Genomic DNA, 278,956 nt, shown 5'->3' with positions numbered 1-278,956 from the left:
CACGGGTTCGAGCCCTGGTCTGGGAAGATCCCACATGCCACGGAGCAACTAAGCCCGTGTGCCACAACTACTGAGCCTGCGCTCTAGAGCCTGTGCTCCACAACGAGAAGCCACCGCAATGAGAAGCCCATGCACCGCAACAAAGAGTAGCCCCCGCTCACCGCAACTAGAGAAAGCCCATGCGCAGCAACGAAGACCCAATGCAGCCAAAAATAAATAAATGTATAAAAAGACCTGGGCTTCCCTGGTGGCGCAGTGGTTAAGAATCTGCCTGCCGGGCTTCCCTGGTGGCGCAGTGGTTGAGAGTCCGCATGCTGATGCAGGGGACACGGGTTCGTGCCCCGGTCCTGGAAGATCCCACATGCCGCAGAGCGGCTGGGCCCGTGAGCCATGGCCACTGAGCCTGCGCGTCCGGGGCCTGTGCTCCACAACGGGAGAGGCCACAACAGTGAGAGGCCCACATACCGCAAAAAAAAAAAAAAAAAGAATCTGCCTGCCAATGCAAGAGACACGGGTTTGAGCCCTGCTCAGGGAAGATCCCACATGCCACGGAGCAACTAAGCCCGTGAGCCACAACTACTGATCCTGCGCTCTAGAGCCCGTGAGCCACAGCTACTGAGCCCGCGAGCCACAGCTACTGAGCCCGTGAGCCACAACTACTGAAGCCCGGGCGCCTAGAGCCCGTGCTCTGCAACAAGAGAAGCCACCGCAATAAGAAGCCCGTGCACTGCAACAAAGAGTAGCCCCTGATCGCCGCAACTAGACAAAAGCCCGCGTGTAGCAACAAAGACCCAAGGCAGCCAAAAATATAAATAAATAAATAATTTTTAAAAATAAAAAGACCCTGTTGGCATTATAACTAAATTAACAATAAATGTATATATTAATCTGGTAGATTTGACAATTTTATGTACTGTCTTCTTACCCCATAGCATGATTTTTTTCCACTTGTTCAGATCTTGTTTTCTGTTCTCCAATATAGTTTTATAGTCTTCTATATATAATTCCTATGCCTTTCTTAAAGTTAAGTTCCTTAAATAAGTTAAACTTATTCCTAAGCCTTTTACAGCTTGTGCTATTGTAAAAGGGATATTTCTCCCATTTTTTCCCCTAAGTGCTTAGCTGGAGAATAAAGCTATTGATTTTGGTGTACGCATCTTGCATCCAGGCATCCTAACAAATTATCTCATTAATGTTAGTTTTGTTTTGTTTACTGGCATCCCTTAGGTTTTCTAGGTCTTCGCTCATATCAACGGCAAAAAGAGATAGTCCTATCACTTTCCAATGTTTATATCAGTTACTTCCTTTTGTTTGTGTATGTATTAGTGCATTTACTAAAACTTCCCAAGTAATGTTAAATAATAATGTCAATAGTGGGCATCCCTATCTACTTCCTGATTTTAACTGCAATGGTTTTAGTGTTTTTTCCATTTAGGATAGTACTTGCTGTGGGTTTTTGGTAAATAATACACAATTCCTTTTATTCTTCTTTTGCTCGGGGTTTTTGTAACAAATGGCTTCTAGGTTTAATCAATGTATTTTTAGCTTCTATTGATTGGCTCATATGATGCTGTATCCTTTTTTTTTTTTTTTTTTAAAGATAAGTTATCAGGGGTTTCCCTAGTGGCGCAGTGGTTAAGATCCGCCTGCCAAGGCAGGGGACACAGGTCCGAGCCCTGGTCCAGGAAGGTCCCACATGCCGCAGAGCAACTAAGCCCACTACTGAACCCTCGTGCCACAACTACTGAAGCCCACGCGCCTAGAGCCCGCGCTCTGCAACGAGAAGCCACCGCAATGAGAAGCCCGTGCACCGCAACGAAGAGTAGCCCCCGCTCACCGCAACTAGAGAAAGGCCCTGCGCAGCAACGAAGAACCAACGCAGTCAAAAATAAATAAATACACAAAAATTTATTAAAAAAAATAAAGATAAGTATCCGATTTTTTTTTTTTTTTTTTTTAGCCCTCCTGCCGTCCCCCTGCAGGGGAGGGAAAAAAAGCTACCTATCTTGGGCTTCCCTGGTGGCGCAGTGGTTGAGAGTCTGCCTGTCGATGCAGGGGACACGGGTTTGTGCCCCGGTCCGGGAGGATCCCACATGTCTCGGAGCTGCTGGGCCCGTGAGCCATGGCCGCTGGGCCCGCGCGTCTGGTGCCTTTGCTCCGCAACGGGAGAGGCCACAACAGTGAGAGGTCTACACACCGCAAAAAAAAGAAAAAAAAAAGAAAAAAAGCTACCTATCTTGTTTTTACACAGGCGCACATACGTGTGTATTCTTCCAACCCAGTGGTTTTTGACTAGAAGTAATTTTGCCCCCCAAGGGATATCTGGCAATGCCGATACATTTTTTTATTGTCACAACTAGATAGGGGTGTTGTTGGTATCTAGTGGGTGGAGACCAGGGATGCTGCTAAACATCCCAAGCTGCACAGGACAGTCTTTCACAACAAAAAAATTTAGTCCAAAATGTCAATTGCAACAAGGTTGAGAAACCCTGATGTAGCCTATTTATACAGCTTTTAACCAGGCTAAATTGCCTCACTGGGCAGCGTCTTCCAGAGGCCGCTCCCTCATCCCCAGGAAAGACTGGAGGAACCGCAGAAGTGACAAGAATCCCGGGACTGTTTTACTTTCCCTTTGCCCCTAATGCTCCTCTTTTTTCTCAGCAGCACCCTGCTTGCCCACCCTACTGGGACGCCTGCCCACAAGAAGGGCAGGAAGCCAGACTTAAAGCCCAAATGGGCTAAAAGCCTGGCCTGACTGAGAAATGGACCGATCGCCTGCCAAGAGTTCGCGTCTTGCTGCCTAGAGAGAGGAAAAGTTTTCTCAAAGTGAGGGCTGGAACAGCATTTCACGCCGAACCAAGAGAAAGACTAGATTCCAGAGGCTCAAAGTTAAAGAAAATCTGATTTGCCGCCACTAGCTTTGCATTTTAAAGGGAAAGGAGGCGAAGGAAGAAGGGGAGGGTCAGCCCCACCGTTTGCACTACCCAGAGTCCAGCCGTCCATTGTGGTGGTGGCCGAGGCAGCGCCACTGCTCCAGGACTCTGCTTCGAGGACTCGCAGGGGGCGCAGGACCGCGCCGCGTCACCTGGAGCAGCAGAGGGGGCCACCCGGAGCAAGTAAATAACTTTCACGGGCTCCAGTGACCCTGGCGGGCGGGGGATTCCAACTCGGAGGGAACGAAACTTGCTTGACGCTCTTCAGTGTCTTCCTGCTCCGCCGCAGCCAGTCTGCACGGCCATCCTCTCTGCACCTCGTCCCAGCCTGTGTCCTCCGCGTGGGGTCGGTCCGGAGGCTGCAGGGTCCCCGCGGGAAGGCGCTCAGGGGGTTGCGGCCGGACGGACTGAGGGAGGCCGCTGGCCGGCAGGGGTCGCTGCGCCCCTCAAAGAACCTCGGTCTACCCTGTGTCCTCAGAGAACATGTTAGCTTTGCACTTTGATAAACCCGGAGGACCAGAAAACCTTTACTTGAAGGAAGTGGCCAGGCCAAGCCAAGCCCAGGGGAGGGTGAAGTCCTCCTGAAGGTGGCAGCCAGCGCCCTGAACCGGGCGGACTTACTCCAGGTACCCAGGGGTCTGGCAGCGGCTGGGACTGGGCGGGACTCCAGGTTCTTCAATAAACATTCACCAGGGGCTTCCCTGGTGGCGCAATGGCTGAGAGTCCGCCTGCCGATGCAGGGGACACGGGTTCGTGTCCCGGTCCGGGAAGATCCCACATGCCGCGGAGCGGCTACGCCCATGAGCCATGGCCGCTGAGCCTGCACGTCCGGAGCCTGTGCTCCACAACGGGAGAGGCCACAACAGTGAGAGGCCCGCTTACCGCAAAAATAAATAAATAAATAAATGAAAATAAACATTCACCGGATGAAGGAAAGACCTAAGGCACTACCATTAATGCTCATCATGCGTGCTGGGGGTTCTGAAACTAGAACCACTTAGCCTCCGTTGTTTACACAAAATACAGGGGTGTTTGCACAGCAGAGTCCACCCTGCATCAAACCATTGTCTGCTCAGGTTTGCAGATAAGGAGACTGGACGCGCGCGCGCGCGTGTGTGTGTGTGTGTGTGTGTGTGTGTGTGTGTGTGTGTGCGCTCCCGTGCGAGAGTGTTAGACCTTGCTCTATCTCCTTTACTCCTCAGGCAGCCCTGTTCACCATTTGTATTCGACAGATAAAGAAACTGAGGGTCAGAGAGGTTCAGCAATGAGCCCAAGGCCACACACTAATTTATTTTTGGCTGCGTTGGGTCTTCGTTGCTGCGCTCAGGTTTTCTCTAGTTGTGGCCAGTGGGGGCTACTCTTAGTGGCGGTGGGCAGGCTTCTCATTGCGGTGGCTTCTCTTATTATGGAGCACAGTCTCTAGGCACACGGGCTTCAGTAGTTGTGGCTCGCAGGCTTTAGAGAGCAGGCTCAGTAGTTGTGGCACACGAGCTTAGCTGCTCCGCGGCATGTGGGATCTTCCCGGACCAGGGCTCGAACCCGTACCCCCTGCATTGGCAGGCGGATTCTTAACCACTGCGCCACCAGGGAAGCCCCCCCCCCCCAAGGCCACACACTAGTAACCAGGGGAACTGTGACTCAAATTGAGGTCTTTGTCTTAAGGCTCCAAAGTCTGTATTCTTTCCACTCTGAGGGTCCCAGAGCTGGCAGGGGGCAGTACTCTAAGAATTTTCTTCTGACTTCTTTTTGAAGCAGTAAACTAGGCCAGCTGCATTTTTTGAATTAAGAAATGTACACCAGAATCACAGGAGGCACTTATTCAAAATAAATAGGACCAGGACCCAGGCATGTGTACTTTGAAAAGGCTCCTCAAATGGTTGATGCACACTCCTAGTTCAGTCCCTCTGGTCTCAAGCATCTGGTTGAAGGCTTCTGAGGACTGTGTTGAGCAAGTACAGAGCCTGGCACTTGATATATCAGAACTATCATTAAGGAGTCCACAGTTTGGTTTGCAAGGCAGAAATAGAGACAGAGATGTAGAGAACAAATGTATGGACACCAAGGGGGGAAAGCTGCGGGGTGGGGGTGGGGGGTCGGGGGTGGTGGTGGGATGAATTGGGAGATTGGGGTTGACATGTATACACTAATATGTATAAAATAGATAACTAATAAGAATCTGCTGTATAAAAAAATTAATTTAATTAAATTGAAAAGAAAAGGAGTCCACGGTTTTATTCCCAGTCTTGCTATTAATTTGCTTTGCCACCTTGGACAAGGCATTTCCCTGCCCAGGTCTCAGTTTCTTCATTTGTAAAACAAGGGGTTTAGATGAGAGAAATAGCTAAGGACTCTACCAGTTAGACATCCACTGATTATGGGACCTACAGTCTCTTATTTGCATGAAACAAATCACCTCTGCTCTCTTTTTTCTTGAATTAAAAAACCTAACTTTAGGGCTTCCCTGGTGGCGCAGTGGTTGAGAGTCCGCCTGCTGATGCAGGGGACACGGGTTCGTGCCCCGGTCCGGGAGGATCCCACATGCCGTGGAGCGGCTGGGCCCATGGGCCATGGCCACTGAGCCTGTGCGTCCGGAGCCTGTGCTGCACAGCGGGAGAGACCGTGACACTGAGAGGCCCGTGTACCGCAAAAAAAAAAAAAACACCTTACTTTACCCTGAACTTTGTCTTGAAAAAAAAAGGGGGCTATGGGAAGAGGGCCAGGGATGGTGACACACAGACTTCTGATCACGTTTACTACTTAGTGCACCCTTTCTCTACAGAGACAAGGCCAGTATGCCCCACCCCCAGGAGCCAGCAACATTTGGGGACTCGAGGCATCTGGACACGTGGCAGAGCAGGGGCCTGGCTGCCAGGGACACTGAAAGATTGGGGACCCAGCCATAGTTCTGCTGCCTAGCGGGGGCCAGTATGTCACTGTCCCCGAAGGGCTCCTCATGCCCATTCCGGCAGGACTGACCATGCCCCAGGCTGCCGCCATCCCAGAGGCCTGGCTCACCGCCTCCCAGCTGTTACATCTCTTGGGTAAGGACCACCTCACCCTACCTCATGCTTACTCCATACAGCATGGTTCAATTGCTTCATGATTCAGCCACCTCAGAACCCAGCAGTCCTGCAGGGCAGCTTTGATCTGGCCACTGAGCCACACCCAACCCCAGCACCTCAGCCTACTGTACCATCAGTAGTATCAGGTCCTCATACTGTGCAGCAATATTGAGGCTGAAAATTATGGTTAGCACATAGAAAACCTGGAAAGCGCTGGATGAAAGGCCTGTGCACATCTTCACACGGTAAGCCCAGCAGTAGTCCCAGCTTCTCAGTCAGGCTAAGCTTCTCTCTGGGAGCCCTAGCACAGCAGAAGAAGCCATTCAATCAACTCTTTAATTCCTCCCCAATCCCACTGAGGCCAGCAAAGAGCTTACATGAGGGTCCCTGGCTTTGGGGAGATCAGTGTAACTGGCAAGACAACCACAGTGTTTGGAAGGGTGGCCCTGGTTCTAACTACAACAGAAGCTCAAGATGGGAAAAGTTGGTGTGGGCAAAGGGGGTCCAAGAAGGCTTTCTGGAACAGAAGGCCTTGAAGGGTGGTAGAGCTGTGATGGACAGATAGCATACCAAGGTGGCCTAAGAGGGTCAAGGTGAGATCAGCTGCTTCACTCAGAAGTGAAGGATGACAAATGTAATTTATGAAAGATGAGACTGCGACTAGATTGTGGTGGCCTTGAATGGCAGGCTATTTGGACTTGACACGAAAACCAATCAAGAACCACTTGACATTTTGAGGAGAAAGTGACATAATGAAAGCTCCATTTCAGGAGGAGGCTGGTGGCTGTGTGTGGGGCCTGGATTTGTGAGACCAGCTGGAGGCCAGTTTCAGACTGAAGAGGGGCTGCCTTCAGGTAGTGACAGCGGGAATGGTGGTTATTCTTACTCATTCAGGTATAGGTCAGAGATATGTTTGGGCATTATTTCACAGGTAGATCAGAGATTATGGATGTGGCTGCTAGTAACTGTTTCCAAAAGTTGTTTCCCACTTTGACCAGAGGCAGTAAAACAAAAAGTCAATATGTTCTCTCAAAACAGCCAGAGATTTGACATTTGGTGGTCTCAGGGCCAGGTGATCATGGTAGAATAAGCCTATGTGGAGAATGTGTAGCAGTTGCAAAGCAAAGAAAATGGTTCCTGTACTTTCTGTCGCAGGAAATGTTCAGGCTGGAGACTCTGTGCTAATCCATGCAGGAGCAAGTGGTGTGGGCACAGCTGCCATCCAACTTACCCAGATGGCTGGAGCTGTTCCTCTGGTCACAGCTGGCTCCCAGCACAGGCTTCAAATGGCAGAAACGCTTGGAGCAGCTGATGGATTCAATTACAAAGAAGAGGATTTTTCTGAAGCAACACTGAAATTCAGCAAAGGTAAATAAAGCTTCTGCAATTCAGCAGGAGTTTCAGAGATGATTAAATAAAATCCTCACCAGCCTCAGAGTTGCCTCTGGATCTGTCTTCCCTCTGCTAAAAGCACAACAACTGCCCAGGCCAAATTCTAGTACTCTGGTGTTTGACCACTGGAGACAGGCAGGCAGTATTTAGGACTAAGATGATTTTCCTGTGCATTCTTATAAGTGATATGATTCATATGCTTTTTAGAAAGTGGATAATCACACAGAGTTGGCCTGGAATTATTCAGGACCTCTTTTTCCCAACCAGCCACTCTGCAGTGAATTAACAGGAGGCATGGAGCAGAAACCAGTTTGGAGCTGGTCAGAGTAGGCTTGGGTAGGTAGCTCCCTAAATGGGTGAGTAGATGTGTATGCCTCTATATTCTGAAACTGAATCTGCATATATTTGGCTCATCCCCTTCCACTGTTCCACATGAGTCAAAAAGGAGAGATGAAAACAAAGCTAGCAAAGCCATGATTCAGGCAACCCAGCTCAGACACTTGATAACTTAGCTATGGACTAGCCTGTCCTGTAGCCTGGGGTGGATCTCCCCTATTCCCCTGGGTGCCAGTGGGTTCTCTACTTACGTGGAGGTCAGGGGAAATACCAGATCATGGTGCTGCCCCATTTCCCTCCTGCTGTGGCAGGGATCATAAAATATGATCATGTATAATATCACACATGTATAATAGAGTTCAGCCAACTAAACTCCATTTACAACCATGTTTCTATAAGCAATGTTCTGAGTTCCAACCTATAGATTTACTGCTTGCACTTGTATTTATTTATACCCATACTTCCACAAATATACCATGCAATCTTATTTCACACCAAGCTTTCTGTGTCTGACTAGCATCATATATCTGTGTTTCATGTGAAAGGCGCTGGAGTCAACCTTATTCTAGACTGCATAGGCGGCTCCTACTGGGAGAAAAATGTCAACTGCCTGGCTCTTGATGGTCGCTGGGTTCTCTATGGTCTGACGGGAGGTGCTGACATCAGTGGGCCTCTGTTTTCAAAGATACTCTTTAAAAGAGGAAGTCTGATCACCAGTCTGCTAAGGTCTAGGGACAAAAAGGTGAGTGATGGGTGAAAAGAAAATGTGATTAACTATTATCCATAAAAGTGTGATTCATTCACATAATCCTGAGAAAGTAAGATCATATATTAAGTTAGAGAGCCTATGTATTAATAGAAACCTGCCCCTCTGTGTATAAATAGGTAACCTAATTTCACAGAACTAATTAAAATTGGTTGATAAAGGCCTCAACATCTTGGAAAGAGGGTAATGTATTATGTAAACTTTATAACAATGAACAAAGCATTGACCATATTAGGAAATACTACTAATAGTTCCAAGACTTTGTTTTCAAAGGCAGAACTGTTCTCAGTGTGCTAAGAAAGCCTCTTAGGTAAGTAAGGTTAGTAAGCTTCTACCTTTAACAGATTATACATTCATGAAATCTTTTCTGTGTGGCATTCCAGCAGGTGCCAGCTTTGGGAGTTTTGTAACAGGGTTTCACAACTGCTGGGGGGATAGCAGAGGTTAAGCATCCCTTTTGAATTGAACCTATATTAAGTCCTGTCTGGCTGCCTCCTGCTTGAAGTCTTTATTTAAAAACAGCCCTTCAGCTTTCAGTGACACTAATATTTTCTCCAAGCTTTGGTCTTTATCTGGGACAGAACAGAGCTCACAAATCTAGGGACATGCACATACATGCTGGTAGTGAAGGGATTACATACCCTTGTGTGACTTTTCAGATGTGTACAAGTTTCAGAGAAAGCAGAAAGACTAAGCAGGGTGGGGAGTGGCAAGGTAAGGCCTCTGTCCAGGCTGATGGTCTCCTTTTCCTTATCTTAGTACAAACAGATGCTGGTGAAGGCTTTCACAGAGCAAATTTTGCCCCACTTCTCCACGGGGAACCCTCAAAGTTTACTGCCGGTTCTGGACAGAGTCTACCCCATAACTGAAATCCAAGAAGCCCATGCGTACATGGAGACTAACAAGAATGTGGGCAAAATCGTCCTGGAGCTGCCCCAGTGAAGGAGGAGGGGCAGTACAGGACAAGGCTACCTCAGGTCTTCCAAGAGCAAACTTGGAGAAAATTCACAGTACTCAGGCGACCGGGTGCTACACCAGGCTCGCCTGTAATCCCCTGTTCCTCTCCCAGCCTCAAATGATCAGTGCAAAGCCGGTCTAAGGAAATAAAGAGTGGACTTGAAGAGTGGCGCGTGCACTGTGGCCGTCAGGGTGGGGGTGAGGTGGGAGTCGGGGCTGGCATCGCCGAGGAGATTACAGAAGAGGCCCGGTCAGCTGATGCTGAACTTTGGGGGCTGAGCCAGCGCCAGGGGTTCTGGGTACGGAGTACAGCGTCGGCCACGACCCAATCAGCCAGAACCCTGCAGGCTCGTCTTAGTGCACTGTCAGGGGCCCAGGCACACCCACGCATCCCCCGCACAGCAGCGCGCGCCCCGCAGGCCCGGACCCCACTGTAGTCCCCGCCCTCCCCGGCAACTCACCCAGGCGCAGACCCATCTCTCACAGCTCTCCTCAGGCTCCACCCCCTTCTGCCAGCTTCCGCTGCTCTGGGCCTCCGCGACCGGAACACCTCCCCTTCTTAAGCCCAGGTCCCGCCTTTCAACCTTCCGGCCTCTTAAGTCTCTCAGCCCTGATTTGCCCCGGAGTCTTTTCCTGAGGGGAGACTACGTCAGCACGTTTCGGCGTGAGACGGTGGTATTCCGGTGTGTTAGAACAGCTTCCGGCGGGGTCTAGACATTGATGTCTTGCGTCTGACGCCTTGTTGCACTCGAAGCTGAGCGAGCTCCGGAGGAGTTTGGAGGAATTCACGTATTTGCTGCGGTAACCTCATCAGCCTGCCAAGATGGCGATGCAAGCGGCCAAGAGAGCGAACGTGAGTGTCTGGGACTTCTGTCGAGGAGGGGGAGCACTTCGCTGCTGGCCTTTCTCATTGGCGTAATCAGAGCATTCTTGGCCTTCCTCCGTCCCCTAGGCGGGGAAGCCCAGAAGTTACTGACCTGTCGGGGGATTCCATCCTGGACCGGTCCTTAGGGATGTGCTCCTTGAGCCACACTTCCGCCCCTACCCCTTTTGAGAGTTCCTTTAAGTCTGTTATCCTAGTGTCAGTGATAGTGTTAACAGCCTGTGTTGCTTCACCTGCACCGAGGACCCGGCGTCAGGATCTTCTCCTCGGCCTAAAAGTCGGTAGCACAGATGAGTCCGCAGTAAATAACTTATGCTTAACAGGCAGCTGGAACCTGGAAGTCTCCTCAGATCATGGAGCTTTTTGGATCCTTCATTAATGTTTTCAGTGATAATTTTGAGCACCTAGTATGTACCAGATTTGAGAGATAGGATACAATAAATCAGTCATATTTATTGAACACTTACTATGTGCCAGACACTTGTCTAGGTATCGGAGATACCTAGAATAAAACAGAAAGGCCTGCTGCTTACATTGTAATATTAGGGAGTCGGGGTGTTATGGAAACCTAAGAAAAATTATCTTAGGAGAAAGAGTAGTCAGATCTTAAGATGCTGAGAGGTACAGTAAGGTGAAGACAGTTAAATATAGTGAGATGAAGATTTTTGGTAACTTTGATGATAATCATTTCAGTGGATGAAATGTGGGATGCGGTGGGATGAAAAGAAGGTAGAAGTTGAGAAAATGGAGACAGCTCTTTCCACAAATTTTCTCGTAAATAGGGAGAAAAGAAATTGGATGATAGTTAACTTTTCTTAGGATGTGTGATATAAGGTGTATTTGTATGCCAATGGGAATGATCCAGTAGAGCCGGAGAAACTGATGATGTAGGAGAAAGATGGGTTAAGTTCAGGAGTAGTTTGGGGTAGGTGAGGGGTTGGCATAGCAATGAGAGGGAAAGTGGCTAGATATGCATAAATGCATGTTGAATATAAGGTACTTACCATTTGGTCGCATCTATTTTCTCCAATAAACAAGAGCCAAGGTTATCACCTGGGATGAGCAGGGAAGAGAGGATACAGCTCAACTCGGATGTTAGAGGGAGGGAGTGGTGATGGTAAGGTTTGAGGAAAGAAGGGAAAATGTGATATAGTCTCTTGCAGAGTGAGAAAGCAGATTTACTGGAGATGTATATTGTGATTGTCTGACTGTTTATCATCTATTTGAACTTAACCTTAAATCTTAAAGTCTAAAACTTTATTGTACTTATTTGTTTACCATTTGAGGGCAGGGAATAAGTATCTTATTCTTCCATTTATACAACACTTAGGTTAATCCTGAAGTAGTTGCCAGTTTAATAGTTATTGAGCAAATTAATGTCTAGTATGTAATTAAGTATGTTAATAAGAAGCACAGGAGTGAAATCTGGACCGGAGATACATATTTGAGAGTCATCGACTCAGTGTGGAAAACGTGTGTGGTTAAGAGAATGTAGAGTTAAGGGGAGTATACAGAGAGTCAAGAAGTCTAAAGGTGAAACTCTGTGGAAGAGCCTATTTTAATGACAAAGACGACTGAGAACAACTAGCCAGAGAGTTAGGAGGAATCCAAGGAAAGAGTGTCAAGAAAGGTCAAAAACATAATAGTCAACAGTGTCAGAAGCCTCAGAGAAATTAAGTTGATGAGAATTGAACACTGTACTCCAAAAAAAATTTTTTTAATGCAAAAAAAAAAAAACACTGCAAGTGAAAGGTCTTAGTGCATAAAAGCATTTTTCATCAGCGTGCTGGAGTAGGAGCTAGATTGTGGTAGGCTGGTGAGTGTTATGAACTAAAGAAGCAGTGAGTATAACCTGCCTCTTTTCATATGCTTGACTGAGAGAAAAGAAAAAAGAGCAAGATAGGATAGCAAATAGAGGGCTGATAAATTCAGGAAAGGCAGAAAACTTGTCTTTTTTCCTTCACTCTGTAATCCTAATTCCTTGCCTTGCCTGGTGTATTAACGAAGGCACTTATTAAATGTTTGAGTGAATGAAGAGGGATCCAAATAAGTGTTTTGTTTTGTGTAACAGTTGGGAGTACATAAGCAGCTGCTCACGTGAGTAATAAAAGAAGCCAATGGTGAGGGAAAGGCTGTAAATTCAAAAGAAACAGATCATTGATAGAACAAGTTCCTGAGAAGACCCGAGAATGGTCATCAGTGGGAGTTTTATTATCCAGCAAAAAGGAACAGTTCCCTTGTTCTGTCCCACACATGTCTGTGGCATTGAGGACTTTTAAATGAGGTTGGAGATCTTTGTTTACCTGTAGTGACTGAAAACCTGGGTTTTGTAGTAGCCCCTTATTAGTTCCTACTAATAGTCCTCCCTAAAACCAATGCTTTTCCAAAGAGCGTGCCATTTTCAGTAATATCAGATTATAATTCTTATTCTTGGCTTATAAAAATTATGCATCATCTTTATTAGAATTTATTATGAGAATTTTTAAAAAAATGATAGCACTCCTGCCTCTGATTATAGTGACAACACATTATTTTTCATTTTAGATTCGACTTCCACCTGAAGTAAATCGAATTTTGTATATAAGAAATTTGCCCTACAAAATCACGGCTGAAGAAATGTATGATATATTTGGGAAATATGGACCTATTCGTCAAATCAGAGTGTGAGTCTTACTGAGACATTTGAAATGTCATTTAAAAGAAAATGATTGAAAAAAAAGAAAATGATTGTGTAATTTATAATCTCAGAATTATAGCTGACAGAGGGCCTAACCAAGAGCCTAGAGACCAAGGGAAAAGTACCTACAGAGACCCTCATGATCCAGCTCAGTGAGAGCCAAGAATGGTAGTTGTGAAATTATAGAGCTTGAAGTAGTAATGAGTGGTTTGAGGGGAATGGGTGGGAAGAGAAAGAACCAACATTTATTACATACCTACTATTTGTTAAGAAGTACTCTACTGTGGTTTTTATATGCATTAACTCTAACTCTCTCAACACTCTTCACCATCTCCTTTACTGATTCCAGAATTTCTGAATAAGCTGTGCAAAGGGATATAAAAGTAACAGAAAAAGGCTTTTTTTTTAACCATAGCTTTCTATTGAAGATCTAAAAGTATAGGGCAAAATAATTATAACATAAATCCGTGTTTTAATTTAAAGATTGGGGTTCATACCTTCAAATGATGTTTAACATCTGCTATATGCCAGTTGTAATAGGTGCTTTTGTTTGCATCACCAACACTACAGCCCTGTGTGGAGGTGAGAGTGTCTCTTTCACAGGTGAGACTAAGGCTTAGAGAGTAAAGTACCTTTCTAGCTTCACACAGCTATTTAGTGATAAAATCTTCTGATTCTAAATTGAATCTCTACACAGTACCACAGCTGCTGTCATTTTAACTAGTATACATAAGCCAATTACCTGAGTCCATCTAAGAGGATTTCTAAGCTTTTTATTTTTAATTGGAATATCCCTTTCTTAATACATTTTCTTTTATGACTTGAGAGTTCCTCTGTGGCTTTTAGAACTCTGAGATCTTGAGGACTCTCCTTTACAATGATCACTATCCCTCCAAAAAGTAAACCAAGAGCTAGAAATATATCATCATTGGTACTCAAACAGGGATGAAAATGAAGTGTTATAGAGCAGCTGTCCTTTTTAGGAACTCTCTTTGCATATTTGATAAAAGCTTTTGACCCTTTCTACAGAATACACACAACGTTTTGCAAGTGATTTCAGTGGGTACATGGACTCTAGGTTGAGAACTCCTGTTCTAGACATACAAGAATAGTGTACAGAAGAATCCCTGACTTGGGGCTCAGGAGACGAGATTCTACTGCAGGCCCTTTTACTAGCCATGTGACCCTAGACAAGTTGCCCAGCTTTTTCCTCACATGTAGGATAATTGGTCACCTTAATTGGCATGTAGTAGACTCTCGGTGCTTTGATTTTGATTATTAAAGCCATGAGTAAGGTAGGACAGGTGATGGAGCCTGATGTCACTATTTGACACATGAAGCAGCTAAAGCTCAGCGAGGTTAAGTTACATGATTAGGTTTGCTTGTTTTCACTTTAAGTTTTTACCACCAATCAAGAAAATAATGTTGACTTAGTACTTAACATATAGTAGGTAGCAAGTACATGTTTTTAATTAAAATTACAATGTGGAGGTCAAGATATTAGGTTGATAATTAGGGGCTGGGGTGCTTGAGATGGAGAGTCTTTTTTTTTTTTTTACATCTTCATTGCAGTATAAATGCTTTACAATGTTGTGCTAGTTTCTGCTGTACAATAAAAGTGAATCAGCTATATGTATACATATATCCCCATATCCCCTCCCTCTTTTTTTTTTTTTTTTTTTTTTTTTTGCGGTACGCAGGCCTCTCCCTGCTGTGGCCTCTCCTGTTGCAGAGCACGGGCTCCGGACGTGCAGGCTCAGCGGCCATGGCTTACGGGCCCAGCCGCTCCGTGGCGTGCGGGATTCCCCCCGGACCAGGGCACAAACCCGTGTCCCGCACATTGGCAGGCGGACTCCCAACCACTGCACCACCAGGGAAGCCCTCCCCTCCCTCTTGAGCCTCCTTTCCACCCTCCCTATTCCATCCCTCTAGGTCGTCACAGAGCACCGAGCTGATCTCCCTGTGCTATGCAGCAGCTTCCCACTAGCCATCCGTTTTACATTTGGTAGTGTATATATGTCCATGCTACTCTCTCACTTCATCCCAGTTCCCCCCCGCCCAGCCCCGTGCCCTCAAGTCTGTTCTCTACGTCTGCATCTTTATTCCTGCCCTGCCACTAGGTTCATCAGTACCGCTTTTTTAAATTGAGATGGAGAGTCTTTAAAATGGAATTAGCACCTCTCCCTATTCTACTTCCTAAGAAGATGTAAGAGGAAAGAAGAGAGATGCTTTTGTTTTGTTTTGATTTGTTCTGTTAGTTTCCTGGAGAAAAGATGTGTGAGAGAACTAATAGGAGAAAGTAGATCTCCACCCTTCAAATGCTTATTAGCACTTGCTGAATGCATAGCACTGTGGGAGTAAAATAAAATATACGGTCATGTTTGCCCTTAAGGAACTTAAATTGTTGTTGAGTTTTTTATGGTTTTATTCTGAAGGAAAAATTAGGTAGACTTTTTGGGAAAATCTTTGGGACAGTGTTTTTTTTTCCTTTGGGTAGTCCCAGTTTTCATACCTAAAGCATTTTAGAAAATGGTTAAAAGTCAAAAGTCCAAAAGTTGTTAGATTATTTGCAGAAAGTAAAGAATATTATAAAATTTTTCGTCAGGCCCATGTAACCTGACAAAGTGAGAGTGTTTGATGACACTGGCACCCTCCAACCATCCGGCGCCCTATACCTATCCCTATACCTATTCCTGCTTTACAGGAAGCACAAGCTCTGACCAGGGCCCAAGACTGTAGTCTCATCCTAGATCAAATCTAGGCAGGTGCCTCCCCTTCCCATGGGGCCCACTGCCTTTCCTTGAACCTCTGCAGGGACTGTGGCAGTTAATAAACCTTATTCTGCAGTTGCATTGGGTGGATAGAACACAGATGGAGGAAAGGGGATCCATCTTTAGCTTACTGGAGCATAAGCTGAATGGGACCTCTGCCAGCTGTCCCCACTCACAAGCACATGGCCATCTGCCACCTGCAGTTTGTTGCTCCTCACACTTCCCTAGCTCCTCCCCTAACGGAAGCTGGTGAGGTGAGGAGAGGAGGTGGCAAGGAACACCTACACAAGAAGCAGCCCCATATCGATGAGTGAGATCCAGCTTCCGCTTTCCACTTCCAGCCACCTTCCAGCATTCTGCTCTGGCTCACAGGTAACCCCACCAACAAGCACACTTCAAACCCAATCCCTCCAGAGACCCAGCCCTTTTCTCCAGCTACACAGGGCTGTGTAATGCATAAAAGTGCAGATATTATTAAAAATGAATGTGTGAAAGTTGGGAGTTGACGCTTGTTTTAAAAGGGCAATGAATCTTAGGGGAATTCCCTGGTGGTCCAGTGATTAGGACTCCGAGCTTCCACTGCAGGGGACACAGGTTCAATTCCTGGTTGGGGAACTAAGATGCCGCATGCCACGTGGTGCAGCCAAATAAATAAATAAATACATAAGCAAGCAAGCAATGAATCTTCTAAGAAAAGTGTAAGAAACTACATTGGCTCTTTACATTGGAGGACATCCTTTCCTGGCCATAAAGGATGGTGGTTGCTGTTTTCCTGTGTATCATTTATAATTTTGCTATCTTCCTGGTAGGGGCTTCCTTCCAACCCCAGCTCCTTCTACAGACACAAAATGGTTTTATTTTTATGGATTTGGTAAACTTTAGTAAAATATTACCCAGAAACTTTTGTCCCCTACATTGATGGAGATTTTTTGTGGGTTTTTTTGTTTGTTGGGGTGGTGGTTTTGGCCGCACTGTGTGGTATGTGTCTTAGTTCCCTGACTAGGGATTGAACCCATGCCCTCTGCAGTGGAAGCTCGGAGTTTTAACCACTGGACCGCCAGGGAGATCCCGAGGTTGTCTTATTTTTAAGGACTGGAACTAAAATTAGAGTGAGGGAGAAAATCAGAATCTTTAGAAACAAGAGACTAGTGTGGTAAATAACTAAAGTATTGGTTCTGTTGCATAAATGCATAGTAAGAAAAACCCCATTCTAGACACTGCTGACTAATCACAACTATCATCCTAAGGTAGCATACTTTCCAGTGTAAAACTGAAAACTGATTCTTAGTATGAGAAGTAGGAAAGACTAGAGCAGTGAACATGAAAACTGAAAGTTTCAAGCTAGTTCTTTGCTGCTATTGCTTTAGTAGCCATATTAGTATTCTTGATATAACAGTAAGTTTAACCTGAGCTATTTTACTTAAAATAAAAACAAAAATTACATGTTTTGAGAAATTATAGGCTTATCCAGCATACCTGTCCATAGTATCTATTTCCTTTAATGGTTTTCAGGTAAATGTGTATTTTAATTAAGTCCAATTCAACTCGGTAGGGGGAACACACCTGAAACTAGAGGAACAGCTTATGTGGTCTATGAAGACATCTTTGATGCCAAGAATGCGTGTGATCACCTGTCAGGATTCAATGTTTGCAACAGATACCTCGTGGTTTTGTACTATAATGCCAACAGGGTAAGTATGGCCATGGTTCTCATCACGTGGGGACCCCATGTAAGAGTTAGTAGAGAGCTGTACCAGCACTAGGGGAGATGTGTACCCTGAGTTCTTTTCTAGCTACTGCTATTGGTGAAATTCATTTGACTGTAGATTGGTAACTGTTAACTTTGGTGCTTACCACATTTTCAGGCATTTCAGAAGATGGACACAAAGAAGAAGGAAGAACAGTTGAAGCTTCTCAAGGAGAAATACGGCATCAACACAGATCCACCAAAGTAAACGTTTTCTGCATTTTCATTTTGGACTGTTTAAAACCCATGAATGACCACCACTACCCTTTTTTTTTTAACTAATAGTGAATGTTGTGATTTCGTATTTGAGATTCAAAAAGACCTCCTTGAAACTTTGATATATTTTAGAATATATTATGTTAATAAACTTGTAGCTTTTTGTAAAACATGTCAGTGTTTTCTCTTAAAATTTCTCCTCCTGTATTATACCAGAAAAAAAATAATAAAACAGCATTTGAACCGTATCAAGAATTGTTCAGTGGTAGGTGGTCCTAGAGACTGAGTTTCTTGAGGATGGGGACCTTTTGATATTCTTAATGCCTCCAGTGACCAGTACAGTGCTTAGCCATCAAAGGAACTTGGTAAGAGTATTGTTATTTATTGAATGTCTATTAATAATGAAATCTCCATAACAACTTAGTGAAGGTATAGGTATCTCCACTTCGCAGATCCAAAGCTTATCATGTTGAGTGAATGAATAAAATGCTTACATAAAAAGCTGCTTTTTACTTTTTTTTTTTTAAATACTTTTTTGGCCGCACCTCATGTGGGATCTTAGTTCCCCGACCAGAGATCGATCCCAAGCCCCTTGCATTGGAAGCACCGAGTCTTAACCAGTGGACTGCCAGGGAAGTCCAAAAGCTGCTTTTTTTACATCAACTAGTTACTAGCCTCATGAGTACACTTGAATACTTGCTTTACAGTTAACAACGTACCTTTGTCAGTATGGGTACCCTTGTCCTTACAGGTTTATTCTAGAAATGGTCGTTCAGATGACAGCACATGGTTAGAAATGTGAGAGCAAGCTGCTTGGGTAGTGCTATTTGTTGTTACACGTCTAAGATGTATTTATGTACTTTTCCCTTTAGTTAGTAAGTGTCTGTGTATATTTTGGACCTTAGCTCACAGTTTATCTTTGCCATAAATAAAATACTTAATGTTTATTCTTATAATCACAGACTCCCATGGCGTGGAAATAGTATGGTTATTACCACATTCATCATAGCTCAGCAGCTTGGAGGAGATAGCTATAATTTTCTTTTTATAGTTTAGGCATGGGCCAAATGGAAAAACATGGACTAATTGTTTTGTATATAACTATAACCCAGAATCAATTTGAAGGGTACAAGCACTGAATCATTTAAATGGACAAAAGCCTATTCTACTTTTAAATGCATTTAGCTTTCAAATCTAACATTACTGTAAGAAAATGGGCTATTTTATACTTTTTGTACTGTCTTCTCAAAGCCTACTATTGAAAATGAAGAAATAATTGTCTTATTTATTAATTATGTCTGAGTGCTTTTTGAAAGCACTGTTAAAGAGTAGAAAGAGTCATTTCTATAAGGGCAGGAAGATGACAAAGGAGCCACAGCTGTAATTTTCTTGTGAATGTTTTTATGAGGTTCTTACTAATTTTTGTAATGCACAGTGTGCTTTTAGGTATTTACAAATATAAAAAGAATTTTCTAAAAGACTTTTGTAAGGGGACGACAAATTAGACTTATAGTGTGATTTGTCTAAATGGCAGACTGACTTGCCCCTAGTATAAGTTGTTTTAAATTAATAAAAGGGGAAATTCCTTCTACTGACAGTTACGGCAGGTCTGTCATTTTGATTAATATATCTGTTAGTTGAATTTCATGACCTGAAGTTAAGAGTTTAAAAAAATGCCCTCTAATTGTTTGGAAATTTTTTAGCCTGTTCCAGTTATGTTACAAGAACTTTAATTTAGTGGACAAATACTGAGCCTCTGCTCTGCCACGTCTGTGTGTAGTAAAATGCTGAGGACATAGTTACAATCAGTCCTCTGCACCAGGCATTGAAGGTGCAGTTTTAAGAGTGTCAGTAAAGCAGGGCCTGTGAAGCCTAGCATCGTATCCTCTCCAGGTGCTAGCCAGTAGGTATTTGCTTCCCCCCCCCAACCCTCTTCTTAGTGCCTCCTGTTACCACGTTGGCTATAAATACTCTAGACTGAGATCTTTTATGTGACTCCATAATGGGCACCTGAAATGGTCCTTGGTGCTATTTTTAGTTATCCTATTGGTGTCACAGCAGAAAACATGACTGTCTTTTATACAGGCTGAGTTCTGAGAAATTATAGACATTTGTATCATTGAGGAAAGCTAGGAACCAAGACATTCTGAAGGAAACCCCCCAGAAAGGAATGAGTGCAGCACCTTTTGACTGGTCTGGTCCCACTGCAGAGGTGAGCACAGGGACTGGTGATTAAAAGCAAAGCAGCCCCTTTCTCATTTCATTTTCTGCATCTTAAAGCACTGCATCTTCATTAACTCCTCAGTCCTCAGCAGGGGAATACAGCCAGGACTTCTTGGAGACAAAAGGGATACATAAAATAATCAAGATGTTGTGTCCCCATATCACATGTATCGTCATGTGACGTATTATCAATGAGTCTATGAAGGAAACTAACAGTACCTGTTACCTGCCCCTCCCTCAGTCTTGAAACAATTCCAAGACATCGCTGACAGAATAACTCTGACTATGGCCAAGAGCTTTTCTCACCCATGCCAACTAAAAGAAAAATCTCTTAGCTACATTGCCACAGGCTCCCCTGACGTACACTAACGCATATCAATAAGCAGGCTGGTTGTAAAACCTAACTGGAAAGTCCTGTCAGTTATAATAAATGTAGATTAAAATAAGCAGCATATGTGGAAACAAGTTCAAAATCGTACATTCTTCTCAGAAGTAATTCCCCACTGTAAAGTTAGAGCAAATCTACATGAAAATAAGCACACATTTATTTTCAAAAGTAACTTCCTAATGTGAGTTAGTGTGTGGCTCTGAGGCCTAACACACCCTCATTTCTTTAGGTACACAAAATGCACTTTTCCAAGAAGGGAGCTCATCCTTCTTATTCTAAGTCCAAATGTAGATTTCATGATTGATCACCTAAAGTTTCAACTCACACATTTGATTGCTAAACTGTGGGTTTTGAGCACAATGTATTCCTTTAGTTACTCAGAGGGGAATTCTGAGCCTGTGAGGTGAGTGGCAAGTCATAACCTACCTTGTGGGGCTGCTTAGAGGATTGGTGGTAATTTTATTTTAAAATTAGAAAAAATTAAAAATAGAACAAGGCCCAGCAAGTACAATAGGTACGTCGGAGCTACAAGTATCCACTGCTTTTCGAAAGTTTGCTTCACGCTAATTCACTTTTAGGAAAGACCTACAGGAGTACCTGTTTTTGCTGCACGAAAGAAATCCAGAAAGGATTTTTGCTTTTATGAAAAAAGGAGAAAAGCAAAAATAGCGTTCAGAGCCATTATAGAGGCAGTATGAACCCTGAGCAGTGAAAGTGACACCACCAAGCTCCTTCCCCAAGAACTATACTCAGCATCTCGGCATCAAGCTGTCATAGCTTTGAACTGTGTCTGTGAGCATCTGTGCTTTTATCTCGATTTACTTCATGCATCCGTAAGCAAGATGTGCCCTCAGGTAATTGCTTCTTCGCTTTATACCATTTCAGCTTACAAAAGGCTTCATAGGAATGCTCTATTTTCTACTTTCAGATAGTGGGGGAAACCTGTACTGTATTTATTATCACTCTCCTGGCTACTTCTCCTTTCCACTCTTTTCCCAAGGGCAACTGACTTATGTGGTCCTTAAAGCACTTTCTACCTTCAATAAGGATGGACAGGAATTTGTCAAGCACAGAGCCTTTATTTTTCATATCATTTCCAAAAAGGACATCGTTTAAGTCAGCAGAATTTCTGAGAGAGAAAGTGACAGCAAAGGCAACTGGCTCAAGTCCCTCTGTGTACACCATGTACATTTCATGTCTGAGCACCTTGTGTGTCTGGCTTAAGTAAAGGTAAGGCAGTGTAGATTGTGCGAACAAGAAATCTGTTCTGTGATCAGGAATGGCTACTACATGCATCACGCAAAATGCACAACCTGAAACATTTCAATCTGCAACTGAAGTTTCCTCAAGCAAAGATGCGCGTGAACAATGACGGAACACATACAGAGCAACTTGGGCAGAGAGAATGGATAATGCCTTGGGGCAGTGAGGTTAGCGCACTGATCAAGAGCCCCAAGCAGGAGGAGCCGTCCCAGTGGCAGAGCAGGCTAGGAGGGTGAGCAGCAGCCATCTCCAGCCACCTTCAGTTCCTTCCTGCCTTCACTCTAAGTTGAGCAGCTCCACGTCAAAGATGAGGGTGGCATTGGGAGGGATGACACCGGGGTGGCCCGTGGCTCCATACGCCACATCAGGGGTGCAGGTCAGCTTCGCCCTCTGCCCCAAGCTCATCTAGCAGGGATGGGGGCAGATGGGGAGAGGAGAAAGAGGACCCAGCTTGATTTAAAAGAAAAAGGTAAGATAACTATGGCATTTTCCCAAACCATCCTCATGGTAACTCTGAAGATCTGAGATGAGTTTTATACGTGGCACATTGAAGTAATGCTAAGAGTTGTAACAAATGGAGATTGTGCCTCAGACTAACAGAGACTTGACTGCGGGAAAATAACTTCTACAAAGTAGTCTCAAATTCATTCATCCAACAAACACTGCTGGTTATTCAATTAGTGTATGGCCCAACACTTCTATTTGTTCATAATTTTTCCTTCTTCCAGAGAAGCCTAAAGAGGTGTATAAAGAGCACATGTACATGTACATGCTCAAGTAGGTGATAGAAGCAGTTCGTTAGAGAGATTTAGAGATTAGAGACCACAGCAAGGAGCATCACATGACTTCACAGAGCAAAGAAGAGTTTGAACCAGGGCTCATCACAGCAGTCCTCAAGAACTTGTCTGGCATTAGTGGGATAACTGGTGAAATTTGAATAATCGATTTTTAAATTTTGAATAACCAACTCAAAAATTTGAATAGATTGGTTAATAGTATTGTATCAATGTTAATGTCCTGGTTTTCATCACTGTACTATGGTTATGTAAAACATTAACATTTGGGGAAGCTGGGTAAAAGAGTATATGGGAACTCTACCTGCAATGTTTTTGCAAGTCTGAAATTGGGTGTTTTTTTTTAAGTTTAAAAAAAAATCACCTTGGCCTCCCCCACCCCAACTCTTCTGCTGCCTCAGTCCCAAACAGCTGGTAGCTCACAGGCTTGCTCAGAACTAGCTGGGGAGATGTGCTTGGGATGAGAGCCCCCAGTGACAGAAAGGAGTCATGCTGGCAACTAAAAGGGTGGGGACACAAAGCCACGACTGAAACTAGGTGGCATCACCATGCCCTGACAGTGGAGTCAAAGCAGTAGTGGTCTGTGATAGGGTGAGGGTGGAGGGCAGAGTGCTGAGCCCAGAACCCCAGCTCCTCAAATCCCCCTTAACAAGGATCCTCATCCTACCTGGGCTGCGCCCTCTTCAAAACCCTTGATGACTTCCTGTTTGCCAATTCTGAACTTGAAAGGTTTGTTTCTGTCTCTGGATGAATCGAATTTCTTCCCATTTTGGAGCATTCCTGTGAAAGCAAGGATAGGGTGGAAAATAACTGTGGTCATGAGCTAACTCCCAGTTCAGGTTCAACATGTCTAAAATGGAATTCCTATTCTGTACAAACCTTCTGTCTTTCAGTCCTCCCCATCCGTCCTGTTGGCCAAGCAAGAAACCTGGATACTTCCACATACAGCCTATCACCAAGTCCTACATATCTTTGGAGTCCAGCTATTTTCTCCATTTCTATTACCACCACCCTGTGTCCTCATCAAGCCACCATCATATCTCACCTGTGTACAGGAACCAACTCTAACTGGCCTTTTTGCTCTGTTCTTACTCCTCCATTCCATTCTCCATACTGTACCCAGAATGATTTTTTTTTTTTAAACACATACCTGATCCTATTACTCCCTTGCTTAAAATACTTCAGTAACTCCCCAGAGGCAGAATCCAAATGCCTACATTGTATCCAGGCACTTTAAGATCTAGCTACTGTTTGCCTGATAACCTTCTCTCTGCCCTCCCTTCCTTCCCTTCCCTGCCCTATTCAGGTTATACCTTTCTCAAGTACTTCTGCACATTGCAACTTTTTTCATGGAGCTGCCTCAACCTGAAGGTCTGTTTTCCCAGGCATTTCATCCTCAGGTTGAGTCCGCACCTGGTCTGCCCAAGGTTCCCCCAACATGCAAAACCCAAAGGTCATATCATCCTTTACTACAGTGAACTGTAACTGTAAAGGGACCCAGACAGGGACCTCCCTGGTGGTCCAATGGTCAAGAATCCACCTTCCAATGCAGGGGACACGGGTTCGATCCCTGGCTGGGGAACTAAGATCCCACATGCCGCGGGGCAACTAAGCCCATGCACCACAACAAGAGAGCCCGCGTGCCGCAACTACAGAGCCCGTGCGCTCTGGAGCCTGCACGCCACAACTAGAGAGCCCATGAGCTGCAACTACTGAGCCTGCGCGCTCTAGAGCCTGTGCGCACCACAACTAGAGAGAAGCCTGTGCGCCGCAATGAAAGATCCCGCATGCCGCAACTAAGACCCGACACAACCAAAAATAAATAAGTAAATAAATTTTTTTTAAAAAAAGTGACCCAGCCAGTAAGTGGTGGCCTCCAGACCTCATACAAAAGAGATATGTGAACGCAGAACACCCCAAGTGTTGTCTTAGCAGTTTGGAGCACCCCTCAGCCTCCAGCTGCAAATACCTTGTCATCCCTGATGTACATGTGTTGTCTCAGTCCAGCTGCCTAAGACCCAAGAGCTGCTTTTCTATTTTCTGTTCTTACTGGTGTCTCTAGCTCAAAGATCAGACATTCTGTAAATGATGCTATTCCATGACTTCTCGTGGCCCCTGGACCACAACAGAAGGCAGTTTGGGACCAGAGAAAGGCCTAGCCTGTAAGTTCAGAGACTGGATTCTGACTTCACCCGGACACTAACTCATTGTGTGAAGTGAGGCAAATTACTTCCTCTCTCATGGCCTCAGATTTGCCATGTTTAACATGAAAGGTCTGGGCCTGCTCAGTATCTGAGCATCTGTGATTCCACTTCCTAATTTCTACAACATAAATGTATACAAGAGACATTCTTATTTACCTATTTTCTGGGCAGAATAAATTGTGCTCTTGCCCTGGGTACTAAATCAGGCAAAGAAGAAAACCCTATCGCTACACAGAGATGCAAACAGATGGATCCTTCCGTATCAAATATAGGAGATCAAATACAAACTCATGCATACACACAGGTTGCTAAGATATTCAGAGATGCGCATGCATGCTCACATACATATATGCATAGACCCTCAGAAGAAAACCCCGATGGCCAGATGCTAGGAAAATATTTAGATACACAGATATAATACATTCACACAGACACATACTTGTACAATACACATATGGATAGGTGCACACACACATTCACACACTCCATTTAAAGACTGATTTGCTCACTCCCCAATTTCTTCAGGTTTCATATGACTTAATCCACTTCAGACCATATACTGTTATCTACTGCTGCAGGTTCATCCAAAACCATGCAGTCCAGAAACAGACCCACAGATACATGGTGACCTGATTTGACAAAGGTACCACTGAATGCAATGGATAAAGGATGATTTTTTTTAAATTAATGTTGCTGGATTGACTGTATATGCATATGGGGGAAAATGAAACATCAAAGTGAACCCCTATTTCACCCACACATAAAAATCAATTCCAGGGGTTTCCCTGGTGGCGCAGTGGTTGGGAGTCCGCCTGCCGATGCAGGGGACACGGGTTCGTGCCCCGGTCCAGGAGGATCCCACATGCCACGGAGCGGCTGGGTCCGTGGGCCATGGCCGCTGGGCCTGTGCGTCCAGAGCCTGTGCTCCGCAATGGGAGAGGCCGCAGCGGTGAGAGGCCCGCGTACCGCAAAAAAAAAAAAAAATCAATTCCAGATGAATCACAGACCTAAATATGAAAGATAAAATAATAAAGCTTCTATAAAATAATAAATAGAAGAACATCTTCATGACCTAGGGATAGACAAAGATTTCTGAACTGTACTAACTATAAAGGAAAGACTGATGATATGTAGGACTTCATTAAAATTAAGAATTCTGTTCAAAAGATGCCAATAAAGGAGTAAAAAGGCAAGCCATAGCATGGGAGATGTCTGGAATAGGTGTAACCAATAAAGGACTCATATCCAGGATACAGATGGACTCCTACAAATCAATAAGAAAAAGAGAGACCACCAAATTTTTTTTTTAAGTGGACAAAATTTGGGCAAACTAACAAGGATATCCAAATGGTCAGGAAGCACGTGAAAAGGTACTCAGCTTCATTAATCATCAGGGCTGTGCAAGTCAAAACCACCAGGACAGGCCAAAAACAAAACAAAAGCCTGACAACACCAAGTGTTGATGAGGATGTAGAACTGGAATGCTCAGACATTGCTGGTATCAGTGGAAACTGGCACAACTACTTTGGAAAGCTGTTTGGCAGGATCTGCTACATCTGAGCATAGGTATAACCCTGTGCCCCAGCAATTCCGCTTCTGCATATATATAGCCAAACAGAATGTCGACACGTGCACCAAAAAACATCACAATTCGTAATAGCTAAAAACGAACAGCAATCTAAATGTTCATCTACTGTAGAAACGATAAATTGCAATATATTCATACAATGACCTGTACAGGAATAAAAAAGAGCAAACTACTCTGGATAAATCTCACAGACATAAAAAGTGAAAAAAGTGACATAATGAATGAAATAAGCTAAACACAAAAGAGTACATACTCTACAATTCCATTTATATGAAGTTCAAAAACAGGTGAAATCAATCCACAGGGACAAAAAGTTAGAATGCTGTTTACCTTTAGGGAGGTGTAATGACTGTGAAGAGGCAAGAGGGAGAGTCCTGGGGGTGCTGGAAATGTCTGTTGATCTGGGGGGTGGTTACATAAGTGTGATCACTTTAGAAAAATTTCATCGAGCTGTTCATCTTAGAGTTATATTCTCTACTGTATTTATATATAATAAAAAAGTTTACCAAAAAGTCCCATACAGTCTCCTGCTGGGTTTGATGAGACAATCCCTCCCCAGACCAGAGCCACTCATGGCTGATGTTAGTATTTAATGCACATTGCCTCCTGTCTGTATGTATTGTGAAAGGTCTTTGCAAAAGGATGTTGTGGTTTGAGTAACTTGACAAGGACTGGTCTGTCTGCAACATGTAGAACAGATAAATCAATTACACAGGTCAGAGGCCCCAGAAGACTCATGGTAATTAGGCCACATCACCAGGAGATAAAACACAGCTCCAGCCCACTGACGTCAGCGACCGGCAACACAGCTGTTGAGAAATACCCACACTGTCTGCCTAGAATCAACCTGGCACTTCACACTGGCCCAGAGAACTGCTAAAAATGGCCCCATCTGACTATGTCCTAGGAATTAAACTGGCCTTGCTGTCTGCTAAGTGGCTGTCACCAAGTTCGCCACGTTGGGAAGCAGGTCACAAGGCAGAGCACTCAACCCCCAGAACAAACATCTGCTTGTAACCTTCCCGCCAGTGGTCCTCAGGATCTCAGCCCACCTGGCCTTCCAGTGCAGATCATCCAAGAGGGCTCAGCAGAGGCGGGGCCTGCTCTGGCCGCACAGCACCCCGACACAGCCACTGCCACCCGTGCCTCACACTGCGTCAGAGCCTCCAGTTGACTTCCTGCCCTCCCCCACCCCCACCCCCCAGCCCAATGAAGGTAGGGATCCTCTTGTTTCATTTTTGCGCCCCTACTGCTCAGCACAGCATCTCACACACAGTAGGTGATCAATAACAGTAGGCTGAATTGAATACTCTGTTTCTGAAAAAAGAAAGGGAATTCTCAGGAAGCTGACCTCCTCTGCTCTAATAACACTGTAGGATGAAAAGGGAGTCTGCAGGGAGGGTCAGGGCTCTCAGAGCTGTAAGAGGAATTTCCAAGTATCGGACAGCACCAGGAGGGCCAGGGCTCCACCCTGCCTGCAACAGACAGAAGGGGAATGGAGGTGGTATAAGAGGGCAGGGGTGGGCTTCCCTGGTGGTGCAGTGGTTGAGAGTCTGCCTGCCGATGCAGGGGACACGGGTTCGTGCCCCGGTCCGGGAAGATCCCACGTGCTGTGGAGCGGCTGGGCCCATGAGCCATGGCCGCTGAGCCTGCGCGTCCAGAGCCTGTGCTCCGCAACGGGAGAGGGCACAACAGTGAGAGGCCCGCGTACCGCAAAAAAAAAAAAAAAAAGAGGGCAGGGGTTAACCTTGCAAGCCCTCTTTCTCATTCCCTCAAGGCTGGCTGGGAGGAGTTGGGGATAGCTGGTCAGAGGGAGACTTGGCTGCCTTGGGCTCTGGGCCTGGTCTGGGGGAGCTGATACCTCTGGAGAGGAATATCAGAGGAGAGACCTGCCTGGGGAGGGGCAGGTCTGGATGAGGGCTCAGGGAGTGAAGCCTACCTGTGTAGTGCACCACACACGTCTGGCCCTTCTTGGGGAATGTCCTTCCTGCAAGGAGACATGAGAATAGATGAGTGAACAGCACGTTGGAGAAAGCCGCCTGGGACATTTCAGGTGTGATTGTGACCAAGAGCTCTGGCCCACATTCCCCTCCATACCATGGAGATGCCCATAGTTCCAGTTCTGGCTCTGTGCTTTGTAGGAACCAGATTAGTCACTTTACTTCTCTGGCCTTGATTTGAACTTTATTTCCTTGGTTTCCACAACTCCACTCTCTCCTCATCCTTTTCCTTCTTTGATTGCTCTTTTTACTTTCCTTTGTCCATTCCACGAACCTTTCTGATAGCCTACTCTCTGCCAGGCCTGGACTAGATTCCGGAGACACAGAGCAATCTATGAACTCACAATGAGGTTAGGGAAACAGACACATAAATAATAGATTATAATGCAGGGTGATGACTGTGCACAAGGATGAATAAACACAATCATTCACAAATATTTACTGAATACCTGCTGTGTGCAAGGCCTGGGCCTGATCTCGGGATACACCAGTGAATTATACAGACAAGATCCCTACTCTTTTGGAGTTTACATTCTAATGGAGGGAGACAAACAATACTCAGATAAACAAGACAATATAGATTGTCATAAGTTCTCTAAATAAACACAATGATAAATTACAGAGAGATACAGTGGGACAGGCCATTTTAGAATGGGTGGTCCAGGACAGCCTTTCAGAGAAGATGACATTTCAGCTGAGACTTGAAGGATGAGCAATACGCTGGGAAAAGCACTGCAGGGAGAGGGAGCAGCAAGTGCACAAACTGTGAGGCAGAAAAGGATCAGTGCATTTACAAAACAGTAAGGAGCCTAGACGACTGGAAAGAAGGGAAGGAGGTGGAGACAAGTGGGAAAGAGCCAGATCACACAGGGCCTTGCAGAGCCGGATTTAATTCTAAGTGCAGCAGGAAGGCACTGGAGGTTTTAAGCAAGAGAATGACATAATCTGAATTAAGATTTTATAAGATCATTCTGGCTGCTGTGTGTAGGATGGACAGTTAGGCGCCTGTTGCAATAATCCAGACAGAAAATCAATGATGGCTTGAATTAAAGTGGTTGGCAGCAGAGAAGAGAGTAAAATAGATTGGAAATATACTTTGGAATTGGAGCTGACAGGGCATGCTAATGGCACGGAGATGGGGTCCAGGATGAGAGAGAAGGAGAAAACAACCACGATGCTTGGGTTTTAGGTTTGGAGGAGCTGATTTAGGATGGAGGAGCTGATTCCTGAGACGGGGAAGGCTGATGAGGAACAGATTTGTGCAGGTGGCAATCTTAAGATTCCTCTTAGACATGTGAATTTGTACTACAAGTAGACAGATGGAGAGTCTGCACTGGAGGTATAAATTTGAGTGGGATTTAAAGCCTTGTGAGGGCTAACAGCTGAGCCAACATTTAGATGGGGGCCCTTGGGAGGGAGCACCTGACTGACTGAGCAGCAGGGAAAGTATCAGAGAGGAGATAATGGTTAAACTGGGTCTTAAAAGATGAGTAGTTTACCAAGGAAGTAAGGGAGATAATTTGGGAAGAGTGAACCACATGTTCAAAGGCTTCAAATTGAGCAGTAGTGGGAGCCCGTCTGGTTCCCTGCTGTGTAGTCCTAGGGTCTAGCACACAGTATATGCTCAATAAATATTTGCAGAATGACTGGTATATTTAACAACTGGCAGACAGCTCAATAAAGCCGGAGGAAAAGTTGGTGGTGGGGGTAGGTACTGGTAGTAAGAGATGAGGCTCTAGCATGGAAGGTTTAACAGGAGGCTGTATCACTGTCTGCCTGGAGAAAAAGTAAGATTAATTAAAATGTTTTATGCCCAGGGAGGGGCATGGTCAAATATGCATTTTAAAGAGTGCTCAGGCTGTGGTGGGGAAAATGGTGGGGGTGGGGTGGGAGGCCAGATGGAAGGCCAGGAGGTGAGAATGGAGGTGGGGAGACCAGTTTAGAGACTGTGCAGAAATCCAGGTGAGAGAGGATGTTGGCCTGAACTAGGGCAGGGGCTGAGGAGATGGAGCCTTAGAGATATTCAGCAGAAGAACTTGGCAGGATGTGGTGTGGGCTCCACCAAGGCAGGCATCCCCAGCACTGCAGTGTAGTCATTGAAATATTAATTGGTACATTGCCCCCTCTGGGTTATAGCATGGTAGCTGGCCCTTTTGTGCTTTCTTGACTCAGGAGTTTAGATTGAGCTAAAAGAAGAAGGCCAAAGTTCCTCCAGGCTTTCCCTAAAAATCTGATCCCCCTTCAAGAGAAAATGCCCCTTGTCTAGCCAGGGAGGGAGGATAAGGAGAGAAAACTCTAAAGGCTTCTTTGAACCAGGGAAAGGAGAAGAGGCCTGGAGGCCACTGGCAGAACTCTATGGCAGTGCCCCGGGGGGTAAAAAGGCCTCAGGGAGATGCTTCCTGGGGCACAGCACCATGGTTCTCAGCATGGAAAAAGAAGCCTGCAGCCCATGGGTGATCCAAGGTTGTGGCTGGGACTTCTAGGGACCACTGCTTTTCAATAAGGAGGGTGGCCAAGAACCAAGAGTCCCTCCAATTTCCCAGGGGTGGGGGAGTGTCAATAATGTCTGACATGCAGTTTGCCTGTCAAATCCTGCAGAAATGAGGGCTCCAGTCTGAATTAAGGTTGGTTTAAGAAATAAAGAAATAGCTACTCCTGGCACATCCAAACTCAATTACAGAAGGGTGATGCCTGTAATGTCTGGCTTGGGAAAGTGACTGGTGCCAATCCTGAGGCAGGAAACAAGGGAACACAGAGGAGTGCTAGGGAGTGGGGGAGACCAGGAGCATGAGTCCTGTTTTGGACTTGCTGACTTTGAGGGATCCGTGGGATGTGCAGATAGAGGCTGAGCAGCAGCTGGATAAATGGACCACCCGGAACTCAGATTGGAGGCCTGGGCTGGAGGCTTAAGTTTGGAGACCATCGGTTTGCAGCCCATAATGAAAGCCATGGGAGTGGACAGGATGGCTGGAGAGGCTGAGTGGGACAGGGAGGATAAAGCAAGATGCAGAAGCAGTGGAAGAAGCGCTCCATCATTCCCAGACTGGGTCGGTCCCTACAGCGTCTCAACGCCCAGATCGCAGGGGGCCGCCCAACCAGAGGCCGGGAGGCGGGCGCGTTAGAAGGGGGTTGCCCCGAGCAGAAGAGACCCCAAAGCATGTCCTTTCCCCTGTTTCCAGAGCTCAACCAGCAGGGCAGGGAAAGCGGAGCTAAAAAACGGCCCTAGGAAATCAGGAGTAGCGGATAACCGAGCGGTTCCAGTCGCGGGCAGCGGCAGCCCGAGGCCCCCGGGGCGGTGGCGGGCCGCAGACCCCAGCCTCCCAGCCGCCGCCTTCGTTCCTCTAGGTGAGCAGGCGCGTAAGGGGATGGCGAAGGATGTGTGCTAGACATCCAACAGTCCCATCTAGGGTCTTCTCCCGCCTCCCCCATCCTAGGCCAGCTCTCCCTGTTCAGCACCCTCCGCGCCACCTCGGAATCGGACCCCCGCCCGCCGGGCTCCGCCCCGAGACCCCTCCTCCTCCCCCGGCTCCGCCACCCGGTACCGTCTCCCGGGGAGATGGTCTCGATCTCCACGCCCATCGCGGTCCCACTGGCCCCGCCTCCGAGGGTCCCCGCTGTTTCCCCGACCCCGGCTCGGCTCCGGCCCTGGCCCGCTGGCGCTCCGGCTCGCCACCCCGCCGCCACTGCAGAGTCGGAGGAGGTGCGGCTGGAGTCGGGACCTGCGCGGGGAGGGGCCACCGGGAAGGGGGCGGCGGGGCGGAGCGGCGCGGAAAGGTGGGGTCGACCGGGGCGGGGCTCGGGGGAAGGGACCCTGACGCGGCTGCTCGGGAGCTTGACCAGGCTATTGCGGGAGGCATGCAGACACTCGTGCGCATCCACCCACCCATCTATCCATCCATTCATCCATCCATCCGTTCAACACATATTTATCTTGCACCTACTCTGTGTTAAGCTGGGGTGAGGGGGGCCGGTCAACTCGGTCTCACAGACTTGGGGGAGAAGGCCGGCAACTAAACCAACACTTTCATTAACTGCGTTCACTGCCATAGCGTTCAGAGCGTCATGGAAGCACCAGAGAGGTACCCACCCCAGCTAGGCTGTCCGAATCTGCAGGGGCAAGCTGAGGGGTGGGGGCGGGGGGTGGAGGAGAAGCCAGTAATTACTGACTCTACCCCACCCCCCCTAAACCACTGTTCTCCATCCTGCGTAGTTCTGACGTACGCACAGGTGGACTCCCACCTTTCAAGGCAGAGAACTGTGCCCTGGGGATACCGGCTGAATTAAGACAGAATTGCTGTCCTAGAGGAACTGAATCTGTGATGGGCAGGGACACAAACAGTTACGGCGTGGAGTGATTTAAGTTGTGGGATAAATGAATGAATGAATGAGTTCTACCAGACCCTTCACCTCCACCCAAAGGAGACATAAGAATCTGGAAAGGTATTTTTTTGGAGAAGGTAACATTTGTTTGAAAAATGAATGGTACTTTCTCTCTCTTTTTCTCATTCTTCGTGCACTGTTGCAAAAATTGATATGAAGGTATGATTCTTCCAGCTATGGTGCTGGAAGATAGGCATGGGGAGAAAAGCCTGAGCAAAGAAGAGTGGGCCCTAGAGGTGTTCTCCTTGTCTCCCAGATGGTCGGGGCAGAAACTTCAGGTTATCAGCATCGCTGAAGGAGGGTTGGCTGTGTGTTCCAAGAAACATGATGCTCAACTGTACTGTGAGGGTCAGGATCTGAAATTCCCCATGGGCGGCCCCAAGGCGTGGCCCAGAGTCTCCCAGGGGTATAGCCGGTCTTAAGCCTAGTGAAGCACTAGCTTCTTGAACTGTGGCCATGGTCAGGCACTTTGGGGGTAAGTGTAGAATAACGGTTTGTAATTAGCACAGGTCCATGGAACGGCTTCAGTATTTTGTGTACGGAAAAGAACATTTTTCTGAGGAGATTTTATCTTATTTTAGAGGTCCTCGACTCCTTCCCCCAACAACCCCCGCACCCCTAAAAAGGTTAAGAAGCCGTGTTGACTTCAGGGCTCCCGGACTCCTTAGACTAAGAGAACCGATGAGAAGTGGGGGAAGGCGCTATACCTTTCAAGGGAGAAATTGTAGCACGCTTACCTTCGGTGGCGTTTCACGGGGAATACAACTCCCAGAGGTCCGTGCGGCAAAGCCCGAGCTTATTGGCCAATGGGAAAGACCGTCTGATAACGGGACACAAGCAATAGCCAATAGGCAAGGGTCATTGCCGAGCTTGCCCAGCCACCGCTCACCTATCAGGGGCCTGGGAGCCGATGCTTCCGGTCCCCCCTCAGGGCTTCGGATCCGCGGTCTGTGAGCAGGTACGGCCCAGGGGAGACTGATTTTCGGTGGGGCAGTGAGACCAAAGGTATTTTTGTCTCCACTGCTTCCCGGCCTGGCTGTTGTGGGGAGGCTGTAGGTGGGCGGGGAGAGAGGTGGAAGGACAGGCACTTTGGGGGAGGGGGGAGAAGAGGAAGTGTCACATGTGCGGAGAGGATGGAGAGAATGGTGGGGGGCCGCGTGCGAGGGCTGGCGGATGCGGACGAGCAGCGGGTGGGTTTAAACCAGAGAGTATATTCCCTGTGACTCACGAGTGAAACTTCTGGGAATATATCCTAAGGAAGCCATTCAAAATGAAAAACATGCTTTATGCATAAACACCTTTATCCCAGCGTTATTTATAAAAGGATAAAGTTGGCTCTAACCAGGTATCTCACCAGTAAGGAAAAATTATGGAACTTCCCCAACAGTAAGGAAAAGTGAATATTAAGTGGCTTCTAAAAATAATTTATAAAGTCTTTAAATAACATGGGGAAATCCTAATATATAATGTAAAGTGAAAAGATCGTGATATGTAATTGTACAGTATGATTGAAAAAGTTTAACCCAAACTGCATAGAAAAATATCTGGAGGGATGTAGTCATAATTTTCTTTGGATGAATGTTTTTTGTGTGTGTGAATTTACCTTTTGACCTTTTTAAAAAATTTTTATTGGAGTGTACTTGATTTAAAATGTTGTGTTAGTTTCTGCTGTACAGCAAAATGCATCAGATATACACATAACATGTATCCGCTCTTTTTTCAGATTCTTTTCCCATATAGGTCATTACAGAGTACTGAGTAGAGTTCCCTGTGCTATACAGTAAATCCTTATTAGTTATCTATTTTATACATGGTAGTGTGTATATGTCAATCCCAATCTCCCAATTTATCCCTTCCCCTCCCCCCCCTTTCCTCCCTGGTAACCATGTTTGTTTTCTACATCTGTGACTCTATTTCTGTTTTGTAAATAAGTTCATTTGTACCATTTTTTAAGATCCAACATATAAGCGATATCATATGGGGATTTGTGTTTCTCTGTCTGACTTACTTCACTCAGTATGACAGTCTCTAGGTCCTTTTGACCTTTCTTGTATGTTAATTTAAAACAATAATAAGGGCTTCCCTGATGGCGCAGTGGTTAAGAATCCACCTGCCAATGCAGGGGACACGGGTTCGATCCCTGGTCCGGGAAGATCCCACATGCTGCGGAGCAACTAAGCCCGTGCACCACAACTACTGAGCCTGCGCTTTAGAGACTGCAAGCCACAACTACTGAAGCCCGTGCGCCTAGAGCCCGTGCTCCGCAACAAGAGAAGCCACCACAATGAGAAGCCTGCACATCACAACAAAGAGTAGCCCCTGCTAGCCGCAACTAAAGAAAGCCTGTGTACAGCAACGAATACACAATACAGCCAAATAAATAAATAAATAAAACAAAAAAACATTAATAAGTGTAAAGAACTTGGAATTATTTTATAGTGAAAACACAATAAATTTAGAAAAACAAGTTGGGGAGTATGAAACTGTTTAAACCTACTGGAAGTGCTCCATTTCACCTGAGCCCCTTGATTCTCACTATAAGTTGTCTTTAAAGAAGGTTAAAAACAGAAGAATTAAATGGCCATAGACTGAGCACCAGATCCTCGTTCTGACCACCTCTCCCCTGAATTAATATAGTCAGATTTTCTCTTCCTAAAACAACCAGGGCTCCTGATTTGAGAAATCTTATAGTCTGAGGGTTGAGAGACCAACAGGTATACAGTTAGCTTCAGGCAAATTGTAAATATTTTAAAGCATACAAAATAATTGGGGAGCACCAGAAGGTCATTTCAGCCTTTGTCCTCTTGGTTCTCTGATCTTTTAACTACCAACTCTATAACAGTGACTCCCAAATCCTTACCTCTGCCTGAGGTGCAGTGCTACCCTATAAACATCTTAAATGAAGCACATCTAATACTAAGCTTATCACACACTACACACTGTTCTTACCTTTGAAGCATTCTCTGTCTTCTTTATCTCTGATTAATGGTTCAGCAATTTCCCAAGCTAAAAATTTGCATGTTATCTTTAATTCTCCTTTCTTCCTCACCACTTACCCTACTTGATATCAATTTTATCTGCCTTAGAAATATCGCTTGAATCTGGCCCTCTTTCTCTACTGAGGTAGCTACAAACTTGGCTCACTTTCTCATCCTGACATTCAAACTATTCCATGGTCCATTATTAAACTTGTCAGCTTCCTAGTTTCTCAGGTCCATTCTGCACATTGTTGCATGAATGTGTGCTGGTTCCTCTAAATTCCAAATTATTCAGCAGGGCTTTTATGATCAGGGAGATAAGGTTGGAAAGGTATAGCAATATAAAATAATTTAAGGCCTTCAGTGCTTTCCTTAAACATTTTGGAAGAACTTTTATATACACAGACTGTGGAGACTCATCAAAGGTATTTGAGCACAAATGCAAAATTACCAGAGCTGTGACTTTTCTCAAGATAATTCTACCCAACACACAGAGTCCAGGCTCTGTGGGAAAGAAGAGACTGAAATGAAGAGGACTTCTTGTCCTACCCTACTACAAAGGAAGAGGTGGTCAGGACCCTGACTAATAATGGGAGTAGAAGGGATTGGAAGAGATTTTTGTAATTATCATTGGGTTTTTGAGGAAATTTTTCATAATTTTTATTTTTAATTTAATTTTATTGAAGTATATTTGATTTACAATGTTGTGTTAGTTTCAGGTGTACAGCACAGTGATTCAGTGTATATATATAATATATATATATATATTATATATATATTTTTTTTTTTCAGATTCTTTTCCTTTATAGGTTATTACAGAATATAGAGTATAGTTCCCTGTGCTACACAGTAGGTCCTTGTTGGTTATCTATTTTATTGGGTTGGCCAAAACGTTCGGGTTTTTCCATAACATCTTTTTTTTTTCTTGGCTGTGTAGGTTCTTCGTTGCTGCGCGTGGGCTTTCTCTATTTGTGGCGAGTGGGGGCTACTCTTCGTTGCGGTGCGCGGGTTTCTCATTGTGGTGGCTTCTTTTGTTGCGGAGCACGGGCTTTAGGCGTGCGGGCTTAAGTAGTTGTGGCACGTGTTCTCAGGAGTTGTGGCTCGCGGGCTCTAGAGCGCAGGCTCAGTAGTTGTGGCGCACGGGCACAGTTGCTCCGCGGCATGTGGGACCTTCCCGGACCAGGGGTTGAACCCGTGTCCCCTGCATGGGCAGGTGGATTCTTAACCACTGCGCCACCAGGGAATCCCTTCCATAACATCTTACATCAATATATATAGTAGTATATATACGTTAATCCCAACCTCCTAATTTAAACCCCACCCCCCACCCCACACCCCATCCTTTCCCCTTTGGTAACCATAAGTTTCTGTATCTGTGGGTCTATTTCTGTTTTGTAGATAAATTCATTTCTATCTTTTTTTTTTTTAGATTCCACATATAAGTGATATCATATATTTGTCATTTTCTGTCTCACCTTACTTAGTATGATAATCTCTAGGTCCATCCATATTGTTGCAGAGGCATTATTTCATTCTTTTTTATGGCTAATACTCCATTGTATATATGTACCACATCTTTATCCATTCATCTGTCGGGCATTTACGTTGCTTCCACATCTTGCCTATTGTAAATAGTGCTGCAGTGAACATTGAGTTGCATGTATCCTTTTGAATTAGAGTTTTCTTTGGATATATGCCCAGGAGTGGGATTGCAGGATCATATGGTAACTCTATCTTTAGTTTTTTACCAAATTTCTTCTTGTTAGTAAAGATGAAAATATTAAAATTAATTCTTCTGAAACATCTCAGTAACTTTATTGTCAAGTTTTTTTTCCTTTATTTACAAATCCTTACGCTGTGCTAACCCTAGCCATACACATCCTCAATGACATTAGACTGACTTGGGTGGCCTAAAACATATCATATAAATTGCTTTTGATGTAACTGGCCCGTTAGGAATTTTCTCTTCCAGGAAAATGTATCATGCATTATTTATCAATAAAAGTCTTTTTTTTTTAAAGTGCATAAGTAGGTATTAGGGAAAAGCATATATTATCTTATACAAGACCAGCGGGTTTGAGATGGCAGTTTTCTTCATTAGTAATGTCAGAAGACATATTTTTCCATTTAGCAAGCCACTGTAGAACCACTTAACCTGACCTCATGTGTAAGAAGCATAACAGAAAAAAAAAAAGAAGAAGTATAACAGACCATTCCCTCTTAGTAAAAGATTCTAAGAGTAGGGATGAAGCTAGCAAAGAGGAATGAGAAAAAAATTGCAGGTAAGTTAAAAGCAAATCCTCCAGTTTGGTGAAGAATACATTTCTTTGGATTTAGGGTCTGAAGGCAGCTTCTCAGGTTCTGTCTTTGACATTTACTAAGTACAATAAAACAAGGTTGAAAAATGTCCATCGGATTCAGTGACGTGGATAGCACTGGTGGGTTGGTGAGAGTTGTTTTGGAGAAGAGTTGGGAATGGAGTCAATTTGGGGTGGGTTAAGAAGAGAATGAGTGGTGAAGAAATGGACACTGCAAGTTTAGACAATTCTTTGATAACTAATAAGATTAAACATCATTTAGAATATGTTTATTGATCATCATAATTGTTTTGTAAATTGCCTGTTGATATTCTTTGGCTACTTAAAATTTTGTCGTTTTTTTTTTTGCAAAATTTTGTCATTTTAACTGGCTTAAAAGAACTTTTTACTTATTTATTTATTTATTTTTGGCTGCGTTGGGTCTTCATTACTGTGCAGGGGCTTTCCCTAATTGCAGCGAGCAAGGGCTACTCTTTGTTGCTGTGCGTGGGCATCTCATTGTGGTGACTTCTCTTGTTGCAGAGCACAGGCTCTAGGCATGCAAGCTTCAGTAGTTGTGGCATGTGGTCTCAGTAATTGTGGCTCGCGGGCTCTAGAGCACAGGCTTAGTAGTTGTGAGGCACGGGCTTAGTTGCTCCCCAGCGTGTGGGATCTTCCCGGACCAGGGCTCGAACCCATGGCCCCTGTATTGGCAGGCAGATTCTTAACCACTTTGCCACCAGGGAAGTCCCAAGAACTTTTTGTAAATTAAGTATTTTGTACATTTGAATCTTTAGTTTGTTTTTTCAATTAGAAAAGGGCTATTTGAATATATACTTATTATAAAAACAGTCTTTCCAAAAAATACAGAAATAAGTAAAGAGGGTCCCACCTTCTCTCTTCTGCCACCTCACTCCATCTCAGTATGTACTGTGAACAGTTTGGTATGTGTTATTTCTGATCTTTTTCTGCATCTTTATGTAAATATATACAAACACATGTATATGGACATATAGAGGTGGATTTCTTTTTCATAAATAGTAGCTTACTAAACATGTTATCTTGTGAATTTCACTGCTTTTTTTGGGGGAGGGATTTTTCCATATCACTACTCATGGAGCTTCCTTATTTTTTTATTTATTTCCATGTTGATGTACATTTAGGTTTTCTGTTACAAAAAAATGCTATAGTAAATCCTTATACACATACATATACATGTTTGAGTATTTCTATAGTAGTGTAAAAAGTCTTTCTTTTAAATCTCTTAATTTTTGTTTTGTACATTTGGATCTTTAATCTATCTGGAAGGTGTTTTGTTATATGAAGAGCAAGTTTCTTAACTTTTTAGAGCTTCAGATCTGTTGTCTCTCACCTAAGAATAACAGTGCTACCCTCACAGGACCGTTACAAGGGTTGTATTGGATTCTAGGTGACCAGCACCATGTGTGGCACATACTGGACATGTTTATTCCCTTCCTTTCCTTCTAATTTGCCCAGCAAATTCAGGTAGTATCTGGGTGTGTTTATAGAATATGGTCTGTTTTTTCATATTCAATAACAATGTCATCCTGATTTCCTCAGTTTTGACATGTCTCACATTTCACAGAAAGGCTAACCCCAAAATTTTACCATCGAAATTGATGGAAGTTAGTAAGGCTCTACCATATTTTAAACTGGTGACAAACGGGAGTTTAAGTGTTGCCTTTTGCTTTTCCTTCAGTGTTAGGAAGGAAATGAAATAAAGCATACTGACAAGAGTCAGATGTAAGCAATCTAAAAGAAAAATATACATGAAATAAAGTTATTTGAAAGCCTTAAAAATGAGGGTCTTTTAAAATATCTTGGATCCTTAATTGCAATAAAAATTATTACTCTTTCAAATAATATGATGCATTTTGTAATTAGGTTTTGACATTTAACTTTACAAGATTTTAATCTTTATGCACACTTATGATCTTATTATATATGTAATTGTTACATACTCTGTTTACAGAAGGACTAGAGGCAGACATCTATAGTATTGATCAACTCCATGATGAGTTGACTCATTTCTGGCCTTATGTGCATCTTGCATATTTTATTGGCTCTTTCTAATTCATCATAGTATCATAGTGAGGCTACAGTAAAAAACTGTGATTACAGTAACTTACAGAGACACAGGGTTAGTAAGCCTTTTTTGTTTACCTGATTTCCTATGAGTGGCTCAGAATTTTGAACCAGAAACTGCTACCATAAGCGTTACTATTTTGCCTGTATTGCTGATTTTTAGTATCCCAGTTCTGTGATCAAGGAAGTTTGAACTAGAGGTGCCCCAAATATACGTTTGGCTGCATAAATCACCAACTGTTAAAAACCAGTATGGCTTCCCTTGTGGCACAGTGGTTGAGAATCCACCTGCCGATGCAGGGGACACAGGTTCGATCCCTCGTCCGGGAAGATCCCACATGCCACGGAGCAGCTAAGCGCATGTGCCACAACTACTGAACCTGTGCTCTAGAGCCCGCAAGCCACAACTACTGAGCCCACATGCCACAACTACTGAAGCCCATGCACCTAGAGCCCGTGCTCCACAGCAAGAGAAGCCACTGCAATGAGAAGAAGCCTGTGCACTGCAATGAGGGGCAGCCCCCACTCGCCACAGCGCAGCAACAAAGACCCAATGCAGCCTAAATAAATAAAATGAATTTTAAAAAATTAAAAAAACAAACAAACCAGTATTCCACAGAGGCAGTCATAGAATGAACCTGTGGAACAATAACAAAATCTGAAATTTCATCCCCATTATTAAAATTTTACTAAAACATTTTATTCATTAGGTTTCAAAAGTTTGACCTTATTTTGCAGGAAAAATAATTTCTCAGCACTGCCAGGCAGTCTTTTAATCTGTCAAATTCCTCCTATCCTTTTATCCTCTCACAATAATGACCTTTGAAAGGGCTAAGCCAGTTGTCTTGTAGAATGTACTACATCCTGAATTTGTCTGACTATATTCTTATGGTATAACTTCCTAATTATTTCAGATAACCTTTATCAGAAAGGATGGAGTTGGGAAGAGGAAAACTTCTCAGGACTGGACTGAATGCGTTGTATCAAGCAATACACCCAATTCACGGCCTTGCCTGGACTGATGGGAATCAGGTAGTCCTGACCGATTTACACCTTCACGGTGGAGAGGCCAAGTTTGGGGACTCAGCGGTCATTGGACAATTTGAACATGTGTATCGGGTGTCCTGGGCCCCACCTGGTACAGCTGACACACCTGCTCTGCTCGCTGTCCAGCACAAGAAGCATGTCATTGTGTGGCAGCTGTGTCCTAGCACTACGGAGACAAGCAAATGGCTGATGTCTCAGACCTGTGAGATTAGACAGTCACTCCCTGTCCTTCCCCAGGGCTGTGTGTGGCACCCAAAAAGTGCTGTCCTGACTGTGTTGACTGCACAGGATGTCTCCGTTTTCCATAATGTTCACTGGGACAGTTCCCAGGTCAAAGTGGACATCAGCACCCAAGGCCTCATTCACTGTGCATGTTGGACCCAGGATGGCCAGAGGCTGGTGGTGGCAGTAGGCAGCAGCGTGCATTCTTATATTTGGGACAGTGCTCAGAAGACTCTTCACAGGTGCTCCTTCTGCCCAGTGTTTGATGTGGCCAGCTACGTGCGCTCAATCGGAGCCACTGTGGACTCACAGGTCGCTATAGCCACTGAGCTTCCACTAGATAAGATTTGTGGCTTAAATGCATCTGGAACCTTTGATGTTCCCCCTAGTAGTGAAGGCACTTGTCTGTATACTTTACCAGTTATTGACGAAGTTTCCTCTGAAACAAATTCTGAAACACCAGTTTCTCCCTTTTCTTCATCCTTTTCTGATCCTCTGGATCTAACTCATATACACTTTGACGGATCTAAATCTGAGGCTAGTTCTCTTATTTGTCTAAGAAAAAAGGACTACTTGACAGGAACTGGCCTAGATTCTTCACACTTGGTCCTCTTGACCTTTGAGAAGGAGGTTACCCAGAACAGAAAAGTCACCATCCCGGGCATTCTGGTTCCTGATCTAATGGCGTTTAATCTTAAAGCACAGGTAGTCGCAGTGGCTTCCAATACGTGTAATATAATTTTTATCTATTCTGTCGTTCCATCATTTATGCCAAACATCCAGCAAATTCACTTAGAGAGTAATGAAAGACCAAAAGGCATATGTTTCTTGACAGATAAATTATTGTTAATTTTGATAGGAAAACAGAAATCCACTGATTCGGCATTTCTTCTTTCTTCAAAGTCTGATCAGTATATGATTCGTTTGATTGTTAGAGAAGTTATGTTGGAAGAAGACTCTCCAGTGACACCGAGTGAAAACCAGAGTGGTCACTCTGCTTTCAGTACTCTGTTAAATAAAGCAAATAGAAAAAAGCTAATTGAAAGTCTTTCCCCAGATTTTTGTCACCAAAACGGAGGGATCTTGTTAACAGCTAATAGCAGCAGTCAAAGTGGAAGGCCTGGAAGAACACTTATTCAAGAAATCAGAAGTCCTCCATCCAGTATCTGTGATGGCTCCACAGCCCTAGAAACTCTAGATGCCGGGCCTGTTAACCAGTCGGTAACACTGCCCGGACCCAGCGGCACACCAGACCACAACAGTACCGTGGGACCTCCTAACTTACAAGTGGAAAATGAAAATTATCAGCTATCTAAGATACTGGAAATTTTATCTAGGAACCTGATTGAAGTGCAGCAGTGTCTTTCTGAACTCACAGACTTTCTACATAATGGAAAGAAATCCTCTCCAGTGTATCCACTCTCTCAGAATGTGCCTTACGTTCACATCACTTGCCAGGTAACTTCTCCTTTGAGGAGCTACCACTGGCTCCTGCAGCCAGTAGGTACTGCAAGAGAAATTTATTGATGAGGAAGTATAGTATTCTAGTTGAACTTCACTGATCTGGACATGTTATATTCAGGCAAGTTGTTATACCTTTCCAGGTTGGTTGGATGGGCACACATACCAGTATACACCGTGATTTTATCATGTGCATGGTGTGAAAACATGAATGATTGCGCTCATTGTGGCACGCTATGTTTAGAAAAAAATTTTAATTCATGCTGTTTCATTGCAAAAACCTTTTCCTTATGCAATCGCAGACACTCTTCTATTTATAAGAGCTTATAATAGCATAACAGCATAAGATTATAACAGCATCTTATAATATGCTGTTAAGAGAGGTTATAGTCATTAAAAATTTTTAATGCATCTGTTTATGCCTGTATACGCAAACATAAAATATTATATAGTGGGATCATACTATATCTGTTTTTATCATGAACACTATCCTTTCCCGTCACACTTGGCCCTGCTCCTCCTCCCTGTAACCCACTTTAACTAGCAGCTTAATGTGGATCCTTTCATATTTTACTTCACGCTCATATAATCTTACACAGGTCTTTGTATACGTAGGTATATAGGTGCGGGGGGTGTTGGTGGTGACTTTGTCATTGTTTTACAAAAATGGGGTCGTATGGTGCATTCTTTACTTCATGTTGGGAGTGTGCTTGTTTATTCAGCCTTTCCCTTGCTGATGGACATTCACTTTGTTTTCAGGTCTTAGGCACTCCAAATGGTACTGCAATAGTATTCTCATATGTATCTATTTGTATTCATACTTTTATTTCTGTTGGCTTGGTTCCCAGAAGTGGAAGTGCAAGTTTGAAGAGTATATATATACACACATATATATAGAGTGGACACATATATATAGAGTGGACAGATTGCCTTTCAAAGATTTTTTACTAAACAGTGCATCATCACATGTCCATCAGCGACCAATGAGAGTGTCCTTTTCCTCACTTCCTTACCAATCTGATGAGTGCAAAGTGGTATTTCACTTTTATTAATTTGTATTTCCTTTACTATTAGTGAATTTGAGTATGTTGTCATGTTTTTTGGCCAACTGAATGTGAATTGTGTTTTGCTCATTTTTTCCTATTATCAGTTTAAAAGAGCTTTTTTTATATTATAGAAATTGATATATATGTAATAGTCTAGATTTTCTTGAATTATTTTACTATATTGTTTTTACTTTTTTTTTTTTTTTTTTTTTTTTTTTGCGGTACACGGGCCTCTCACTGCTGTGGCCTCTCCCGTTGCAGAGCACAGGCTCCGGACGCACAGGCTCAGCGGCCATGGCTCACGGGCCTAGCCGCTCCGCGGCATGTGGGATCTTCCCGGACCGGGGCACAAACCCGTGTCCCCTGCATCGGCAGGCGGACTCTCAACCACTGCGCCACCAGGGAAGCCCTAAAATTTTTTTAGTATAAAAAATTTCAAACACATAAAATATATTTTTAATTACGAAAAAATTGTAAACATATAGAAAGAATACCTAATGAAACCCTATCTATATCTATCACCTGGATTTAATGGTTGTTAACATTTTACCATAATTGCTTCTTTTTTTTGTTTCCTAAAATATTTTTCTAAGTAGAGGCATCATGGTGTTTCACCCATAAGTATTTGGGGATGTTGTTCTAAAGTGTAAGCACATTTTCTTTAATTATCACTGTACCATTACCATACTTGATAACATTAACAATAATTACTTAATATCATCTAATACCTACTTCTTATTCAAATTCCTAAATTGTCCCCCAAACCGGTTAAATCAGAAATAAATCAGTTAAAAATCAGTTAAGTCACTGATATAAAAAATTTTTTTAAATTAATTTCACAAGCACATTAGTGATCTTAGTTATATTATGTACCAAAGCTAATTGAAACAAATATTTATAAACATTTAACATCCCAATCCTAGATTTTTGAAGAGGATTTTTCCCACATTGTCTTCAGCCAAAATATTTAAATGGCTTTATTAACTACATGAAGTTTTCAGTGTATTTTTAATAAACAGATTTTTTATTTTTAAAAATTATAGTACTTTATAAGTGTGAAATCTAGTTTGGATTTTTTTTTCCTTCCATGACTTTTCAAATATTTTTTCTTTTTTCCCGTTTTATTTCTCTTTTTGAATAGGCAATTCATTTACTTGCTTTAAAAAACAAAACATTCTTGCAATAGAAAGGTATATACTGAGAAGTCTTAGTTTCACCCCATCTTGTTCAGCTTGTTCCCTTCACCTCATATAGGTAACCATTTTTATTTTTATTACTTTATTCAGATATTAGCAGATCTTACTATTTATTTTTATTTTTCCTTTTGTTACACAAAAGGTAAGGTACTATATACAGTGTTCTTCATCTTTTTCCATTTAGTTTCATAGTCTCAAGAACTCTGTCAGCACACAGAGCTTTTTAAATTTTTTTAACAGATACACAGTATTTTTTTTTCCTAATTACAAAAGTAATGTATGCTCATTGAAGAAAAAATTTAACCAATATAAGCATATTTAAGTATATTTAATGTTTATTGGTTTTTTAATATAAGCATATTTAATGTAAGCATAAGCATATTTAATGTTTGTTTATTGGGTTTTTTGGCCATCCTGTGTGGCTTGTGGGATCTTAGTTCCCCAACCAGGGATCGAACCTGGGCTTTCAGCAGTGAAAGCACAGAGTCCTAATCACTGGACCACAGGGAATTCCCAAGAATATTTAATGTTGAAAGTAAAAATTCTTCATAACCAAACCCGTAGAGAAAACCACAGGTATAGTTAGTAATGGAAGTATTTATTCCATTTTTTCTATGCATTTACTAAAACCTTTGTCGATCTAAAAGATATAATGTCTAATTGTTTGATTTTATTTTTCTTTAAATAGATTATTTATTTATTTATTTTTGGCTGCGTTGGGTCTTCATTACTGCGCACAGGCTTTCTCTTGTTGCGGCGAGCAGGGGCTACTCTTTGTTGCGGTGCTCGGGCTTCTCATTGCGGCGGCTTCTCGTTGCAGAGCACGGGCTCTAGGTGCACAGGCTTCAGTAATTGTGGCATGCGAGCTCAGTAGTTGTGGTGCACGGGCTTAGTTGCTCCGCGGCATGTGGGATCTTCTTGGACCAGGGCTCAAGCCCGTGTCGCCTGCATTGGCAGGTGGATTCTTAACTACTGCGCCACCAGGGAAGTCCCTAAATAGATTATTTTATCAAACAATATATACTTTTTTACAAATATTTTTACAAATATTTATATTTGTAAATGCATTTTTTTTTAAGTAAAAAGAAATGTGTTTTTTGCCTTTCAATTCTTCCTTTTCTCAGTTTATAATGAGCTAGTTCAGCCAAGCTGTTATCAGTACTTCTGGAGGTAGAATTTTGGGGACTTTACTTTCTGCATTTTAAATTTCTGTTTTCTTTATGTTGAGCATATATTTCTTTTTTAATGAGAAAAGTAAAAGAAAAACAAAATAAAAGCAATGAAGAGTTTTTCCCCCTATAATATCAGAAGCGACATTTCATAAGAGTTAAGATGAATAATTAGTTGCTTATGGCCCTTACAGTTTATTCATGTGCTATCTTTTAAAATGTTATTACATAGTAGACATACATCTTTTGAGCTGTTCATCGTATCAAAAATGGAGTACAGTTTACCTTTTATCGTTGAAATTATTTTTCTTAGTAGTCAGAAAATGAGTAGTGATAACTTTAACAAGAAAATAAGTTAGACACATAACTTATAAAACTTTAAGAAATGCTTACATGAAGATATTGTCTCATAATATAGAATTAGAAGTTACATTTTTTATTCTATGTTCTATGAATATACCTTTGGACTCAATGTGTCTTAAAATAGAGCTATAATTGTTCTATATTTTCTTTCTGTATGGATATTTGCAAACATTTTCAAAGATGCATTAATTTTTAATATAACTTTTTAAAATTTAAAAATCACTGTTATTTGTACTTTTTCTAAGCTAAGTGAATTTTTACCACAGTTTGTTTATTTTACTTATGCAAATCCTCTGCTACTCCACGACTTAGGGCAGTCTTTCTTGGCATTTTTTTCCCCAATAAAGAAAACGTAAAACTTCTTAGTTATACAGGCATACCTAGTTTTATTGCACTTCAGAGAGATTGTGTTTTTTACAGATTGAAGGTTTGTGGCAACGCTACATTGTCAGATGATAGCATTTTTTAGCAATAAAGCATTTTTAAGTTAAGGTATGTACATTATTTTATTAGACATATGCATCTGCACACTTAAATGGACTATAGAATATGCATTAGGAAACCAAAAACTTTCATGTGGCTCACTTTATTGTGATACTAGCTTTATTGCAGTGGTCTGGAACCACACCTGCGGTATCTCCAAGGTATACCTGTTTCTACAACAGCCAAGCAGTTGTTCCTCACTATCAGATTTTATCTCTCAGGCTGCCATCCATCATCCTATAGTGTTATTAGTCACGTCCTAGGAAAGCCAGTTCCTAGCAATAAGGTCATAACGCTGGGGAAGAACAGAGCAAAAGGAAATTAGGGGTTGTGTTTTGTCTGATTCTTTAGTTGTGTTAAATGATGCAGCAAAAAGCTCCTTATTTTTAAAACTGAAGTTTAGTTGATAGTGGTAATAGATAGGAATTTTTAAAACTACACATTCTATTCTTAGGAAATGTTAACTCCATTGCTTCTGCAATCAGTTTAACAACTTTTATTTTTATATTTGAAGAAATCTTATTTTTTAGGTCCTGTTGTAGAAAAAAGAGCCGTGCTTCTCTGCAACGGCAAGCTAAGACTCAGTACAGTCCAGCAGACTTTTGGCCTCTCTCTTATTGAAATGCTACATGGTAGGTAAAATTCAGAAATTGACTCTACCTGACACCCCCTCCCTCTATTATGTAACTTTCACTGGTGATGAAAATGAAGTGTACCAACCATTCAGTGATTCATTAGATAGTTAAAAAGTATTATTAATTGCCTATTGTATGCCCAGGCCTATTATAGGTGCCAAAATACATGGAAAATATGGGTTCTACCCTTAAGGAACTTACAACCTAGCTGGAAAACCTAAATGTACACGTGAAAAAAACAAATAGAGTTATGAAGCAATATATAACAGCTGCAAGGAAATAACATAAAAACCTCATATATACTTGTTGCACTAAAACATAAAGATCATAGCATTGCAGAATATTTCTTTTGTGTGTGTGGGTGGGAGTTTTATGTATACATTTTTTTTAAAATATTCTTTTCTACTATGGTTTATCACAGGACACTGAATATAGTTCTCTGTGCTATACAGTAGACCTTGTTGTTTTCTTTTTTATTTTTGGCTATGCAGGATCTGGACTCAGTTGTAGGATCTCAGTTCCCCGACCAGGGACTGAACCCTGGCCATGGCAGTGAAAGCTCAGAATTCTAGCCACTAGGCCACCAGGGAACTCCCACAGAATATTTCTTAAAGGAATTGTCATTTTAATATGCAGCAGACTTGTGGACATGAAGGGTACTCCTAGGTGGCAAGGGACTGAGTCATGCCTGTGTTCCATCCAATGGAGAGCATGGCGGTTTTCTTATGCCTGAGTCTTCAGGACACCCACTACACTGAACATAGAACTTTGTTTCATCTTTTCCCCCTTAACATTGTAGCATCAGCATTTTTCTGTTTTGACACATGAATTTATGATATGACTTCATAACAGTTATTTTTACTGGGTTAATAGTCTATCCTGGGTGTACCATATATATTTCTCCTTCCAGTTTTATTGAGATATAATTGACATATAGCACTGTATAAATTTAAAGTGTACAACATAATGATTTGACTTAAATGCATCATGAAATGATTATCACCGTAAGTTATTGAACATCCATCATCTCATATAGATAGAAAAAACTTTTTTTCCTTGTGATGAGGATTTACTCTTTTGATACCATATTTTACTTGGCCATGTTTTCTTTGACATTTAGGTGGTTTCCAATTTTTCATTATCATAAATAACCTTAATAAAAACCTCTCTGCATATTTTACATGTTTTTGGAAAGTGTAGATTTTTAGAAGTGAAATTACAGGGTCAACAGGTGAGACACAGTAGACTCGAAAGAACCAGAGAAAGTCCAGGTATGTATTATGCTAGTGGCCCTAGGTTACCCCAGAACAAACTATTTAGGATTATCTGGGCCATTCTAGTCTACCTCTAGTCAGCTCAGCCTCCTTGGCTGTCTAGAGGCTGGTATGGATCTCAAGAATATAGAAGTTTCCTCCAAAGAGTAGCTGTTCCCAACTTCACATAGTTTCTGGAGAAACTGCTTAACAGCATGTATTGATATATAAGTTAGGAACACCATACACCCCTAACATCTGTGTGCACACATGCACACACAAGCTCAAATGCATAGCACTGAGTGATTAATGCCTAACCTGGGTGAAAATACATGTTCCTTAGCTATGCCTGTCATCAACATCCCCTTGCTGCCATGTAACCTGACCTTAGGTCTATACTGGGTCCCTCCATCTCCCCATTCTCTGTAATGTCTTGTGATGGTCAGGTTCATCAACTACTACATTCTTTTCCTCAAAAAAGTCGTATTTTCATATTTTTCTTTATAGAATAAGACAGGATATTCTAAATTGCCTATGTGTTTATTTTACTTTGCAGACTCCCACTGGATCCTTCTCTGTGCTGATAGCGAAGGCTTCATCCCCTTAACTTTCACAGCCACACAGGAAATAGTCATAAGAGATGGTAGGTCAAATGACTTTAGGGGCCCTGTCTCTTGAAGTCTTTTAGAGACATACTGCCCAAAGCGTAGATGCCACCGGCTGTTCTAACCATTTTGGCAGTATAGTCTGATACTTGTTTGTAGAATATTTGCTGCACAGCCTTTCAGATGAGGTTTTTACAAGCAAGATCTGTTTTCCGACGCTCCCCAGCTAGGATTTGTACTGTCGCTGGGAGGTGAAGAACTTGCCATGGCTAGCTCGGCCACCTCTCCCCGCAGGCTGACATTGCCTACTCTCAGCAGAGCCCAGTCTTTGGTAGATGGCTCAGAACGTGGTTATTTATGTATTCATTACTGTGTGGTTTTGTCTAAGGGCAGAATTCCCGGTGCAAAGCGATTTTTATGGTGCCATGTGGATTGTGTTTTATGGTTTCTCTGAGGTTTTTTTGTCCCTTACCCAAAACAGTGTTAAAGCCCTTAGAAGCACTTAAAAGGTACCTCAGCATTGTTATAAATTTTTTTCTTGGCTTAAAGTTGAGTGTGAGGAGTGCTGGGGAACATCTGCTGCAGTCTATCTTTTTACGCCAAACGAGCAGGAATCAGCAGAGCTCAAAGGAAGACAAAAAATCGATTGACTTCTGCTCCCAGGGCTACCTAGAACAGAAAGTAGTTCTCATGTTGGCTGGACCTCCCAGGATATAAACCTAACCCTCTCACTTCCCTAGAAAATTCTGGCTGACATAGTTCCAGGTACTCCTAAAAACTGTCCCTGGGCGAATTTCAAATGAAATTTCAAGTGCTTTGACTCCCTCTGGACCCCACTTGAGTGTGTCCTGATGTTACTAGTATAATGCTAAGCATAGGTGAGGCCTACAGCATGATTTGTGCTGTTGCCACTCATGATTTTCTCCCTGATAGGTTACCCACCCCCCATTGTTGGGATCATAAAAATGTCCTATTTTTTTCCCAGTAATCAACTCCCTTAAATTGTCACTTTAATTTTGATATTTTTCTTCCCCTCACCTCCCGGATTCAAGTCTTAGAGACCAGCATAGAATCTGCGAGAGAAAGTATTTCAAAACGTTGGAGGTTTCACTGAATCTGAGATAGTTTATTATAATTATGGGCTAAAGCACCAGCTTAGCATAGTGGGAAGAGCCCTGATTCCAGCTTCAGATAGATTCACCTTTTCTCACTGCCTTCAGACAGTCATAAGCTTCAGTCACTGCAGCATAACGAACAGATCAGTGTGTAGCTGGTCAGAGCACATCTGCAGATAAATTGTTTCACCCATAGGAGCTCAGATGCATAAGAGCTCAAGTGCATCTTTTTCACCCTTTCTTTTAAAATCATCTGGAAAGAAACATTTTGTACCCTTGAGGACTCCTGTTGGTCTGTTACAGTTTATGAAGGTGGAGCTGGGATAGGGAAGAAGCGAGGGCCCACTTTGTGATTGAAATGCATTAGAGGAGCTGCTGGGATAATGAAGTGGAGCCCCTGGAACCAGTTGCCTGAGAGCATTGGCTGAGGACAGTCTGAGGCCTGCTTCCATTTTTAAAGAAAGTGTCCAGGTGGGGTGAAAGCACAGAACTGTGAAGCCTCAAGAGGGGGTCTGGGGTACCCCATAGTAAGATCAGTGTAGGTCCCGCACTCAGGGTGTATGTTACACTCATTTCGCTGGTCAGAATCCTGTGAATGAGTCTTCAATAAAATCACTAACGGTTGTTGTGGCTTTTGTGAATGTTTTGATGGTGTTTGCTTTGTGATTGTTGCTGGTATAAAGGAATGCTCTTGATTTTACATACGTGTATGTTGTCTTTGTATTTCTTCTGGTGGACAGTCGAGAACATAAATTTTTTCTTTCCGGCAAATCTGATTCCATGACAACTCTCAAACATAAGATGTTTCCTTGGCCTTTACTATTTATAATCATTGGAATCATAGAAGATAATCCAGTATTTGTTGGTTTTGGGAGAGGGAAACAGGGAGAGAAGAGCTAAATTCTTTAAATTATTGTTTAATGTTACATTGAGAATATTTTGCATAAAGACATTATTTATAAATCCTATTTTGGGCCCACATTTTAAAAAATCTTGTACAGTATTATTTGATAAATGCAATAGATGTAAGGTATAGGAAGGCTTAATAATAAAGTGAACCACCTACCACCTAGTTTAAGAACCAGAACGTTACTAGGAACCATTCAAACTCCCTGTGTATCCCTCCTGGATCCTTCTCCATAGAGGTGACTCCACCCGAGAGGTGACTGATCTCTAGATTGTTGTAAATTATCATTTCTTTTCTTTTTATTTTTTATTCTTAATTTTATTTTATTTTATTTTGGCCCCGCCGTGCAGCTTGCGGGATCTTAGTTCCCTGACCACAGATTGAACCCAGGCCACCTCAGTGAAAGCGCCAAGTCCTAACCATTAAACCACCAGGGAATTCCCTCTTTCTTTTTAAAAAGGAGTTTCACCATGATCACATATACACATTGGCCTAGATAATGTAATGTTTTTGAGCTTTATACAATGGTATTTTATTGTATGTACTCTTCTGCAACCTGCTTTTTTTTCACTCAGTATTGTTTCTAAGGTTCATACTTGTTATGTGTATGTTCTATTGCTTTCATTGTTTTAAGTTACCACAATTTATCCGTTTTCTTGCTGTGCACATTTGGATTGTTCCCTGGTTCTATTTTTGCGATTATAAACAATATTGCTTTGAATATTCTTATTAAATGTCTCCTGATGCAGGTGTTTGAAAAGTCCCTCTAGGGCCTTTTATCTAGACGTGGAATTGCTGGAGCACAGGGTGTATGTAAATTCAAGTTATTTTCCAAGGTGATTACATCAGTCTTCATTCCCAACAGCTCCTATTGCTCTAAGGCTCAAGGGTTCTTAATTTATGACCCTCCAATAGTTATAAATGGTTTCTCCTTTAACCTGATTTTTACTTCTGGACCAACAGTGAAATTGAGCATCTTTCATGTGTTTATTGGCCATTCCAGTTTTCTCTTTTGCAAAATGCCTGTTCTTGTCTTTTGCCCAAATTTCTATTGGGTTGTCTTTTTCTTGTCGAGTTGTAAGGATTCTCTTCTTTTTTTAAATTGAAGTATGGTTGATTTACAATATTATGTTACCAAGTTGTAGGGATTCTTTATATATTCTAGATGTTGTTTAGTATGTGGCTAATATCTTCACCCAGTTTGTGACTTGTCTTTTCTCTTCCTTGATGGTGTGTTTTATTGAACAAACATAGTTAATTTTAACGAAGTCACTTTTTTATATTGAAGTAAACTTGATTTACAATGTTAATGAAGTCACATTTATCTTTCCTTTTATGAAAGTTTTGTCTTTCACATTTATTTCTTTAATCAACATTCTGTTGGGTACTTGAGTAGGACCCTCTGTAGATCTCCCGAGTTTTCTCTTGAGGAGTAGCTCACTTCTTCACTATTCTGTCCTGCAAACTCTAGCCACTTTGGTCTCTTCCAGCCGGTCTTCTCAACTCAGGGAGCCCTCTGGACTCTAATTGGTTCTCTTCACTTTCATCTGGAAATTCTCAAGGCAGTAAACTGGGGCAGTTGTAAATTTCACCTCATTTGTTTCCCTTCTCTTAGAGATTCCTCCTTTGTTGCCTGATGCCACTGCCTTGAAAACTGTTGTTTCATATATTCTGTCCAGTTCTTTTTGTTGTTGTTTGTTTGTTTTTTAACAAACCAGCCAAGATGTGAGATCTGGTCTCTACCGCTCCATCATGGCCAGAAGCAGAAGTTTTTCCACATTTTATTCATTTATTCTTAGGTACTTGATATTTTTTGTTGCTACTGTGAATGATTTTTTTTTTTTTTTTGCGGTACGCGGGCCTCTCACTGTTGTGGCCTCTCCCGTCATGGAGCACAGGCTCCGGACGCGCAAGCTCAGCGGCCATGGCTCACGGGCCCAGCCGCTCCGCAGCATGTGGGATCTTCCCGGACCGGGGCACGAACCCGTGTCCCCTGCATCGGCAGGCGGACTCTCAACCACTGCGCCCCCAGGGAAGCCCTGTGAATGATATTTTTAAAAAATTATATGTGTTGCATATAAAGTGCAATTCTTTTTTGTTAATTTTATATCCAACTACCTTGCTATACTGTCTTATTAATTCTAATAATTTATCTGTAGATTCTTTGGGTTTTCTATGTAGGCAATCATATCATTCACAAATAATGAAAATTTTGTGGATAGTGGGCATCCTTTCCTTATTCCTGATTTTAAAGGAACTGTTTCATCCTTAAAAGTGATGTTAGCCCTAGGTTTTTGGTAGATACCCTTTTTTTTTTTTTTTTTTTTTTTTTTTTTGCGGTACATGGGCCTCTCACTGTTGTGGCCTCTCCTGTTGCGGAGCACAGGCTCCAGACGCGCAGGCTCAGCGGCCATGGCTCACAGGCCCAGCCACTCCGCGGCATGTGGGATCTTCCCAGACCGGGGCATGAACCCGTGTCCCCTGCATCGGGGACATGAACCCATGTCCCCTCAACCACTGCGCCACCAGGGAAGCCGTACACGTTCTTATGTTTAAAAATTTCCTTTTCTTCTTGGTTTTTAAGTACTTTTATCATAAATGGGTGTTAGATTTTTATCAGATGGTTCTTTCTGTATCTATTGAGACTGTAATTTTTACCTCCCTTAATCTGTTAATGTGGTGAATATCACTTGATGGATTTTTCTAACATTAAACAAACTTTGCATTGTTGGTATACACCCAGTATGTTCATGATGTATTATTTTTTAGACATTGCCAGACCCAGTGTGCTAATATTTTGTTTTGGATTCTTTTTTTTTTTTGGTGGCAGCGGTGGGATGTTTTGGATTCTTGTTTCTATGTTCATAAGTAAGATTAACCTGCAGATTTCCTTTCTGTTTGCTTTTGCTTGTCTAGTTTTGGTTTCGAGCTTATTCTGGCCTGGTATAATGAGTTGCTGAGTATGCCTTTTTCTGTTCCCTGGAAAAGTTTTCATAAGATAGGAATGATCCTTGATTGAATGTTTGATAGACTTTGGATCTGGTCTTTTCTTTGTGGGAATGTTTTAAAATACTTATTTTATTCCTTTAATATTTATGGGACCATTTAGGATTTCTGTATATTTACACCCAGACACATATACACTCAATTCTGTTACAATGTTTGTTTTGAAAACAAATTTGTTCCAACACAATTGTTATATTAGGGAACTATTAGAGCATAACTTGAATTTCCTGTTGCTTGTGTACCAGTTTTGTCCTTAAGAAACACTAGGTGAACACAGAAAACTGTACCCAGCTGAACTGAGTCCCGTAGGGATACACAAACATAGATACACATATATACACATCTCAAACACCTAACGATCAGCTACATCAGTTTGCTGTGTGTGTTATGAGCCACACCCATCCATATCTGGTGTTACAGCTTTCTGTTAAATTTCAGATAACTTCTACCATTTGATAATGGTAGAACCCACAAATTGCAACACTTTCCCTTGCTTTAATACGTACTCGGTGTATATGGGGAATGGGGTGGTGGAGTGAATGGAAGAGAAAGGAAACTAAGAAGAGACCAAGTTTTGGGTTTTGGTGACTGGATAGATGCTGACGTAAATTCACCGAAAATGCAGGAGACAGAACGTGGGTGGGGAGAAGGTGAGGAGTCCATTTTGGACATGTGATGTTTTAACTGCCTGGAAGACACTGAGATGGGCATCTGATCTTTGATTCTGGGGACCTGAAGGTCAGCAGAGAGCTCAGGGTTGGAAATAGAGTGGGGTAGAGGTGGTGGTAGTGAATGAAATCACTGTCCCTGGGAAGCCCAAGATGACCACAGAGCATCAAAGGAAGAAGCAACGGAAAAGTCAGAAAATGCATCGTCAGAGATGGTAGAGGAGAACCGGGAGGGAGGTAAGGGAGCCAAGGAGGACAGGGTTTTGAAGAAACATGGACAGCATTATGGCTACCTGTGATTGAGGTTTCCTTGGTCAGTGTTACCCCACCTAATCATCAGACCTGTCCCAACACATAGGTAACAGTGTACACATTTCTTTCATGAAATAAATGGAGGGACTTCCCTGGTGGTCCAGTGGTTAAGACTCCGTGCTCCCAACGCAGGGGGCCTGGGTTCGATCCCTGGTCAGGGAACTAGATCCCTCATGCTGCAACTAAGAGTTCACATGCCTCAACTAAAGATCCCACCTGAGGCCCGTGAGCCATGGCCGCTGAGCCTGCGCGTCCGGAGCCTGTGCTCCGCAACGGGAGAGGCCACAACAGTGAGAGGCCCGCGTACCACAAAAAAAAAAAAAAAAAGAATCCGCCTGCCATTGCAGGGGACATGGGTTCAAGCCCTGGTCCAGGAAGATCCCACATGCCGCAGAGCAACTAAGCCCGTGCGCCACAACTACTGAGCCTGCGCTCTAGAGCCCGTGAGCCCAACTACTGAGCCTGCACGCCTAGAGCCCGTGCTCCACAACAAAGAAGCCACCGCAATGAGAAGCCCGCGCACCGCAACCAGAGAAAGCTTCGCAGCAACGAAGACCCAACACAGCCAAAAATAAAGATTTAAAAAAAAATTATTTTAAAATATCACACGCAAAAAAAGGAGGGAATGGCAGGTGAGGGTCAGGAGACAGGAGACAATGCTGTGGAGCGGGGTGGCGGGAGGAGAGTAAACCGATTATTTGAAGAGGAGGAGAAAGTGAAGGGAACAGGAAAGGCTGTTTTTGTTTGTTTGAGGATGAGGGCACCGTGGACATTCACTTGTTCAGTTAGCAAACATTTATTCCTGTTGAACGTTCACTTCTGGGCACTGAGGATGTAGCGGTCAAAGTCCCTGCCCTCATGACATTTCTGTTTTAACAGGGGTGTCAAGCAATAAACAAGAAAGCCGTTGAGAACTATATAGTTGTATGTGGAGGTGGGTTCTACTGAGCACAAGCAAAGTGGGTGGAGTGTAGAGACGGGGTGGAGCAGGCGATTGTGGGGAAGCAGGAAAGGCCTCCCTGAGAAAGTGATACTTCAGGAGGGACCTGATCTTGTGAGACCTTGAGGGACTGTTGATGGGATGCAGGGGTGGGGCTGAGAGGGTCTTGAGCAAGTGGATGGCATGCTCTCCTGGATTTAAGTGGGGATGGAAAAGGTGGAGAGGGAAGGGGCAAGGGGAGATGTCTGCCTTTGCCGGCGATAGGCCCAGGGCTGGCCGTGGTGGTAAGGAGAGATCTTCCTCTGAAACAGGAGGATGGGCTCTGAGGAGGGTGGGTGTCAGGAGAGGGACGTGGATATCGGGTGAGCTCAGTGGGCAAATGTGAGCCGAAGGTCGAAGAGTAGGATTAATGGAATTACAGTGGAATCGAAGCATAGAGTCAGAGGCAGGGATGCTGGCGTTTGGTTTCAGAGGAGGAGTGGTCCTGTGATACCGAAGTCCTGGGTCAGCCATACCTCCAAAAACTATTTTAAGCCCTGGATAGCTCCACAAGCTTTGGAATCAGGACAACTTGGGTACAAGATCGTTTCTACCACCAACTGATCGTAGGCAAGTTGCTTAATCTCTTTAAACCTGTTTCCTCATCTGAAAATGAGAATCATAGTACCTGCTTCATAGGGCTGCTATGAAGAAGAAATGGAATACCTTTTGGCCAGCCCATGATTACCTCCTGTCTCTGAGATCTAACCCCTAACCCCCAGAGGTGGCCCCCTGCAGCTGTCTTTGTACAGTGAAGCTCTGATCCTTGAGACTGCACTCCCGGGAAATAGTATAGGTAACATAAAATGTGGCACAAGCTCTGATCCCACCTGCGTTGCCCAGGTTTCTAAAGCACAGCATAACATAACATGGTAGAAACTACCTGGCCTTCGGTCATAACAGGTACTGTCTCCACAGGGCAAGTGATCTTCCAGTGTTAAGAAACTGTTCTGTATGTGTGCGTATGTGTGAGTGTGCAGTGTGTGAGGTATGTGTGTGGTGTGTGCGCCTGTGCACGGCGGGGGGTGAGCAGAGCTTCCTGTCAGCCCCTTCCTGAACCAGTCAGGTGGACAAGGAAGAGAGACAGAGCCCAGCTCTTTCTCTGGGGCCCTGTGACCTCAAGGATCAGATGCCCATGTCAGTGTCACGGGGCCAGAAGGTTCAGGTATCAGACAGACTGGGTCACACTCTGTACTCTCTCTCTGAGGTCAGGTTCCTTCTTGTGCTATAGCATTTGTAGAGGAAGCTGAACACTTTAAGCTCTGAGGGGCACATCCTGCCTGAGTGTGTCTCAGCTCTGGCCGTCTTAGACCTCGCACCTAATCTCACACCTAAGAGGCAGCCAGAGGTCTAAAGAGGAAGTGGAAGGGGGCCTAGCCCTGGGCAGTGGGCTCAGGAGGGGACTGAGCCGGGGGCTGGGAGAAATGTGGGGGGCAGGTCTGCACCTCCTGGTCTCCCTTGAGGTATCTGGGCTTCTCTAGGAGGAGTTGCTGGGGCATCAGGGTCCCCACAGGTTCCTCAACTCTTCCCCAGGCCCCAAACCCACAAGAGCCACCTGGCCACTATCGAGTCTCAACTTTTCTTCTCTTCCAAAGGAAGGAAGGAGCCCACCTCCCACACGGCATCTCTGGTCTGAGGAAATGCAGACTCTGGGACATATGGCTGATGGGCCATAGCCAGTTTCAGTGACATCAGGCACCCTCCCCTTCCCTCCTCGGGACAGGGCTTTCCCAGGAGGTGGGATGAGAAGGCTGGCCACAGGCAAATTTTACAGACTCAATAGAAGATAAACCCTTTAATTTGTTTCTGAAAAAATAAATCTCAGTGGATCTTTCCTTCCCGAAGACATGTCCTCTAGAAAACGGTGGTTCCTGTGCTTTTATAAGATAAACTTTCAGGGGACTTCCCTGGCCGCCCAGTGGTTAAGACTCCGCACTTCCACTGCAGGGGGCATGGGTTCCATCCCTGGTTGGGAAACTAAGATGCCGCAGGTGGTGAGGCACAGCCAGAAAAAAAAAAGATAAACTTTCAGAAAAATATTTCCGCAAAAATAACTTCTGTTCATAAAAATGATGGGTCTTCGGTGGCTCAACATCAGTCAATGTCCACTTCTAGAAACAGTGTCATCAACTTAGCTGTACAGAGGGAAGGAAACACCTCATGTCTCGCTCAGTCTATCCCCACCACTGGCCCCATTCGCTCCCTCTGGGGTCTGCTGGCCTCGCTGCATCTGTCTCTCTCCTAATTGGACATCCCAGCATGTCCATCTGTCCCCACTCTGCCCACTCACGTGCTGTCAGCCTCTCTCAGACATCCAGTGGAACATCAGGGGAAACGAGTTCTGTGTGTCTGTCCTGTCAGGTAGCTTTGCCATCCAAGCAGGTTGGTGGGCCTGGTGCTCCCACAGGAAGTCTGCAGACCAAGCTGGTAGGGGCTTCCTTTTTCCAGGAATAGTTGCTACTGGTATGCTTTCCAGGTCACAGGTTGCCTGGAGCTGGGCAGTCAGGGGCACAGGCCTATCTGAGATGTCCTGCAGTCAACAGGCAAGACATGACAGGCGGGGGTCCTGGAGCCCAGGCCACTCCCTTCAGGAGAGTCACCGAAGATGCCGTATCCCAGGGGAAAAGATGGGTCGTGTGTAAACTGTGAAGCAGGGGTGCCGAAGGGCTGAGAACGGCGACTTGGAGCCCAGAAGACGCTGCTCCGGCCGTTCCAGCTCACAGGAGTCTCAAATTCAAGCGAGGCTGTAGCTGGTCCTCCTGTTGGAAAGGGAAGAAGCCAAAGGGAAGGATGAGGTGGGTGGGGTCCCGTGGAAGTGTCAGTGGCTGCTCCTTGTCTCTCTAGCAGCTCCTCCCCTTCTCAACCCTGTGAATGAAGCTAAAACTCTGTTCTTCCGAGTCCCACCAAGCAGTTCCCCATCCACCTGTTATTCCCTGAGTGTAGCGCATGATCTCAGTAAGATGGGCTGGAGTCCCAGGCCGTCCACAGCAAGCAGTGAGAGACCCATGACAAAGCCACTTCCTGCCTATCGTGCGTGGTCCTCTGTATCTACATGGACTCGTGTTTGTAAACGCGTGAGCGTCGGCAAAAACGTGGACAAGGCTCGTGAACGTCTGCTGGACCAGACGTGTTGATACTGCAGCGCCTGCTTGGCCTCAGGCTCTGGGCTGAGCTCTTGGGACGCAAAAATGAAGAAAACAGACCCAGCTTTCAAGGTCCCCACAGTCTACTGCGAAAGCCAGACAGTGAGCAGATCACCCTTGGGCAGTGGGATCGGCGGTTCGCAGGGGGAAGAACAAGGTCAGAGAGAGCTGCTCGGTGCAGCCTGCGGGGGGGAGAGTGGAAGATGGCTCCCAGGTTTCGGCTCCCAGGCCGGAGGGTGGTGCCATTCACCGGGACCGGGGCACAGCAGGAGCAGCGATTGGGGAAGAAGATAGATTCGGTTTGGGGCCCACTAAGACTGACTGCCATGCTTGTGGGACATCAGGTGGAGGTGACCAAATGAGAGCCGTGCACATCTGCATGCCTCCCGGGTGTTGGCGGCCCTCCTGTGTATACCTGTGTGCGAGAGGTGCCTACCTCCCAAGGGAGCGGGAGCTGTTCCGACTGGGCACCTTTGGAGTGGGGCCGACCATGAGGATGCACAGACCGATGAGGATCATGCAGGTGGGCATGGCTCCGATGAGGACTTTGAGGGTCACCACTACCTGTTCCGCCTGCCTGCAGGCTCCTGACTCATACCCCGCAAAGCTGGGGAAACACCATCCCATGCATCCAGCTCAGAGCCTGGCTTCCTGACGGAGGGGACCCAAATGCCCAACCACCACGCTATCCTGAAACTTGGATAGTTTCCTGGCCACATCAGCCTAACTATGGGGGACGGAGTGTGAGGGAACGAACAGACCAGGGAGGAGTTCAGAGAAAGCTGAGGATCTGGGAAGCAGAGGCTTCAGAAGGGGTACAGCCACCAAGAAGGGCCCCTCCCAGTCATGTGCACAGAGAAAGTAGGGTGGAGGTTCCCACACACCCTCTGGACCCAGGGGTGACCCCTGGCTGGCTAAGGTGGGGGACTCTGCCCTCTGCTTCCCATGCCGCTAGTCTTTTGTGCCTCTGGTACAGCCCAGCTCTGTGACTCACTCCAGGCTGAGAGTGGAGATGCCCAGGGCACCTGCACCTGAAAGCTTGGTGAAGAAGACATAGGATGAGTAGAAGATGGTCTCCAGCCCTGGGCCGTGCTGGTGCTGCAGCTGGAATTCATCCACCACATCTGGAAGCATGGACCTGGGGGAGGGGGCTGCAGAATTATCCCTTTTATCCCCTCGACAGCCACCAGCCTGGGAGCTCTCTGGGGACAGAGAGTGAGTTAGATTCACCCCTGGGTCCCCGCTGCCCAGGACCGACCCACAGAGTCAGGCAATATTTCCCCAACACACAGCTATCCACCGTTCCTGCCGCCTGGTGCTCTTTCAGGAGGGCTCCACAGATGGCGCTGGCAGCCTCCATCTCCTGCAAGGGGGAGAGCCCCTCCCCAGCGCAGCCTGTGCACAAGGCCTGGGATAGCAGGTTGATGTGAAGGAGGGATACCCAGTAGGAAGGACGTGAGGCTCCCACTCCCATTTCCCTTCACCCAGCCTACCAGGGTAGCAGCAAGGACACGGCAATGCTCACGCCAGATACAAAGGCCACGACGTATGCCACGGGTGCTGTGGGCATAGCAGCCAGCAGGATTGCAAATGGCACCATCCCCTAGGGAGACAGACACACTAGCTGCTCCCTCCACCTGCACCCCCCAGCTCAACTGCTCTTTGATTCACACACTCACCGCTCTACGGATGACCCCCTGCGCCTGGTCCCCTGCTAGGCACTGAGCACGCGGTGAATATAGACACAGCCCTGCCGGCCCCCAGGAGGCTTAGGCTCCAAGGTCACCGCCTCCCCCACCACCACCAAATCCCTCCAGGCCTTGCTTCCTGCCTCACTCACAAAGATCCCGAAGGCCGACATCCTCTTCCCAAATCGCTGCAGAACCCACTCCCACATCGGGGTGCTCAGCACTGCCGAGACCTGTGAGCGGACAGAATCATCACAGCCCAGGACACGCCGCCTGTGCCTCTGCCAGGCCCTCAAAGCCCTGACTTTTAGGAGGGACGCTCGATGTTGACCTTGCCACCTGTTTGGAAACAGTGGCTGTGAACTTTATGAGCCTGGCCCCAATTCCACCCTCTGCTGAAATGCAGGTGACCAAGACCACAGCAGAGTCCAGAACCCTGACCATCGGAAGTCCGGTCACATGTGTCACGTCAAGGGTCACACATCCCCAACTCAGGCCCCCGAGAGCCCTTGCCTCTACCGCCCCAGGTCCCCTCACCAGGATGGTTAGCACCAGGCTCTGCACATGGTCATGTAGCCGGGAGGCGTGTGCACAGAACAGGACCAGGTAGCTCTGCTCCACCTGAAGAGGTCGACAGGAAGTGGGCGTGTATGGGAAATGGCAGAAACGTGGAAGTCAAGGGCAAGGCCAAGGTCTCAAGTCTGGCCTCCCCTTTGGGACCTCAAGCGTCCGGTTCCTACCGCCATCACGCAGTCCCCTCCCCAACGAAGGACACTTATCACTGACACAGGTATAAACGCCATTCCTTGTCCCGCCCCCCAGCAGGGCTGAGAACCACCCCAGACAGCGTCAGCTTCCTGGTGTCTGGGCCCTGACCCTCCCCAGCCCCACAGGCTCTAGGCAGGTTCCTCTCCTCCCAGCACCAGCCTCGCCCGGCGCTTGCCAGCCACTGGTTTCTCTCTGGTGCGGTGGGGACGAGAGACACCTGAACCTACGCAGGGTCAGTATGGCCAGAGCCAAGCCAGTGGGGATCAGCCTGGCCAGAGGTACCTGAACGGCTGCCGAGATGAACAGGAAGGAGATGACCAGCTTCAGGTAGGGCGGGTGCCGCACTGTGAGCCGCAGCCCAGCCAGGAAGCTCAGGCCCTGGCCGGAGGCTCGGGCGGAAGCATCTGCAACACAGGAAGGGGACATCTTGGCTTGGCGGAGTTCAAAACCAAAACCCACGCCCAAGAGGAGCCCGGCCGCAGCTTCTGCTTCCCACACTCTGCCTGCACCCCGCACCTACCTGGTCGCTCCTTCACCCCCAGGCAGAGCAAACTACTGCACAAGGGGTAAGTCACAGCAACCACAGTGGCTGCAATGGAGTAGAGACGAGTCTGTGGGACAGGACAGAACTTCAGTGGGGGCGATGTCTCCAACGCACGGAGGTGGGGATACCCAGGGGCCGGGCAGGAGTACCTCCCAATGGGAGCACAGGGACCCTCAGCCCAAGCCCAAGGATGCTGGGTGCCCCTCCTCCCAACCAGCGCAGCAGGAGAGGGAGATCTAAGGGCCCAGAGTGGTCCTTCTGCTGACCCTCTGCCTCCTGCAAGCATCCATGCCACCATGGGTCTAAGCCCCCTTCGCCTCTCTCTCTCTCTTTTTTTAAGCAAACGTTCATTGGGGCTGATTTCTGCATGCTAGACCCTGCGGTTACGGTGATGAAGAAGTGATCCTGTGCATCCACAATAAGGGGCTTGGAGTGGGTGGGGAGACAGATCCATGAGCAGACAGTGTGACGCATGATGACGCAGATAAACGTCAAAACCAGAACGGTGCTACCTAGCATTCAGAGGAAGACACTTATGTACTAAAATACTTTTAAGGCATGCATGGGAGTACCAGTCACCCAATTCAGGATAGGGGTTGCCTTTGGTGGGGGAAGAAAGAGGGAGATGGGCAGGGCTTCACCAGTGCGCATCCAGCACCGTTGCACAGGGTCCCACATTCAGAAGGCACTGCACTTGGGATTTAATGCTCTGCTGTCTTGAAATTCGTGATGATTTTATCTATGAATCTGTGTTTTGTAAGTGAAGTCGGTGGAACAACAGAGCTGGAACTACCAAGAGGCACCTGAATGCTACTCGCCTTGGCTCACACGAGGCTTTGCCTTCCGGGGTGGGGATGGTTCTCAGTCTCCTGCTCCCTACTTCTTGGCATCCCAGGCCCCGCCCGGCCTCCTGCTCTCCAACCCAAGGCCACTGCCACCCTCTGTTCCACCCTCACCCAGACAGTGACCCAGTAGCTTTGGGGAGGGCACTTGTAGAGGCCTCAGTGGGGCCTAGGCGTGGAAGCGGGGAGGGTGAATCTGCAGGTCGCAATCCCTCTGATCCCAGGCTCGTAGCACCATGATGGGGTTTGAGGGCAACTGGGCAGAGTCTCTCCCCGACCCTGATTCAGGCAATCCCTCGATTGGGGCAGTAGACCATGGGAAGGGGAAACTGACTTCCCCGCTCTCTCTGGGGCTCTACAGCTTCACTTTGCTCTGTACTCAGGCAAATTCTGTAGCTGGGCTACAGACGGGTCTGGGGATGGATGGGTACAAAGGACTTCATTGTAATGTTTTCTTACGGGTGGTGAACCATGGGTGTTGGTAGTATTATTCTCATACCATTAATTCCCAAATGTTGGTGGAGGTGAGTGATGTCATTTGCTTAAGGAGAAAGGGCGGGGGGGGCGGATAGAAGATGAACTTGATGGATAAATAGATGCACGTCCCCTAATTGCTGAAAAGGGACCTGCTTTGAGGAGACAGGAAGGGGTACTAACCCTTTCACACTGGGGGTGGGGTTGGCATTGGCAGTCACCCGTTCAGGGATGGGTAGGACTGGTCATAGGTCAGGTTTTGCCCAGAGCTCTGCCAGGACACCAAACCGTTCTGCTGTCTCTCTGCCCTGTCCCTGCCTGTGGCCCTTCCCCACCCCTGTCCCTTCTCTGGGGTCTGCCTCCTCCCCTCCAGATGGCCTGCTGATCTGTTGTTTGACTCCATGTTTAGAAGGCACCCAGCAGAAGCAGATTTAGCAGGGAGGACGGAGGGCATGGGCTCAGCTACAGGAGCAGGGAAGGAATGAGAGGGCATGGTGTGCAGAGCTGAGCCCCCAAAGAACCATGAAGAGACCTGGGGGAGAAACAGCCCTGGAAGAAAGAAGTGACCCCGAAGCGGGGGTCCCAGTGGGTCTGGGTAGCCTGGGCACTCACCGCGTTGGGGGAAACGGCCACTTGTCCTGGGAGCGCAGTCTCCTTGCACCTGTGGGACCCGTGGGCACCAGACACGATGAGTCCATGGACAGTGGCTCCCATCAGCGTCCCTGCCATCTCCAAGGTCATCCCTGGGACACAGCGTGGAGCAAGGTGACAGCTCATGGGGCCAGGGGCAGAGCCATCCCACCCCACGCACCCCACGCCTGCCTGCACTCACGGTACACAGTGGCCGAGTCCCGCTCCCTGGGGCTGGGGGTCAAGAGCATGGTCAGTGCCGTGTAGGGCACCTGGAAGAACTGGGGCACCGGGCAGAGATTAGGATGGCTCCTGCCACCAGACTGCCAACCCAGGCCAGCAGCTTCCCGAGGGCAGGCCTGCGCCAGGCTGGCACATCCCCACTGATTCCCTCAACCCGGAGTTAGGGGCTGAGGGACAGGAGGGGCACCCAGCCTAGAGCCCACGAGAAAAGCTAATGGTCGGTGGCCACCTGGTAAGCAGGTGGGCAGCAGGGACCTGGACCCCTACCCCCAGCACACACACACTTCAGAGGGGCCTCCAGCCAGCACTGGGGTTCCAGGAGTCCAGGCCGGGGAAGGGGGCCACCTGCTTACCGTTGCCAGGGCCTGGAACAGGGAGTAGAGGGCTGTGTACCAGAGGCCGCGCAGGCTGGTGAAGGGGGGCAGGAACCACAGGAAGAAGGAGGCCAAGGCAATGAACGGCGTGCAGCCCAGCACCCTGTGGAAGCACAGCCCAGGTGGAGCGCCCCGCGGCACCAGGACAGGGGACGCAAAGGCTGGGCCTGGAGCAACCTCACCCCTCTGGGTTCAAGCTCTCGGCCCCTGGAGAAGCCCTGGGCTGGGGCTTTCAGGGTGGGAGCCATGGAGGGCGCGAGGTGGCCGAGGGCGAGGAGGTAGCCAGGAGTAGAGGCTGGGGCACTTAGTGGCTGGGTTGTGCCATTCCCTGTTCCAGGGGGCACAGGCAAGTCACATCTCTGTGAGACCTTCTAATACACCCAGCTCAGCCTGGCTGCATTCCTAGACCCCCAGGGCCAGGACAGCGACTCTTGGAGGGTTTGTCCAGCTCTGTGCCACCAGGTGAGGGAGAGGTCTATGAACACCTGCATGACTCAGTCAGACCCAATCCATTCCTGTCACCTACTGTCCAGACTTGTCCTCTAACCATCCACTAAGAAGCAGATGTGACAAACACAGTGACCTCAAGCCAGGGGTGGGTGCCAGGATCCTGAGGACCATGGGCTGCTCACCAGGGCATGAGTCGTCCAGACCCTGTCCTCCTGCTTCTGTTGATGAAGAACCCAGCCAAAGGGTCGGCAGCTGCCCCAGACACCTTCCCTCCAAACAGGACAAGTGACACCTGGGCAGCAGGGATCTGAAAGGGACAGGGGAGGGGATAGCCAAGGCCCGGCAGAGGCAGAGAGGGTGTCTAGGCCTGCCCGCCCATCAGGAGGAAGATCTGGGAAACTGGCAGGGGCCAGAGCCACGGTGCAAAGGTTTTTTGGTCTCTTCCCCAGGACAGGAATCCAGAGAGCTCCGAGGGCATATGTGCACCAGTAGAGAAGCGGGAGGGAGTGACAGCTGTTCCCTAGCACATTCCTGTTATACTTATGCCCGGTCACTTTCAGAGAAGACTTGAGAGATCTTCCCCTGAAGGGCTCAGTGCAAGAAGGGTGCACTGAAGCTGACAGTCAAAGGCAGACCTTGGGTTTCACAATGAAAACGTTTTATTGATTTTTCTGATTACATAAATGATACACTCATTATAAACACATTCAAACAGTACAGAAAAATACTGAGCAAAGCTCATCTGAAATCCCACCATCCTGAGACAACTGCCAGGAACATTTTGATCATCCTGTCCTGCGTTTCCTTATGTGCATTTGCAATTTATAATTTTACACAAATGGGACCGTATCAGCGTCATTTTAAAAAATCACAGAAAGATAAATAAATCACGGATACCTTATTAAAAAGTTCTTTTTTGTTTACCCTCTATCCTCCACCATTCCCTCCTATAGCCAACATTAACACTCTGGCGGCTATCCTTCCGGAATTTACTTTCCCCATGCTCATCCTTTAATCATGTACAGATGTATATACATCCATATACCCATGCACCCACATATATGGGGCATGTTTTTGTTTTGCTAAAATAGGATCATTTTATATACCTTTCTCTAAAACTAACTTTTCTCACTTGACAGTGCATCATGGAAATCCTTCTGAGTCAACTGGTATAGATCTAACTCATTCTTTTGAGTGACTAAACAGTAGTCCATTATGTGGCTATAGCCCAACTTATTTTCCAACTACTTCTATATTTGGGGGCATTTATGTTGTTTCCCACTTTTCCACTACAAACAGCCTGCAGTAAACATCCTTGAGGAGGTTGCCCTCAATAGCATTTGGTTTCTTCTCAGGCTTGGGTCAGAAGTACCATCTACCAAGGATGATGGGGGTGGAAGTAAAGGTGGGGTGAAAGGACCAGACACCAAGGAAGATGGAAGCAGGGGGCCCCCGAGGCTGCTGCCCACACTCACCTGGGCCACATCGAGCAGGAAAAGTTGCAGGTAAAAGGCTATGGCGCTGGAGGCCACCTGGTTGGGGACCCCTCCAATGCCGTAGCACACCTTCGTACAGAATGAGAGGCGACCAGCTCCGCTGTCCTGGGGGAGACACAGGAGCTAAGCCCCCACAGACACACAACAGCTCCCTCCAGCCCCGACTTCCAAAATCATCCTGAGGTCCCTATATCTTGAAGGCTTTTCCAGCAACCTCTCAGTCCTAATTTGTCCCAAATCACCTTAAAAGGAAGTGAGACAGAAAAAGGAAAAAAAAAAATCCTAAACCATGACCTCTAAGCATTTCCAGGGAGAAGTTCTTCCCTATATTTCCCCACAGTGCTTCCTGCTGCAGTCTGTTTTATTCTCCAAGTCAGCAAGCCAGAGTGAACTGGGGGTGAGGAGGCCCCTAAATTTGCCACCAGCTTCCTGTGTGGACTTCGAATAAATCACTTTATCTCTCTAAGCCTCATCTGTCAAATGGATATTCCTGCCAACTTCAAGGGATTTTTTTTTTTACATCTTTATTGGAGTATAATTGCTTTACAATGGTGTGTTAGTTTCTGCTTTATAACAAAGTGAATCAGTTATACATATACACATGTTCCCACATCTCTTCCCTCTTGCGTCTCCTTCCCTCCCACCCTCCCTATCCCACCCCTCTAGGTGGTCACAAAGCACCGAGTTGATCTCCCTGTGCTATGCGGCTGCTTCCCACTAGCTATCAATTTTACATTTGGTAGTGTATATATGTCCATGCCACTCTCTCACTTTGTCACAGCTTACCCTTCCCCCTCCCCATATCCTCCAGTCCATTCTCTAGTAGGTCTGTGTCTTTATTCCTGTCTTACCCCTAGGTTCTTCATGACATTTTTTTCTTAGATTCCATATATATGTGTTAGCATACGGTATTTGTCTTTCTCTTTCTGACTTACTTCACTCTGTATGACAGACTCTAGGTCCATCCACCTCACTACAAATAACTCAATTTTGTTTCTTTTTATGGCTGAGTAATATTCCATTGTATATATGTGCCGGATGTTTTGATGAGCAAATGAGGCAATAGCTCCAGGAGCTGATGGTTAAATATTCGGGACTTTTGCAAGCCAGTGGTTACTGGCAGCCTGAAATCGGCCATGGTGAGAGTATTTACACCACAGAAATCAGTAAACAGCAAAAATCAGAGTTTTGTTTTTCTGGAGAGACTGTTTACCAACCCACCACTAAAATGAAGTAATGCTTATGACCCCAAATATATGTGTGTGTGTGTATATCCATATATATATATATATATATATATATATATATATATATATCCCTAAGCTACCCAGTGAACTCCAGACTCAAATTAAACTGTCTACTCACAGCCCCACATGGTTGCCAAACAGGCATTTCAGCTTAGCATGGTCAAAACACAGCTCCTGATTTCCATCCCATTGTCTTAACCTCTTAACCCTGTCGTCCCCATTGCATTAAATAGCTCCAATGTCCACTCAGCAGCTCAGACCACAAACCTAGGAGTCATCCTTGATTACTCTTTCCCAATTCCCCTGTCTAATCTATCAGTGAGAGCCTCCTGAGTGGCTTCTCTGCTTCTACTCTCGTTCCCTACTATCCACGCTCCGTCCAGCAGCCCAACTGATCTTTTCATAACATAAATCAGATTGTGCCTCATCTCTGCTTAAAACCCTCTAACAGCTTGCCATTACAGTTTGAATAAAACTCCAAGTCCTTCCCATATTGCCTACAGGCACCCACCCAATCAGCTCCCACTCCCTTTCCCACCTCACTTCAGATAGCTCTACCATGGTAGCCTCCTCCTTCTTGTTACTCAAAATGACCTTTTCTGTTGCTGCCTCAGGGCCTTTGCACTTCCTGTCCCTTCTGTCTGGAAGGCTCTTCCTCCCGGTCTTTGCAAGAGCTGACGCCTTGCCATTCAGGCTGAAGCCCAAATGTCATCTCTTTAGAGAGGGCTTCCCTGACCACCCAAATCTCTCTCTCAATTGCACTAACTACAGGATATATTCTTATTCATTTCCTGCCTCTCCCCACCAGCATATAAACTCTCTGAGAGCATGAACTATATAACTTTGATTCACCACCATGTCCCCAGTACCTAGAACAATGCTGGGCATATAGACAATATATATATTTGTTAAAAGAATAAATGCCATGAAGACACTGTGGAAAGTGCTATTTCTTCCATAGACGCTGGGAATCCTTCTTTTTCATCTTTTGCCCGGAGATGGGAGGGGGAGTGGAGAGGACCATGGCTTCACCCATTTTTGTATCTTGACAGACACCCCAAATGAAAGGAAGGTCTTCCCAGATAAGGGTTTATCAAGTCCTCTGCACTCTTCCTACCCACACATGAGGCAGGATGTGGTCTCCTTTTCTGATATTTTTGTGAACTCTATTTCAACTTCCAGAAAGCTTAACAACAGGCAGAATCCAACATGATAACTCTCCCCCCACCCTGCCCCCTCCATAATGGGAACTCTGGTTTCCCACTAAACATACCTATCAAGTTTCTGATACATAGAAGGCACTTGAAACAGACATTCCAGCTGAAACTTGGTATATGATACAATCTTGGAATCTTGAGGAAGGCAGTTTTACCTACTTAAATCATAAGCCCTTCACAGTCACCTGAGATCAAGTTTCGGAGTTAGACAAATTCGACAAATTTGAATGCAAATTCTGCCTGCCATTTCTAGCTGTGTGACCCAGGACAAGGTACTCAGTGTGCCGAGCTTCATTTCCTCACATTTAAAATGGGGATAATACACCTCATAGGGTTGTTATGAGAATTAAATGCTAGCATTTCATGGACCATGTTCCCCCTCTAGCTATTCCTCTCACCCTGAGTTTCTAAATTTCCCTGGGAAGTGAGAGTCCCCAGAGGGCCTCTTAATCTTGCTTGCTTTCTTGGAGGCCACAATCTTTTGCTCCGAGGTGCTGGAGAGGAAGCACTGAGTCAGCATAGGGAATTGAAGCCACAGACAGAATGAATGCGTTGAGCACAGGGCGGGCAGTGGATTTTTGCACTCATCAGGAAAGTTCAGACGTCCTAACTCCTCTCCAACACAGCCACCCTGAATGACATGCGCCCCAGCCCCATCCAGGGGGTGGGGGGAGGGGGAATGCGAGGGGCTGAGGGCGCCCCTATGTTCCCGCCTGCCCGCTACCCTCACTTGGGAGCCTGGTTGCCAGGAAGGACATCTCTAGAGGCAGTCTCCTCAAGGAGAGCCCGGCGCCTGGAGGAAGCCAGGTTTGAGAGGGTCGCTGTGGCTGCCCGCAGCACCTGCCCGGAGGCTGGGGAAGGGAGGCAGACTCCTCGCGCACCACTCAGCGTCCTGCCTGCCCAGGGTGCAGGGGGCCTGGGGAAGACCTGGAGTGCGGTGGACAAGAGCCCTAGACTGGCCCTGGCCCTGCCTGACTAGGTGAAGGAATCAGCAGCTTACTTCGCTTGTCTAGGACTCGGTTTCCCATCCTGCTCTCTTTGGGGCTCCCGAACACCCTCAAGCCTCTCGGCTCTCCTGCCAAACTCCACCAGGGGCAGTTCAACAACCTGGAGGCTTGCCGAGGCTGGCTGAAGGCCTACGCCCAGACGCCCGGAAGGTCCCCGGGGCCCCTCCGGCCCAGCGCCCGCTCTGCGCCTGGCTCAGCCCCCGCTCCCCTTGATTTGCGCTCACCGAACCGGGCTCCAAGGTGTGCGCTTCCGGCGGGTGCGGCGGCGTCTCAACTGGCGGGGCCGGGGTCCCTTCGGGGGACACTGCCATTGCTCACGGCTGCACGCGCACTGCGGCCGTCGCCCTCGGTGTTATCGCCCGGCCGCCCCCGCAGGGAGGGCGGCTCCCGGGCCAAGAGGGCGCGGCGCAAAGAGGGGCGGGCTAGCGGGCGCGCCCCGGGCCGCGGGCAACGCGCGGGAAAACGGGGAAGCCGCGAAGTGCGCGGGTTCGGTTTCCCGAAGTGAAAAACGCCAGAGCCCACATTTGCCGGGGGAAAGGCTGGCCAAGTCACTCGGGACCGTTTTCCTTGGGGTAGGTCTCCGAGGGAGTGAGAGCCAGCGGCCGTTCGCGCTAATCTCGCCTGCTAAATCCTCGTGAAAGTCGACAAACAAGTTCATTAGAAAAACGAAGCAATAGAATTGACCTGCTCAGACTAAGACTATGACTGAGTAGGCTTACAACCCTCTTTAAAAAACTGATACAGGATGTCCGAAATACATTCTCCAGCCTCATACAGATAATGCGTATGGCCATGTAACTAAGTCCTGGCCAGTGAATAAAAGCTGAGTGGTGTAAGCAATTTCCCAGAAAGGTCCTTAAAAGGGAAGGGGTCACATCATATACAAAAATTAACTGAAAACCCATCACAGACCTACGTGTAAAGGCTAAAACTATAAAACTCTTAGAAGAAAGCAGGAGCATATCTTCATAATCTTGGGTTAGACAAATGTTTCTTAGATAGGATGCCACAAGCGTAAGTTGGACTACATCTAAATGAAAAACTTTGTGTTGTAACCTATGCAACCAGTGAAAAGACGACCCACAGAATGGCAGGAATGTTTGCAAATCATAAGGATTTGTACTGGAATATATAAAGAACTCAAAACTAAACAGTAAAAAGATAGCCCAATTAAAAATTAGGTGAAGGATTTGAATAGATATTTCTCCAAGACAGACAAATGGACAAAAGGCACATGAAAAGATACTCATGTCATTAGGGAAATGCAAAACTACAAGATACCACTCCACTAAGAGGGCTATAATTATATAAAAAAACAGTAACAAGCGTTGGGGAGAATATGGAAAATCATACATTGCTAGTGGGCATGTAAACTGTGCAGGTGCTTTGGATAAGTTTGGCAGTTCTTCAAAAGTTAAGTATGAAATTATATGACCCAGCATTTATTCCACTCCTGAGGATGTTAACAGAGATGAAAACATGATCACGCAACAACCTGAACACAAATGTTCATAGCAGCACTATTTTTAATAGCTAAAAAGTGGAAACAACCTAAATGTCCATCAACTAATGGCTATTTAGGATGTTAGGAATATTCATACAATGGACTATTATTCAGCAATAAAAACGACATGGATGAACCTTGAAAACATCATGTTGTGAATAAAGCCAGTCACAAAAGACCACATATTGTATGATTCCATTTACATGAAAATGTCCAAATAAATAAACCTATAGAAAGAATGTAGACTTGTGGCTGTCTAGAACTGAGGGTGGAGAAAGACTATTAATAGGGTTTCTTTTATTTTTTATTTTTATTTTTTTTGCAGTACATGGGCCTCTCACTGTTGTGGCCTCACCCGTTGCAGAGCACAGGCTCCGGATGCGCAGGCTTAGCGGCCATGGCTCACGGGCCCAGCCGCTCCGCGGCATGTGGGATCTTCCCGGACCGGGGCACGAACCCATGTCCCCTGCATCGGCAGGCGGACTCTCAACCACTGCGCCACCAGGGGAAGCCCCATGGGGTTTCTTTCAGAGATAAAAATGTTCTAAAATCAGATTGTGATGGCTGCACAATCCTGTGAATATACTAAAAAAACACTGAGTTGTACACTTTAAATGGGTGAGTTGTAAGGTATGTGAATTACATCTCAATAGCTTTTTTCAAAAAGGGAATGGGTATGCTTCTTCTATTGGATGAAATGATGAAATGCAAATGTGATGGCTGGTGCCAACAGGCTATCTGAAGACCTCAAGTTAACTGGTGCTGAGATCCGCAGATTAACAATACTGGAGTCATGACTTTTGATCTAGCAGCTCTGAACTGCTTCCCTCCGGACTTCTGCATGGGAAATGAAATAAAATGTATTCTGTAAGCCATTATTATTTTGGATTTCCCATTACAGCTAAATCTAACCTGAAAGTATACATTACCCAGTATAAAGCAAGTCATCCCATTTTCTATGCCTCAATTCCTTAATCTAGAAAATGGGTACCTTCAGTTTCCTTGATTGCAGCCCTAGCAAATAGTGCAAAGATAACTAGATAATGCATGTGTTAAATATTTAATTTCTTGGAAACTAAACAAACTCAAGATGAGTTTCTTTGGATAATTTACGTTTGAACACAACACTTTATATGCAATTTCAGCAAGTTTGGAAACACTTCACTCACAATACTTATACTGTGTTGCATGTACTACCACAATTTTACTTTTGAAGGGAAGTGGGCAACAGAATAAAAACAAAAAACACCTCCCTCCCTTTTTTGCACAGAAATGTAACTAAAAGGCATTTTTTTCCCTAACAGTTACTATTCTGCTTAAAGTGATGGTATATTCCTAATGCAATTTTTAAAGACAAATAGACTTCAATAAATAAAACAGGCCGACAATAATCAAGAAGCCTGTCTTTTGAAACAAAACTAAAGACTGATACACTTCAAAACATCTGAAAGGATGCACACCAATATGTTATTAGTGGTTATCTCTGAATGGTGGAATAACAGGTGAGCTAAAGATCATTGTAGCATAACTGTATAATTTTCTCCAGTGAATATGAATTATCTGTGCAAAAAACATACAGTTAAATCAAGTGACAAAGAGCCAAATATTAGTCTACTGAATAAGCCACTTCTATCTGAAGATTCAGTGTGATGAGCAATGTTTAAATTAAATGGTTTGTACTAAGAGCAAAGGGGTAAATCTTACTAAGGAGTCTTCATGCTAGTTCAACTAAGGACACAAAGGATGGTGTAAGAAATAAACACACCCATTGAGTTAGTATTAAAAATATCACATTTTAACACTTCTGAGTACTAAATGAAAGTAACATTGGTTAAAGTACCTGGCAAACAGAAAGCACCTAATAAATGTTTGTTGATTCTCAAACTGAATGACTTTGCCAAATAAAAATGACAAATGCATCCATATGTAACTATTTCATAACAAACAAATGTAAATTATCTCACTGATCCTTTTAATGAACAGTATTTCATCTTCAAGACAACAGTTCTTTAACCATTAGCAAGATTGCTTTCAAAATACTTTAAGGCACTGAAATAGATGCATACATAATTTCAACACAATTAAGTATAATGAAAAGTATTCTGAATGACAGAAGTATATAAAATAAATAAGATCACCTTTAGAACCTGGATAATGCATAGTAATTTAACCAATGAATTAGAATCTGTAAAATTAGATATGTACTTCTGCATATCACCCCCAACAATGGTTGTAAACTGATTGATGCCACTTTTGAAACAACTACTTAGGTCAAATTATATTCCACATCTAAGATGCTGGCTTTATTTTCAAGTTTGCCTTCCCTTGCTAAATTCAGTTTGTTTTCTAAAGTCAACATGTTTTGGGTATTCTACATATTTAATTAACAACTTTAGAATTTTAAACTTTAATGTAAAAAGCTTTATCAGATGGTTCTCACTTTAGAAAACCTTTAAGAATATCATCCACATTAATTAGAGTTTTCACAGTTACAAAAATGAGGGTTCTTGCTGATGACAGGTCTTTCTCTACAGAACTTCTCACTGGGGTGTATTCTGCATGTACACACAAGAAAACCTCTAATGTGTCTTCTGGTTATTACTATAAACTGGAAAATTCACAAAGGAGGCCTTTTTATATGTACAAGAAAAATATTTCCAACAAGAAGCCCCTTTATAGAAATATATGGAGAATCAAAAATTGACGTATATTTATGCAAATGAAAATTATAAAACGCTTCATGATAGGCCTACATGAAACATTTTCTTACAGATTCTTGAAAATATATTAACAATGACTTACGTTACATCTGATTTTACCATCCCCTCATTTTTTTTAAGAATGCCATTATTTTTGTTTTACTAAAGAGACGACTCTACCACAGACGTAAACGTTACAGACAATAAATATTTTCTATTATATATCTGTTCATTTCTGAGGGTAAATGACAAAAGGAAAAGGCTCTCCTTTGTTCTCCCTCTCTTCTTGATAAAAAGACCTCTACCACCTAGAAGGCTGAGAGCTAGAAAAGGAAGCATTCTCAAAATGAACTTCAAACATAAGATATATCTTATAAATCTGGTCATCTAGTTATGTGTATATTTCCCTTTTGTTATCCCTGAGCCTTTAATAAAAACCTCATTTAAATGTTGCAGCCTTGTCTCAGCTGTGCTTACAGAAGATAAAGCACAGGTTTATCTCATGATTAGTTCAGAATTAAAGGGTGGGAGGACAGTCTAAGAACAAACTGGTGGACTACAATAAAATTTAAAGGTCTAACAGTCCGATTTCAGTTGAGTCTTGCACTGTCCATGATGCAGCACACAGGTTTTATTTTATTAGGGTGGAAGCTTAGTGCAGGATTTCCTGAAGACTGGTTCTCCTACTACATACCTAAGAATTACTTGGGATTAAAAATGTAGACATCTGGAACCCATCCCAAATACAATGAATTGTTAAAATGTGTGTGGTAGGTGGCAGGTAATAGGCATTCTGAAAAGCTTCCCAAGTGATTCTTACATATTAAGGCCTGAGAATCACTGCAAATCACTGCTTTATAAGATTAGCTCTTGCAAGGGTTCTGCAAGGTCAAAACTATTTTCATAATTATACTAAGACGTTATTTGCTTTTTTTCACTTTCTCATGAATGTACAGTAGCATTTACTATAGGCTACATGATGTGTGATACTGCAACAGACATACAGAAGCAGATGAGATTCCATCTGTCTTCTTTAAATCAGACAGTAAAGGTATTTAGAAAAAATGAAATACAATGCCACGTTTCTCACTAAATCTTTTTAAATTTTGGAAAATAGACATTTTTCATAAATATGTTCTTTATATTAACACGTTTATTATTTTTAATGAATATTTTATAACTTTTTTATTTTAAATATAATATTAGTATTTATAACCCACATAAACAAAAGGTCTTGAGACCAAAAAGTTTGAGAACTGCTCTTTCCAGCAGACATCCAGCACCCTATGAACATTACTGCTGTTAGGCATGGCCACTTAGTTCCTTGGCACATTCAATGAAGCAAAAAGCTTCTTAAACTTACTGTCAGGCAAGGGGATTTAATCTGACAGGGAAATACTGAAGTGTAACCAGTTTTAGTTAAAAATCTAGCATGTTTTCCTTAGTGACATCATAATGTAATAAATCCTATAATATATAAATGGACTGTGTGATGTATGAAATAGAACACCATACTTTACACGACGCATTTAAAAGATGTTAATTAGTAACGTGACAACACTAGCATTAGATTCTATGTGAGTGGTGCAAACAAATGGCCCGCTCCAAATGTTAACTAAGAACAAACCTCTAATTTTTTTTTTTTTTTTTTTGGCGGTACGCGGGCCTCTCACTGTTGTGGCCTCTCCCATTGCGGAGCACAGGCTCCGGACACGCAGGCTCAGCGGCCATGGCTCACGGGCCCAGCCGCTCCGCGGCATGTGGGATCTTCCCGGACCGGGGCACGAACCTGTGTCCCCTGCATCGGCAGGCGGACTCTCAACCACTGCGCCACCAGGGATGCCCCCAAACCCCTAATTTCTGAAAGAAAATAAAGTAGGGGATAAACTGCGGTTCCTAGAGAAAAAAGAATTCTTTTAAATTTATACGTTTCGAAAATGTTGAAATGTATGTCAGCAGATTGATACTGACATTATACTAAGCCACACAATTTTATTCTTAAATGAAAATACATCCCAGATATTGTTGCCAAGTTAATATTTGAGTGTATCTTGCCACTAGACAATGCAAATTGGGAACACTTCTGAGGGTGAGGCATAGCTGTGGTGAAAGCAGTTCCTTTCAGCCTTTTGATTGTATCTCAGATATAAAAAAATTGCATTGATATTTTTAACCTGCCATGTATAATTTTTTAATGTATTGCTATTTAAAAAAATCTGAGACAGCTAACATTTAAACAAATCACTGCTGTTTGGGAATGATGTTTGAATGAAAGATGCTATGAACATATTTGCTAATTTATACTGTATTAAGATTTTAAATGATATAGTTATTTAATATATCTTACGTTAAATAACTGGTATTTGAAAATAAGTCTATTTTTCTTTCTGAGTAGCCTTCTGGGAAAAGTTCATTGAATATAGTTTCCAGTCATAGTTTATTTTCCTAACTTGTACTTATTTTAAAATCTTCTCATCAGGAGGGAGTTAAATAGTGCAAAGCTCAGCAAATCTGACTTCCCGCCCATTTTGGTGTGCATGTCCACTTATGACCATCATTTTTCTGGAAACCTTCCACTTAGTGTATCAAAAATCAATGTTATAAAAGTTCTTTAAAAGGTTCAGCGGTTTTTCTGAGTCTCTGAATGATTACAGCATTCTGTAAATTGGCTTCTTCCAGTGTGAGTGTTTCATCTAGTAATTTGAGGAAAGGAAGAGCTGTTGCCAGGGAAAAGGGAGGACTTCTTTGTGATCCTTGGTATTTTTCAATGAAGTCTTTGATGTGGCTTACCCTGTAAAATAGCACAAACTATTAATATAATTTTATGAAAACCTGAATTAGTTAATTTAAGGTAATAACTTGTGATGATACCTGGCTATGTTAATCCAGAATAATCAAATTATGTTGATGTAACTACTCACTTGGGCTATCTTTTAAAGGTTCACCCCTGATAATAGTCAGGAATTACTATTCCTTATCTTAGATGTGACAAGGGTATTAGAGTTACATTTTGAGTCTCTATTTTTTAGAAACACATTCTGAAATATCTACATATGAAACTATATGAAGTCTGGGATTTGCTTAACATAGTTCAGTGGGAACTGAGTGATGACGGATCATTATATCATATCTTTGCTTCTGCATATGCCTGAAAGTTTCTATAACAGAAATATCTACATATCTTGCTCTGAATGGATCAGAAATGGTCCAACCAGTAATCCTACACAGACACAGGCTGCACCTCTTCAATACCACATCAGGCTGTGCTTCAAATCTAGTTAATTCTTAAACTAGTGCATGTAGATTTTCAGTTAGTATAATAAACACTATAATGTAATATAATCACTGCAACCTTTTTTTTTTAATAACAGTGATTTTTAAAAAATTATTTATTTATTTTTGGCTGCATTTGATCTTCGTTGCTGCACGCGGGCTTTCTTTAGTTGCGGCAAGTGGGGGCTACTCTTCGTTGCAGTGCACGTGCTTCTCATTGTCGTGGCTTGTCTTTGTTACAGAGCACAGGCTCTAGGCGTGTGGACTTCAGTAGTTGTGGCACATGGGCTCAGTAGTTGTGGCTCGCAGGCTCTAGAGTGCAGGCTCAGTAGTTATGGTGCACAGGCTTCGTTGCTCCGCGGTATGTGGGATCTTCCCAGACCAGAGCTCGAACCCGTGTCCTCTGCATTGGCAGGTGGATTCTTAACCACTGCGCCACCAGGGAAGTCCTCCCAATCACTGCTATCTTGAAGGTAGCTCAAAGTTATGTTCATGTAAGTATATGCGTGTGTATTTAGAAAGGGAAAGTACGTATACAGTTCATCGAAATTAAGATGCCACTGGGAGTTCCCTGGTGGCCTAGTGGTTAGGATGCTGGGCTTTCACTGCCATGGCCTAGGTTCAATCCCTGGTCAGGGAACTGAGATCCTGCAAGCCAGGTGGCACGGCCAAAAAAACCCCCCTGAGATGCCACTGATTCTAAGACTTGTCATTTTATATACTACTAAAATTTTTAAAAATCCAGATTATGACAAAATAGTTTCTTAAACACTTAGAATTTTTATACTTATTGAAAGAGCACTTTTAACTAATTTTCACACAAACATTCATCAAATCACTTACTTCCATAATAAGATTAGAATAAAATGGTTAAGTCATTCCTAACAGTTGAACGTTATTCAGACTCAGATCCTTCAAATCACTTCTGATTCAGTTCATTGATGTACATGTTTTTCCATATAATACTCCCTTCTATATCATCGGGTGTGTTGATGATACAGCAGTACTTTGAAAAGTGCTCCACTACTGTCTCTGGGATGATCTTTCATTGAGCTGACACTTGTTCTGCATGCTTTGAGGCAGATGCCAAGGCAAAGACAATTGTGTCATTACTGCCATATGGCCAACAAGAAATTATAAGGATGTATCCCCATTTCAGAGATGCTAAAATGTGAAAAAATGTGCAAACAAGAATTAATGAAATATGACATCACCAAAGACAGAATTTTCCCATTCAATCAAATTCACCAATTGCTACTCTGTTAATCTGTGCAGGTTACCAACAAAATCAAGAAAACGGTCACATGTATTTATTGGGTACCAAAAATTGGATAATGAAAGGCTAAAGCTTATGGCAAAGAATATAAATACAAAAAAACCCAATAAAGATTAAAGGAACTGTGCAGTAAAAATTAAAAATGTGTACTGTGATCTCTGCAATACTACTACAAGAATAAAGAAATGCCAATCTAAAAAGCTATGAGAGGATAAAAAATAATACTCATTAAGCTCAAAAAGAGGCAAGAAAGGAGGAATGAAGAATAAAAAGCCATGAGGTAAAGAGAAAAAAAAGAGCAAGATGGTAGCCTTAAACCTAACTAGTTCAGGATATTATAAAACATTATAAAAACTGGACTAAACATTCCAATTAAAAAACAAAGCTTGGTTAATTATCACTTAATAAATACCATTGGCCAGTCAAAGGTTTTTAAATGCTTCAAGTCATTCAGGGAAAAAAAATGGTAGGTGACTATTTGTTATTGAAAATGCCAGAAGTATTTTTCTAGACAAAGAAGTTGGGATTAAAATAGTTTATTTCCCTAAAAAGAAACAAATCTGAGTTGTAGAGAACAAACTTATGGTTACCAAGGGGGGAAGGGTAGGGTGAGACGAACTGGGAGAGTGGGATTGACATATATACACTACTATGTATAAAATAGATAATAATGAGAACCTACTGGCATACAGGCCAGATATGAGAGGGAGTTGTGGTGGCCCAGATCAGGGAATCCGAGTCCAGGTTGGGTGAAGAGGGCATCTGCACAGGAAAGCGGCCCATCTTCCCGGTGTCAGAGTCTGACCAGCACGAGGAGTGCGCCCATGTAGAGGGAGGCGGGTGGGGACGGTTGCAGTATGAGCAGGGTTAGGAGTGTGTCCACACAGAAGAGGTGCTCAGTGCAGAGTGTCAGAAGCCAAGTTGGGTTAGGAATATAGGAGAGGTGGTACACAGCAGGCTGTCTCAAGCAGAATAAAAAGAGCATTCATACAGAGGAGGGGCCAACTGCAGTGTGTCAGAACCAGAAAGAGGTGGCCAGTGAACACTCATAGGGGAGGATAGGCAGCACTGACTGCCAGAGCCCAGGAGGGCAAACAGGTCATTGGCATGATGTGATATCTCAAGAGACCCAGCAGGAAGAGGGAGGCTTCCAGGCTGGGGAGGAGGCAGCAGTAGAAGAAGGAGACTGGTTACATGTAGGAGAACTGATCAGTAAATAAATATATTGGGGGCTTTCCTGGTGGCACAGAGGTTAAGACTCTGTGCTCCCAATGAAGGGGGCCCAGGTTCAATTCCTGGTCAGGGAACTAGATCACACATGCATACCACAACTAAGAGTTCACATGCCACAACTAAGGAGCCCTCAAGCCGCAACTAAGGAGCCCGCCTGACGCAACTAAGATCCAGCGCAACCAATAAATAAATAAATATTTTTAAAAAATAAATAAATATATTGAGAGTAACTGGAGCCAGGTTTCTCACTGAAGAAAGTTAAACTGAAGAAAGTGAAGAAGTTAATTACAAATATGGAAAGGGGAAAACTAGAATAAACCCTGTGGTGGTGGATTGAAATTAGAGCTACCTATGTGAACTCATGGTTTTCGTTACGCAAAGATATAGAAATACATTTGTAAATATGTGTGTTAGTGTGTGTATATATATGCATATGTGTATGTATGTATAGACACCCGTAGCTCTTTCCACTCAGAGGGCCTGGGAATGCTGGCAATAAGTATACCTAGTAACCAGATCCTCAATACCCTTGGCCACTAAAAAGAACCAGGGCTTCTTAGAAAACGTACAGAACGAACCTGAAAAAAAATTTTGTGCCAATAAACAAGAAAATACTCAAAGAATGATGGGAAGATGTAAAAAGTTTAAAGGAGGTCCCAGGGACTTGGAAACCTACATACAATATGTTCCTACTTTAATTAAAATGAAAAAACATTTTAAGACGAGATAAAAGACTGGAAAAATCCATCAAACTAGTAGTAGTGATTATCTCTGGGTAATGGAATTTAACTTGATTTCAATTTCTTTCAGTACTTTCCTGTATTATCATTCCTTTTCTACAATTAACAGAAAAATACACACATAATGCTAACGATCAACTTAAAAACATATTAAAAATAATTCTTTTAAAATTATGTATCTAGATAAACAGGAAAACTAATGAAATGATAATCCATAAAACAGACTGAAAATACTATATTAATGTCCAAGAATTTCCATTGTCATGAAACATTATGTTTAGAGAACTATTTATTAAGATCCTTAGTTCTTAAAAATAGCTGTTGACTGACCTGAAAAGAAGAAATACAATTAAAACTTAGGGAACAAATCAGACAAATAATGAAATGGAAGACTCACCTATGAGAAATGTTAAATTTCTGGACAATCCTTTCCCCATTGGCTAACCAGATCTGTATATTAGTGATGGGTTCCAGACTGTTTAGTGAGACAGTAGACAACTTATTTTTATTCTCAACTTCAATAGTCTTCGCTTTAGAAACAATTTTTGGTGTAGCACTAAGAAAATCCAGACAACAAGTCAGATGCATGTTTTTCATTAAGCAGAACTTTATCATTAAACAATTACTATAAAAACTTTACAGTAAGTATAGCTTTTAGGAAGATTTTAGCTAGTCACAGCTGTTCCCTAACACATAAAAATATTAATATCAGTTATATCCATTATACATGATGATCATAGGAATCTAATAAAATTATGCACATCTAAGTAAGTTGTAAGCTTGTGGACTGTTACGTAAGTATACTTGAAGAGTATACTTATGTATTTGAATCATGCCTTACAGAACAATTTTATAGTGCTGACTGATCTATGGACTTTACCTTTACCTACTCCCCAGGTTAAAATTTTTAAAAGAAATTATAAGTTCTCTGTAGAGAACAGTCCTTGGGTTATAAAGGAAATGAAAGGAAACAAAGTATTCCCTCATCACTCTGAAAGTCACATTGGGATATTTTTACATGTGTGGATGAATATGCATTTATATAACTTACCAATCTTGATAATTAATATATGAGAATTCATAAAAATGAAAGCAATCCTATAGTTAACCTCTTTGCATATTCTGCCACAGGCATAATTAGATAAGATGAATACTGCAAAGTTTGAAAATACTGGGCTGGTCAAAAAGTTCGTTCGGGTTTTTTGGAAGAGCTTATGAAAAACCCGAACGAACTTCTTGGCCAACCCAATAATTAAAGGCTCTGATACCGATACTAACTTTATCAGGCATTATTTCACTTTTATTACCTCAAAATTCAGATACTGATCAGAGAACACAATGCTGAAGGCATTGGTAACTATAATACAGAACCCTGTAACCAAAAGCTAGCCTATGTACTCTGTGACATTAATGGCAAAGCTCAAGTGGTGGGTGCAAGGGAGAAAAAATGATTTATCCACCCAATTTTGCCCAATGTCCTCATTAAGCCAGGCACTTTTGATCGGACAAAACCAAAACAGCCACCATGACATTTTAGTATAGTGCCAGCATGTTAGTTTACACTAAGGTGAATATGACTTAGAAGTTCTCATAAAAGTTAACATGAAAAATCTCATTTCCAATGGGAGAAATGATAACTCTATATATGTGGTCTACATAGTAAAATAATGACAAGCTGAATATTAGTCAAACCTCTGCTTATGGAAATTACAGATCATGAGCCTACTCACCTTCCCAGTCTGTGACCCTGTCCTGAGAAGGGCTGGAACACAGGTTTTGTTGACATACATACTTCATTTTTCTTATCTTCAACTTTAACATCGACCTCCTCTTTATCAAAAACTCCCTGTAATTCTAAAGGTAATTCTCTTGGAAAGTAAAGAAAGAAAGTGATAAAGCCCCTAATATGTTTTTTCTTTCTCTGAAAAACATACTGTGCATGTAAAAAGAATAGAAAAATATACAGAAATAAGAGGCATATATATTCTATACAATAAAAACTAAATGTATTTAAAATAATAGAGAAAAATCAAGCTCTTATTTCATTCTTTAAAATGAAAATATAGCTACATGCTGGTTCTAGAAAAACAAGACATAAAAAAATGTAAACACATGTAGACTTAAGAAAGAAAATGACAGCCCCCTCCCCCAAAAGTGACAGTCCTTATAATTCCACTCTTACTCTAATAAAAAGCTTTGCAGTGTATCTCCTAAATTTTCTCTCTATATAGTAAAATTCCACATAATAATTATATTTTTTCCAAAGATGGTATCATTCTATGTACACTATTCTGTATTTTGCAAACTGCTTAAAAAAAAAAAAAGCAATATACCACAGAAATTTTCTCATGTTAGTATATGGCTAAATGTCATTCATTTTTACCACATGCACACTGTTATTCTGTTATAAAGTAGATCAAATGGTACAAACATAAAATACTCTTTTTATCTTTTTCTTACTGACTTGTAAGAAATATGTATATATTCCATTTACAGGATATATGAGAAACAAGTATTCCCAGTTTGGCATTTGATTTTACATAATCAAATTTATCTTTCTTATACTGCTTCTGGGATTCATGCCAACTATAGCTATATGCAACAACATGGATGAATATCCCAAAGAAATAAGTTGAGTAGACACAAAAAATAAACACATTGCATTTACACAGAGTTCAAAAAAACAGATAAAATGAAAAAATTATAAAGAAAAGCAAAAAACCATAAAGAAAAGCAAAGAACAACTTACTACTGAAGTTAGGATAGCATTACTTCTGTGATATTACTACAAATGATGTGTAATTTAATCTTATCATGAGGACGAAATTAGATAAATCTGAATTGAGAGACATTCTACATAATTTGGGCCCATAATCTTCAAGTGTCAAGGTCATTAAAAACAGACAAAATCAAAAACTGAGAAACTGTTCCCTCCTGAAGGAGACTAAAGAGACATGACATTTACAAGCAATGTGTAATTCTGAATTGGATGCTTTTGCTATAAAGGATAATATTAAGATAAAAAGTGAAACTTGAATACATTCTGAGGAATAATTGGTAATAATATTATACATCAATAGATGGTTGTATTGTGGTTACACAGGAAAATATATTTCCTTTTTAATAAAAATACAAACTGATGCCTCATCATCCTGAATACTTTACTTTAGCAACTTACTCTCAAATACTTTTAGAAAAGTTCTTTGTACCACACTTGCAACTTCTGTATTAGTTTGAAAAAGATTCCAAATTAATTATATTACATAATATAGAGCCATTTAAAATCTGTCTATACGTTGTACATATACATACATAGAGACCTATATATGTGTATGTATATATTAAAAATTGGTTAGATGTAGAATACTATCAACCCTTCTGAAATAAAAACTGACCAAAATAAGTACAGGGAAGTCCTGGCAGGCGGATTCTTAACCACTGCATGACAAGGGAAGTCCCAAGATAGTCAAAATTAAAAAAAAAAAAAAAAAAATATATATATATATATATATATATATAATATTGGGACTTCCCTGGTGGCACAGTGGTTAGGAATCTGCCTGCCAATGCAGAAGACACGGGTTCGAGCACTGGTTTGGAAAGATCCCACATGCCGCGGCGCAACTAAGCCTGTGCGCCACAACTACTGAGCCTGTGCTCTAGAGCCCGTGTGCCACAACTACTGAGCCTGCGTGCCACAACTACTGAGCCTGAGCTCTAGAACCCGCGAGCCAAAACTACTGGGCCCGCGTGCCATAACTACTGAAGCCCGCACGCCTAGAGCTTGTGCTCCGCAACAAGAGAAGCCACCACAATGAGAAGCCCACGCACCACAACAAAGAGTAGCCCCCAGTCACCGCAACTAGAGAAAGCTGCACACAGCAAGGAAGACCCAACGCAGTTTAAAAAAAAAAAAAAAAGACACGTAGGGCTTCCCTAGTGGCGCAGTGGTTGAGAGTCTGCCTGCCGATTCAGGGGACACGGGTTTGTGTCCTGGTCCGGGAATATCCCACATGCCGCAGAGCAGCTAGGCCCGTGAGCCATGGCTGCTGAGCCTGCGTGTCCAGAGCCTGTGCTCCGCAACGCAAGAGGCCACAACAGTGAGAGGCCCGCGTACCGCAAAAAAAAAAAAAAAAAAAAAAAAAAGTGAATTAATTTAAGTCAGATTTTGGTTGGTCAGAATTCAAATTCCTGACCCTTCAAAATTACAGCTGTGGTTCTTTTAAGAAAACTCACCTTATGAAAAAATCTGAATTTATAAAAGAAAAAGTGTCTTTGAATGCATAGGAACATGTGAACAACATTAAAAGGAATCTTCTAAATGAAATATATCTAAAATATCCTTCTTGGACTTCCTTGGTGGTGCAGTGGTTAAGAATCCGCCTGCCAATGCAGGGGACACGGGTTCGAGCCCTGGTCCGGGAAGATCCCACATGCTGTGGAGCAACTAAGCCCTTGCGCCACGACTACTCAGCCTGCGCTCTAGAGGCCTCGAGCCACAACTACTGAGCCCACATGCCACAACTATTGAAGCCCACGAGCCTAGAGCCTGTGCTCCACAACAAGAGAAGCTACCGCAATGAGAAGCCCACGCACCGCAACGAAGAGTAGCCTCCACTCTCCACAACTAGAGAAAGCCTGTGGGCAGCAATGAAGACCCAACACAGCTAAAAATAAATAAATTAATTTAAAATAAATAAATAAATAAAATATCCCTCTATTTACAAAGATTGCTTACCCTTTTTTGATGGAGTTCAGAAACTGCTGACTTGCACCATCAGAATAACTTCTGAAATCATCATTGACTGTGAATCCATTTTTCCATAATTTTATACTTACATCTGCCTGCAAAGCAGTAAGAAACAAAATGCATCATGTTAATAAATGAAATGTACTAATAAACTAAAAGTCCCTTGAAACTTTCTTCTATCAGTGTATATTTTATATATCAATCTTTTCTTTAAAATAGAGATATAACTGACATATAACATTGTATTAGTCTTAGGTATACAACATAATGGTTTGATATATATATCTATTGCAAAATGATTACAGAATAAGTGTAAACATCCATCACCACACACAGCTACAAATTTTTTAAATATACCATTCTTAACAGCAAGCTTCAAATGTAAAATATCAAAAATTATAATGTACACATAAAATATGGTTACCAATGAATAATATTTTAAAATAATTCATTAATAATTTTCTTTAAGAGAGGTCATTTGCAAAAATATTCTGTGCCCTGTCTTAGAGGACACTAAAGCTTTCTGGCCAGAACAGACTTCTCAACAGTTAGAGAAGGACTTTGAAATGACTTGAACATTAGACTTTGAACATTAAGAATAATAAAGGGGGGAAAAAAAACTATGAGTAATTAAGTAATTAAAAACTATGAGTATTCCTTCAAATATAAACTATCAGTGTTACTGTTATCAATATTTAATCTCTCAACATCTTGTTGATCATCTCCTAAGAACATTATTTATTCACTCATTCAATCAAAGAAGTCACTGTAGAAATATAGAAAGGTTCAGAAATACAGTAGAATGCAGGGATGCTTCAGGCTGAACACAGAAGGACTGAAAAATCCATTTAAGAAAATAGACTATTAGAGGCCTTCCCTTGTCTCTAGCATTTATTCATTCAGCATATGTTTATTGAGTGCCTAATATGTAACAGACACTCCATTAAGATGTTAGGGAAAACAATCACAATAATGATAGCATATATTATTAGCCTGCCTGCCTATCTATCTGTCTGTCTATGTACTTACCTGAGAGAGCACTTGTGTGTACACTTACATGTACCAAACACTGTTTAAAGTACTTTCCCTACATATATATATTTAATCCTCCTAAAATCTACAGAAGATGGGTATTATTATTATTATCCTTTTTATAGATGGGAAATTAGAAACACAGATCAATTAAATTGCCCAATATTACATAGTCAGTAAGGGTGGAGCTGGGGTTGGAATCCACACTCTTAACCACTATACTATATTACCTCTTTTTTTTACCTATAACCGAACTGCCAAGACTCTGCTCTCATGGTACTCACAGAAAAGAATGAGAACTAAAAAAATTGTACAAATGAACTTACAAAACAGAAATAGAGTCACAGATGTAGGAAACAAACTTATGGTTACCAAGGGGGAAAGTGGCAGGGAGGGATAAATTGGGAGATTGGGAGTAACACATATATAAAACAGACAACTAATAAGGACCTACAGTATAGCACAGGGAATTCTACTCAATACTCTGTAATGACCTATACAGGAAAAGAATCTAAAAAAGAGTGGATATATGTATATGTGTAACTGATTCACTTCGCTGTACAGCAGAAACTAATACAACATTGTAAATCAACTATAATCCAATAAAAATTAATTTAAAAAAAAGAAAAGAAAAGAATGAGAACAGAACAAATAGGAAAAGAGCACATAAAGATACTGAGGAGGGGAATTCCCTAGCAGTCCAGTGGTTAGGACTGGTACTTTCACTGCTGAGGGCCCAGGGTTCAATCCCTGGTCAGGGAACTATCCCACAAGCTGCATGCGCCAAAAAAAAAAAAAAAAAAAAGACACTGAGGAAAACAGAAGAAACTTAAACACAAAAATCCAAAAATGATAATTATATTATCATTATATAAGAGAGGATGTTTGAAAGGGAGTAGGAGGGAATATTCAGTGAGCAAAAGAGCTCTTAGAAACTTAAAATGGAAATTAAATAAAAGGATTGAATATAAGGTTGAAGAAATATTACAATTAAAATAGAACAAAACAACGAAGAGGTGGAAAACAGGAGAAATAATAAGAGACTCAGTCCAAGAGATCCATTATTGGTGCCCGGGTCTGGGAAGATCCCACATGCCACGGAGCGGGTGGGCCCGTGAGCCATGGCTGCTGGGCCTGCGTGTTCGGAGCCTGTGCTCCGCAACGGGAGAGGCCACAACAGTGAGAGGCCCGCGTATCGCAAAAAAAATAATAATAAAAAAAATAAATAAATAAAAGGCAAATTAGAGTAAAGGGATCTCTTTAATGTCTGACTTCGAAAAGCCAGCTAGATTCTCATAATTGCTGCTGCCTTCAGTCTGCTGTGATATGGCATTTTGATTGAAGTACATTGAAAAGAAAAAATCAAGCCTCAAACAGATACGTAGTTGCAAAAAGCATTTTAATAGCTTTTCCAAGATACTACATCACAATGTAGTAAGTAGTAGTATCTCCAAAGTTAGTTGAGGGCTTCCCTGGTGGCACAGTGGTTGAGAGTCCGCCTGCTGATGCAGGGGACACAGGTTCGTGCCCCGGTCTGGGAAGATCCCACATGCCGCGGAGCGGGTGGGCCCGTGAGCCATGGCTGCTGGGCCTGCGTGTCCGGAGCCTGTGCTCCGCAACGGGAGAGGCCACAGCAGTGAGAGGCCGCGTATTGCAAAAAAAAAAAAAAAAAAAAAAAGTTAGTTGAAAATATCACATGGTAACACATACGTAGAATCTAAAAAACTGATACAAGTGAATATATTTACAAAACAGAAACAGACTCATAGATATAGAAAACAAACTTATGGCTACTGAAGGGGAAAGGTGGGGTGAGGGATAAATTAGGAGTTTGGGATTAACAGATAAACACTACTACATATAAAATAGGTAAACAACAAGGGCCTCCTGCATAGCACAGGGAACTTATATTCACTAACTCGTAATAACCTATAATGAAAAAGAATATATATTACACATATTTTATATTATATATATCATATATATATTTTATGTACATTATATATATTATATATATATTATATATATATATATATAAACTGAATCACTTTACTGTACATCTGAAACTAACACAACTTTTTTCTTTTTTTGGCCACGCTGCGTGGCTTGTGGGATCTTAGCTCCCCAGCGAGGGACTGAACCTGTGCCCTCAGCAGGGAAAGTTCAGAGTCCTAACTACTGGACAGCCAGGGAATTTCCTAACACAACATTTTAAATCAACTGTACTTCAATTTAAAAAAAAAAAAGTTGAGGGACTTCCCTGGTGGCACAGTGGTTAAGAATCCGCCTGCCAATGCAGGGGACACAGGTTCGATCCCTGGTCTGGGAAGATCCCACATGCCGCGGAGCAACTAAGCCCGTGTGCCACAACTACAGAGCCTGCACTCTAGAGCCTGCAAGCCACAGCTACTGAGCCCATGTGCCACAACTACTGAAGACTGCGCGCCTAGAGCCTGTGCTCCGCAACAAGAGAAGCCATCGCAATGAGAAGTATGCACACTGCAACGAAGAGTAGCCCTCGCTCGCCGCAACTAGAGAAAGCCCACGTGCAACAACGAAGACCCAACGCAACCAAAAATAAATAAATAAAAAATAAATAAATTTATTCAAAAAAAAAAGTTAGGTGAGAATCTGAACATGGAATCTGAAACTTAAAGGTACATTTATTAATATGACAATAATCCTATCAGAAATATCTTTTAAGTTTTGGGAAGCTGTCAAGTGCATGATGGCAGATTATCAAAATTCTTACTTTCACGTAAAAAAGTTGATAAAATCATATCTTATCATTTGCAACAAATACTGTAAGTTGTTTCCCTTGAAGTGTCAGACTTACTTCATACATTTTGAGAAAATGTCTGCAGAATATCCAAGACTGAAAAACTAGTTGTCTGTAAATCACTTTCATGTAAAAACAGTACACCATGAAAAAGCAGAGTGTTCAGCTTGTATCTCAAGCAATGGTACTTTTCCTTAAGATACTTCTGTATATTGTAGAAATGTTTTACATACACTTCATATTTTATCACATAGAATATTTGTAAGATGTGTATTAAAGAGTGGGGATTTAATGAAATGTGTAAATTTTACTGCTTCATCAAGGAAATTTTTAATTGAAACGAGTGTTTTTTCCCCCTGCAAGTTCAAGGAAAGAATACAGTGTACAGAGTAGTGTCACTACCTCAATTCCTCCTAAGGTGCCAGTTTTGCCTACCATTGCTTTTGCAGTATCAGTGCAAACTCAACACAGTGAAAAAAATAATATCTTACTATTATTATGAAAACAGTTTTGACCTCTAAGGGGCCATATTTTGGGAAGCACTGGGAAAGAAAAAATTTATGGACACTTACCTGTTTTTTTTGTTCAGTGGGAGACAAACATTTGGCACCAACCTTCTGAGCTTCCTCAAAAAGGCTGTCAACAAAATATTCACAATTTGTTTGTTGATTATCACTAAGAGGTTGGTGGTCAGATCCTGTTTCACAAACCCTATACACACACAAAAAAAAGAAAAATAAGCACTATTAACCACTAATTCTCTAAAAATTTACACAAATTGTTCTAGTTAAAGGATCTAGAGCTGACACGCTACCTCCACGCCTGCAGTTGAGACTCTCTTCTGAATTAACATAGTAGATAAGTGGCCTCGGGAAGTCATTAACACTTGTGGTCCAGAGCAGGGTTTTCTCAACTTCAGTCCATTGATATTTGGGGAGGGTTAATTCTTTGTTGGGCAGGCTGTCCTGTACACTGTAGGAAGTTTAGCAGCACCTGTGGCCGTTAACCACTAGACGCCAGTAGCATGGACATCCCCCAACCCCCCAGTGTTATAATAATAAAAAACATCTTTAGACAACGCCAGATGGCCTCTGGGGGTGGGATGGGCAAAACTGTACCAGGTTGAAAACCATTGGTCCAGAGTAAAAAAACAACATGTTCTTTGTAAAGCTCTCAAAATGGCTTTAAAGGGGGTTACTATGTACTTTTTGGTCACACAAAGCACTCTTGAAACTAAAGGTGGTAAGGTGTGAGGAACAGTCATAATCACAGTTTTGCTCCTTTGCACACTTCAGAATGAAATTTCCCACTCAAGACTTTCATCTGTAGTGGTTTAATACTCTACTGGGTTTTTTTTTTTCCTTTCTTTCTTTTTAAATTGAGGTACAACTGACATACAACATTATTTTAGTTTCAGATATACAATATAATAATTCAATGCTTGTATGTACTGAAAAATAATCACTACAATGTCTAGTTAATTGTTAACATCCATCACCATGCATATAGTTACAGAATTTTTTCCTTGTGATGAGAACTTTCAAGATTTACTCTCTTGGCAACTTTCAGATATGCAGTACAGTGTTATTAACTAAAGTCTCCATGATGTACATTATATCCCATGACTTATTTATTTTATAACTGGAAGTTTGTACCTTTTGACAACCTTCCTCCATTTTGCCCACCCCATCTACTGTTTTTGTATGTGTATTTATATTTTGTCATATAAGAAATATTACCTAAGAGTTTGTTTGATAAAAGGATGGTTTCTGGTTGATCTTTTCTAAAGTCACATAGAAAATTCATAAATGTACTGAGAGATAATTTCTCAGATTTCTCAGATAATAATCAACACTTTTATAGTGCTTACACTGTGCCAGGATCTGCAAGGCAGATATTTTTATCCACATTTTATAGATAAGGAAAATGAGTCACAAAGAGGTTAAGTTACATGTTAGAGATTACACAGCTAGTAAGTGGCAGAAACAGAATTCAAACCCTGTTAATCTGTCTTCCAAGTCTATGCTCCTAGCCATGATACATTATAAAGCCTCTCTTAATAGCTAATATTTATTAAGCATTTATTAATACATGTTAGGAACTTTTCTAAGCGCTTTCAATGTGTTTACTCTTTCAATCTTCACAGTGACCTAAAAGGCATGTATTGGTTTGTTTGTTTGTTTTTAACATCTTTATTGGAGTATAATTGCTTTACAATGGTGTGTTAGTTTCTGCTTTATAACAAAGTGAATCAGTTATACATATACATATGTTCCCATATCTCTTCCCTCTTGCGTCTCCCTCCCTCCCACTCTCCCTAGAACATATGGTTTTTATCCTCATTTACTAGGTAAAGAAAAAGCTTAAGCAATTTGCCAAAGATGACAAAGCTATTGGTAGGCAGAGCTGGAAACTGAACTCAGGCTTCTAATGCCCCTACTCTTTTTCAATTTATTTATTTATTTATTATTTATTTTTGGCTGCATTGGGTCTTCGTTGCTGAGCACAGGCTTTCTCTAGTTGCGGTGAGTGGGGGCTACTCTCCGTTGTGGTGCACAGGCGTCTCATTGCAGTGGCTTCTCTTGCTGCAGAGCATGGGCTCTAGGCGCGCAGGCTTCAGTGGCTGCGGCACGCGGGCTCGGTAGCTGTGGCTCGCGGGCTGTAGAGCACAGACTCAGTAGTTGTGGTGCACAGGCTTAGTTGCTCCTCGGCATGTGGGATCTTCCTGGACCAGGACTCGAACCCGTGTCCCCTGCATTGGCAGGCAGATTCTTAACCACTGTGCCACCAGGGAATCCCCTATTTTTATTTTTAAATTTTATTTATTTTATTTTTGGCTGCACTGGGTCTTCGTTGTTGCATGCAGGCTTTCTCTAGTTGCAGCGAGTGGGTGCTACTCTTTGTTGCGGTGCACAGGCTTCTCACTGTGGTGGCTTCTCTTGTTGCGGAGCACAAGCTCTAGGCGTGTGGGCTTCAGTAGCTGTGGCGCTTGGGCTCAGTAGCTGTGGCTCACAGGCTCTAGAGCGCAGGCTCAGTAGTTGTGGTGCACAGGCTTAGCTGCTCTGTGGCATGTGGGATTTTCCCCGACCAGGGCTTGAACCTGTGTCCCCTGCACTGGCAGGCGAATTCTTAACCCCTGCACTACCAGGGAAGCCCTTTACTAATTATTTGAATTCAAAGTATTGATACATATTATAACATTATAAAGCTTGAAAACATTATGCTAAATGAAAGAAGCCAGTCACAAAAGACCCCATATTCTATGATTCCACGTATATGAAATGCCCAGAATAAGCAAATCTACAGAGACAAATCTATAGAGACAGAGAGTGTATCATTGGTTGTCAGGCGTAAGGCACAGGAGAATGGGGTATGACTGCTAATAGGTATGGGGTTTCTCTTTGGGTGATGTAAATGTTATAAAACTGACTGTGGTAATGGTTTCACAACTCTATGAATGTACTAAAACCCACTTAATTGTATACGTTTTTGGGGTTTTTTTTGGCTGCATTGCATCTTCGTTACTGCAAGCGGGGGCTACTCTGCGTTGCAGCGCGCAGGCTTCTCCTTGTGGTGGCTTCTCTTGTTGCGGAGAACAGGCTCTAGGTGTGCAGGCTTCAGTAGTTGCAGCACGTGGACTCAGTAGTTGTGGCTCAAGGGCACTAGAGTGCAGGCTCAGTAGTTGTGGCACACGGGCTTAGGTGTTCTGCGGCACGTGGGATCTTCCCGGGCCAGGGATCAAACCCCTGTCCCCCTGCATTGGCAGGCGGATTCTTAACCACTGTGCCACCAGGGAAGTCCCTGAATTGTATACTTTAAATGGATGAGTTATATGGTATGTGAATTACATCTCCACAAAACTGTTAAAAGTCCTAAGTTAATCTTACTCTTTAAAATCAGTCATTCAGGGCTTCCCTGGTGGCTCAGTGGTTAAGAATCTGCCTGCCAGTGCAGAAGACACGGGTTTGAGCCCTGGTCTGGGAAGATCCCATATGCTGTGGAGCAACTAAGCCCGGGCGCCACAACTACTGAGCCTGCGCTCTAGAGCCTGTGAGCCACGACTACTGAATCCCACACATGTAGAGCCCGTGCTCTGCAACAAGAGAAGCCACCGCAATGAGAAGCCTGCGCACCGCAACAACGAGTAGCCCCCACTCACTGCAACTAGAGAAACCCCACGCGCAGCAATGAAGACACAACACAGCCAAAAATTAATAAACAAAAAATTTTTTAAAAATTAGTCATTCAACTGGGGCTTCTGTGGTGGCCCAGTGGTTAAAACTCCGTGCTTCCACTGCAGGGGGTATGGGTTGGATCCCTGGTTGGGGAAGTTCTGCAAGCCACAAGGTGTGGCAAAAATAAATAAGTAAATAAGCAAGCCATTCAACTTATTTCTCTGTAGAAAAGAGTTAACATAGCAGGCCTAACTGTTGCTATCCTTGTTACTTTTCTCATGAGAGTATGGAATTTTAATATGTGCCTAGTCCCCAGTATAAACCCTAGGCTAATTTCCAATGAACTTCCCTGGTAGACAACATCTCACACGTGCTATATAACTTATTACTGGAGGAATTAAGTGTGTGTCCCGGTGGCTCCACTGGGCAAGGACTCTTAGAAGCTTATGCCTGGTTTCCCCTGGACTTCACCCTATTGCAAAGTATCTTTTCATTGCAATAAAGCTTAGTCATTAGTATGACTATTGGCTGAATCCTGTGAATCCTCTAAGCAAATCATCACATCTGGAGGCAGTCTTAGGGGCTCCTGACATAACCTCACAATTATATAGTTAGTATCAGATATTTATATAAAACAGTAAGTACTCTAGTGAAAAAATAATAAATAATATTTGTTCGGTATAGAAAGTGTTCACAAAGTATTTGTAAATACTTACCTGTCTCCTTAAATGGACTATGAATGAAAGCTATTTACCTTTTCAAGTATTTAAAACAAAGAACATAATACAAAAATAAATATTCCACTTCAGAGAAGTGAGAATAAAGAATTTTGTATTAATAAGAACGACAGACTTTGCATCTACCATTTATTGGGTGCCTGCTATATGCTAATACGATGCTCAGTGCTTTAAATTGGCTATCTAATTCTTATAAAAACCTTTCAGGTACCTATGTACACCTCCTCCTTTTTATTTCTTATTTTATTTTATTTTTTTTGCGGTACGCAAGCCTCTCACTGTTGTGGCCTCTCCTGCCACGGAGCACAGGCTCCGGATGCGCAGGTTCAGCGGTCATGGCTCACGGGCCCAGCCGCTCCGTGGCATGTGGGATCTTCCCAGACCGGGGCACGAACCCGTGTCCCCTGCATTGGCAGGCAGACTCTCAACCACTGGGCCACCAGGGAAGCCCAACCTCCTTTTTAGATGAGATATTGAAGCTCAAAGAATCTACCTAAGTTGCTCAAATGCCAGAGAAGTAGTGTTAAGACAGAGATGGGATTCAAACCTAGGTTTATCTGATTCCAAAGCCCTTATATTTCCACTATGACTTCAAGATAGTATAACACAAGAGGCTAATGAAGTAATAAATAGTTACTTTAATTTTCCTCTTAAATAACAGAAAGAATATGTGGGCAGAGAGAAATTTAACACTTAAAAAAATTAATCACAAAAAGATTTATAACGACTAAAATCCATTTAATGCAGCTATGGAAAAAAAACTTTAAAGTACATTACTATTAGGTATTTAACAGACAATCATAATGAAAACTAAGTCAGTGAAATGTAAAAACAGAGAAAGACAGTAACAAAGGCACTAATAACAAAGAAAATGCATAAATTAGCTCACCATTCTTCCTTTATACTTTCAAGATTATCTACTTCTTTCATTCTCTTTTGCCTTACTGTAAAAGTAAAAAGAAAAATAAGGTAAAGTTCTTAATACAGTATTTTAAATAAATTCATTCCAGCGTATGCAGTAAGATTCTTTACCATTAAGTTATTATGTACTCCTAAAGTAGCACTAAAGGGGTCTTAAGAACAAGTGACCTAACTCAAAGCTGTCACTTTCACTTAAAGCAATAAAAAGTAAATTTTGGGTTCGGATAATCTGACAAAAGAAAGATTTCATAAAAGTTATGATGAGGGCAATTCCCTGGCGGTCTAGTGGTTAGGACTCTGTGCTTTTAATACCAAGGGCCCATGTTCAATCACTGGTTGGGAAACTAAGATCCTGCAAGTGCTCGCGGCCAAAAAAAAAAAAAAAAAATTTATGATGAAAAATAATGTATGCTTTGGTTTAATAACAAACAGAAGTGAATGTAAACATTTCACTCAATCTCCAATAGTAACAAAATATCAAATCAATATAAACTCATTCTTTTTTTCCAATGTAGATGATTTTTATTGTCAATATTTCTTTAAAACATCTTTATTAGAGTATAATTGCTTTACAATGGTATGTTAGTTTCTGCTTTATAACTAAGAGTATCAGTTATACATATACATATGTCCCCATATCTCTTCCCTCTTGCATCTCCCTCCCTCCCACCCTCCCTATCCCACCCCTCTAGATGATCACAAAGCACAGAGCTGATCTCGCTCTGCTATGCGGCTGCTTCCCACTAGCTATCTATTTTACATTTGGTAGTGTATATATGTCCATGCCACTCTCTCACTTTGTCCCAGCTTACCCTTCCTCCTCCCCATATCCTCAAGTCCATTCTCTAGTAGGTCTGCAGAGTCTGTCATACAGAGTGAAGTAAGTCAGAAAGAGACAAACAAATACCGTATGCTAACACATATATATGGAATCTAAAAAAAAAACAGAAAAAAAAAAAAAAAGACCAAAAAATGGTCAGAAGAACCTAGGGGCAAAACGGGAATAAAACAGAGCTCCTCCACAAGAGGAGCCACCTCAATGAGAAGCCCACGCACAGCAACGAAGACCCAACGCAGCCAAAAATAAATTAATCAATTTTTTTAAAAATGGAGAAGCAAGAGTGAAAAGTTATTTTTGGGGGGGTAAAAAACTGGATTATTTTCTCTCTTTCCCAAACTTTCTGCAATACTCTTGCCCTTACAACAAAAATAATATAAGAAATAAGGAAACAAATGGATGTTTAAAAGAGTCCAAGTCATCTGCCCTTTGAGAGGTCCTGGAAGCAATGACAGACTAGAAGCAATAAGCATACCAAAAGCCTACATCTTGGCTTCTAAATATAATTTTCCAAGAAAAGGAATCATGGCTCCTTAGAGAAAAGGCTGATTCCAGGGCTGGGACAGAGAAAGAACAAATGAGCCCAAAATATCTTGCACCAGAAAGTAAGATGGTGCTCAGTGAATGATGAAGACATATCAAAAGGACACTGAAGCCACCTGAAGGGGTTCCCACTGGACAAGTCTGGGAAATGGAACATCAAAGTAAATAATGATAGTAATGGATTATAACTCACTGAATAAAACAGAAACCCATGAGGAGTCCATACTATTAGATCTTAAAAAAATCAGGAAAAGATGGACTTATAAATAAATTCAACAGTCATATAGAATCACCATTACCAAGATAAATTCCAGATATATCCAAGATCTAAAATTTAAAAATTGAACCTGAGGGTGATGTCAGCAAAATGAAAGAACAGGCAGCTCCAAGCTCCTGTCCCCACAGAAACATTGAAAAACAAGCAGAAACTATTAGAACCAACTTAGAACTCTGGAAAGTAGTCAAAGGTTTACAGCTATCAAGCAAATGATGAATCAAGAAAAATACAACTTAAAAACAGCAGGGAAAACAAACCAATTCAAAACTGGGCAAAGGATGTGAACAGACATTTCTCCAAAGAAGAAATATGAGTAGACAATAAGCACATGAACAGGATGCTCAACATCACTAGTCACAATGAGATACCACTTTATACACATCAGAATAGCTATTATTTAATAAAACAAAAATAATAAGTGCTGACAGGGATGTGGAGAAATTAGAACACTGGAATATTGCTGGTGGAAATGTAAAACGGTACAGCTGCTGTAGAAAAGGATTTGGTGGTTGAGGCATTATTCACAATAGCCAAGAAGTGGAAATAATCCAGATGTCCATCAACAGATGAATGTCTGAACAAAATGTGGTATATACATATAATGGAATATTAATTAGCCATAAAAAGGAATGAAGTTTTGATACATACTACAACACGAATAAACCTTGAAAATATTAAGTGAATTAAGTCAAACACAAAAGGACAAATATTGCATGATTCTAGTTACATTCATATTTCATACAAAGCAAATTCATAGAGATAGAGAAGTAAAATAGAGGTTTTTAGGGACTGGGAGAAGAGAGGAATGTGGAATTACTGCATAACGGGCACAGAGTTTCTGTTTGGGACCATGAAGAAGTCTTGGAAATGGACAGTGGTAATGGTTACACACCATTGTGAATATTATTAATGCTGCTGAATTGTACACTTAAAATTGGTTAAGATGGCAAATTTTATGTTATATATGTATGTATTTTACCACAATAAAAAAAAACTTTAAAAAAAGGCAAACTTTTTTTTTTTTGTGGTAGGGGGGCCTCTCACTGTTGTGGCCTCTCCCGTTGTGGAGCACAGGCTCCGGACGCGCAGGCTCAGCGGCCATGGCTCACGGGCCCAGCCACTCCGCGGCATGTGGGATCTTCCCGGACCGGGGCATGAACCCGTGTCCCCTGCATCGGCAGGCGGACTCTCAACCACTGCACCACCAGGGAAGCCCAAGGCAAACTTTTTAATTATTAAAGAAAACATGGTAAAGTTCCCTATAACCTGGAAGAGAAGACAACTTTCCTATAACTCAAATCCACAAGCAATAAGGGAAAAGACTGATACATTTAACTATGTAAGAATAAAAAATTAAAAAAAAATTCCTACAAAGTAAAAACACAGATGACAAACAAATAAACAAAGGGAACTGGCATTACAACTAAAAGGTTAATATATAAAGAACTGATACAGAGAAGAAAAAGGCCAACAGTCAAAAGGCAACAAATATGAACAGAGACGTCTCAGAAAGAGAGAAGCAAATGGCCCTAAAATATGTGAAAACATGTCAGTCTCACTTATAATGAAATAAATGCAATTGAAACTATATTATGATACCATTTCTCACCAATCAGACTGGCAAGAACTTACAAGTCTTGCAACACATTTTGTTGCTGAGAGTGTGGGGAAACAGCCTCAAACATTTTCGGTGGGAATGCAAAATGGCACACATCCAGGTAAGGGAATGTGGCATTACCTAGTCACCTATGCATATGACAAAGAATCTCTCCTTGACCAAACTGTAGTTAGGCTCCTCTGAGGCATCTTCTCAAGGAGGCATGAGCTTGGGCTTCCATTTCTGTTCCTGTAGAGCCCAATTTTAGCAAGAATCCTGGTAAGCAGCTTTACCCAGAATCCCTCCACCCTTGATACCTGATCAAATTCCTCACTCCGCACTCCCCCACCAACCCGTCATGATACTGATCACCCTGGCCTGCCTTCAGCAAGAATCTTGTAGTTCAGTTTAGCAAGAATCCCCCCTTACCTTTGAGGTTTCTCTTAGTAATTTTCCATCCACTGACCTCTACCTTGCTCTTTGACTATAAATCCCCACTTGTTCATCTTGTTTTAAAATTATTTTATTTATTTATTTATTTTTTGGCTGTGTTGGGTCTTCATTGCTGTGCGCGTTGGGTCTTCATTGCTGTGCGTGGGACTTCTCTAGTTGTGGCGAGCGGGGGCCACTCTTCGTTGCGGTGTGTGGGCTTCTCATTGTGGTGGCTTCTCTTGTTGCAGAGCACAGGCTCTAGGCGCACAGGCTTCAGTAGTTGTGGCACGTGGGCTTCAGTAGTTATGGATTGCGGGCTCTAGAACACAGGCTCAGTAGTTGTGGCGCACAGGCTTAGCTGCTCCGTGGCATGTGGGATCTTCCTGGACCCGGGCTCAAACCCGTGTCCCCTGCATTGGCAGGCGGATTCTTTTTTTGTGTGTGTGGTACGCGGGCCTCTCACTGTTGTGGCCTCTCCCGTTGTGGAGCACAGGCTCCGGACGCGCAGGCTCAGTGGCCGTGGCTCACGGGCCTAGCTGTTCTGCAGCATGTGGGATCCTCCCGGACTGGGGCACGAAGCCGTGTCCCCTGCATCGGCAGGTGGACTCTCAACCACTGCGCCACCAGGGAAGCCCGGCAGGCGGATTCTTAACCACTGCACCACCAGAGAAGCCCCTGTCCATGTTATATTCAGAATCGAGTCCAGTTCCACACTGAGGTCTCTTTTCCCCTATCACAATAGTTCCTGAACATAATCTGGTTTTACTGATTTAACTGCTGTCCAGCTCTGTTTCTTCTTTGACATGTATATCTAGAAATCCCATTATCTAAAAATCCATCCCAATGATACTTTAGCAAAAGTATAAAAAGGTGAATACACTACACTATTCACTGTAGTATTATTTACAGCATTGATTGTAACAGCAAAGCCTGTAAAAAGCCTCAACTTGTCCATTAATAGGACTTCTTTTTTTTTTTTTTTCTTTTGGCAGTACGCAGGCCTCTCACTGCCGCGGCCTCCCCCGCCGCGGAGCACAGGCTCTGGAGGCGCAGGCCCAGCGGCCACGGCCAACGGGCCCAGCCGCTCCGCGGCATGCGGGATCCTCCTGGACCGGGGCACGAACCTGCGTCCCCTTCATCGGCAGGCGGATTCCCAACCACTGCGCCACCAGGGAAGCCCCTAATAGGGACTTCTTGAATAAACTATGGTAAATCCACACAGTGGGATGTGCTGTTAAGTGAAAAAAGCAAAATGGAGAAAAATATGCATGATATGGTACTGTTTATCTAAGAAAGAGGTGAACATGAATATATGTATATTTGTTTACATTAGGAAAAAATGAAAAAGTAAACCAAAAAATAAATAATAAGGTTACTTATAAAGTGGGAGAGAGTGCACTGGGTGAAGGGAGTAAGGGCAGAAGCTGGATTTCTCTGAATGTATCTTGTTTTTTAGATCAACTTTGGACCCATGTAAATATTTTATGTACTTGTTAAACTTTAAAAAAGCAATCCCTAAAAACTGAAAGTAAAAATGAAACGAATTAACTGAACTGACAGAGAGGAATTATTTCATGTAAATTTAAAACATGGTAATTTTGCCATATATCCTAGTGGGATGAACCCAAAGAGGAAAAATGAAGTTTCTAGTAGTCATATTATTAGCAATAATATATTAGTATTGTTTATATGAAAAGTATGGTATAAAGATAAAGCAGTGGGTCTCAACCAGGAGGCAATAGTGCCCCTAAGAAGATATCTGGCAATGGCCAGAGGCATTTTTGGGCTGTCACAACAACTGAGGTGGAGGGTGCTACTGGTATCTAGTAGATGAGGTTAGGGATGCTGCTGAAAATCCTACAATGCACAAGACAGCCCCCACAAGAAAGTATTGCCCAAAATGTTAATAGTGTTGAAGTTGAGAGACACTGAGATAAAGCAAAGAAGTAATTATGATCTGTCCCTAAAAACCGAGATTTTTTTTCAGAGTAAGAGTAAAGAGATATAAATATAAAAATCAAAGAAGCCAAGCAAAAATCCTGTAATCCTATATTTTAAATCAGAAACATCATTATGAACATCATCATTTCTCTTAAGAAAATACATAGTAGCTCTGTCCACTGAAAAGGCCAAAAAGCAATAAGCAATCAGACAACAATGAGCACAGCACACCTACCGCCCAGATTTGTGGTCTCCAGATACTATTTCCCACCAAAAGGAATCAGTTTCTTAGAGAAATGGCTGTCTCCAGGTCTGGGGCAAGAAATATGCACTTTATGCCTTGTATTGACATCTTGGATTAATGTCAAAAGGAATCAGAAGTTGGGAATTCCCTGGCAGTCCAGAGGTTAGGACTCGATGCTTTCACTGCGGGGGCCTGGGTTCGATCCCTGGTCAGGGAACTAGGATCTCCCAGGCCGCGAGGCACAGCCAGAAAAAACAAAACAAAATGAAAAAAAGGATTCAGAAGTCAGTTTGAAAAGGCTACCATTGGTGAAAGATGGGACTGAAAAAACAGCTACATGAATTGAAACACATCAAGTACAAGTTCATATTGATACTCATTAAAACACAGAAACTCATTCACTGGTCATCTTTCCAGAACAGTAAGGTACCAACTTATTTTGAAAACTGGCAAATAAGGGAAAGAATCAAGTATTCATCCTGCCTTTCCTGTATGAACTAACTCAGAGTAATCAAAGAGTTAATAAAAGAAGTTTCCTTTATAAATGAATTCAGCTAAATGAAGGTTTATAGAATTAGAGTATCTCCAATTTGCAACCCCTAATGCAAACAGACCTAGGCAATGATATCAATGGCTGCTAACATCACACAAAGAAAACAGACATAAATATATGCCTCAGTGTGAAAGCTCAAACCACCACGTGTGAAGCCTGAATGAAACTGAATCCATTCAAGCCTCTAAGTCTAAACATCAGATTACAGGAAATACAGGGCACAGAGGAACATGATCAGATGACATCACAGGGACACAATCAACAAAATCCAGAACTCAGGAAATTCTTCAGGAGAAATGATCCATTTTCAATATATATATTACCAGGGAGAAAAAAGAAGTAGAAATAATCTTTTTAAATATTTAAGAGATATATCAATTAATTACAACATATGGACCATATTTATGTTATTATTTAAAGAAACTAAATGGAAAAAAGCTATGAATCAGGAACATTTGAACACTGGATGGATATTTGATGATATGTGGAGTAATTGTTAATTTTAAAGGTGTGACAATGGGATTGTAGCTTTTTAATAAATTAATTTTTTTGTATATATTTTTATTTTTGCCTGCGTTGGGTCTTCTTTGCTGCGCACGAGCTTTCTCTAGTTGCAGTGAGCAGGGGCTCCTCTTCGTTGCGGTGTGTGGGCTTCTCATTGCGGTAGCTTCTCTTGTTGCGGAGCACGAGCTCTAGGCACGCGTGGACTTCAGTAGTTGTGGCTCGCAGGCTCTAGAGTACAGGCTCAACAGTTGTGGCGCACGGGCTTAGTTGCTCTGCGGCATGTGGGTTCTTCCCGGACCAGGGCTCGAACCCATGTCCCCTGCATTAGCAGGTGAATTCTTAACCACTGACCCACCAGGCAAGTCCCCTGTAGCTTTTTAAAGTACTTGTTTTAGGGACTTCCCTGGCAGTCAAGTGGTTAAGACTCCGTGCTTCCACTGCAGGAGGCACGGGTTCGATCCCTGGTCAGGGAACTAAGATCCTGAATGCTGTGTGGTGAGGTCAAAAATAAATAAAGTATTTGTTTTAGCTACATACTGAAATATCTAGATGAAATCCAATAACTAGAATTTGCTGCAAAATAATCAAGTGGAGTGAGAAGTGGAGGGAGTATAACTGAAACCAAAATGGCTATGACTTGATAATTAGTGAAGCTGGGTAATGAGTATACATGGGAGTTTACTATTCTCCACATTTTTATATATGTTTGAAATTTTCATAATAAAAATTGGGATAAAAGAACTATCTTAAAAATATATACATGTAGAGTTGTACAAGGTCATTTCATTAGCTTCTTAAAAGGCAGTACTTTTGCTCTATCAGTAATGTGAAGTGGGGAAAAGTACTATGAACTCATATTTAAAGTGATGAACATGAGAAATAGATTGATCATGTTTAGGATAAAGATACATCTGTTTTAAGACAACCAAAGAGCTTCATAAGACATCTGGTTGACTCACAGCTTGAAGGCAATGTGGGCACAGAGAGAAATTTTAGCAGCACACAGATGTGCAATGTGAAGTCAAACACAGACAATAGTTATAAACTGCCTATTGCACAATTAAAGTTATCACTTGTCAACATTCAAGGTAGGAAAAATCAGATCTGTTCTATGTAACCTGGAATGTCTGGTTATTAAAGGAAAACACAACCAAACTGATTATAGAGAGAAAAGTACAATGCTTTAGTAAACCTATATAGTTATAATTTGTAACTAGACTTTTAAGTCACCCAAACAAGATTACAATTACTTTTTATATGTGCTTAAAACAAACAGTTAAGAGAATGTTACTATTAGGTCACGATAGACTGTTTATGATAATCAAGGTCCCAGAGTCTACTCTACAGATTTAAAACTAAAGAAGAACACTTTTGGACTTCCCTGGCAGTCCAGTGGTTATGACTCCACACTTCCAATGTAGGGGGAGCAGGTTCGATCCCTAATCAGGGAACTAAAATCCCATATGCCGTGCAGTGCGGCCAAAATAAAAGAAAAATAAAGAAAAACACTTTACCAAAAAGAAGATATAATCAAGCTAGACATCTCCAGAAAGCATTAAAAATATTTCAACTCTCAAACAGACTATATCAAATATGTTTCTTAAATTCTCTCTAGAGAATATGTATATAAAAAAGCAAATACCTCTATTTAAAAATATAAGTATTAAAAAAGGTAAGTATTAAGCATATTTAAAGAGGGCAGACCTGCTCAGTAATAGCCACTGAAGATCCACCAGATCCATTTCAAAGCAATGAGAAACAGAAAATGGGCACTAGAAGTAGTAGCATACTGCTCCCACTTAAAAGTCTCCCAAGTATCTGGAGGTGGATTTAATCTGGGTAACTGAGGATCCAGCAGCAGCCTTTCACCAGATAACATCAGTCTGAATGATCTTAGGTCCTGACTTCCATTCCAGTTTCCTGCTGCTAATGGAACTGGGCTCATAACCACAGCCAATTTGGCTGGAGCACTAATTCCCACTTAGCATCTGTTTTGCTAGGAATGAAGGTAGGATAGTAGAGTCTGCTCTGGAAAATATCATTGAAAACTGTTTTAAATGCTTCTATTGTCTTCATTACGAATTGAACATAAACTGTTAGTGAATTTATTTCTTACTCTTTTTGTAACAAAATTGTGAGCAATTCTCAAAGACAAGGAGAAACTGAAAGGAAGGAAAAATGAGGAAATGCAATGAGGCAGAGGAGTCAGTACCCAACATAAGGTGGGGGAGGGCACCTTCAGCAGCACCCCCAACAAGAACTTCACAGGCTGCCTCTTCTAGTCTTTCAGCTAGCTTTTGGGTAGGAGTTACTAGAGCCACATCCGAGAAGATGGCATCCAACAATCAGGGCAAATTGGATGTCTTTATTGTCTCAAGTGGGTATTTTGTATTTCTAAAAACTTCTTAATCCCTCCTGTACTGCTCTTCAAAATTATTCCCTAGACTTAAAAAATGAAAACAGGGCTTCCCTGGTGGCGCAGTGGTTGAGAGTCTGCTTGCCGATGCAGGGGACACGGGTTCGTGCCCCGGTCCGGGAATATCCCACATGCCGCGGAGCGGCTGGGCCCGTGAGCCATGGCCGCTGAGCCTGCCCGTCCGGAGCCTGTGCTCCGCAACGGGAGAAAGAAAACAGACTATTATTCCATCCAAAGAATTTTACTCAATATTTATTAAATGTAAGGCACTGGATTAAGCTTTAGATTTACAAAGTATCAATAATAAATCAGAGAAGGGGGGAGATTTTTTTTAAATATCAAAAATGTATAACATCTTAAATGGGTTACACAATTAGATAAACTGTATGCTTTAAAAATGCAACCATTAAAGCTGATTGTTAAATAAAAGATACAGCACTGTCAATGTCCTTTTGAGTTTGCAAGTGCTTATTACATTTATTAGATAAATATAATTATGTCATCTCTGGGCCAAGGATAAATCTGAGGTCCAAAGGGAAAAAAAAAATAGTGTATATATTTGTTTCTGGTATGGAAAAAACTTAGCTAAAGCCATTAAAAGAATGTGGAAAGGAAAAGGGGATAAGCATTGTCGACTTAAAAAAATGCACAATGTGAGAGTTTGTCTTTTTTTTTTTTTTTGCGGTACACGGGCCTCTCACTGCTGTGGCCTCTCCCGTTGCAGAGCACAGGTTCCGGACGCGCAGGCTCAGTGGCCATGGCTCACGGGCCCAGCCGCTCCGCGGCACGTGGGATCTTCCCGGACCGGGGCAGGAACCCGCGTCCCCTGCATCGGCAGGCGGACTCTCAACCACTGCGCCACCAGGGAAGCCCGAGAGCTTTGAGTTAAGTTGTATTTGGGGCAAAATAAGGACTGCAGCCCAGGAGACAGCATCCCAGGTAGCTCTGAGAAACTGCTCCAAAGAGGTAGGGGGGGAATGTCAGTATATATGTGATTTTGGTGAAGGGGGAGTATATGCAATCCAGCACAGACTTTTTTGCGGAAGGTTTCTGCTAGTCACGAAGATTAGATGTCACCATGAAGGATTTTAGTGTTTTTCTAGATATTAGGAGATAACAAGAATTGGGCTCATAAAATCAGCTCCTGAAAATATCTAACTATCTGAAGACCTGTTCTGCCAGTTTTTCCTGGAGCACAGAGTGCCTCATTTCTGGTCTCTACCCTGAACTCCTTTCAGGGGGTGTTGAAAATCAGCAGCTGCAGCAGCACATGATTTAATCCTTGTAGAGGTAGATGGCAAGTGCCAATGGAAAATGCCAATTTGTACAGCATAATCGAGCTAAAACAGTTATCTATCCTAACAGCAATACAAAACGCTATGTTCAAAATTAATAACTCAAAACACATACTGGTCAGAAATACGGCTGTAAATTACATAAGAAACAGCTATGAGTTCAAAGCAGTTGTCTTTAGGGAAATGGAGTGGGAGCACTTTTAGTTTTAAGTCTTCCGACACTACATATTTGCCTTTTAAACTATATATTGTTTTGATTTTTTGAAAACTTAAAAACCAGAAAACCAACTGAAAGTATATTCAGAAAGCCAGAATTTCATGGTTTTCTCCTAAGACCTTGTCCTTCAAATCTCATATTTCTAGAACTATTTAATTGCTTCACTTTAAGAATTACTTCCTTTTTGGGAATTCCCTGGCAGTCCAGTGGTTAGAACTCGGCACTTTCACTGATGTGGGCCCAGGTTCAATCCCTGGTCAGGGAACTAAGATCCCACAAGCTGCACGGTGCGGCCAAAAAAATAAAAATAAAAAATAGGGGCTTCCCTGGTGGCGCAGTGGTTGGGAGTTCATCTGCCGATGCAGGGGACGTGGGTTCGTGCCCCGGTCTGGGAGGATCCTGCATGCCGCTGAGCGGCTGGGCCCGTGGGCCATGGCCGCTGGGCCTGCGCGTCCGGAGCCTGTGCTCCATGACAGGAGAGGCCACAGCAGTGTGAGGCCCGCGTACCGCAAAAAAAAAAAAAAAAATCACTTCCCTTTCAAACACACACAGAAGAATAGAAAAATATAAACACCCATCCCAACTATTCAGATTTCAAAAGCTTTTTTTTTGTTTTTTAAGGTTGCACCTCGATGCATGTGGGACCTTATTTCCCAGACCAGGGATGGAGCCTGTGCCCCCTGCATTGGGAACTCAGAGTCTTAACCACTGATCTCCAGGGAAGTCCCAGATTTCAGAAAAGTTTATCTTTTGACTTATTTGCTTCTTTTTTATTTAAGAACCAGTAATAGATAGTGAAATACTACTTCATTTTAAAATATTACATGGTATGTCAAATATGTGTATCTTACTGCGAATTAATTATACCTAAATAAGTTGTTTAAAATAGTAAAAATGGGGCTTCCCTGGTGGCGCAGTGGTTGAGAGTCCGCCTGCCGATGCAGGGGACACGGGTTCGTGCCCCAGTCTGTGGGAGGATCCCACATGCCGCGGAGCGGCTAGGCCCGTGAGCCATGGCCGCTGAGCCTGCGTGTCCGGAGCCTGTGCCCTGCAACGGGAGCAGCCACAACAGTGAGAGGCCCACGTACCGCAAAAAAAAAAAAAAAAAAAAAAATATATATATATATATATATATAAAATGTATATTTATTCAGCTCCTACTATATACCAGGCATGATTCTAGGTGGTGCTTGGGATACATACTGAATAAAATAGATCCCAGCCCCTGTGGACATTACATTCTGGTGGTGCTGTTTGCTTTTCAGTTGACAGTTTTCCAACATTATTTTCAACTACTCTAAAATAATCCTTTAGTTTAGATATGATCCTGACTGTCTCATAAACATAACATGTTCATTCCACTTCTTTGTTCACACTGTAACCACCCTTCTGATTTTGGACACAGGCAGCAGTAAGCGGCAGCTTGCAGCAAGCAGTAGCAGGAAGCAAGATCTTAGTTCCGGGACAGGAAGGCCTAACCACTGGACCACAGGGGCCAGCAGCTAGGGCCTGGGTCTCTGTTTCCTACCTGCCTTGTCAGGAAAGAATTCAGGCAAGGAGTCAAAAGGTAAAGAGAAAAGCAAAAAGTTTATTGGAAAAACAAAGTACATGCGGAAAGACGCATGGGCAAACTCAGAGGAGTCGCACCCTCGGGAAGTTTAAATCCTTTATAAGGGGGCAGTCTTCCAGGTCTTTGTCTTCTTTTGACCAATAGTAGTGTTTTGACCCCATGCCTAATTTGCTTCTGGACCCTCCCCTGGGTGCGCACGCACCCCTAAGTTAAGGTGGAGCCCACCGAGAAGGCCTCTGGGAAGAGATAGCAGGACTTACTATGGTCTGGTATCCCCTGCCTTTTTGACCCCATGAAGGCTTTTGCACATGCGTAATGTCTCCCTTGTCCCAAGGATGGGAAGTGTATGACCTCTTGATCCTTTAATAGGGTTTAGTCCCACTCTGTCCCTGCCATAAAAATGCCCAATGTCTGGTTATTTACCTTATTCCTGTTGCTGGTTTTTATAACGAGGTGCAGATCTTGAAATATAGACAGGAGTCCGGTCATAAATATGTAGTCCTGGAGCCCGTTTGTCTCTTGCTTCAGGAAGTGTAAACAGGGGGCTGGTAATGAATATCCAGCTTGGAGCCCATCTTCTTCTCACCCCAGGAGGTGTGAACAGAAGGCCACTTGTAAATGCCTAGCCTGGAGCCCATCTATCTCCAGCCTCACTTCTAGGCATTCAAATCTAAATTATCCTTCAAGTCCCATCTCAAGATCTACTTCTACTGTAAAGGTGAAATAGTAAACCCTTATTAGTAATCCTCTCCTAAAGCATTTAGATTTCTGGCATTTAAATCATATTGTCTGATATTACTTACTATTGTTTCTTTTAGCTCTACTAGATCCAAGATCCTTGAAGACAGGTATCACAACTTACACATTTCCTGTTTCTTCCGTAGTGCTTAGCAAGTGCAAAACAAGGACTAGCCATCCTTAGAGTATCTCACTATGTTTCCTGTTAATAGGTTATTGTTCTCTAGCAAATTACTAATGTTTTTCATCATTTCGTAGTTATAAGCTACTGATAATTGTTTTTACTTGTTTCATGACAGCAAAAGAGAATGAAGAACAGACCCTGGATTCAAAGTATCCTGTACTGGAATACTGGCTACATAATTTTTTTTGTTTGTTTGTTTGTTTTTTGTGGCTACATCATTTTTGAGCTTAAGTGTTGTTATTTAACTTCTCTAAGTCCTAGTTGCCTAACTTGTAACTTGGAAATAATTATCCTCCTAAGAAGGTTGTTTTGAGAACAAAAGAAATACAATAATGAAAATACAATAATGTTATGCTCCCTTCTCTTTTCCCAGCCCACAATCAAAACCTCTGTTACAAGGACTTATGGTAAGAAAACACCTTCAGACTTAAGTCTCAAAAGTTTTAACTTGGGGACTTCCCTGGTGGTCCAGTGGTAAAGAATCTGCCTTCCAATGCAGGGGACATGGGTTCAATCCCTTGTCAGGAAACTAAGATCCCACATGCCGCGAGGCAACTAAGCCCACGTGCCACTACTGTGCTCGTGCATCTCAATGAGAGAGCCCACATGCCCTGGAGCCTGTGCGCCAAAACCAGAGAGAGAAAACCTGCATGCCATAACTGGAGAGAAGCCCGTGCGCTGCAACTAGAGAGAAACCTGAGCAGACCTGCGCTGTATCGAAAAGGATCCCGCATGCCTCAACAAAGATCCCGTGTGCCACAACTAAGACCTGACGCAGCCAAAAAAAAATTAAGGAAAATAAATAAAAACTCAAAAAAAGAACTAAAAAAATTTTTTTAATAATAATTTTTTTAAAGTTTTAATTTTGACATGGCTATGAAATTTTACTTTTGATTTCACTAATTAAACAACATTTGTATATTTACTGAACCTCCCACCACTGTGTATAAAGCACTGGTTTAGAACTAATGATAGGAGAGTCAATAGGACAGACACAGTATCTATCACCAGGGAGTTTACAGACTAACAAGGAAAAACATACTGAATGTTTATCCTTGGCATAGAATTACGAAGTAAAAACTCATTCTATAATGGACATAAAGTCACCATTATTTTAGGTATTTCCTACCATAAATCAGTAATATGGAAATGGACCATGTAAAATTTATATCTATTCAGTGTCTACAATCATCAGTCATGTGACACGAATGAACCTAAGTCATCGTGTACTGTATGTAGAGAATAAAGAAGCCATCTGACAAATATCTTAGTTACTAGTATGAGGCTGGGCATCAGAATGGACAGATGAACAGAATTTCCTTCATTTTGCTTCAGTTTACTTCTAATCAGTACCACTACCATCTTACATTTGTACTGTACATCAGTTTACTCAACACCTTCTCAAATATTATCTCACTTACTCCCAACAACTGCAGTAATAAAATCAGTCAGGAACCAGAGTAGACTGAGCTTTTTGGAACATATCGATCGACTGAAAGGAAAATTCAGTCAAAATAGATTTAGACTACTAAGAAATGTAGTCTTTTAAATGTATACATTAAAAATTGAAAGAAAAACTTGCATATTACAAATTTTACTTATTTTTATAAACATACACTATGGGCTATTTTCTTTAAGATGGATTTACATCAAGATATTATGCCACTAGGCCTGCTATGTAGAAGCTGAAGTTTCTCTTTAAAGAAACCATTGGATCACCTTTCAGTTACATCTTCTGTGGAATAGGATTAGGCTTCCAAGAGCAAACTATGGGAGTATCAGATCAAACACTTTAAAAGACAGTTTATTTGTATATTTTGTGAATTCTAGTTTATTAACTATTATGTATACAACAAAAAAATGAAATCTTTTGGGAAGTTTCAGCTTATCTTAGCTGTAATTGCAGTAATGAAGAAAATACATTTTTGTTGTCTTCTAGAAAAAATTGTTAATAAGGGAGTTATATGCTCCCAAAGACCAAAGTGATAGTGACAAAAGTAATTTAAATGAGAGAATCCTAGAAGGTGAAATTTCTGCAGAAACTGTTAAGGTTGCTGAGTCAGCCATCCTCTTGACACCAAGATGTTCGCATTTCAGAATGGGCTCCATACTGAAATGTTATTTACCTTGCAAAACCCATCTCAAATACAATCTCAAGAAAACCTTCCATAATTCCTCCAAAAGGCATGAATATAGAATTGCTAACACAGCAAGGAGAGATCAGTTATGTACTCTTGGTGTTACTGAGTCCAAGCTCGCTCTGCTTGCCACACAACTGGCCAAAATCGGAGACGAGGTGCTGAGGCAAGGAACACGACTTTATTCGGAAAGCCAGAAGACCAAGAAGGTGGCAGATAAGTGTCTCTGAGAAACCATCTTCCAGGGGTGTGGATGCCAGTTTCTTTTATAGCACAGAGAAGGGGAGGAGATGAGGAAATAAAGTAAAAAGGCCGTAAGTTTTGCAAATATCCCCTGGAATGGCCAGCCTGGAGGAGAGGATGTGTTAATTTCTTCTTTCTTGTGGCCATCCACAGGTGGAACAGGGTCCAGATGTTTCCCTGAACAAAGTCACTTTGGTTTAACCTTCAGGCAGAGGGTCAGGGTTCCCCCAGGCAGGGCGTTATGTATACACACTATCCTTTTAGTGAACAAAAGCAGCAGAAAGCAAAGGTTACAGAAACGGATCCAACATGGAGTCCAATTTGGCTCTTCCCTGTTACATTAGAATTTCCCCCACCATCACAGCCACAAACCTAGTCCCAGCGACCATCTCTGGGTGGTTTCCCCACATCCATTCTTGTCCCCATTCAATTCAGTGTCTACACAGGAGTCAGGGTGACCTTTTTGATTAAGATACAAATTTGACTGTGTGACTTCCTTGCTTAAAATCTTTCAGGGACCTTCCACCACTCTTCAAATAAGGTCTAAATCCTTTGGATAACATGACAGGGGAGTTCACTGCAATGTCCTCTCACTACATTTGAGTGGTTTGAAAACTTCCCTATAAAAGTTTAAAGAAAGAAAAGAAAAAGCTGGTCCTAAATCCTTAACATTGTTTAAAAGGCCCCACATCATCTCTGGGGCCCTAACCACAGCCCCCTTTCGCTTTCCACACTCTTTCCAACTACTCTGACCTTCAGTTCCCAAAACCTTCCCAAGCCTCGGTGGAACGGATTTCCTTTACCTGGACCTTTCTTCCCTCATTTGGGAGTCACCTTCACCTAATTCCTAGTTACCTGTAATAACTTGAGTGCAAAGATTACTTTCCTAGGGAAACTTTAACTGATTTCTTCAGCTGGGATATGTACCCCAATTATACGCTCTCACAACACCCTACATTCTTCCTTTTTAGCTTCTAAGTAGACTGGCATTCACTTGTGTGGTTACTTGTGTCCTCCAATGACAATGTAAAGTCTTTAAAGGCAAAAACCTATAATGGTCACCATCATATCGTTAGTACTCAGCACACAACAGGTACTAAAAACACTCAGATGATAAACTAGGTAATTAACATTAAATATTAAGTAATTAAAGTATGCATGTAAAGTATTTACCACACGCAGGGCTAAGAGTCAGTGCTCAACGCGTTGTAGTTTTTGCCTTGCATCATTGTTTGTGTGCTTAATCACTCCCGCCATCCTGCACACAATTCTTATTCATTTTTGGATTCCATCAGTGCCTCGCTCTAACTTCAGTGTTACACATACGTGCTCAACATTTACTGGATTTAACTGCTTTTTAAATCAATATGACTTTCAGCATATTTACACAGAAGACACAACATCAACTTTTAAAGTTTCCCATTAAAACTAAAGTATCAATATAATTAAAAACCTTATCAACAGTCCAAAAACACACTTGAGCTATGACTACGAAGTGAAGAAGCTGGTTTTCACGTCGCTTATACAATCTGTCACACTTTACAATTCCACATTGACATAAACACAGACTGTCAATTTCCTATCTTTATTATTACTTTTTTTTTTTTTTTTTTTGCGGTACGCGGGCCTCTCACTGTTGTGGCCTCTCTCGTTGCGGAGCCTCCGGACGCGCAGGCTCAGCGGCCCTGGCTCACGGGCCCAGCCGCTCCACGGCACGTGGGATCTTCCAGGACCGGGGCACGAACCCGTGTCCCCTGCATCGGCAGGCGGACTCTCAACCACTGCGCCACCAGGGAAGCCCTATTATTACTTTTTTTAAATTTATTTTTTTGGTCGCCTTTCAGCATGCGGGATGTTAGTTCCCCCGACTAGAGGAGGAACCCGCGCCCCTGAAAGGGAAGCGCGGAATCTTAACCACTGGACCGCCAGGGAAGTCCCACCTGTCTTTATTTTCTGTGATCTCGAGTAAGTACGAAAGAAGCAACGCTGGATGCCACACTAACGTTCGTCATTGCTAACAAGTAACAAACTGCAAATAAAAATCGGACACAGAAAAAAAGAAATTAAATATTAAAAGAGACCATCTAGCCTACAAAAGTGAGTTGCGGGAGGCAGCTAATGAAGTTACCGAAGAAATGTCCACCCCAAACAGACATGCTCTGGATTTCTGTACTGCACTTCTGCATTTTGAGAATAGAGAACTCGAAGTTTCCGAGCGCTCGCAGAGAGAGAAAACCACCGTGGCGCTTTCCCGGAGTCCGCCGCTCGGGAAAGCCGCGCCTCACCTGCGCTGACCAGGAGTCCCGCCCCGGCCGTCGCGCGACTGTGCCCTTTCGGGGTCACAGACGCGAGCACCGAAACCGAGACAAAGACCGGGTGCGGCGACTCGGCCCGACCCAACGACCGCCACCGCCCCGCCCGGGAAACGCCCGCCCACCCCCGGCGGCCCAGCGGAGCGCGGCGCGGCCCCAGGAAACTCACCTCCGGGCGCGGCCGCTGGAGGGGGCCCCGCCGCGCCGTCGCCTCGCGGCCTCGTCCTCAATTCGCTCAGGGACCGCGGGCGCCGCCGCCGCCGCCCCGCCGCCCCGCCGCCCCTCACACTGGGAGCACTACTGTCCCCAGACCCTCTCAAGCTCGGCTGCCGCGCCGCTGCGACCCTGCGCGCCTCCCTCGGTCACTGCCGCCCGGCGCCGAGGACGCGCCGAGGCCGGCTCTGCGCAGACCCGAGAGCGCGCGCGGGGCCGCGGGGGACGCGCGGGGGCGCGCGGGGGCGGGGCTGGCGGCGCCGGCCGCTTCGGGCCGCAGCGTTACCCGCGCGAATGGCGGCCGCCTCTTTCTTCCCGTGGGCGCTGCTGTTCCTTGCCTCTTCACCCGACGTGGGAAATGCAGAGAGCTACCTACCTGAGAACCCAGCATCAACTTACCTCCGTACGTCGTCAGCCGCTGATTGAATCCGTGGAGAGATTTACCTGCATTCTGACCATGTTGAACTTCACCTGAGACCTGTGATTCTGGAAAGCGAAGGTTAAAAAAAAATTCTCCCATCCTTTCATGCCCCTGAAAGGGCTGACAGCAAGGAAGAAACCACCCTTCCCCACGTGGTTTAGATAAGACTCAGGGATGCCCCCTTGTTTACCTATGACAAGGTCAGACATAGACCCTCCAAATGCCCTTTTTTTTTTTTTTTTTTGCCTCATAAATGATTAGCTTTACTTATTGTTCTCACTGACCAATCTGGACAAAATACCAGCTACCTTGTTTTGACCAAACTTAAGCTTCTCTCCTTCCTCCAGGCTCCTAAACTTTGACCCACCCTCATCCTGATCCAGCGTACAAGCCCTCCTTCACCATCACTCCTGAAAAATAGGCTGACCTCCATGTAAACCACTCTGATCTGCCACGCGATCACTGCCACCTCCACCCACCCATTCCACTGTGCCCCACACCCAGTTCTTTGTAGCCTTTGTTCGCTCCTCCCTATACAAGAAGGGCCATTTTCTGTCTGACCTTGGAGACAGTTGCAGGCTTCACGGTCATAGCCTTGCCCTGTAGCGATGGTTGTTGCCTCATCCCCCAAACCCCATTGCAGTAGTTCCTTTTCCTCTTCTTGGAATAAACCTTTCCAATAAAGTCTCTCTTTATCTAAATCCAGGATTTTTTTTTTTGACAATTGAACATTCTCCCCATTGTAATTGTCCTCCAGCCTTATTTCAGTAGTCTTCCCCCTCCCCCCAATAATCCTTTCAAATATAATCTCTATTTCATATTTGTTTTTACGTGACAGTTTTTTTTTAACATAAATACTTGGACAAAACATTTATTATTTTAAACTAAGGGACATTTGTTACAGCAGGAATATTCTGCTGGGTTAGGCAGTTCAGTGAAAGGTGCATCCTTTGTTCCTTTGTTCCTCCCTCCCTCCCTTCCTTCCTATTTCTTTCTGTCTCTATCTATCCCTTTCTATCTCTCTCCCTCTCTTATCTTTTTCTTCCTTTTTTCCTTTTTTTTAAAAAATAAATCTTGGAATATAATTGCTTCACAATACTGTGTTAGTTTCTGTTGCACAACAAAGGAAATCAGCCATATGCATACACATGTCCCCATATCACCTCCCTTCCAGCCTCCCTATCCCACCCCTCTAGGTCATCGCACAGAGCCCATCTCCCTTTTACTTGATAGTTTTTAGTGCTGGAATTCAGATTGATACTGGGCCTCACCTACAGGCCCCTGCCATCCCCACACAGGTAAAGGCACCCTCTGAGTCTTTTGAACTCTTCTTTAGGAGAGCAATTCTGGAATCCCGTGGTGAGTTCAGCTTCAAACCAGTTCTCCAGAAATCTTGTAAGGAGTTACTGGTAAGTAACTCCTGGTAAGGAGTTACTTTGATTCCTTAGGGCAAAGAGACTTTTCTATGAATGGCCTTGATGTGAGGCCTCTTCTTTTTCCTGTTCCTTTTTGTCCCAGGAGCATTTGATAAAGAGAGGACTCTTCCCTGGTCAAAAATCAACTGACCCTAGATATGTTGGTTTATTTCTGGACTCAAAATTCTGTTCCATTTATCTATATATCTGTCCTTACACCAGTGCTGTTATCCAATGGGGGTTCTGCTGCTTGCCGCTTACAAAGTCAGTTACATACTCACAAATGTTGGTAGTGTAAGGAACGGCACCAAGAAACGGAGGAGAGCTTAAACAAGCTTTATTTGGGCCCGCTCCCGGGCGAGGTTCACTGGTCCGAGAGAAAGGGGCCAGAGAAATCGCGCCCGGGCGAGGGTTTGGGCAGAATTTATAGGGGAAGAAGGGGAAGGGGTGTGGTGAATCCGGGAGGGCGCAGGTTATTCCTTATTTGGTGGTCTCTTCGGGTATCGTGGCAATATCCAGTGCCGGTTGCATCCGTCTTGGGATCGTTAGTCTCGCCCCTCGAAAGGCGGGAAGGCTGCTCCGGATGGAAAGTCCCCAGGTCAGTTCCTAGAACTGGGTGGTCCGGAAAGTCTCCACGTCAGTTTCTGGAAGTGGGTGGTCCGGAAAGTTTCGGTCTGATGCAACCTGTAAGTCTGATTGCGTTCCTCTGCCTCGGGCCAGTTGGCCTTACAGGTAGCAAAGGAAAGGTGCCTCTAATCAGAATGCTGGGCACTTCCCTGGTGGCACAGTGGTTAGGAATCCGCCTGCCAATTCAGGGGACACGGGTTTGTAGCCCTGGTCCGCGAAAATTCCACATGCCATGGAGCAACTAAGCCCGAGAGCCACAACTACTGATCCTGTGCTCTAGAGCCCGTGAGCCACAACTACTGAGCACACGTGCCACAACTACTGAAGCCTGCATGCCTAGAGCCTGTGCTCCTCAACAAGAGAAGCCACTGCAATGAGAAGCCCACGCACCACAACAAAGAGTAGCCCCACTCACCGCAACTAGAGAAAGCCTGCGTGCAGTAATGAAGACCCAATGCAACCAACAATAAAATAAATAAATAATAAATGAATTTATTAAAACAAAAATCAGAATGCTGGCAATCTGGGGTGATGGTGGACTCAAGGTCCCCCAAAAACCACCTCCGAAAATTCTGCTCAGCCATGAAAGTTTTAAAGGGAAGGAGGGAAGTAATCTCAGTTAATCATTGCGATATGGGGTCAGAGTCGTTGCCATCCCCCACCTGCCTGCAGGCTCGTTGACTTCTTGTGATCTTCCTCTAGATGTTATACAGCTTGGTTCACACAGTTTGGTCACACAGTTTGTGCGGGAGATTACTGAAGGGGAAGCTAGGGGAGAGATTTGGTCATCTGTTAATTACTTATTCTTCATTTCGACTTCTTTGATCTATGGAAAGAACTGACAAGTTAGGCAAAGTATTGTGTGATTAAAAGATTTGAAAGGTGTGTGTGGGCCAGAGATGAGTAGAGCATGGGGGTTAAAAATTAGTTATACTATAGCTTTGCTAAAATTACAAGAAAAGGGGCTTTCTGCTGAGGGTGATCTCCTGCAAAGAGCTGCTTACAGTACCATAATGTTTTTGGTTTTTTTTAAGATGTTGGGGGTAGGAGTTTAGTAATTTATTTATTTATTTTTGCTGTGTTGGGTCTTCGTTTCTGTGCGACGGCTTTCTCTAGTTGTGGCAAGCGGGGGCCACTCTTCATCACGGTGTGTGGGCCTCTCACTATCGCAGCCTCTCTTGTCGCGGAGCACAGGCTCCAGACGCGCAGGCTCAGTAGTTGTGGCTCACGGGCCTAGTTGCTCTGTGGCATGTGGGATCCTCCCAGATCAGGGCTCAGACCCGTGTCCCCTGCATTAGCAGGCAGATTCTCAACCACTGTGCCACCAGGGAAGCCCCCCATAATGTTTTAATTACTGTAGCTTTATAGTAGGTTTTTAAATCAGGAAGTGTGAGTCCTCCAACTTTGTTCTTTTTAAAAATTGTTTTGGTTATTCCAGGTCCCTTGCAATTTAAGACCAGCTCTTTCTTTTCTGTAAAAAAAAAAAAAGAATTTTAGTAGGAATTGCTTTGAATTGGTAGAGCAATTCGAGTATTGACATCTTAACAGTGTTAAGTTTTTTCAAACCATGAATATGGACATCTTTCCATTTACTTATGTCTTCTTTGTTTTGTAGTTTTCAGTGTACAAGTCTTGTACCTCCTTGGTTAAATTTATTCCTAAGTATTTTATTTTTATTGATGCTGTTCTGAAAGGAATTGCTTTCTTAACTTCCTTTGGGATTTTTCATCATTAGTGTATACCACTGATTTTTGTGTGTTGATCTTGTTTACAGCATCTTTGCTGAATTCATTTATTAGCTCTGATAGTTGTGTGGGTTTTAAAAAATAGATTCTTGGGAATACGCTGGCAGTCCAGTGATTAGGACTCCACGTTTTCACTGCCTGGGGCCCGGGTTCAATCCCTGGTCAGCAAACTAAGATCTTGCAAGCCGTGCAGCATGGCCAAAAAATAAAACAAATAAAAATTTAAAAATTTAAAATAGATTCTGTAGTATTTTGTACATACAAGATCACATCATCTGTGAATAGAGATAGTTTTACTTCTTTCTATATTGGATGGCGTTTATTTATTTAAAATTTTTGCCTAATTATTCTGGCTAGAACTTCCCATATAATTTTGAATAGAAATGGCAAAAGTGGGCTTCCTTGTCTTATTCATAATCTTAAGGGGAAAGCTTTTAACCTTTCACCATTGAGTATGATTGCCCTTTCTCATGTTGAAGAAACTCCCTTCTAGTCATAGTTTGTTGAGTGTTTTTATCATGAAAGTTTCTTGGATTTTGCCAAATACTTTTCTGTGTCAATTGAGATGATCATGTGTTTTTTTTTCTTCATTCTATTAATTTAGTGTATTACATTGACTGATTTTTTTCAGTGCAAATCTGTTTATTGGTTTCCTATTAATCTTTTAGTTGGGCATCTGGGAAGGGGGTATTAGTACATCTGTAGTTAACCTATTTTAATCTGCTTAACTATATTCAGTGAATGATCTATTTTAATGCCCTTCCATCTTGCTTGACATCTTGGACTTAGATCTAGGTATACTTATCTGGTGTAATATCTAATAGATAGAGCTCATGGTCCCAAGACCATTAACAAACAGTCCCTTTTTTTCTTACAGATTTGGAATGCTACCTTATATACCAAATCCCCATCAATGCTGAGGACTGTTCTGGGCCCTGTATTCTGGGTCTGTGTTCTGTTCTGCTGATCTATTTTTTGACTTCTGTTAACAATAGAACAATAATCAAAATACTGTAGGGTTTTTGTTATTGTTTTGGTTTGGTTTGTTTTTTTACCATTTTTTTTTTTTTTGCGGTACGCGTACCTCTCACTGTTGTGGCCTCTCCCGTTGCGGAGCACAGGCTCCGGACACGCAGGCTCACGGGCCCAGCCGCTCCGCGGCATGTGGGATCTTCCCGGACCGGGACACGAGCCCGTGTCCCCTGCATCGGCAGGCAGACTCTCAACCACTGCGCCACCAGGGAAGGCCTACAGTTTTTTTAATATGATCTTTTTTTTTAATAAGCTCAGTTGCTTTTTTTGTTATTTTATTGTTTATTTTATTTTTGGCCGTGTTGGGTCTTTGTTGCTGTGTGCGGGCTTTCTCTAGTTGTGGCAAGCAGGGGCTACTCTTCATTGTGGTACACGGACTTCTCATTGCAGTGGCTACTCTTGTTGCGGATCATGGTCTCTAGGCGTGCGGGCTTCAGTAGTTGTGGCTCGCGGGCTCTAGAGCACAGGCTCAGTAGTTGTGGTGCACGGGCTCGAACCCATGTCCCCTGCATTGGCAGGTGCATTCTTAACCACTGTGCCACCAGGGAAGTCCTTTTTTTTTTTTTCTTTACCATTTTTAAGTGGCATTAAGTACTTTCACAATCTTGTGCAACTCACCACTATCCACTTCCAAGACTTTTTCATCACCCAAACAGAAACTCTGTATCCATTTTAACAATAACTCCTCAATCCGCTCCCCCATTCCTCCAGCCTCTGATAATCTCTTTCTATCTCTATGAAGTTGCCCTATTCTAGGTACCTCTTGTAAGAGGAATCATATCATATTTGTCCTTTTGTGTCTGGTTTATTTCACTTAGTTTAATGTTTTACAAGTTCATCATGTTGTATGATATCAGAATTTCATTCCTTTTTATGTTAAATAATATTCCATTGTATGTATACAATATATATCACATTCTGTTTATTCAGTCATCTGTGGATGGACATTTGGATTGTTTCTACTTCTTGACTATTGTGAATAATGCTGCTGTGAACATTGGTGTACAAGTATCCAATTAAGTCCCTGCTTTCAGTTCTTTTGGGTATATACCTAGACATGGAATTAATGGATCATATGGTATTTCTTTTCTTTTTTAAAAATATTTATTTATTTATTTAGGCTGTGCCAGGTCTTAGTTGCAGCATGCGTGATCTTTAGTTGCAGCATGCGTGATCTTTAGTTGCAGCATGCGGACTTCTTAGCTGTGGCATGTGAACTCTTAGTTGTGGCATGCATGCATTATCCGACCAGGGATCAAACCTGGGCCCCCTTCATTAGGAGCACAGAGTCTTACTCACTGGACCACCAGGGAAGTCCCCATATGGTATTTCTATGTTTAATTTTTTGAGGAACTGCCAAGGTGTAAAATAAGTGCAGCATTTTACATTCCAGTCAGCAATGAACGAGGGTTTCAATTTCTCCGTATCCTCAACACACTTGTTATTTTCTGTTTTTGTTTGTTTTTTATAAAATAGCCATCTTAATGGGTGTGAAGTGGTATCTCATTACAGTTTTGATTTGTATTTCCCTAGTGACTAACAATGTTGAATATCTTTTCATGCAGCTCTTAACTTTTGTATATCTTATTTGGAGAAATGTCTAATCAAGTCCTTTGCCCATTTTTTTTTTTGCGGTACACGGGCCTCTCACCGTTGTGGCCTCTCCCGTTGCGGAGCACAGGCTTCGGACACGCAGGCCCAGTGGCCATGGCTCACGGGCCCAGCTGCTCCGCGGCAGGTGGGATCTTCCCGGACCGGGGCACGAACCTGTGTCCCCTGCATCGGCAGGCGGACTCTCAACCACTGCGCCACCAGGGAAGCCCCAAGGTAGGTTTTATTGTAAAATATTTATAGTTTTGGCCTTGTGTTTAAGTGTGTGATCAATTTGAAGTTATTCTTTCTACATAGAATGAAGTAATGGTCAAGGCTTCCCCACCTCCCTTGCCACAGGGATATACAGTTGTTCTATTGTAGAATCATTAATTGAAAAGCCTATCCTTTCTCTCTTAATTACCTTGTCCTCCTTGCAAAAATCAATTAACCATATATGTGAGTTTCTTTCTGGACTCTATTCTTTTCCATTGAGCTATTTGATTATATATCTACACTATATTATTATACCTTTGTAGTAAGACTTAAAATGAAGTAGTGTAAGTTCTCTATTTTTGTCTTTTCCTGATTGTTTAGGTGATGATTCAGTTTCTCAATTTCTACAAAATGTCTGCTGGGATTTTGACTGGGATTGGCTTGGATCTGTTGATCAATTTGGGGATAATAATTTTCATCCTAACAATATTAAGTCATCTGGTAAATCTCTCCACTTATTTAGATCTTCCTTTTTTTCCTTAGCAGTGTTTTTTAGTTTTCAGTATATAGATTATATATTGTTCATTACAACTGTACAGAAATAAATTTTTTATAAATTGATGCCTTGTGACTTTGCTAAACTTTATCACGTATTAGACCTACTAGTTTATTTATTTATTATTATTATTGTTTTTAAGATTTCCCATGAGATTATCATAGGACATAATAGTTCCTTCTTCATTTCCAAATTATATACCTTTTATTTACTTTTCTTTACTATTGCATTGCCTAGGACTTTCAGTCCAGTGTTGAATAGAAATGATAAGAGCAGACATCCTTGCCTTGTTCCTGAAATTAGGGGGAAAGAAATCAATTTCACCATTTATTATGATGCTGGATATAGGATTTTTTTTTTAAATTATTTTTGGCCGTGTCGGGTCTTAGTTGCAGCACGCAGGACCTTCGTTGAGGCATGCGGGATTTTTCATTGTGGCATCGGGGTTTCTCTCTAGTTGTGGCACACAAGCTCCAGGGTGCGTGCACTCTGTAGTTTGTGGCACGCAGGCTCTCTAGTTGAGGTGTGTGAGCTCAGTAGTTGTGGCGCGCAGCCTTGGTTGCCCTGCAGCATGTGGGATCTTAGTTCCCTGATCAGGGACCGAACCCACGTCCCCTGCATTGTAAGGAGGATTCTTTACCACTGGACCACCAGGGAAGTCCCTGTGGTGCTCTTTATAAGGCTGAGGAAGTTACCTTCTATTCCTACTTTATTGGGTTTGCTAAAATCACAAATAGATGTTGAATATGTTAAATGTTATTTTAGATCTACTCAGATGACCTTATGGTTTTTCTTCTTTATTGTGTTGATATGATGAATTTACACTGATTATTTCAGTTTCAAATGTTTAACCAATCTTGTGTTCCTGGGGTAAATCCCACTTGGTCATGATTTATCAGTATTTTTATATATTCATGGATTTGATTTCATAATATTTTGTTAAGGAATTTTTTTGTCTCTCTTTATATATGTATAATAATTAGTTTGTGGGTTTATTTTATGCTATTGGTTTTAATATAAGGGTTATGCTGACTTTGTAAGTGAATTGAGAAATATTTCTTCTATATTCCAAAAGAATCAGGGTTAGGGTTAGGATAAAACTGGTATTGTTTTTCCTTACATATTGGATAGAATTCACCAGTGAAGTCATCTGGGACTGGTGTAACATTTGTGGAATAGTATTTAATTACATATTTAATTCCTTTAATTAATAATATGGGTATTCAGGTTATCTATTTCTTTATGAGTGAACTTTAGTAATTAGTTTTATTTCAGGTAATTTGTCTACTTTACCTATGTTTTGGAACTTACTGGCATAAAGTTAAGTTGTTCCTTATTATTATTATTTTCTTTTTTAAAATAACTTTTTGTTCCTTATTATTTATTAGTTGTCCCTTTAAAGTTTATAGTAGAGGTTGGCAATTAGCAGCCTGTGGGCCAAATCTAGTCTGTGGCCTATTTATGTACATTTGTGAACTAAGAATGGTTTTTACATTTTTAAAGTATTGTTAAAAAACAAGCAAAAAACCAAAAATCAAATCAAAACAAAGAGTATGTGAAATACACCATGGGTGGCTGCAAAGCCTGAGATATTTACAAACTGGCCATTTATAACAAGAAAATAGTTTGCTACTTGAAGTCTAAGATCTTGAGTGATGTTTATACTTCATTCTTGAAATTTGTAATTTGGGTCTTCTTGCTTTTTTCCCCCCTTTGACTGGTCTGGCTAGTGGATTATCTTTCCTTTCTCTCTTTCTCTCTCTTTTTTTTCCTTTTTACAGAAATGAACCTTTTTTATTTTATTTTGGGCGTGACACACAGCTTGCGGGATCTCATTTCCCCAACCAGGGATTGAACTTGGGCCTCTGCAGTAAAAGTGACAAATCTAATAGACCAGCAGGGAACTCCCAGGAATCAACTTTTGATTTTGAATTTCTCTATTATTTGCTTTCTATTTTGTTTTATGCTGTCATATATATGATTTCCTTCCTTCTGCTTAAGTGTAATGCCTTTGAGATTCATACATTTTTGCATATATTACTAGTTAATTCCTTTTAATTGTTGAGCAGTATTCCGTGTTGGACGTACCAAAGTTTGTTTAACCTTTGACCTATGAGTGACTTTTTTTTGGCTATTACAAATAAAGCTGCAATGAACTATGTTATACAGGTTTTTATGTGGATATAATTTTCATTTCTTTGGAATAAATACACAGGGTTGCAATAGGGACTGTATTGTTAAGTGTATATTTAAATTTTTAAGAAATCATCAAACTGCTTTTCATATTGGGATTTGCTGTACCATTTTGCATTCTCACCAGCAATGAATAATCCAGTTTCTTTGCCTCTTCACCAGCATTTGGTATTGTTACTATTTTTTTTAGTTTTTCTAACAGGTGTGTAATAATAACTCATCATGGTCTCAATTTGCATTTCACTATTGGTTAATGATGTTGAAATCTTTCTTTTTTTCAAATATTTTATTTATTTATTTAATTTGGTTGTGCTCTGTCTTAGTTGCGGCACGCGGGCTCCTTAGTTGTGGCATGTGAACTCTTAGTTGTGGCATGCACATGGGATCTAGTTCCCTGACCCGGGGTTGAACCCAGGCCCCCTGCATTGGGAGCGTGGCGTCTTAACCACTGCGCCACCCCTGAAAACTTTCAGTATGCTTATTTTCCATCTATATATCCTCTTACGTGAAATAACTTCTGATCTTTTCCTCATTTTCTAAAGGATTGTTTTTTTTTTTTTGCGGTACGCGGGCCTCTCACTGCTGTGGCCTTTCCCGTTGCGGAGCACAGGCTCCGGACGCGCTGGCTCAGTGGCCATGGCTCACGGGCCCAGCCGCTCCGCGGCATGTGGGATCTTCCCAGACGGGGGCACAAACCCGTGTCCCTTGCATTGGCAGGCGGACTCTCAACCACTGCGCCACCAGGGAAGCCCTGGATTGTTTTTTTCAATGCTGAATTTTGAGAGTTCCTTTTATATTTAAGTGAGTCCTTTGTGAGATATGTGGTCTGTAAACATTTTCTTCCAGTCTGTTGTGTGGTTTTTATAATCTTTACAGGGTCATTCACAGAGCAAAAGTCTTAAATTTGATGAGCTCCAAGTTATTGTTTTTTTTCTAGTTTAGGTCATGCTTCACCTCTAACTCTAATCTTTTTTATTTATTTATTTATTTATTTATTTATTTATTTATTTATCGGTATGTAGGCCTCTCACTGTTGTGGCCTCTCCCGTTGCGGAGCACAGGCTCCGGACGCGCAGGCTCAGCGGCCATGGCTCACGGGCCCAGCCGCTCCGCGGCATGTGGGATCTTCCCGGACCAGGGCACGAACCCGTGTCCCCGCATCGGCAGGCGGACTCTCAACCACTGAGCCACCAGGGAAGCCCTAATCTTTTTATTTTTATGTGTTCTATCTCATTCTTTTAAAATTTACTGTCATTTTTGCTTAATAATATTTTCTAATCTTTGATGTAAAGTACATATCTGAATATAAAATTGTGGGTCTCATTCTGTTGTCTAATCTTTTGTGCTGGCTGGCTTTTTGTGTGTGTGTGTGTGTTAGCTATTTTTGATGATTTGTTTTTAACTGAGTCATATTCATGAGTTTTTGTATATCCTGTTGAAGCTGCATTCTTTTGGAGATAATTTACATTTGCCTTTGCTTTGTGCTTAGGATCACTTTTGACTTAAGCCTATTTAAATTATCGTCCTGAGGTTTTTCATACCTATCAGATTTGGTGACTTTAGCCTGTAAATCTGAGGATCCGTTTGTTGTTTTGAATTCTTAAGGGATATTTTTTTTGCCCTCTCATTCTTAGTGTAAATGTTGGGAAAGGCAGTTCTTGCAGCTTCCTGGAGATTAGTGATGGGAAGTTTGGTTGGTTGATTTCTTTTTTTTTTTTATAAATTTATATTTATTTTTGGCTGCATTGGGTCCTTGTTGCTGCGCGTGGACTTTCTCTAGTTGCAGCGAGCAGGGGCTACTCTTTGTTGCAGTGCGTGGACTTCTTATTGTGGTGGCTTCTCTTGTCATGGAGCACAGGCTCTAGGTGCATGGGCTTCAGTAGTTGTGGCACGCGGGCTCAATAATTGTGGTGCATGGGCTCTAGAGTGCAGGCTCAGTAGTTGTGGTGCATGGGCTTAGTTGCTCTGCAGCATGCGGGGTCTTCCCGGACTACGGCTCGAACCCAAGTCCCCTGCAATGGCAGGCGGATTCTTTACCACTGTGCCCCCAGGGAAGTCCCAGTTGGTTGATTTCTAATTCATCCTTATACTTAGGTGTATCCTTTTTTGTACCAGGATTTTGCAGGGTTATTACGTTAGACTCTGTAACTTGAGCAGGTTCTGGACTATGTCTTCTGTCTTTCCTATCTCCTGTAGGCAGAAGAAATAGAAGATCAAATTCACTGGAGTTGAGCAAATGTACTGAAAGTGAAAGCTGTCTTTAGAGCTTTGCTTGCTTTTCTGAGTTCCTGCTGTGACTTAGTTTTTGGTCTAAGTATTCCTTAGTATCTTGCCAGCTCATACAGTTTTTAAAAAATATTTATTTATTTTATTTATTTTTGGCTGCGTTGGGCCTTTGTTGCTGTGCGCGGGCTTTCTCTAGTTGCAGTGAGCAGGGGCTACTCTTCATTGCAGTACGCGGGCTTCTCACTGGGGTTGCTTCTCTTGTTGTGGAGCAAGAGCTCTAGGTGCACGGGCTTCAGTAGTTGTGGCACATGGGCTCAGTAGTTGTGGCTCGTGGGCTTAGTTGCTCTGTGGCATGTGGGTTCTTCCCGGACCAGGGCTCGAACCCATGTCCCCTGCATTGTAGGTGGATTCTTAACCACTGCACCACCAGGGAAGCCCTCATATAGTTTTAAGTAAAGTTTAAAAACGATTTTAATTGATTTTTTTCAATTATTTTCTTCAGGTCATACTGTGTAAAACAAGCAACTCCTTCATATCTTTTTCAAGCTTTCCTTTCTTTGGTCCATGTTTCCTTTCTCCATTTTGTGGTTCAAGATGCATCTCAGGAGTCATCACCTCTCAAAAGCTCCCTGCTTGAATTAGAGGTCTCTGCCTCATTCTTTCTTTCCTTCCTTCCTTCCTCCTTCCCTCTCTTTCTTTCTTTCTTTTGTTTGGCTGGCACAGCCTGTGGGAATATTAGTTCCCCAACCAGGGATTGAACCTGTGCCCCCTGCATTGGGGGCTGGGAGTCTTAGCCACTGGACGGCCAGGGAAGTCCCTCTGCCTTATTCTTTCTAATCACATTGTTCTGCAGCTTACTGGTTCCTTGCCTGTCTCCATTCCCTCCTTGTCTGTGACCTCTTTGAGGGCTAGAACTATGTTGTTTTCAAAAAATCTCCATTTCCTGGCCTGACAGAGTATCTAACAGCAATTGGGGTTAGAATAAACATTTGTTGTTGGTAAATGCTATAGGTTATCATAACCTGAATAACAATCTGGCTTTCTCAATTTAGGACTACAAATACAAACACAGAAACAAAGGAAGAAAGCACTCAAGTCCTTTGTGTGCTAATTTGCATACCATACACCTCTTCAGGACACTTCAAATACTACTTAAGGCCAGCCTCTTTCTGCAGGAAATGAAATTGTTTATCCTGTTCAATGATCTCATAGGTAATTGACACAGGAAAACTCAGGTCTTCCATTATGAGGTCTCCACACCCAAAGAGGCCGGTTTTAAAGTGTGGGGGAAGTGTTCTGGGGAGGGTGTGGTATGCAAATTAGTGTAAGAGGGACTTGTCTGCTTTCCTGGAATCTATTCTGATTCCCCAACAGAAAACCTATTTCCATTCCCATTGCATTATGCAGTTTTGTTGACCAACTGGGAGCTTGGATGGGTGGAATTTCTAATTTTGATGCAGCTTGTTGATTTTTACAGCACTGTTCTTGAGTCTTCAACTTTTCTTAGCGAGGCAATTTTTGGAAATGAACATAATTCTACTTACAGCATAGCTTTTCATATGAATTGCGTCCCTTAACCTTTTTCTTTGAAAGTTAAATCACACATTTTATATCTTTGTATTCAGCTTTTTGTATTCTTAATTCTTGCGCGGGCGGGGCAGCAGTGCTAAAAGGAGGTTTTTAGTACGAAGAATTCACTCTTCGTGACTACGCCTTAGGTCTGGCTAAGGTTATAGAAATCGTCAGTGCCTTGCTTTGTTTAAAGAGGCAGGGTTCTAGCGTTTGCTCTTTCTTAAGCTTATCGTGTGCCAGATACGGCACAGATATATTTTATCTCAGTTATCATTCACATTTTTACAGCCGTGAAAAGTACAACTCAAGTTCAGTGTCTTGCCTTGGGTATCCCTGGGATTCCAACTCAGGTCACAGCGCCCTCGTCTTCACCGGTCCCCCTCCATCCCCCACCTTTTCGGGTAGTTCCTCGCTCCATCGAGGCCACCTGGGATGATGCTGGGGGTGCGGGGGTAGTCGGTCCTGGCCGGCTACGAAGACTCCACGACCGACTACACGGCGCTAGCTAGTCCCGCGCGCATTCTGGTTTTTCCCATCCCCCCACTTCCTAAGCGGCCGCCAGACCTGGAAACCATAGAGCTGAAACAGCCCAGAGCGTCCCTTCCGTGGCCGCCGAGCGCTGACGGCGCGCCGTTGGGCGGGGCCTACTGGCGGGGCGGGGGAAGAGGAGGGAGAGCCGGCAAGGGAAGGGCTGGCCGGCCTTGCAGCGCCCCGCAGCGGCCAAGTCGGAAGAGGTCTTGTCGGCCCTGCGGCGCTGGAGCCCTGACGCACGGAGCTCGAGAGCGAGAACGGGAGAGAAAGGGGTAGAAATGGCGGCTCCGCTTGGCTCCCGCTGAGTAGGTTGAAGCCGGCGGAGGGTCTGAGCTCTTGGCCTGGAACATCGCTCCCGCCTCCCGCTACCTGCCTTCGCACGCCGACTTCCCTTCCTCTGCCCTACCCTCGCCTGTCCTCGTCTGCGCTGCGCAGAGTCCGGGTCGTCTTGTCTTTCCCGGCCCGGTTCCACTAGCCCTGACTGCCCGGCAGGCGGGCCGGCCTTCCTCGGCTCTCCCCGGCGCGGCGGGCGCCGCGGGCGCGGCGTGGACCCCGTCCTCCTGGCTGGACCATGGTGAACACCCGGAAGAGCTCTCTGCGGCTTCTCGGATCTAAGTCGCCTGGGCCCGGGCCTGGGCCTGGGGCCGGAGTAGAGCCTGGGGCGGCCGGAGGCAGCAGCCATTTCATCTCCTCTCGGACCCGCTCCTCCAAGACCCGCGCTGCCAGCTGCCCCGCCGCCAAGGCCGGGGGAAGCGGCGGCGCCGGCGTCGCTCTGGATGAGGCCCGGGTAAGAGCGCGGCAGCCCGAGTCCGGAGGCTTGCGAGTCGGCCCGGCCGCCGGGGCTTTGTCTGGCCGGGTTGGGGCAACAAGCCTCCAGTGGAGACCGCTCGGGCGGCCGGAGACCGGGTCTGGGGGTGCGTTGGAGGATGGCAGCCGGCTAGGTAGGGCCACGACAGCTTTGCTGGCCCCGCTCTTTTGTGTAAAGAACAGGACTTGAGTCCAGGGGAGAGGGCTATGGAGGGGGGGGTGTCTTTTCGGGGAACATTAGAACAGCCTGCTTTCCGTGTCCTTGTCCTGCCTGAGAGGGGAATTCTAGGGGAGCAAGAGCGAAGGGCCAGAGTTCCCGGGTGGAAGGGTTGGAGAGGAGAAGTGAAAGTTTTATGCGGTGTCAAACCCTTCCTGTAAGTGTGAGAGCTGCTGCCGGTGTCTAACTCCAGCTTACTCTCAAACTGTTTGGGGGTGGTTCAAGTTTGTGAGGAAGTGAACGGAGAGCTCCAGTTGGCAGCCAGGCAGGGATGGTGAAAAAAGTTTGGAGCTGCTCTGACACCAACTTTAAAAACAAAATCAACACTATCGCCTCTCCAGGCAGGAGCGATCAAACGTGATGTTTAGCTGGAGAATCAGCCAGCCAGCGAACCAGGGTTCTAGTAGGGACTCGGTAGAGCTTTCTAGTAGAGCCTTCAGATCACAAAAGCGGCACGTCGAAAGAAACGTGTCGAATATTATTGATAGTAGGCACTATCATCTCCAAATTGTTTGGTGTCTTGGATGTCTCCGTTTTTGCTTTGGGAATAGTTTATAAAAGGTGAATTAACACCATCGTCCTACTACTGCGAAAGTGACATTTGAAGAAGACCGGTGATGATTTAGTATTTTTTTTTTAAAGTGGTAGATCTTGAAATTTATTACAGGGTAAGGCTCTAAGCTAGCACGTATGTTTTATCACTTTAAAGGAATTGATAAGGTTGTGTTATGAGATTGGTTATGAATTCAGAAAAGAGTGTTGCATCTGTCTAGAGAGAGGCTAATTTTCTAAGAGTAATTTGACTGGAACTTGTTCATTTAACGTAGTCCTTTAAATCCACATCATTTTGTTATTCTTAGGGGAGGAAAGCAATATTTCATTTTCTGTAGGGGTCTACAAGATTATGTTGGCATACAAATATAAATTATGTACAAATTATATTAAATACAAATTATAAATACAAATTATGTATTTTTTTCTCTGTATCTCATACTGTTCTGACACTAATCAGAATGAACCAAGGCAAATACAATAGACATATTTTACTGTACTTATCTGAAATATGTTGTATCTTTGAAAATATAATTGGCCTTTATTTTGCTAAAAATCTGGAACATATTTTAAAAATTGCTTTATGAGTAGACTTATTTTGGAGCTTATAGCTAGCTCTCTTAGGTTGAAATAAGAAAGCTAAATCTGAAAGTTGTGCAAACTATTCAGAATAATTACAGACTTTCTGTAGAAATTATTGCAAACATGTACAGACTTTCTGTAGAAATTATTGCAAACATGTACAAGCTTACTGACTTTATGAAGCTAACATATATTTTAAAATAAAAGTAATTTAAGAAGGGTTTGTCCTGTATCCTTAAGGACAAATAAAATATTTAGAGTGTAAGCATTTAATTGTATAATGCTATGAATGCCTAGCCTATTAGAGCAGTGTCTTGTTTATGTGAATCAATTAGCTCATCTGTCACTGATCATTTTGTGGTCCCGTTTTTGAATTCATGGATATTATGCTGTCCTTACCCCCTGAGGAATAGGGTGAGGTAATTTGTCAAGCAGCTGTTATGGAGATGTTAAAAGGCAAGGAATCAATAATCTAATGTAGAAATGAACATGGGGTAGCTTTTCAATTGCTAGAAGAATGAAAGATATTAGAGCTCTTTCTAGAAGGATACTAATGAAACTTTGTTTCAAAGGTCTTTTTAAAATATATTAAAAGACCATGAACAACAGGCCAGTGGAGAGTTACTTTGAAACATTTGTTTTTCAGTTTTAAGAAGGTTGATATTTTGACCCTAGTAGATGATGGAATGATCTAATTGCTTTCTCCCAGAAATTTAAGAGATTTACTAATCCTATGTTGTGATTGGTCCTTTAGAAGAACATAAGTTATAATTCTGAATTTAAGTTTATGTATATTTTTGAAGCCGGTTGTATATTTCCTTGTTGTATATTTCTGAAATGGGTTGATTTGAGTTTGGTAAGCTCTTGCTTTTAAGTTTGTTTTATGTTACAAGAATTTAGCACTCCTGATTCACCCTTTCTGGTGTACCTAAAGGCACCCTCTGTGTCTGTGGTGTCTTAGACATTTGCTGTCATCTGTAAAGACTTATTTGGTGGAAAATGGGTTGCTCATGCCGTTGCTTTAGGAGACTTATTTTTGTAGGAAGAAATGTATTCCTCTTGATACGATATAAATTGAAGAGGTTCCCTTTTTTCTGTTTCTGTGTGATATTCTTCACTTTACAGTTGATGCTGATTTCCACCCACCCCCTGGCCCTGACTCTTTTTAGACTATTTCATCCACTGTGTCTAGAGACATTTTATTTGCTCTAAAAAGCCTTAGGACCACGATCTGTCATAGCTTTGCTTTCCCCCCAAGTGTGTGTAGGGTGGGGAAATACACACATGACACATTCTGTAGGTTATTGGAATGATTTTTTTGTGCCTATACTTTAATGTCAAGTTGACTTGTGCTCTGCAGTTAGTTGTATAATAATTACTGCTATATGTTGATACTTGGCTTTTTTGTTTGTTTAACATGTATAAAACTTCACCTCTTAGGTTAACCTAAATGACAGTAATTAGCATTTATTTGCTTCACCTAAGAGTCACTCTCGGCAAACTAATACTGTAGTCACAGAACTGGAAAGCAGTCTTTGAAAATATTTCAACTCTTTTTCTACCTCTTTTAGGCCTGTTTGTTGGTACTTTTGGCTTGTCACTAGCTTTTTGTATTTTTTGAGCTTTTTTGAATCCACATCTTAGTTGAGAGAATCAAAATACATATTTTAAGTAACTTTATAGGTAAATTTGTTTGATTTTTGATTTTATTTTTAGAAAATAACCTCTCAATCCTTCTTTAATATGCTCTTTTATCATTCTATACTTATTCTTTTCCAACATTCATTCGTTTGCCAGTGTAACAGAAGCAGAGTGGTGGAAATTGAGGGTTAAACATGGAAAAGAAGTCTGAGAGGGAAATGTAACCATGTATATAACTCTCAGATGAGTAGGGAAAAATACAAGTTCCTCAGAGTAGAGCAAGTTTGTCCTTATATCAGATTCATATATGGGGCTTCCCTGGTGGCACAGTGGTTAAGAATCTGCCTGCCAGTGCAGGGGACATGGGTTCGAGCCCTGGTCCAGGAAGATCCCACATGCCGTGGAGCATCTAAGCCCATGAGCCACAACTACTGAAGCCCGTGCGCCTAGAGTCCGTGCGCCACAAGAGAAGCCACTGCGGTGAGAAGCCCGCGCGCAGTGAGCAGCCCGCGCACCGCAACGAAGAGTAGCCTCCACTCGCCCCACTAGAGAAAGCCTGCCTGCAGCAATGAAGACCCAATGCAACCAAAAATAAAATAAATAAATTTATAAAAAAAAGAAAATAATCTTACCTTAAAAAAAATTCATATAGAGCAGCATATGGGTGATATTGAGTAATGTTGTAAAACAATTTCCTCGTCACAGTTTTGAACCAAAGCAGCTATAGAGTTCATAGGATTATCTCCGGTATCCAACTGAAAATGCAACTTTAAAAAATTCATAGCTGATTCACTTTGTTATACCCCAGAAACTAACACAACACTGTAAAGCAGTTATACTCCAATAAATATGTTAAAAAAAAAAGATAAAATAAAAAAATTAAAATGTCAAAAAATAGAGAGGGAAATGTGAAAAAAAATTCAGTTTTTGGCCATTTCTGTAGTTCAAATATACAAACTTGCAGTTTTTTAGGTCAAGGATGAAATTTACACTTGTAGAAGTGAATGCATATTAATTCCTTAAATCATTTTCCCTGGCAGATAATCTTTTTAACCATCCTTGGATACATCCTTGATTGCATGTCTTCTAAATACCTAATTATAGATAAACCTGTAACCTCTGAAAGCTAGGTGGACAGGTGGTAGGATTAATACTTGTTATGAGAACTAAGGAGCCCAACCATTGTCTGCACCTGAATGGGGTGTGATCCTGTCTCTTTAAGGTTCCACTTCAGAAAAGTGCCGCATTACTTTGAATTATGTATTTGGTATTTTTTTTGGACATACATAATGAAGTTTGATTTCTTGATATTTGGGTTTTTGATCTTGTACTAGGAATATTTTATATTTCTGTTGTGTCTCTCTGCTGGGGGAGGATTTTGTGAAAAATGAGTTGAGTAAAAAGCATATGGAATTTTGGATAAAAAGTTCTATGGAAGTACAGAGTTAGGGGGAAAAAACATGTAAAATGTGTTATCTTTATTTAAATATGAGCTAGACGGTTTTTAGAGAGGTAACTATTGTGTGTGGCTTATATCAAACAATAGAAAAGTTATCTGTTAAAATTAATAGACTGTGATTTGTATTAGCTTTTAGATACTTTGAGTATATGCTGTAAGATTCTGAACTTCAGATGCTTTTGAACTGTGAGTATTTTGGTATAAGATTTTTTTTTTTTCATTTTTAGATTGTTATTGTAATTTTATGTGGAGGTTGAATATACGCCTTTGGTTAAAGTCTTTCTCTCCTAGACTCTTCTATTAGAGTAGGCTGTAAGCTCCCTGGGACCAGCCACTATATCTTACTTTCTTCCCGACTGCTGCATTCCCAGGGCCTAGTGCATCATCTGGCATATAGAAGATGCTTAATAAATATTGATACTTGTTAAATGAATGAATGAATAGCATATTAAGGAGCCGATCTAGTATGTGAAAATTGTGTTGATTGGACTCTGAGAATAGAGGGTAAATAAACCATAGCCCCTACCTTCAGAGCTCTAAGTATGCACACGGTATACACATGAGAAATTATTAACAGGATAAATCAGTTCAAGATAGGGGCCAGGGCTTCTCTGGTGGCGCAGTGGTTGAGAGTCCGCCTGCTGATGCAGGGGACACGGGTTCGTGCCCCGGTCTGGGAAGATCCCACATGCCGCGGAGCGGCTAGGCCTGTGAGCCATGGCCGCTGAGCCTCTGCGTCTGGAGCCTGTGCTCCGCAACGGGAGAGGCCACAACAATGAGAGGCCCGCGTACCGCAAAAAAAAAAAATCTGAAAAAGTGAAGAAGGATGCCATTGTACAGTCAGAAAATACTGTACGCACTGTGTATAGACAGATTTTTACTAGAATATCTGGAGTTGTGGTGTCTAGTATTGAGACTGGAAGTATGAACAGTAGCCTATAGGGATATGAAATATAGGACAGTGATTTTTCAGTAATTGCTTTGCTGCCTGATTTCATGGGGTGCGTGTAGGGAGAGAAGCAGGCATATCACGTAGAGACCACTCTTTGGCAATATTTTTGCTTCCCAGTATTTTAAAGATGGCTTGGGTAAAAAACCCCTATAAAAAGACTAAGCCTGAGGCCTTGTGGTCTCCAGTGGACTTGTGCTGCCATCTTTCCCTCTACTTGGTGATACTGATTTATCAGTGTGTACATTTACTTTATGCTCTAGGAATCTATTTATCTCTGGGGTAGATAAGTGTTTTCCATTTGTAAGAATGTTTCATACTTTAAACCTGTTGAAAAGACATTATATGGTATATTTATATATGATGATACATACTATTGATTAAATATGTTTAGCGTTATTAGTTTCTATCTGTATTCTAGGACCCGAATTGGGATCTCTGGAACAGTGGTGCTTCAGATACCCTTAGAATGAAATGTTCTCTGATCTTGCCAGATAGGAACTTGGAAGTCATTGAGTTTAACTTTTGGTAGTGAGACTTCCTTATTCCTTTGTTCTTTCATTCAATCAACAAATAGTTATCAACCAGCTACTACGTTAAAGTGTTAAGTGCCACGTAGACAAACATTTTGTCTCTTTGGTTCATTGTTATAGGGCTGCCATGTTGCAAAAGTCAAGGAGGCACCATTCACACTATAGTCTGTGTTACTGGCTCCCCCTGGAATTGTGCAGTGTACTCCTTGTATGTTACATACTGCAATTCAATACCCAGAAGTGGAATAGAGTATATGTGTACTTAAATATTATCTCTAGATTTGTTGTTCTGGTCTCCATTTCTGGAGTAGTGTATAGGAGTTCCTATATTCCTACACCCCTGCCAGTATTTGTCAATATCTAGCTTTTTAATTGCTTTTCTTTGATTATCAATGAGAATGGGCAACTCTTTATGTCCTAGTAATTTTTTTTTAAAATTTTATTTTGGTTGTGTTGGGTCTTAGTTGGGGCCGGCAGCCTCCTTAGTTGCGGCATGTGTGCTCCTTAGTTACGGCCAGCGGGCTCCTTAGTTGTGGCATGCGAACTCTTAGTTGCGGCACACATGTGGGATCTAGTTCCCTGACCAGGGATCGAACCCGAGTCCCATGCATTGGAAGGCGGATTCTTAACCACTGCGCCACTGGGAAAGTCCCTGTCTATAGTAATTCTTTAAAAAATTCCTTCATCTTTAAAATGCTTGTTAATATTTTTGTTTTCTACTGGAGTTGCTATTTTTGTTGTGTTTTCCAAGAGTATTATAGATCAGTGGCTTTTAACCTTTTTTGTGCCATAGTAAGGGATACTTTTTATGTTGTGATGCTGTACACACATACAGTTTTACTTTTCCTGTTTAGGTCTTTGATTTATTTTATTCATTCTACTAGACAACCTATACTTTGTAGCGCCACTTTATAATATACCATGTTCCCATATATATTCTGCTTTGATCTCTGTATTCTTTTTTGTTGGTTTATTTATTCTTACGGCAGTATCATACTGTTTCTGTGACTGTGGTTTTGAGGTATGTCTTAATATCCTAAAAGGCAAGTTCTTCCTCTTCGTTATTTTCAGTTGACTTACGTAGTCAAAGATTTTGGTATATATTTCCAGTTAAGATTATGGACTTCCTTTAAAGATCCAACTAGAATTTTGACTTTTTAAAAAAAATATTTACTTATTTTATTTATTTTCCTTTCTTCCTTCCTTCCTCCCTCCCTCCCTCCCTCCCTCCCTTCTTCCCACCCTTCCTTCCTTCCTTCCTTCCTTCGTCCTTCCTTTCTTTCTTTCTTCTCTCCCTCCCTCCCTCCCTTCTTTCTTCCTTCCTTCCTTCCTTCCTTCCTTTCTTGTTACATCGGGTCTTAGTTGCGGCACGTGGGCTCTTTGTTATAGCGTGCTGGCTTCTCCCTAGTTGTTGTGTGTGAGCTTCCCTCTAGTTGTGGTGCGTGGGCTCCAGAGTGCATGGGCTCTGTAGTTTGCGGCACGCAGGCTCTCTCCTTGAGGCGCGTGAGCTCAGTAGTTGTGGTGCGTGGGCTTAGTTGCCTGGCGACATGTGGGATCTTAGTTCCCTGACCAGGGATCGAACCTGCGTCTCCTGCATTGGAAGGCGCATTCTTTACCGCTGGACCATCGGGGAAGTCCCATAGAATTTTGATTTAGAAATTTAAAATTTTTAATTTAATTTTTTATTTTGTTTATTTATTTTGGCCGCTCTGTGTGGCTTGTGGGATTTTTGTTCTTCCACCAGGGATTGAACCCGGGCCCTTGACAGTGAAAACATGGAGTCCTAACCACTGAAGCACCAGGGAATTCCCCCAACTAGAATTTTGATTGGGAATGTTTTTGAATTCCTAGATTAATTTACAGAGAATCGACACTTTCATATTAAGTTGTCCATGAGCAAGGAACAGCTCTCACATAGCATAGTTTGCATATTTTTCTTGTGGAATTTGATGCTTTTTTTGGTGACCTAATATATTGTCAGTTTTGGTAAACATTCTTTGTGTGCTTGCGGAAAATGTATATATTCTATTAGATGTAGAAAAATGTAAATATATATATAAGTATATATATATGATGGAAAACATTGAGATGGAAAAATATTACAGTGTGAATTTATTGATTGTTGATACTCAAATATCCAATTTTGTCCCTTATTAAGATTCTACCTAGGGAGTTCCCTGGTGTCCTAGTGGTTAGGACTTTGGGCTTTCACTGCCATGGCCTGGGTTCAGTCCCTAGTTGGGGAACTGAGATCCTGCAAGCTGCGGGGTGTGGCTGGAAAAAAAAAAAGATTCTACCTAATTTTTTTATTGTTCAGATTCTTCTGGTATACATATACATATATATATATATTACATAAACTTTTAATTTTAGAATAGTTTGTAATTTTCTTCCTTTTTAAAAAAGATTTATTTATTTATTTATTTATTTATTTTTGGCTGCGTCAGGTCTTAGTTGTGGCACGTGGGATCTTCGTTGAGGCATGCAGGATCTTTTGTTTTGGCTCGCAGGCTTCTCTCAAGTTGTGGCTTGTGGGTTTTCTCTTCTCTAGTCGTGGTGTGCAGACTGGGCGGGTGGGCTCTGTAGTTTGCAGCAAGCAGGCTCTATAGTTGAGGCGCGTGAGCTCAGTGGTTGTGGTGCGTGGGTTTAGTTGCCCCATGGCACGTGGGATCTTAGTTCCCTGACCAAGGATTGAACCCATGTCCTCTGCATTGCAAGGCGGATTCTGTACCACTGGACCACCAGGGAAGTCCCTCTAATTTTCTTCTTGCTTTATTCTTTGATCTATTAGTTATCTAAAAGTATATTGTTTACTTTTCCAAATTGTTGAGCGTTTATTTTCTAATTACCTTTTTGGTATTTACTTCCAGTTTAATACTCCTGTACTCAGAGAACATATTCCATATGATTTATTTTATTTTATTTTTTAGAATTTTATGGGCTCCCTGGTGGCGCAGTGGTTGAGAGTCCGCCTGCCGATGCAGGGGACACGGGTTTGTGCCCTTGGTCCGGGAAGATCCCACATGCCGCTGAGCGGCTGGGCCCGTGAGCCATGGCCGCTGAGCCTGTGCTCCGCAACGGGAGAGGACACAATAGTGAGAGGCCCGCGTACCGCAAAAAAAAAAAAAAAAAATGTATTGGAGTATAGTTGATTTACAGTATTGTGTTTTCCATATGATTTTGATCTTTTGAAATTTGTTATGACTTATTTTTGTCACCCTGTTTATGGTTAGTTTTGGTAATTGTTCCACGTACACTTGAAAAGAATGTGAATTCTGCCATCGGCGGTCCAATGTTATAGATGTGTCCACTAGACCATGTTTGTGCGTCTTCTGGTTTTAAAGGGTTTTCCTTTTTGTGTGTGTGTGTGATTGCTCTTAAGACCTAAATGTCTGTTTATTAACTCTTTTCTTAAAAAAATTATATTTCCTCTAACCACATACTCTTTAACATACTCTTGTAATGTTCTACCTCCCTTCTTGCCCTATATTGTCTAGAATTTTTGTTCTGACTTTTTTATGGGTATAAGTACTTTTTCTTTTTGTTGGAGTTTTTTTCCAATAACAATAAATTTCACTAAGGTACCAGTTTATCTTTTTATGTCTTTGCATTATTATTCTGTATTTATTTCTCTTCTTTGTGAATGCTTCCTCCAAGAATATTTTCAGTCTGGGACTTTTTGTGACAAACTTTCTGAGGCATTACATGCCTGAGAATATTTTCATTATGCTCTTTAATTTAATTTAAATGAATTTAATTTAATTCATTTAATTTAAATGAAAACTTGGCTTGATACAAAATTCTAGGTCCAGTACTTTAAGAATGTTACTTTATTGTCATCTTGTATTCAGTGTTACTCTTGAAGTTTGATGTTTGTCTGATTCTTTTGTAGGTGTTCTTTTTCTTTTGAAACTTTGTAGAATTTTTTGGTCTTATTTTTCATAAATTTTACTGTATTTTAGGCGTGGGTTTTTCCATCACTCTCTTGTTTGGCAATCTTAGATCTTTTAGTCTGCGGTTTTTCATCTATTTGATTGTGGTAAATTTATTTCTTAATGGTAATCTAAAATTATTATTTCTTCAACTATTCTTTCTCTTTTTCATTCCTTCTGGAACTCATTTCATTCAGATGTTGGCACCTAGAAACATTTTGTCTCTAAACTGATAATAAAGCAAACTTTTTAAAGCACTTTTGATGGCATGCTGGAGAACTTTACTGACAGTTATTTGAGTAAACAAGACTTGGTGCTTCTTGTTGCAGACCTCTGTTGACCATTTGGTACCTGTGTGTCAAGTGGCCCACTTGTCAGGGGATAAAGCCTTGAAGTTGCTTGATGAAAGTTCATTTCCTTTACGACTTAGTAACATCCTTTATCTAACGCATACTTCAGTGCTCACACTTAGGGTGAGTGTTGCAGTTGTGTACTTGATTGTGCAAGTTAAGGGAATCTACTTTTAAAAAACAAAAGTGGGCTTCCCTGGTGGCGCAGTGGTTGAGAGTCCCCCTGCCGATGCAGGGGACACGGGTTCGTACCCCGGACCGGGAAGATCCCACATGCCGCGGAGCGGCTGCGCCCGTGAGCCATGGCCGCTGAGCCTGCGCGTCCGGAGCCTGTGCTCCGTAACGGGAGAGGCCACAACAGTGAGAGGCCCGCGTACCGCAAAAAACAAAAAACAAAAACACAAAACTAAGCCCTGGTGCAGACCTATACCTCCTTAATCAGTGACACATTATAATAATTTAAAATGTGTATATAGAGACAGTAGGAGAAACTTCTTTGAGATATGCAAACAAGAGAGAAACTGGTGCGGGGTGGCTTCTATGTTAAAATTTTGAAAATATTTTAAATTAATTTAAAAATTTAATTTATTTTTCATTTTTTAGTTATTACTCTTCTATTTAAGTCTCCAAGTTTATTAGGTGGGAGAATTGAGGAGAAATGATAGTTGTCCAAGACCATATGATATTTTAATTTTTTTTTGACCATATGATTTTAAAGGCAACAATTCAACTGGAAATGGAAGTGTCTTTCTTTAATTCTTTAATATCTATTGAGTGACTCGATGTCCCAGACACTGAAGATAAAGGAGTACACAAGACTCTTAACCTCAGCTCCTTGGCAAAATATTTTTATTTAAAAATAATGAAATCAGTATTTCAAATAATATGGAAGTGCACAGAAAAAGGAAGGACCTTCCCCATCTCCCCTAATTCCTCTAGCTCGTTCTTCCTAGGGATAATCACTGTTAAAGCTGGCGTACGTCTTTCCAGACCATTGCACGTGTATGTATGGGTTATTTATATGTGTATGTGTGTGTATGCATATATAACAATAATAATAATTATTATCTTTTTTTGACTGCACCACTCAACTTTCAGGATCTTAGTTCCCCGACCACGGATCGAACCCTTGGCCACTGCAGTGGAAGCACGGAGTCCTAACCACTGGACTGCCAGGGAATTCCCTATATGTGTATACTTTTAACAGAAATACAATCATACCTTATATACTATTTATGATAGTTAATTTTTCTACTTAACTATGTATCATGTACATTCTTTCATATCTGTCCTTGCTGGCTTTTTAACATTTTGTTATATCATTACACCATCACTTTAACTTTTCCCTATTGATACACAGTTACGTTGTCTCCATGTTTTTAATATTATAAATAATGTCACACAAAATGACCTTTCTCTTTTAGGCAAAGTGGAAATAAATACTGAGTCAAAGATATACTGTACTTTAAATTTTTATAGGTTTTGCCAAATTGTTCTATAAATAGGCTAAATCAGTATGCACTCCTCTCCCCAGTACTCTCAGCACTGTTAAGTTTTTATCTACCTTTTACTGGCCGATTTAAGGAGTTAGGATTTAAGTTTTTTGAAGGGCAGAGTGTTTAATCATCAAGTATCTTTAGTATCTAACACAGTAACAGGTGTTAATAAATTTTGTTTGTGGAAGGAATGGATCCCTGAAGATAATTAATAAGCTTATGAAATTATGTTAATGCCACAAAGCCAAACAAGTATCCTTACTTGAGACTGTATCCACTGTCAGGCTGCAGGTGTAATATTTGTTACTTATACTTCTTCACCTGGTTCTAACAATCTTATGAGGTAAATAGTAGTTTTTGAATTACAGTGGTAGTGCTGCAATATAAGACTGGTTCTGTTTAACTTTTAAGTCTGTGGCATTTTTCAGTATGCCTATTGTCTCTTTGTCATTAAAAATTTTTTTATTATTTATTTTTGGCTGCTTTGGGTCTTCGTTGCTGCACGCGGGCTTTCTCTAGTTGTGGCGAGTGGGGGCTACTCTGTTGTGGTGCGCAGGCTTCTCATTGTGGTGGCTTCTCTTGTTGCAGAGCATGGGCTCTAGGGCGCACAGGCTTCAGTAGTTGTGGCACGTGGGCTCAGTAGTTGTGGTGTAGGGCCCTAGCTGCTCCATGGCATGTGGGATCTTCCCTGACCAGGGCTCAAACCCATTTCCCTTGCATTGCCAGGCGGATTCTTAACCACTGCGCCACGGGGAAGTCCCTCTTTGTCATTTTAAGTAATGTAATATTTTCAGGTAAAAGAATTATCTTCCAGGAAGAAAAATGCAGTTTAAACTATAATAGGCTATTTTTATCTTTTTACAACTCCTCAGCTCACTTCTATATATTTTTTTCCCTTTCTGTATTCTTTCATGATGATTGTTTAGAAATATTAAACTAGTAAGCCATTGCTCTTGGGATATTTGAGGAAATTTTAGGACATTTTGTGTGCCTGAAGTTTTAGGACTTCGTAGAATAGTACTGGCTCTAAGAAAATAAACAGCAGTGTGAGGTTTGTTTCCTGAAGTCATGGTAACTGCTGCCTCTGTGAATTCTTTTTACAAATGAAAGAAAAAGAAATTGACTGAACTTCTAAACTCTCATGAAAACAGGAGTACCTGTTTTTAAGAAAGGTAGAAAAAAAGGCTGTCTTATAAAGGAAATTGGAAAAGATTGATTGCACCCATATACTTTCTGATCTAACCTGTTGGCAGTTCCTGTTCTGTTTTTTCTTGTCTCTTGAGGATCTTTTTCTCATCAGTTATCTTGCTCTTTTTTTTTTTTGGCCTTGCTGTGTAGCTTGTAGGATCTTAGTTCCCCAACCAGGGATCGAACCCAGCGTTGAGAGCGCCAAGTTCTAACCCATGGACCTCCAGGGAATTACCCTCTTTAAAATTTTATTGTATTTTATTCTCTTCTGTGGTTCCTTTTCTTCTGTTTACAAGAATCCAGGTCTTCTTTTAAAAAAAGAAAATCCTTCACTGCCTTCTTTGACTTTGTAACCTCTTTAAGCCTATTATCTTATTCTTCTTAATTCTGACACATAAGAGTAGCTCTGTAGTTTATCAGCTCTACATTCTTACCACTCACTGTGTTCTTCACTTAGTGATTTCCACCTCAGCATTTTGCAGAAATTGCCCTATCAGAAGTTACAGTGACCTCCTAATTACCAATCCACATGTTTATCAGCTTTCATCCTGTTTAGTCTTTTTGTTTTTTAAATTTAATTAATTAATTTAATTTATTTACTTTTTTTGGTGTGTGTGTGGTACGCGGGCTGTGTTTTGGCTGTGTTGGGTCTTCATTGCTGTGTTGGGTCTTCATTGCTGGGTGTGGGCTTTCTGTAGTTGCCGTGAGCGGGAGTCTACTATTTCTTGCGGTGTGCGGGTTTCTCATTGCGGTGGCTTCTCCGTGTTGCAGGGCACGGGCTCTAAGGCACATGGGCTTCAGTAGTTGTGGCATGTGGGCTCAGTAGTTGTGGCACATAGGCCTAGCTGCTCCGTGGAATGTGGGGTCTTCCCGGACCAGGGCTTGAACCCTTGTCCCTTGCATTGGCAGGTGGATTCTTAACCACGGCACCACCAGGGAAGCCCCATTGTTTAGTCTTTTTGTAACCAACTTCCACTCCCCCTGTTAGAGTGAGACACTGTATTTTTCTTTAGTTTATATGAGATCCTTTCTGCTTATCCCTTTAATGTAGGCATTTTTTAAAGGTTTTGACTTTTTTGTCTTTTTTTTTTGCGGTACGCGGGCCTCTCACTATTGTGTCCTCTCCCGGAGCACAGGCTCAGCGGCCATGGCTCACGGGCCCAGCCGCTCAGTGGCATGTGGGATCTTCCCGGACCAGGGCACAAACCCGTGTCCCCGGCATCGTCAGGGGGACTCTCAACCACTGCGCCACCAGGGAAGCCCAAGGTTTTGACTTTTGCCCTCTTGTTTTTTTTTCTATATATTATTACCTGTGACGCTTTTATTACAATTTCATATCTATCTCTAGTCCTCACATCACTCTATCTCAGAACTGCATTTCTGACAGTCTGATAGACATCTCCCTAGATTTCTGGCTAGAATTCTAAACCTTATTTTCAAAATTGGAATTCACTGTTACATTTCTCCCGTCAACATATGCCTCCCGTCCCCCCACCTTCCTCCATAGCTCCTAAAACACAAAATCCACTTTTTACACCTGCCCAGTCTTTATTTTGAATATTGGTATTACTAATATTTTAGTTATTCAGCTTTATGTAATCAATTTCTTATTTTCTACTTTTACAATTCTGTATGAGGCCATCATCAAGACTTGAATTAATCTATTGGTCTGCTAATTCACTTATTTCCTTGAATTTTTCATTTTTTAATGCTCTACTTGGGTACATTCTTTTTGTCTTTACATTGAAGTACAGGTTCTGGATTTCTGACAAATTGTGATCCGGGCAGGCAGCCTTCCCTGAAAACCAGGGCAGCATAAATTCTTCTCTGTTTTATTATTTTCAACATCTTTTACCTATTTTTACAAGATTTATGGTAGAATAGTGTTCAGTATTTGTGGTAGCTGATGAGTATGGTTTAAGAAACTGAAGACTCAAGGAGAAAATCATTTCTGTAAATTGGGAAAATTTTCTGCCTGATTTTAGAAGGTTAGAGTTTAAGAGAAAAAGTCACTTAGGTGGGGATGACTTAACTTTTCATTGTACTTTTACTTTCTGTAGTATTTGACACTGTTACTCTTACACTTCTCTTGGAAGTTATCTCATCCTTGAATCATGTTCCTCTGACCATTCTACGTGTTACATTACTGTTACAAAATAAAGTCCACGTGATTTATGATGTCTTCCTTCATCTCTGTTAGCAGTTATCATTTTTTGCTTTCAGAGAATTGTGTATTTCTATTATAGTACTTAGTATAATATGCCGTATATCATTACTGTGACTGTGAACTCAACAGATTGTGTATTGGGTTGTAAGTAGGTTTTACTCTTTTTTTTACCATCTCCCCCCCAACCCCCATGTCTTATGTACCCAGTAGGTCCTTAATAAATGTTTGTTAAATGAAATTATTCCCTTAGTTTGAGATGCCTTTCCTGCTCGTGGATTGTAATCACTCTGACACATATTGCTAAATGACTCTGGGTAGGTTGCATAATCTCTCTTAAATATTTTTGTCCTGAAACTGGCAACGCCTTCCCTCAAAGGGTTAGGTTATAATTAACTAGTAAAATGCTTTGAAGAAGTTAAAGTTGAGCATTATGATCATCTTATTAAAGGTGAACTGTTAGTATCAGGTTTGTAGGTAAAAACTTTCCCAAAGCTTGAAGTTAATTAAATGGTGTTGAAGTAATTATTTTGTAGTATTTACATTTTGGTTATTTGCTTTATTTAAATCCCTGTATTTCTTTGGAGGGAAGGAATCTTTTGTAATGCTATTTATTCTGAGGTCTCTGTCACTGAGCCAAGTCACGACTGAAACCCTTTCATTGTAAGAGTGGTACAGTAGTGTAGTGCAGCAGTTAGGATGATGTGTGTCATATTATACTTGAACTGTTTTATATGCCAGAGGTCCTCAGACTTTCGTGTACTAAGAATCATTCAGAGGCCCTCATTTAAAATATCCCACCTCCAGAACTCTAGTTTAGCAGGTTATGTTTGTTTAATGAGAAGTCAGGTGCTTTATGATTCAGGTAGTATGTGGACAACACTTTGAGAGACACTCCTGAATGCAACTGTAAAAAGCCAGTAGAACATGAGAGAATGAGTAATAAATAAACACAAACTCATTTAAATCAATATTCAAAGAGTTATATAATAACTCACATTATTTAAAAAAATGGCTGGACTTCAAATATTTTACTATTTTGTCTTTAATAAGTACATAGTACTTATTCTCAGAGTGTGTTTGTGAAACTTCGGTACCTACAGATGCTCCATGAAAAAAGAGCTTGATCAAATAAGCTTGTGAAATGTTATATACTGTCTTCCATACTTAGAGCTATACTGCATGTTAACTTTTTTTTTTTTTGGCGGCACCTCGCGGCATGTGGGGTCTTAGTTCCCTGACCAGGGATTGAACTCAAGCCCCTTGCATTGGAAGCCTGGAGTCTTAACCACTGGACTGCCAGGGAAATCCCTGCATATTAACATATTAAAGACTATTACAAGTCCTGAAGCAAAAAATCTTGGACCTCATTGTTTCTCAAATTTATTTGTCCATGAGCCTTCCTTTGTTTCTCCTAATAATTTCTATTAATTTACAGAACAAACTTGGGAAAGTCTTGCCTTTTTTTTTCTTGGTATTGTGGAATTAAAAAGAAGTAGGGTATTTTTTATAATTAAAGAACTTAAAATCTTGCTATTTTTTATAATTAAAGAACTTAAAATCTTGCTTGAATGTCAAGACTTGGATGTGACACTTTAAAGATGGTAAATAGGGAGCTTCCCTGGTGGCGCAGTGGTTGAGAGTCCGCCTGCCGATGCAGGGGACGCGGGTTCGTGCTCTGGTCCGGGAAGATCCCACATGCCGCGGAGCGGCTGGGCCCGTGAGCCATGGCCGCTGAGCCTGCGCGTCCAGAGCCTGTGCTCCACAACGGGAGAGGCCACAACAGTGAGAGGCCCGCGTACCGCAAAAAAAAAAAAAAAAAAGTAAATATATAATGCTAAATTGAATATAATTAAGTGCCAAAATGTAGAGTTGCAGCTAGCAGAGGGAAAAAGGTCAATTTAGGTTAGATTCTTCAGGTAAGATTTTGAGGAACAGATGGGTCTTGAAGGATGAGTGGTGAGGTTTGATTAGGAGTAATGCTGGCCTGGACTATCTAAATTGGTAAAGTAGTTTACAGGTATCAGTTTCTTTATTCACAAATATGTCTTAGCTTAGAACATATGACAGTGCTTCCTCAGTGACTTATTTGTTGAATATGTTACATAGTAATGCTTTTCGAACTAACGTATATAAGAATTATCTGGGGAATCTTGTCAAAAATGGTTTCTGATTGGATGGGTCATGGGTGGAGCACATTTGAAGTGACAAATGTAGAGGCTGATCAAGTCTTGGATCAGTAGTTGAGTAAGATGACCTTTGAGGCACACTTTAACCTTGGTATTTTATAAATATTCTAGGGCGGAGTGTCTGAGGTAGTAGACAGAGAACAATATTAGGAATGGAAGGACCTAAATTCTAGGGTTTTTTTTTTTTCTCAAGTTCTGTCAGTCATTTGTTAGCTATATGACCTTGGGCTAGAGTTAGTTAACTTATGTCTGAGCTTCTCTATTTACTCTGTTAAAGGGTGGGGTTGGAGAAGGCAAGGGCCTGAGGAAGTGAAATAATACAATTTTAAAAAGCCCATTTCTGTGACCTCCCTGGTGGTCCAGTGGTTAAGAATCTGCCTTCCAATGCAGGGGACGCAGGTTCGATTCCTGGTCAGGGAGCTAAGATCCCACATGCCATGGGGCAACTAAGCCCGTGTGCTGCAACTACCAAGCCCACGTGCTCTGGAGCCCGCACACCACAACTAGAGAGAAGCCCGCATGCCTCAAACGAAGAGCCCGTGCACCACAACTGAGACCCAACACAGCTAAAAAATAAATAAATAAAGTAAAAAAAAAAGAAACATCCATTTCTTAAGTACATTAAGCATGTTTACTGTTAAATACTATTACATGATTGAATTGCATCTTAAATGGTTTTTCCCACCTCTACGTGAGATGGTTTGGAAGTAGCTAACCAGTTTTTCTGGGGAACTTAAACTAATAAGCGGAGGTGTATGTTACACAACTAACATGTTTATTATCCTTACTTATAGACAGTTTGATGTTTGAATTTCTAATTGTTTTTTCCTTTGTGCCGTTTAGTACGAAACGTGGTCTTGTGGCTTTAAAACTAGTTCATGGTAAATTGTATTACAGCACAAAATAAAAAATTGGTCTTTTTGTGAAAAACATTTTAGTAAGTGGATATTAATTCTATAGGTTATACTTGGATACCTTTAAACGTATATTGCAAGTATTTCTCATGTTTGCGAGTGGCTACATTTTGACTATTTGTGTAATGTAGTTGTGTTGCTTTGGGAACATATGATACAGAAATGACATTTATGAAATGGATAGCTTTTATATTTTTTCTTTTTTTAAAATAAATTTATTTATTTTTGGCTGCATTGGGTCTTCGTTGCTGCACGTGGGCTTTCTCTAGTTGCGGCGAGAGGGGGCTGCTCTTTGTTGTGGTGCGCAGGCTTCTTGTTGCGATGGCTTCTCTTGTTGTGCAGCCCGGGCTCTAGGCACGCGGGCTCAGTTGTGGCTCGTGGGCTCTAGAGCGCAGGCTCAGTAGTTGTGGCACACGGGCTTAGTTGCTCCGCAGCATGTGGGATCTTCCCGGACCAGGGCTCGAACCTGTGTCCCTTGCATTGGCAGGCGGATTCTTAACCACTGCGCCACCAGGGAAGTCCCTATATATTTTTCTTAAAAGAAATTTGTAGCATAAAGGGAAGTAACTCAAAAATGTTTAAATGGTAGTATATTGAAAATGATCATACATGCTTTTGAAATACTGATCGATAATCTTAAGTGATAAAGTATTAGCATATGAATTAAATCTTCTCTAAAGAAAAGGGAACCCTTTCCTCCACTCTCTTCCCCACCTATCCAGCATCCAAGGAATTGGGTGGCGAAGAGGAAAGCTTCTCCTCAGAGACAGTGACTCCCCTAGTTTGAAGACATGAAGCTAGGGAGGGATTAGCGGAAGCGTGTTGGATGGAGGTCTCGGGTTGAGAGATTGGTTACATTAAACAAATTAATTAATTGAAAGAGAAAATGAATAAATGTATTTGAAGATAATGGAAGCCGTGTTTCTCATTGGAAAGGACTTACAAACAAACATAAAAAGGGCAAGTCTAGAAAGAAACTTAAGGTATGGAATTAGTTGAACGCATTTTTTAAATTATTATTTATGCACAGATAAAGAAATAGGTATAGATGTCTATATTTCTATGTATCAATATAAATTAATATATTTCCTAGCTTTCTCTGCTGAGAGGACTCAATAGCAGTGAAACTCCAGTAACATTGAGCACACCTAGTGCCCAGATCTTGATTTCTGAATACTATCCTTGACTGAAAGGAACCTGAGCTTAATTTCTAGGGTCAGGAAGGGAGAGTACTAGATGAGCCTACAGATTTCTTTTGTGCCAGAAAGTAAGGAAGTACTCAAAATGATGGGGACATGTCAAAAGAATATTGGAACCACTTTGAGAGGGCTCCTGATGGCCAAATCTTGTATAATTTGAGCAAAGAAATAGAGTAATGGATTAAAACCCACAGAATAAAGTAAGAATCCATGAATCCATACTGATACAAATAAATGAGTGAATGAATTGAGTAAGGAGGGTTGGGGAGGGAAAATTCTTTTTATTTATTTTTTGGTTGCGTCGGGTCTTAGTTGTGGCACTCAGGATCTTTTGTTGCGGTGTGCAGGCTTCTCTCTAGTTGTGGCACACGGGCTCATTAGTTGTGGTGCGTGGGCTTCAGAGTGCGAGGACTTAGTTGCCCCGTGGCCTGTGGGATCCTAGTTCCCTGACCAGGGATTGAACCGGTGTATTGCATTGCAAGACAGATTCTTAACCACTGGACCACCAGGGAAATCCCAAGAAAATTCTTTAAAGTAGGATGCCAACTAAAACATATAGGAGTGATACGATTAGATAATTACCACCATGATGGTATTGGATAAAGGCAAGAGTAGTCAATGAATGCTGTGGCTAGTGGGTGGAGGTTTGTTGAGGAACAGGATATTGGTGAATTATCAGAATGATTTCACATAAACTAATCAAATACAAAGGGAAAAATAGTGACTTTACGGTGGAGAAACCTGGCAGACACCAACTTGACTAGGTGATCAAGGTTATACCTAATGATGGGTAGGTATAGTATGCATAATATCATGTCTGTATATTCTTTCTATGAATGTTATGGCCTGACTTGGGTTATGAGGAACATCAGGTAGATGCCCACATCACAAAGGGGATGAGGAGCCAAGCAGGAACCACCTTTGACTGACCCAGACTGATAGTCATCCTGGAAAATAAAAAGCCTATATTCTTTACAGTCAAGGGCATGAAAATGGGGAAAGACTAAAGGATTGTTCCAGATAGGAGACCGAGGAGATCTGATAAGTACATACAGTATATGTTCCTGGTTAGGATCCTGAACCAGAAAGGAAAGAGAGACCTTTTTGGGACATTTGATAAAATTTGAATGTGTCTGTGGACTGGCTCTGTGTTATATCAATGATGATTTCCTAATTGGGAGGGTTGAATGATGCTAATATAGCAGAGTGTTCTAATTTTGGGAGTTACACACTGGAGTATTTAGGAGAGGAATGATGAATCATGTCATAAAAAGTTGTATCTACACATATTCTGTAGGCTTGAAACTATTTTAAAATAAAAACAAACTAAACATACTTTTCTGAGGATAAATTTATCTTTCTAACTTTTTTGTTTCTGTATTTATAGATTATTACATTTTGCTACACTTGTAGAGAGATTCCTTCAGTAAATGTTTATTGGTTGAATAAGCACTGTACTTTATCCAAGAATTTAAGAATTCTGTGAATTTTAATAGGATAATAAATACATTTTAAACTTTGTCTTTCAGAAAGCTGAAGTCGATGGTAGTTTAAGTGATAGCCATGTGTCTCCTCCAGCCAAACGCACTTTGAAACAACCTGATTCTGTTTGCAAAGACAAATCAAAATCACGAAGTACTGGTCAGCGAGAGGAATGGAACATATCAACTGGACAGGCCAGGTGAGAATGGAGAACTCCTCCATTGTTTTTTCATGAATTATTTGACGTGATTCAGGGCTGATAATTGCTAATTTTCTTAAATTGTAAAGCTACCTGGCTAGAAATACTTATAAATTGTATTAAGCTTATTTTATAATTTCTGTATGTAATTTTATTTTCTCTAAATATGCCAAAAATATATGTAGTATGTAATAGAAACTAATATTACTAAAACAATAAGAATTTTGATAGGTCTTGAATGTGCATACGTGTTTATAGTCCTGAAAATTTAAGTAAAAACATATGGTTAAAATTATATTTTTTACTTGAAAATAAGATAAAATCTCCCCTTCCTAAAATTAAGTATTCCACTTGAATTGGTATACTAAAATGTAATAAAATCTAAATTAATTTTTAAAGAAATCTTTTCATCTATCTGGTTGTTTTCAACTTAAATTTGCTTTGTGTCTGTTTTGATATGTATTAGAAAACAATTTTACTCACTTAACCAAAGTAAGTGGTACTAATTTAATGTAGATAGGATAGGTGTATGCACACGCAGAAAAGATTTAAATTTTGAGCTTATAGTCTTTAGCTTCTCTTTTTTCCAGTGTTTGATGTAGAAGTGCTGATGATGTGCCAACTGCAAACCAGAAGTAAAAGGGAATTCCCTTTTGACAATATTTTGATTTTATGTGTGTAGGTAAATTCGGGATACTCTTAGGCTTTAATGAAAATAATCTTTGCAGTTATATAGATTTTGACAGGCATTGTACATTTACTAGTCTCTAAAGAGTCTTTACCTATTTTAATATGTATTTAAAAATTTAAATTTTGCATTGCCTGGGAGTTAAGTAGATTATGTGAATCATAGTCTATTGATTTTTTTTTTAACTTTACCATACTCCTTCATCTGTGAGATGAAACAGATCCAGATAACTATAATGATGTTACTTAAAATAAGTACAGCCCTTTAATTACACTTCTACACTTGATCTATCTGTTGTAATCTGTATCCCGTATTTATTAAATGAGTGAATCAAGCTTCTTTTTCTAGTAAATGCTCTAAAAAGTGTTCTTGTAGTGTTAAAAGTTTGACCTTTAATTGTAAGATAATTTTAACAGTTTAATTCAGGTGTAAGTCTCTGATACCGTAGATTTCCCACATCTTATCCACTCAAATCTTTTATGTAAATTAATCTTGATCATGTCTTTCACGTAAAAAGGCTTAAAATTCTTTTGAGGGGAGAGAGTTTTGCTTCCATTTAGGTACCTTAGAGTTTGATATTCCTTTAAAAAATACTAAGTACATTTTGAATAAAAAGCTTAAGAAATAATGAATACTAATAAAATTTACTTTTTTTTTTTTTTTTTGGCAGGAGAATAATGTTTAGCAGTTCACACAATTTTAAAAGTTTTTTGAGTTAAACTTTCATCAAGGGATGTGATTAAGTGCTACACTGTTAGAATTAGACTCTTAGTGTTTCAGATGACCTGAAAAGAAAATGCCATTTGACCTATCAGATTCAACATAATTGAATTTTAGGGAAACTTGTAGTTAAAGATATTTTAGATTTTGAGATAGTATAAATACAAAAATCAGGATTTGTTTGAAGGCTTGTATTAATTTTTATGTCATGAACCTGAGAATCCTAATTCCTTTGTTTTGGTACTCTAAAGTCTTAAGAGCATCTAAGGTAAAATGACTTTCACAAAAGTTCTTTCACAAAAATAATTTGTTAAAATACAGTTCATTGGAGGAAAATTGAATATAGATAAAAATTAGTATTACCTATGAAAAATAATGAATCCTAAAGAACTTCGTTAACAACCACTATATTCTTTTTTTTAAAACAAGTTATTTATTTAGTTAGTTTATTTATTTATTTACGGCGTTGGGTCTTCGTTGCTGCGTGCGGGCCTTTCTCTAGTTGCAGCGAGCGGGGCCTACTCTTCATTGCGGTGCACGGGCTTCTCATTGCGGTGGCTTCTCTTGTTGTGGAGCACAGGCTCTAGGCACATGGGCTTCACTAGTTGTGGCACACGGGCTAAGTAGTTGTGGCTTGCAGACTCTAGAGTGCAGGCTCAGTAGTTGTGGCGCACGGGCTTAGTTGCTCCGTGGCATGTGGGATCTTCCTGGACCTGGCCTCAAACCCGTGTCCCCTGCATTGGATTCTTAATCACTGCGCCACCACGGGAGCCCAACAACCACTAAATTCTTTAAAGAAACTACTATTGATTGGTGAAATAACTTATTTATTTATGTTTTTTTAAAAAAAATTATTTATTTTTGGCTGTGTTTGGTCTTCGTTGCTGCGTGTGGGCTTTGTCTAGTTGCGGCAACCGGGGGCTACTCTTCGTTGCAGTGTGTGGGCTTCTCATTGTGGTGGATTCTCTTGTTGTGGAGCATGGGCTCTAGGCGCGTGGGCTCAGTAGTTGTGGCATGCAAGCTCAGTAGTTGTGGCTTGTGGGCTCTGGAGTGCGGTCTCAGTAGTTGTGGTGCACGGGCTTAGTTGCTTCACGGCATGTGGGTTCTTCCTGGACCAGGGCTCGAACCCGTGTCCCTTGCATTGGCAGGCGGATTCTTAACCACTGTGCTGCCAGGGAAGTCCCAAAAATTTTGTTTTGTGGTCAGATGATGAGGGAGTAGTGAGGTGAGGCAGAAATGTAATCACCACTGCTGAGGCTCATTAGAATGAAGGCTGGTAGTGGTTAAAGTCTTTTCAAATGATTGATTTTGCTGAATTGAGGTTTAAAATTCTCATAAATCATTGAATGCCTTGGGTTTATGTGGGAAAGGGAGAATAAGTAATGATTTTTGAGTCTGATATTGCATTTGCAGTGTGCTTCACATAATTAAAGGTGTAGAAACTTTTTTTTTTTTTTTTGCGGTACGTGGGCCTTTTACTGTTGTGGCCTCTCCCGTTGCAGAGCACAGGCTCTGGATGTGCAGGCTTAGTGGCCATGGCTCACGGGCCTAGCTGCTCCGTGGCATGTGGGATCTTCCCGGACTGGGGCACGAACCCGTGTCCCCTGCATCGGCAGGCGGACTCTCAACCACTGCACCCCCAGGGAAGCCCTAGAAACTTTTAATGTAATAATTATCTAATGCAGAGTGATACTGTCTCCATTTAAAAAATTTAGGATACAGAGATATAGGGAAATATCCCGCACCCACACCCCCTCCCCCCCTTGTTTTAACATCTTTATTGGAGTATAATTGCTTTACAGTGGTGTGTTACTTTCTGCTTTATAACAAAGTGAATCAGCTATACATATACATATATCCCCATGTCTCCTCCCTCTTGCATCTCCCTCCCTCCCACCCCCCCTATCCCACCCCTCTAGGTGGTCACAGAGCACCAAGCTGATCTCTCTGTGCGCTATGCGGCTGCTTCCCACTAGCTATCGATTTTACATTTGGTAGTGTATATATGTCCATGCCACTCTCTGTTTGTCCCACTTACCCTTCCCCTTCCCCCTGTCCTCAAGTCCCTTCTCTTAGTAGGTCTGCGCTTTTATTTCCATCCTGTCCCTAGGTTCTTCATGACCTTTTTTTTTTTAGATTCCATATATATGTGTTAGCATATGGTATTTTTTTTTCTCTTTCTGACTTAACTTCACTCTGTATGACAGTCTCTAGGTCCATCCACCTCACTACAAATAACTCAGTTTCATTTCTTTTTATAGCTGAGTAATATTCCATTGTATGTATGTGCCACATCTTCTTTGTCCATTCATCTGTTGTTGGACACTTAGGTTGCTTCCATGTCCTGGCTACTGTAAATAGAGCTGCAATGAACATTGTGGTACATGGCTCTTTATGAATTATGGTTTTCTCAGGGTATGCCCAGTAGTGGGATTGCTGGGTCATATGGTAGTTCTATTTTTAGTTTTTTAAGGAACTTCCATACTGTTCTCCATAGTGGCTGTATCATTTACATGCAAGAGGATTCCCTTTTCTCCACACCCTCTCCAGCATTTATTGTTTGTAGATTTTTAGTTGATGGCCATTCTGACTGGTGTGAGGTGATACCTCATTGTAGTTTTGATTTGCATTTCTCTAATGATTAATGATGTTGAGCATTCTTTCATGTGTTTGTTGGCAAACTGTATACCTTCTTTGGAGAAATGTCTGTTTAGGTCCTCTGCCCATTTTTGGATTGGGTTGTTTGTTTTTTTTGATATTGAGTTGCATGAGCTGCTTGTATATTTTGGAGATTAATCCTTTGTCTGTTGATTTGTTTGCAAATATTTTCTCCCATTCTGAGGGTTGTCTTTTCGTCTTGTTTATGGTTTCCTTTGCTGTGCAAAAGTTTTGAAGTTTCATTAGGTCTCATTTGTTTATTAATTTGTTTTTATTTCCATTTCTCTAGGAGGTGGGTCAAAAAGGATCTTGCTGTGATTTATGTCACAGAGTGTTCTGCCTGTATTTTCCTCTAAGAGTTTTATAGTGTCTGGCCTTACGTTTAGGCCTTTAATCCATTTTGAGTTTATTTTTGTCGCAGCCTCTTTTAAAAATAAAAGAGACTTCATAATCATAAAGGATTTATTAGAGGATTAATTTAAGCAGTGAACCCACCTGGTTACATTTTAAGTGATTAATTTTTGGCAACCTTGATTTAAGAGACTTTTTAGGCACCTTTATTATTGTATAGGCAGACCAACCCTTAAAATCCCAATATTCTCTATTTTTATACCCAAGTATTTCATATTCTATCTCCTTCTTTTTCTCCTTTTTATAAAGAGAAATGATAATTGTAAAATGATGACAATAAACTATAATTGGTAATTGGATTGATTGAAGAACAAGTTTTTTTCTCCCCCCACCTTAAAATAGATCTTTCATTAGCAATGAAATAAAAGCCAATTAAGCACTGTCTTCTTTTTTTTATCTTTTTTGCGGTACGCGAGCCTCTCACTGTTGTGGCCTCTCCCGTTGCGGAGCACAGGCTCCGGACGCGCAGGCTCAGTGGCCATGGCTCATGGGCCCAGCCGCTCTGCGGCATGTGGGATCTTCGCGGACCGCACGAACTCTTTTGAATAATTTAAGTGTGTAAAATTCCAACCATTTAGTCTTACATACAGCTAAAATTCATATGGAGCCAAGACTTGTGAATTAAGTGATTAAACTGAGTTAATGTTATATTGGGTCCAAAGCCAAACTATATTTATTATTTTTCTATGTGGTTTTAAGTGGATTTTAAGAGTGATTCTAGGGAATTCCACATGTATAATCTTCTAAGGAATGACCTGTTAACACATCAATTCTGTTACTTTAGAGTCAAACTCATATACCAGGAGGATTGCGTATTTGTATATAAAGGTGCTAAAAATGAAATACTTTCTAAGAGGTAGTATATTAGAACAAGATGGTTATGTTGTTTTTATGGGGAAAGGAGGGATGGAGTTTATTTATTTTTTGTGGTACATGGGCCTCTCACTGCTGTGGCCTCTCCCATTGCGGAGCACAGGCTCCGGACGCGCAGGCTCAGCAGCCACGGCTCACGGGCCCAGCCGCTCCGTGGCATGTGGGATCTTCCCGGACCGGGGCATGAACCCATATCCCCTGCATCGGCAGGCGGACTCTCAACCATTGCGCCACCAGGGAAGCCCGAGATGGAGTTTTTTATTTTGTGTTTTTGATAGTCTGAAGGCACAGAATAGTTTTTGTTCATACCTTTAGTCATCCTATCTGTGACCTTTATTAGACAGGGACATTTATAATTAATATTTATAACATTTATAATTTTACATGAAGAATGCTGGAATAACCAAAAATGTTAGAATATTTTAGTTAAAAAATGTTGTGCAAACCACATAGATAAGCAGATGACAGTCATATGTACTGTTTTTTGAATGTCCTCTCTCCCCCCTTTTTTACTCTTTGAAAACGATAATTGTTGGATATTTCAAAAAATACTCTAGTAAGTTTAAATTGATAGCTCTTTTACTATGTAACAATTTAGCTTTTGGTTTTGAATTTCTAATTATAGTAAGGCGTACTGTGACTTTTTTCATAAGTCTTCATGTTTTAATGACCCTTTAAGTATCTTTCTAGTGACTTAACATTTCTGTTCCTCCACCAAAAGGGAGAGTTGTGCAGTAGATTTTGAGAAATTAGCTAAATTTTCATTTATTAGTTTAGAATGTGTAATATAATACTTTGAGGAAATTATTAAGTGGGTTGGTGTGCAAATACGTTTTTCGTCTTACAGTTTATCATTTGAATAACTTTGTCATTGTTTGAATTTTATGTTGTCAACAAAAACCAATAGTAAATGTCTGTGACCATTGTTACTTATGGCGTCAGCTGACTTTATGATACATATTAAGCTTAAGCCTTTTCATTGGATTTTAATTTATAGAGTTGAAGACAGTAAGTTCAGTGTGTAATCTGTTACTAAAACTTTTCTTGAAGTAATGAAACGACTCTTAGCTAGTATATTTTATTAATTGGTATATTATCAGTCAGGGTAAAAAAATGTCTTTACTCTTAAAAAAGTAATATTACATTACTGACATTTTAAAGATTAAAATGATTCCACCAGTATTTGCATTTCTTGCTTCTTTAAATGAATGTTGATGTGTTTGCGTATTAAATATAATTGTGTTCTAGGTTAACTTCTCAGCCTGGTGCTACATTACCAAACGGACATAGTAGCTTATGTGAGTATTCTGTTATGAAACTGGTTAGTATTGAAATTCTTATAATGTTGTTAAGAGTATTAAAGTGGGGTAAAATAGCGTAATTTACTAGTATGCTGTATACTGTTGGAAGTGACTGGATTTCAGTCATGGTAAATATGTAATTGTTAAACACTGAGAAATCAGTACAACTGAAATAATTTAAATTATTATAGCAGATTGTAAACAGTTATAGAAATTTTAGATTTTGGATATTAAAGCCATTTAAGAGGTTATAGTAAGCTTTTTATAGTCTTTTAAAAGTAACTTTTGATTTTTTTCTTTCTTTTTATACTCTATACTTTGAAATGGCAATTTCTCTCTTCTTGTAGCCCTTCGAAGCCATCCCCTTCGAGGCGAAAAGAAGGGAGATGGGGACCTTTCTTGTATAAATGGTGACATGGAAGTCAGAAAAAGTTGTCGTTCCAGGAAAAACAGATTTGAAAGCGTGAACCAGAGTTTGTTATTTGATCAACTAGTAAATAGGTATGAATGCTTTTGCAGTCAGCAGTTTCATGTAACTGTTGATTTTTTTAAGCCAGTTATGTTTTAAAAAGTAACTTAAGCACTGACTTAGCAATCAATACAATTATTTAAAAACTTAATTTGAATTAACCATGGCTAGCAATGATTGTCAGTTTCTGGTTACTTTATTACATTTAATACAATTTATGTGATAGCTCATTTTTTCTCATACTTTTTAAAGCACTTGTGCGTAGATAATATAAAAAGTAATTTTATTTTGACTTCACTACTATAGTCCTTTGATATTTGCTCATTTAACATTTGTGTTTTTGACAATTTTCAAGCAGCATTAAGTTTCATTATTGATATATAGTAGGCATAGTTTTACTTAGTCAAGATTCTGAATTGAAAGTCTTCTGAGACTGCACATGTTGGATGTAGCCTAGCTGACTGTTCAGTGTCTACATGCAATGAAACTTTATTCTTCTCAGCTAATAAATCATCCTCCTTAATCACTGCAGTAGCCTGGAGAAGTGAGGTCAGTGTAATTGCTATTTGAAATGAGAAGAAATTATATTCTATTCTATAGTGGTAGTGTCAGAATTAGTTATTATTCGTTAAGTACTTAGATCAGTATCTGGGCTATGTGTGTGTTTAAAACATAAAATGTGCCAGTGTTACCATATATTTTGTGTATGTCAGTGTCCTCTAATTTCTAAAAGTATCTATTCAGTTAACCTTATATTAGCTTTAAACTTTCTGCAAATCCTTTTTTCTATACAATTTTTAACACCAATTTTTAACAAATGTGCCAATGTTACCATATATTTTGTGGATGTCAATGTCCTCTAATTTCTAAAAGTATCTATTCAGTTAACCTTATATTAGCTTTAAACTTTTTACAAATCCTTTTTTCTATACAATTTTTAACACCATCTTCAAGTAAAAAGATTTGAATTTTTTTTTTCAGTGCCTTAAGTCTGGTAGTCAGTTATTTGTAGTAGCATTATGAATTTAAATATTTGGAGACTTACAAACAAAGGTCTTATATTTGTAAGTTATATTAAGGTAGAAGATGTACTGATTCCATCTTTTTTTTTTTTTTGGCTGTGCTGCATGGCTTGTGGGATCTTAGTTCCCCATCCAGGGATTGAACCTGAGCCCCAGCAGTGAAAGTGCTGAGTCATACCCACTGGACCACCAGAGAATTCCCTGTTTCCATCTGTTTTGGGGGCATTATCTTCTGGTGGATGCCAGTTCAGAAACAGATATTAATTGGCATGTTAGGTACAGTTACATATCAGGATTTAATTATGCGTTGACGAAGAGCTCTTTTACATGTATGACACAGTGTTTGATTCCATGGTTGTCTAAACCCTAGTTTTATTATATAATTGTAGTACTGCTGAAGCTGTACTACAGGAAATGGACAATATAAACATTAGAAGGAATCGTCGATCAGGAGAAGTAGAACGGCTTCGAATGTGGACAGATACAGAATTTGTGAGTATATTAACTTTAACAACCTTTGCACGTATTTTTTATTTGGACTGAGGAATTGAGAGAGAGAGAGAGCAGCATTTGGATTTTCTTGAATTAACAGAATTGTTCCTTCTTCGTTTCCAGTTTAATCTGGGATTTTATTCTTTTCTTTCTTCTTTTATCCTTACCCCCCTTGCCACAACCTTCCCCAAAAGACCCTCTACACTTCTGCAGAGGGTCATCTTAAAGTCCACCTCTGATTCTGTCACTTTTCTCATCGGAACCTTTAACGGTCTTTTTTCTTTTTTTTTCGGCACTGTGCGGCACGTGGGCTCTTAGTTTCCCACCAGGGATTGAACCCGTGCCCTCTGCATTGGGAGGGCAGAGTCCTAACCACTGGACCAACAAGGAAGTCCCTTTAATGGTTTTATAATGTGTACTGAATTAATTAAAATCACCTTGACCTTCATAATCTGGTTTCAACTTTATCTTCTCACATACCATTGCCCAAATATAAATGAATCATTCTTATTCTCCTGTCTTTTATTCCTGTTAATACTTCTGGTTAAGGCCTGATGCAGTTCTACCTTTGTTTCAAGGCTCTTTTCAGATGCTTCCTCCCCTCCTCCCCCAAACACGGCCGGCAGGGGCGGATTAATCTTTTTGAATTCTAGACTCTTCTGTACCTTTTGCTTGTGGGATCTCAGTTCCCTGACCAGGGATTGAACCCTGGGCACAGCAGTGAAAGCCCAGAATCCTAACCACTAGGCCACCAGGGAACGCCCATGTACCTTTATTTATGGCATTCAACTTGTTCTAGTTTATTTTATTTTATTATTACTTTTTATAAATTTTATTTATTTATTTATTTTCAGCTGCGTTGAGTCTTTGTTGCGGCGCGCAGGCTTCTCATTGTGGTGGCTTCTCTTGTTGTGGAGCATGGGCTCTAGGCACGTGGGCTCAGCAGTCGTGGCTCGTGGGGTCTAGAGCGCAGGCTCAATAGTTGCGGTGCACAGGCTTGGCTGCTCTGTGGCACGTGGGATCTTCCTGGACCAGGGCTCGAACCCGTGTCTCCTGCATTGGCAGGCGGATTCTTAACCGCTGCGCCACCAGGGAAGCCCTCTACTTTCTTTTATAGTTACCTGTGACTTGACTTGTTTTATCCTACTAGGCTGTAATTTGCTTAAGGGAGAAAGTATGTCCATGGCATTGTAGTTTTACATTTTCAAATATTTTGTAAGTTTTATTTGTTTTTCCTCTTGTTTCTTACATGTATTGAATTCAGTAAGGTCCATTTTCATGAATCTTTGCCTTGCAAATAGGTCCTCAGTAAATTTTATTGAAGGGGCATGTCCCATTGGGTTAATGATATTTATAGCTGGGAATAAAATTCATGTTAATATTTGACAGATTTCTCTCTTTAAAAGGAAAACATGGATATGTATTCAAGAGTGAAAAGGCGAAGAAAGTCACTGAGAAGAAATAGTTATGGGATACAAAATCATCATGAAGTCTCTACTGAGGGTGAAGAAGAAGGTTTGTGAAAGCACCTTATGAAATAAGTACTATAAAGTTCAGGTGGGAGCGAAGAAAATATGTACAAGTAATATATGTGTAATATTGCTGGATGGGTGATTTTTGGCTTTAGAGGTCTATGTTACATAATTTGGAATAATTTTTATTCCATTGGCATTTCTGAGTATTCATTTTCTTCATTTGGAAAAATGCCTTTGCTGTACACTATGCATTGTTATGTAATATATCTTATTAGTAGCTATTGGTAGTCCTTAAGTGACCTAATCTAGTGTAGCATTTGCCATGGGCTGATTTGCGTGTTAGGTGAGGCCTCTTTTGTATTTAGGTACGTTCTAACTGAAAGTCTCTGTCCATAGCCACCTTCTATCCATAGCCTCTAAATCTCGGATTATTTGGGTCTCAAATTTAGTTATGGACAGAGGAGTAGTAAATGGTACAGTAAAGAGAGACAGCCAGAACTAGTGGAGGGAGTTGTCCTGCTCTTTTCTGAGGCCTGTCTGGGTTTTGAATTGATGAATCCTGACTGGAGTTGTCGGGCTGGAGCTGGGAACAGATGAAAGCACGTTTGCCCCAAGGATTATAAATTGATGACCAGTGCATCCATAGGATTTAATTCTGTAGGTGTTAACCTTCTTTATTAAAATGGATTTTCAGAAGATTTGGTGTACTGTAAATGCAAGGTAGTTGTATTTCACCAGGGAACCTTATTAGTTCTACTATTTGTGTAGCTTAGATGGAGAATGGGTTTATTTCTCAAATTCTGTAATTAATATATTATTAGCAAGTTGTGAAGAGGTGATATTTCTAATGAAGGTATTTTATTGAGCAGATATTGTTGTTGTTACAGCTAGAACCTCTATATTGCTTCCTTTGGAGAAAATCAGTATAGGTGAGACAGATTTATAATGTGATTTTTGCCTTATCTTTAACTGAACATCTTTATAGATTTCCCAGAGTAGATTTGCCATGTATAGAACTTCTTCCCATAATAAATAATGCAAGGTTTTTTTTCAAAAAGTAATTTTTTTGAAGGTTTAAGGAAACTTATTTGGGTGCAAGTGATTTATAGTGTTATTTAGTTAAGTAATACTGTATTTACTGATTTTCTCTATAACTTAATAATAAACATTTAGGGGCTTCCCTGGTGGCGCAGTGGTTGGGAATCCGCCTGCCAATGCAGGGGACACAGGTTCGAGCCCTGGCCCGGGAGGATCCCACATGCCGTGGAGCAACTAAGCCCGTGCGCCACAACTACTGAGGCCCGCGCGCCTGGAGCCCATGCTCCAGAGTAGCCCCCGCTCACCGCAACTAGAGAAAGCCCGCGTGCAGCAACGAAGACCCAACGCAGCCCAAATTAAATTAATTAATTAATTAAAAAAACGACAGATGTAAAAGAAAATGCCTTTCTTAAAAATATTAGTTCTCTGCTAAATATATCAATATGATCATATTTGAGCTCCTGATTTACCTATGACCTTTCAGTCTTTTTTATTACCTTTTTGGTCATACAAAGCAATAATAGAATGACTCAAAACTTTATTACAGCACACTTCATTCAATGCCCAATTAACCACTGAATAAGGTCAATATTCACATACTACTTGATAGTTCAAAAAAAATGCTTAAAAGATAATTACTTATCTTACAGCAAGAGCAATTTTTGTTGGCAGTATAATGATTTGTTAGGCCTGTTGACAACAGGTAAACACAGATTAGTCATTTTGGTAGAAAAATTCAGGCAGGGATTGAGAGAGAGCATAAAGTAGATTTCTGGGGTATTGGTAATAGTTTATGCCTTGACGTGAGTGATCACTTTATGATAATTCACCTAGCTATACATTTAAAAAATAAATTACGGGACTTCCCTGGTGGTGCAGTGGTTAAGAATCCACCAGCCAGGGCAGGGACGCAGGTTAGATCTCTGGTCTGGGAAGATCCCACATGCCGTGGAGTAACTGAGCCCGTGCGCCACAGCTACTGAGCCTGCGCTCTAGAGCCCTCGAGCCACAACTACTGAAGCCAGCATGCCTAGAGCCCATGTTCCACAACAGGAGAAGCCACCACAATGAGAAGCCTGTGCACCACAACAAAGAGTAGCCCCTGCTCACCACAACTAGAGAAAGCCCGCACGCAGCAATGAAGACCCAATGCAGCCAAAACTAAATTTTAAAATAAATAAATAAAAAGTAAATTATAATGTACATAAATTCTAAAAGTTTATTTTTAAAATGTGGTTTGGGGGACTTCCCTGGCAGTCTAGTGGTTAAGACTCTGTGCTTCCAATGCAGGGGGCATGGGTTCAATCCCTGGTGGGGGAACTAAGATTCCACATGCTGCCCGGCGTGGCCCCAAAATATAAATTAAAAAAAAAAAAAAAGCAGTTTGGCTATATCTATAATGTGACATCTATTTATAGTTTAAAATAAAAGCCTGGTGGAACTTTATAAGCTTATGGTCCTCAAATGCAATGTACTTTATGATTAACTTTTTAACCACAGGAATTGTCACTATAACACAGTCATATTAAGACATTGAAAAAAATGTTAAAACTGTCAGCCATGCTCAGTGAAATAAGAAACTAAAAATGCAAAGGACTTTACAATTTACTCATGACATCTGAAAGCTTACTCTAAGTTTTTTAAAATGTTTATTATTATTATTATTTTTTTGGCTGCATTGGGTCTGCGTTGCTGCACGCAGGCCCCCTCTAGCTGTGGTGAGCTGGGGCCACTCTTAGTTGTGGTGCGTAGGCCCCTCATTGAGGTGGCTTCTCTTAATTGTGGAGCATGGGCTCTGGGCTCTAGGCGTGCGGGCTTCAGTAGTTGTGGTGCGAGGGCTCAGTAGTTGTGGCTCGCAGGCTCTAGAGTACAGGCTCGGTAGTTGTGGCACAGGGGCTTAGTTGCCCTGTGACATGCGGGATCTCTTCCTGGACCAGGGATTGAACCCGTGTCCCCTCCATTGGCAGGTGGATTCTTAATCACTGTGCCACCAGGGAAGTCCCCATCAGGGTTCATTTTTTTTTTTTTTTTTTTTTTTTTTTTGCGGTACGCGGGCCTCTCACTGTTGTGGCCTCTCCCGTTGTGGAGCCCAGGCTCTGGACGCGCAGGCTCAGCGGCCATGGCTCACGGGCCCAGCCGCTCCGCGGCATGTGGGATCTTCCCGGACTGGGGCACGAACCCGTGTCCCCTGCATCGGCAGGCGGACTCTCAACCACTGCGCCACCAGGGAAGCCCAGGGTTCATTTTTAATTGTATTGATTTATGCTGTATCATACAATGTTGACATTTTTAAAGCTAACTTGTGCAGAAAGAATAAAATAAAAATATTCAGTTCTAGAGTGGACCAGTCCTTGTGGATTAAAACAGTATTTTATTTTGTGTGTATGTGTGTGTGTATGAAACTAGAATCTCAAGAGGAAGATGGAGATATTGAGGTTGAAGAGGCAGAAGGAGAAGAAAACGATAGGCCATATAATTTGAGACAAAGAAAAACAGTGGATCGATACCAAGCACCTCCAATAGGTAAGAGACTCTAAGTAACTTCTTTCCTTTTTGTAGTAGAGTAGCTTATTCTACTCCACCCCTTAAAAAAATCAGTGTTGCTGAATTTAAAAGAATGAAATCTCTTATAGCAGTTCTTTAGGGCAAGTTTCTCTGTGTTCCAAGTGGTTAAGTATTGATAATTCAGCTACAGTCAGAAGAGGGCAACTTGGCCAGTAACCTATGTTTGTGTTTTGTTTTTGTTTTTTTTTTTTGAGAAGGAAAAAGTTTATCTTTTTTTTTTTTGCGGTACGTGGGCCTCTCACTGTCGCGGCCTCTCCCGTTGCGGAGTACAGGCTCCGGACGCACAGGCTCAGTGGCCATGGGTCACGGGCCCAGCCACTCTGCAGCATGTGGGATCTTCCCGGACCGGGGCATGAACCTGTGTCCCCTGCATCGGCAGGCGGACTCTCAACCACTGTGCCACCAGGGAAGCCCATATCTTAATGCTTTTAAATCTAATGACAGGTAATCAGTTCCACAGGTACTGTTTTATTGACTTTCTTCCCAGCTGTTGGGAAATTCCATCACTATTGATTTCCTCCAATTCTTAAAAAATTGAAATAAAATTCACATATCATGAAATTTACCATTTTTGCTGGGTTTTGCTGATTTTTAATCTGTACAGTTTATTGCTTTTTAGTATTCACAAGGGTGTGCAGTCATCACCACTATCTAATTCCAGGACATTTTATTACTTCTACACTTCCATCCCCACAGCCCTTAGCAATCACTAATGTATTGATACTTTCTGTCTCGATAGATTTGCCTATATGTGACCTTTTGTGTCTAGCTTCTTTCACTTAGCATAATGTTTTCAAGGAAGAACCTGGATCATTTTATTCAAACTCTTAACGCTCTGAAGCAGTGATTGATTCTCTGGAATTATTAGAGTTACCTCACAAGAAGCTTGCCCAAGTATGTAGACATTTCTCTACTCCAGTTAAGAGTCACTGTCAAAGATAGCCCTGTTAATAATGGGGGAGGTATGTTGGGACAGAAAAAAGATTGTGAGCCATTTTTCTAGTTTTTTTTTTTTAAAAAGCATTATTAAAGAGGTATAATTTATATGTAGTTCACTGCCATTGCATATATAATATTTCATGTGTACAATTTGGCAAGTTTGAACTATCTGAGGGATATACCTATGAAACTGTCACCGCACTCAAGGTAACGAACATGTTCATCAACTCCCCCAAATTTCGTTCTGCCTGTTTATAATCTACTCCTAACTTTCTTTTGCCTCCCCACTCCTAACCCTCAGGCAGTGACAGATCTCATCTGCTTTCTGTCACCATAGATTAGTTTACATTTTCTTTAATTTTATATACAGTATATACTCTTTTTTTGGTCTGATTTCTTTCACTCAATATAATAATTGTAAGACTCATCCATGTTGTCGACTTTAACAGTAGTGTTTTTCTTTTTATTGCTGAGTAGCATTCCATTGTATGGGTATATCACAATTTGTTTATCCATTCACTTGTTGATGGACATTTGGATTGTTGACATTTCTGGTGTCTGGCTATTATAAATAAAGTTGTTATGAACATATGTTTGCAAGTCTTTGGACATATATTTTCATTTTTCTTATAAACACCTAGGAGTGGAATGGCTGCGTTTTATGATTATGTGTATGTTTAAGTTTCTAAGAAATTACCAAACTCTTCCAAGGTGATTATACTGCTTACATTCTCACTAAGAGTGTATGAGAGTTTCAGTTGCGTCATATTCTTGCCAACATTTGGTGTGGTTATTTTTCCAAGTTAATTTTAATACATATTTATTATAGTTTTAATTTACATTTCCCTAATTACTAATGATGTTGAGCATATTTTTATGTGCTGATTTGCCAACATTATCTCTGGTGAAGTATTCAAATCTCTTGCCCATGTTTTCAGTTAAGCTGTTTGTTTTTTTATTATTGAAGTTTTGAGAGTTCCTTATGTACTTCAGGTATCAGTCCTTGTGATTTGTAAATAGTTTCTCAGTCTGTAGCTTTAAAAAAAAATTCTCTTAATAGTGTCTTTCAAAGAGAAGAATTTGTAATTTTGATGAATTTCAGTTTATGAAAAAATTTATTATTTTTTTTGCGGTATGTGGGCCTCTCACTGCTGTGGCCTCTCCTGTTGCGGAGCACAGGCTCCAGACGCGCAGGTTCAACGGCCATGGCTCATGGGCTCAGCCGCTCCGTGGCATGTGGGATTCTCCCGGACCGGGGCACGAACCCGCGTCCCCTGTATCGGCAGGCGGACTCTCAACCACTGCGCCACCAGGGAAGCCCGAAAAAATTTATTTTTTATAAATTTATTTATTTATTTATTTTTGGCTGCTTTGGGTCTTCGTTGCTGTGCACAGGCTTTCTCTAGTTAGCTGCGGAGAGTGGGGGCTACTCTTCTTTGCGGTGTGTGGGCTTCTCATTGCGGTGGCTTCTCTTGTTGCAGAGCATGGGCTCTAGGCACCTGGGCTTCAGTAGTTGTGGCACATGGGCTCAGTAGTTGTGGCTCACGGGCTGTAGAGTGAAGCCTCAGTAGTTGTGGCACACAGGCTTAGTTGCTCCAAGCCATGTGGGATCTTCCCAGACCAGGGATTGAACCCGTGTTCCCTGCATTGGCAGGCGGGTTCTTAACCACTGTGCCACCAGGGAAGTTGCTCTCAAAAATTTTTTAATGGGTTGTGCTTTGGTGATGTGTCAAAGAGATCTTTGTTTAACCCAAAGTCACAAAGATTTAGCTTAACATTCTTTTTTAGAATGTTTATTTGAAACTTACAGTATTTACCACAAAGTTTTAATTTTTGTTGTGCTTCTTCTAGGCAGCATTTAGAACTTGAAGACATATGACTGGCTTCTGTTCAGAAAGTTAACAGAACTAATTTCTTCTTCTTTAATACATCAATTTATCAATTTATTATCAGTTATTTCTATGTTCTTTTTTTTTTCTTTTTTTCTTTCAGTACCAGCTCATCAAAAAAAGAGGGAAAATACGCTCTTTGATATTCACAGATCTCCAGCAAGAAGGAGTCATATCAGGTATGTTTTGTTAGTTTTTTTTTTTCTTTTCCGTACGCGGGCCTCTCACTGTTGTGGCCTCTCCCGTTGCGGAGCACAGGCTCCGGACGTGCAGGCTCAGTGGCCATGGCTCACGGGCCCAGCCGCTCCGTGGCATGTGGGATCTTCCCGGACCGGGGCATGAACCCGTGTCCCCTGCATCGGCAGGCGGACTCTCAACCACTGCGCCACCAGGGAAGCCCTCCTCTGTGGATTTTATTACTACCTCTGGCCACTCAATGGGAAATGCTCCTGGAATTAAGTTTATTCTTTCATTCAACAAGTCTATGTTGTGTATCTTCTGTACGCACCAAATATCATTCAAGGCATTGGATATTCAGAAGTTAAAAATGTAAAAATCTCTCTTCTCTCGGAGCTTACATTCTACTAGAGGGAGATAAACTAATGGATACATAAACATAGTGTGTCAGATCGTGACAAATGCTTGGAAAATGATAGTGGGGTGAAGGGGAACATAGAGTTCAAAGGGATAGGAATGGGGGCAATTGTATCACCTTCTGCACAGCCTACATATTCCTTCAGGGACAGGAATGTGTGGGGCTTCTTGAAGTGATTCATGTAAATGGAGAAAAAGGACCCAATGAGATCACCTGATAGTCTCAGTAAAGGTGATGATTTCAAGAGTTCTCCTTTTTAAAAAATAAATAAATAAATAAATAAATAAATAATTTATTTATTTAGCTGCTCTGGGTCTTAATTGAGGCATGTGGGATCTTTAGTTGCAGCATGTGGGATCGTAGTTGCGGCATGTAGGATCTAGTTCCCTGACCAGAATTCCGGCCCTCTGCATTGGGAATTCAGAGTCTTAACCAGTGGACCACCAGGGAAGTCCCAAGAATTCTCCTTTTTAACATTCAAGTAGTATCAAGTTTTCCCAGCTTCTGAACATACCAAAGCATTCATATTTTTTTGTCAGATGACATCTCTCCTAATGTCATCTTTCTGTTCCACTTTGGGGGGATACGTTTTTAGACCTGCAGCAAAGTGACTGCTGTAGGACTTAAGATTGCTTTCATGGTTTGGATCCACCACTTACTGGATCTGATGTCTTTCTCCTTTTTGCTTTACTGTATCATTTTGCAGGAATATAATCTCAAGTAATTTACTCGGAAAGAATTTGTGGAAGTCAACTTTGCATCTTTGAAAATGTCTTCTATTTTCATAGTTCCCAGTAGTTTTGTGAGTTAAGAGAATTGTAGATCCAAATAGGTTTCCTCTAAACCTTTAAAGTTCTTGCTTCACCGTGCTCCATGACATATTGTTGCTGTTGAGAATTCAGTCTGGTTTAATATCTTGTTTCTTTGTAGATGAACATAAATATATATATATGTGTGTGTGTATATATATATTCGTTCGTTCAGTTTTTTGAGCCTCTTGCTCGAGGCCCTATTGGTTTGGAGATTTTTTTTTTCAACTCTGGGATATTTTCTTGTATTATTTTTTGTTAGGTTTCTTCTCTTCATTTTTTTCCTCTTCTGCTTAGTAACTACTGTTATGTTAGTCCAACATTGGACATTGGTCCTCTGTGGCACTTGCCTTTTCTCTCATTTTTCTTTGTCGTTTTTGCGCTCCCCTTTTTTTTCCTGAGAGATTTTATTCTTTTTATCTTCCATCCTTGCAATTCTATTCAGGCAAACATTAAAAAAAATTTTTTTTTGCGGTACACGGGCCTCTCACTGTTGTGGCCTCTCCTGTTGCGGAGCACAGGCTCCGGACGCACAGGCTCAGCAGCCGTGGCTCACGGGCCCAGCCGCTCCGCGGCATGTGGGATCTTCCCGTTCTGGGGCATGAACCCACGTCCCCTGCATTGGCAGGCGGACTCTCAATGACTGCGCCACCAGGGAAGCCCTCACGTAGCTTTTTTATAAAAAAAGCTTTATTAAGATCCACATCATATAATTCAGCTTTTTTTTTTTTTGGTATATTCACAGATAACTGGAACTGTTGCCACAGACAATTTTAAATACTGTTTCATCTGCTTAGCAAGAAACCTGTTCTCTTTAACTCTAACCTTCCTACCACTACCCCTATGCCCTAAGTCCTAAGCAACCAGTAATCTGCTTTCTTTCCTCATAGGTTTGCCTATTCTGGGCATTTTGTAAAAATGAGAATATAATATGTGGTCTTTGTGACTGGCTTCTTTCAGTTTACATGTTTTCTAGGTTCATACATGTTGAAGCATTTATCAGTACTTCCTTCCTTTTTATTGTCAAATGATGTTCCAAGGTAGGACTATGTCACATTTTGTCCATCTCCTCATTGGTTGATGGTCATTTGAGTTGTTTCCAGCTTTTGGCTATTATGAATAACGGTGCTATAAAAATTCATGTACAAGTTTTTATGTGGATATATGTGTTTTGTTTTTTTTTTTTGGCCATGCTGTGTGGCTTGTGGGATCTTAGTTCCCCAACCAGAGATCGAACCTGCCTGCATCCTTGGCAGTGAAAGCATGGAGTCTTAACCACTCTACTGCCAGGGAATTCCCGGATATATTTTTGTATTTCTCTTGACAATATACCTCAGGGTAGAATTATTGGGTCATGTGATTACTTTATGCTTAATCATTTAAGAACTGCTTGAATGTTTTCCAAAGTGACTACACCATTTGACATTCTCTCCAGCAGTGTATGGGACTTCCAGTTTTTCACATCCTCCCCAGCGCTTAATATTGTCTGACTTTTTGATTCTAGCTGTCCTAACAAGTATGAAATGTATCTCATTGTGGTTTTTGAATAGCACTTCCCTGATTACTAATGATATGAGGCATCTTTTCATGTGCTTATTAGCCATTTTAAAAGTTTCCTTTGAGAACTGTCTCTTTGTGTCCAGTGCCTATGTAAAAATTGTGTTGTGGTTTTTGTTTTGTTTTTTTTTTTTTTGCGGTACGCAGGCCTCTCACTGTCGTGGCCTCTCCCGCCGCGGAGCACAGGCTCCAGACGCACAGGCTCAGCAGCCATGGCTCACGGGCCCAGCTGCTCCGCGGCATGTGGGACCCTCCCGGACTGGGGCACAAACCCGTGTCCCCTGCATCGGCAGGCGGACTCCCAACCACTGCGCCACCAGGGAAGCCCTGTGTTGTCTTTTTATCATTGGCTTGTAAGAGCTCTTTATATATTCTAGATTCAAATTCCTTATCAGATATATGATTTGCAAATATTGTATCCTATTTTGTAAGTTGTTACTTTCTTGATGGTATTCTTTGAAGCACAAAAGACTTTAATTTTGATGAGGTTCAGTTTATCTTTTTTGTTGTTGTTCATGTTTTCATGTCATATCTAAGAATCCATCGCCATATCTACTGTCATGAAGATTTACTTCTGTGGTTTTTCCTAAGAGTTTATAGTTTTAGCTCTGTGTTTAGATCTTTGATCCATTTTGACTTACTTTTGTATATGGTGTGGCCCCTTCCCTTTTAAGGTCCACTCAGCTTTTTGTGGTATTGTTATACATGTTACGTTTATACATTTTACAAACCTAGCAATACATTATTAAAGTTACTTATATAATTCTCTGTTATTTAAAAAAGTTGAGAGAAGAAAGTCAATCAAGTGCATGCTTATAGCTTTTGGATAGTAACCTTTTATTTTATTATTCTGGTTCTCTTCATTTGTTCTTGTGCATTTGAGTTATCATCTGGAATCATTTCTTTAGCCCAATACTTACACTGTTGCTTCTGCCTACCTCATTTGTGCTATTTTCAGATATATTACATTTTTATATATTAGGCTTACCCCCCCCCCCACACACACATACAGACATACACACACACACAGGGTAAATAAGAAACTTGGAAACAGGCATTTTCCTGATGGAGAGAAAGAAGTAGGAAAGAGGTTTTATATCAGAATTGCAAAGATTGAGTAGGTAGTTATTGCAACAGTCTTCTTGAAGTTTTGGGAGAAATTAAAAACTGATGTAGGATGAAATGAAGGGACTTCTATTAATCAGGAGAAAGAATATTAGACAGGTTAAAGATCTTAATGAGAGTTGGGGAAAATCTGGCTTTGCTATTGTGGTTGGTGGGAATTGCAGTAAAATAGGGATGCACAGGCTGTGGACCATCCTTGAAAGCCAGTTTGAGTTTGAAGTAAATTAATTTACAATGATTCCATTTTGTATGATTTCCATAGGTATCATAGAGATGTCATCAAGTATATTAATAATGAAGCATCTATTGTTATTTTTCCTCGAGGATGATTTTAGCTTGATACATTATCTACTCATTCCATAGTAGTTCTGATTGTAAACTATTTCTTTGCTTATTTCATCAAAAATACTTTATACATTTTATAAGAAATTCAAACAGGATATAAGTATTTTTTTTTTCAGGATATAAGTCTTAAGTGGAAAGCGGAAATGCTTGTCTCTCTGTAAACCAATATATTATTTTCTTTAGTGTCTGGACTGTTTTCTGATTATTTGGGAAAGGGGAAATAAGAAGAGAAAAAGATAAACTTTCTTTTCTAATAAGAGTTCAATGTTATTTATCAATCAGTGATAGACATTCCCTAAATTTGGATGCAAATTCAATTTGTTTCTTGATGCCTTTATGAACTACCCTATTTAAAAAATTATAGCCTCCCCCTCCTCCTCCTCCTGTTTTTCTTTTTTATCTGTAGAACTTACCATGTTTTTACTTCATCAGATGTAAATGGCATGAGTATAGGGATCTTAATAAATATTTGCCAAATGAATGAGTGACTGTGTATATTTTCTACTGAGCTAATAGTAGATATGATGCTCAGAATGTGTTTTTAAAAGCCCTTTGCTGCTGTAATGATTTTAAGGATTTTACTCTTTAAATAGGAGAAAGAAGCATGCTATTCATAGTAGTGACACAACTTCTTCTGATGAAGAACGCTTTGAAAGAAGGAAATCAAAGAGCATGGCAAGAGCAAGAAATAGGTTAGTAAAGTTTTACTTGTTATTTCCATGATAGAAAAAAGGAATAACAGTTTAAACTTTTTGGATGTGATTCTTACCTGTACTAGCATTTTGCTAACAGTGATACTTAACACATATTTTAGTCTAGAGTAATACACCGACTTGGTATTTACTTAGTAATTTTTAGAGTAGAAATCTAACCTTGGGAAACTTCCCACAAATTACTTGCTTTGTAAGTACTCAATAAAATAGTGTGTGGGAAGGTAAAGAAAGAGCCAGTGGAAGAGGCCAGCCTCTTGGACAGTCTTTTTCAGTACCTCTCCTCTAATCCAAATCCACTTAATGAGGTTGATTTCAGATGCTTATAATGATTATAGCACTCAAGAGTAAGTAGAATTATTTCAGGAGCCCTTGGGTTTTGTTGGAAAACTTGTTTTAGCTCTGGTGACCTTTGCTTAACTAGAGTAAATGACTCATTGCTACATGGCTCACTAAAATCTTGAGAATTTTCAGTGGATGAGAGAATCAGTATTTTGTCTAGTAAGTTACTAAAGCATCAAATTATAATTTATTCTTTAAAATTTAAGTTAATTTTCTAGCTTATATTTATAATACTAAAGGTACATTTTATTTAGAAATTTTACGTTTAGGAAAGCATTTCTATAATTTGGCATTATATATCTATTGTAGAAATACCAAGTTTTCAGTTAGCTGGTCTTGGAAACAAGTTTGGGTTGGTGTAGATTGTATGCTAAAAAGAGTTCCACATGTGGATGATGGAAAGAAAATGTAAGAGAAAAATCTAAGTTTAAATAAAAGAATTTAATGCCTCTTTAATCTGAACTATTCTGTTACCTGCTTTGGAAATAGATTTTTAAAGTAAGTTAGGATTCAGAAATGTCAGTGAAAGTACATTCATTGTAGAAGCTATAATTTTTTTAGGCTATTTATGTCATCTTTTGGTGTTTATGCAATGTTAAAACAGGAAGTAGATTATATTTTCTTAGGGGTAATTACATTAATATCATATAGGATTTTAAGTAGCTAAAAATGTATTTTAAGGTAGTCACACAAACGATAATGCTTAGTTTTCAAAATAGAGTCTAAAATTGGTTTCCCTTGAATAAAACAGAGGGAAATTTATTTCTTCAATCATGTAAACTGAGTAGACATACCCACATAATATCTGAGGATAAATTTAAATGTTATAATAAAGCTTGAGTTCATTTAATGCCATATATTATAGTATTTATAGTAGGTCTTTTTATTTTATGCTTATATAATGTGGAATATCAGATTTGTTAAGTTTTCTAATTTAGACTAGATTAGGCTTTTTGGACAAAGAGATTCATGATCTTATTTGCTTTCTCTAGTGAATAAATTTATTTCTGGCCTGTTGAAAAGAATTTAGGAAAAGTAGTTTAAAAATATGAAATCTCTTGTCATTTTCTGGGTTATGAGAAAAGGGAGGAAGATGAAAATGTGTCAACAAAGATTTAAACTTGCTTATGACATTAAGAATATGAAACTTTAATGCTATCTACTTGAATGTTTATGAATTTCAGATGTTTGCCTATGAACTTAAGAGCAGAAGATTTAGCTAGTGGTATTCTCCGAGAACGTGTCAAAGTGGGTGCAAGCTTGGCTGATGTTGATCCAATGAACATTGATAAATCAGTAAGTTTTGTAAATGTTTTTCTATAAATAGTTTTTTTTTTTAAAGATCATTACTTGTTTCTAACACAACACACAATAAAAGTAGAAGATCACCATTGTTAGTGGGGTTTTTTTTGGTGGTGGTTCTTTTGTCGCGCGGCATGCGAGATCTTAGTTCCCCAACCAGGGATTGAACCTGTGCCTCCTGCAGTGGAAGCACAGAGTCCTAACCACTGGACCTGCAGGGAATTCCCCAAAGTATAGTTTTTTGAACTCTGTTTAACTTTATATATGAACTTTATGTTTAAACTTCAGTTCCTGCTGAAGGCATATATTTTGGAATCGTAAGATTATCTCATAAATTAAAAAGAAATCTATAAACGGTTACAATTATTTTGTAATAAACTTTTCCACTTCTTTCCAAGGTGCGATTTGATAGCATAGGTGGATTGAGCCATCATATTCATGCACTAAAGGAAATGGTAGTATTCCCACTTCTATATCCAGAAATTTTTGAAAAATTTAAAATTCAGCCTCCAAGGTGAGTAATGTCCTAGATGTTTATTATTTTTATTACTGTTAATTTATCAAATTTCAATTAGTAGGTGATTATAAATCTAAATATTATTTATAAATATTTCATATGTATTTATTTGATGTGTTCTAGCAATGAGAAATAGGAATGAAATTTTATTATTTAGGGCTCAAAAGCTGTGGTACTAAGTGTGTTCTTGAAGTTTATATTTCAGCATTTAAGAGTCAGACACAGGATGAGATTCTTTACACAGGCCTTGAATTTACAAGTGGATCGCCTAAGTGGATTTTCCTTAATTTGGTCTCCTAATAGCATTCAGTTTGATATGGTATACTGGTTAGTCTTTGAAAGCACAGTTTCAGCGAAGTGTTGCTTTGACTCATTGATGTGGTATTTTTGAAATGGTAAGCTTGATAGTTTATTTTTATGATCAGATTAATTGTGTTTGATCATGAGGTGGTTAGCTAGTTAACTATTAGTAAAGGCTGAGAAATTATGTCGAAGGAAATTGGGCAGAATAAAATATTTTGAAGATGTGCATACAGACTTAAACTGTGAAATATCCCTTTTTATTTCTAATTTATTATTCATGTGTTTCTAATTTATTATTCATGTGTTTAAGGATGCAGAAAATCTTGTTAAAGAGTCATCTTCTGTTTGAGTGGGTTAAGAGTTGGCCTGTAATTCTGCAGTGGCTTTTAGAAATCATAGTAGCAATTTATTTACTTCTTATATGATATAACTTGAATTTTAAAAATAATTGTTATTTTTTTCAAAGCCATTAAAGTAGTATAGCCTTGGGAGAAACTTTAAAAAATGGAGTTATAAACAAAAAGTATTATAAGCAGAAAGTAATCCTACTCCTTAGGGATGGACAGCTTTCTTTTATATATGTATGCATATAATAAGTTTATATTTTGCCTGTATTATGCACATTTAAACATTTAATATAAATGAGATTATTCAATAATACCCTTATGTAACTTTATTTTTCACTTTACACCTTTCCATATCCATAAATAATGTGTGTATGATTCTTTTTGACATCATACTCGTGTTTAAATTACAGATGTAGTGATGTATTTATCTGTCCCTTGTTAATAGATAGCATTTAGGTTTTTAAAAAAATCTATCTTTTTCACTTTCTTTTGATTATTTCTACATGATATAATCTAAAATGTGAAATTTCTGGGTCACAGGGAAAGTACCTTTAAAATTTTGATGTAGCTTGCCAAATTACTCTCTACTCTGATTGAACTATTTCTTGTGTACCAAAGCTTGGTTCTTTGAGAACATCCTTGAGGACTTTCAACAAAGTGAAACTTTTGTCTGTATATTACAAAAAGCTATATCAGTGTCTAATAATAATAAAATATACATTAGTACAAAATTATATGGGAGGTGCATGCTTTTGTATTGGTTATTAGTGCTGGTGGTAACATTTATCTACTTTTATTGATTCTTTATTCCTCTAGGGGCTGTTTGTTTTATGGCCCTCCTGGCACAGGTAAAACCTTGGTTGCCAGAGCGTTAGCTAATGAGTGCAGTCAAGGAGACAAAAAGGTGGCTTTTTTTATGCGAAAAGGAGCAGACTGTCTAAGTAAGTGGGTTGGCGAATCTGAGCGGCAACTTAGGCTTCTTTTTGATCAGGTAAGTGAAGTCAGGTAATATGAGAATATCTTCTTTAGAATACTTAACACGTTTGGTCTATAAATACAAACTGTTCATGACGAGTCATATTTTCCAATCAATTCCAGTCAATTTCCAATGTTAAATTTAGGATCAGTAATCTGAATTTGTATGCCTTAGAGGTATTTAATAGCAATTTCACTAGTACTAATTTAAGATGATTCACAAAATATTTACTGAGGTGGCTACTAGGCATATAATACCATGTTAAGTGCTTTTGAGAACCCTGGATATAACATATATATCACTAGATTATAATCTAACTGAGGAAGTAGAACAAGCATAAAAAGTTAAATATCTGTGCAAGAAATCTCAGGAAGCACTATATTCTTTATTTTTATAAGTTGTAAATATGGTATTAGAAGAACTCAGTATTAAGTGAATGCTTTTAAAAGGCAGAGTAAGGTAAGTGAATAATATGTAGGCTGTCTTTACTATTTATATATAACAGTAACTTTAAAAATATCATTTCCTAATACTTACAAAAATTAGTCCTGATATAAATTTACTTTTAATTGTTTGAGCTACTGAAGGAAGTCATTCATACTTGGTAATGCAACTTATATTTTGTTATGTCTAAGGAAATTCACATGACATTTAAAAAAATGCTTTCAGCAAGCATTTGTTGAAGACCCATTACTGAGTTGATGTGTATCAAAGTCCTTTGTAATTGGTAAAGCACTTCAAATATTTTTAGTTATATTAGTATTAAAAACTGCTGTGTTCTAGGTAACGGGGGCTCTAGAAAGAGGAATAAAATAAAATTCCTAGCCTCAAGGTGCTCAATGTCCATTGGGAAGTCAAACATATGCAGTCTTCATGTTTAAAGAGAATTTAATAATAATTGGAAAATAATATAAAATAACATTGGTGGATTCCACCGTTTGCTCTAGTCTCAGTGCCCATGTCATAGACATGTGGTAAAGCAGTCAAAAGCAGTTTTGAGTAATCGGAAGTTTTCTGCCAGATTGTCTAAGGTCAATTTGTTTTCTGGCACTGCTTCTTCTACATCTTCTTTCTCATTGCCTGACACTAGTTCGGAAGCACTCATATCCATCTTCTGGATATTTCATCTTCTGTCAGTGCCTCTGGTGTTATGTCTGTTAGCTCTTGAGTTTCTCCAAGATTCATATCTTGAGGCCCTTCATGCCCCACCTTTTTTTTTGGCCATATCTACAATCTCTTTTGTGATTTACTTAATTGGCTCTATCATAAATCCTGTAAAGTCACCCACAGCATCGGGACACAGTTTTCTCCAGCAGGAATTTATTGTTTTGGGCTTGGTGACTTTCATGGCTTTTTCTAACAATAATGGAGAGAAATGGTGTAACCCTTCCAGACATTCATGATGTTCTCTCTATTGGGGCTCTCTTCCATAGTGTTGACAATCCTTTCCATAGTGTCCTGTCTATAATGAGGCTTAAAAGTCCTTATGAACCCCTGATCTAGAGGCTGAATTAGAGTTGTTATGTTTGGGGACAAGTAGACCACTTCAGCATCTTTGGTATTGAACTCATCGAGTTCTGGGTGGCCAGGGGCATTGTCCAATATCAAAAGAACTTTAAAAGTGGTTCTCTTACTGGAAAGGTGCTTCCTCACTTCAGGGATGAAGCATAGATGGAAACAATCCAGAAAAAGAGTTCTCATTGTCCAGGCTTGCTTGTACAACCAAAAGATTGGCAGCTGGTGTTTATCTTTTCCCTTCAAGACTCGAGAGTTAGCAGCTTTATAGATAAAGGCAGTCCTGATCGTAAACCCGATTGCATTTGCCCAAAACAGTAGAGTTAGCTTATCCCTTCCAGCCTTAAATCCTGGTGCTCATTTCTCTTCTTTACTAATAAATGTGAATAGGGCACTATTGTCTGCATTAAAAACCTGTTCAGGCAGATACCCTTTCTCATCAACGGTTTTCTTAATTGTGTCTGGGAACTTGTTTGCTACCTCTTGGTCAGCAGACGGTGCTTCTGTTACCTTGACATTTTTTTTTTTTTAATTTTTAAAAAAAATGTTTTTTTTTTCCAAAGAAAAATAGCAATAGCCAACTGGAAACCTGCTTATTCTTCAACTCCAATTTTGTTTTCTTTAAATTTAGAAGTGACTTAACTGATTTACTATTTTAAACAAACCCCAGCACTTCCCTGGTGGTCCAGTGGTAAAGAATCTGCCTTACAGTTCAGGGGACACGGGTTTGATCCCTGGTCAGGGAACTAAGATCCCACATGCCGTGGCCACTAAGCCCCTGCCAGAGCCAGTGTGCCTCAGCTAGAGAGCCTGCGTGCCGCAAACTACAGAACCCACGCGCTTTGGAACCTGCACGCCACAACTACAGAGCCTATGAGCCCTGGAGCCTATGTGCCACAGCTAGAGAGAGAAAAACCCGCACGCCGCAACTATAGAGAAGTCCGTGTGCTGCAATGAAGAGCCCCCGTGCTGCAACAAAAGGTCCCACGTGCCTCAGCGAAGATCTCCCGCGTGCCGCAACTAAGACCCAGACGGAGCCAAAAATAAAATAAATAAATTAATAAATGTTTAAAAACAAACAAACCCTCCCTTTCCCCTTTACATGTTTACCATCTACTTATGCTGAATCCTTCCAAGGAGATTGCTCCAGCATATATCTCCAGGTCCTTGCTTTGCTTATTTTACCAAAAAATGCAAAACACAGTTCCGTCCTGCATCTGAAGGGCTCCAATCGTCAAAAATAGGAAAAAAAACCACTTTGGAATAGCCAGTTAACTTGAATAAAAAAAAATCCACACGAATGCCTTTTGGTTGGGGCAGGAATTCACTCCTATGTTCCCGGTAATATGATCCAGCTCCATAAATCCTTGTAATTCATCCTCCCTAGCCTATGCACATACCTCTATCTAAAATTATTTGCTGGCATTAATTTCTACAGGTTTAGATTTTTCATCTTCCTTTTGCTTTAAGTTTTCATAGAATGACCTTGCTTTTTCTTGAATTATATTAGAGTCTACAGGAATACTTTTCTTATATCCTGCATCCACATAAAAGCTGCATTTTCAATATGAGATAAAAAGGTATTTTGCAAAAAGTTCAAGGTTTCACACCTGTTGGTGTAGCTGCAACAAGAGCTTCAGGGATTTCCTTTTCTTCTTTTTTTTAAAATACCCCTTACGCTGGATTCATTTATCTTGAAATGGCTGCAACTGCAGCTGCAGACCTAAATCTACGATACATATCAAGCAATTCAGCTTTTTCTTGTAATGTCATGCCTTTTCTTTGCTTCTTAGGGGCACTTCCAGCATCAACAGTGGCACTTTGTGTAGGTCCCATGGTGTTATTTAAAGTTTACTGTATTGCAGTAAACACAAAGAAAAATATGCAACATCACTTTAAGTAAAAAAAGATCACTTTTTACTGTGATGTGTAATTTACTGGAGAGAGGAACTGTTCACGAGGAGAAGATTAGCATCACACGGCATTTTAAGCGGATATTTGCAACACTTGAGTTCAGCGCAATAGCAACAGGAGGTGGCTATGAAATTATTACAGTAGTACAGTATGTACCACAGTTAATTTTATGCAGTTATGATTTAATACTGCATCTTTGTTTACATTTCTCTCGACTGTAAATGGAGCAGGTACAGTGTTTATTCATGTAAGTTTTGATAAATTTTAACTTTTTATGATAGATTTGTGTATATTTTATGGTAGTAAATGATAAAATAGACTAGTATCTACGTATATTTTATACACCCATGACATACTGTGTTCTTAATTTCTTCACTATTTCTAGGCTACCCAGTTCATCTGTGAGTTTTTTCAAATTGACATAAATCTCCCCCAAAATATTTTCAATATATTTATTGAAAGAAATCCACGTATACAAAGGTCAGCTGTAAAGTGCTTATCACATTAACTGGTGTTAAATACACTGTACTTCCTTTTTGCAATTGTGTGAGGCCATAGTTCTAAAAAAGAGCTGTGTTTCATGTATGTAAAAGTAATGATTAAATCTTTACTCTTCTTCTCTTATTATGTAACTCTAGCCTTATAAAGTTTTTTTTTTCAAAAGGGGCAAAGTTTTGTGGTTGAATTGTCTTTCATTTAAAGTTATTAGAGGGACTTCCCTGGTGGTGCGGTGGCTAAGAATCCACCTGCCAATGCAGGGGACATGGGTTTGAGCCGTGGTCCGGGAAGATCCCACATGCTGCGGAGCAACGGAGCCCGTGAGCCACAACTACTGAGCCTGTGTGCCACAACTGCTGAGCCCGTGTGCCACAACTACTGAGCCCGTGTGCCGCAACTACTGAAGCCTGCTTGCCTAGAGCCCATGCTCTGTCCACAACAAGAGAAGCCACCACAGTGAGAAGCCCGTGCACCACAGTGAAGAATAGCCCCTGCTCGCCACAACTAGAGAAAGCCCGTGCGCAGCAACAAAGACCCAATGCAGCCAAAAATAAATAAATAAATTAAAAAAAATAAAATTATTAGAGAACACTGGAAGTTTAATGAACATTGTTATCAGTAAGGGAGAAATGAAAAATTGTATCCATTCTTTAATAAGCTGACCTTCCTGTGAACTAAGAATTAGCTTTAAGTAATTTTGAAATGAAAATAAACTCTATTAATTTGAGTAAATTATATAACAGTTTTCATTTGTAATTAAAATTTATTTACCTTAAATCAAGTTCCTACATAGATCTGTGATTTATTGAGAAAAATGACACTGTGAAAGTACCGGAAGAAAACTCAGGAGAATTTTGTTTCTAATCTCAGAGTAGGGAAAGTCTAACTATGGAAGAAAAGAATCCACTATATAAAATCTTTTTTTTACATTCTGCGTGGCAACAATATGGTAAGCAAAACCAAAAGATGATACCCTTTGAAGAAAAATATTTTCATTTCCTTTCATAGAGAGAGTCTAATTTTTAAGTAAATATAGCTCCTAGAAATCAGTAAGCAGAAGACCAATGATCCAATAGAAAAATTGGCAAAGGATATGAACAGAACTTGTGTAGAAAAAGCAATATTAATGGCTCTTTTAAGATATGAAAAATGCTCATCTTCCTTGATAATAGAAATAAAAATTAGAATGAAAATGAGGTAACATCCTTTATCTTAAAACGTTAGTCAAGAACAAGAAGTTTGATAATAAATTGTTGGTGAGCAGTCTTAAATATTTCTGGTGAGAAGTGTAAATTGATACATCAATGGAAGATAATTTGCAAGTATCTAAATTAGGAATGACACATGCCTTTTGAACCATAAGTTCCACTTTTATAATTTTTTATATTGATATGTTTATATTCATGTGAAATGTTAAATGTACACAGATGTTTGTTCAAGCATTATTGATAATAGGAAAAGATTGAAAACAGCTTAAATGTCCATGAGTAGGGGACTCGTTTAATTACGGCACATCCATGTAGTGCGGCATTTTGTAGCTGTTAAAAAAGTATGAAGCAGATCTTTATGTACTTACATGTAAGCTAATTAAAATATATCAATAACATAAAATAGGCTGTGTTATACAATAAAAGCAATATGTATAGTGTGTTTAAATGTGTTTAAAAATACATGTTTGTTTATGTGTATAAATGACATGTATGGAAGAGTAAACAAACTGAAAACAGTAGTTGTCTACTGGGTGGAGACCTTGTGGTTAGAGTCTGGGGTGATAAGGAGCTTTCCGTTTTCCTGTATAATCTTTCTTACCTGCTGTATGTTGTACCATTTGCTTATATTACCTATTAAGAAAATACAGTAATTAAATTAAAAATGAAAACTAATACAATAAATAATGTTTGTTTTCTTTTTATACTAGGCATATTTGATGAGACCGTCTATAATATTTTTTGATGAAATAGATGGATTAGCTCCAGTTCGCTCTAGCAGGCAAGATCAGATCCACAGGTAATTTTTCCTAATCTGATTATGTTGAATTCTTTTCATTTGTTGACATAGTATTTAGATTTAGCCCTTGGATAAGTGCTATGAGGCTTATAAGATGTGACCTCTGTCCTTGAGGAAGACTTCTTTCATTAGCACAGGGGTCAGCAAACCAGGACCCATGAGCCAAATCTTCTCCCTGTTTTTGTAAATGAGGTTTCATTGGAACACAGCCATATTCATTGCTTTTTGCGTTATATATATCTCCTTTTGCACTACAAGAGCAGAGATGAGGGAGGGGTTGTGAGAGGAAGATCATATGACTTGCAAAGCCTTAACACATTTACTTTCTGGCCCTTTACAGAAAAAGATGCCTAATCCTGATATAGCATAATGTTTTTGAAATTTATCCACGTCACATACACTAATATTTTGTTCTTTTTAATTTCTGAGTAGTAGTCCTTGGGCAGCTGTGTGTCTCTGTGTGTATGTGTATGTCTGTATGTGTACCACAATTTGTTTAATTCCTCTGATAGAGATTTGGTTTGCTTCTATACTTGGCTATTATGATAATGCTGCTGTGAACATTTGCATACACATTTTCATGGGACCATATGTTTTCATTTCTGTTGGGTAAATACCTTAGAGAGAAATGGCTGAATCCTATGTTAAATGTTTGTTTAAATTGATACTACTTTCCAAAGTCGTTTACCATTTTATGTTTTTAACTGTAATGTATCAGGATTTGGGATGCTTCTCATTCTTGCCAGCATTTCGTATTTTTAGTCTCTAACTGTTGCTATTCTAATGAGTGTGTAGTAGTGGATTAATTTTCATTTTTCTGATGACTAATAATATTGAGCATCTTTGCATGCACTTATTGCTCATTTACATATTTTCTTTTGTGAAATGTCTGTTATATTATTTTACCCTTTAAAAATAAAGAAATCATATTGTATGTCTCATTGTAGTGTAAGATTTTTTTTATGTGCTCTTAAAACAAGCCCTTTGTCAGATCTATGTTTTGAAAAGTTTTCTACTAGTCTGGCTTGCCTTTTTCTTAAATATGACTTTTTGAAAATCAAAAAGTTTTAGTCTTGATGAAGCCCATTATGTAAATTTTTTTGGTATATATTTTTGTGTCTTGAGAATAATTTCCTAAACCAATTTGTCAACTATTCTATATTTTCTTCTAAAATATTAGTAGTGTTAGCCCTTAAATTTTGGTCAGTGATTCATTTTAAAGTTAACATTCATATGTCAGCATAAGGTAAGGGTTTGAGTTAATTTTTATAGCTAGTGCAAGGTATGGACTGAAATTTACTTTTTCCATATTTTTTTTTCCAATTGTTCCAGGACCATTTATTGAAAAGGTTACCTGTCTCCATTGAATTACTTGGCATCTTTGTCAGAAATTGACCATTAAGTTGTCTATTCCTAGACTTGTTAGTTGGTTCCATTGATCTTTAGGTTTATCCTTATATCATTGACTTAATTACTTGAGAAATTTATACAGTCTTATTAGTATAAGTCCCCAACCTTGTTCTTTGTAATTTTAAAAAAAATCTTTTTTAAAGAGCAGTTTTAGGTTTACAGCATAATTGAGAGGAAGGTACAGAGATTATTCCATTTACTCTGTGCCCACACTGATACACAGCCTCCCTTATTATCAACATCTTTCATCAGAGAGGGTACATTTGTTACAATTGAGGAACCTGCATTGACACATGATAATCACACTAAGTGTGTAGTCACTCTGGGTGTTTTGCATTTTGTGAGTTTGGACAAATGTATAATAACATGCATATGTCATTATAGTATCACGCAGAGTATTTTCATTGTCCTAAAAATCCTCTGTGCTCTACCAACTCATCCCTCCTTTCCCTCCCCACTCCACCCCCTCAGTCCCTGGCACTAATGATTTTTTACTATCTACCCTCGCCCTTTCCGTAATGCTATGTATTTGTAATCATCCAGCATGTAATCTTTCAGGTTAGCTTCTTTCATTTAGCAATATGCATTTAGCAATATGCATTGTGACTTTTCTTGGCTTTTTGTTTGTTTGTTTCTTCTGTTTCCTTTAGGTTTAGTTTTCTCTTTTTCTAAATTATTCAGATGGAATTTTAGACTTTGACTGAAACTTTTTTCTTTTCTAATATAGGCATTGAAAGCTATAAATTTCTTTTTAAGCACTGCTTTAGCTGCATCCCAGTTTTTGACCTCTTATATAATCAGTGTCCTACAGTTCAAACTAATTTCCAATTCATCTTGTCATTTCTTCTTTGACACAATGAATATTTAGAAGTGTGTTGTTTAGTTTACAAGTTGTGTTTTTTATCTTATTGTTTCTAATTTAATTTTTTAATTGAGGTATAATTAACATAAAACACTGTATTAGTTTCTCTAATTTAATTTTATTGTGGTCAGAAACGATAACTCTTAAAGTCATTTTAAATTCACTGCAGTTTTCTTTATGTCCCAGGTATTGTCTGTGTTGTGAATTTGTATTCTGCTGTTTGTGGTATAATATTCTCTATATATATCAAGTAAGACAGGGTTATAATAATGTTATGCAGGACGTTTTGTGTTTTTACTGATTTTTTTTGTCTAGTTATTTTATGAACATTAGAGAGATGTGGTAAAATGTCCAACTATGATTGTAGAATTGTCTCTTTAATTCTGCCAGTTTTTGTTTCATTTATTTTGAAGTTTTGTTTTGGGTGCAAACACATTTATTATTTTGGATGTCTTTATTTTGAAGTTGCCTTCTAATTATGAAATGCCCCTCTTTATCTTTGTTAATACTTTTTGTTTTGAAACCTATTTTCATTAGAATCTAATGAAATGATTATCTAATGATTAGATAATGATTAAGCTAATCTAGACTTCTGACGTTTTTTGCTTGGTACATTTTTTTTCCATTAACTTACTACCTACCTTTCAGTGTCTTAATATTTAGAGTATTACTTTTGTGGATAATACATAGTTGGGTCTTGTTTTCCTAACTGGACAATCTCTTCATTTTAATTTGAAAGTTTAATCCATTAATGTTTATGTAATCATTGACACAAATGAATTGGAGAATACCATTTCATGTTTGTTTTCTATTTATGTGTGTTTTCTTTTTGTTTTTCATTTCTTGCTTTTCTAAAGAGAATATTTGGAGATATTTTAGAATCTTTTTATTTTACTACTGATTTTTTTAAAAATTAATTAATTTATTTTTATTTTTGGCTGCGTTGGGTCTTCGTTGCTGCGCGCAGGCTTTCTCTAGTTAGGGCAAGGGGGGCTACTCTTCATTGCGGTGCACGGGCTTCTCGTTGCGGTGGCTTCTCTTGTTGCGGAGGATGGGCTCTAGGCGTGCGGTCTTCAGTAGTTGTGGCTTGCGGGCTCTAGAGTGCAGGCTCAGTAGTTGTGGTGCATGGGCTTAGCCGCTCCATGGCATGTGGGATCTTCCCAGACCAGGGATCGAACCTGTGTTCCCTTCATTGGTAGGCAGATTCTTATCCACTGCACCACCAGGGAAGCCCTACTACTGATTTTTTTTTTCTTTTGCGGTATGCGGGCCTCTCACTGTTGTGGCCTCTCCCGTTGTGGAGCACAGGCTCTGGACACGCAGGCTCAGCGGCCATGGCTCATGGGCCCAGCCGCTCCACAGCATGTGGGATCTTCCCAGACCGGGGCACAAACCCGTGTCTCCTGCATCGGCAGGCGGACTCTCAACCACTGTGCCACCAGGGAAGCCCCCTACTACTGATTTTTTTAAAGCTCTTTTATTGAGGTATAATTGATACAGAATACTATATATACTCATTGATATACTTAAAGAGTACACTTGGTAATTTTAACATATGTATTTACTTGTGAAACTGTAACTATCAATACATATAAGGATACATATAAGAGAGGTTCCAAATGGTGGGAAAAAGGGATGCAAAAGCTTAGTAACAAATATTCACAGCAGTGTTATTCATAATAGTCGTAACATGGAAATAACCCAGATGTCCATTAGCTGATGAATGGTTAAATAAAATGTGGTATATCCACATGGTAGAATATCATTCAGCCTCAAAAAGGAATGAGATTCTGACACATGCTACATGTGTTTATCTTATACATGTAACATTGGTGAACCTCACATACGTTATGCTAGTTGAAACAAAGCCAGACACAAAAGATCACATATTGTACTGTTTCATTTATGTAAAATGTCCAAAATAGTCAAATTCAGAAAATGGTATAAAAGTGTATCAAGTAAATACTAACAGAAAGCTACTATTGCTATATTAGACAAAAGAGACTCTTAAGACAGAAAGCATTATTATACATAAAAAGAGGATCAATTTACAATGATAAAAATCTTCAATTTATTAAAAGATGTAATAATTTAAAATTTATAATTCCCTAATTACTACATTTCAAACTGTATGAAACAAAAATTGGCAGAACTGCAAAGAGTCAAATTGATAATCATTGTGAGAGATATCATGTACCTCTCAGTAATTAATAGACCAAATGAGCATAAAATAAATTCTCTACAGATTATTTGAACAACTTTATTATATTAATCTGATCTTGTGGGCATACTTATCTAAGGCAATTATAGAATGAACACTGTTTTCAAACAAACACAGCATTTATAAAAATTGACCATATATTGTGCCTTAAATCACAACTAATTTCCAAAGTTTAGTAATATACAAAATATAAGAAACAAATGACAAAAAGATAAGCAGAGAATTTTATGTTTTTATCAAGAACTATTGTCCTAACTCTAAGCAATCTCTGGTATTAGTAAAATAAAAAATTATAGCTAACTATGTATGAACTGTAAACAGAGATATGCAGAAATCAGGAAAGTAGAAAGTCACTTCTTTGAAAAAAATAAAATTGACCAACCTGTTGCACAATTGGCCATGGTAAAAAAAGACAGTGATAAAGCAATATTTAGGAATACAAAATATGATGTTATTTTAGATTCTGTAAACATTAAAGGTTAAGAGGATGAAGGCCTAAGCTTAAGAGGTAAAAGTATAAAACTTTTAGGAAAAAACCTGTGGGAACATCTTCATGACCTGTATGAATGTTCACAGCTTTTTTGGTAATAGCCAAAAACTGGAAACAGTCTAAATGTCCATCAACATGTGAATCAACAAATTGGGATCCATCCATAAAATGGAATATTGCTTAGCAATGAAAAGGGATAAACTATTGTTAAACCAACAATGTGGTGAATTTCAAAATAATCATGCTGAGGGAAAGAATCCAGAAAAAAAAAGTATTTACTGTGTGATCCCAGGTATATAAATTTTTAGGTAATGCAAGGTAATCTATAGTGACAGAACTCAGATCAGTGGTTGCCAGGGGATTGGGTCAAAGAAGAGCAGTAGGGAATGGATTTTGAAGGGCATGAAGAAGAGCATGATGGATATTACTTTTTTTCATTATGGTGATAGTTTCACATACTTCAAAACTTAGCAATTTGTATACTTTAAATATATTCAGTGTATTGTATGTCAGTTATATCTGCAGAAGACTTAAACCTGTTTAGAGTGATATGAGAAAGTTAAATGGAACTTAGTTTTACTTGTGAACATGGATATAAAAATCCATTTTTTTAGTCTTTAAGACTGATAAAAGTTAGTATAAGCAGCAATTTTTGCAACTTTTTCTTTCTTCCCTTTTTAAAATTTTGTCTGAAAATTTTGTTACAGCTCTATAGTATCAACCCTCCTTGCTCTTATGGATGGATTAGACAATAGGGGCGAAATTGTTGTTATTGGTGCTACAAATAGACTTGATTCTATAGATCCTGCTCTCAGGAGACCTGGTCGTTTTGACAGAGAATTTCTTTTCAACCTTCCTGATCAAAAGGTAAGAGTTTTTGATATATTAAGATTTATTTGTGACTCAATTATGAAATATATATATATGTATACATATACTTTGAAAGTGGTATTTTATGAGTTGTCATTTTCAAAATTTTGTGCTTGTTGGATATGTTACTCCGTAAAAAATTCTTGTCATTATTGAATAATTTAATCTTTTTTGTTAACAATTATCAGAAAGTTTATGATTTTTAGGAAGTAAGGGTATGATTTTTAGGTTACTGTAGATGCTTACTTACTCTTTTCTTTAGTTCTCCACATTGTATTAATTATCTTGTATGACAGGTTATATGTCTCTTGTTCACCAAAGTACCTTTGTTCCCATAAAAATAACGTTTTTAGAGTAATGGTGGCTTTATGAATAAGAGCCCAATATGCAAATTCTCATAGAAATGGCTGTAACATCTTAATTAAAAGCAGCAAATGCCATTCATTATAGTGTAGTTTTAAAAAGAACATAATAAAAAAAATAAGAACATAATTAAAACAGGGCAATGTGTAGTCATTGACTATGTAAAATGTTATTTAATATGTTATACAGAGTTCTCTTGTCCTATTTTTACTTCGCAATATTTTGGTTAGTCTTTGACCAGTTTAATCATTGACTGTCATCTTCACTGCACATTTATATTTGAGAGGGAGGGACATATTCAGAGAAGATTCTGTATTTGACAATGCTTTGCATGTATTAAACATATCAAGCCTAATTAGAACCTTTATAACACATACCTATATAAATATAACCAAAAGAGAGCAGAGAAGGTACTACATATGAATATATATATTTATATACACACACACACACACACATGCACACACGAGCACTTGCTGTTCTATGGCTTTGATTTTGGATCTCTGTAAAATGCCTTGTTTATGTACATAGATGTGAGAAGCTTAGTGATTAGTACAGTACAGTAGACTCTAGGGAAATGAAGGCAGTGGCTCTGCTGTATAGAGCAGTCTGTGTAGAGCAGTCTCTACCTCAGTTCGACAGTCTGAACAGCCACTATATCTGTCTCAGTTTTGGATTGACGATCCAACTTATAGGCTTTTTTTTGGCACCAAGTTTATTTAGCTTTGTCAGGATGGGAAACATAGTGTATACAGCATCATTTTTGTTACCCGAGTGAGCTTCTAGGGCTGTACCAGTGCATAGAGGTACGCTTAGTTATAGGAGACAAGACTGAAGTAGTCTACTTCAGCATGGGGAAGCATCAGCTATCTTATTTGGAACATCTTACAACAGTTCAAGCACATCTTTTAGGCTCTACCAGTAGGTGGGGAATATGCTTATTAGCTCTAAGAGACACAGCCAGTGTTCATTTCGGCACAGGAAAGCCATTACCTTGATTTTCCAATTATCTTCTCTAGCGTCCTAGTCATGTAGGCCTCATAGTCCATATGCCAACCATAGTCCTCACAATTCAGGTATAGTCCACACAAATCAGAGATTTAACAGTAAACGAGGTCTAGAACAGTACTGTCCAGTTGAATTTTCTGTGATGATGGAAATGTTCTGTGGCTTACTATATTGTATAAGTATGGATCTTGAACATAGTTTTCCATGTTAATTTTAACTTTCGAAGTTTCAAGAAAACAGTGCTTAAGACCTAAACCTAAGATCATTTTTCTTGGCCTGGGTCTGTGGAAAAAACCTAGACTGGCTGTTCACCTTTTTTTCCTTAGGTAATATTTAAGGTCATGAGACTAGATGATACAATTCCTCTGTCTTAAGAAGCAGTAAGGTAAGAGGAAAACTAGGAGAGTGGGATTCTGGAAGCCAAGTGAAGAAACTATATCAATGGGGAAGGTATAATTAACTGTGTCGGATGTTGCTAAATTAAATCACATGACAGAAGATTGGCGATTGTATTTAGCATTATGTAGGTCATTGGTGAAACCTGATGGGAACAATTTCAATTAGTGGTGGGTGCAAAAAACTTGACTCGAATATGGTTAGTTTAAGAGAATGGGAGGGGAGGAATTGGAGACAGTGAATGGAGATAAATTTTTCAAAGTGTTTTGTTGTAATAAGAAGCAAAGGATTGAGGTGAGATGTTGAGCAAATTGGGGACAAGAGAATGTGTTTTGTTATTTTTAAGATGGGAGAAATATCCCGTAGGGAAGGAAGTTTTGGTGATGAAATTGAGAAAGGAGAATTATCTTCTTGCCTTGATAGGCGAGAAGGGGGATTGGATTTAATGTATGAGTGATGAGAGTGACTTTATTTTTAATTTAAAAAAATTTTATTTATTTATTTGTCTGTGCTGGGTCTTAGTTGCAGCATGTGGGATCTAGTTCCCTGACCAGGGATCAAACCTGGGCCCCCTGCCCTGGGAGCGTGGAGTCTTAGACACTGGACCACCAGGGAAGTCCCGAGAATGACTCTAGATAGGAATTTGATAGTTCATCTGTTATAATAGGGAGAAGACAGAATATTGTGGGTACACATGCTAACAGGTGGACAGAGTTGGTATGGGGTACCTTTGGAAGTTTCCTTCTGATTGCTTCAGTTTTCTCAGTGGATTAGGAAGCAAGTTCTGAACGAGAGGCTGAGCGTGAAGACAGAGAAGCTATGAACTAGTCTGCTGGAAGATAGCCTCATGAATAGAATACAGAAGGGTTAAGGGCAGTCATAAGGCTCCATTTGGTTATTAATTTAAATTGATACCAGTCAGTGTCTAATATTAGCATGCAGTTTGGGAAGTGGAATATCATGACTCTTGCTATTTGAGCAAGTGACAGTAAAAAACAAACAACAAAAAAAGTAAGTCTTCGTGCCAAATTTTAATAATTTTGTTAACTCTTTATTACCATAAAATAGCATGTACCTTCTTTATGCAGTAATGCTTAATTTCTTTTGTTTATCATCAGCAGCAGTATGATTATTGTTATAAATGTTATGTGTATATTCATGAATCCTAAAGAATGAGTGACCTGAGTTTGCCTTTGACTGTTAATAATAGAGGAAGCTACTTTCTATTAGGAGAAACCATATGATTTACTATTCTGTATGCCATATAGAGTAAATTGTAATGAAACATTTCTTGATTTAAATAATTTCTTCTATTTCTTGTTTTTATGATAAAGAAAGGAGACTCTTTATATAGAAAAAGAGAAAGGCACTTAAATGTCTCAGAGACCTGACAGTAACTTTTGACTTTAGGTAATTAATTTCATTTCCTCTAAATCTTTACTTATTTTGTAAAATGAAGGGATACAGATAGATTTTTTTTTTTTTTTTTTTTTTTTGCGGCATGTGGGATATTCCCGGACCAGGGCACGAACCCGCGTCCCCTGCATCGGCAGGCGGACTCCCAACCACTGCGCCACCAGGGAAGCCCCGATAGATCTTTTTTGAGATATCTTCCAGCTTAGATTTTTTTTGCCGTGTTTCTGATTCTCTAAGGGTCTTGAATGAGTGGCGCCCCTTCTGCTAATGAAGTCTATATAGATTCTTAATGTCATCTTCTAGACTATGTAAGCTCTGAGAATTATATTTTTTGGGGGCCTTGGTTTTATATTCTTTTAATATCTGTTCAGGCAGATATTTCAAGTTGAAAGAAAATATTTCTTACATCATTGATTTATTTTTGGTAGCTGAACACCTAACTTAGAACTTGGAATTGAAGCAATAGCTATTGATTCCAGATTTTGTCAACTTTTTGAGCAAAGTTTATCTTGAAAACTTTCAAGTTCTTTTTGTTTTTGTGCTAGACTCCAGATTCCTCACCAAGGCAATAATATTATCATCTTGGTTATAATTTGCTTTTTCATAGTCTCAAGAAACTCAAGTAGCAGTGTTGAGGAAACAAGTATACTCAATTTTTTTTTTTTTTTTTTTTGCTGTACGCGGGCCTCTCACTGCTGTGGCCTCTCCCGTTGCGGAGCACAGGCTCCTGACGCGCAGGCTCAGCGGCCACGGCTCACGGGCCCAGCCGTTCCGTGGCATGTGGGATTCTCCCGGACCGGGGCACGAACCCGTGTCCCCTGTATCGGCAGGTGGACTCTCAACCACTGCGCCACCAGGGAAGCCCAAGTATACTCAATTTTAGAAAGCATTGTCTTTCCCCTGAAAGAAGGCAAATGTGAAAAAAAAATTCTGATGTGACTTTTCAGGTGATTATGGACTCATACTTCAGTGTTTATTTTTTACTGTGGGAGAAAAAGAAATTTCATTTAATTTGGAACCAAGATGTTAAAATTTTGATTGTGCTATACAGTTAGATTTAAGGTAAAGAATGCTCTTTTGAAAGAAAAAAATCAAGGTAAAATTGTTTAAACCTTTCTTTTACAGTGAATTCAATTAATATTTATGGAGATTACCTTGTTATATATTAAATGTGAAAGCATTAACTAACCTACAAGATGATGTTTATTATATTTATTTACTTAATTGAAAACTTCTTCAACTTAAAACTTTAATGATACTTTATGCATATTAGAACCAAAAGGCCTGTGAAATCTAAATATAAGGTTTGTTTAAAAGATGATTATTATAACTCATTAAAGTTTTTTTGTTTACATGTTTTCAAATGGTTAAAATGACTTGGAGGAAAGTGAAATTTAGTTTTGAGTTCTAGTCCTATATCAGTCACGTTGTCATATGTGCCGCTAGTCAAGTTCCTTTACCTCTCAGGATGTTAAGTATCTTAGTTTGTGAAACAAAGATCTCTGCTACATAGCTCATGGGGTTATTATGGGAATCAGAGTTGATGCGGATGCCAAGCTGTTTATGTTTCTTTTAAAATAAACAGTTGCTTTTCTGGGATATGGTTAGTTGATAAATTTGTTCCATCTAATACATTTTGGGGTTGAGGATATTTTATTTATTTGTACTTTTTTCCTTAGGCAAGATTTTATTTATCTGTGCTTTTCTTCTTAGGCAAGAAAACACATTTTACAGATCCATACCAGGGACTGGAATCCAAAATTGTCAGATGCTTTTTTAGGTGAATTGGCTGAAACATGTGTTGGTAAGTGCTACTGTTTGAATTTTTTGATTGTCATTGTTTGTTCTGATCAGCCTCCCTTTCCCCTTATGTTTGGAATGTGAATGAGTATAGTTGTGTTTTTGTGCAATAGATGGCTTTGCCTTTAAATGTAAACATTTCACTTGACGTTTGAACACTTCTAAATTAGAATTTTAGCTGCCATTAGGTGTTTTGATTATCAAAGCTCAGTGGTCATATGCCTTTCATTGAGTGCTGGATTTCCAGTATTACTACAGTGTCTCCTTTTAGGAATTGTTCCCTTTCAGAAGTTTTACTAAGAAAAATAAGCTTAAACCAGAGGTGAAGGTCCAGGGATAGGGCAGGATTGTAGTCTTTTACTTCACAGATTACATGATGGACTCATCCTCATGCTGGTGGTTTAGAAAGAAGTTGAGTGAGAGGAGTCTTCAAAGAAAATACTTAATGACATCTGCTAGTATTTCCCCAAATGTAAAACTCTCCAAGTTAATAAGTTATTCACAAAGTAGAAGATCTCCTACAGAGTGAACGAACACTACTGTCCTAAAAGGATATGGTGAGAGTGTTTTATGTACATACATGACCATACATAGGAGACGGAATTCAGAGGTTTTAGAATTCAGGGTTTTGGCTCTAATTAGGTCTGAAATAAAAATGAATGTGGTATTAAGCAACTGAATATACACACAGGTATTTTTCCTTCATTCTTTTTCTGTCTTTTGTCTGTTTTCCTCTCATTCTCTCAAAAATATAAATTAAAAAATCTCTCCATGAACTTTTTTTAAGCATTATGAAGAAGTCCCCCTAATAAGTCCACTAACAGTCAGCAGTCTACTTGGGAAAATTTTAAAGTTACCAAAACCAAAAAGAACAACTTAGTTAAAAAATCATTGTGGTCCACCATCAAATAATTAAAACTTAAATAGAACATTAGTCCATTCAGTTAGCTACATCCGAATTATCCTCTTCATCCACAGGGACCTCCATCTCCGAAGCAGCATACCTCAGCTTTTGAACCACAAAGACCTCGACATCTTCTGGTGAGGAGAAAACGTAAATCTCTCCAGCACTACTCCAGTTTAAGCTTTGCCTGGTATAAGAGAGCATGCGCCAAACCCATTTCATGTAAATTTGGCTTGACCTTTGCAAAGCCTTGTGCTGCTTTATGGGAGAGGGTGGTATTTGGTACAAAATCCAGTCTTTGCCCTTTTTGAAATTTGACCCCTTTTATTTCCTGTTACTTTTATGATATTATTGTGTTACAGTATAGATCAGAATGGGAAATATTTGTAGATTCATCTGTGAATTTGTCACAGAATGATCCTTAACTGAAATAAGCAGAAGTCTTCAAATAATTTTGGAAATTCCCTAAGAGTAATTTTAAAATTACTTTTTTACCCTATCTACCATCTGAAATATTATATACTCTAATTCTTCATCTCAAATATTAGACTCTCAGTTTCCTTTTTCATTTCGAAAGGCCACTCCTTCTCATTTTACCAAGTTATTTATTTTAGCTTTTAGTCTGTTTCTTAAGTTAAAAAAATTTTAAGACATACTTCTTTATAGGACTGAAAAAGTTCTCTTGCCTTTTTTGGGGGTGGCGTTGCTGGTTTAGAATCTGCTTATATATACTCTATTTTCTTACTGGAGAGTGACATAAAAATCCATTATAATTAACTGACTTCTGATTTTGATTATGACATTTATTTCATTTAAGTTCACTTTAAAAAAAAAAAGAAAAAAGTAAATACAGGTCTTCCAACAGGAACGGAATAGCAATAAATTTTTAATTCATTATGAGCTTAGCACTTAGGTATCCCAAAGATGTTTTAACATGTATGGGTTCAGCTGAATGAAATTTATGCCTAACAAAAGAGTATGCAGTCTTAATGAACGACTGCAAAGATAGTTGACCTCTTGTTAGAGGTTATGGATTTGGTAACTTTTACCTTGAAATGAATTCCCAAGTACTTGGAGGTTTGCATGCATAATAGGTGTGATTTTTAGTAGTCTTCAAATAATTTGGTATCCAGAACATGTGCACAAATAGTAGGAACTTAAGGTTAATGAAGAACTTTAATCTAATCATATTTCTCTATTCATTTTCACTAAGAGGGCCAAAACAATGAAAGGGTATCTCTCAGTGTGGCATCTTAGCTTGTGGACCTTCATTGTTTGGTATTTTACTTAAAAAGTAACTTCATAAAATTTTATTACCTTTCTCTAGTTTATAACCTCTTTGAATAGCTTATATTTTCATTCTTTCAGACAAATTTCCATCTTAATAGCAGTATTTAGGAATGCGTTTTCTTTGGTATCTAGCTATGTGTGTTCATCAGACTATTAGAGTTGTAATGGTAGAACTAGTATAGTTATGGAATTCTTATGGAAGGGATATTGATATTTAACATCAACTTTTAACTCTCAAAAGGCTGTATTTCAGTATTTCTAGAATAGTCATATCATCTATTTTTCTAAACCAGGACCCTTTTGAGAGTGAAAAAATACGCTGTTAATTATGACAAGGCAAATGGCCAAAACCAGGACATGTGGTCACCCTTAATATAGCCTATTTAGCCATGGTTATGATGTACCTTTAATTCTGTTTTAGAGTCTAGTAAGGAAAGTGTATTATTAATTCAGTAGTTCTCAATTTTTTTGTATATCAGTATCACTTGTAAAGTTTTCTCAAAATACACATTTATGATATTAAACCACCACTTAGTGATTCTGATTCATTAAGTTTGTCGGGAATCTATTTTTGACTCATTTTCATTGTTTATTCAGATGACTAGTCAAGGTTGACAACCACAGATAGTAATTCTCATTCACAAACAAATGTAAAGAAGATAAATCCTATCATTTATAGTCTGTTGGTTATGATAATCCATGAGAAAATTTACTTCTTTATTTTTTTTCAAGGATTAGTTTATAACTAATGATGAAATTCAAACTTCCAAGCAAAAATTAGGATTTTTTAAAAAACAAAAAAGGGATTATAAGCTACACAGCAGTTCTCAAAGGGCATTCTATAACTTATATTTGTCATTGTGAGCTGACAGCTTGCCAGCACTTAAAAGACTTTAGCGATGAGATTGGTGATGATATTAACAAATGTGATTTTTTTGATATGGTTAATAAAATGTGTCAATATACAAAACATCTATTTAACTCAGTGAAGAAAATTTACTTCTTTAAGTGGAATCTATTATTGTTGATAAGCTTTAAAATTATCTTTAATAAATTAAGAAAAAATGAACAAACATTGCTATTTATATTATTATGTCAAACATAAATGTTATGGGCAACATTTACTACATAAAATACCTTTTAGTGGCTTTTTTCTGTTCTGCATTGTTTTTGAACGTTTTCTCTTTTTTAATTAGGTTTTTGCACTTAAAAATAGGGTCATGTAGTATGTTCACTAAGTATATATACTTTTAAAGAAGAAAAAGAAATGTGGTTTATATTTTTTTGAAGACGGTAGTTTATTCTTTACTTCCTCTGAAATGGATTATTTAGTTAACTGTTTATAACTGAGCTGGTGTTCTACAGTTATTTTGTTGAACTAATGTAACAGATGTGTATGGAACAGGAAAAGATACTTTTTGTCAGGTTCATTCATTGAGAAATAGAAAATAAAATGAGAGACGTGGTAAACTTGGTTATTCTGAAGAATTATTTGGGAGATTGATTGCTGTCATGGGGCAGTGTTAATGCTTAATCTGCTTATAGTTTTCTGAATTAAATTCTCATAGGTCATATTAAGTTTTCCCCTACCTCTGAATAAATGTTTATGAATATAGTACTTGATAGTTTTCATTGAAATTTTTAGTTACAGTGAGTAAGTTGGTTTAATAGTAAAAGAATTTAGATTTCTTAGAAAAAGAAAAGCCTAATAGATATGATTCATCCCCTTCTTTCTTGTAATACATGGTAACCTAATAGTTATACGTTTCCAAACTATAACCTTGGAGTTACTCTTTTCTTTTTTCATTCATTCTTTCACTCAAGAAATATTTTTTGGATATCTACTGAATGCCAGGCCAGGCATCGTTCTTGGTAGTTGAGATACATTTAGCGAACAAAACAAACAAATACCCCTATTCTTACAGAGGTCACATTCTAGTTGGGGAAGGCAGACAGTAAACATAATAGGTAGATGATAAGGTTGTAAGTGCTGTGGAAAAAGGAGAGCAGGGTGAGGAGTTTTCTGTTATGTGTAGAACTTGTTTAACGTGATCATTTGCCCTACTGAGGGATATAGGGATAGAATTTATTATAGATGTGTGAGTCAGTTTGATTTATATGGTTTTGTTCCTTAATGTTCTTTTTCTGCCAGTTAGTCTGGTACTATTTCTTTTCTGCTCGTAGTTTTCCTATCTAATCACCATTTTAATTTCAGTATTTAAGTGTTCTACAAGGTCATTGTGAGATATAAAAAGATAAATAAACCTGATACCACTCTTTGAAGAGCTTAGGGACTAATGTTCTGTAATTAGTTCGGGTGGTTCCCACTGCTGGCATAACTGATAAAGGTGGCCAAATGCAGGTTTCATTGTCGATATAAAAAAACACCATGACTAGTTTGAGGTTTTCTTCCCATTTGTGGTAAAAACCTAAGAGTTCATATGTTTTTCTATGTATTTGTCGCTCAAATGAATGAAATGATTTCAGAGCACTGGTGGCTTGATCTGTTGTTTAACTACATGATCAGTTAAATATGGGTAATGGATGATACCTCATATCTTTGTAGCCCTTTGAACTAGATTATCAATCATTTTAAACTAAATATATATATATAAAGGAAGATAATGTAGAAATTTAATGGATTCTCATTCCCTGTAATACCTTTGGAACTATCAGAGATGATCATAACTTTAAAGTATAGTTTTGGGGGTAATAAGATATTAACCTGCTTGTGGGTTGCACTCAGAGTTAGTAGTAGAATAGCTCTGATTTTGAAGTTTCCGCTTATGTATACTACTGTGTACTGCTCCATTATATGTGTTTGGAAATTAGTAATATTAGAAAAATTTATAGAAAACTGTAATGTCATGAGGACTAAACTAATAATTGGAAATATTGATGAAAGATTGATATAAAACTATTTTTTTAAAACCTTTCCTGAAGAAAGATGTACATTGTAATTGGTTTTGGCACAAAATATATGACTTGTTTTCTTTTAATATCATTAGTTCATGTGTTTGTTAATTAAAATATTCAAAACATTTTTAGTTTTAATGAGTAAACAGTTTTATTAGGTGACTTTAAATGGTCAGTTTTCATTTTGCTAGTGAAATTGCACATGATTGATTTAGTATTTTATTTTAGATAAAGATGTGCATATTTGCAAAATAGAGTTGATACTTGGAAAAATGGACTTACCTTTGTTATCCTTTTCCTTTTGTGCATTAGGCTATTGCGGAGCTGATATCAAGGCCCTGTGCACTGAAGCTGCCCTGATTGCCCTGCGGAGGCGTTACCCCCAGATCTATGCTAGCAGTCATAAACTGCAGCTAGATGTTTCCTCAATAGTGCTCAACGCCCAAGATTTTTACCACGCAATGCAGAATATCGTGCCTGCTTCCCAGCGTGCTGTCATGTCTTCGGGACATGCACTATCCCCCATCATAAGACCACTGCTGGAAAGAAGCTTCAACAACATCCTAGCAGTCTTGCAAAAAGTGTTTCCTCATGCCGAAATTAGCCAGAGTGACAAGAAAGAAGGTAGTATAAATTACCTTTTCATATTGTTAAAATGAAACAAGTACAGGCATAAGTAAATAAATTCTGAGTTTTCTTATAAGGGTATTTATGTGTTACTCTTTTGTATTTGCCATGAATATAGGAAATGTATCCATTTCACTGGCCACTGTTTATTCTAGGCCTAGCATATTCTGGCATACAGTAGTTGCCTAGTCAGTGTCCATAAAAAGAATGAATGGATGTTTGTTCTGTTTGTTCACTCTTGGAACATTCTGACTATCTTAATGTAGGAGTGTTACCACCTTTAGAAAAGTTGGCTATGATAGTATTGGCTTACATTTCTTTTATTATCATAAAGCCCTTACATAAATTGTCATTTGTTAATCCTCGTAACAATCCTGGGGGTAGGTACTCTTACTCTATCAAAAATGAAGATGTTCACTTATATAGGGTCACTCAGTAAGTTCTAGGTCTTGCTCAAGCTCAGGGAGCCTGACTCCAGAGCCCATGCACTTAACCATGTTGCTATAATGTCCCTCTGGATTCAACTCATCATACTGTTTTATTGGCACAGCACTCTGCAGTGTGCTGCGCTAATGGAGTGTAAATTACTAGTAGGGCAGTAAATTAGAACCTGATGATAGAAGGTCTTGACTTCTGGCCTCAAGATTGTAGTTTGGTTGGATTTGAGATAAAAACAGAAAGCTACTTTTAAAAATGTTACTCATATACAGGAAAACTCTAGGTTCCTGTGCTAATCAAAGTAAAAGCCCATCAACTTAGAAGAGACAGTAATTAAAAAAAATTGTCCTCATTTTCTTTGTTTAACATGTAGTCTGCACTGTATAAAAAATTGTCCAATGAATTATGTTAATGGTAAAACGGTTATATATAGTAAAAATCATCGATATTCAATGAATTTTGCTTGTCATAGATGTATTTTCTCATGAAATATCACATGAAATATCTCATGAAATATCACATCGATTACTTGATTTCTTAAATTTGTCAAATGAGGAGGAGAACAAATATTATGTATGAGCCAGCTACTCTGCCATGAATTGTACATTTCTTATCTCTGATTTTCAAAACTGAGGATATGTATCTTCTCCCAATTCTTTTTAATTTTTAAAAGACTATGTCACCTTTAGAAGGTCATAAAAATCTTACCTTCTCTTCTGAGAGATTGTAACTTCCTTACTTGCATTTGAGAATTTTTTTATGGCATTATTATCTGTGTTTTCTTATCATTTTATCCCCATAAGTATAAAGTATGCTTTAGTTTCATTTTTTTTTGTCACATACCAGTGGAGGAAAGAAACCAAATTTTCTTTGATTATTAATCATTGTTTTTTAGTTATTTAGATATATTATTCTGGATTGTTTTGGTCTTTAATATTTTTCTTAGACAAGTATCCTTTCCTTATATATGAAATTATCAATCACATGGTACTCAATTATTTTCTGATTAACCTTTACAATATTAGTTGTATTAAATACTTGGCTTTTAAAAGCCATTGAAATCTGTGTCTGCCAGCACAATTCAGTATCTCATTTTAGAAAGCATGCCTATTTTTTTTCTTTGTTTTTTTGGGGGAAGGGTATGATTTCTGTCAATCTTAATTTCCTCCCATTTCTCCTACCCATGTAGCATTGCTTTTTATTGAATGAATTGACGCTTTTGTTAGGTGTGTATGAATTACGGCTATTAATACTTTAGGTTGTATTCCAGATAAATTTTTAAGTATGGCACTTTCAATAGGAATTTTAGTTCCCGTTAGTCCATCGAACAACTTAAGACCCAGTGTTCCTTGAATGAGTACATTTTTTAAGATTGGTTTTTTTCCCACTGAATTCCTGAGTCCCTTCTTAACTAAGACTAGATTTTCCTTGAAATATGTGTGTGTGTGCCATGTGAAAAAATAAAGGTCAATTTGTTCCTTGTTGCTTTTGTAAGAACTGGGCCATACTTCAATTACTCTATTAATTAAACCATTTATATTAAATGTACTGGTTTTGGTCAAAATTAACTTAGAAATTTTTAGTAAGTAGGTGAGTATTTTATGAGAGTGCCATTTCTTTTCCAGAGTTCTTGTAGTCTCCCAAAATGCATCTCATAACACTTAACTAGTCTGTAAAGGTGAAAGAATTACATTGGTTCCATTTATAAATTATTCAGAATACTGTAGTTTGTCAATTTCCTTGGACAATCTGTGTTATTTGATGGATAACTTATTAGTTTTTGCCACTTGATTTTTAAAACAGTTTTTCTTAGCTTTGGTAGGGCACTAATATTAAAGGACTTTTTAAGCCTCATAATCTTTGTGATTTTTTTTTTAAACAGATATAGAAACTCTGATTTTAGATGATAGTGAAGATGAGAATGCTTTATCAATTTTCGAGACCAGTTGTCACTCAGGATCACCAAAGAAACAGTCATCAGCTGCTGCTGTACATAAACCTTACCTTCATTTTACAATGTAAGCAATTTATATCATTGATTTCAATTTATATTGAAATTTCTTTCAATTTAGAGTGATTTTTACTACTTTATAGTTAGAATTACAGTATATTTTTACTTATGGTTGTAACCTGGAGGACTTTGTTTTTCTGTTGTTTGGACACAATTCTGGAAAACTTTACTGTGTCTATGTTTTTGTGTGGTAATAAATTGGTTTATTGGTCAACTCAAGATATTTTTTCCTAAAATGATTGTGGGATTTTTTTTTTTTTTTTTTTTAAGTAGAGTAGAAGGAAGGGTTGCCTTCAGAAAGTAAACCCATGTCCCCAATTTTATTGCTTTTTATTTGAACTAAAGTGGACAGAAATAAAATATTTACCATGATCTAGAATATTTTGATTGTAATAAGTTTCATATGATAATTTAGGATTCTAAGGGTACTAAAGAGGTTTTGAATTAGAAATTGCTCAGTAACTAAACAAATAACTTTCTGATTCTCCAAAACCTCATTAGTTTACACTTTCCTAATTTAGATTTTATGTTTTTTCTGTTTACATTTACCTTTGTCTATATTAAAGCAGCTTTTGCTGTGCACTTCAATGGGTAAACAATTTTAGTGCTAATGTAATTTTAAATTAAGAGACTAAATAGTTTTCAAATACTAACAGCGTCATCACTTGCATTTACATAATTATCATGATAGTTAAAGAACCATAATGCTCCAGTCAAGTAGGTCTAATAGGACTTTTATTAGAAGACACTGGATTGTGTATACTTTTAAGTAATTTTTCTTTAGAGATATTTTGAACACATTTAAGTGTTTAATCAAAGTTTTTCCCATGTAGATTTTGGTGAAATGTTAATTTGATTATTTGCATTGATAACCCTTCCTTGTTTTTTGGTTTTTGAAATGAGACTAAATTACTTTAATTTACTCTTTAACAGCAAGCTCTTCTATTAGAAACTTTTTTCTTCACTCCAGAGCCTTTCTTTTATGCCCTCTGGGAAGTTTTCTTAAACTGTTTCAGTGATTTTACAGATCTGTTTATTAATGGCTAAGGGAAAACCAAATAATCATTTTTTTCTGACTTTCACCTGGCTAGCCTGTGTGCCATGTGTGTGCTGTTTGTTTTGACAATTTTAGTTATTTGAATTGAAATACATAGTAGGAGCTAAGAAACTATCAATTTTTCAATAAGAACATTCTGTTACTGATTTAATGTATATCAGTGGTATGGCTTATTTTGGTTGGCTTAGCCTTTTTCAAGGAATTGGTTTAATTTTAACCTCTTTTACATACGCTTTTCTAGTTCATTGCTTTGACTTTAATAGTGAGACAGCTATATCCTAGAATGAGCTGTTTTTTAAAGATGTTTTGATAAATTATTTATTTATTCACTCATTCTGCCATTTTTTTTTTTTTTTTACCCTGTGCCAGGCATTGTACTAGGTGCTCGAAGCATGAATAAGATATAACATAGTTCTTACTCTGGAAGAGTTCTTGTTCTTGGGGGTGACAAACATTGTGATATGGCTAAAGTGTTATGAAAGCAGAACTAAGAAGCTTCCACAGGGAAGTCCAGGAATGCTTCACAGAAAAAATGGTGACATTTGCTGTCCTTTTGAGTATGAAGGTATAGGAGTTAGCATTTGTTGCTCATTACAAACTAGACATGTGGTAGGTATATAAAGCTGGGGCTTCGTATATAGTAATACATATAGGCCTCTCAACAGTCATTAGCATTTGTGGTATCATCATTTTATAGATGAGGAAACTGAGATACAAAGAAGTTAAGTAAATTGCCCATGATCATGCTGCTAGTAGGGGGCAGACTTGGTACTGTTTGTTTCCTGGGATCATATTCTTTCTCTTGTACTATGTGGTTTCCAAATTGATTTCTGAGCTTAATAGGTAGATAGGGTTTTTTAGGGTAGGTTGGATGATACGATTTTTCACACTTTCCAAAGAAGCATTTACTTTAGAACATAAGCCTTTAATGAGGACTACACATGTATTTTGTTGTTGTTGATTTGGTTTGGTTTGGCTTTTTTGTTCAAGCAACATGTGTTAGCATGCCAGATTAATACATAAAAGATTCTAGACAAGTAGAAAGCATGACTTTAATGCTGGTGTCAGTAACACTAGTTTGGGCATTGATGGTAGGTTTCTTTTTCTGGGAATAGTTTCCTAAAACAGTGTTGCAACCTTTTCTTTAGATTTAAGATGAAATAGAAGTCAAGCTATTTAAGGCCTGTCAATCTGGTAGAGAACCCTTATGCTGGAAGATAAGTTTTCTTTCTTATTGTATATTACCATAAGGGGATTAGAAACAGAACTTTTTAAGGTTTTCCAAATGAAAGTAGCTTTGTTTTTTCTGATTAGAAAGATGATATACTCTGTAGAAAATTCAAATAAAAAAGAAGAGCATAAAGAAGAAAGTAAAAATTAAAGCCCAAGCACCTGAAGGTAATATGTGTTAACATTTTGGTGACCACACTTCCATATTCTCTGTATCCATATAGACAGACCCATATATTATCTTATACAAATTATATTCTCCTGTAAGGTTGTTAATGTAACTTGCTTTCCCCCCCACTATGTTGGGAATATTATTTCATGTCAGTATATGTTTAATGTCATTCTTTTAAAATAGCTGCATAGTATATTTTTTGGATGTTTCATAATTTATATAACCTTATTGATAAAAATTGAAATTTCCAGTTTTCCTCTTTTATAAACAGTGCTGTGATAGACATCTTTCTAAGTATACATCTTTATAACATTTTCTGATTCAGACCTTAAGATAGATTTTAAAAACTGATTGCTGTGTCAAAGTGTGTATACATTTCAAAACCTGATAGAGATTGTTAAATTACCTTCCAGAAAGGTTGTACCAATTTACATTTCATCACTAATATATGAGAGGGTTATTTTTTCTATTCCCTTGTAATTTCTGAGCACTGTTCGTCTTTTAAAATCTTTGCCAACTAGATAGATGAAAATAATATTTTCTTATTTATTTGAATCATTTGCACTTTCATATATTCATTCACTCATATAGATATTTTGTCAAAGTGCCCATCATGTGCCAGATGTTGTCCTAGGTAATTGGAATATGTCAGTGAACCAAATATACTAGGATCCCTGCCCTTACTCAGCTTACATTTTAGATGGAGACGGACAATAAAACAATCAGTATGATAGATAAAATGTTAGAAGATAAGTACTATGGGAAAAAATGTAGAGAACACTAAGAAGTAAGGGAATCTTTGGGAGTGGGATGAATTGCAGAATATCCTTGGATATACATTTTGGCATATATTTGGCATACTTGCCAAATTTAATTTCAGAAAATTGTACTTTTTTCCATTCTCACTATTCATGAGAATACCAATTTTCCCATCATCTATTTGCTAATAACAGTATTCTAATATTTATCAATCTAACAGATAAATGATGTTTCTCAATATTTTCATTATTTTTCATCTTTGTTAGTAACTACCAAATCTTTCTCAAGCCTAGATCACTCTTGAGCTTTAAACTTTGTCCAGTTGCCTGTCACCCTTTGTTGTCACAGATCTTTCGGTATATGCTGGCTTGTGTCTTTCCTTCTCTTCCCATGAGTCCTATGAGCTACCATCCATTCAGTTGTCCCAGCTAGAATTCGACATCATTCTCAACTCTTTCCTCTTTCTTCCCTTCTATATCTAGTAAATGACCAAGTCCTATGGATTTTTCTTACTAAGTAAGTCTAATTCCAGGCTCTTCCTTCTACCTCCTCTGACACTTCTTGTCTATACTGTTATTAACATCTCATGCCTGGGTTATTATAGCAAACTCCTAACTGGTCACCTTTCCTATTGTTTCGCCTTCTTTCAAAACCCTTTCCTATACTGACATGCTGAGTTAGAGTTGTCATCAAAAGACATGTGTATGCTTATGTCACTTCCCCTGCTTAAGCATCTTAATGCTTCCTCATTGTCTTCAGTGTACATTCCAACTTTTAACGTGGTTTACAGAACCCTTCATAGCCCTTCACAGTCTGATTCTCCTTCCCCCTTCCCCTCCCTTACCCCGGTATCTTTACCCTTACATTACCCTAAAACCTTAAAAGAAGCTGGCTGTAATGAACTATATCCTCTACCCCAAAGGGCCAAGAGGTTTTTTTAGCCTCTGGTCCTTTGTACATCCTGTTTTTATTTCTTGAAATTCATCCTTTCTGCCTTCGATCTGTTGGGTTTGTGCTTTCATAACACTTTTTCAGGAAAGCCATTTATGAGTCTCTGATAGCACCCTGTACTTAAAGACTGCTGCTTATTAATCACACTGAATTATAGTAATTTACTTCCTTTTTCCAATAAATGCACTGAGTTATGAGCTCTATGATAACAGTGGTATTGTTGGATACCATGGGCCAAGGCATTCAACATAGGAAGCATTCTAAAATTGTTGAATGAACATTTTTTAAGAAGTTATTTATTTCTATTTTCTTTTTGAATTGTCTACATTCTTTGTATAAGAAGGTATTTTTTGTTAAAATACTGTCATATAAGCTCTTTATGCATTAAGAACCAATCCTATTAATGGCAAATTTAATTGTCTCATTTGAGTGTTTGCCATTTGGTTCAGATTGTAATTTTTGAGTAACAAAAGCTTTTAGATTTTTATGAATTAAAAATACATGAGGGCTTTCCTGGTGGCGCAGTGGTTGAGAGTCCACCTGCCGATGCAGGGGACACGGGTTCGTGCCCCGGTCCGGGAAGATCCCACATGCCGCGGAGCGGCTGGTCCCGTGAGCCATGGCCGCTGAGCCTGCGCGTCCGGAACCTGTGCTCCGCAACGGGAGAGGCCACAACAGTGAGAGGCCCGCGTACCCCCCCCAAAAAAGAAAAAAAAACAAAAAACATGAATCTTTTGTTTTTTTTTGTTTCTGTGTTAGAATTCATTTTGTTTTTTGAAATGAGGATCTGAATCCTCCCTATTTTTTTAATAGATTTATTTATTTAATTAAGTAATTTAGTTTTTGGCTGCATTGGGTTGCTGTGCGCGGGCTTTCTCTAGTTGCGGCAAGTGGGGGCTACTCTTCGTTTTGGTGCGAGGGCATCTCATTGTGATGGCTTCTCTTTTTGTGGAGTACAGGCTCTAGGCACGCAGGCTTCAGGAGATCTGGCATGTGGGCTTCAGTAGTTGTGGCTTGCAGGCTCTAGAGCGCAGGCTCAGTAGTTGTGGCACACGGGCTTAGTTGCTCTGCGGCATGTGGGATCTTCCTGGACCAGGGATCGAACCCGTGTCCCCTGCATTGGCAGGCGGATTCTTAACCACTGCGCCACCAGGGAAACCCCCTCCCTATTTTAAAACAATACTTGTGTTATAATTCATCTCTGTTCCATTTATTTTTATGCTTATTATCTTATATAAAATTCTTTCAATTACTATGATTTGTTTCCTGGGCTGCTATGTACCACTGATCTGTGTTTCTTTTCTTTGGTGTATTCTTCATTCTATTATTCTGTTCTGTAATATGTATCAGTATAAAGTAGGGCGCATCTTAACTTTGTGTTTTAGAACCTGGACTTGGCAGTTATATGGACACCCAGTTGTATAATCTTATACCTAACCCCTCTTAGCCTTGGGTTCTTTATCTATTCAGTAAGAGGAAACTTATGTATTTCATAGAATTGTTAAGAAAATTAAACAAGAAGTGTGTATGAAGTGCTAATTACTAAAACAGGTTTAAATGTTCTGAAATTGGAGCTAGCACACTTATCTAAAATTTTCTTGATGTTAGCACACTTATCCAAAATTTTCTTGATGTTCTTTTTCTTTAATTTAAAAAAAAATTTATTTATTTGGCTGCGTTGGGTCTTAGTTGAGGCATGCAGGATCTTTAGTTGCGGCATGCGGGATCTTTTAGTTGTGGCATGCAAACTCTTAGTTGCGGCATGTGGGATCTAGTTTCTGACCAGGGATGGAACCTAGCCCTCCTGCATTGGGAGTGTAGAGTCTTAGCCACTGGACCACCAGGGAAGTCCCCTTGATGTTCTTACTTGATTATTTTTTCAGATAATGTTGCAAATAAGTTTAAATCTACCCCCCCCGCCCCCCCCGCTCAAATCTTTTTTAAGATTTTGATTTGCATTTTTAAAATCTATAAAATAAAATACTATAAACCAACCATATGTATATAGTTAACTATAGCTAGGTATAAATGCATAGGAAGAATTGACATCTATATTCAGGCTCATGATGTATTCTATATAGTTTCATACCTCTCTCCTTAAGATTATTTAATATTGTTTATCATTTGTATTTTTGCAGTTGTGAATAGAATCTTCCTTCCTTTTTTATATTGGTTATTGATGGTGTTTAGGAAAATCTTTTGGTTTTTCTATTTCCATCTTCAGTCTTGTTATTTTGCTGGTAGACTATGGCAGTCATCAGTTGATTCTCTTGGATTTTCTAGTGTATAATCATGTTCTTTACAAGTAACAGTGTTTGTTCAATTTCTTTCCGTTAGTTCCATTTTTAAATTTGCTTTATTCTTATTGCATTGCTTAGAATTTACTGCATTATCTATAGTGATATTAGATAAACTTTTTTCATTTATCTTTTTTTTTTTTTTTTTTTTTGTGCTACGCGGGCCTCCCACTGCTGTGGCCTCTCCCGTTGCGGAGCACAGGCTCCGGACGCGCAGGCTCAGCGGCCATGGCTCACAGGCCCAGCCGCTCCGCAGCACGTGGGATCCTCCCGGACCGGGGCACGAACCCATGTCCCCTGCATCGGCAGGCGGACTCTCAACCACTGTGCCACCAGGGAAGCCCCTCGTTTATCTTTTTAATGGTGCTGTAGAATCTTGAAAATACTGATTGAGTTTGTTTTAATATGTTATCCTAAATTTGCCTTCTCTGGTGTAGGGCTTTAGATATCGTATATTAGGATAAGAACAGTTAAGTTTTTTTGGCCTAGAAACAAAATTGCTGCCAGTGAAGGAGTCCTACTTTTTTTTTTTCCTATTTTAAAAACTGTGGTAAAATGTACAATAGATAGCTAGTGGGAAGCAGCCGCATAGCACAGGGGGAGATCAGCTCGGTGCTTTGTGACCACCTAGAGGGGTGGGATAGGGAGGGTGGGAGGGAGGGAGATGCAAGGGGGAAGAGATATGGGGATATATGTATATGTATAACTGATTCATTTTGTTATAAAGCAGAAACTAACACAGCATTGTAAAGCAATTATACTCCAATAAAGATGTTAAAAAAAACTGTGATAAAATATTTATAAAATTTACCATTTTAACCATTAAAAAAAAGAAGTCCTACTTTTTTTTTTTTTTTTTTTTTTTTGCGGCACGCGGCCCTCTCACTGTTGTGGCCTCTCCCGTTGCGGAGCACAGGCTCCGGATGCGCAGGCTCGGCGGCCGTGGCTCACGGGCCCAGCCGCTCCACGGCATGTGGGATCCTCCCGAACCGGGGCACGAACCCGTGTCCCCTGCATCGGCAGGCAGACTCTCAACCACTGCGCCACCAGGGAAGCCCAGAAGTCCTACATTTTGAGTAATCTTTAGATGTACCTCTTTGTTGGAGAAGTGGAATTCTTAACATTTGACCTGGGTTAATTAATAACTAAATCATACTTACTGTCTGAAGCATTTTCCATGTTAATATATGTGGTATGATAGGATGAACTTTCTTTTAGGATGGATTTTTATACTTTTATGTCTTGGTATTAATATGGCCAGAGAGATCAGTATTTTAAAACTGTAATTATTTAAAAAATGCTTTGCTGTACTTAAAAAAATGAGAGAGGTTAAAAAAAAGTTCTGTTAATTTGGCATTACATTCTTTTATGTAAATATTTTCCTAATATTTTATTTTGGTCTTTAGAGTGTATGGTTTTGAAATAATTATTATGTCTTACGTTTATTGCAGGTCACCATATCATCAGCCAACCTCTTACAGGCCAAGACTATTGCTGTCTGGAGAACGAGGCTCAGGTCAAACTTCTCACCTTGCTCCAGCACTTTTGCACACTCTAGAAAAATTCTCTGTGCACAGACTAGATCTCCCAGCACTTTATTCAGTTAGTGCCAAAACACCTGAAGAATCATGTGCACAGGTAGGTTTGTACTGTATCAAAGTACTTCCTACTTTCTTATTGTTTATATCTCGGTAGTGATTATAGATAAAATTTTTTCAAAGAACAGTAATATGAATATTAACTTTTTGTTGGTTATTCATTAACATTCTAATATTAAGGCAGAGGATTCTGTTGATATTTTAAAGTGAGCTCATTGTTTTTCCCATGATACTTCATTCTTCTCTGAAATTTTAATAATCCAATTTCTTGTATTAAAGGTTCATTTCATTGAACAGTGTAGAAAGGGAGCTTCTTTTTGCCTTTTACTGACCCTTTTTTCAGGGCCTCTTTAGACTTCTATCTGTACTTACAGCCTTATCGTAGTAAGGGAAATGATATCCACTTTGAGAATGCCAGGATTTAAAATTAATATAGAAAAGTGATAGCAGTTTTAAAATTATATACATTTGTATCAATAATGAAGTGTGTTTGATATTTGATTTTCAACTACTTTATATTTGCTAGCTTGTGAAGCAAAATTATAGTGGGGCTGTTTATATTTCTTGACGTTTTAATATATAACTGTGAATTTATTATAAGTGTGTCATGTTGGAACTAGAGGCTAAGGGAATAAGTTTTTTGAATCAAGAGACCATGTCTTCACCATTTCTGTGTCTCTGACACAGTGCCCAGCTCATAGTAAGTACTCATTAAGTGTTTGAATGTCACTTTCTACTTTGATATTTAGCCTACTTTTAGAGATTAGATGGCTGGAGTAGTAACACTTAAGAGCACTGCACACAGTTTTGTTTTTTCAGTTATAGTTTATAAATATTTAATACATAAACTATCTAATTGAAAACCGTTCTGTACCTTGTAGCATGAAATAGAGTTTTTTAAACAGTTCATAGTGTCAGTTTTATTTCTCTTTTATTTACAATTCTTTGGGTATGAACATCCTAGCAGTACTTCACTACTTCTAAAGCCCTATTTAAAGTTTTTTTTTCCAAAACCCATGGCCTGCCTAAAAAACTATATACCTGTAATTTTCTCCAAGTTTTATACATTTAATTTAGCCTGGCTGTGAGTGTTTTACAATAGTGTTGATTTATATGTTTGCTTGTATTTTTCCTTTTTAGTGAGACAAAATTATTGCAGTTTTTATGCAAGTAAGAGAATTACTTGGTACCATTTAAAATAAATCCTGGTGATTTACTAGGAAAATATAAATTAACAAGGTTGACTTCAGAGGAGAGAGGATCTAAATAGACAGTAGTTGTGGAAGAAGAAATTGAGTGTCAAAAAGCACTAAATCCAAACAGTTTCACAGGTGAATTCTTTTAATCTTAAAGGATAAGATTATTTTGATGCCAGTTAAACTTTTCCAAAGCATAGAAAAAGAAGGAAAGATGTGAAATCAAAAAAAAGAGTGATGCTAAACCTTTGAAAGAAATACAAAGAAAATTGTAGTCTAATCTCACTTAGACAGTGGTCATAAAGTAAATATTACAAATGGAATCTAGTAGCACATTGAAAGAGTAATATACCATCACTAAGGCATGCAAAATTGATTCACTTACATGTGAGATATATAAATATTGGAATGAACACACTGAAGTTGTAAATATTTGCCTATGATATGATTGTAGTATTAACTGAAAAACGGTTAGGGCCAATAAGAGAATTCTGTAAGGCAGACAATTTCAAAGTTAATGTTATAAAATCAATAGTTCCCTTTTATACAAACGATAACAAGTTAGAAATATGGTTGACCCTTGAACAATGCGGGTTTGAACTGCACGGGTCCACTTATACATGGATATTCTTAAGCAGTAAATACAGTACTACAAGGTCCATGGTTGGTTGAACCTGTGGATGCAGAGAACCTGCAAATCTAGAGGGCCTGACTATAAATTATACACAGATTAACCCCTGCCTTGTTCAAGGGTCAACTGTGTAATGGAAGAAGAGGTCCCATTTAAAATAGCCACTAAGTTTACCTAGGAATTAACTTAAACAATTAATTTGCATGGCCTAAAAGAAGAAAGCTAAAAAGTCACTTGAGGACAGTTGAATAAGTGAAAGACACACCTTGTTTTGTTTTGTTTTTGTTTTTGTTTTAATTTTTGTGGTACGTGGGCCTCTCACTGTTGTGGCCTCTCCCGTTGTGGAGCACAGGCTCTGGATGCGCAGGCTCAGCAGCCATGGCTCACGGGCCCAGCCGCTCCGCGGCATGTGGGATCTTCGCGGACTGGGGCACGAACCCGTGTCCCCTGCATCGGCAGGCAGACTCTCAACCACTGAGCCACCAGGGAAGCCCCCACACCTTGTTTTTAATTACTGTAATTCAGAGTGTAGACTCAAGTCATATTGCACAGATTAAAATCTCAGCTACTTGTGTATTGGTCGTGGCCTTGGACAAGTTGCTTAACCTGTTTGAGCCTTAATTTTCTCGTCTATGAAATGAAGATAATGATACCACATAAGATTACTGTGATTATTAAAACAAGCTCATCCAATAGTCTTGGCATACAGTACTCAACAATGACAGCTATCATCATGTTTATCACTACTGCTGCAGCTCCTTTCACAACTAATGGCTGGTAAGACTCAACATTGGATAGCTATGAGTTCTTTTCTAAATTAATCTATAAATTAAGTGCAATTATAATTATAATCCCTCCAAATTTAAGAGGAGATGTTAAAAAAAGGCTCTTTGTTTCCTCTAGAAAATAAATAAGAGCATAGCAAGGAGAATTCTAGAGAAAAAAGTGTAATGAGGATTCCCTACCAGATGTTTACACATGTAATAGACCTGTGGTAATAAAGTATTTGTACCCATGCAGGGATAGACAAAACAATAGAACAAAAGTGAGAAATCATGCTTAGGCCTGTGTAGAAATAGAATTTAGTATCTGATGATGTTGAGTATATGATGATGATGATGACATTTGATATCATGTAATAGATGGATTATTTAATAAATAGTCTTAGAAAACTGGCTGGCTCTATGAAGGGAATAAGAAAAAACAAAACTGGATTTCCTACCTTTTTCTTTAGCCCCAAAATAAATTCTAGATTGTCAGTGGAACTATAAAAGTGTTAGGATAATTCACAAGGTCAGTATATTATCTTGGACATGAGAAAGTATTTAATTTCAAGGCAATGAACGGAAGCCAGGAAACATAAAGATAAGAACAAATTCGACTTTATAAAATTTTAAATTACACATGACAAGAAACTTTCTTTAAGTAAGATTAATAGACATAACCTGGTAAAAATTTGTATTTGCAACACATGTCAAGGACAAGTTCCTTACTATACAAAGAAATATTAAAATCAGGAAGAAAAAAGAATAACAACCTAATAAAAGAATTGGCAAAATAGGAGCATGACATTTATAGGGAGAAAAAAGTAGCAAAAGCAACCAATAAAAATTTGAAAAGATTCTTTACCTTACTTATAAGTGAAAAAAAAAGAGAAGCATATTAAAGCAGGAAGATGCTATTTTAAAACAACTATCAGGCTTGTAAAAATGAAAAGCTTGATAAACCTAATATTGGAGATATGGGTGCTCATACTTGGTTAGTGGAAATGTAAATTTATTTATTGATTTTGGAGTGTAGTTTGGAACTATCTTTTAAACTTTCAAGTATCTTTTGACCCAGGAATTTTACATTAAAAAACATTTCCTAAGGGAAAAAAAATGTCATGAAGAACCTAGGGGTAAGACAGGAACAAAGACACAGACCTACTAGAGAATGGACTTGAGGATATGGGGAGGGGGAAGGGTAAGCTGTGACAAAGTGAGAGAGTGGCATGGACATATATACACTACCAAACGTAAAATAGATGGCTAGTGGGAAGCAGCCGCATAGCACAGGGAGATCAGCTCGGTGCTTTGTGACCACCTAGAGGGGTGGGATAGGGAGGGTGGGAGGGATGGAGACGCAAGAGGGAAGACATATGGGAACATATGTATATGTATAACTGATTCACTTTGTTATACAGCAGAAACTAACACACCATTGTAAAGCAATTATACTCCAATAAAGATGTAAAAAAAAAAAAACGCTTGTTGTTCAAAAAACAAAAAAAATTTCCTAAAGATATATTAGCTATAAGTATTCACTGCTGAATGTACAAGGTTATTCATCAAAACATTGTGTGTAGAATTACCAAACAAAATAAGACGAAAAGAAACAAACTAAATGTCCATTTTATGGTGGACTGGCTAAAATATAGTAACAAAGGAATACTAGGAAGTCATTAACAAGAATGAGGTAGATTTATGTAGGCTGATATGGAAAGGTGAAGGAGATACTAGTGAAAAAGCAAGTTGTAAATCTAAGTATGATCTTCATGTAAAAAAAAAACTTAAAAATATATGTTCATGTTTATATATAAGTAGAAATATTATCCAAGAATACTCCCCAAAAACTGTTAATAATCTTTGTTTTGGCTTGGGGGAAGGAATTTGGAGGATTTGGGGAATGGATAAACTTTGTGATTTTAGTTTATACTCTGCTCTATGGTTTAGAATTTTTTGTTTCCTTTTACATGTATACTTGACAGTATCAAACAAACTGAAAGATAAAATCACTTTGAAAGAGGAACATTCTGTCTATAGTTGTTCCTTATGGCTAATGTGTGTGTATATTCACAAACACAATACTGGCTTAATGTTAGGTAAGGAAATATGAAGCACTGTAGTAAACTATGTTGATCTTATTGGAATCCTGGGATTTTTTTTTTCTCTGAATCCTACTTGGCATCATTGGGCTAAATTTGAATTCTGACTGCATGTTCTTTGGTCTCTTTCACATATCTTGGCTTTTACTACTTTTCTGTTATGTTGGTGAGGAGGTTGGAGAGAAGTGTCGCTTGGTGGTGGGAAGCAACAAAAACCCTCCATTTATTGTTTTGGTTGTGTTACATTGCATCTAGTATGTCAAGACATCTCATCTTCTCTGCTTCCACCTGTGAGCTTCTGGGTTGGAAGTAGGGCTTATTCTTAAGTGACCACCACCTGGATGTCTAATCTAACAAGGCACTGAGACAGAATTTTGTAGTCATGGAAGCTGAAGCTCAGACTTTCTCTGAACACTGACCAGAGACCATGTAAACTGTCACGGTTAATCCCTGATTGTTTGTATTTTAAGTGCATATTAAAAATTATTTATTATAACATAATACTGTCTTTTCTGGAAAATTCTTCAAAAAGAGGCTATTATATAATGAAACTGAGGAATTTTTTCTTAATTTGTAGAGATTGGTAAGCCTGGGTATAACTAGGTATAAAAGTCCTAGGGAGGAGAGCACATAAGTCAGGTGCTGAAATGCTGGAAAGATAAAAAAAAAACCCTTCTTTCTATCCTTCTGTTCTGTATTCCCTTTCTTTTCTTCCCTTTTGCTTTACTTCTCTTTGTAGCTAATCCTTCTATAGGTAGAATCCTCTCTAAATAGATGTGGAATATAAGGGTTTGGTCTGTGGCAAGTTATTCTTCTGTGATTTTCTTTTCCCCTGCCTCTAAGATATGTGATATAAATTAAGTTGGGTTATTTAATAGTGTAACATGAACACGAAAGGTAGTTTTAAAGGAAAGAAGTCTTAAATCACCTTTAAAGATCTGTATTTATGTGTGTGATAAGATGAAAAGGGGGGAAGGGCCCTACTTCATATTTCTTTATGCCATGGGGACCGTGTTTAATTCTATGCCATTCTTTAAAACATCCACACACAAGCAGATATATGACAAAGAACTGTTTCTTCTTCTGAATGCCCCAGCTATTGAGTAATATTATCAGTTGCATGAAAAATGGTAGAGGAGTTAGTGACTGCTGTAGGGTTTTCTCATTGTTTCTTTCTTACTTTCTTTTTTTTTAAAATCTTTATTTAGTTATTTGACTGCGCCGGGTCTTTAGTTGTGGCATGCAGGATCTTTGTTGATGTGTGTGGGATCTTTTAGTTGTGGCATGCGAACTCTAAGTTGCAGCATGTGGGATCTAGTTCCCTGACCAGGGGTTGAACGCAGGCCCCCTGCATTGGGAGCGCGGAGTCTTAGCCACTGGACCACCAGGGAAGTCCCTCATTGTTTCTTAAAATTTAATGAGCATGAGAATCTCCTGGGGGTGCTTATTAAAATTTCTGATTCCCTGGCACCACACCCAGAGATTCTGATTCATGAAATTTGGGATAAGCCCAGAAATCTGCACTTCAAACATGCATCCCAGTTGTAACTATTCTAGGTTTTCAGTAAACCACACTTTGAAATATAGTACTTTAGCTGATCACTGGACAGTAGTTCGACATTTATAACTGAAACAATTGCCAGAGTTCATAAAGTAACTCTGTGTGTGCGCATGTGTGTATGTATGTTACTGAGCATTTCATAGTCTTCCAAATGCTCTGGAAGGAGAATGGAAACTGATGTAGCCTGGAAGATTTATGGTTGTCCCAGTAAGTTCACAAGTAATTATTGAACCCTACAACAAAGTCAGAGATGTTAGTATCTGTAGTAAAAGACTTACTGTATTAAAACTCTTAAAAAAAAAAAAAAAGCAACAACTATGAGTCCCCTTACTGACATTTTCATATGTATTTTTTTCCCTCTTGTATTATTTCCACTGCTGATTTAGGAAAAAAGGGATTGATGAGTGTGTTATAGTTAATCTTTTTCATTAATACAGAGTTATGATCGAATTGATAAATTTAAATATGGTCTGTTCAAAGCTTTGGAGTTTGGGTACTATATGGTGTTATGAGTAATTTCACATGGTCAGTAAGGTATTTTTGGGGGTGAAAATTTTAGTATTTTTTGTTCCCTAGAAAGAAATTGTATCTGGAAATTCTCAGGGGAAATCTGTTTTGGTTATGTGGCATTAAGGAATTAATATACTTACCTATGTGTATACTTTGGATGCTCTTGCTTATGAAAAAGGATTTCTGGGTTTCTCCATAACAGTCTGTGTATACTTTGGATACTCTTGTGTTTGTGCATGTGGGTACACATCTGTGTTTTACCATAGCACATTTTTTTTTGAATTGTAAACAAATTAAATTATCCTGGCCCAAATTGTATCACATTTACTGAAATTATTGATGTTTTTAGCAACGAAAATATCAGAAAAGGATTTTGGGTGTTTTTAATTTTCAAGAAATGTTGATTTGTATTAAATCCATTGTTCAGAAACTCTAGTATAGTTGTGTTTTATAACAGGCTGATTTTATATGCTTGTAAAGAAATTGAGCTTTTTATTTCTTGAATCCTGAATCTTCAGATCCCAGACAGTGCCTTCTTTTCACAGAGATGCTCAGTAAATCTTAGGTCAATAGAACATAAATGGAGTAAGTGACAAATATAATAAAGTTATCAGTAATGGAGACATATTATTTATTTTAACAGTTTTGATAGCATGGTTTAAGGAATTAAACTTATTTAAATAGTGCTTTTTAGTTTTTATAAAAATTGAGGACAAATTTAGCCCCCAAGATTTTTCTTTTACCTGTGTTTTATAATTTTAGTACTGTAACATGACCAAGACAAATTCTGGAAATTCATTGATGACAAAAAGTTGTTTTTCTCATATAGCCCCTTTTAGGAAAGTGAAAGCTGTACTGGCTTGGAGGTTTCTGCTTCATGTACCTCTGTATTTAAAATTATTCCAGTTTTCAGTTTTTAATGAAAATGGCTTGTTATAGGCTGTATATTCTTCATTTTTTAAAGATACGGTGAATTTTCACACACTGAACATTTTAATTTGGCATCTAACGTACTGATTTGAAATTTAGCTTTTGAGGTAAGGACCCTTATAAATATAGGTGCAGTTTATATTGTTAGTGCCTCCTTGCATGGATACTTCTAATTTCAGTGGCCTGATTTTTGCCTTTCATATCATTAATATTCAGAGAAAGTAGTTTTTGATATTTTTTAAATAAAGAAACTTAAAAAAAGTTGTATAAGGGACTATGATGTCTGGGACAAGAAGAGGCCAGAAATATATTGTTTAAAGAATCAAAATGAACATTCACATACACTGGTGTACGTTCATTTTATTTGTGCAAGAGTGCTGGTCATGTCAGAGGTATTTTGAAACGGTTGGTTCAGTAATTTGGCCTACTGTCTTTTTTTCTCTATAACAGTTTTTCTGTTTTCTACTACACCTTGCACATCCACCAATCCAAGACACCCTGTAGGTGAGTATTTTTCTAGTTATCAAATGGCATCACTTGTTCCCAAGACAGTTGCCGCTTCACTAAAACTAGGCTTTATTTTTCTACTATAAGATATCTGGTTAATTGATTTCACAGAGTGTAACTTATTCCATAACTTCAAAAATTACCAGCAAACTGCTGAGGAGCCGATTTTACATTATAGAAAAATCACAATAGGTTTAAACTTTTTTCTGAATTTTTAAATACTATTCTCAGACTCTATTCTTTTTTGAAATTTCATTTCAAAAACAGGAGAATTAGGACGGCTTGGCTATTTAAAGAAAATATGAAAGTTTATTTTAATATTCTGAGATAACATGGGGTAAGGAATTAAAAAAGGAAACTTGTTTTAGTAGTATTTTTAAATTTTTCTGGAAATTAAGGATGTTTTTCCTTTAAAGGCTTCAGAGAAAATTTTGAAAATATTCCCTGGCTATTGGTATTGCATATAGTTAGATTAATTCTCAGTCCATGTAATTATATATTCATGGACCAGAAAGGCAGAGCCTTTTTATTTTTCTATATTTGTCTTAGACTTTTTTCCTGATTTTTTTTCCCCCTCTAGGTTTTCAAATATAATTTCAAAAGGTTTACTTATAAAGATACTTTCCTAAAGTCTTTGAAAATAAAAAGGTTACTAGAGTATCATTATCATGTTCAGTTTGCTAATTTTGAGAGGTTTGGATGAGAAAAGGAAAGAAATAGAAAAAAACCCCTTATGTATCTAGTTCAGCCTTGCAGATAAGTTTAAAACACCTACAGTATTGCATTGTTTAACTTCTGGCTCTGTAAAGTTTTTTATTTATTATCACTTAACCTTCTGTTGCTTTGCCCATACTGTGATATTTGCTAGCAGCTAGATGTTCTCAACACGTATAGAAAACCTAACCTACAAATACTAGACTGCAAGGCAGTATTTCATTTTTTAAAAAAGGCATGTTGTCTCATCTCTCCCTGGGCATGTGGTAACTTGCATGGCTGAATTAGGGTAGGTAGTTTTGTGAGGTTTCTCAGTAAGCTGTGTAGTTTGTTACTCTTTTTCATATAATCACCTTTCTCTCCCTGCTGACTTTCCCTAGTTTTATCAGCAACAGGTGTTGGTCAGTGTCTTCCACATACCATGCCTGATTTGGGTGGCATGTAATAAAAACTTTTTTTTTTTTTTGGAATCAAATGCCTCTCTTGCCTTTGTGCTCCTGTGTGGTTCCTTCCTTTTGCCAATATTTATGCTTGTTTTTCTCTTATGAATCTTCTACATGAACTTTGGAAAACAGTAATCCTTGGATTTTCAAGATCCAGGATAAGAGGGTGCGTGTTTGCAGAAAAGGTCAAAATTTGAGAGTCCTGAAGGAGTTGTACTGTACAACTGTTCTGGATTGGTGGATATGCAAATATTAAAGGAAGGGAAGGAGCAAATGTTACTTTTGATGTGAGTGATCATAACATCTACATTTCCGATTTGGGGGAAAATTTTATTTGAGTATCTTTCATCTGGCTTATTATTAAATTGGCAGTACATTTTATTTTACACAGGAGATTTAAAGCTATATAAAATATAGTATTTAAAAAATTCATGCAAGTGGTAGGCTTACTCTTTAAAGAAAAACAATCCTTTTGAATTTTAGGAATGTTTCTGATAATCCTAATCATTTAAATTATTTGATTCTTATTTCTGTATCTTGTACATTATATAGGTTAATTGAAATGTTTAAGAGAAAATAGTAGAGAATTTTGGAAGTAGAGTTCTCAAATTAAATTGAAGAAAGATAGTCATTTTTAACTTATTCTTACGCTCGTTAAAAGTATTTAAGAGATGTCATAATAATCTGTGAGAATTTGTTGATGGGCTGTTGAGCTGTTGTTGACTCTTCTGTAAAGGTCAGTAGTTCTGTTTGACAACTTATTAATAGCCAACCTGGTCTTTATTGGCATGTGTTGGCAGATTGTGACTGAAGCTATGGTTAAGACTCTTTTTAACACCTGAGGGAACTTTATTTTCTATTTTCTGAAGTGGGAGTATCTCATAGCTTTTAGCTAATGTATTTATTGTTCTTTAGACATTAAGGGTATTTTGTGACTATTTTATAGAAGATTGAATTAAGATAATGGGAGGTAAACAAGTGGTTCAGCAGGTAGTTCATTAATTTTAAGCTCTAGGGTGGTACATCTTGGTTAAAATATTTATTTAATTCATATGTTGAGTGATTTTAGCCAATGTGCACGAACATGTAAGCTATGTCTCTTTTTCTTCTTTGTGCTTCCTGATAATCACTCTTAAGTGGGTGACATATAGGTACATGCTTATCTCTTTATTTGCAGCATATTTTATAGTGGTATTTTGCTTTATTTATATGATAGATAAGTGGAACAATTTGATGCCTTTATACTATTAGTATATACTGAATAGGAATAATAAAATAACAAAAAAATACTCCTTTTCTTAGGTGGGGTAAGGGTAGATAGAAGCTGTATGTATGGCTTTTGCATATCTTGAACAGCTTAAATACTGGGGCTGAAAGTAATTATAGTAACAGGCCTGACACATTTAGTGTATTTGGGGGTTACTGTATAGACTTTAGAATAATATCTATTTGAATTTTTGATGCCAGTTCTTTCCTTAATTAGATTTTTCGTGAAGCTCGAAGAACAGTACCTAGTATTGTTTACATGCCTCACATTGGTGATTGGTGGGAAGCTGTCAGTGAAACTGTGAGAGCAACTTTTCTGACTTTGCTACAAGATATACCGTCATTTTCACCCATATTTTTATTGTCTACCTCTGAAACCATGTACAGTGAACTGCCTGAAGAGGTAAGAATTCATTAAATATTTATCTTTTCTTATTATATGGTTTTAAAATAGTTGATGTAAATTTGGCACATTTTAGTTACTATAAAATCAGTACTGTCAAGGTTCATGCCTTGGTTGTACCATTTATTAGCCATGTGAGTTAAGTTAGTTAACATTTTAAGTTTCAGTTTCTTTTTTTTGGTATGTATTTTGATATATTTCTCAGTGTTGTTGTGAATTTTGAGATAATTCATGCTTAGACCAGACCTCGACATATATAGTACCTACTAAGAAGATCTTAGCTGTATCATCATCAATGCCATTATAATTATCCTTCTCATTCTTATCATCTGTTAGATTATTTGGTGAGATTCGACCTTTCATCACGTTAAGCTGAAGATTATTATGACTGTGCATATTTTTCAAATCTGATATTTAGCGTTTGAATTCAAATCCAACTCAATAGTAAAGATAAAAATCACAGTTTCAGAAAAAAATTAGTAGATCACTCATGTGAATGAAAAAATTAGTAGATCAACTCATGTGAATGAAATTGATTTTTAAGAAATTATTTTAACATTCTGAGCTTACTAGGCTTTGAAATAATCTCCTTTCAAAATGCTTAGAAATATTTTGCCCAGGCAACACAGTTCTTATAAAAAATTTACATGTTTCAAATGCTATAATATAAATCTTGATTACGTAGAATTTTATGATTCAGATTTTTTTTTTACCAAGTTCTTTTGTTGTTTTAGCTCTTATTATCTATCTTATTGCTAAACTGGATTTGTACAACTTACTACTCTTGTTAAGAAAATTATATTAAATGTAGACTAGTTCATTTTTTGCTATTCAGAATCTGATATTATTTGGAGACCATTCAAAATATTTTTTATCACAGGGAGCAATAAAGTTTAGTGGAAAGATGTATGTAGTAAGAGTCAGAAAAACCTTGGTATTGACTTACTTGTCTTTTGATTTTGGGTAAATATTTGAACCTAGAGTAGCTTCAGTTTCCTCACCTATAAAACGTGGATAATAACAGACAGGCTTGTTGGTGTGAGACTATATATGTGAGTTTATTTTGGAAGCTACAGAGCTATAATATGTTTGGTATTATATTAGTATTATAAAGTAAGAATGCACTCGAAATTGATTTAGGAGAGTGGACTGAACCTGGACATAACCTAGGAGCCACTTTAAAAAATTAGATCCTCACTGTCAACTAGTTTTATTATAATTTTATAAAAAATAAAGAAAATTGGGATAATTAAGGGCTCTAGTTAGGAATATATACTTACCTGAAGTTTCCTTATATTGTTTGAAAAATTTGTAAATAAAAGTCTTACTGAACCTGTCTTGATACACAGCAATTTTAATTTTGCCTATTCTTGTTGTCTATTTGCATATGTGATTTTATTGTTTAGTTTTTTAAAAAACTAACATTGCATCTATATATTTTCAATGTTGCTATGTTGTTATAATTTTTAGTGGATCCAAAAAGCCTACTGGTGAGTAGGCTTTTTTCATTATTTGTTTACCAATAACCTTAATTAATAGCTAAAATATTAAAAATTTACAAGCATTGAATCCTGAAATTTCAGCCCCCCCCCCTTTGTCTTCTGTAGTCTTTGCCCTTCTTATAGCAAATAGCTACTAAAGCTATCATGGATATTCACATTTGTGGGTGAAGATTATGGGGTTTTTCTTAGACTACTGATTACATAACATTTTATACTAATTGTCCTTAGGAAAGCCTCCTCTGCCCCCAAGGCTTTCATTTTAATTTCAGCTTTGCCATTAGTATATTGCTTTGTTTAGGTCACAGACTGAAATCGTAGTGAATAATACTTAGCACCTACTGATAAATATTTGGTAAGTGAATGAAAAGCATGGAGAGTTGCAGACTGAGTAACTAGGTTAGCAAGGTGCCAGATCTATGGAAGAAGACATGAAGTAGACAGTGGGTATCAAAAACTAAGTGATTCTAAAAGAAAGAGAGAAATATCCAGTTACTATAGTGTATTTAAGAAAATACAATGGTAAGTTAAAATAACAGTAAGATACAGATTTTAACCTATGAAATAGGCCAAAAAAAAAAGTTGGATAAACTCTCTCCAGGACAGTTCATCGTAATAGATTTAAATATGTCTATTCATTTTAGGTCAGCAATACCATTTATAGGTAAGTAGTTTTTCATAGATAAAAAAGATACAACACAGACAACACAGAAAGTATCATAGCCTTTCTTCATGGACAAACACAAAGATACAGCACAGGCAACACAAAAAGTACAAGAGTATTTATCATAGCCTTTCTTCATCAATTGGAAACTAAATGTCCTAGAGTAGAGGATTGATTATAGTGGATTCCTTCCATGAAATACAATGAGACCATTAAAAATATTGATGTAGAAGACATTTAATGTCATGAAAAGATGTTTGAATGTATTGCTAAAAATTGCAGATATTAAATCAATATATATGGCATTATCTGGGTTTATATAGAAATAATTATATATTAGGTATATAGTCATATATAAAAAACTATATGTAACTATTAATAGAAATGTTAATAGTAATTATCTCTGGGTCTTAAGATTATAGTTATTTTTGTTACCTGTTTTCTAAATCTTCTGTAATAAGTGCTGCTGTTCTCATCAGAAAATAAACTCATTCAGAGATGAAAAGGTTCTCTACTCAATTTTTAAAAACAACACCAAACAAAAAAAATTAGTCATCATGGGACTAATATTAGGGATACAAAAATGTTTTCTTTTTGTGGGACAGAGTGACAACCTCATCTTTTGGAGCCCTTTTAAAATTCTCTTGTAAATGTGTCTTTGTATAGCTCTCCCTTTTTAATCCCAAAGTAAGGCAATGCATTGGGATATTGAGAAAAACATTAGAACTTCTATTCATTTTTATTTTTCATATTATCTTAAAAACGTGTGTGTATGTTTCATAATAGAAATAGTAATATTAGTAGAATAGTACATTTAAGTAAGTATGTATATATACTGGAGGGAGTATTTTTTTAAATTAATTCATTAATTTATTTTTGGCTGCATTGGGTCTTCATTGCTGCGTGCCAGCTTTTCTCTAGTTGCAGAGAACGGGGGCTACTTTTCTTTGCGGTGCACGGTCTTCTCATTGCGGTGGCTTCTCTTGTTGCGGAGCATGGGCTGTAGGGGCGTGGGCTTCAATAGTTGTGATGCACAGGCTTAGTTGCTCTGCGGCATGTGGAATCTTCCTGGAGCAGGGCTCAAACCCGTGTCCCCTGCATTGGCAGGCGGATTCTTAACCACTGCGCTACCAGGGAAGTTCTTTTTTTTTTTTTTTTTTTAAAGTATCATTTATTGAGTTTGATATGCACAAGTGTCAAGTCTGGAGGTAGTATTTTCAAATTTTTTTACTGATGAGGTGTTTCATAACAAAACAAAACAAAACAAAACATTGGAAATCATTGTTCTAGACCAGCTGTTATCAAAGTGTGATCCAAGGACCCTTGTGGGCCCCACAAGACTTTCAGAGGTTTGTCACATTCGTCTTTTTTGTATTTTGCAACTATGTATCTTCTTGAATATGGGTTTTTTTCATGTATACCAATCAGAGCAACATTACTGTAACAGATTGAATGCAGAGGCAGAAAATGAGAATCCAGTTGTCTTTTTTTTCTTTTTATAAATTTATTATTTATTTTTGGCTGCATCGGGTCTTTGTTTCTTTGCCCCTTGGAGGGAGGGGGTGCTGGGGGGACTACTTTACATTGCGGTTGCGCGGGCTTCTCGTTGCAGTGGCTTCTCTTGCTTAGGAGCACGGGCTCTAGGCGCGCGAGCTTCAGAAGTTGTGGCTCCCGGGCTTAGTTGCTCCTCTGCATGTGGGATCTTCCCTGATCAGGGCTTGAACCTGTGTCCCCTGCACTGGCAGGCGGATTCTTAACCACTGCGCCACCAGGGAAGCCCCAGTTGTCTTTTATTAAGCCAGACATAAGAGAGATTTGAAGAAATGTAAAACAGTGCCACTTTTCTCACTAAATTTTTTTAATATATATAATGTTTTATATTTTGGAAAAATATGTCTTTCAAAAGAATATATATATGTTTTACATTTATTTTATTGAAGTATAGTTGATTTACAGTATTGTGTTAATTTCTGCTGTACAGCAAAGTGATTCAGTTATACATATATACATTCTTTTTCATATTCTTTTCCATTATGCTTTATCACAGGATATTGAATATAGTTCCCTGTGCTATACAGTAGGACCTTGTTGTTTATACATTCTTTTTTAAAAAATAAATTTATTTTATTTATTTATTTTTGGCTGCATCGGGTCTTCATTGCTGCACGTGGGCCCTCTCTGGTTGCGGCAAGCAGGGGTCACTCTTCGCCGCAGTGCGCAGGCTTCTCATTGCAGTGGCCTCTCCTGTTGCAGAGCACGGGCTCCTGGCGTGTGGGCTTCAGTAGTTGTGGCATGCGGGCTCAGCAGTTGTGGCTCGCGTGCTCTAGAGCGCAGGCTCAGCAGTTGTGGTGCATGGGCTTAGTTGCTCCGCAGCGTGTGGGATCTTCCCGGACCAGGGCTCGAACCCATGTCCCCTGCATTGGCAGGTGGACTCTCAATCACTGTGCCACCAGGGAAGCCCTATACATTCTATATGTAATAGTTTGCATCTACTAATCCCAAACTCCCAATCCAACTCTCTCCCTTGGTAATCACAAGTCTGTTCTCTATGTCTGTGATTCTGTGTCTGTTTAGTAGATTAAGTTCATTAAAAGAATATATTTTTTAATGTTAACATGTAATAGGTTTTAAATGAATACATAATTTGGAAGGTTCTTAGTTTTAATTTTTAGTACATAAATATTGACAGATATAATCCAGATAAGCAGAAGCTCTTTTGGGTTCTTGAATAATTTTTAAGAGTTTAATAAAGTGTGGAGACCAAAATATTTGAGACTCTCTGACCTAGACCACAAGCTCTTTGAGAGGAGGGGACTGTCTTACTGCCCTTCACTTCCTGACACAGTGGAATTGCTTAGTAAATGTTTGTTGCATGAAAGAAGAAAATGTTGAATCATCACAAAGGCTTTAAGTAACTCCAGCCTAGCCTCCTGCATCTTTTTTTTTTTGCAAAATTCTAGTGTAAGTAAATTTACTTCTGTGGACCCTGAAGAACTTTTCTGAGAATAGTAGGAGAATTTTAGTTGCTGTATATGAGAATTGCAAGTTATTTCTCTTCAGGAGAATTAGAAAAAAGAATCAAAGGTTGAGCATAGTAAAGAGACTTTTAAACAAGGAAGCAGATAAAAGTAGAAATATTTGCAGGAAGGAAAGCAGACTTTGGAATTGCACTTAAATTTCTGAAGAGATTCACGGTATGTACTTTGGCATTAAAGTATGGGCAGGCTCAGAATGGTATAATTCAATATATTAGAAGTGAATTTTAAAGAAATATCTCCTCAGCTACACTGATGAAAGTAAAGATTACATACAGTATTTTGTCTTCTCTGTATTTCATGTCATTTTGTATCTCTCAGTTTATGGTGGGACCTGGGAGGTAAAAATCAGTAACTTAAGTAGAAACATCAAGTAGGGACATTGAAAACTCAGATAAATGATAATGTATACAAGAGAAATATCTTAGTATTAACTTTTTGGTTGTAAAACAATTTTATGATTTCTTAAAATTTAAGAGGAAGGTGATCCTCCCAAGTTTTTCTTTTCTTTAAATTAAAAACGGTATAGTAAATGAACATGAATTATTACTATTTTAAGGTATGTTAAATACTAATATTTATTTTTACTTGATGGATTGTTTACCTGTTTTGTTTTAAGGAAAGCAAACTTTATTTATGAAAACTATTGTAGATTCATTTCTGACCTCATTTTCCACACCTTTTCTCTTTGAGATTTTGAGGGGTTTTTTTTGTTTTGTTTTTTGATTTCGAGGTTTTAAACCATTAATTTTGCCCATTACAGAGGTCACATGGACACTACCTTCAAAACTGGGGGCTAACAATTCTAACATTTTAATAAATGAGGTAAAACAAAAATATTTGCTAATGAAAGAATTACTGCTATTTATGCATCTATGTGCCAGGCACTGTAGGTTAATCATATATATTATCTAACATATGTTCTTAAACTGTTCCGTGAGAAAAGTATTACTTTCCCATTTGACAGATGAAGAAACTGAGGCCAACAGGGGTAAAGTAACTTGCCTAGGGTTTTACAGCTAGTGGCAGAGCAAGGATTTGAACCCAGGTTTGTCTGATTCCAAAGGCTATGCACTTATAATGCCCTGTACTCTCTAAAACTACAGAGACAGTTTTTGCATATTGTGATGATTAGGCTGATGAGTGGTTAGGGAAATGGCGGGGGGTTTTTTTGTTTGTTTTGTTTTGTTTTGCGGTACGCGGACCTCTCACTGTTGTGGCCTGTCCCGTTGCGGAGCACAGGCTCCGGACGCGCAGGCTCAGTGGCCATGGCTCACGGGCCTAGCCACTCTGCGGCATGTGGGATCTTCCCGGACCGGGGCACGAACCTGTGTCCCCTGCATCGGCAGGCGGACTCTTAACCACTGCGCCACCAGGGAAGACCGGGAATGGAGTTTTGTATTCATCAAGTTAAGATCATTGTTCATTCATCAAAAATGTATTGCCTATTCTGTGCAATGTAATGTAATTTATTTAAGACAGTGTCTGTTTTCTTCACTCTTCCATTCACAGTGTCTAACTGCCTAACACAGTTTCTACACACACACACACATACACACACACACACACACACACACTACTCACACATAGATGCATGTATACACGTACATATTTCTAGTACGGTATCTTCATTGAATGAAATAAAATAGGCGAAAATTCAGATAGCCACTGTTCTCCAAGAATTTAAAGTTTAGAGGGAGGGGAGATCTGGAAAAAATAATACAGTAGGAGAAGTGCTATAATAGTAGAATATATAAAAGCATGATCCATAAAAGAAAAAAATTGATATGGTAAACTTTATCACAATTAAAATCTTTTATTCTTTAAAAGACACCATGAAGAAAATGAAAAAAAAACCCAACAAATCACGGACTGGGAGAAAATATTTCAAATATATCAAACCACATATCTGGTAACATATCCAGAATGTATTAAAAACTCTTTCAGCATAATAATAAGACTAAGTCAAATGATTTTCGATAAGTGTGAATACCATTCATCAGGAAAAAAGATGGTCCTTTCAACAAATGGTGCTGGAAAACTGGATGTTCACATACAAAAGAAATGAAATTCGACTTTTTTCTTATACTGTATGCAAAAATTAACTCCAAGTGGATTGAAGAGCTAAACATAAGACCTAAAACTATAGGAACTTCCCTGGTGGCGCTGTGGTTAAGAATCTGCCTGCTGGGCTTCCCTGGTGGCGCAGTGGTTGAGAGTCCGCCTGCCGATGCAGGGGACACGGGTTCGTGCCCCGGTCTGGGAAGATCCCGCATGCCGGCAGTGGCTGGGCCCGTGAGCCATGGCTGCTGAGCCTGCGCGTCCGAAGCCTGTGCTCCGCAACGGGAGAGGCCACAACAGTGAGAGGCCCGTGTACCACAAAAAAAACAAGAATCCGCCTGCCAATGCAGGGGACACGGGTTTGAGCCCAGATCTGGGAAGATCCCACATGCCACGGCACAACTAAGCCCACAAGCCACAACTACAGAGCCCGTGTGCCACAGCTACTGGAGCCCATGTGCCTAGAGCCCGTGCTCCGCAACAAGAGAAGCCACTGCAATGAGAAGCCTGCGCACCACAACAAAGAGTAGCCTTCGCTCGCTGCAACTGGAGAAAACCCACGCACAGCAATGAAGACCCAGCACAGCCAAAAATAAATAAATGAAATATCTCCTCAGTTACACTGATGAAAGTAAAGATTACAGTGTTGTAATTTTTTTTAAAAAAAAACAAAAATCCTAAAACTATAAAACCCTTAGGAAAAAACATAGGGGAAAAGCTCCATGACATTGGATTTGGCAGTGATTTCTTGGATGAGACACCAAAAGTACAGGTTAACAGAAAAAATAGATAAATTGGACTTCATCAAAAATAAAACTATTAATAGATTGAAAAGACAATACATTGAATGGGAGAAAATATTTGCAAATCATATATCTGATAAGGGGTTGATACCCGGCGCGTATAAAGAACTCCTACAACTCAGCAACAGAGAAAACCCCAAACAGCTAGTTCAAAAATGGGCAAAGTACTTAAATAGATTTTCTCCAAAGATGATACTCAAATGGCAATAAAGCACATGAAAAGATGCTGAACATCACTAATCATTATGGAAATACAAATCAAAGCCACAATGAGATATCACTTTATACCCAATAGGATGGCTACTGACATAAAAACAGAAAATAACAAGTGTTGGTTAGGATGTGAGGGAATTGGATCCCTTCTGCATTGCTGATGGAAATATAAAATTGTGCAGCCTCTGTTGAAAATAAATGGTTTGGTGTGGTGATTTCTTAAAGAATTAAAATTACGATATGATCCAGCAATTGTATTTCTGGGTATATACCCAAAAGAAGTGAAAGCAGGGATTCAAACAGATGTTTGTATACCCATGTTCTTAGCAGCATTACTCACAGTAGCCAAAAGCTGGAAATCAGCAGATGAATGGATAAACATAATGTGGCATATACATACAGTGTAACACTATTTAGCTTTTAAAAAGAAGGAAATTTTGACACATTCTACAACAAGAGTAACTACAGCATGGGTAAACCTTAGGACATTATACTAAGTGAAATAAGCCAGTCACAAAAGGACAAATATTGTATGATTCCTCTTATACAGGGTTCCTAGAGTAGTCAGATTCGTAGAGATAGAAAGTAGAATGGTGGTTGACAGGACCTGGGGAAAGGGAGAGTGTAGGGAGTTAATGTTTAATGGGTAGAGTTTCAGTTGGGGAGGATGGAAAAGGTTTGAAGGTAGATAGGTAGTGATGACTGCACAACCATGTGAATACACTTAATGCAACAGGCTGTACAATTTAAAAATATTAAAATGGCAAATTTTTTAATGACCGTTTTACCACAAATTTCAAAAGAAAACCACAATTTAAAAATGGGCTAAAGAGTTGAATAGGCATTTTACCAAAGAGTATATATATTCTTAGGGTAATAAGAATGAGAAAAGATTCTCAATATCATTAGTCATTCAGGAATGAGATACCACTGCACACCCAACTAGGTTAGCTATAATCACAAAGACAGACAACACCAAGTGTTGACAAGAATGTAGGAAACTTGAATCCTTGTGTATTGCTGGTGGAATTGTAAAATGGTATAGCCACTTTGGAAAAGTTGGCAGTTCTTAAGGTGTTAGACATAAACTTATGATACGACTCAGCATTTCCACTCCTAGGTAACTACTCCAGAGAAATATAAACATACGTTCACACAAAAACTTGTACGCCAGTGTTCCTTCTAGTATTGTTAATCATGGTGGAAATAACCCAAGTATTTATTAATTGGTGATTGGCAAAACAAAATGTCGTGTATATACATAGAGTGAAATGTTATTCAGGAATAAGTGGAGTGAACTACTGATACATTCTCCAGTGTGGGTGAGCCTCAATATATTATGCTAAAAGTGAGAGAAACTAGACACAAAAGACTACCAAGGCTATGATACGCAATTTCTAGAAGAGACAAATTTCTGGACACAGAAACCAAATCATTGGTTGTCAGCTGGGAGTGTAAGTGTGGATGGACTGCAAATGGGCACAAGGGAACTTTTTGGAGGTAATGGAAATATTCTAAAACTGACCTGCGATGCTTGCACAGCTGAATTAACTGACTAAAAATTATTGAACTTAAAAAAAGTTTAATGAGAGATAGTGGAAGGTATGTCTAAGTTTATCTGGGAAAGTCAGAGAAAGCATCACCCAGAAAGCACTGGCTTGAGTGGAGAGTTAAAAAAAAAACAGTTTAGGAAAGAGTGAATAGCATCTATAAAGACTGTTGTGAACCAGTGTGAAAGAGAACATGATTCGTTCAGGGAATTATATGAGGTTTGTCTTGTTGCAGTATGAAGTTTGAGGCTGGGAATGTTAGAAGATAGGAGTGAATTTAAAGAAAAACAAGCTGTTGGTAATTATCAGGAAGGCTGATATCAGGGGGATTATTGTAGACTTGCTCTTGGTATGCTTTTACATTTACCAGGTTCAACACAATGTTGAAAAATGATCAGAAGGAGGAATATTTAAAACTGAAATTAAATGTTTTACTGCCCTTAAACAAAATCCTGGTACTTCTAGGGTATTGTGTTCTGTTTATTTTTCAAGACCCAGTTAATGTTAGCATTTTCTGCTATATCTTATCTAATGCCTCTTCACCCATGCCCCTTGCAGGGTCTCCTCTGTTTCACTACCTCTGTTATAACACTTCTGACATGGTATCATAATGCTTTCTTATGAGACTGAAGAGACTTGACAGCAGGAAGTAAGCCTGTTTTCTTCAAGTTTTTAACTGCAGTGTTTGGCATGATCTTTGACACGTGATGGATGTTCAGTGGTAAATTTGCTTGCCAGAACTTTCAAGGGAAGGCCAGCAAAATATAGATCAAAGAATTGGAGGGGTTTTTACATAAAGGTAGTCTTCAAAGAAAATATCGGAAGGTCACAAGGTGAAATTTTATGTAAACTCTTTAAGGATTTGGCTTTGGGTTGACGTAAATAGTTTCCCATCTACATATTGAATTCTGATGGCTACTTTTCATTGTCTCTTCTCTGTCTTAGGATTTTAGAGTTAGAAAAGACCTTTAGAGCTTATATAATCTAGTCTTCTCTATTTATTCACTTTGTGACCTCAAGCCAGTTACTTAAACCTTTCCAAGCCTAGGTTTTTTCATCTGTAAAATGAGGGACTCCCTATGTACCTACCTCATTGTTACAAAGATTAAAATAATATTTAAGTAATTCTTCATTTCACAGTCTGCAATTCAGTAAGTGGCTAGACATAACAAATTGAATGGACTGTCCAAAGTTTACCAGAAATATGTACCTATATTTGGGCTAGAATCTGATGTTTTAAATTTTAATCCAGTATTTCCACACTGTCATGGTTGGTACTTATTTCCATATTAGTGACCTTTACCCTTTTTTTATTTGCAGTTTCCAATTTGATGTGGGCTGGGTAACAAAATGACAAGCTTTATTCATTCAGTATATGCTTATTAAGCATTGCTAGGTACCAGGCATGGTGGTAGGTATAGGAAAACAGATGAGTTCTGTTCTCAGGGAGTTCAGTATCTTGAAGTAGGAAACAGACCTTCTAGGAAAACATATGAATTAAATAAAGTGTATCGACAAATGTGGATGATGTAAAGAGGATTTAAACAGCATATCTTGCAAGGGGGACATCTGGGGTCAAAGTCTTTATAGAGCAGGTGAACAAAGGAGAGGTGGCAATCACTAACTGGAAGGAGTTGAGGGATATGAGCGTGACTGGCTTAATTTTGCTTGGGAGTTTTGCATGGAAGGTGGTGTCATTGTGGAGCATTCTTTGGTGAGATCGAAGGTATAGTTTTTCTGCAATGAAATCAGGATTCCAGAGGATACAGTGGAATAGACTTAGTAGGGAAAGAGCCCAGGAAGGGAAGTTAGTGGATAGGAAGCACACAGAAACCGCTTAAAATAAGGCAATGTTGTTAGCATCCTCCCAGCTCTCTATTGTAAATAGGTTGTAGATAATTACTTTTCAGCTCTTATGCAACAGCTCTTTGAGATTGTTGCCATCTGACTATTACAATCAACTATCCTTTTTTATATTATAGTATAATTTATTAATGACTTGAGCAACTGGATCATTCTTTCATTCTTGTTTATTCCATGAGGTTGAACCTCTCAACAGCATAGGCTAAGACTAGGTTAACCTTAACCGCGCATGAATGTTCAATGAACATTTAAAAATGGTACCGAAGTTGAAGAAATTATAATTTGGTATAATATGTAAGCTTTTAATTCTCTAAATATTTAATGTCTTTGTGTGTGTGTGTATGTGTGTAGGTTAAATGTATCTTTAGAATACAGTACGAAGAGGTCTTGTATATTCAAAGGCCTATTGAAGAGGACAGAAGAAAGTTTTTCCAAGAACTGATTCTCAATCAGGCCTCAATGGCTCCACCACGAAGGAAACACACTGGTAAAGTTCCTAAAGCCTTTAGGAAAATGGGTGGGTTGGAGTTAAGAGATACCCTATCTTGGAGTCATCTTTTTAAAAAACCCATTTCTTTGTGGAAATGGAGACAGTTTTTCAGGTTTTGTTTAACTTTAGATGAACACATGTGGAAGTGGCCATTGTGTTTACCTGACTTGAGGAGATTGGGAAGTACAGCCTCATTGTTAAAGCTTTACTAATGAGTGACTGTTTATGTAGTCTCCTTATCACTTCAGTCCAGATGCTCTAGTAGATTTCACATTCTGAGGCTCAAAAAGTCATAGAAAGTCTTTGGTTCTGCTGTGTTTTGGTCACTTTAAGTACTAAGGACTCGAACTATCAGGTTGTGAATAACAGGTGTTGTGCTTATTGCTTTCTGGGCCAGGGTAGTTTTGTTGGGCCAAGAACTGGTGGGAACATTTGCCTTTTCTGGTTTATCTTATTTATTGATTGATTTTTCAAATATTTATTGAGCACCTATTATGTTAGATATATTATGCTAGGCACATGGAAATCTATCATGGCTTTCTTTAAGCATTAGAGTTTTCTTGGATTTGGGCCTAATAGCATTAAGAGGGGCCTCAAAATTAGATTTTCAGTCCCCTGACTTAAGTAAGGACTGCATGCTAAGTCATTCAAAAGAGAGTTTCTTTTCCTAATACTAAAGGTGCAAAAAGATAAGATCCCCTTGCTTAATCTTTCATCCTCTTCTAGAAAATAGCAGTCCTGTTGGTTAAAAAAAAATTTAAGCCTCTTTCTTTTTGTTCTGCTTTTTATGTTTCTCGTAGCTGTTCTTATAGGATATTAAATACATTTCCCATCCCTGCCCACTCCTTGCTTTTTCATACTTCTTTGTTTTCCAGTGGTTATATTATCCAATACTTTGTTTTTCAGTGGCAATATTATCCAATACTTTAATAATTTTATTGTCCTTTAGTGGCTCCTTTTCACATTTTCTCAGTGCTTTTAAGATGAACATCTATCAAATGACTATAGCTGTGGGATTTTCCCCACAGAAACTTTGGAATATTCAACATGGAAGTTATACCTTCTGATTATTGGTTGTTGCCTTCTGTTAATCTAAATAACAGCGTTTAAAATATTTCATTATTAAAATGATTCATTTTAATAAAGTATCTTGCATGTTCCTAGTCATATTTTAGTCCCGTAGATCTGAATTTTCTATGTTAAGGCTGAACATAATTCTTTTTCTTTTTGAGTTGCTCCTGTTGACTTTCATTTTTCATCTTAGGGGCTATTTAGAAATTGGCAAGAATACTTAGGATTTTAATCCTGAGCGTCAGTGTGATACCAGGAAAATCTTTTAAGGAATTAGAGAGCATTATGGTTAGGCAAGTTAATACTTTACCTTCTAAGAAGATGTTTTGTTTGTTTTATAGTAGATAGTGAATACCATAGATTTCATATATCACACTTAAGCCTGGGTTTTCCATCTTCTTCATGTCTTTGGGATTCTTTTTTTAGTTACTACTTTTTTTTTTTCACTCCCTGCAGGTGCCATTTACTATCCCAACTGTGTTGTAGTAAGAATATGAGGGTAGGAGACTTGTCTAAAATTAGAAGTCTTTGGGAATGGGAAGGATCAAAGAATTATTCTTTGCCCGTTTAAATTTCATGCATATAAGGCAACCTCATTTTGAGAAACAGTCTTTAAACAAGGTTGACTTCAGCAAATCAGTATACAAGTACTTCACCTGAAGATATTTATGTTGATTTGAAACCTTTTTCTTAAAGTTGTATGTAAATCATATCTCAGAATCAAATTAGTTAAAATCATATCATTTGTGCTTTAAAGACGTCCTGTTGTAAGTTATTTTATAAAAGTAAAGCTATTCCCTAATGTACTTCTGGTTTCCATTCAAATTTTTACCTGCTGAATTCACATGGTTCACATGTATTTGGAATTCTCCTTTTCTTAAAAGAACATTTTGAGAGAGTGTCAGAAAAGTAATTGAGGTCCTGACCCTGCCATGTTGGAATCTTCACATTTTCTTCTACTTTCTTTAGGCCTTTGTGCTATGGAAGTTCTTCCACTTGCACTACCTTCTCCACCTCGTCAATTATCAGAATCAGAAAAAATTCGGATGGAGGACCAGGAGGAAAATACTTTAAGAGAGTTGCGGTTGTTTCTCAGGGATGTAACCAAGAGGCTGGCCACAGATAAACGCTTTAACATCTTCAGCAAACCGGTGGATATTGAAGAGGTCTTGTTTCAGTAGTGTGCAAACAGTGAAGTTGAACTGGCTAAAAGAAAAAAATGTTGACATCTTTTTTTGGAAGGAAAAAAGCAAAGGCATGGATGAATATTACCCCTAGCCTGTAAAATTTTAATCCATGTGATAACTACCAATGTCATCAGCAAACATCTGGTGACTTTTGGATGAAATTAATGACAATTTGTATATGTCCTCTTGATTAGTATTGATCTTTGTGATCTCCTACTCTTCATTTAAGAAGAGGATTAAAAGTTACTTTAGTGAAATGTCCATACTAGACTATTTTTATTCCAGGATAAATCCTGCTCTCCAAAAGAATATTGGTATTAACCAATCAATACCAATTAAAATTGGCATTTCCCAAATTGTGTATACCTTACTGAAGGAGGTAGCTAAGAAACCTGAAATTTGTCTTTCATATTTTGGAAATGTCTGTGACTAAGATGCTGTATGAGGTTATAAGCACAGCCTGTTATTTTTCTCTCCAAGAATTTTCTCTGCTCTGAGTGGAAAATTTCTCACTTTCTATGTGTATTGTTTTGTGTCCTTGTGGGAGCATGGTTTGTGATGATGAGAAAAGAAATTTTCCATTTGGAATCTACTATAATACTGTAGAATAAATTTTATTTTGTTTTGTTTTATCCTGGGATAATATAGTGTGTGGATGCACATAATGCAGTCTTTACTGGCATTCTTCTTATAGTTCAGACTCCATGTTTGAACAGCTTTGGTGTTTTTAGTTTTAATTTTTTTCTCCATCTTTTTTTACATTTGAATTATGAAGTGATGCAGAGTTTAATGTTGTGTCCTCGTTGTGAAATCTGTACTCTTGGATCAGAGCAGATTCCTTTGGAATCATTACCTCATCTATGCCTGTGAGCTAGCATTATGTTTTTTCCCCTTGGAAAACCTGAAAATATCTATTCCCCCCACCTCCCCTTTTTGGGAATAAAGGGACTGTGTTTAATTTTATTTGTATGTTTATCCACAATACACAGTTTTAGCCATTTGATCCTTTCAGCAGCCCCACAAGGTCATTATTATGTTGCAGTTGAAGAAACTGAGGCTTATTGGCAAGTGACGCAGCCAGCACTCAATGTTTCTTAAAATTCGAAGTCCACATTCTTTATATCACAGCTGTCAATCTTTTTCTACTGGAATAACAGGACTTGCCTATTTGCTCTTGCAATTAATACATATTTTATATTCGTGAAGCATATTTTTTCCCTCGTGGTATTTTCAGAAAGTCTTAAAACTATCAGCCCACCTTAAAGATTGTTATAAATGTTTATTTTTATTTCAAATTGGGTATGGGAACTCTGACACTTAATTGATAAGGACTTGTCCCCAAGTCAGCCTCCTATGCTGGGAGTGAACCAGTTTTGCCTTTGTCCAGGAAAACTTTTTCTGTCTAACCAGAAGAGATTGTCAGATTTCAAATGCCATCTGTGATAGACTGAAAGTTTTATAAATGATGGTAAGGCAGTGGGAGGGGATAGAAGATGTTGGTCAGTTAAAACTTTAATTTTAGGGTGATGTTTTCTCTTTTTCCTTTTTTTCTTTTCTTTTTCAGGTTCATTTTGCTACTGCTTCTTTGTTTACTTTTAAGGCTGAAAACTTAGGGGTCTCTGGGACAGATAGAGAGGGGAAACTAAGATAACATTTTGATAACCTAAAACACAAAAACTTTTATTAAAATAATGAATTTGAAATGTCTAAAAACTTTATCAAATTCCAAAGCAAATTGCAGAGGAAACAAAAGTTTAGAAAATAAGTGTTGAATTTAAATAAGCATAGGTGCTAAAATTTTATGGTCTTTAGTAATATAAATTTTTATAGTGCAAAAGTTTATAAAATGTTTTCTACGTGTACACAATACATGTCAATTGTCAGAGCCAAGGATCCAACTAATACCTTCTGAAATGTTCCTTGTTGAGTATAGCTCCACTGTCTCCCCTATAAGGAGATTGGCTGGCTTTTTAGCTCCTAGAGAATGAAAAATAAATTAAAACATGCACACACATCTACCTAAAAATTTAAAAACATATAAATAATATGTATGTATATATATGCATATGTTTTTGTATATGCATATATGTGTATTTATTCATATGAATATATATTCAGTATGTAAATTTTTAAAAAGGCATCAGTGGACTGCACTGGTGGTCCAGTGGTTAAGGCTCCATGCTCCCAATGCAGGGGGCATGAGTTTGATCCCTGGCTGGGCAAGATCCCACATGCCGAGGCCAAAAAAAAAAAAAAAAAATCCCCAAAAAGCATCAGTGCCATCTGCAATGGAGAAAACTAGCCTTTAGCTTCATAGAACAGAAATTACCCTATTCCCAGAATTTGGTCCCGGACTAATTAGACATTTCTAAGACTGTGTTTATGTCAGACCTAATTACTTGATTTGAGATTTGCATTAAGGAAGACAATACAGTCATACACACCTTGGAGATATTGTGGGTTCAGTTCTAGACAACTGCAGTAAAGTGAATATTGCAATAAAGTGAGTCACACGAATTCTTTGGTTTCCCAGTGTATATAAAAGTTATGTGTACACTATACTGTAGTCTTCTTTAAGTATGCAATGGTATTACGTCTACAAAAAATGTGCATACCTTAATTTAAAAATACTTTATTGCTAAAAAATGCTAACCATGATCTGATAACACAGGGTTGCCACAAACCTTCAATTTCTAAAAAAGTGCAATATCTGCAAAGCGCAGTAAAGGCAAGTGCAAATAAAACAAGGTATACCTGTGGATATATAGGTTGGAAGAGCTTTCTTATTGGTCAAATGATACAAAACATACAATTTATTGGGCAGTCATGACCAATATCTCTATTTTGGGTTATCTCCCAGAAAATCACACTGAGCAAAATGTATTTTTTGCTTGTAGATTTGTTTATATTTAGGGACAAAGCCAGTAAATTTTTTCTAGTCATGAAAGCAATACTTACTTTTGTTATACAGTTGACTCAGAATGTTTGTAATGAATCCAAAGGAGCAGAAAACTCTTTCCATGAAACGATTCATCCTGGAAAACTGAAAAAGACAGATAATTTTTTTGTTTAGAGATTTTAAAGAGATTTACCCGAGAACATCTCTAATAATAAGAAAAAAAAATCTGTGTTTCTTTTTATTTTCCTTAAAAAATTCTTTTCTTGAGGTAACATTTATTGATGCTTATTGGGTATTTTTACCAATACATTTTCTTCTCAGGTGTATCCAAAGGATTTAAAAAAAAAAAAGCTGACACAGTTTGTTTCATATTTCAAGATGAGAAACTTTTCAGAGTTGATTTAGATGTGACTTGAAACTGAAGCTTTTCATGGAAAGTATGACATAGTATCTTTAGTGGCATAAATTGCTCTGTAATTTTATCCTTATCTGTAATTATTTCCTAGATATCTAGATTTAATTTTAAAACAACTGTATGGTTTTGTTTTATGTTTTTATGAGATTATATGAAATATCAGAAGTAATTTTCATTAAAATATCCTGTTTTAGGTTTCAGATTATCTTGAAGTAATCAAGGAACCAATGGATTTATCAACAGTAATCACTAAAATTGATAAGCATAATTACCTGACTGCTAAGGATTTCCTGAAAGATATTGACCTCATCTGTAGCAATGCTTTAGAGTACAATCCAGATAAGGACCCAGGAGGTAAGGATGCACTGGGCAAGGTTGACTTTGGTGATCAATGAGAAGATAGTTTAAAATTTAAATAAAGCTTGCCTATATTTCAGATAGATAAATTAATCTTAATGACATATTACTGTATTTAGAAACTTCTTGATGAGGAACTAATAATATACTTAAATATTTAATTATTAAATTCATTTGTTAAATTACTAAATAATATATTTAAATTAGAGGATTTTATTCTTTTTAAAAAGATTTGATTGATGTATAGTTGATTTACAATGTTGTGTTTAATTTCTGCTGTACAGCAAAATGACTCAGTTATACATATATTCTTTTTCATATTCTTTTCCATTATGGTTTATCACAAGATGTTGAGTGTAGTTCCCTGTGCTATACAGTAGGATCTTGTCATTTATCCATCCTATATATAATATTTGCTAATTCATTTATTATTAGATAATATATTTAGATTAGAGGATTTTATTATTCTAAGTACTGTGTTCAGGGTTTAATTTCTTGATTTACCTTTCACTTTTTATACTTAGATTCTTATTTTTTTCAGGTAAAATGGAAAACTGAATAGTTAAAAATTTAAGATTTATTTATTTAGTCAACATCACCAGTGCTGATAAACACTGGTAATTTTGAATTTGTGGAAACTTATTGTGGATAAGTTTACTTATCAAAAGACCCCCTTTAGGTAGATAGACGTTATCTGTTCTATAGACTGCATGTATTTTTATATAATTTTATTATTTTACTCTTAATCCCACCCTGTACTCAAATCTGTAGTCCCAACTCTGTTAATGCCCTCCAGGGGAGACTTCCAGGAATAATCTGTAGTTAAACAAGATGAATTTATTGATACATTGTAATAAAGGAGAATGTGTATCATGGGGAGCCATATAGGATTTGAGCTAGCATTAAGTGATTTTGGGGAGGGTTTAAGGAAGTAGGGCTTTGCAGTGGATTAGATGCTCTTAGGAAGTGGGAATAATTTGGGCACTAGGTATTTTAAGAACCTGGAAGGCAAGAAGAATGGAGCAAGGCTAAAGTTGTGATTGGTGAAGAAGCGGCAGTCATTCATCTTACCCAGGATAGGATTATATTTGGTTATTTTTGTGGTTAGGACAGTGTTCATACTTTTGTCTGTGTTCAGACATGATTATGGAGTGGTCTTGTTTTTATCTTGATCCATCATGGTCACAGAGTGGTGTTCTGTAAAATTGTTTATGTTTTTTTTTTTCTTTTCATTTTTAAAAATTATTTATTTTGCTGTGTCGCGTCTTAATTGCAGCACACAGGATCTTCGTTGCGTTGTGCGGGCTTCTCTCTAGTTGTGGCACATGGGCTTCAGAGCATGCGGGCTCAGTAGTTGCGGCACGTGGGATTAGTTGCCCTAAGGCATCTCAGTACCCCGACCAGGGATGGAACCTGCGTCCCCTGCATTGGAAGGCAGATTCTTAACCCCTGGACCACCAGGGAAGTCCCTAAAATTGTTTTTATGTTTCATATGAATACACCAAGGCCTAGCTGATAGTGCCAGGCCCTTTCCCAATTGGCAGGGGTCATTACTCTGTTTCTCACTCTGTTGAGAATTCTGTTTCTTCAACAGATGATATACAAGTAAGATGCTTTTTTTTTTTTTTTTTTCTTTTTTTTTCTTTGGTACGTGGGCCTCTCACCATTGCGGCCTCTCCCGTTGCGGAGCACAGGCTCCGAACGCGCAGGCTCAGTGGCAGTGGCTCACGGGCCTAGCCGCTCCGCGGCATGTGGGATCTTCCCGGACCAGGGCACGAACCACGTCCCCTGCATCGGCAGGCAGACTCTCAACCACTGCGCCACCAGGGAAGCCCAAGATGCTTTTTATTCTTAAAAAATTAATGCAGACTTTCAGTTATCTAAAGATATTCAGAATTCAGTTTCTGCTTTATGTCTGTATTTATGGGCAGTGGTTCTTAACTCAGGCCACCTGTTAGAATGACTTGGATTTCTCATTTCTACATGAAGTTAAGTATTTCTTGTCTTAGTTTAGACCACAGTAAATTGCATACTTTAATTCCAAGTTAAGAGGCAGAATGAACTTTTATATAGCTACTCTTGGTATCTAACAGTTTTTAAGCTTTGTATCAGGACATTTATATCTTGTTGTTTAGGTTTTTTTTTTTTTTTTTACTTTTCACTGTATATCATATAGAAAAATTTATGAGTATAAAAACAAAGAAAATTAAAGCAACCTATAATCCTGTTACCTAGTGTTTTCTCTCTTTTTCTTTCCCTCTCTCCCTCCCTCCCTCTCTCTCTGCCACACACACATGCACAGATATTATATATGAAATACATGTATGAATAATACTTTTACTAAAATGAAAATATAACTCTTGTAAACATTTTCATTCATGTAATATTTTGTGAAAAGGTGATGAGTTAATGTATTTTTACCACATAATTTTTATCATATGGACGCATTATAGTAGCGACTACTCTGTTGTTGGACATATTAGATTTTTTAGCTTTTTTCTCTATTATAACACTGATGAATATGGCATAAATTTTATGTATATCCTTAATTATTTCCTGAAGATAAATTCCTTAAAGTGAAATTTCTGGATCAAAGATTGTATAATAATCTCTTTTAAGGCTTTTAAACTGTGTTGTTAAAATTTTCTCACAATTTAAAAAATCTTCTAGCAGCATCAGGGTCACTTGTTAACCAATATAGCAGTTTTGTGGGACTGAGAGAATCTCCTTTTCAGGGTAGATGGCATCAGCAACAGGGCCACAGTTTGGCTAGTAAAGAATGGGCTGGATGTCAGTCTCCTTTGATTCCCTTGCTGCGTTCTTGGTGAAGGTACAGTTGCACAAGTGTCTATATAGTGGCCTTGAGCAGTGTGTGAGAGTACTTGAGTGCCTACACTTTCACCCTGTTAGTTTTTCAAGACGTAGAGGTTACTGAAACTGTGCAGTAGGTAAGGAGAGCCTGGGCTTTGGATGTACACCTGGGCTTCAGTCCCAGTTTTATTTCCTAGTTCTTTAACTTGATCAAGTTAAGTCCTCTAAATTTTACTTCCCTTATCTGCAAATGGGGATAATTATAGTACTCTTGTCACTGGGTAGTTGTAAGGATTAGATGAGAAAATGTATTAGGTTAAACCTTATGAAATTGCCATTTTCATGTGGTTCAACTTGAATATGGTAGGCCCTTAGCATAGTGCCTGAGATGTGAGAAGTATTCTGCAAAGATTAGTCATTCATATATTTATTCTTGTTATCATTATTATTTAAATTATGCTTTAATTTTTTATAAATTGTTTCCTTAGTGGGTACCTACATATTTGCTTTAGAATGACCCTTTGTACTTATTAGTATATTCCCTGGACCACATTTAAAATTTAATCCTATTTTGGAACAAATCTAGGGACTGATAGTGAAAAATGAATTTGAGCGGTTAGAAAAAGCCAGTAGAAAGGATCAATCCAGATTCTCCCCCCACCCCGCCACTTGTAACTTAATTATAACCACATTGAAATAATATTGCTTTTATGAAAGAAGCAATGATTTCTGGTGCATAATAACCTTTTACTACAGAATGCAGTTGTATAATCAAAGAATATGGCTCTATCTCACAGTTAGAGTTGACATGATACACTTGTAACTTCATTTCTTCACTGTTTTACATGCAAAAAGTGTCATATAATTCAAAAGCATGATTTCGGCTCTGTTCAGATTTTTTCATATCTTCAGTCAAGAGCCCTTTTTTTCTTCTTAGCAACAGAACAACTTGTTATGTATTAGGAAAATAACCTCAGGGTCTGTTGTGTAGCAAGTGGAAATTACATGAATGTTGTATTACTTTTATAAGCTCCCATGAGTATTTGAAAGCTTACAGTGTTCTGTTTTGCAGAACACTTGGCCATTTGGGGAAAAAAACTAGCATGTACATAGAAGACAAAAGCCAACATTCTGGAAGCTGTACATGTTGCCTAAGTGTTTACCCAGATTCTCCCTTGAGGATAAAGTGGACAAAAATTAAATATGTTAGCCAGAAGAATTTTAGTTTGTAGGTTCTAAATATGACTAGTATCAGATATTTGATCTAATTACTATCTTATAAATATGTGATATATTTTATGTTTTAACTGTTCCCCATTCTTTGTCTTGTACCACATGCCCCCCCTAGCCCTCAAGTGCATTCGCATACATACCCTCATTTAGCTAATTTTGGTGAAATTTCAGCCCTAGTCTTGTAGTATTCTCAAAATCTTCTGTTTTGCACCAGTTGTTTAGGAATAAAGCTCACAGATTCAGCTTTTGGAGCCCTCTATGGGCTATGCTTCAGTCAAACTCATTCATATTTTCTATTAGTATTTGTAAGTATCATGTGCTGTTACTGAGCTGAGTGCTTAGAGTACTGTGACAGTCCTTGCCTCTTGAGATGGAGATATTCAAATCAGTAATACATATTGAATAATTACTATGTGACAGACCTTATGCTATATGTTATAGTATTAATTTGCTAGGACTTCCTTAACAAAATACCACAGACTGCGTGGCTTAAACAACAGAAATTGATTTACCCATAGTTCTGGAGGCTAAAAGTCCAAAATCAAGGTGTCGGCAGATTTGGTTTCTTCTGAAGCCTCTTTCCTTTGTTTTCGGAGGCTACCTTCTTGCTGTGTCCTCAATGGTCTTTTCTTTGTGTCCATGCACCCCTGGTGTCTCTTGTGTGTGTCCAAATTTCCTCTCCTTATAAGTACACAAGTCAGATTAGATTAGGGCCTACTCTTATGACCTTCTTTTACCTTGATGACTTCTTTAAATTCTACTCCAAATACAGTAACATTCTGAGATATTAGGGGTTATAGTCTCAACATATGAATTTTGGGGAAGAACACAGTTCAGCCCATAACAGTTAATAAATAAGCCACAGTCCTTCCTATCAAGAAACTCACTGTTTTATAGGAATGACAAATATCTAACTATTGGTAATTGTAATAGATTATTAAGGTGTAGAGATAGCATAGAGGTGGCGATTTTGAATTTTGTCTTGAGGCAGCAGCAGACGATTGTAATGCAGTTTCATAAGGTGTGTATTAGATATATGTACAGTGTGAGTAGAGCACAGAGGTGAAGACACTGGAGATGAACAAGATTAAAAAGGGCATTCATTTTAGGCTGAGAAAAGTAGTGTACAAAAGTATAAAAAAAAAAAATATGGCTGGAAAGTAGAGTGTCTGTGGAGGAGTAGCGAGAAATTCCCTCACTTCTCCACTCACTGAATCTCCGTTTACTGAGCATCCATTTATGAAATATTTTCTGTGTGTAAATTGTGTTCAGTGCTGGAGATAGGCAGCTCTGGCCTGAGAGATGCCTAACGGCTTCTTAGCGGGGAGTCCTGCAGATAGATAAATGTCATACTAAGTTCCCTATCTTCATTTGATCCTGTGTAAGGATTTCAGAGTTAATTCTCTAGATGATAAGGGGCCACTGGGTGGTTTTGAGACAGAAAGTGATTTGATTTGATTTGCATTTAAGAGTATAGTATTATAGGCAGTATCAAAGGTCAAGGGAATGATGAGATGGAGGTTGGAAGACCAATTAAGATTTTCACTTGTGGGGAATTCCCTGGCAGTCCAGTGGTTAGGACTCAGCATGTTCACTGCTGGGGCCCAGGTTCAATCCCTGGTCAGGGAACTAAGATCCCACAAACTGCGTGGCGTGGCCAAAAAAAAAAAAAGATTCACTTGATATGGCAGCATAGATTGAACATAGGGGGCTTAGTGACCAACCAATTATGTATGACCGACAGAAATCTAGAATGACATCTGAGTTTTTGTGGTCTCGGTGTTAGGAATCTGACAAGTAAACCAATGGAGGAACAGGTTTATGGGCAGTATGCTAAGTTTAATTTTGGATGTGTTAATGTAAGTTACCTCTGGTACACCCAGATAAAATGCAGACATTGTATAGCAGTTGTATATGGGGGTTCAGAGATAGAAGTTTGAGTAAGAGACCTGGTTGGAGTCATAAGTGTATAGGGGTGAATGAGATCACATAGGCAGTATACAGAATGAAAAGAGAGGGGAGCCTAGAAGGAGCCCTCCTCAAGGGAATATGGGTCCCAATTCTCAATTTAAGTCTCAGTCTTACTGTTGGTACTTCCAGTACCTTTGTTAAATGTGTTGCCTCTGCTGAGAGTGTGTACATTCGTTCTTTCTTTCTTTTTTTCATTCTTTCTTTCTAAATCAATTTTGTTGAGAAGTAAGTTATATACAAGAAAACCTAGTGCATCACTTTTAAAACCATGCTTATCTTCTAAAATCCCACTTATCCTTCAAGGAATATTAAATGCTATGCTCATGAAAGTTTTTTCCGATTTCCTTCCAGTTACAAGTAATCCCTTTGTCTTGGAATCATAACACTATGTAACTTTTCTGAGACATTTATTCCTTTCTTTTATTTCCTGGAGTGATTACTTATTTACATATCCTTATCCTGTATTTTAGACTCTAAGCTGATTGAGAACAGGATCTGTATAGACATCTTGTATGGAGCATATTCTTAATAAATGTGACCAGTGAGTAAATTTTATGAATGTCCTCTTCTTAGATACTAACTGAAGGAGTCTCAGAGTACATAGAAATTATAAAATGGAGACATAATAACATAATGCAGATATGAACCAGTAAATACAGTAAAATTTCTTATTTATGAAATGATTTAGGATGAAAAATCATCCCATAAAAATCAGTTTTTAAAAAAATATTATTTGGCTTCCCTGGTGGCGCAGTGGTTGAAAGTCTGCCTGCCGATGCAGGGAACACGGGTTCGTGCCCTGGTCCGGGAGGATCCCACATGCCGCGGAGCGGCTGGGCCCGTGAGCCATGGCTGCTGAGCCTGCGCGTCCGGAGCCTGTGCTCCGCAACAGGAGAGGCCACAGCAGTGAGAGGCCCGCGTACCGCAAAAAAAAAAAATAATAATAATAAACATATATAAATATATTATTAATTTTTCTTAATAATTTTGTTGAAAAAAACCCAGCTAATATACTTCTGTTCACCTACAAAAGAAACATAGACACATTGAAATACCTTCATAAAAGTAGTGATTGTATTAATTTTATTAATACTTATCAATTTATTCTAATAGCCATTACTTTTTATTGAAGGCAAAACTAGGTGGTAATATCTTTATTTTATAGATATAAGGAGATTGGGTCTCAGAGAGGTTATGTAATTTGTGTACAGACCCACAAATATTACATGGCACAGCTGAATGGATTGTGATCTGTCTTAACTTCAAAGCGAGTATGTATGGGGTCTTTCTGCTATGCTTATGTTACTTTTAAATTTCGTGGATTTGGAGAATCTTAAGATTTTAACGTATGAGACAAAATAAAAGAACTGGTGGTAAATATGTAGCTATTATTCATGTATAATTTTAAAGCAAGGCATTTAAGTCTGGTGGCCATGAGAGGGTCTCTGAACAACTACATACAAAATTGTATGTAGACTTTTCCACCTTTATCACAAGCTTATAAGATCCAGGATGACTCCCCTACCCCTCAAAAAAGATGAAGATCCAAGATATGGACATATCTTTTAATTTTAATCTGTGAGCTTATAGTTCTATTCTATGTATAAACTTAGACACTGTTCGAAGCTAAGAATGATTAAAAAGAATTGTAATGATAGGCATATTTAAAAAGCATTACCTTGTCAGATGCAGATGCTATTTATTTATTTATTTATTTATTTAGGCTGCTCTGTGTGGCTTGTGGGATCTCATTTCCCTGACCAGGGGTTGAACCTGGGCCCTAAGCAGTGAAAGCATGGAGTCCTAACCACTGGACCGCCAGGGAATTCCCACAGATGTTCTTTACTGTTTATTTATTTAGTTTTTAAAAAACTTCTTGTTATTAATTTTTTTTTTTTTGGCTGTATCGGGTGTTTGTTGCTGAGCATGGACTTTGTCTAGTTGTGGTGAGCGGGGGCTACTCTTCGTTGCAGTGCACGGGCTTCTCATTGGCAGGCGGATTCTTAACCACTTTGCCACCAGGGAAGTCCCCACAGATGCTCTTTAGAATAAATTCCTTGTCCTTCAGATCAGTGGGAAATTTTTATGGAATTCTTTTCTTAATTAATTCATTCATTCATTCTTCTCCCCCCTTTAATTGGGGATGGAATGTGGGTGGGAAGCATGTGTTTAAAAAAAAACATAAAGAAAGATCACTGAGTTATTTTAGAGTATAATGTGCTGGATACGTGACCTTTATATTTAATTTTACCTCTTTTTTTAGCTTTTTTTCAAGCTGAAATGGAAAGCCAGTGGCAGAAAGCTGCTTGGGCTACAAATATCAGCTTGAAAGCATAGCTCCTTCTAAGGATGTTCATTATAGTTTTTTGTTCGTAGTGGTTAAAATCTGAAGGAACTTTCAACTTCCAACAATAGAGCAATAATTTTGAAAAATTAAGGTTCATCTTTCTTTGGATTGTTAACATAACCATTAAAATTTGGTTTTCAAAGAATGTTTTAAAATATCAGGAGACTTCTGATTCTGGCCAAGATGGAGTAAAAGGGACTGAATTTCCCCTTCTGCCTGAAACAATGGAGAAAAAAAACTGAACAAAGTATTTGAAAAAACAATTTTGAAGACGTTGGATATCAGGAAACGATGGAAATGATCTGTGAAGGATGGGAAACTAACAAGTTGAGCACTATAGTTGCCTGGATAGCTTCCAGACTGTGGTACGGGAAGGAAGAAGCCAGGCAGAGCCTGGAAGTCTCCCTGAATTGCTAGGAATGTAAGGAGGCCAAGGTGGATCAAGTTCTCAGGGCAGAGTACCAGGAAGGAGAAAGCTGCACAGAGAGAGCAGTCTGGAGATCTGCAGAAGAGCCTCCTCCAGTCTTTAGCTGAATACTGATCAGCACATATGTGTGAGGAAACTACCTGAGGCCGGAGAAAGAGAGGGAATATTCCTTGATGTTTATATAGGGCTAGCAGTAGTGTAGCAAATAGTTAGAGGTGATAAACCAACAAGGAGAAAAACTGAATCATAAAACTGTACACAATCCAAAAGAAGTGAGAAAAAAAGAGGAAAAAGGGAACAAAGAGCATGTGGGACAAGTAGAAAGTAAATAGCAAGCATATTAATAATCACATAAATTATATTAAAAGCAAATGATCCCCTAAACCAGGGATCAACAAACTACAGTCAAACTGACTGCCCGGTTTTGTAAATGAAGTTTTTATAGTTGGAACACAGGCATGCCCATTTGTTTACATGTTGTCTAGGGCTGCTTTTATGCTACAGGGGCGGCTTTGAATACTTGCCAGAGACCTTATGGCTTGAGAAGCCTAAGATACTTACTTTCTGGCCTTATACAGAAACACTTGCTGATACCTGGCTTGAACATCACAAATAAAGGCAGAGAGTGTCTTTTGGATAAAAATGTAAGACCCAACCATATCCTCCCTACAGGAAGCCCACTTGATGAGACTGACACTCTACCTACTGCACTAATGAGGTTCCTTTACAAGAAACCCACTTTCTTGTTTGTTTAAGGTTATTTTAAAAAAATAACTTATTCATTCATTTTCCTCCCATATACTTTTTTAAAAATTGAGGCATAGCTGATTTATAGTATTATACAAGTAATGATTCAAAATTCTTATAGATTATACTCCATTTAAAGTTATATAAAATATTGGCTATATCCCCTTTGCTGTACATTATATCCTGTAGCATACTTATTTTATACATAGTAGTTTGTACCTCTTAATCCCCTACCTTATCTTGTCTCTCCCCCTTCCCTCTTTTCACTGGTAACCACTAGTTCTCTATATCTGTGAGTCTGTTTCTGGTTTGTTATATTCATTTGTTTGTTTTATTTTTTAGATTCGACATATAACTGATAACATACAGTATTTGTCTTTCTCTGACTCATTTCACTAAACATAATACCCTACAGGTCTATCCATATTGTCATAAATTGCAAAATTTCATTTTTTTAATGGCTGAGTAGTGTATATATATATATATATATATATATATATATATTCCATGTGTGTGTGTGTGTGTGTGTGTGTATATATGTATGTATATATATATATAATCTTCCTTATCCATTCATCTGTTGATGAACACTTATGTTGCTTCTGTATCTTGGCTATTGTAAATAATGCTGCTATTAACATTGGGGTGCATATATCTTTTTGAATTAGTTGTTTTTTTTTTTTTTTACAAGAAACCCACTTTAAATATAAAGCTACAAATAGATTAAAAGCATGAAATACCATAATCATACCAAGTTGGAGTGATTATATAAATATCAAAGTTGATTTCAGGCTAAAGATACCTGGGTTAAAGAAGATTATTTCGTAGTTACCAAGTACACATATAATTCTAAATATTTATTGCTTCTGATAACAGAGCTTTAAAATTCATGAAGCAAAAATTGATAGAACTACAAGGAAAAATAGTGAAATTTGTAATTTCTTGGAGACTTCAATATCCCTCTCTTAAAACTAGATAAGGCTAGTACACAGAAAGTCAGTAAAGATATAGAAGACTTGAACAACCCTATCCATCAACTTTATCTAAGTGATATTTATAGAACACTTTTCCCAGTGGCAACATATATACACATTATTTTCAAGTGCACTGGAATGTTCACCAAGATAGAACATATTCTGGGCCACAGAATGAGTCTTATTAAATATAAAAGGATTCAAGTCATACAACGTATGTTCTTTGACCACAGTGGAATTAAATTAGAAATCAATAAAAAAGGTTATTTGGAAAAGATATTTGGAAACTAAATACCACGCTTCTAAATAACTCCGTGGATCAAGGAAGAAATCAGAAGAGAAGTTTAAAAATTATTAAAGTGGATAAAATGAAAATATAAAAACTTAAAAGGTGCAGCTAATGCATTACTTAGGCGGAAATTTATAGCACTAAATACTTAAATTAGAAAAGAAGAAAAGTCTCAAATCACTGACCTGAGCTCCCAACTTGAGAAACTAGGAAACAGAGAGCAAATGAAACCCAAAGTAAGCAAAAGAAAGGAAATAATAAAGATCTGAGCAGATCAATAAAATAGTAAACAGGAAAAAAAATTGAGAAAACCAAGGAAACCCAAAGCTGGTTCTTTTAGAAGATTGGTAATTGATAAATCTCTAGTGGAGCTGGTCAGGATAATGAGAAGTCACAAATTACCATTAACAAGAATGAAGGGGTAACATTACTACATATTCTACATATATTAAGAGAACAGTAAGGGAACATTATGAACGGCTTTATGCCAATACATTTGACAACTTCGGTAAATTGGATAAATTTGTTGAAAGACAAAAAAAAAGCTCATGAAAGAAGAAATGTATAATGTGAATAGGTAATTCTTTTTCTATTAAAGAAATTGAACTAACAGTTAAAAACATTCCCATTAAGAACACTTCAGGCCTGGATGCCTTCACTGGTTAATTTTACTGAACATTTAGGGAAAAAAATAATACCAGTTCTACACAAACTTTTCCAGAAAATTGAAGTGGAGAGAATTCTTTCCAACCTAGTCTATAAAGTTAGCATTACTCTGAAAAAGATATTACAAGGAGAAAAAAGAAAAAAGACCAAATAAACTATAGACCCGTATCCCTCATGAACATAAACAAAATTTTGGCAAGTTATATCCAATAGGTTAAAAAGATAATACCTTGCGATTAAGTAGGGTTTATTCCTGCTTGAATATGCAAGGAATGCAAGATAGGTTTAAAATTTGAAAACCAATCGATGTAAGTCACTGTATTAACAGACTAAGAAATGATTATCTCAGTCAGTGCACAAAAGTATTTGACAAATCCAATAGGTATTCCTGAGTACAAAGTGTAAGCAAACGAGGAGTAGAAAGGACCATCCTCAGTCTGATTAAGGACATCTACAAAAAGCCTACAGTTCACATCATACGTAATGACAGAAGACTAAATGCTTCCCCTTAAGGTCAAGAACGTGGCAAAGATGTCCACTTTTACCACTTTTACCCAACATTATACTGAAGGTTCCAGCAAGTGCAGTAAGGTAAGAAAAAGAAATAAGAGGCATCTAGTTTGGGAATGAAGAAGTAAAACTATCTTCATCTGTAAACAACATGATATCTACATAGAAAATCCTATGGAATTTGCAAAGACACTGTTAGAACTAGCAAGTGTGTTTAGTGAGGTTGCAGGATACAAGATCAATATACAAAACTCAGTTGTATTTATGGAAATACAATACTAGCCCCAAGCAATAGCAAGTTGAAATTTTAAATTACTATTTTCATTAACATGAAGAAACATGAGATGTTGATAAATCTGACAAAAGATAGGCAAGACCTATACATTGAAAACTACAAAACATTGCTGAGAAAAATTAAAGAGAACCTAAATAGACTGAGAGATATATTGTGTTCATGGATTGGGAGACTCAACATTGTGAAGATGTCAGTTCTCAAATTGAACCACCTCATTCGGAATTCCAGAAGACATTTTATAGAAATGGACAAGGTGATTCTAAAATTCATATGAAAATGGAAAGGATCTAAAATAGTCAAAACGGCTTTGTAAAGTAAAAACAGAGTTGGAGGACTTAATACCACCTTATTTCAAGACATAAAGTTAGGGTAATCTTGACAGTGTAATATTGGCATAAAGAATGACAAATAGAGCAATGGAATAATATGGAGTCCTGAAAGGGACCCACACATATAGAGTCAGTGGCATTTTGACAAAGGTACAAAGTCAGTACAGTGGAGAAAGTAGTCTTTTCAACAAACAGTGCTAGAACAATTGGATATAAGTATGCCAAAAAAAAGACCTCTTATCTATATAAAGAATCTCAATGGATAATATACCTTAAATATAAAAGCTATCTTGTATCCAGACTATTAAAAGAATTCTCAGAATTTAATAATAAGGGACTTCCCTGGTGGCACAGTGGTTAAGAATCTGCCTGCCAATGCAGGGCATATGGGTTCGAGCCCTGGTCTGGGAACATCCCATATGCAGTGGAGCAACTAAGCCCAAGCACCACAACTACTGAGCCTGCACTCCAGAGCCTGTGAGCCGCAACTACGGAGCCCGCATGCCACAACTACTGAAGGCTGCATGCCTAGAGCCCATGCTCTGCAACGAGAGAAGCCACCACAATGCGAAGCCCGCGCATCGCAATGAAGAGTAGCCCGTGCTTGCCGCAACTAGAGAAAGCTGACATGAAGCAACGAAGACCCAATGCAGCCAAAAATAAATAAATAAGTTTATTTAAAAATTTAATAATAAGAAAACCCAATTAAAATAATAGGTATAAGATTTGAAGACACTTCACCGAAGATGATGTACAAAGGGAAAATAAGAACATGAAGGTATACTCAGCTTCATTAATCCTTAACAAAATGCAAATCAAAAGCATAAGGAGATACCACTAAACACCTATAAGAATGTCTAAAATTAAAAAGACTGATCATACCAAGTGTTGACACTTGGAACTGGAATATAGGAATATAAAATGGTACAACTTTGAAAAAGCTTGGCAGTTTTAAGATTGTTAAACATACATACACCCATTGTTGAGCTAGCCATTCCACTCTTAAATATTAACTCAAGGGAAATGAAAGCATATGTCCATATAAAGACTTGTTCATGAATATTTATGTAACATTGTTTATAATTGCCAAAACCCAGAACCATCCCTAATGTCCATCAACATGTGAATGGATAAATTGTATTATATCCAATAGTGGAATACTACTCAGCAATAAAAAGGAATGGAGTGTTGATCATACAATAGGTATTTTTATTATTATTATTATTATTATTTTTTTTTTTTTTTTGCGGTATGCGGGCCTCTCACTGTTGTGGCCTACTCCCGTTGTGGAGCACAGGCTCCAGACGCGCAGGCTCAGCGGCCATGGCTCACAGGCCCAGCCGCTCCGCGGCATGTGGGATCCTCCCAGACCGGGGCATGAACCCGTGTCCCCTGCATCGGCAGGCGGACTCTCAACCACTGCGCCACCAGGGAAGCCCTATTATTTTTTAAAAAAATTAATTTTTAATTGAAGTGTAGTTGCTATACAGTATTATATAAAACAATAGGTATTAATGTCAAAATAATTATGACAAGTAAAAGAAGCCAGACAAAAAAAGAATATATACTTTATAACCTCATTTATATATGTATTTATAAATATGTTAGAATTATATATACATTAATATATAGAGATATATATGCAATTCATATCTATTATAATGTACATAATTCTAGAAAATATGAAGTAATCTATGGTAACAGTAAACAGACCTGTGGTTCCCTGGGAATGTGGGGTTGTGTAAAGAGTGAAAGGAAGGATGACAGAGGGGCACAAGGAGACTTTTGGTGATGGTGGATATATTCATTATCTTGATATAATGATGATGTTATGGATTTGTACTTAGGTCAAAGCATATCACAATATATACTTTAAATATGTGCAGTTTATTATATGTCTCTTATGCCATAATCTTTTTTCTTTCTTTTAAGGCTTAGGGAAGTACAAAATTTTAAATAATAAATACAGATTACACATTGTGGCTTTTGGTCATAAATTGTCGAGATCTATATTCATTTGCCTACATATCTCCACTTGGATTTTTTTTTAAATTATATTTTATTTTTTTATACAGCAAGTTCTTATTAGTCATCAATTTAATATACATCAGTGTATACATGTCAATCCCAATCTCCCAATCACACCACCACCCCCACCCGCTGCTGCTTTACCCCTTAGTGTCCCTACGTTTGTTTTCTACATCTGTGTCTCAGTTTCTGTCCTGCAGACTGGTTCATCTGTACCATTTTTCTAGGTTCCACATATATGCGTTAATATACGATATTTGTTTTTCTCTTTCTGACTTACTTCACTCTGTATGACAGTTTCTAGATCCATCCACGTCTCAACAAATGACCCAATTTCGTTCCTTTTTATGGCTGAGTAATATTCCATTGTATATATGTACCACATCATCTTTATCCATTCGTCTGTCAGTGGGCATTTAGGTTGCTTCCATGACCTGGGTATTGTAAATAGTGCTGCAATGAACATTGGGGTGCATGTGTCTTTTTGAATCATGGTTTTCTCTGGGTGTATGCCCAGTAGTGGGATTGCTGGATCATATGGTAATTCTATTTTTTAGTTTTTTAAGGAACCTCCATACTGTTCTCCATAGTGGCTGTATCAATTTACATTCCCACCAGCAGTGCAAGAGGGTTCCCATTTCTCCACACCCTCTCCAGCATTTGTTGTTTGTAGATTTTCTGATGATGCCCATTCTGACTGGTGTGAGGTGATACCTCATTGTAGTTTTGATTTGCATTTCTCTAATAATTAGTGATGTTGAGCAGCTTTTCATGTGCTTGTTGGCCATCTGTATGTCTTCTTTGGAGAAATGTCTATTAAGGTATTCTGCCCATTTTTGGATTGGGTTGTTTGTTTTCTTAATATTGAGCTGCATGAGCTGTTTATATATTTTGGAGATTAAGCCTTTGTCCATTGAGATTCGTTTGCAAATATTTTCTCTCATTCTGAGGGTTGTCTTTTTGTCTTGTTTATGGTTTCCTTTGCTGTGCAAAAGCTTTGAAGTTTCATTAGGTCCCATTTGTTTATTTTTGTTTTTATTTCCATTACTCTAGGAGGTGGATCAAAAAAGATCTTGCTGTGATTTATGTTAAAGAGTGTTCTGCCTATGTTTTCCTCTAAGAGTTTTATAGTGTCCAGTCTTACATTTAGGTCTCTAATCCATTTTGAGTTTATTTTTGTGTATGATGTTAGGGAGTGTTCTAATTTCATTCTTTTACATGTAGCTGTCCAGTTTTCCCAGCACCACTTATTGAAGAGACTGTCTTTTCTCTATTTTATATCCTTGCCTCCTTTGTCATAGATTAGTTGACCATAGGTGTCTGGGTTTATCTCTGGGCTTTCCATCTTGTTCCTATGATCTCTGTTTCTGTGCCAGTACCGTATTGTCTTGATTACTGTAGCTTTGTAGTATAGTCTGAAGTCAGAGAGTCTGATTCCTCCAGCTCTCTTTTTTTCCCTCAAGACTGCTTTGGCTATTTGGGGTCTTTTGTGTCTCCATACAAATTTTAAGATTTTTTGTTCTATTTCTGTAAAAAATGCCATTGGTAATTTGATAGGGGTTGCATTGAATCTGTAGGTTGCTTTGGGTAGTATACTCATTTTCACAACATTGATTCTTCCAGTCCAGGAACATGGTATATCGCTCCATCTGTTTGTATCATCTTTAATTTCTTTCATCAGTGTCTTACAGTTTTCTGCATACAGGTCTTTTGTCTCCCTAGGTAGGTTTATTCCTAGGTATTTTATTCTTTTCGTTGCAATGGTAAATGGGAGTGTTTCCTTAATTTCTCTTTCAGATTTTTCATAATTAGTGTATAGGAATGCAAGAGACTTCTGTGAATTAATTGTGTATCCTGCAACTTTACCAAATTCATTGATTAGCTCTAGTAGTTTTCTGGTGGCATCTTTAGGATTCTCTATGTATAGTACAATGTCATCTGCAAACAGTGACAGTTTTACTTCTTCTTTTCCAATTTGTATTCCTTTTATTTCTTTTTCTTCTCTGATTGCAGTGGCTAGGACTTCCAAAACTATGTTGAATAATAGTGGTGAGAGTGGACATCCTTGTCTTTTTCCTGATCTTAGAGGAAATGCTTTCAGTTTTTCACCGTTGAGAATGATGTTTGCTGTGGGTTTGTCATATATGGCCTTTATTATGTTGAGGTAGTTTCCCTCTATGCCCACTTCCTGGAGAGTTTTTATCATAAATGGGTGTTGAATTTTGTCAAAAGATTTTTCTGCATCTATTGAGATGATCATATGGTTTTTATTCTTCAAGTTGTTAATATGGTGTATCAGATTGATTGAATTGTATATATTGAAGAATCCTTGCATCTCTGGGATAAATCCCACTTGATCATGGTATGATCCTTTTAATGTGTTTTTGGATTCTGTTTACTAGTATTTTGTTGAGGATTTTTACATCTATATTCATGAGTGATATTGGTCTGTAATTTTCTTTTTTTGTAGTATCTTTGTCTGGTTTTGGTATCAGGGGGATGGTGGCCTCATAGAATGAGTTTGAGAGTGTTCCTTCCTCTGCAGTTTTTTGGAAGAGTTTGAGAAGGATGGGTGTTAGCTCTTCTCTAAATGTTTGATAGAATTCACCTGTGAAGCCATCTGGTCCTGGACATTTGTTTGTTGGAAGATTTTTAATCACAGTTTCAATTTCATTACTCCTGATTGGTCTGTTCATATTTTCTATTTTTTCCTGGTTCAGTCTTGGAAGGTTATACCTTTCTAAAAATTTGGGCATTTCTTCCAGGTTGTCCATTTTATTGGCATAGAGTTGCTTGTAGTAGTCTCTTAGGATGCTTTGTATTTCTGCTGTGTCTGTTGTAACTTCTCCTTTTTCATTTCTAATTTTATTGATTTGAGTCCTCTCCCTCTTTTTCCCGATGATTCTGGCTAATGGTTTATCAATTTTGTTTATCTTCTCAAAGAACCAGCTTTTAGTTTTCTTGATCTTTGCTGTTGTTTTCTTTGTTTTGTTTATTTCTGCTCTGATCTTTATGATTTCTTTCCTTCTGCTAACTTTGGGTTTTGTTTGTTCTTCTTTCCCTAGTTCCTTTAGGTTTAAGGTTAGATTGTTTATTTGAGATTTTTCTTGTTTCTTGAGGTAGGCTTGTATAGCTATAACCTTCCCTCTTAGAACTGCTTTTGCTGCATCCCATAGGTTTTGGATCGTCATGCTTTCATTGTAATTTGTCTCCAGGTTTTTTTGTTTGTTTTTTTTTGCGGTACGCGGGCCTCTCACTGTTGTGGCCTCTCCCGTTGCGGAGCATGGGCTCCGGACACGCAGGCTCAGCGGCCATGGCCCACGGGCCCAGCCACTCCGCGGCACGTGGGATCCTCCCGGACCGGGGCACAAACCCGTGTCTCCTGCATCGGCAGGCAGACTCTCAACCACTGCGCCACCAGGGAAGCCCATCTAGGTATTTTTTGATTTCTTCAGTGATCTCTTGGTTATTTAATAACGTATTGTTTAGCCTCCATGTGTTTGTGTTTTTTACGTTTTTTTCCCTGTAATTAATTTCTAATCTCATAGCATTGTGGTCAGAAAAGACACTTGATATGATTTCAGTTTTCTTAAGTTTACTGAGGCTTGTTTTGAGACCCAAGATATGAACTATCCTGGAGAATGTTCCGTGCACACTTGAGAAGAAAGTGTAATCTGTTTGGGGATGGAATGTCCTATAAATATCAATTAAATCTATCTGGTCTGTTGTCATTTAAAGCTTCTGTTTCCTTATTTATTTTCATTTTGGATGATCTGTCCATTGGTGTAAGTGAGGTGTTAAAGTCCCCCACTATTACTGTGTTACTGTCGATTTCCTCTTTATAGCTGTTAGCAGTTGCCTTATGTATTGAGGTGCTCCTATATTGGGTGCTAATATATTTATAATTGTTATATCTTCTTCTTGGATTGATCCCTTGATCATTATGTAGTGTCCTTCCTTGTCTCTTGTAACATTCTTTATTTTAAAGTCTATTTTATCTGATATGAGGATTGCTACTCCAGCTTTCTTTTGATTTCCATTTGCATGGAATATCTTTTTCCATCCCTTCACTTTCGGTCTGTATGTGTCCCTAGGTCTGAAGTGGGTCTCTTATAATATATATGGGTCTTGTTTTTGTATCCATTCAGCAAGCCTGTGTCTTTTGGCTGGAACATTAAATCATTCACGTTTAAGGTAATTATCGATATGTATGTTCCTATGATCATTTTCTTAACTGTTTCGGGTTTGGTTTTGTAGGTCCTTTTCTTCTCTTGTGTTTCCCACTTAGAGAAGTGCCTTTAGCATTTGTTGTAGAGCTGGTTTGGTGGTGCTGAATTCTCTTAGCTTTTGCTTGTCTATAAAGCTGTTGATTTCTCCATGGAATTTGCATGAGATCCTTGCTGGGTAGAGTAATCTTGGTTGTAGGTTCTTCCCTTTCATCACTAAGTATATCATGCCACTCCCTTCTGGCTTGTAGAGTTTCTGCTGAGAAATCAGCTGTTAACCTTATGGGAGTTCCCTTGTATGTTATTTGTCATTTGTCCCTTGCTGCTTGCAATAATTTTACTTTGTCTTTAATTTTTGCCAGTTTGATTACTATGTGTCTCGGCATGTTTCTCCTGGGTTTATCCTGCCTGGGACTCTCTGTGCTTCCTGGACTTGGGTGGCTATTTCCTTTCCCATGTGAGGGAAGTTTTCGACTCTAATCTCTGCAGATGTTTTCTCGGGTCCTTTCTCTGTCTTTTCTCTTTCTGGGACCCCTATAATGTGAATGTTGTTGCATTTAATGTTATCCCAGAAGTGTCTTAGGCTGTCTTCATTTCTTTTCATTCTTTTTTTCTTTATTCTGTTCTGTGGCAGTGAATTCCACCATTCTGTCTTCCAGACCACTTATCCATTCTTCTGCCTCAGTTATTCTGCTATTGATTCCTTCTAGTATATTTTTCATTTCAGTTATTGTATTCATCTCTGTTTGTTCTTTAATTCTTCTAGTTCTTTGTTAAACATTTCTTGCATCTTCTCGATCTTTGCCTCCATTCTTTTTCCGAGGTCCTGGATCATCTTCACTATCATTATTCTGAATTCTTTTTCTGGAGGGTTGCCTATCTCCACTTCATTTAGTTGTTTTTCTGAGGTTTTATCTTGTTCCTTCATCTGGTACATAGCCCTCTCCCTTTTCATCTTGTCTATCTTTCTGTGAATGTGATATTTGTTCCACAGGCTGCAGGATTGTAGTTCTTCTTGCTTCTGCTGTCTGCCCTCTGGTGGATGAGGCTATCTAAGAGGCTTGTGCAAGTTTCCTGATGGGAGGGACTGGTGGTGGGTAGAGCTGACTGTTGCTCTGGTGGGCAGAGCTCAGTAAAACTTTAATCCACTTGACTGCTGATGGGTGGGGCTGGGTTCCCTCCCTGTTGGTTGTTTGGCCTGAGGCGACCCAACACTGGAGCCTACCTGGCTCTTCGGTGGGGCTAATGGTGGACTCTGGGAGGTCTCACGCCAAGGCATACTTCCCAGAACTTCTGCTGCCAGTGTCCTTGTCCCCATGGTGAGCCACAGCCACCCCCGCCTCTGCAGGAGACCCTCCACCACTAGCCGGTAGGTGTGGTTCAGCCTCCCCTGGGGTCACTCTTCCTTCCCCTGGGTCCCGATGCGCACACTACTTTGTGTGTGCCCTCCAAGAGTGGAGTCTCTGTTTCTCCCAGTCCTGTCGAAGTCCTGCAATCAAATCCCACTAGCCTTCAAAGTCTGATTCTCTAGGAATTCCTCCTCCTGTTGCCGGATCCCAGTTTGGGAACCTGACGTGGGGCTCAGAACCTTCACTCCAGTGGGTGGACTTCTGTGGTATAAGTGTTCTCCAGTCTGTGAGTCACCCACCCAGCAGTTACGGGATTTTTTTTTTTTTTTTTTACTGTGATTGCACCCCTCCTACCGTTCTCATTGTGGCTTCTCCCTTATCTTTGGATGTGGGGTATCTTTTTTGGTTAGTTCCAGTGTCTTCCTGTCAATGATTGACCAGCAGCTAGTTGTGATTCTGGTGTTTTCGCAAGAGGGAGTGAGAGCACGTCCTTCTACTTTGCGATCTTGGCTCAGGCTCTATTAGATATTTTTTAGTCATGTCAAAACTAAACTCTTTAAACTAGCGCAAATCTCTAACTTCTTTTCCTGCTTCCTTTCTAATTATACTGTAGGATTTTTTTTTCCTTTTTTTTTTAAATTTTTATTTTTGTAAGCGGTACTTCCATCCTCCCATTTTTCATGCAGGAAGCTAGGGAATCTTCCTTGATGCTTATCTCATCCCCTGCTTTACTACCAAGTTGTGTCATTGAGAACACATTTCAAAGCTGTAGTCTTCCTTTTCTTCACTACCACCTGGTTCAGTTCTCTCTTCTCTTTTCACTAAAAATTGCCTTCCGATTATACTCCCTGGTTTTATGCCTGACCCTCTCAATCCAGTCTCTAGGGAACAGCCAGAGAGATCTTTCGAAGATGAGCATTTAAATCATGTAATTTCTCTGCTTGGATCTTTTCAATGACTTTTCATTGCTCTTGGGATAAGATCTAAAATCCTTTGAATATGGTCAGATTCCCGTTTGCCTCTTGCTTATTGTGTTGTAATCACTTAGGCTACCTTTCAGTTTCTTAAAATCTCCAAGATCTTTTAACTCCAGAACTTTCTCACATGGTATTTTCTGAACCTGCACTGGTTTTTCCCTTTGTCAGTGGCTACCCCCATGCATGCTTTAAGTCTCAGCTTAAATGCCACTAATTCCGAGAAGTCTTTCCTGACTTGCCCATTCAAAATTGGTATCCACACCAGTATCTATCCTGTAGATTTTCATCATAGCTGTTACAGGTTTTTGGGGGGGTGAGGGAGGGGTAGGAGAAGGTGTTTATATGTGTATATGAGATTATTTGGTAAAATACCTCTTTTCTATACTATTCTGAAAAGCTCCTTGAAAGTGGACACCTGTCTATTTTGTTCACTACTGTGTAGCCATCACCTGACTTACTTCCTGGTACAGTTGACAATATTTATTGAGTGTTTAGAGAAAGTTTAGAGAAAATACATTGGAAGGAAATATACCAGTGGGTTGCTTTTTGAGTGCTGCATGCTTGTTTTTATAAGATTTCTACAGTGAACTATTAGACTTTCTAATAAGAAAAGTTATAAATAAAATACATCTTTATACTTTTTGTCTTTACTAGAGGTGAAAAAGCAGATGTTATTTTGTGACTTAGATGCTAGTGCTAAATTCTGTTACAAATTAAGTGACCTTGGTATATTAACTTGACTTTTAATATCTTGGAGTTGCACAGCTCTAGGGAGCACTGTTTATGCATATTGTTAGTTAATGAGGACTCCTCTGTTAGTGTAAAGCAGAGACTCTTCTTTTAGTAGCAATTTTAGGTATATAGTTTATCTAGAACAGAGTATGCACTTCTCTCCTAGATCTACCTGCAATTTATGTCATCTTGCATTCTTATCTTAGGTGCCTTATTGTATTTGTCTGTTCCTGTCACAATTTTTTAATCAGTCACCCTTAATTTAGCATAGTTTTGATCAGTTTTGTCTCGTGGAGAAAATTATGTAAGGTTTTCTGAAATCTCGGTACCTATCCATGGTAGCTCTGGTGCTGGACATATGGTGAATATCCTGTAAATCTTTTTAAAATCTTTATTGAATGTCATACATTTTTGAAAAATATAAAATTAAGCCATATCTTTGAGGTAATGATTTGTTAAGTAGGCTTAGTACTTTGAAGTTCTAAAAGTATAGTTCTCAGAGGATTATCAACTTGATTGAGTAGCTTATTATATTTATTTTTTTGCTCATCATTTAAATGAGCTTGCTTCTTAGCTAGAAATGCTTTTCAGTTTTTTAAATTAATTAATTATTTTGATAAAGCCTTTTAAAAAATTTTTTTGTTGGCTGTGTTGAGTCTGTTGCTGTGCGTGGGCTTTTTCTAGTTGTGGCGAGCAGGGGGCTGCTCTTCGTTGAGGTGCCCAGGCTTCTCATTGCAGTCACAGTTTTATTTAAATGTTTGTGTTCCTTTTCTTTTTAAGATGCCCTTTGTTCATGTTATTTCACTTGTATTTATAATAAATGTATACCAACTTTTTAACAGATAAAATAATTAGGCACAGGGCTTGTACCCTGAAGGACACTGCGCATGCCATCATTGCAGCTGAATTGGATCCAGAATTTAATAAACTCTGTGAAGAAATTAAGGAAGCAAGAATAAAAAGAGGTAAGTTATAGAAATGAACTTGCTACTGAAGAGTAAGAGGTCATTGAATGGTGTTTCTTTACGGTTGCTGGTATTATGAAAATGTATTTTGAGGCCCATCCTTAATTTCTGATATGAAAATGTCATGTAAATTCTCAAAGATGTTTTAAAATTTTACTTTCTATAACAGTTTTAGTGCAAATGACAGAAATAAAGTACTTCTTAGTGAAATTTCTTTTGCAGGCATATATCTTTAATTATGGATTTCTGTTCTTAAGGGATTTAGATAGGCTTTCATATTTGAAGAGGGTTTATTTTCATCAGTTTATATCTAATACCGATACTTAAAAATGGTTTTTAGGAATACTTTTTTTTTAAACCTGTTGGAATTTATGTGCAATTTTGTTAATATAAACACAGAATTAGCAGATGCGTTTTGTTCGTTCTATATATAATCCTGTCCTTGAGGAACTCACACTTTAGTAGGAGAGAGTAAGTGTAAAACAAATCGAGTATAGTGTGGCATATGCACTGATTGAAGCATGTTCCTAGCACAGAGGAGGGACCTCCTGGTAGGAAACCCAGCATGTTGATCAGAGTTCGGGGAATGAATATAGAAGTGTTGTCTCTAGTGAAGTAGAGGAAGGGAGGCAGTGACGGAGAAGGAGGAGGTATTGTAAGCACAGCACACTACGTGTACAGGCGCAGAGACGTGAAATAACGTGGTGTATTGGAAGAACTGCAAACTGGTATTGCTAAAGATGTACAGAATGGTGGGAAACAGAGCTCAGAAGGTGAGCTGGGTCCAGGACATTGAAGTTGTGAAGACGCTTTTCTTCTACTGCCTTAGAGAGGCCTTCCCTGGCCACCTAATCTTATTAGGCTCTGGTCACCATAGCACTTGGCATTTTGTTACTGTTGTTGTCTCTCTCCTCCTTATTTAGAATATAAGTGCTGTGAATGTCTTATTCATAGCTCTACTGCAGTCCCTAGAACTATCTCTGGTACACAACAGGCTTTTTATAAATATTTGCATGAATCAATGTCTTGCTAAGGAGCTTGGACTTTATCCTGTAGATCTATGTTTTTTAAAATGTGTTTGCGTTTGTTACCCACATCAGCTTAGAACTACCGAATTAGATTCTCTGGCCGAGAATCTGAAGGCCGAGAAATCTGCACTTCAGCAAACTCAAGTGCTTTTTATGTACACTAAAGTTTGAGAACAATTGCCATAGTCAGTAGGATTCATAGAAGTATTTGAAACAGTGGAATGGATTGGTAAATTGCTTCGGCAGCAGGAAATAGCAAGGTCTCAATGTGGCTCAGTAGGAGGATGAGAGACCAGTTAAAAAGCTGTTGGAGCCAGTTTTGAAAACATTTTGGCAGTTTCTAAAAAGTTAAGCATAATATTTACATATGACCCAGCGATTCTACTCCTAGGGATCTACCCAAGAGAGATGAAAACATATGTCCATATAAAGACTTGTACGTGAATGTTCATAGCAGTATTATTCACAACAATTAAAAACCGGAAACAACCCAAATGTCCGTCAACTGATGAATGGGTAAACAAAACAGGGTATAAGGGCTTCCCTGGTGGCGCAGTGGTTGAGAGTCCGCCTGCCGATGCAGGGGACGCGGGTTCGTGTCCCGGTCCGGGAAGATCCCACATTCCGCAGAGCAGCTGGGCCCGTGAGCCATGGCCGCTGAGCCTCCGCGTCTGGAGCCTGTGCTCCGCAATGGGAGAGGCCACAACAGTGAGAGGCCCATGTACCGCAAAAAAAAAACACCAAAAAATAACAGGGTATATTGTACAGTGACATACTGCTCAGCTATAAAAAGGAATAAGGTACTGATACATGGTACAGCATGGATGGACTTTATAAATGTTATGCTAAGTGAAAGAAGGCAGTCACAAAAGAGCACATATTGCATGATTCTATTTATATGAAATGCTCACAAAAGGCAAGTCTATAGAGACAAAAAGTGGACTAGTGGTTGCCTGGAACCGTTACCTAAATTGGATTGCTGTGGTGATTGCACAGCTCTGTAAATTCACTAAAAATCACTGAATCGTATGCTTAAAATGAGTGATTTTTATGTTGTGTAAATTGTACCTCAATAAAGCTTTTGGTGGGGGGAGGGCTGTTGGAGTAGTCCAGAGTTTTAATTAGTGAAGTGGGAATGAAGGTAGGATTAACATGAGAGAGATGCAGCTGCAGGGGTGGAGGGCATTGTGAAGGAAAGGAAGAGGCAAAATTGGCTGCCATGTTACTGGTTTAATGACTTAAGTAGATGCTAATACCACCAGTAGAGAGAGGGAATATATAAGGACAGGTTTTTTTTGGTGGGGAAAGAGAAACCAGTTATCTTTAATTTGACCTATCTCTAGGATATCCAGTTGGTGATATCAAGTAGGCAACTGATATGAATCAGAAGCTCAAGAGAGTTTTGGACTAAAGATGTAATTTGGGACTAATTATATAATGCCAGTAGGAGCTGAAGGCATGAATATTTGTGGTGGAAGGTGTAGATTAAAGTGAGAAGAAAAGGGATTCCAGAGACAGCCCTTAGAAACGTTTAAGGAAGGCAACATTTAAGGATGGCATAGAAGAAAGAAATCTAGTAAAGAGAATTGAGATGGAATGGTTATTTTTATGAAGATCAGCGCACGAAAACCAAACTTATGCAGTGTGGTGTGACAGCCAGCTAATGTCAGATGGAAACAGTTCATATGAATGGGGTTCAGTGGCCAAATATATGCTTATACTTTCTAAGATGGCAGAAATCATGACTTTTAGACTATATATAATCTTACTGTCTCACAGTCATAAAAATGTGAAATGTATCCCTCTGCAAAGTAAAATGAATAAACACAGGGCCCTTTGGGGATTAAGTGTAAATAAGCATGGCCTGCCATTTTATTTTTATGATTTTATATCTAGTTTCTTTCCCATCTTAAATCAATAGATACTATTTCATCCGAATTACAGACTGTCCAAGTATAATTAATGACTTTAAAATTCAGTTTTGTATTTCAGACTTTTTTTTAACCTTGTTGGTTTATGTAGCTGGAAATATTTAAATAGGTATCGCTTATCTTCTGCTTGCAGGCTTATCGGTAACAGCAGAACAAATAAATCCTCATGGTACTGGAGCTCGAAAGATGGAAACTAGAGTTGAAGAGGCATTTCGGCACAAACAAAGAAATCCAATGGATATCTGGCACAGCTCTGCAAATAAATGTGCATGTGAGTATTTGAGATCATGTTATCCAGTAGTGGGAACAACTGCAAATGAGGCAGATGTGTTAGGAATTGGGCACATATACCAAAGGGCTGCTAAGAGCTTGTGGGGTAAAATGCTGAATCAGAATACATTTCTTTAACCTTATTTGCTTTTCTCCTATCTCCATTCAATGCTTGCTGTTGTAATTGAACTAGATTTGAATATCTTCAGTTTTAAACTTTGGTTTTTAGATAGAGATGTGGAGCCAGTAGATTTTTTTTTTTTTTTTTTTTTGCGGTACGCGGGCCTCTAACTGTTGTGGCCTCTCCCATTGTGGAGCACAGGCTCCGGACGCACAGGCGCAGCGGCCATGGCTCACGGGCCCAGCCGCTCCGCGGCATGTGGGATCTTCCCAGACTGGGGCACGAACCCGTGTGCCCTGCATCGGCAGGCGGACTCTCAACCACTGCGCCACCAGGGAAGCCCACCAATAGATTTTTTTATCCACCCCGCCTCCAACCCCTTGCTGTATGTTATGCAGAATGTTCTTGTTATGGTGGGAAATGGAAATTCCAGCTTAGGAGAGTGACTGAATTGACAGCAGGAAGTTGATTTTTCTGAGAAAAATCTGTGTAGCCTTCTTTAACTGGCTTTGTTTAAGTCAGATGTATTTAGGGGAAAATTCAGTGTTCTGGGTTCTCCTCACTTTTCCTCATTCATGGTGATCTGTAAAATTTCTAAAAGACAAATGTTAATAAACACAGCATCTTCCTAATGTAATCTTTTTTTTAACATGTTTATTGGGGTATAATCCTAATGTAATCTTTATGTTTCACTAAAGATAGCCATCTTTGGAAGATATACGCTGTTCTTCTGATATAAAGGTGGTAATTCTGCTCCAACTGTCAGTAAAGATGGCCATAATAAGTTCTTTAACCAGTGGCATTGAATTTGAATGAATGAACCAGACTCAGTTTTTTTTATCTTGTTCTCTTTGTGATAAGTGGCATTCATGTGTGAGAACATTTGAAGGACTTAATGGTGCATTTAGTTCCATAAAACTGATTAAGCTATTTATCCTAGTTGTACCTTGGATCGTGACCTGGATTCTGTGACACAGCACTCTAAGTTAAACCTTGAAATCCCTACATTCTCTGCAACTGGTAAAAATATTTACTAACTAAAACACATTGAATATTGGCTTCAAGCAGTTTTAATTTCCTTTAAGTATTAAAATATTGTAATCTACAAATGTGAGTCCTGTTTTCTCTTACCAGTAGATGGCATATGTGACTCATCATTTGTCTGTTTTACATTAAGTTACTTAAATCATATGTCTAAATCTCCCTTTGGAAGAGTTGCTTTTCTAAGGTCTTAGTTTTGGAAACAAACTCAGAGATGTTATAAAACTTGATTTTAAAGATTGTGCCTCTAAATGGGCTTTTCACACAAAGCACCCTTGAAAAAGGAAGTGGGTATATTAAAGATTAGTTCTGTAAATATATACTACCACATGCCAGGTGCTGTGGGGATAGAGCAGTGACTAAAACAAAAATCCCTATTCTTGTGGCACGTATATAACCAATTCCTCTTATTTTACCAAAATCATACTAAGCATTAGAAGTGATTATAAAAGGACGGGGAAAATATCTCTAGCTTGACCTCTCCCCAAATAAGAACATTTTCTTTTTCTTAGCTGGGATGAAAGCATTAGAAATAAACTTACTTCAGAAGGGCGCCTAACCTTTGCTTAGGGTATGAGTACATTTTAAGGAGTTGCGCTGGCTCCTAATCAAGCAGGTCCAGCCTCTTGCTCTAGTGCTCCATGGCTTAGTGAGGAAAGAAAAAGGGAACCTCTTGTACCTTTGGTTATTGGAGAATAAGCAAGGACACAATGTCAGGAGTGACTTGTCAGGTAGTAAAACCTAACAGTTCTACATTTTAGAGAAAGAGCAAGCTGAATACTTTTCTTACACTTTTAATGTGGACTGGATTAGTTTTTCATATAAGTAATGGAATGCTTATGAATGCCTATCACTTATAGCCTGTGCTTTTAAAAGTAGACTAATATAGAAATTTCATCTCCAATTACCCTATAACTGTAAATTGTAAAAATAGAAATTAATAGGGGATAAAGGAATGGAGAGATGGTAATGATAGTACAGTTTTGAAGGCAAAGTAAATTTTGAGCCAAGTGACTAAATAACTTGAATTTTGCAGATGATTTTAGAAACCTTTAGTAGATTTATTCTTAGATGAGAAAGAAGAGTGATAGTTATGACAAAATTTGTCAACACTTGTGAATACCTTGGTGTCTTTACAGAGACTCAGTAAGGATTAAAGATGAAAGGATGGGAAAAGTAGGTAAACACACTATATACTGTTGATAGATCACAAGTTCATATTAAGTGCTAGAGTAAAGAAGTGAGGGTTGTCTTAAGACCACATTCCCCTCTATTTGTCTTTCAAAAGCAGTTTTTAAACTGTGGATTAAACAATCTACACTTAGTGGTCTCATATTTGTATTTTCTTTTTAAAATGTCTTTGCCCAGGAAGCTTTCAACATTGACATATTAAAAATACATATTATCTCTTTTAAAATTAGGCCAGATTTGACATTACATTTATAGCCTTGGAAAAATATGAATTATTTTTACTCTGATGGCTTTCAACAAACTAATATTTAGAATTTGGTGTTTGACACCAGAAGTGATAGGTCTGTAGCTTAACTAGTTTGCTTTAATAACTTTGTATTTAAATTTCTTTGCGAAAATGTCCCACATTGCAAAATAAAAGTTAACTTTTTATTTAAGGGACAATGGGATCGACTTGTATAACCAGCTACCTTTGATACATACATGGGAAATTAAAGATTCCTGGGTCCATCATTACCTGGAAGTACCAGCTATCTACTCATAAAAGCTCATGATAGTTTCTAACATCTAGGAGTATAGTCCCTACAACTTTTGTAGGTCTCCCGTTTCACATAACTGACCAAATATTTATTTTCATTGTTTGTTAATGTTGTTGCTGCCTTGATAGCAGAGGGCTTAATTTTTCTACATATTTTCAAATAACAACTTTGCAAGAAATTGATCCTGATAGGTGAACCATTTGTGGTAGATGGCTAACAGCTGGCTAACCACATTGTCTATATAACCTTCATAGGGCTTATGTTTCTTCTGGAAGGAGAGGCAGTAGAGATTGCTTTGTCGGGATACCTGTAACTATTCTCTCTTCATATACTGGATCATACTTTAATTTCCTTTCATGGTTTAGAAGCTCTTGGGTGATCTTGCTGACAAAGCACTCATCTTCCTGGTGGAAGTCCAGGGCTATAGCCCCAAACCTTCCAGGCAGCTTGGTAATGTGGTCATTCCCTAAATGTGTGTATAGTACGCTTGGCCCCTGCATGTTAGGAATTAGGAACAGCTATAACGTAGAATCCAGGGCAGTGGTAAAAAGTGAGTGCTGAGTAAACTCATACAGGAAATAAATGTAAATTCCTTTCATTCTTCAGAGTTCATCCCTGACTTCATATCCATTTTACTTGTAGTTTGTGAGGATTAGTCAGCATGGATGTCAAGAGCTAAGTAGTTTTTGTCTGTGTGTTACGCTAGTATGGGTTTACTTTTGTTTGGGTCTATTTAATAAACATTTGTAAAACAAGCATTGCATTCCAGGTTCTACATATCTTTTTCCCTTCTTTGTAAAATAGTTCGAGTTCGGAGAAAATCAAGGCGGCGATCACAGTGGGGTAAAGGAATTATTAAGAAAAGGAAAGTCAATAATTTAAAAAAAGATGAAGAGGACACCAAATTTGCTGACTATGAGAATCATATGGAGGACAGGAAATTGCTAGAAAATGGAGAGTTTGAGGTAAGCACTGACTGCCATGAAGAAAATGGAGAAGAGACTGGAGACTTATCTATGACCAATGATGAATCATCGTGTGACATCATGGACATGGACCAGGGGCGGAGGCTTAACAACGGAGCGGGCACAAAAGAGAACTTTGCATCTACTGAAGAGGAAAGTTCAAATGAGTCTCTACTGGTCAACAGCAGCAGTTCTCTAAATCCAGAACAGACATCTAGGAAAGAGTCTTTCCTTAAAGGAAGCTGTCTAAACGGTGAGGCCTCCACTGACAGTTTTGAAGGAATACCACTTCTGGAGTGTCAGAATGGCAAAGCTGAAGTAGTTTCTTTCTGTGGTAGTGGAGACAAATGTAGTTCTGAACAAAAGAATCTTCTGGAGGACCAGTCAAAAGAAAAACCAGAAGCTTCAAATGAAAATCACGGAGATGATGCTGAGAAACTAGAGGCAGTGGAATGTAGCAATAATGAGAAGTTCGAACCTGGCCCTGATGTGGAGGTTAAAGATGCAGAACTGGATAAAGAAGGTAGAGCTAATGTTTTAAAATTTTTCCTGAAGGTTTTAACTCCAGAGTTAATTAAGTGCATATTTTATCTGGTCCCCAGTAGCAATAGTTGATAAATAATTATACCCCTTTGAGAATCTGCTGCAGTTTTCACCCCTTTGCCTAGAAAAGTGTACACATACATAATAAATTTTGGTGAATGTTTCAGAGGGTTTGTGGTCCAGAATGCATTGCTTACCTGGCTGCTTCCTCTTCTGCTTCCCACCTGATTGCCATCCCTGTCCTAATGGATTTATGACTAAAAGCTGAGTAGATCCACAAGTGTTAGGAAGATGGATTTCTAACAGAAGGATTGTTGGGGTGGGGTGGGGGTGGGTGAGAAGACTTGGATACTGTAGCAGTATGGTATAGTAAAGTTATATAAACCCACATTAAATTACCACTCCTGTTCATTATAATCATGTGACTCTGAGCTAGTTGCTTATATTCTCCAACCCTGTGTCTTTTATCTTCTAAATTAAACTTCAGAGTGGTGCCACTGCAGGGATTATATAAGTCATGTATATTAATCGCCTCTCCTGGTAATGTACTAAGGTATATTCATGCCAGGCAGTCACTGTTAGTTGAATCTGAGGGATGTTTAGTCTAGGAGACTCTATCTATACGAGCAGTGGCGGAAGAAAGCAGCAGAATCCTCACTGTCAAAGTTACTTTATTCTCGCAGAGTCAGAGCACTCTGCCCACTCCTGACTTGCTTTGGATATATGATTCTTCTAAGAAGCAGCAGAAAGGGGACGTTGAGGGTTTCTGGCCCCACTTTGTTGTTTATCGTTATTCTTTAGCCCATAGTGAGATGGGGTGATTTAGAGATCTACTCTGCTCGGTGTACTGAATTTCCTTCCCGAATAAGCACTCTTCTTATACCAGGTTATCTTGAAATTGTATCATGCTCTCTAAATTGTGTGGAGTATATAGTGTTAGCCTGGGATTTGGGCTATGTGAGAAAGGTTTTTTAATGCCAGTTTTTTGAGCCCTCCAGTAGAATTAGAGAGTAGGATGCTATTCAAAGTCTTAGAATTCTTTTAATGGATAAAGAGAGAGGTACGATTCTTGAATGCTGCCTGTTGAGAATTTTTCTTTTTCTCCAATATTTAATAATAGAAAGCAATTTTAAGAGCATTATTTATCCTGGGCTATCATATAGACAGAACTTAAAAAAATGTGTTGAAGCTAGAATTAAGTAATGAATGGGACAGAGTGGGAAAAAGGGAGAGATTCCTGTTATGAGGCAGAATGGATGGGGAGGAGAAGTTCTTTTTAATGCTAGTTCACTATGAGATTTTAGTAAGCTTGCAGAAAAGGTTTAAATGAATATTATGTTCAACTGGTGATCTAAAAGCTTTAAAGATATTTGTTGTGTAAACGCTTTACCTGAAGCTTTCATTTGTAACTGTCAGGGCAATGTAACCTCGTGTAGTGGTTCCTAATTCAGGTTTTTGGGCCTCTAGAAGTCCATGGATGTAATAATGAGGATCCGTATGGTCTTAACAAAACTCCTAGCATATATTAATTGAACTGTAAATAAAGGCTTTCACTCTAAAGGCTTTCTGAAATATAAAATTTCTCTGGGTATATGTTTTTGAAGGCAGCATTTTGGTTCATTTGTTATTTATCTATATAGCAGGCATTGAGGAAGAGGAATTGTTTAAAGACTTGCGACTAAGAGAACTAATGCAGGAGGGAGGAGGAAGGGTCTCCTTAGTGGCCCTGAGCATGGGCCAGGTCCTGTATAAAGTTCTGAAACAGTCCAAGTTTGTCCTTGTGTTCCTCCTGCCTCGGCCTCCTCTAAGAGTGCTGCTGCTTAGGGAGCGTAAGGCTTGATGGTTTACCTGCCCTCCCTACCCATCAGGGTGCCTGACGCTGTCAAGCTACACTCAGCGACCTCACAGTTTCTGTTTTTTCAGTGTGGCTGGTCTCAGCAAGATGTTGGGAGGAAAGTAATTAGATTATACTAATTCACTCTAAGGTAGGAGGACAGGACACTAGACCTTTTGCATTTTTAATGGGTTTATATTTTTAAGAGAAAATTTTGTGTAACACAGGCAGTATAATAGAGAAAAGTAAGACGTTTCAGGCAATGTTGAAGCAAATGTTTTGCATTGGGAGGCAAATATGAGGCAGGTTGGCCTCACTTTGTGTTAGTATCTGCTCTTTTAGGGTGCTTCCTTTCTTCTAGTTCTGAGAGCTCCGAATTTTAAAATGGTTATCATACAGAGAATGAAGACAGTTTATAAGTTACTGCTTAGAGCTGAAGATCGCTCTTATCTTCCTTTTAGGGGATATGTTTGTTAAGGTGATATTCTGGTATGACTTGGCTTTCATAGTTGTGGTCTAGTTCTCTTTAATCTGGGTTGCTTAGTCTTACACCCCTCAAAAAAATCATTTATTATTTAAAGAATTACACGCTTATTCCAAAAGGATTTGTGCTGGGTAAAAGAATGTATAATTGTTTGTCTGATTTTTCTTAACTTTTATTTGCTGCAGTGCTTTTTTTTTTTTTTTCCCAATTGTAGGTGCTTCTAAAGTAAAGAAATATCGTAAGTTAATTTTAGAGCAGGCAAAAACAACAAGCCTGGAACTGGTTCCAGAAGAGCCATCTGAGCCTGTGCCACCTCTTATAGTTGATCATGAGAGATTGAAGGTAAGCTTAGCTCTTCCCAGGCAGTTTTAAATGAATGGAAATAAAGCTAGATTTGATAATCTTCTGCTTTAACCTAGGAGTATAGGTACTTCAGGGCTTCTAATGAAAAAGAGTTGTGTGTGTTTTGAGGGGTTTAGAAATATGAGAATGTTCTTGGTAATAAATTAAGCCCTGGAATCTTCTAAACTCAGGTGTCACTATTACACCATAGCATGTGGTGTCTGTTGCCTAGCATTTGAGTGGAACCATTTCAGTTTGAACAATGAAATCAAATTTCATTTTATTCTTTTTTCTTTTAATTTTTCTTAGAAATTGCTTGATTTGTTGGTAGATAAAAGCAACAATCTGGCAGTTGATCAACTTGAGAGATTATATTCTCTTCTTAGTCAGTGCATCTACCGTCACCGTAAAGATTATGACAAATCACAGCTTGTAGAGGTGAGTGCTTATTACTTCATCTGTGGAATAAACAAATATGTGCTTTTACTTGTCCCAAAGAAAAGAGGGAAAAAAAAAGTTATTTTAGTCTAAATCTTTCACCAAGTAACTGAAGAGTGGTTTGAAGCTTTAAGATTAGAAGAATCATTAAGAGTTACAAAAATATACTCTTGGTACCATTTTGTCTCAGAACAGAAGTAATCTGGGATTCTTTGTTTATCAAAACACAGAGATTCATGGTTGGCAAATACACAGATTAGCATTCACAGTTCTCCCCTCCCTTACTTATCACTGACTTGACTGATTAAGCGTATATCACTTTGGCCTATTGAATGTGAGCATGGCCTCACAGTCCATGTTACCACTGCTCCCGAGGTGGCCACTACTGGTTAAAAGGAGTTGGCGTGGGCCATGAGACTTACTGGCCACCCTATTAATGATTGGAAGAGAACTTAAAAGTCATCTCATTTAATCAAATCTAGTCCTGTGAAATAACCACATGAAGGAGTTGTTGTCCTTGTGCTTAGACACTTTAGAGGTGAACCGTTCGCTTTCTGGACAACTCTGGGCCATAAGAAAGTTTTTTATAAATATAAGCTTATATCTCTATTCATATAATTTACATGATTAAGTCACACTTCTTTTTGCGGTCATCTGAGCAAATAAAATGAATAAGACAAAAGTCTCTGCTCTCAAGAAGTATTTCTAGTATGTTAAAGATTTATGTATAGAGGATGTGATTATTTTGCATGTGTAATAAAGAATATAAGCATACCTTGCTTTATTGCACTGTGCAGATATTGCGTTCTTTGCAAATTGAAGGTTTGTGGCAACATCGCCATTTTCCAGCATAATTTGCTCACTTCGTGCTTCTGTGTTAATAACATTTTGGTAATTCTTGCAATATTTCAAGCATTTTCATTATTGTACTTGTTATGGTGATCTGTGATTAGTGATCTTTTTTTTAAAAAAATTTATTTATTTATTTACTTATTTATGGCTGTGTTGTTTCTTTGTTGCTGTACGCGGGCTTTCTGTAGTTGCGGTGAGCGGGGGCTACTCTTCGTTGCGGTGTGCGGGCTTCTCATTGCGGTGGCTTCTCTTGTTGCAGGGCACGGGCTCTAGGCACGCGGGCTTCAGTAGTTGTGGCCCACGAGCTCTAGAGCGCAGGCTCAGTAGTTGTGGCGCATGGGCTTAGTTGCTCTGCGGCATGTGGGATCTTCCCGGACCAGGGCTTGAACCCATGTCCCCTGCATTGGCAGGTGGATTCCTAACCACTGTGCCACCAGGGAAGTCCCTGTGATTAGTGATCTTTGATGTTATTGCAAAAAGATTATGACTTGCTGAAGGCCCAGACGATGGTTAGCATTTTTTTAAGAAAATTTTTAAAGCATTTAAAAAATTAAGGTGTGTACATTGTTCTTTAGACATAATGCCATTACACAGTATAGTGTAAACATAACTTTTATATGCACCGGGAAACTAAATAATTTGTATGATTTACTTTATTTGCTTTCGTCTGGAACGTAACATCTCCAGGGTATGCCTGTATTGGACTTGAATCAAAGCAAGAGAGCACTTAAAAGTTACTTTGTAATCACATTTTTATGAGTCACATTTTTATGAATCTATTCTGACCTTATACAATATATAGAAATAACAGAAATAAAAACATCACCCATATCCCACCATCTAGAGGAAACTAATCAGCATTAATCTTTTAGAATATCTTCCATCCTTTAAAAATGTCTAGATGTACATTATGTGTATAAAAGTGTGAATATATATTTAAAAATTGGGATAGTATTGGATATTGTATTTTATAACAGAACTTTTCTCCTACTCAGTAACATGATGAAACATTTAGCAGAAGTAATTTTTTTTTTTTAATTTATTTATTTATTTTTGCTGTGTTGGGTCTTCTTTTATGTGCGTGGGCTTTCTCTAATTGCGGCAAGCGGGGGCCACTCCTCATCACGGTGCGCGGGCCTCTCACTATCGCGGCCTCTCCCGTCGCGGAGCACAGGCTCCAGACGCGCAGGCTCAGTAATTGTGGCTCACGGGGCTAGCCGCTCCGCAGCACGCGGGATCCTCCCAGACCAGGGCCCGAACCCGCGTCCCCTGCATCGGCAGGCAGACTCCCAACCACTGCGCCACCCGGGAAGCCCAGCAGAAGTAATTTTGATTGGTCATTTATAAGAACTTTTTGATCAGATGATAATCTGTTAGTATGGCCTGTTAGTTCTGTAGAGAGGTAGGATATAATTTCTTTGGAGGTGTTTAAAGATGGAAGGGAAAACCAGATGTCTTAGATGTATTTGACATTTGCCCATCTGAATGTAGTGTGTGGGGTAGAGTTCTTTACTTTTTAAAAATTCTAGAACTTCTTTGTTCACGTGCTTGACATTTGATTAGTGTGAATGGATTGAATACTCTTCAGCAGTTGAAACACCTTGCAGTATGGGTCTTGGAACCCTGTAATCTAGGGGTCTCATTTAGGAGAGAAGGAATCTATAGCAGAATCACCAGTGAGTGGCATTCCTGGCGTTGATGGCATCGACTCTTTCTGGCTTTTTTTTTTTTTAATTTCAGCTCTGATTGAAGTGAGTAGCACTGGGAGCAGGGTACGTTCTACTTTGGGTACAAGTTTTATTATACTGAATACATTCATTGTGCTTTGGGAGTCAGTCGAATATAATGAGTCAGGAAGGGTGCAGGCTCTGGAGTGAGGCTACCTGTATTCAAATCCTGACTGCTGTTTTTAGCGGCAGATTACTTATACATGTAAATTTCTTAGTACAGTATCTGGCACAATAAGTACTCATTGTTGCTAGCATCATCCTCATTAGCCTAAATGTAAAGTAGGAGGCATCTGGACGTGTCTAGGGCAGATAGGCTTACACAGTAGCTATGGTACTGTAATCAGGAATATATTTAAAGCTTAACTTTGTATCTAAAATTCTTTATCTAGAAAGTTAATTTAAAGTGAATTTTTCTGTAATGCTTTTGTCTTTCCTTTAATAGATAACGTGTACTTTTTTCCCCCCTTATAGGAGATGGAAAGAACAGTTCATACGTTTGAGACATTCCTATGAACCTTTCAAGAAGAGTGGTTTATCCTCTCCCATCTGCTCCTGCCAGAGCAGTCTTCTGAGCCATTCAATTTCAAATTGCACCAATTATGTGCAGAGCCTTGGTGTAAAGTGCTCTCTCACTCATTCTTTCTCTCTGTTGAATTTGGTGCTATTGTCTCAGGTACCTGAAACCAACCAGCCTACAAGAACCAAACAGAACTTCAGAAACATGTTGTATTTTCCACAAATAAAAAATACAACCCCACAGATTGGAGATTTTGGTGCTACAGAAACTGCTCTCACTTCTGCTTCTCTTTTTGTGCACTCTCTTTTGGAGACCTCTCTTAGGGAGCAGACCAGCAAACACGAGGAAACTGGATGGGGCAGTTCTAAGTGTGTTGAATTGTTTAAACAGTGGGCAACCTTTCCCCCCCCACCCCCCTTTTATCATATTTGTTTTTATTTTTTCTTCTGGGTAACGGACTGAAGCCTGTTTTAAAGTTGGCTATGGTATATTCTGGTGGGAAACTGAAGAAACTGGATAAAATTAGATTAGGCTCTTTAGAACTGCCTTTAATGTGCCTTTTTATTCGAGAAAGATAAGGCTAAACACAAGGATGGGCTTACTTGTAGCAAATGGATTAGAATGTTTTCTTCGGTCACAACCCTGAAAATAAGTTTTGATACTCTGTATCATTAAGAGGCAACCAGTGTTGTGGTATAAAATGCCTATCTTGTTTTCAAAACTCGATCAAGACAGTGGTTAAGCCACATAATATACTAAAATGGTAAGTTTTCCTGTATGGTCCGTTTCTGTTTAAGAAACATAATAAAACAACAACAACAAAAAATTCACAGTCCATCAAAAAACACACACCCTTTTTGGTATGGATGACAATGATGGTCAGAAAATAGAGTGACACTCTATTTTCTTCTGTCAATGGCAGTTTAATAGTTATTCATGTTTGAGTTCCCCGAGAAGAACGATTTTCATGTATAATAAATTGTTACAGTTTTGGTTTAAAGCCCGGACTTGCCAAATGGACAGAAAAGAGAGGAATTTGTCAGAAGCTCCATAAAATTCATTTTCTATATGCATAGTTGCAAGTGAGCTCTGGTATGGTCCTTGAATAACAGTATTAATGTTTAAATCCCTTATCATAAGCTTACCTTCACAACTATTCGTTTTGATTGGAACCTGTTTTGGATCTTGTTAAGCGATTTCTGTGACTTGTACTTATCTAAAATTACTTATGGTTACTAGTTTTACAAAAACTTTCTACAAATTCAGAGACACAGTCTAGGCAGTTGCAAAGAGACAAAGGGAGTGCAGTGACATTTTTTATCAGATGATTTTTAAACAAAAAAGTAGAAAATTTTGACAAGTTTTCTTGATATCTTCATTCATTATAGCTGTTAGCTGCAGGTGTGTCTTTACAATATATGCAACACATGTAGTTTGGGTTTCAATTAGAGCAAACGGTCTTGGACTACTGCAGAGATAATGAGCTACCTCAGCTTTTTGTATTTTAGTTACCAACAGTGTCTACAGAGTTCTGTATTCACTTTGCCACCGTTTACATGCTGAAGCTAAGGTACTTGTCTCCTCGTCTCTGGCTTTGTAGGGTGCTGGATGCCAGCGCAGAAAGCACACTTTGGCCAAGGCTACTGCAGTAATCTGAAGTGCTTCTTTGCATTTACATTAACATTTTATGCCTTCTAATTCTAGTTTAATTTTTAAATAATGCCACTTGTTTTCTTTATACCTAGGAAGTTTTCAAAATATTCAGTTAGTCATATATAATTCAAGATACTACCCACGTAGGCACACTGTATTTTAAGGTGGGCAAGTGCGATTAACGATGAACCAATTTTAAAGGGGAGGTTATTTGAAACCTCTAATTTGATTATTGGGAGGATTTTCATGCTTACTTTAGTAATTTATTACCATCATACCAGTTCAAGCTATTTTACAGTCTAATACATTAGCATTTTGTATTTTGATGGAAATTGTTACAGAATTTAAAGATTTGATGAAATAAGATGTAGCAGATTTTTTGTAGCAAGTTTCTGGTAAAAGGGTTTTTTGCAAGTCTCAGGTTCTTGCTGCACTATTTTTCTTTAAATATTTATTCCAGTTACTCTAATTCAGAAGCATTCTGTTCAAGTAACAGCAGCACTTGTGAATAGAAAAAAAAAATGCACATGTTCTTAGTAGTTTACTAAATTTGTACAAGTTAATTAAGATTTTAGCCATCAGTGAGTTTGACAAGGGAAATTTATTTCTGTTTAGCATTAAAATGCTTCCAAAAGATCAAGTTTTTTAATTTTAACCTTGATATAGATGGAGAAATAGGAGGCAACCTCAGTATGATAGGAACTGCCACTTTGAACAGTTTAGGTCTTAAAGAGAAAGCCAATCTAATGCCAAGGGGAGAAAAATGAGGTGAAATTGTACCAACTCCTCTGGCCCCTTCCCCCCCCCCCACTATACCAGTTTTTCTTATTTTACAGATATCTGGTGGTTCTATAGTTTAAAGCAGCTTGTGAAATTATCCAAGTGGACTCAATTTTGTTTACCTTTCTGTAAGTTCTTAATTTTTGCCGTATAGCATTGGCAAAAATATGTACAAATTGACCTCTGTTCTTATTTCCTATTGTGAGCATTATAAATGATACGCTCCTGTGTAGAACCTTGCTCTCAGATCACTAAAATATGTATCACGGCACAGCCCAACAATAATTAATGCTCAGCTGTGGGGACCATAGGAGCCTTTTGAAGATGATGGAACCGCACTAGGGTTGAAACTGATGGCTGTGGAGTTAATTGTGTTTTTGAGCTTGAATCTCACCTGTGATTATTTTTTTTTAATGTCCTTTCATGACTTGATTTTTCTCATATGCCAATAAATGTATTTGTAGGTTTACTGGATTTTATTTTTAGGGAGTGGGGTGGTAATATCTTCCCATTTTTTGATTAAGTTGGTTCAGCTATGGTGCTATTCAGTAGGTATCTTCAGTGTCAGGTCCCGTAGCTGAATGCCATTGTTATTATAATTATTATTTGTAATCACATTGTAAGCTTGAATTTGGACTTGTACCTACATCTTTTGTATTTTGTACATTTGGTTATTTAGACTTTGGGAGTCCTCTTTGGTTTCAGTCATGTATGTCTACTTTGCAGATTAAGTACACTTCATCAACTATGGTCTGTTTTGGGTTTGTAGTTTAATTTAGAATTGTGTTAAGTTGGTATTTTGCATTTGACTTCATTTTACATTAGTTTGAAATAAATTATTTAATTTTTGAATTCTGGAATTTTGAACATTTACTGTAATTTGTAATATAACTGCTGTGAAATACTTGAATAAAGATGACAAGAAAAACATGTCTTTCTTTAGCTTAATTATGATTACTGTTGGCTGCAAGTGCAATGCTACTTTTCTAGCTGAACTCATTATTTTGTAGCTAGGACGTATTGATGTTTATTAATTAAGCATGCCAAAAATCTTGTTATATGATTCTTTTAGATTTTAGTAGCCCTCAGTATTTTTTATCTAAAAGTTTTTCTGTTGAGAAAGTGTGGTTTTAACTTCAATTGAAGATTGTCTAAAAGTCGTTGTGTAACAGCAAATGGATTACTTCTGAAATTTGTTTTTCTCATTGGAAGACTATGCTACAATAGACGATCAGGTAGTATGGTTCACTTAATCTATAGTGTTTTCTCTTAAATCAAGTAGTTGTCAGTGTATTTTGAACAATACGTAGAATTTAAATGTGGAGAGAGATTTCATACCAGAATTTTGAGAGGCTTATTGCTTTAAGTGAATAGAATGTTCTTGGCTTTAGATTGCCCATGTTTCTGCTGTCTGCCACGAGACACCTTTTCATGTCCCAAGATTAGTATACTAAACTTCCTCTATATAAATCTTTAATTTTCTTTTTTTCCTTTTTTTTTCACAGTAAAAAGGAACTGTTTGAATTTGAGTAAGACCTTGTTTTTCTTGGTTTTGCAGATTGTATAATTTTTACTTTTTTTTTTTTTAAATATTCATTAATTTACCTATCTATATTTGGCTGCATTGAGTCCCAGCAGCAGCACACAGGATCCCTTGTTGCAGCGTGCGGGCTTCTCTCTGGTTGTGGTACATGGGCTCCAGAGCACGTAGGCTCTGTAATTGTGGCGTGTGGGCTCAGTAGTTGTGGCGCATGGGCCTAGCTGCCCCGCGGCATGTGGGATCCCAGTTCCCCGACCAGAGATCAAACCCACGTCCCCCGCATTGGAAGGCGGACTGTCAACCACTGGACCACCAGGGAAGTCCCTAATTTTTACTTTTGATTGTCTGTATCAAAAGACTGGTAATGATAAACGTGGGAAACAGATTTTTTTAAACCTTTATCTGGGGCTTCCCTCGTGGCGCAGTGGTTAAGAATCCGCCTGCCATTGCAGGGGACATGGGTTTGAGCCCTGGTCCGGGAAGATCCCACATGCCACAGAGCAACTAAGCCCTTGCAACACAACTACTGAGCCTGTGCTCTAGAGCCCGTGAGCCACAACTACTGAGCCTGCATGCCACAACTACCGAAGCCCGTGCACCTACAGCTCGTGCTCCGCAACAAGAGAAGCCACCGCAATGAGAAGCCCCTGCTCGCTGCAACTAGAGAAAGCCTGTGTGCAGCAACGAAGACCCAACGCAGCCAAAAATACATACATAAATAAATAAATTTATTAAAAAAAATAAAGCTTTATCTGAA

General features: G+C 39.4%; 7 protein-coding genes across 12 annotated transcripts; 4 read left to right on the top strand and 3 right to left on the bottom strand.

Moving 5' to 3' along the window:
- Positions 1 to 3,274: 3,274 nt before the first annotated feature.
- TP53I3 (tumor protein p53 inducible protein 3) lies at positions 3,275 to 9,431 on the top strand (the record flags this gene model as incomplete). Its single annotated transcript, XM_082852187.1, is given in 7 exon segments — positions 3,275 to 3,479; positions 3,482 to 3,559; positions 5,713 to 5,811; positions 5,815 to 5,974; positions 7,151 to 7,363; positions 8,269 to 8,465; positions 9,249 to 9,431. Coding segments are annotated over 7 exon segments (993 nt in total). The 5' UTR covers positions 3,275 to 3,416.
- Positions 9,432 to 10,122: 691 nt separating this feature from the next.
- Positions 10,123 to 17,912, top strand: SF3B6 (splicing factor 3b subunit 6). The gene is made up of 4 exons (XM_082851272.1): positions 10,123 to 10,299; positions 12,874 to 12,992; positions 17,330 to 17,468; positions 17,643 to 17,912. The coding sequence occupies exons 1-4, from the start codon at positions 10,270 to 10,272 to the stop codon at positions 17,730 to 17,732; spliced, it is 378 nt and encodes a 125-aa protein (XP_082707398.1). The 5' UTR covers positions 10,123 to 10,269; the 3' UTR covers positions 17,733 to 17,912.
- Positions 17,913 to 21,467: 3,555 nt separating this feature from the next.
- FKBP1B (FKBP prolyl isomerase 1B) lies at positions 21,468 to 31,854 on the bottom strand. 2 transcript variants are annotated; one of them, XM_082852198.1, is made up of 4 exons: positions 31,743 to 31,854; positions 28,140 to 28,187; positions 23,076 to 23,188; positions 21,468 to 22,019 (listed from the first exon to the last, which is right to left on the bottom strand). In XM_082852198.1, exons 1-4 carry the CDS (start codon positions 31,777 to 31,779, stop codon positions 21,891 to 21,893), a joined length of 327 nt encoding a protein of 108 aa, XP_082708324.1. In that variant the 5' UTR covers positions 31,780 to 31,854; the 3' UTR covers positions 21,468 to 21,890. The 2 variants fall into 2 exon arrangements, with proteins under 2 accessions (XP_082708324.1, XP_082708325.1); XM_082852199.1 differs by having other exon boundaries at positions 21,915 to 22,064.
- Positions 31,855 to 37,626: 5,772 nt separating this feature from the next.
- Positions 37,627 to 49,844, top strand: WDCP (WD repeat and coiled coil containing). The gene is made up of 4 exons (XM_082852314.1): positions 37,627 to 37,840; positions 40,876 to 42,688; positions 47,463 to 47,580; positions 49,393 to 49,844. Exons 2-4 carry the CDS (start codon positions 40,895 to 40,897, stop codon positions 49,512 to 49,514), a joined length of 2,034 nt encoding a protein of 677 aa, XP_082708440.1. The 5' UTR covers positions 37,627 to 37,840; positions 40,876 to 40,894; the 3' UTR covers positions 49,515 to 49,844.
- An 8,416-nt stretch (positions 49,845 to 58,260) lies between these two features.
- MFSD2B (MFSD2 lysolipid transporter B, sphingolipid) lies at positions 58,261 to 70,888 on the bottom strand. Its single transcript, XM_082851371.1, has 14 exons — positions 70,776 to 70,888; positions 67,060 to 67,185; positions 65,767 to 65,891; positions 65,114 to 65,237; positions 64,720 to 64,798; positions 64,500 to 64,630; positions 62,548 to 62,638; positions 62,310 to 62,431; positions 61,797 to 61,880; positions 61,412 to 61,492; positions 61,065 to 61,174; positions 60,566 to 60,709; positions 60,008 to 60,178; positions 58,261 to 59,187 (listed from the first exon to the last, which is right to left on the bottom strand). The coding sequence occupies exons 1-14, from the start codon at positions 70,860 to 70,862 to the stop codon at positions 59,163 to 59,165; spliced, it is 1,500 nt and encodes a 499-aa protein (XP_082707497.1). The 5' UTR covers positions 70,863 to 70,888; the 3' UTR covers positions 58,261 to 59,162.
- A 945-nt stretch (positions 70,889 to 71,833) lies between these two features.
- UBXN2A (UBX domain protein 2A) lies at positions 71,834 to 114,071 on the bottom strand. 3 transcript variants are annotated; one of them, XM_082852194.1, is made up of 7 exons: positions 113,882 to 114,013; positions 95,639 to 95,693; positions 90,410 to 90,548; positions 86,015 to 86,121; positions 83,007 to 83,144; positions 81,674 to 81,832; positions 71,834 to 72,892 (listed from the first exon to the last, which is right to left on the bottom strand). In XM_082852194.1, the coding sequence occupies exons 2-7, from the start codon at positions 95,677 to 95,679 to the stop codon at positions 72,847 to 72,849; spliced, it is 630 nt and encodes a 209-aa protein (XP_082708320.1). In that variant the 5' UTR covers positions 95,680 to 95,693; positions 113,882 to 114,013; the 3' UTR covers positions 71,834 to 72,846. The 3 variants fall into 3 exon arrangements, with proteins under 3 accessions (XP_082708320.1, XP_082708321.1, XP_082708319.1); XM_082852195.1 differs by lacking the exon at positions 71,834 to 72,892 and adding an exon at positions 76,102 to 77,545 and having other exon boundaries at positions 113,882 to 114,071; XM_082852193.1 differs by lacking the exons at positions 71,834 to 72,892; positions 113,882 to 114,013 and adding exons at positions 76,102 to 77,545; positions 113,686 to 113,692.
- Positions 114,072 to 128,320: 14,249 nt separating this feature from the next.
- On the top strand, positions 128,321 to 277,471 carry ATAD2B (ATPase family AAA domain containing 2B). Of its 3 annotated transcripts, XM_082852157.1 has the most exons (29): positions 128,321 to 128,836; positions 149,751 to 149,902; positions 156,501 to 156,550; positions 156,901 to 157,054; positions 158,434 to 158,536; positions 159,943 to 160,055; positions 160,903 to 160,940; positions 163,456 to 163,572; positions 166,546 to 166,621; positions 171,467 to 171,565; positions 173,110 to 173,221; positions 173,626 to 173,741; positions 175,211 to 175,385; positions 181,216 to 181,304; positions 186,995 to 187,154; positions 192,054 to 192,144; positions 197,563 to 197,874; positions 200,198 to 200,333; positions 208,244 to 208,430; positions 219,232 to 219,417; positions 231,457 to 231,592; positions 233,636 to 233,817; positions 237,362 to 237,521; positions 260,278 to 260,400; positions 263,493 to 263,630; positions 267,326 to 268,009; positions 270,562 to 270,689; positions 270,999 to 271,127; positions 274,181 to 277,471. In XM_082852157.1, the coding sequence occupies exons 1-29, from the start codon at positions 128,621 to 128,623 to the stop codon at positions 274,220 to 274,222; spliced, it is 4,404 nt and encodes a 1,467-aa protein (XP_082708283.1). In that variant the 5' UTR covers positions 128,321 to 128,620; the 3' UTR covers positions 274,223 to 277,471. The 3 variants fall into 3 exon arrangements, with proteins under 3 accessions (XP_082708283.1, XP_082708282.1, XP_082708281.1); XM_082852156.1 differs by lacking the exon at positions 160,903 to 160,940 and having other exon boundaries at positions 159,943 to 160,051; XM_082852155.1 differs by lacking the exon at positions 160,903 to 160,940 and having other exon boundaries at positions 159,943 to 160,051; positions 233,636 to 233,832.
- The last annotated feature ends 1,485 nt before the right edge of the window (positions 277,472 to 278,956 follow it).

This window comes from Leucopleurus acutus (assembly GCF_964270905.1).
Source record: "Leucopleurus acutus genome assembly, chromosome: 12".
In the NCBI taxonomy this organism is placed as follows: Eukaryota; Metazoa; Chordata; class Mammalia; order Artiodactyla; family Delphinidae; genus Leucopleurus; species Leucopleurus acutus.
This window is presented reverse-complemented; position numbering and strand designations above follow the sequence as displayed.

Bases quoted from the DNA above. Each gene is read 5' to 3' on its own strand.
- MFSD2B (XM_082851371.1), bottom strand. From the start codon at position 70,862: ATGGCAGTGTCCCCCGAAGGGACCCCGGCCCCGCCAGTTGAGACGCCG. The intron at 65,892-67,059 runs GTGAGTGTGGGC...TGTCCCTTTCAG, and splicing joins TCCTGCTCGATGTGGCCCAG to ATCCCTGCTGCCCAGGTGTC. The intron at 65,238-65,766 runs GTGAGCAGCCCA...GTGCTTCCACAG, and splicing joins TCTGGACGACTCATGCCCTG to GGTGCTGGGCTGCACGCCGT.
- UBXN2A (XM_082852195.1), bottom strand. From the start codon at position 95,679: ATGAAAGAAGTAGATAATCTTGAAAGTATAAAGGAAGAATG. The intron at 90,549-95,638 runs GTGAGCTAATTT...GTGTGTGTATAG, and splicing joins GAAAGTATAAAGGAAGAATG to GGTTTGTGAAACAGGATCTG. The intron at 86,122-90,409 runs GTAAGTGTCCAT...ACTGCTTTGCAG, and splicing joins CCACTGAACAAAAAAAACAG to GCAGATGTAAGTATAAAATT.
- FKBP1B (XM_082852198.1), bottom strand. From the start codon at position 31,779: ATGGGCGTGGAGATCGAGACCATCTCCCCGGGAGACG. The intron at 28,188-31,742 runs GTACCGGGTGGC...GTCTCCTTGCAG, and splicing joins GACCATCTCCCCGGGAGACG to GAAGGACATTCCCCAAGAAG. The intron at 22,020-23,075 runs GTAGGATGAGGA...CATCCCTGCTAG, and splicing joins TTGAAGAGGGCGCAGCCCAG to ATGAGCTTGGGGCAGAGGGC.
- WDCP (XM_082852314.1), top strand. From the start codon at position 40,895: ATGGAGTTGGGAAGAGGAAAACTTCTCAGGACTGGACTGAATGCGTTG. The intron at 42,689-47,462 runs GTAACTTCTCCT...TTATATTTGAAG, and splicing joins ACGTTCACATCACTTGCCAG to AAATCTTATTTTTTAGGTCC. The intron at 47,581-49,392 runs GTAGGTAAAATT...TTTACTTTGCAG, and splicing joins TCTTATTGAAATGCTACATG to ACTCCCACTGGATCCTTCTC.
- SF3B6 (XM_082851272.1), top strand. From the start codon at position 10,270: ATGGCGATGCAAGCGGCCAAGAGAGCGAAC. The intron at 10,300-12,873 runs GTGAGTGTCTGG...TTTTCATTTTAG, and splicing joins AAGCGGCCAAGAGAGCGAAC to ATTCGACTTCCACCTGAAGT. The intron at 17,469-17,642 runs GTAAGTATGGCC...CCACATTTTCAG, and splicing joins TGTACTATAATGCCAACAGG to GCATTTCAGAAGATGGACAC.
- ATAD2B (XM_082852157.1), top strand. From the start codon at position 128,621: ATGGTGAACACCCGGAAGAGCTCTCTGCGGCTTCTCGGATCTAAGTCG. The intron at 149,903-156,500 runs GTGAGAATGGAG...ATTGTGTTCTAG, and splicing joins ATATCAACTGGACAGGCCAG to GTTAACTTCTCAGCCTGGTG. The intron at 166,622-171,466 runs GTATGTTTTGTT...CTCTTTAAATAG, and splicing joins GCAAGAAGGAGTCATATCAG to GAGAAAGAAGCATGCTATTC.